Source organism: Ranitomeya imitator, chromosome 5 (assembly GCF_032444005.1).
Source record: "Ranitomeya imitator isolate aRanImi1 chromosome 5, aRanImi1.pri, whole genome shotgun sequence".
In the NCBI taxonomy this organism is placed as follows: domain Eukaryota; kingdom Metazoa; phylum Chordata; class Amphibia; order Anura; family Dendrobatidae; genus Ranitomeya; species Ranitomeya imitator.
This window is the reverse complement of record NC_091286.1, coordinates 244063404-244338689: the sequence shown is the minus strand read 5'-3', so window position 1 is coordinate 244338689 and position 275286 is coordinate 244063404. Positions and strand designations below refer to the sequence as shown.

Sequence of the window (275286 nt, the reverse complement as noted above, 5' to 3'; positions counted from 1 at the left end):
CTTTTCTGACAAAAATCTGTGGCGCTTAGCGCTGGCGGACACATAGGCCCCTGTGCAAGAACCATATATGGGCCCTCTGCAGCCCAAGGGCTCCCAAAAATGCAAAATTGTGCCTGCTTTGGAGGTAGAAATGGGCCCTCTTACCTCTTGGGCCCCTCCAGACCGATGATATGGCGCCCTTGGCCCTTAGTGAACTTTGACCCCTTTGCGTTTTCGTTTCGTCCGTCCGTCCAAGAACCGTATTTTATCAGTTATTCTACTTTCACGCTAGCGTCGTTTGGGATACGTCGCACTGCATCGTTTTGGGGAAAAACGCATCCTGCAAAGTTGTCTGCAGGATGCTTTTTTTTTCCCATAGACTAACATTTGCGGTGCATTTCCACACGTCGCAACCGTCGTCGTCGTGTTGTGGCGGACCGTCCGGACAAAAAAACGTTGCTTGCAACCTCCCCGCAACTCACAATGGGGCAGCGGATGCGCTGGAAAAATGCATCCGCTGCCCCCGTTGTGCGGCACTTCCACAGTATGCGTCGGCCCGACGCTAGTGTGAAAGTAGCCTTATCCATCCAGACGGGCGCATGAGAACGTGCGTTTCTGCGGGGCCAGCTGTAGTTTTTAGTGACCCGTTCATTTTACCATTCAGTGCCCTGGAAAATGGGGAAAAAACCTCCCAAGTGCAGGCCCATTGCGAAAAAAAACTGCAATTTCATAATTTTTTAAAGGTTTTATATTTATCACGTGGTAAAACATCACCTGGCGTTAAGACGCATCAGCAGCTGCTGTTAGACCAAGCTTGGGTCTTTTTTTTTTTCTATATTTTTTAGTGGTGAAAAAAATTATGAAACGTATTAAAAAATATTTATGCTGGCATTTTTTAAGACCAGTAACTTATATATCGGACATATTTTATATTTTTTCAACAACTTCAGTCCAATCTGGCCTTTTTTTTCTGTATTCGATATGTTATTACTAATTTGATATTTATAATTTTATATTTTGTTAGACTGGACTTGTATGGGCATGGCGACACCACTGGACTTGTTCGGGGATGAAATGATCAAAATGACAAATTGCCTAATAATTGTGCATATAGTGTAAGATCAAAGGGGTGAAGAAGAAAAAAAATTCTGGTGGACTTTACATTGTTTTGATTGCTCCAGTTTTTTTACTGTGAGGGCTCACTCACACGACTAGATTCTCTCTGCCGAGAGAATGGGGACGACTATGTACATGACGCTGATCTGAGTTTTCTTGAAGTGTCTGCATAGTGTGATCCGATTCTCTTGGATGAGAGAATCAAAGCTCACTGTGAGGAAAAGATTGAATTTTCTCTATCTTCAATCTGAGTCTGTGGAAATCGGACTGCACTCGGATGTCATCCGAATGCAGTCTGATGTTTTCCATGCACGCATAGACTTGAATGGTTCACTGGCATCCAATTTGCACTACTATGTGTTCCTGTTTCCATAATTGTTCTCTTGTGTCTACAAGACTGGGGAGTTCCACCACTCCTCTTGGGCTATCTGCACAAAAGCTGTTCTACCCTGTATGCACACATGGATTTTTCCTCTCTGAACCCTGTTCACACAGGTAATATACAGATGATCAGGTTTTTAAATACATCAGATAGGGATTGCATACATTAGTTAGGACTGCTCTGATAAGGGTATACCGTGAAGATTGGTAGAGCAGCTTAGTATACATTTTTTGCAAAAAACGTATCAACCAAATACCCTGTTTTTTACATCTTTTACTAGCACTTGCGGATTTCTGCAACATTTTTTCAAACTGAGTGTTTTTGGTTTTACTATTCTCTTTTGTGTCGTCAGGTTTTTTGGTGGTGTGTGAACATGATCATACAGACTTGTTCACTGTGCAAGTAGCCCATGTGTTCCTGTTTCCAATTTGCACTACATCAGCAATCAAGCACCAGCACTTCCCCATTGAATATTTGATAAAACATTGGCTATCACTCGTTCAATGTGTACTCTCGAGTGAGCAAACTCTCAGTGGGAAATCCATAGAAATCCCAGATACAGGAAACACCTCCCTGCCATGCCACATCTCTTTCAGAGCTGATCTGTGATGTTAATAAACAGTATCTGTTATCTCCCCAAGGTCTCCAACAATCAATAACCTAATTTGCTTCTGCTAAATTGCAGAAGCATTAAGGCCAAAGGACGTCAATGCGGTCTTAAAGGGAACCTCTAACCAGTTTTGTCCTGATCAGCTAATACTATGACTTTAATCAACACCTGTGCTACAGTCCATCAATGGTTAGCCCCTGACTCCTGTATACTCTTCAAAACACCTTTTGAAGTTCTCCAGCACTGTATGTTAACCCCTTAATGACAAAGCCAATTTTGTACTTAATGACTAAGCCAATTTTTACAATTCTGACCACTGTCACTTTATGAGGTAATAGCTCTGGAACGCTTCAATAGATCAAACTGATTCTGAGATTGATTTTTTTTCGTGATATATTGTACTTCATGTTAGTGGAAAAATGTCTTCGATATGACTTGCGTTTATTTATGAAAAAAATGGAAATTTGGCAAAAATTTTGAAAATGTTGCAATTTTCAATCTTTTTGTGTGCCCTTAACCCCTTAAGCCCCGAGGGTGGTTTGCACGTTAATGACCGGGCCAATTTTTACAATTCTGACCACTGTCCCTTTATGAGGTTATAACTCTGGAACGCTTCAACGGATCTTGGCGATTCTGACATTGTTTTCTCGTGACATATTGTACTTCATTTTAGTGGTAACATTTATTCGATATAACTTGCGTTTATTTGTGAAAAAAACGGAAATTTGGCGAAAATTTAGAAAATTTCGCAATTTTCCAACTTTAAATTTTTATGCCCTTAAATCACAGAGATATGTCACGCAAAATACTTAATAAGTAACATTTCCCACATGTCTACTTTACATCAGCACAATTTTGGAACCAAAATTTTTTTTTGTTAGGGAGTTATAAGGGTTAAAAGTTGACCAGCAATTTCTCATTTTTACAACACCATTTTTTTTTAGGGACCACATCTCATTTGATGTCATTTTGAGGGGTCTATATGATGGAAAATACCCAAGTGTGACACCATTCTAAAAACTGCACCCCTCAAGGTGCTCAAAACCACATTCAAGAAGTTTATTAACCCTTCAGGGGTTTCACAGGAATTTTTGGAATGTTTAAATAAAAATGAATATTTAACTTTTTTTCACACAAAATTTATTTCAGCTCCAATTTGTTTTATTTTACCAAGGGTAACAGGATAAAATGGATGGCAAACATTGTTGTACAATCTGTACTGAGTACGCTGATACCCCATATGTGGGGGTAAACCACTGTTTGGGCGCATGGCAGAGCTCGGAAGGAAAGGAGCGCCATTTGACTTTTCAATGCAAAATTGACAGGAATTGAGATGGGACGCCATGTTGCGTTTGGAGAGCCCCTCATGTGCCTAAACATTGAAACCCCCCACAAGTGACACCATTTTGGAAAGTAGACACCCTAAGGAACTTATCTAGATGTGTGGTGACCACTTTGACCCAACAAATTGCTTCACAGAAGTTTATAATGCAGAGCCGTAAAAATAAAAAATCATATTTTTTCACAAAAATGATCTTTTCGCCCCCAATTTTTTATTTTCCCAAGAGTAAGAGAAGAAATTGGACCTCAAAAATTGTTGGCCAATTTGTCCTGAGTACGCTGATACCCCATATATGGGTGTAAACCATTGTTTGGGCGTATGGCAGAGCTCGGAAGGGAAGGAGCGCCATTTTACTTTTCAATGCAAAATTGACTGGAATTGAGATGGGATGCCATGTTGCGTTTTGCGAGCCCCTGATGTGCCTAAACATTGAAATCCCCACCATTTTGGAAAGTAGACCCCTTAAGGAACTTATCTAGAGGTGTGGTGAGCACTTTGACCCAACAAGTGCTTCACAGAAGTTTATAATGCAGAGCCGTAAAAATAAAAAATCTTATTTTTTCACAAAAATGATCTTTTCGCCCCCAATTTTTTATTTTCCCAAGGGTAAGAGAAGAAATTAGACCACAAAAGTTGTTGTGCAATTTGTCCTGAGTGCGACGATACCCCATATGTGGGGGTAAACCACTTTTTGGGTGCATAGCAGAGCTCGGAAGGGAAGGAGCGCCATTTGACTTTTCAATGCAAAATTGACTGGAATTAAGATGGGACGCCATGTTGGTTTGGAGAGCCCCTGATGTGCCTAAACATTAAAACCCCCCAAAAGTGACACCATTTTGGAAACTAGACCCCCTAAGGAACTTATCTAGATGTGTTTTGAGAGCTTTGAACCCCCAAGTGTTTCACTACAGTTTATAACGCAGAGCCGTTAAAATATATTTTTTTTTTTCGCAAAAATGATTTTTTAGCCCCCAGCTTTGTATTTTTACAACGGTAACAGAATAAATTGGACCCCAAAAGTTGTTGTTCAATTTGTCCTGAGTACGCTGATACCCCATATGTGGGGGGGAACCACTGTTTGGGCGCATGGCAGAGCTCGGAAGGGAAGGAGCGCCATTTGGAATGCAGACTTAGATGGATTGGTCTGCAGGCGTCACGTTGCATTTGCAGAGCCCCTGATGTACCCAAACAGTAGAAACCACCCACAAGTGACCTCATATTGGAAACTAGACCTCCCACGGAACTTATCTAGATGTGTTGTGAAAACTTTGAACCCCCAAGTGTTTCACTACAGTTTACAACGCAGAGCCGTGAAAATAAAAAATCCTTTTTTTTCCCACAAAAATGATTTTTAGCCCCCCAAATTTTTATTTTCCCAAGGATAACAAGAGAACTTGGACCCAAAAAGTTGTTGTCCAATTTGTCTCGAGTACGATGATACCCCATATGTTGGGGTAAACCCCTGTTTGGGCGCACGGGAGAGCTCGGAAGTGAAGGAGCACTGTTTTACTTTTTCAATGCAGAATTGGCTGGAATTGAGATCGGACGCCATGTCGCGTTTGGAGAGCCCCTGATATGCCTAAACAGTGGAAACCCCCCAATTATAAATGAAACCCTAATCCAAACGCACCCCTAACCCTAATCCCAACTGTAACCCTAACCACACACCTAACCCTGACACACCCCTAATTCTAATCCCAACCCTAATCCCAACCGTAAATGTAATCCAAACCCTAACCCTAGCCCTAACCCTAATGGGAAAATGGAAATAAATACATTTTTTTTTATTTTATTATTTTTCCCTAAGGCTAGGTTCACATTGCGTTAGGGAAATCCGTTTAGCACTAGCGGATTGCGCTAACGCAATGTCTTTTTAGGTGTCGTGTTTAGTGGTCGCGTTAACGTCCCCGCTCTGGAAGATCGGGGATCGGACCTCGGGTGCGCCGCGGACGCTGCAAGCAGCGTCTGAGGCGCTCCACAAAAGAATGGCACCTTGCTAGCGCGAGCCGAAAATGGCACGCTCTAGCGATGCGCTACACCCGAAAATCACATTGCTGTCAATGGGTGTGCTAACGGACCCTTTGCACGGCGTTAATTGTGACATTTTCGCCGTTCAACGCTGTCCGTTACCGTTAACCCATTAACGCAATGTGAACCTAGCCTAGCTAAGGGGGTGATGAAGGGGGGTTTGATTTACTTTTATAGCGTTTTTTATATCGGATTTTTATGATTGGCAGCCGTCACACACTAAAAGACGCTTTTTATAGCAAAATAGTTTTTGCGTCTCCACATTTTGAGACCTATAATTTTTCCATATTTTGGTCCACAGAGTCATGTGAGGTCTTGTTTTTTGCGGGACGAGTTGACGTTTTTATCGGTTACATTTTCGGACACGTGACAGTTTTTGATCGCTTTTTATTCCGATTTTTTGTGAGGCAGAATGACCAAAAACCAGCTATTCATGAATTTCTTTTGGGGGAGGCGTTTATACCGTTCCGCGTTTGGTAAAATTGATGAAGCAGTTTTATTCTTCGGGTCAGTACGATTACAGCGATACCTCATTTATATCATTTTTTTTATGTTTTGGCGCTTTTATACGATAAAAGCTATTTTATAGAAAAAATAATTATTTTGGCATCGCTTTATTCTAAGGACTATAACTTTTTTTATTTTTTTGGTTATGATGCTATATGGCGGCTCGTTTTTTGCGGGACAAGATGACGTTTTCAGAGGTACCATGGTTATTTATATCCGTCTTTTTGATCGCGTGTTATTCCACTTTTTGTTCAGCGTTATGATAATAAAGCGTTGTTTTTTGGCTCTTTTTTTTTTTTTTCTTACGGTGTTCACTGAAGGGGTTAACTAGTGGGCCAGTTTTATAGGTCGGGTTGTTACGGACGCGGCGATACTAAATATGTGTACTTTTATTGTTGTTTTGTTTGGTTTTTAGGTAAAGAAATGTATTTATGGGAATAATATTTTTTTTCTGCTTTATTTAGGAATTTTTTTTTTTTTTACAAGTGTGGAAATTTTTTTTTTTACTTTTTCACTTTGTCCCAGGGGGGGACATCACAGATCACCGATCTGACAGTGTGCACAGCACTCTGTTAGATCGGTGATCTGACATACAGCCGGGCAGGATTAGAGCTGCAGCTGCAGCCTGATCCTGACCCGGAAGTGCTCCCTGCAGGACCCGGATGCAGCCCGGCGGCCATTTTGGATCCGGGGACTGCAGGGAGAAGACGCTCGGTACACGGTGAGTACATCACCGTGTACCGATCGTCTCAGGGAAGCCCGCAGGGAGCCCCCTCCCTGCGCGATGCTTCCCTGCACCGCTGGCACACCGCGATCATCTTTGATCGCGGTGTGCCGGGGGTTAATGTGCCGGGAGCTGTCCGTGACCGCTCCTGGCACATAGTGCCGAATGTCAGCTGCGATAGGCAGCTGACACCCGGCCGCGCTCCCCCCGTGAGCGCGGCCGGTCGCATATGACGTACTATCCCGTCACTGGGAATTAAGTCCCAGGTCACCTGGACGGGATAGTACGTCATATGGGATTAAGGTGTTAAATCAGAGAGTCATAGCGCACAAAATAGTTAATAAATAAATCCATACAATAGGAATAAAAAAATACACGTCCGCACCACCGTTATTAGTTAGACCCTTGTACCTCTGAATTCTGTTTTGCTGTAATGTTTTACCGTATGTTGCCTTTTTTACAAAAAGGGTCCCACCGGGGTGCTGCTTCTAAAACAGTTCATAAAGAATACTCACCGGTGATGAACCATCAAATTTATTTGGACATAACTTTTGTGCTGCAGGGAGGGTTGTGAACACACACGGACGATGGCCGTTTAGTGCTTAGAGCAAAGGATAAAGGGGGATATAATTAACTATTTTTTATTTTAATCACTGTGATAGGGTCTATCACAGTGATTAAAATAAAACAGTAGGAAAAATTTCCTATTGTTACCGGGAACCGGCCAGCAAATCTCGGCGGATGCATGCACATTTTCTTATCTTAAAAAGACGCCGGGGGACAGGAGCGGGAGATGCAGGAGGGTCCAGGGACACTGGAGGTACCAGGGGGGCTTGGGGACCCCATTTCTCTCTCCTCTGGTATACTAGATCATATCGGGGGAGAGAGAAATAAATGTGAAATCAGACTTTTTTGCATTTTCCGTTATTCGGTGAATAACAGCGATCGCAACACTGGGGACGGTAAAAAACGACCCCAGTAGCTGAGACACCGGACATTTTCCAACGCTGGGAAGCGCTATACCCTTATTTCTCAGCGCCATTAAAAAGCTGCACTGAGAAATAAGTACCTTTATCTGCTGCCGTTAAAAGGCATATTGGCGGTCGTTAAGGGGTTAATCCTGTTTGTTCAGTCCGATAGGCTTGGCTTCTGCTGTTTCCATCACTCTTTCCAGCCTCTCTATCCCTCCTCTGGGCTGCTGATAGCCGTTCTCCTGCTTCAATTGATGTGGATGACGCCTTCTGCATCATCCACGTAGCCAGGCGAAATCTCGCTCCTGCGCAGAGAAATCACTGGCTTGCATCTGCTCACTATGCTCTGCCCTGTTGTAAGCAGAGCCGAAAATATAAGTGCACATACATTATTACTCTCTGCTTCCCTGAGTGGGGGAAGGAGATAAGTATAGGGCTGATTCGGGAGTTCAGCAAGGTATATCACCACGTCGTCTTCACCATCAGAAGTAATCCGTGGAGCAGGGATCGCTTGGGCACCCGTAGCATTGGGGACAGGAAAAGAGCCCCTGGCCCTGGGTATTCTGAGAACAGAGTTGTGACATTAACACTGGCCTATACTATTTTTTTAATACTCTGGCTGGGTAAGTGCAGCAGCTCAGCCTGGAGGTGGCACTTTATCACTGTGTGATTACACAACACTCAAGCACAGCTGGTCTGGGTACCACTACTCCCAGGCAAACCCAGGTGGAGCCCAAGATCGCTTTGCCGGACAAGTTCTCTGTGGGGCGGGACAACTTTGTTGTGTTCAGGGAGACCTGTAAGCTATACCTTAAGTTATGTCCTGACTCCTCTGAAACTGAGGAGCAACTGGTGGGGATCGTAATTTCACTCCTTCAGGGTAACCCTCAAGTCTAGGCATTTTCTCTTCCCGACAACTCTAAGTCGCACCTGTCAGTTGAGGAATTTTTTCAGTCGCTGGGTCACATATATGATGACACTGACCGCGTCTCCCTGGCCGAGTCTACTCAACTTCAGCTTCAACAGGGAGATCAACCGGCAGAGGATTATTACTCTTGAATTTCAGAGGTGGTCCACCGATACCAAGAGAAATGACCTCGCACTCCGTAGTCAGTTCTATCAAGGGTTATCTATAAGGGTAAAGGATGCCTTTGCCCTACATGAGACTCTTGTCTCCCTTAAGGCGGCCATGTCTCTGTAGACTGCCGTCTTCATTGGAGTCGTAGGGAGACACTCCAATTTGTGGGAGGCCTAGAGTCAAGGGAACCTGGGTCTTAGTCAACCATGTAATTCATTCAACGGTAGTTCTGCGTAAAGGGGGGGATATCTTCTGTGGTTAAAAGAGTCATTTTGTAGTTGCTTGTCCTTCCATATCCCTCTGAAAACAGCCGCCAGAAAACTAAGGAGCCCAGGTTTCGGGGATGGTTGGCATCCCAGGTGTACTTATTTCCTTCGTTGGTAGATCTCAATTTTTCTACCAGCCAAGATCCATCTTGACAAATTAGAGGTGGTAATTTCATGCCTTTCTCGATATTGAGGAGGGGTTTAACTAGGTTTGTTCAGGGTCATGGTCTCAAACCACAAATATTGTCTAGATCAATACCCGTTATCGCTATTGACTGCACCCTTGAGCCAGGGTTGTTTTACTCAGGTTGTTTGTAGGTTGCATTTACAGGTAGGAGCCATGCACTCTGAATTTATAGACTGTTATGTGCCAGAAAGCTTACCCTCTCCTGTGGTTCTTGGACTATCTTGGTTTACACTGTACAATCCTAGACTGTCATAGAATGTCAGACTCGTGAGGTGGTGAAATGGAGCAAGTATTGCCAAGAACAATGCTTGGGCACCCGGCTAGCCAGGGTGGGTACCCACTCTCCGCCTGTATACCTGTCTGACTTCGGGGATGTGTTTTCGGAACAGGGGTGCCAAGAACATCCTCCATATCATCCTTATGATTGCGCTGTTCATCTGATTACTGGGACCAAACTGCCAAAGAGCAGGTTATACAATATCTCATGTCCAGAGAGGCAGACCATGAAGGACTAGAAGAAATATATCTCTATAAGTCTGGCAAAGGGACATATCAGACCTTCATCTCCCATTGCTGCAGGGTTTTTCTTTGCCAAGAAAAAAGATGGAAGGTTACATCCTTGCCTAGACTTTCACGAACTTAATCAGGTAACTGTCCAGAATCCATCCCCTCTCCCTTTTATCACAGACCTCTTTAAGCAGATTATGGGAGACAAAAGGTGTTTTAAAATGGATCTCAGAGGGGCTGATAATTTCATTCACATTAAGGAGGGGGATGAATGGAAGACAGTCTTCAACAAGCCTGAGAGACATTATGAAAACCTCATGATGCCATTTAAGTTGACTAATGCTCCTGCTGTCTTTCAACTTTTTGTTAATCACATTTTTAGTCAACTGGAAGGTAGGTTTGTTGTGATCTACATTGATGACATTTTGGTACATGTCAGGCAGGTCTTTCAGATACTCAGGGACAATAAATTATTTGTCAAACAAAAGAAATGCATGTTCTCGGTTTAGAAGATCCCTTTTCTGGGTTATTTTTTTATCATCCACCAGTTTTCGCATGGATCTGGTGAAAATCCAAGCTGTACTGGATTGGGATCATCCAGAGGACATAAAGACCTTACAAAGGTTTTTGGGTTTTGCCAACTGCTACTGAAAGTTTATCAAAAACTTTTTGGTTGTGGCCAAACCACTGACAGATATGACCAGGAAAGAGTTTTCCTAATGGTCCAGTCCGGCTCTGGAGGCTTTTAACACCTTGAAAAGATGTTTTGCTACTGCGCCAAACCTTATACAGCCTGATATCATTCAGCCATTTATAATAGAATTTGATGCATCTGAAGTGGGGGCTGTTTTATAGCTGGGTGCATTTCCTAGTAAATGGCTTCTGTGTGCATATTTTTATAAGAAACTATCGTCCACTGAAAAAAAAAATTACATTGGTAACAGGGAACTCTTGGTAATTAAGTGGACATTTGAAGAGTGGCTTCTTTTTCTGGAAGGGGCAGTTCATCTGGTCTTGGTAATCAGTAGTCATAAAAATGATTTATATTTAAAGGCGTCTGACACCCAGACAGGCAAGGTGGTCTTTATTCTTCACCAGAGTCAACTTTTCTGTGATGTATAAGCTGGGGAATAAGAATGTTAAAGGGAACCTGTCACCCCCCCTCCCCCAGGCGTTTTTAACTAAAAGAGTCACCTTGTGCAGCAGTAATGCTGCATTCTGACAAGGTGGCTCTTTTAGTTCTGGGTGCTGTAACTGCCGAAATAATCAGTTTTGTAATTTGTCCTAAATACCTTTTCTTCAGTCAAGGAGGCAGGCCTTTCCCCCCTGCTGCTGACGCCACACAGCCGTCACTCAAATCTTCTTGGCGCCGGGCGCCGCCTCCTCACCGCTCTTTTGCAATGAGCTGGCGCCTGCGCTCTTTTCTCCTGCCTTGGGCAGGCGCAGTGAGCACTGCCCGTCTGTCCTCATATGCAGTCCAGCTGACTGCGCCCGTGCGGACGCCCTGCCTGTGAATCCCAGCCCCGTAGTATGAATAAATAAGAAGACACTGCGGGTCTGGGATTCACAGGCAGGGCGCCCGCACAGGCGCAGTCAGCTGGACTGCATATGAGGACAGACAGGCAGCGCTCACTGCGCCTACCCAAGGCAGGAGAAAAGAGCGCAGGCGCCGGCTCATTTCAAAACAGCGGCGGCGCCCGGCGCCAAGAAGATTTGAGTGACGGCTGTGTGGCGTCTGCAGCAGGGGGGAAAGGCCTGCCTCCTTGACTGAAGAAAAGGTATTTAGGACAAATTACAAAACTGATTATTTCGGCAGTTACAGCACCCAGAACTAAAAGAGCCACCTTGTCAGAATGCAGCATTACTGCTGCACAAGGTGGCTCTTTTAGTTAGAAACACCTGGGGGGAGGAGGGGTGACAGGTTCTCTTTAAGTTTGATGCCTCATCCCACTGTTTTCCTGGGAGTGGAGATAATTGTGAACTGGTTCCTATACTACAGAAAGGGGTAGTTATTGTTGCTATAAGTTCTGACCTTGAGAAAGAGAAGGTAGAGGCTCAGGGAGATGCCCCTGCTGCATCTCCTTTAGATAAACTATTTTTACTTGTGAATGTTCATCCTAAAGCTATAAATGAACATCATGATTCAGTTTTTGCCGGACACCCTGATAGTAAAGCCACCACAGATCTCCTTATGCAGCGTTTTTGGTGGACTGCGTTGCATCAGTATGTTTGGGAGTATGTAGCTGCCTGTAGTGTGTGTGTGCATTCTTAGGGTACCGTCACACTATACGATTTACCTACGATCACGACCAGCGATATGACCTGGCCGTGATCGTAGGTAAATCGTAGTGTGGTTGCTGGGGAGCTGTCACACAGACAGCTCTCCAGCGACCAACGATGCCGAGGTCCCTGGGTAACCAGGGTAAACATCAGGTAACTAAGCGCAGGACCGCGCTTAGTTACCCGATGTTTACCCTGGTTACAAGCGTTAAACTAAAAAAAAACAAACAGCACATACTTACATTCTGGTGTCCGTCAGGTCCCTTGCAGTCTGCTTCCCGCACTCAGTGACTGCCGGCCGTAAAGTGAAAGTGAAAGCACAGCCGCTGTGCTCTGCTTTCACTTTACGGCCGGCAGTCACAGTGCGGGAAGCAGAGACTGCAAGGGACCTGACGGACACCAGAATGTAAGTATGTGCTGTTTGTTTTTTTTTAGTTTAACGCTTGTAACCAGGGTAAACATCGGGTAACTAAGCGCGGTCCTGCGCTTAGTTACCCGATGTTTACCCTGGTTACAAGCGAACGCATCGCTGGATCGCATCGCTAGATCGGTGTCACACACACCGATCTAGCGATGACAGCGGGAGATCCAGCGATGAAAGAAAGTTCCATACGATCTGCTACGACGTACGATTCTCAGCAGGATCCCTGATCGCTGCTGCGTGTCAGACACAGCGATATCGTAACGATATCGCTGGAACGTCACGAATCGTACCGTCGTAGCGATCGAAATGTTATAGTGTGACGGTACCCTAAGACCCCCACATACTCATTCGTCTGACTCTCTCCAACCATTGGTGATCCCTAGTAGACCTTGGACTCATTTATCAGTAGATTGTATTACTGATTGTTCTGCCTTCTTCCACATATGATGCCGTGTGGATTCCAGCATACAGATAAACCTTTCATCCACTTCTCAGTAAACAGACTGTATGGTTTCTTAAGTCTATATTTATTGAGATGATAATGTGATCGATAACGGATGATAATGGATGACAATCGTAGTGGATGGTATTGATAATGGTAAAAACTACAAAGAGAATAAACAGTGTATCAGTACTGGCAGATAACAGAGACAACAGCATGATACAGAGTGCAATTACATCAGTAACTCATTACAGAGGCTGCACAGTAACATTACAACAAAGGAATGCAGTTATAATATCTATCTAAAAGTACATGCTGCAACACTGTTCTGCTCAATACAGGAATGGATCTATCTGTATGCCGTGCAAAGAGCATTAACTAAACTAGAAGATACAGAGACTACACAGTGGCTGCACAGCTGATTCTAACACAAATGCATTAGCTATGTGCACATGTTGCAGATTTGACTGGAATTTTCTGTGCAGATTCTGCATTTCTTGGCATAAAACGCAGGTCAGAATCTGCGCCTTTTTTAGGTATGTGCACATATTGCAGATTTTTGTGCAGATTTCTTCCTTTTTTTACCCCTGCAGATTTCTATTATGGAATAGGTGCAGAAACACAGCAGATCTACAAAAAGAATTGACATGGTCCTTTTTTGAATCTGCTGCGTTTTCTGTGCAGATTTTTCCGCACCATCAGCACAGCATTTTTTTTGCCATTGATTTACATTGTACTGTAAATCACTTGCGGAACTGCAGCGTTTCTGCGTGGAAAAAAAATCTGCAGATCTGCAGGAAATCTGCAACGTGTGCACATAGCCTTAACTTGGAACCACAGGTAAGGGGGGTGATTGTAGTGAAGAGAGAGAGAGCCTGGACACACGTGTATCTCTTCAGAAAGCCCAGGAAAACATGTCTGCAAAACTCTCCTCGGAGAGCTGAGGGAGCGGTTCTAACCCAGAATACACTGCTTACTTAAAGGGAACCTGTCACCCCCAAAATCGATGGTGAGGTAAGCTCACCGTCATCAGGGGCTTATCTACAGCATTCTGTAATGCTGTAGATAAGCCCCCGATGTAACCTGAAAAAGGAGAAAAAGAGGTTAGATTATACTCACCAAGGGGCGGTCCCGCTGCGGTCTGGTCAAATGGGTGTCTCAGGTCCGCTCCGGCGCCTCCCATCTTCATTCCATGACGTCCTCTTCTGGTCTTCACGCCGCGGCTCCGGCGCAGGCGTACTTTGTCTGCCCTGTTGAGGGCAGAGCAAAGTACTGCAGTGCACAGGCGCCGGGCCTCTCTGATGTTTCCGGCGCCTGCCGGCCCCTGATGACGGTGAGCTTACCTCACCATCGATTTTGGGGGTGACAGGTTCCCTTTAACCCCTTTACCCCCAAGGGTGGTATGCACGTTATGGACCGGGCCAATTTTTACAATTCTGACCACTGTCCATTTATGAGGTTATAACTCTGGAACGCTTCAACGGATCCCGGTGATTCTGACAATGTTTTCTCGTGACATATTGCACTTTATGATAGTGGTAAAATTTCCTTGATATTACCTGCGTTTATTTGTGAAAAAAACGAAAATTTGGCAAAAATTTTGAAAATTTTGCAATTTTCCAACTTTGAATTTTTATGCAATTAAATCACAGAGATATGTCATATAAAATACTTAATAAGTAACATTTCCCACATGTCTACTTTACATCAGCACAATTTTGGAACCAAAATGTTTTTTTGCTAGGGAGTTATAAGGGTTAAAAGTTGACCAGCAATTTCTCATTTTCCCAACACCATTTTATTTTAGGGACCACATCTCATTTGAAGTCATTTTGAGGGGTCTATATGATAGAAAATACCCAAGTGTGACACCATTCTAAAAACTGCACCCCTCAAGGTGCTCAAAACCACATTCAAGAAGTTTATTAACCCTTCAGGTGTTTCACAGGAAGTTTTGGAATGTTTAAATAAAAATTAACATTTAACTTTTTTTCACAAAAAATGTATTCAGCTCCAATTTGTTTTATTTTACCAAGGGTAACTGGAGAAAATGGACCCCAAACCTTGTTGTACAATTTGTCCTGAGTACGCCGATACCCCATATGTGGAGGTAAACCACAGTTTGGGCGCATGACAGAGCTCGGAAGCGAAGGAGCGCCATTTGACTTTTCAATGCAAAATTGACTGGAATTGAGATGGGACGCCATGTTGCGTTTGGAGAGCCACTGATGTGCCTAAACATTGAAACCCCCCACAACTGACACGATTTTGGAAAGTAGACCCCCTAAGGAACTTATCTAGAGGTGTGGTGCGCACTTTGACCCACCAAGTGCTTCACAGAAGTTTATAATGCAGAACCGTAAGAATAAAAAATCATTTTTTTCACAAAAATTATATTTCGCCCCCAATTTTTTATTTTCCCAATGGTAAGAGAAGACATTGGACCACAAAAGTTGTTGTACAATTTGTCCTGAGTACGCTGATACCCCATATGTGGGGGTAAACCACTGTTTGGGCGCATGGGAGAGCTTGGAAGGGAAGGAGCGCCGTTTGACTTTTCAATGCAAAATTGACAGGAATTGAGATGGGACGCCATGTTGCGTTTGGAGAGCCACTGATGTGCCTAAACATTGAAACCCCCCACAAGTGACACCATTTTGGAAAGTAGACCCCCTAAGGAACTTGTCTAGATGTGTAGTGAGCACTTTGACCCACCAACGGCTTCACAGACGTTTATAATGCATAGCCGTAAAAATAAAGCAAACATTTTTTCCCTCAAAAATTATTTTTTAGCCCCCAGTTTTGTATTTTTCCGAGGGTAACAGGAGAAATTACACCACAAATGTTGTCCAATTTGTCCTGAGTGCGCTGATACCCCATATGTGGGGGGGGGCACCGTTTGGGCGCATGGGAGGGCTCAGAAGGGAAGGAGCGCCATTTGGAAAGCAGACTTAGATGGAATGGTCAGCAGGCGTCACATTGCGTTTGCAGAGCCCCTAATGTACCTAAACAGTAGAAACCCCCCACAAGTGACCCCATATTGGAAACTAGACCCCCCAAGCAACTTATCTAGATGTGTTGTGAGAAATTTGAGCCCCCAAGTGTTTCACTACAGCTTATAACGCAGAGCCGTGAAAATAAAATAAAAAATTTCACCAAAAAATTATTTTTTAGCCCCCAGTTTTGAATTTTCCCAAGGGTAACAGGAGAAATTGGACGCCAAAAGTTGTTGACCAATTTGTCCTGAGTGTGCTGATACCCAATATGTGGGGGTAAACTCCTGTTTGGGCAAACGGGAGAGCTCGGAAGGGAAGGAACACTGTTTTACTTTTTCAACACAGAATTGGCTGGAATTGAGATCGGACGCCATGTTGCGTTTGGAGAGCCCCTGATGTGCCGTAACAGTGGAAACCCCCCAATTATAACTGAAACCTGTTGTGAATTCTGTGGCAGAGCTCCCTCCTGCGGTCACAAGTGGTACTTCGGCTGATTCTCTCTATGAGCTTCCATTGGTGGAAGAGTGGTACTGCGACTTCTGAGTTTCATTTCTCAGGTGATGTGGTGAAGTCGTTAGGTGCTGCTCTATTTAACTCCACCTAGTGCTTTGATCCTGGCCTCCAGTCAATGTTCTAGTATTGGACTTGTTTCCTCCTGGATCGTTCCTGTGGCCTGCTGCTCTGCATAGCTAAGTTCCGCTTTTGTTATTTTGTTTGCTGTTATCTTCTGTCCAGCTTGCTTATTTGTTTTTTCTTGCTTGCTGGAAGCTCTGAGACGCAGAGGGTGTACCTCCGTGCCGTTAGTCGGTACAGAGGGTCTTTTTGCCCCCTTTGCGTGGTTGTTTGTAGGGTTTTGTGTTGACCGCAAAGTTACCTTTCCTATCCTCGCTCTGTTCAGAAAGTCGGGCCTCACTTTGCTAAATCTATTTCATCTCTACGTTTGTCTTTTCATCTTAACTCACAGTCATTACATGTAGGGGCTGCCTTTTCCTTTGGGGTATTTCTCTGAGGCAAGGTAGGCTTATTTTCTATCTTCAGGCTAGCTAGTTTCTCAGGCTGTGCCGAGTTGCATAGGGAGCGTTAGGCGCAATCCACGGCTGCCTCTAGTGTGGTTGGAGAGGATTAGGGATTGCGGTCAGCAGAGTTCCCACGTCTCAGAGCTCGTTCTATGTTTTTGGGTTATTGTCAGATCACTGTATGTGCTCTGACTCCTATGTCCATTGTGGTACTGAATTACCTAAATCATAACAGTACTGGAGGCCAAAAGTATTAATGATTCTCAATAGAGGGAAAAAAGAAGTTCTGAGACCATTTTTTTTTCTCTGCACTGTGTTTTGCCTCTTTTTTCCCCTAGACATTTGGGTGGTTCAGGACACAGGTGTAGCGATGGACATTAAAGGTCTGTCTTCATGTGTGGATCAGCTCACGGCAAGAGTGCAAAATATTCAAGACTTTGTGGTTCAGAATTCTATGTTAGAACCAAGAATTCCTATTCCTGATTTGTTTTTTGGAGCTAGAACTAAATTTCTGAGTTTCAAAAATAATTGTAAACTATTTCTGGCTTTGAAACCTCGCTCCTCTGGTGACCCAGTTCAACAAGTTAGGATCATTATTTCTTTTTTACGTGGCGACCCTCAGGACTGGGCATTTTCTCTTGCGCCAGGAGATCCTGCATTAAGTAATATCGATGCGTTTTTCCTGGCGCTCGGATTGCTGTACGATGAACCTAATTCAGTGGATCAGGCAGAGAAAAATTTGCTGGCTCTGTGTCAGGGTCAGGATGAGATAGAGGTATATTGTCAGAAATTTAGAAAGTGGTCCGTACTCACTCAGTGGAATGAAGGTGCGCTCGCAGCTATTTTCAGAAAGGGTCTCTCTGAAGCCCTTAAGGATGTCATGGTGGGATTTCCTATGCCTGCTGGTCTGAATGAGTCTATGTCTTTGGCCATTCAGATCGGTCGACGCGTGCGTGAGCGTAAATCTGTGCACCATTTGGCAGTATTATCTGAGCATAAACCTGAGCCTATGCAGTGCGATAGGACTTTGACCAGAGTTGAACGGCAAGAACACAGACGTCAGAATGGGCTGTGTTTCTACTGTGGTGATTCCACTCATGCTATCTCTGATTGTCCTAAGCGCACTAAGCGGTTCGCTAGGTCTGCCACCATTGGTACGGTACAGTCAAAATTTCTTTTGTCCGTTACCTTGATCTGCTCTTTGTCATCTTATTCTGTCATGGCATTTGTGGATTCAGGCGCTGCCCTGAATTTGATGGACTTGGAGTATGCTAGGCGTTGTGGGTTTTTCTTGGAGCCCTTGCAGTGTCCTATTCCATTGAGAGGAATTGATGCTACGCCTTTGGCCAAGAATAAGCCTCAGTACTGGACCCAGCTGACCATGTGCATGGCTCCTGCACATCAGTAGGTTATTCGCTTTCTGGTGTTGCATAATCTGCATGATGTGGTCGTGTTGGGGTTGCCATGGCTACAAGTCCATAATCCTGTATTAGATTGGAAATCCATGTCTGTGTCTAGCTGGGTTTGTCAGGGGGTACATGGTGATGTTCCATTTCTGTCTATTTCGTCATCCACCCCTTCTGAGGTTCCAGAGTTCTTGTCTTATTACCGGGATGTATTTGATGAGCCCAAGTCCGATACCCTACCTCTGCATAGGGATTGTGATTGTGCTATCGATTTGATTCCTGGTAGTAAATTCCCAAAAGGTCGACTGTTTAATTTATCTGTGCCTGAGCACGCCGCTATGCGGAGTTACGTGAAGGAGTCCTTGGAGAAGGGGCATATTCGCCCGTCATCGTCGCCATTAGGAGCAGGGTTCTTTTTCGTGGCCAAGAAGGATGGTTCGCTGAGACCTTGTATAGATTACCGCCTTCTAAATAAGATCACGGTTAAATTTCAGTACCCCTTGCCGTTGTTATCTGATTTGTTTGCTCGGATTAAGGGGGCTAGTTGGTTCACCAAGATAGATCTTCGTGGTGCATATAATCTTGTGCGTATTAAGCGATGCGATGAATGGAAAACTGCATTTAATACGCCCGAGGGCCATTTTGATTATCTAGTAATGCCATTCGGACTTGCCAATGCTCCATCAGTGTTTCAGTCCTTTATGCATGACATCTTCCGAGAGTACCTGGATAAATTCCTGATTGTATACTTGGATGATATTTTGATCTTCTCGGATGATTGGGAGTCTCATGTGAAGCAGGTCAGAACGGTGTTTCAGGTCCTGCGTGCTAATTCTTTGTTTGTGAAGGGATCAAAGTGTCTCTTTGGTGTTCAGAAGGTTTCATTTTTGGGGTTCATTTTTTCCCCTTCTACTATCGAGATGGAACCTGTTAAGGTCCAAGCTATCCATAATTAGACTCAGCCGACATCTCTGAAAAGTCTGCAAAAGTTCCTGGGCTTTGCTAATTTTTATCGTCGCTTCATCTGCAATTTTTCTAGTATTGCTAAACCATTGACCGATTTGACCAAGAAGGGTGCTGATGTGGTCAATTGGTCTTCTGCTGCTGTGGAAGCTTTTCAAGAGTTGAAGCGTCGTTTTTCTTCTGCCCCTGTGTTGTGTCAACCAGATGTTTCGCTTCCATTCCAGGTCGAGGTTGATGCTTCTGAGATTGGAGCAGGTGCTGTTTTGTCGCAGAGAAGTTCTGATTGCTCGGTGATGAAACCATGTGCCTTCTTTTCCAGGAAGTTTTTGCCTGCTGAGCGAAATTATGATGTTGGCAATCGAGAGTTGCTGGCCATGAAGTGGGCATTCGAGGAGTGGCGTCATTGGCTTGAAGGAGCTAAGCATCGCGTGTTGGTCTTGACTGATCATAAGAACTTGACTTATCTTGAGTCTGCCAAGCGGTTGAATCCTAGACAGGCTCGTTGGTCGCTGTTTTTTGCCCGTTTTGACTTTGTGGTTTCTGTTATGATTAGGTAATTCAGTACCACAATGGACATAGAAGTCAGAGCACATACAGTGACCTGACAATAACCCAAAAACATAGAACGAGCTCTGAGACGTGGGAACTCTGCTGACCGCAATCCCTAATCCTCTCCAACCGCACTAGAGGCAGCCGTGGATTGCGCCTAATGCTCCCTATGCAACTCGGCACCGCCTGAGAAACTAGCTAACCTGAAGATAGAAAATAAGCCTACCTTGCCTCAGAGAAATACCCCAAAGGAAAAGGCAGCCCCCCACATATAATGACTGTGAGTTAAGATGAAAAGACAAACGTAGAGATGAAATAGATTTAGCAAAGTGAGGCCCGACTTTCTAAACAGAGCGAGGATAGGAAAGGTAACTTTGCGGTCAACACAAAACCCTACAAACAACCACGCAAAGTGGGCAAAAAGACCCTCCGTACCGACTAACGGCACGGAGGTACACCCTCTGCGTCCCAGAGCTTCCAGCAAGCAAGAAAAACCAAATAAACAAGCTGGACAGAAAAAACAGCAAACAAAAATAACACAAGAGCAACTTAGTTATGCAGAGCAGCAGGCCATAGGAACGATCCAGGAGGAAGCAAGTCCAATACTAGAACATTGACTGGAAGCCAGGATCAAAGCACTAGGTGGAGTTAAATAGAGCAGCACCTAACGACTTCCCCACATTACCTGAGGAAGGAAACTCAGAAGCCGCAGTACCACTTTCCTCCACCAACGGAAGCTCATAGAGAGAATCAGCCGAAGTACCACTTGTGACCACAGGAGGGAGCTCTGCCACAGAATTCACAACAGTACCCCCCCTTGAGGAGGGGTCACCGAACCCTCACCAGAGCCCCCAGGACGACCAGGATGAGCCATATGAAAGGCACGAACAAGATCGGGAGCATGGACATCAGAGGCAAAGACCCAGGAATTATCTTCCTGAGCATAACCCTTCCACTTAACCAGATACTGGAGTTTCCGTCTTGAAACACGAGAATCCAAAATCTTCTCCACAATATACTCCAACTCCCCCTCCACCAAAACCGGGGCAGGAGGATCAACAGATGGAACCATAGGTGCCACGTATCTCCGCAACAATGACCTATGGAATACGTTATGGATGGAAAAAGAATCTGGAAGGGTCAAACGAAAAGACACAGGATTAAGAACCTCAGAAATCCTATACGGACCAATGAAACGAGGTTTAAACTTAGGAGAGGAAACCTTCATAGGAATATGACGAGATGACAACCAAACCAAATCCCCAACACGAAGTCGGGGACCCACACAGCGTCTGTGATTAGCAAAACGTTGAGCCTTCTCCTGGGACAAGGTCAAATTGTCCACTACATGAGTCCAAATCTGCTGCAACCTGTCCACCACAGTATCCACACCAGGACAGTCCGAAGACTCAACCTGCCCTGAAGAGAAACGAGGATGGAACCCAGAGTTGCAGAAAAACGGCGAAACCAAGGTAGCCGAGCTGGCCCGATTATTAAGGGCGAACTCAGCCAAAGGCAAAAAGGACACCCAGTCATCCTGATCAGCAGAAACAAAGCATCTCAGATATGTTTCCAAGGTCTGATTGGTTCGTTCGGTCTGGCCATTAGTCTGAGGATGGAAAACCGAGGAAAAAGACAAGTCAATGCCCATCCTTGCACAAAAGGCTCGCCAAAACCTCGAAACAAACTGGGAACCTCTGTCAGAAACGATATTCTCTGGAATGCCATGTAAACGAACCACATGCTGGAAGAACAATGGCACCAAATCAGAGGAGGAAGGTAATTTAGACAAAGATACCAAATGGACCATCTTAGAGAAGCGATCACAAACTACCCAAATGACCGACATTTTTTGAGAGACAGGAAGATCTGAAATAAAATCCATAGAGATATGTGTCCAAGGCCTCTTCGGGACCGGCAAGGGCAAAAGCAACCCACTGGCACGAGAACAGCAGGGCTTAGCCCGAGCACAAATCCCACAGGACTGCACAAAAGAGCGCACATCCCGCGACAGAGATGGCCACCAAAAGGATCTAGCTACTAACTCTCTGGTACCAAAGATTCCAGGATGACCAGCCAACACCGAACAATGAAACTCAGAGATAACTTTATGCGTCCACCTATCAGGGACAAACAGTTTCTCCGCTGGGCAACAATCAGGTTTATTAGCCTGAAATTTTTGCAGCACCCGCCGCAAATCAGGGGAGATGGCAGACACAATTACTCCCTCTTTGAGAATACCCGCCGGCTCAGACAAACCCGGAGAGTCGGGCACAAAACTCCTAGACAGGGCATCCGCCTTCACATTTTTAGAGCCCGGAAGGTACGAAATCACAAAGTCAAAACGGGCGAAAAACAGCGACCAACGAGCCTGTCTAGGATTCAACCGCTTGGCAGACTCGAGATAAGTCAAGTTCTTATGATCAGTCAAGACCACCACGCGATGCTTAGCTCCCTCAAGCCAATGACGCCACTCCTCGAATGCCCACTTCATGGCCAGCAACTCTCGATTACCAACATCATAATTTCGCTCAGCAGGCGAAAACTTCCTGGAAAAGAAGGCGCATGGTTTCATCACCGAGCAATTAGAACTTCTCTGCGACAAAACAGCCCCCGCTCCAATCTCAGAAGCATCAACCTCGACCTGGAACGGAAGCGAAACATCTGGCTGACACAACACAGGGGCAGAAGAAAAACGACGCTACAACTCTTGAAAAGCTTCCACAGCAGCAGAAGACCAATTGACCACATCAGCACCCTTCTTGGTCAAATCGTTCAATGGTTTAGCAATACTAGAAAAATTGCAGATGAAGCGACGATAAAAATTAGCAAAGCCCAGGAACTTTTGCAGACTTTTCAGAGATGTCGGCTGAGTCCAATCATGGATGGCCTGAACTTTAACAGGGTCCATCTCGATAGTAGAAGGGGAAAAAATGAACCCCAAAAATGAAACCTTCTGAACACCAAAGAGACACTTTGATCCCTTCACAAACAAAGAATTAGCACGCAGGACCTGAAACACCGTTCTGACCTGCTTCACATGAGACTCCCAATCATCCGAGAAGACCAAAATATCATCCAAGTATACAATCAGGAATTTATCCAGGTACTCTCGGAAGATGTCATGCATAAAGGACTGAAACACTGATGGAGCATTGGCAAGTCCGAATGGCATTACTAGGTACTCAAAATGGCCCTCGGGCGTATTAAATGCAGTTTTCCATTCATCGCCTCACTTAATACGCACAAGATTATATGCACCACGAAGATCTATCTTGGTGAACCAACTAGCCCCCTTAATCCGAGCAAACAAATCAGATAACAGCGGCAAGGGGTACTGAAATTTAACCGTGATCTTATTTAGAAGGCGGTAATCTATACAAGGTCTCAGCGAACCATCCTTCTTGGCCACAAAAAAGAACCCCGCTCCCAATAGCGACGATGACGGGCGAATATGCCCCTTCTCCAAGGACTCCTTCACGTAACTCCACATAGCGGCGTGCTCAGGCACAGATAAATTAAACAGTCGACCTTTTGGGAATTTACTACCAGGAATCAAATCGATAGCACAATCACAATCCCTATGCGGAGGTAGGGTATTGGACTTGGGCTCATCAAATACATCCCGGTAATCAGACAAGAATTCTGGGACCTCAGAAGGGGTGGATGACGAAATAGACAGAAATGGGACATCATCATGTACCCCCTGACAACCCCAGCTGGACACAGACATGGATTTCCAATCTAATACTGGATTATGGACTTGTAGCCATGGCAACCCCAACACGACCACATCATGCAGATTATGCAACACCAGAAAGCGAATAACCTCCTGATGTGCAGGAGCCATGCACATGGTCAGCTGGGTCCAATACTGAGGCTTATTCTTGGCCAAAGGCGTAGCATCAATTCCTCTCAATGGAATAGGACACTGCAAGGGCTCCAAGAAAAACCCACAACGCCTAGCATACTCCAAGTCCATCAAATTCAGGGCAGCGCCTGAATCCACAAATGCCATGACAGAATAAGATGACAAAGAGCAGATCAAGGTAACGGACAAAAGAAATTTTGACTGTACCGTACCAATGGTGGCAGACCTAGCGAACCGCTTAGTGCGCTTAGGACAATCAGAGATAGCATGAGTGGAATCACCATGGTAGAAACACAGCCCATTCTGACGTCTGTGTTCTTTCCGTTCAACTCTGGTCAAAGTCCTATCACACTGCATAGGCTCAGGTTTATGCTCAGATAATACTGCCAAATGGTGCACAGATTTACGCTCACGCAAGCGTCGACCGATCTGAATGGCCAAAGACATAGACTCATTCAGACCAGCAGGCATAGGAAATCCCACCATGACATCCTTAAGGGCTTCAGAGAGACCCTTTCTGAAAATAGCTGCGAGCGCACCTTCATTCCATTGAGTGAGCACGGACCACTTTCTAAATTTCTGAAAAATATACCTCTATCTCATCCTGACCCTGACACAGAGTCAGTAAATTTTTCTCTGCATGATCCACTGAATTAGGTTCATCGTACAGCAATCCGAGCGCCAGGAAAAACGCATCAATATTACATAATGCAGGATCTCCTGGCGCAAGAGAAAATGCCCAGTCCTGAGGGTCGCCACGTAAAAAAGAAATAATGATCCTGACTTGTTAAACTGGGTCACCAGAGGAGCGAGGTTTCAAAGCCAGAAATAGTTTACAATTATTTTTGAAACTCAGAAATTCTTGGTTCTAACATAGAATTCTGAACCACAAAGTCTTGAATATTTTGTACTCTTGCCGTGAGCTGATCCACACATGAAGACAGACCTTTAATGTCCATCGCTACACCTGTGTCCTGAACCACCCAAATGTCTAGGGGAAAAAAAAGGCAAAACACAGTGCAGAGAAAAAAAAATGGTCTCAGAACTTCTTTTTTCCCTCTATTGAGAATCATTAGTACTTTTGGCCTCCAGTACTGTTATGATTAGGTAATTCAGTACCACAATGGACATAGAAGTCAGAGCACATACAGTGACCTGACAATAACCCAAAAACATAGAACGAGCTCTGAGATGTGGGAACTCTGCTGACCGCAATCCCTAATCCTCTCCCACCACACTAGAGACAGCCGTGGATTGCGCCTAACGCTCCCTATGCAACTTGGCACAGCCTGAGAAACTAGCTAGCCTGAAGATAGAAAATAAGCCTACCTTGCCTCAGAGAAATACCCCAAAGGAAAAGGCAGCCCCCCACATATGACTGTGAGTTAAGATGAAAAGACAAACGTAGAGATGAAATAGATTTAGCAAAGTGAGGCCCGACTTTCTGAACAGAGCGAGGATAGGAAAGGTAACTTTGCGGTCAACACAAAACCCTACAAACAACCACGCAAAGGGGGCAAAAAGACCCTCTGTACCGACTAACGGCACGGAGGTACACCCTCTGCGTCCCAGAGCTTCCAGCAAGCAAGAAAAACCAAATAAACAAGCTGGACAGAAAAAACAGCAAACAAAAATAACACAAGAGCAACTTAGCTATGCAGAGCAGCAGGCCATAGGAACGATCCAGGAGGAAGCAAGTCCAATACTAGAACATTGACTGGAAGCCAGGATCAAAGCACTAGGTGGAGTTAAATAGAGCAGCACCTAACGACTTCACCACATCACCTGAGGAAGGAAACTCAGAAGCCGCAGTACCACTTTCCTCCACCAACGGAAGCTCATAGAGAGAATCAGCCGAAGTACCACTTGTGACCACAGGAGGGAGCTCTGCCACAGAATTCACAACAGGTTTCGTACCTTCCGGGCTCTAAAAATGTGAAGGCGGATGCCCTGTCTAGGAGTTTTGTGCCCGACTCTCCGGGTCTATCTGAGCCGGCGGGTATTCTCAAACAGGGAGTAATTGTGTCTGCCTTCTCCCCTGATTTGCGGCGGGTGCTGCAAAAATTTCAGGCTAATAAACCTGATCGTTGCCCAGCGGAGAAACTGTTTGTCCCTGATAGGTGGACGAATAAAGTTATCTCTGAGGTTCATTGTTCGGTGTTGGCTGGTCATCCTGGAATCTTTGGTACCAGAGAGTTAGTGGCTAGATCCTTTTGGTGGCCATCTCTGTCGCGGGATATGCGTTCTTTTGTGCAGTCCTGTGGGATTTGTGCTCGGGCTAAGCCCTGCTGTTCTCGTGCCAGTGGGTTGCTTTTGCCCTTGCCGGTCCCGAAGAGGCCTTGGACACATATCTCTATGGATTTTATTTCAGATCTTCCCGTCTCTCAAAAAATGTCAGTCATTTGGGTGGTTTGTGATCGCTTCTCTAAGATGGTCCATTTGGTACCCTTGTCTAAATTACCTTACTCCTCTGATTTGGTGCCATTGTTCTTCCAGCATGTGGTTCGTTTACATGGCATTCCAGAGAATATCATTTCTGACAGAGGTTCCCAGTTTGTTTCGAGGTTTTGGCGAGCCTTTTGTGCTAGGATGGGCATTGACTTGTCTTTTTCCTCGGCTTTCCATCCTCAGACTAATGGCCAGACCGATCGAACCAATCAGACCTTGGAAACATATCTGAGATGTTTTGTTTCTGCTGATCAGGATGACTGCGTGTCCTTTTTGCCTTTGGCTGAGTTCGCCCTTAATAATCGGGCCAGCTCGGCTACCTTGGTTTCGCCGTTTTTCTGCAACTCTGGGTTCCATCCTCGTTTTTCTTCAGGGCAGGTTGAGTCTTCGGACTGTCCTGGTGTGGATACTGTGGTGGACAGGTTGCAGCAGATTTGGACTCATGTAGTGGACAATTTGACCTTGTCCCAGGAGAAGGCTCAACGTTTCGCTAATCGCAGACGCTGTGTGGGTCCCCGACTTCGTGTTGGGGATTTGGTTTGGTTGTCTTCTCGTCATATTCCTATGAAGGTTTCCTCTCCTAAGTTTAAACCTCGTTTCATTGGTCCGTATAGGATTTCTGAGGTTCTTAATCCTGTATCTTTTCGTCTGACCCTTCCAGATTCTTTTTCCATTCATAACGTATTCCATAGGTCATTGTTGCGGAGATACGTGGCACCTATGGTTCCATCTGTTGATCCTCCTGCCCCGGTTTTGGTGGAGGGGGAGTTGGAGTATATTGTGGAGAAGATTTTGGATTCTCGTGTTTCAAGACGGAAACTCCAGTATCTGGTTAAGTGGAAGGGTTATGCTCAGGAAGATAATTCCTGGGTCTTTGCCTCTGATGTCCATGCTCCCGATCTTGTTCGTGCCTTTCATATGGCTCATCCTGGTCGTCCTGGGGGCTCTGGTGAGGGTTCGGTGACCCCTCCTCAAGGGGGGGGGTACTGTTGTGAAATCTGTGGCAGAGCTCCCTCCTGCGGTCACAAGTGGTACTTCGGCTGATTCTCTCTATGAGCTTCCGTTGGTGGAGGAGAGTGATACTGCGGCTTCTGAGTTTCCTTCCTCAGGTGATGTGGTGAAGTCGTTAGGTGCTGCTCTATTTAACTCCACCTAGTGCTTTGATCCTGGCCTCCAGTCAATGTTCTAGTATTGGACTTGTTTCCTCCTGGATCGTTCCTGTGGCCTGCTGCTCTGCATAGCTAAGTTCCGCTTTTGTTATTTTGTTTGCTGTTTTTTTCTGTCCAGCTTGCTTATTTGTTTTTTCTTGCTTGCTGGAAGCTCTGGGACGCAGAGGGTGTACCTCCGTGCCGTTAGTCGGTACGGAGGGTCTATTTGCCCCCTTTGCGTGGTTGTTTGTAGGGTTTTGTGTTGACCGCAAAGTTACCTTTCCTATCCTCGCTCTGTTCAGAAAGTCGGGCCTCACTTTGCTAAATCTATTTCATCTCTACGTTTGTCTTTTCATCTTAACTCACAGTCATTACATGTAGGGGCTGCCTTTTCCTTTGGGGTATTTCTCTGAGGCAAGGTAGGCTTATTTTCTATCTTCAGGCTAGCTAGTTTCTCAGGCTGTGCCGAGTTGCATAGGGAGCGTTAGGCGCAATCCACGGCTGCCTCTAGTGTGGTTGGAGAGGATTAGGGATTGCGGTCAGCATTGTTTCCACGTCTCAGAGCTCGTTCTATGTTTTTGGGTTTTTGTCAGATCACTGTATGTGCTCTGACTCCTATGTCCATTGTGGTACTGAATTACCTAAATCATAACAGAAACCCTAATCCAAACACACAACTAATCCTAATCCCAACGGTAACCCTAACCACTCCTCTAACCCAGACACACCCCTAACCCTAATCCCAACCCTGTTCCCAACCGTAAATGTAATCCAAACCCTAACTTTAGCCCCAACCCTAACTGTAGCCTTAACCCCAGCCCCAACCCTAGCCCTAACCCTAGCCCTAACTCGAACCCTAATGGGAAAATGGAAATAAATACATTTTTTTAATTTTTTTATTTTTCCCTATGTAAGGGGGTGATGAAGGGGGGTTTGATTTACTTTTATATTGGGGTTTTTAGCGGATTTTTATCATTGGCAGCCGTAACACACTGAAAGACGCTTTTTATTGCAAAAAATATTTTTTGTGTCACCACATTTTGAGAGCTATAATTTTTCCATATTTGAGTCCACATAGTCATGTGAGGTCTTGTTTTTTGTGGGACGAGTTGACGTTTTTATTGGTCACATTTTCGGGCATGTGGCATTTTTTGATCGCTTTTTATTCCAATTTTTGTGAGGCAGAATGACCAAAAACCAGCTATTCATGAATTTCTTTTGGGGGAGGCGTTTATACCGTTCCGCGTTTGGTAAAATGGATAAAGCAGTTTTAGTCTTCGGGTCAGTACGATTAAAGTGAAACCTCATTTATATCATTTTTTTATGTTTTGGCGCTTTTATGCGATAAAAACTATTTTATAGAAAAAATAATTATTTTGGCATTGCTTTATTCTGAGGACTATAACTTTTTTATTTTTTTGCTGATGATGCTGTATGGCGGCTCGTTTTTTGCCGGACAAAATGATGCTTTCAGCGGTACCATGGTTATTTATATCCATCTTTTTGATCGTGTGTTATTCCACTTTTTGTTCGGCGGTATGATAATAAAGCGTTGTTTTTTGCCTCGTTTTTTTTTTTTTTTCTTACGGTGTTTACTGAAGGGGTTAACTAGTGGGACAGTTTTATAGTTTGGGTCGTTACGGACACGGCGATACTAAATATGTGTACTTTTATTGTTTGTTTTTTTATTTAGATAAAGAAATGTATTTATGGGAATAATATTTTTTTTTCTTTATTTAGGAATTATTTTTTTATTTTTTTTTTTACACATGTGGGAATTTTTTTTTTTACTTTTTTACTTTGTCCCGGGGGGGACATCACAGATCGCTGATCTGACAGTTTGCACAGCACTCTGTCAGATCAGCGATCTGACTTACAGTGCTGCAGGCTTATCAAGCGCCTGCTCTGAGCAGGCACTTGGTAAGCCACCTCCCTCCCTAGTTCCAGCCTCCAGGGCCTGTGGACACCTCAGACAGCGCATTGCCCCACGTGGAGGCTTGCTTGGACCCGAGAATGAGGAGGGGACTATGTTTTCACCTGCGCTGGGGGCTGGGTTTATGGCTATATAAACCAGCCTGAAGACACCTCCAGGTAAGACTGATCCCTTCAGTATGGATGGTGCTTCCTGTCCTACATCTGTAGAGCCCAGCGCTGCCCCAGCTCCAGTAATTAGGTTGCGGGGTGGGTCCATGCCCAGGGTAATGGGGGCCTATTTTAATTCCCGACTCCACTCTCCCTTTATTTTAGGGAGACAAGTCTGCCCAGAAAAACCCGGCCAAGAAAACAGCAAAATGTGCGATCTGCAGCATAAAGCTTCCCTCCTTATGGGAGAAGAAACTATGTCAGGCCTGCACGGACAAAATCGTTAGAGCCGAGCAGCCTTCCCTGCTAGAAGAAATCCGTACCTTTGTCAGGAGTGAAGTACAATCCTCCTTAGCTGCCTTCAATCCTCCTATGCCTTCTATGCCTCCTCCTCCGCAAAATCCTTCTCCTTCCAAAAAAAGGAAGATTCAAACTGAGGATTCTGACTCTGATTCTAACCGTTCCTATTCTTCCTCCTCCAAAAAATGGGGTGAAACTTCTAGTTATAAAGTCTCCGAAGCAAGAAAGTATCTTTTCTCTTCGGATTACATAGATAAACTAGTGATGGCAGTGCGCAGCACTATGGGGCTACAGGAGGAACCTATATCTCAATCTATCCAAGATGAAATGTTTGGAGGATTGAAGTCAGAAAAGCAAAGGGGGTTCCCAGTACACCAAAGCATTATAGACATGATATCTCACGAGTGGGAATACCCCGAAAAGCGGCTAGTCACACCATCGGAAATGAGACAGGTTTCCCTTAGAAGCAGGTTCCCCCTCCTGGGATATACCAAGGGTGGACATACAGGTGGCAAGAGTGGCTAAAAAAACTTCACTCCCCTTTGAAGACTCCTCCCAGCTAAGGGATCCATTAGATAGAAAAATGGAGAGTCTATTAAAAAAATCCTGGGAAACGTCCGCCTCTGGGTTAAAATCTAACATTGCGGCTACCTGTGTCGCTAGAGCCCTTTCTCGCTGGATAAATGAACTTGAGAAGCATATTTCTCAGGGCACATCAAGGGAGAGCTTCTGGATTCTCTACCAATGCTTCAAAAGGCTTCGGCCTTTCTCTCAGACGCCTCCATGGAGTCTATTAGGATTGCGGCTAGGTCCCTAGTCCAGTCAAATTCTGCACGAAGAGCACTCTGGCTTAAGATGTGGAGTGGTGACGTAACCTCCAAAATTAAGTTATGCTCAATACCCTTTAAAGGTGACCACCTATTTGGCTCCTCTCTAGATGAAATTCTAGAAAAGGCCACAGATAGGAAAAAGGCCCTTCCAGAGCAAAAGCCTATCAGGAAGCGTTTTTTTTCGTGCCCCCCAGTCAAGTACCCCTCAAACAAGAGGTAAAGGTAAAACGGGGAGATGGAGCTATGCCAAAGGGAGAGGAAAAAATATCCTCATTCCCCAGCAACAGCAGCAGGACAAATGACTCCATCCCGGTAGGGGGGAGGCTCGCAAAATTCATCCATCAATGGCGGGCCATCTCCAAATCCCAGTGGGTCCTCAACATAATACAAGAGGGCCTTCTGATAGAATTCTTATCCCCCTTCCTCTTGGAGTCTGCGGATTACCTCCCCGTCGTCTCATTTTTCAATGATGATGATGATGATGAAAAAACAACAGGAGAACCAAGAGTCTTAATAAACCTGAAAGAGCTGAATCGGCATATTGTATACCACAGATTCAAGATGGAATCTGTGAAGTCTGCCGTTCCCCTAATAGGTCCAGGATTCTTTATGGTATCAATAGACCTAAAAGACGCTTACTTTCATGTGCCCATTCACTCCGTCACAGAAAATTTCTCAGGTTTGCGATTCAGTTCAATCAACGGGTGACTCACTTTCAGTTCAACGTGCTCCCTTTTGGAATCTCTTCAGCTCCAAGAGTTTTCTCAAGGATAATGGCAGAGACAGTGTCTCATATCCGCAGACAGGGAATTTATATCATCCCTTACCTGGACGATCTGCTTCTAATAGCCCCTTCAGCTCAGACTCTCACATGTCATGTTGCGAGAACCCTGGACATTCTCAAGACATTAGGGTGGCTCCCGAATTTAAAAAAATCTCAATTACAGCCTTCCAGAAAAAGAATGTTCCTGGGAGTTCTACTAGACTCAGTGAGACAGAAGTCTTTTCTCCCGGAAGACCATCTTCGGACCCTAACAAAAAAGGTGATAGACTTCAGAGAAAGCAGATATCCGACCATACGGGAAAGTATGTCGGTCCTAGCCTCCATGATGGCATGTATCCAGTCAGTGTCATGGGCTCAGGCCCATTCCAGAATCCTCCAGGCCCACATTCTCGCAAACTGGGATGGGAATCCAGGTTCCCTAAACAATAGAGTGTTTACCCCAGGTCAAGTGAAGGCATCACTTGCATGGTGGTTGAACCCCAGAAATATTCGCAGGGGGGTAAGCTGGTCAAAATCTCCTCTTGTGACAATCACAACAGACACCAGCAAGCGGGGTTGGGGAGCAGTAATCCTGCATACTCCGTTTCAGGACCTCTGGAGTCAGACAATAAGTACCAGATCCTCCAATTTCAGGGAACTGAAAGCAGTGGAGGAAACCCTCAAAGCAGCAAGCAGCTTAATTTCAGGAAAACATGTCCAGATTTACTCGGACAACACGACTACGGTCGCCCATCTCAAACATCAGGGGAGCTCAAAATTCAACAGCTTGGCGGGCATCTCAAGTCAAATTTTTTGCTGGGCAGAAAAAACCTCTCCCTCACAGCAGTCCATATGAAGGGGTCATCAAACCTCCAGGCGGATTTCCTGAGTCGTCAGGACATTCAATGTTGTGAATTCTGTGGCAGAGCTCCCTCCTGTGGTCACAAGTGGTACTTCGGCTGATTCTTTCTGGGAGCTTCCGTTTGTGGAGGAAAGTGGTACTGCGGCTTCTGAGTTTCCTCCCTCAGGTGATCTTGTGAGCTCGTTAGGTGCTTCTCTACTTAACTCCACCTAATGCTTTGATCCATGCTTCCTGTCAATGTTCCAGTGTTGGACTTGTTTTTCCCTGGATCATTCCTGTGGCCTGCTGCTCTGCATAGCTAAGTGCTTCTTTGCTATTTGTTTGCTATTTTTTCTGTCCAGCTTGTCTATTTGTTTTGCTGGAAGCTCTGGGATGCAAAGGGTGTACCTCCGTGCCGTTAGTTCGGTACGGAGGGTCTTTTTGCCCCCTTTGCGTGGTTTTCTTTAGGGTTTTGTGTAGACCGCAAAGTTATCTTTCCTATCCTCGCTCTGTTTAGAAAGTCGGGCCTCACTTTGCTGAATCTATTTCATCCCTACGTTTGTCTTTTCATCTTACTCACAGTCATTATATGTGGGTGCTGCCTTTTACTTTGGGGTATTTCTCTGAGGCAAGGTAGGCTTATTTTCTATCTTCAGGCTAGTTAGTTTCTCAGGCTGTGCCGAGTTGCATAGGCAGAGTTAGGCGCAATCCACGGCTGCCTCTAGTGTTGTTTGGAGAGGATTAGGGATTGCGGTCTGCAGAGTTCCCACGTCTCAGAGCTCGTTCTATGATTTTGGGTTATTGTCAGATCACTGTATGTGTTCTGACCGCCATGTCCATTGTGGTACTGAATTGCCTTTCATAACAGTACAGGAAGCCAAAAGTACTAATGATTCTCAATAGAGGGAAAAAAGAAGTTCTGAGACCATTTTTTTTCTTTGCACTGTGTTTTGCCTTTTTTTTCCCCTAGACATTTGGGTGGTTCAGGACACAGGTGTGGACATGGAGATTCAGGGTCTGTGCTCTTCAATGGATAATCTCGTTATAAATGTACAAAAGATTCAAGATTTGGTGGTTCAGAAGCCTATTTTTGAACCAAGAATTCCTATTCCTGATTTGTTTTATGGTGATAGAGTCAAGTTTGTGAATTTCAAAAATAATTGCAAACTGTTTTTGGCCTTGAAACCTCACTCCTCTGGTGACCCAGCGCAACAAGTGAGAATTATTATTTCTTTTTTGCGTGGCGACTCTCAAGACTGGGCATTTTCCCTTGCGCCAGGAGATCCTGCATTAAGTAATATTGATGCGTTTTTCCTGGCGCTCGGATTGCTGTACGATGAGCCTAAATCAGTGGATCAGGCAGAGAAAAATTTGCTGGCTTTGTGTCAGGGTCAGGATGAGATAGAGGTATATTGTCAGAAATTTAGAAAGTGGTCTGTACTCACTCAATGGAATGAAGCTGCGCTCGCAGCGATTTTCAGAAAGGGTCTCTCTGAAGCCCTTAAAGATGTCATGGTGGGATTTCCTATGCCTGATGGTCTGAATGAATCTATGTCTTTGGCCATTCAGATCGGTCAACGCTTGCGTGAGCGTAAATCTGTGCACCATTTGGCGGTATTACCTGAGATTAAACCTAAGCCTATGCAGTGCAATAGGACTTTGTCCAGAGTTGAACGGCATGAACACAGACGTCTGAATGGTCTGTGTTTCTACTGTGGTGATTCCACCATGCCATCTCTGATTGTCCTAAGCGCTCTAAGCGGTTCACTAGGTCTGCCACCATTGGTACGGTACAGTCAAAATTTCTTCTGTCCGTTACCTTGATCTGCTCTTTGTCATCGTATTCTGTCATGGCATTTGTGGATTCAGGCGCTGCCCTGAATTTGATGGACTTAGAGTATGCTAAGCGTTGTGGGTTTTTCTTGGAGCCCTTGCAGTGTCCTATTCCATTGAGAGGAATTGATGCTACACCTTTGGCCAAGAATAAGCCTCAGTACTGGACCCAGCTGACCATGTGCATGGCTCCTGCACATCAGGAGGATATTCGCTTTCTGGTGTTGCATAATCTGCATGATGTGGTCGTGTTGGGGTTGCCATGGCTACAAGTCCATAATCCAGTATTAGATTGGAAATCCATGTCGGTGTCCAGCTGGGGTTGTCAGGGGGTACATGGTGATGTTCCATTTCTGTCAATTTCGTCATCCACCCCTTCTGAGGTCCCAGAGTTCTTGTCTGATTACCGGGATGTATTTGATGAGCCCAAGTCCGATACCCTACCTCCGCATAGGGATTGTGATTGTGCTATCAATTTGATTCCTGGTAGTAAATTCCCAAAAGGTCGATTGTTTAATTTATCCGTACCTGAGCACACCCCTATGCGCAGTTATGTGAAGGAATCCCTGGAGAAGGGGCATATTCGCCCGTCATCGTCGCCATTAGGAGCAGGGTTCTTTTTTGTAGCCAAGAAGGATGGTTCGCTGAGACCTTGTATAGATTACCGCCTTCTTAATAAGATCACGGTTAAATTTCAGTACCCCTTGCCATTGTTATCTGATCTGTTTGCTCGGATTAAGGGGGCTAGTTGGTTCACAAAGATAGATCTTCGTGGTGCGTATAATCTGGTGCGAATTAAGCAGGGCGATGAATGGAAAACTGCATTTAATACGCCCGAGGGTCATTTTGAGTATCTTGTGATGCCGTTCGGACTTGCCAATGCTCCATCAGTGTTTCAGTCCTTTATGCATGACATCTTCCGAGAGTACCTGGATAAATTCCTGATTGTGTACTTGGATGACATTTTGATCTTCTCGGATGATTGGGAGTCTCATGTGAAGCAGGTCAGAACGGTTTTTCAGGTCCTGCGTGCTAATTCTTTGTTTGTGAAGGGATCAAAGTGTCTCTTTGGTGTGCAGAAGGTTTCATTTTTGGGGTTCATCTTTTCCCCTTCTACTATCGAGATGGATCCTGTTAAGGTCCAAGCCATCCATGATTGGACTCAGCCGACATCTCTGAAAAGTCTGCAAAAGTTCCTGGGCTTTGCTAATTTTTATCGTCGCTTCATCTGCAATTTTTCTAGTATTGCTAAACCATTGACCGATTTGACCAAGAAGGGTGCTGATGTGGTCAATTGGTCTTCTGCTGCTGTGGAAGCTTTTCAAGAGTTGAAGCGTTGTTTTTCTTCTGCCCCTGTGTTGTGTCAACCAGATGTTTCTCTTCCGTTCCAGGTCGAGGTTGATGCTTCTGAGATTGGAACAGGGGCTGTTTTGTCGCAGAGGGGTTCTGATTGCTCAGTGATGAAACCATGCGCTTTCTTTTCCAGGAAGTTTTCGCCTGCTGAGCGAAATTATGATGTGGGCAATCGAGAGTTGCTGGCCATGAAGTGGGCATTCGAGGAGTGGCGTCATTGGCTTGAAGGAGCTAAGCATCGCGTGGTGTTATTGACTGATCATAAGAACTTGACTTATCTCGAGTCTGCCAAGCGGTTGAATCCTAGACAGGCTCGTTGGTCGCTGTTTTTTGCCCGTTTTGACTTTGCGATTTCGTACCTTCCGGGCTCTAAAAATGTGAAGGCGGATGCTCTGTCTAGGAGTTTTGTGCCCGACTCTCCGGGTTTGTCTGAGCCGGCGGGTATCCTCAAGGAAGGAGTAATTGTGTCTGCCATCTCCCCTGATTTGCGGCGGGTGTTGCAAAAATTTCAGGCTAATAAACCTGATCGTTGTCCAGCGGAGAGACTGTTTGTCCCTGATAGGCGGACGAATAAAGTTATCTCTGAGGTTCATTGTTCGGTGTTGGCTGGTCATCCTGGAATCTTTGGTACCAGAGAGTTAGTGGCTAGATCCTTTTGGTGGCCATCTCTGTCGCGGGATGTGCGTACTTTTGTGCAGTCCTGTGGGATTTGTGCTCGGGCTAAGCCCTGCTGTTCTCGTGCCAGTGGGTTGCTTTTGCCCTTGCCGGTCCCGAAGAGGCCTTGGACACATATCTCTATGGATTTTATTTCAGATCTTCCCGTTTCTCAAAAGATGTCAGTCATTTGGGTGGTCTGTGATCACTTTTCTAAGATGGTCCATCTGGTACCCTTGTCTAAATTGCCTTCCTCCTCTGATTTGGTGCCATTGTTCTTCCAGCATGTGGTTCGTTTACATGGCATTCCAGAGAATATCGTTTCTGACAGAGGTTCCCAGTTTGTTTCGAGGTTTTGGCGAGCCTTTTGTGGTAGGATGGGCATTGACTTGTCTTTTTCCTCGGCTTTCCATCCTCAGACTAATGGCCAGACCGAACGAACCAATCAGACCTTGGAAACATATCTGAGATGTTTTGTTTCTGCTGATCAGGATGACTGGGTGTTCTTTTTGCCTTTGGCTGAGTTCGCCCTTAATAACCGGGCCAGCTCGGCTACCTTGGTTTCGCCATTTTTCTGCAACTCTGGGTTCCATCCTCGTTTCTCTTCAGGACAGGTTGAGTCTTCGGACTGTCCTGGTGTGGATACTGTGGTGGACAGGTTGCAGCAGATTTGGACTCATGTAGTGGACAATTTGACCTTGTCCCAGGAGAGGGCTCAACGTTTTGCTAATCGCAGACGCTGTGCGGGTCCCCGACTTCGTGTTGGGGATCTGGTTTGGTTATCTTCTCGTCATATTCCTATGAAGGTGTCCTCTCCTAAGTTTAAACCTCGTTTCATTGGTCCGTATAGGATTTCTGAGGTTCTTAATCCTGTGTCTTTTCGTCTGACCCTTCCAGATTCTTTTTCCATACATAACGTATTCCATAGGTCATTGTTGCGGAGATACGTGGCACCTATGGTTCCATCTGTTGACCCTCCTGCCCCGGTTTTGTTGGAGGGGGAGTTGGAGTATATTGTGGAGAAGATTTTGGATTCTCGTGTTTCAAGACGGAAACTCCAGTATCTGGTTAAATGGAAGGGTTATGCTCAGGAAGATAATTCCTGGGTTTTTGCCTCTGATGTCCATGCTCCCGATCTTGTTCGTGCCTTTCATGTGTCTCATCCTGGTCGGCCTGGGGGCTCTGGTGAGGGTTCGGTGACCCCTCCTCAAGGGGGGGGTACTGTTGTGAATTCTGTGGCAGAGCTCCCTCCTGTGGTCACAAGTGGTACTTCGGCTGATTCTCTCTGGGAGCTTCCGTTTGTGGAGGAAAGTGGTACTGCGGCTTCTGAGTTTCCTCCCTCAGGTGATCTTATGAGCTCGTTAGGTGCTTCTCTACTTAACTCCACCTAATGCTTTGATCCATGCTTCCTGTCAATGTTCCAGTGTTGGACTTGTTTTTCCCTGGATCATTCCTGTGGCCTGCTGCTCTGCATAGCTAAGTGCTTCTTTGCTATTTGTTTGCTATTTTTTCTGTCCAGCTTGTCTATTTGTTTTGCTGGAAGCTCTGGGACGCAAAGGGTGTACCTCCGTGCCGTTAGTTCGGTACGGAGGGTCTTTTTGCCCCCTTTGCGTGGTTTTCTTTAGGGTTTTGTGTAGACCGCAAAGTTATCTTTCCTATCCTCGCTCTGTTTAGAAAGTCGGGCCTCACTTTGCTGAATCTATTTCATCCCTACGTTTGTCTTTTCATCTTACTCACAGTCATTATATGTGGGGGGCTGCCTTTTCCTTTGGGGTATTTCTCTGAGGCAAGGTAGGCTTATTTTCTATCTTCAGGCTAGTTAGTTTCTCAGGCTGTGCCGAGTTGCATAGGCAGAGTTAGGCGCAATCCACGGCTGCCTCTAGTGTTGTTTGGAGAGGATTAGGGATTGCGGTCTGCAGAGTTCCCACGTCTCAGAGCTCGTTCTATGATTTTGGGTTATTGTCAGATCACTGTATGTGTTCTGACCGCTATGTCCATTGTGGTACTGAATTGCCTTTCATAACAATTCAACCTGGGGAGTGGAGCCTGAACAGAAGAACTTCCAGGATGCTGGTGGACAAATGGAGTCTTCCGGAGATAGATCTCTTTGCCTCAGGTCAGAATGCCCAAGCAAAGACCTTTTTTCCCCTAAATCCCAGGGACAATCCCAGAGGGGTAGATGCCATGGTTCAGACGTGGAACTTTCGACTGGCATATGCTTTCCCACCAATTCCTCTGTTGGCGAAAGTCCTGCGGAAGATACAAGAGGAACAGGTACCTACCATACTGGTAGCCCCAGCATGGCCGAAGAGGAGTTGGTTCAACCTCATTGTCGAACTGCATATAGACGGGCCAATTCTCTTACCAGTGGATGCCGATCTTCTTATTCAGGGGTCCTTTCAACATTGCAACCCCCGGAAATGGAACCTAGCAGTCCTGGCTGCTGAAACCCGGGTCCTAAAGGCGGGAGGACTATCGGATGCAGTCATTTCAACCTTACAAAAACCCAGGAAACCTGTCACAAATGCAATCTACAGTAAGGTGTGGAAGACCTTCTCCACCTTTTGTCTTCCTAGTACTCCTGATCCTCTCTGTCCCAATATATAAAAAATATTAGACTTTCTTCAGCGCGGTTTAGAGTTAGGGTTTAGACCTAGCACATTGAAGGTTCAAGTCTCTGCTCTCAGTGCTGTTTTCGATCAAGAGCTGGCCAACCATCGTTGGATCAAGAGATTTATGGTATCAGCTCTCAGATTGCAACCTGGGAAACAACCAGTTGTTCCCTCTTGGGATCTAAACCTGGTCCTCAAGGGTCTCACTCAAGCACCATTTGAGCACCTGTCTTCTTGCTCTCCTCAATTTGTATCATACAAAGCGGCCTTTCTAGTGGCAATAACCACTGCAAGAAGGGTGGGAGAGCTTCAATCCCTATCAGTAAGAGAACCCTACTTGGTGATAACAGACAACTCCATAAATCTCCGTCTGGATCCCTTTTTTCTACCTAAAGTGGTGTATGATTTTCACCGATCTCAAAACATCATCCTTCCCTCTTTCTGTCAGAATCCGACAAATTCTAGAGAGGAAGAATTCCATACTCTTGCCGTTAGACGTACCATGATACACTACCTTGAACAGACAAACTCTTTCAGGACTGACCAAAACCTGTTTGTCCATATGTCAGGTCAGAAAAAAGGGAAGAAGGTGGAAAAAAGCACCATCTCTAGCTGGATTAAAAGGGCTATTCAAGAAGCATATCTAGCCCAAAAGCTAACACCGCCAACTGGAGTCAGGGCTCACTCTACAAGATCTACATCAACTTCATGGGCTGAACGAGCGGGCGCTTCCATCAAGCAGATCTGCAGGGCCGCAACTTGGTCTTCACCACATACATTTACCAAACACTATAGATTGGACTTAGGCTATGTTCACACGTTCCTGATTTCCCTCCTTTTTTTTCAGGACTAAAAACCGCAGCTCTTTGCAGAAAACGCAGGTCCTTTTTTTGGTGCGTTTTTTAATGCGTTTTTTTATGCGTTTTTTTATGCAGTTTTCTATGCAGAGAGTCTGTGTGTTTTCTAGGAAGTTTTTTAGGTTATAATGGCTGAAAATACCCTACCCCTAACCCTACCCCTAACCCTACCCCTAACCCTACCCCTAACCCTAACCCTATTCTAACCTTAGTGAAAAAAAAAATTCTTAATTTTTTTATTGTCCCTACCTATGGGGGTGACAAAGGGGCGGGGGGTCATTTACTATTTTTTTTATTTTGATCACTGAGATAGGTTATATCTCAGTGATCAAAATGCACTTTGTAACGAATCTGCCGGCCGGCAGATTCGGCGGGCGCACTGCGCATGCGCCCGCCATTTTGCAAGATGGCGGCGCCCAGGGAGAAGACGGCCGGCCGGACACCGGGAGGCCGGGTAAGTATAAGGGGGGGAGATGAGGGCACGGGGGGGCGTTGGAGCATGGGGGGTGGCATCGGAGCATGGGGGGGTGGCATCGGAGCATTGGGGGGGTGGGATTGGGGCACGGGGGGCAGCCACACTGCAGCGGTTCTGCACCACAAACCGCAGAAAACCCGCAGATATTTTTTTCATCTGCGGGTTTTACTGCGGGTTTGACCTCACAATGGAGGTCTATGGGTGCAGAACCGCTGCAGTTCCGCAAAAAGAAGTGACATGGTACTTCTTTTTTACCGCGGCTATTCAGTGCGGCTTTTTTCGCGATTTTCCGCAATGTGGGCACAGCAGTTCCTGTTTTCCATAGGGTACATTGTAATGTACCCTGCATGGAAAACAGCTGCGGACCCGCAGCGGGAAAATCGCGGCGATTCCGCATGAAAAAAAGGATGGTGTGAACATGGCCTTGGGCCTTAGGCCATGTTCACACTATCCTTTTTTTCATGCGGAATCGCCGCGATTTTCCCGCTGCGGGTCCGCAGCTGTTTTAAAAATTAAGAATTTTTTTTTTTTCACTAAGGTTAGAATAGGGTTAGGGCTAGGGGTAGGGTTAGGGGTAGGGTTAGGGGTAGGGTTAGGGGTAGGGTTAGGGGTAGGGTTAGGGGTAGGGTTAGGGTATTTTCAGCCATTTTAACCTAAAAAACTTCCTAGAAAACACACAGACTCTCTGCATAGAAAACTGCATAAAAAAAGCATCAAAAAACGCATCAAAAAAAGCACCAAAAAAGCACCAAAAAAAGGACCTGCGTTTTCTGCAAAGAGCTGCGGTTTTTAGTCCTGAAAAAAAAGGAGGGAAATCAGGAACGTGTGAACATAGCCTTATTGTCCAACCGGGATCTAGTCTTTGGCCGGAAAGTTCTCCAGGCTATTGTCCCCCCCTAGTGCTGAATTGGTTGGTATTCCTCCTATGCTGTCGTGGAAGGTGACTAGAGAAAATAGAATTAGTTCTTACCGGTAATTCGGTTTCTAGGAACCTTCCACGACAGCACTAATTCCCTCCCTTCCTTTGGATTTATCCTGGGTTTATTAAGGTAGCTAGTGCTATGATATCCGTTGTAAGTCACTGGCGATCTGGAGGTAGGAGGGGCCTTTTAACCTCTTTGTGCTTCCTTCCCCCCATTAGGAAATGGAGACATCTTCCTATGCTGTCGTGGAAGGTTCCTAGAAACCGAATTACCGGTAAGAACTAATTCTAATTTTTCAGACAGGGGCGTTCCGTCATTTGCCTGAAAAAGTGCTAAGTAAACATTAAGTAAATGTAAAAAGAATATACATATGCACTGCCATGTAAAAAAAAACTTTCTGTGCACATGTTCAGTTTTTTCAACTTTTTTTAACAGTTTCAGGTCTACAAAGACAGGAAATGGTTATAAAAAAGTGACTTGCATTTTTTATGTACATTTTCTGCACCTATTAGGTAAATTTTTATTGTGTGTAAGAAAGAAGAGTTGGCATGAGATTTTTTAGAATTTCATGCACTTTGCTGGAACTTTAAGCTGCTGCGTTTTTTTTTGCACAGCAAAATTATGCAATTCAAAAAAAAAATCAAATACTTATCATGTGAACTCAACCTAAGGGGTTTTAATACGTTTAGAGAGGTTTCTTCACTTTTATGACATTCTTATAAAATGTTGAAGTTGCATCCATAAATGTCTCACAATCCTTTTTGACCTGTTATAATAGTGCATTCTATTAATTAATTAATTTTGCGCAAAAGCCCTAAATTGTCTTTTTTTTCCAACAGTTTTTGCGACCTATTAGTGCAAAAATATGAATGCTTGCAAAATGTCTAAAAAAAATGCAGCTTTTTAGCTGGCGTGCATAGAATCATTCCATGGAGGGACTGGAGCAGAGTTGAACCAAATTTATCGAGTTTTTGAAAAAGTCACATTTCATGAATCTGTATAAAATATCTGAAAAAAAACACATTGACGTAAGAATCAGAAAACCAACTAAACCGCAATATAAAACTTGAAAAAAGTTGCAAATCTTTTGAAGAATTTGACGCAAATCAATAAGTCACTAAAAAACCGGCAGAAATGATGAATGGGGCCCTATGCCTTTTCACAAACTGAGTGCAGATGGCTGTAAATTCTGGAACAAATGGTTTAAAAATGTATCATCGAGCACAACAGACACTATTTTGATGTAAAATGACCAATAAATGGGTGCAAACTTATTGATTGATATGGGACGCTGTATCATAATAAAGCACCCCAAGCCGGGGGGTGAAGGCTAGCTACCGGCAATGAGCGAACGTGCTTGGATAAGGCATCTGATCATGCTTGCGTGTTAACTGAGTGTCTTCGGCGTGCTCGTAAAATATATTCGAGTCCCCGCGGCTGCATGTCCCATGGCTGTTAGACAGCCGCAACACATCCAGGGATTGCCTAGCAAATAGGTAATTTAATCCCTGCATATATTGCGGTTGTCTTGCAGCCACGAAACATGCAGCCACAGGGACTTGAACATATTTTACGAGCACGTTGACACTCGATTAGCACACAAACATGATCGGATCACACTTTATCCAAGTACGTTCGCTCGGCACTACTTGCTACCTGAATGCTCATTAGACTCCATGAAAGCAATGTATTGGTAATTGTGTGGAATCGGGGTGAGATACTCAATTGCCTGCCATATCTGAAGGTCTTTGAACTGTATGATATGTGAAATATGACTATAGCTGTCAGACTGATAGCAACAATTCCTTTCAGGGCGTCACTCCATGGCTTTGATCATTGGCCTTTATACTTTTTCTGACGTTTTCTGTTAGACTGATGATTAATGGTCCATCAACCTGTATGATTATCATGAATGAGGGTTCCGAACGTCCCCGATAATCGCTCAGAGTAAACAGGCTTCACATGAGATGATCTTTTGGTTTACTTAACAGGTCATTACTTTTGAGAACACAACGTCCTGTATAACCAGGAGTTGCACTGCGTAAAACAATGGCAGTCTCTACACGCAAAATGATCCATTAAGGATCTTCCAGTGCACATCTGCCTGTGTAAACAGGTTATTAAACAACCACCAATCTGCAAATATACAGCTGATCGGCAGTCTTTTGCCTATAGTCAGGCAGTGTAAGCGCGGTCTAAGTGTTTACATGTAGCATAAATGTTGTGTTTTTGATGTGTATATGTTCTTTTTGTGTCTGGACCATAATATACAAGATCGATATTTACAATTCTTGCATTTTTGCAGCATTTTCACTTTCATTTGTTGCGCTTTCGGTATAGACTTGAAGCTAGGGATTTTTTTTTAGAACAGAAAAGCTTTCATTTAGCACTTTTTAGGCTACGTTTCCACGATGAGTACTGTATTTAATTTTTGATGTTGCTGATTCTCTACAGCATTTCTGTATCAATAAGTAACTTAGGTTACTTGCGTTTTTCTTATATATTTGAGTAAGTTTGTTTACATTCATTTTGATCACGTTTTGAATCAGCACTCAGCATTTTTGTTCCTTTTTTAATGTGTCATGCTTTAAAGAAAGCTGCTTTATTTTTTATACTTCCTGGTATTCGACTTTAACAAAATTGTATTGATACAGTCATGTGTGGATTGCATGCATTTTTGGTACGTTTCCACAGTTGAACTGCATTAAAAACACACATGCATTTTTTATTTGCGGATTTTTTGCATTTCATTCAATTTTATGGGAAAAATGTACACAAAAAAACTCAGCACACTCGCAAGAGAAATTGACATATTAACCCCTTTACCCCCAAGGGTGGTTTGCACGTTATGGACCGGGCCAATTTTTACAATTCTGACCACTGTCCCTTTATGAGGTTATAACTCTGGAAAGCTTCAACGGATCCCGGTGATTCTGATACTGTTTTCTCGTGACATATTGTACTTCATGGTAGTGGTAAAATTTCTTTGATATTACCTGCGTTTATTTGTGAAAAAAATGGAAATTTGGTGAAAATTTAGAAAATTTTGCAATTTTCCAACTTTGAATTTTTATGCAATTAAATCACAGAGATATGTCACACAAAATACTTAATAAGTAACATTTCCCACATGTCTACTTTACATCAGCACAATTTTGGAACCAAAATTTTTTTTTGTTAGGGAGTTATAAGGTTTAAAAGTTGACCAGCAATTTCTCATTTTTCCAACACCATTTTATTTTAGGGACCACATCTCATTTGAAGTCATTTTGAGGGGTCTTTAAGATAGAAAATACCCAAGTGTGACACCATTCTAAAAACTGCACCCCTCAAGATGCTCAAAACCACATTCAAGAAGTTTATTAACCCTTCAGGTGTTTCACAGGAATTTTTGGAATGTTTAAATAAAAATGAACATTTAACTTTTTTTTAAAAAAAATTTAATTCAGCTCCAATTTGTTTTATTTTACCAAGGGTAACAGGAGAAAATGGACCCCAAACGTAGTTGTACAATTTGTCCTGAGTACGCCGATACCCCATATGTGGAGGTAAACCACTGTTTAGGCGCATGACAGAGCTCGGAAGCGAAGGAGTGCCATTTGACTTTTCAATGCAAAATTGACTGGAATTGAGATGGGCCGCCATGTTGCGTTTGGAGAGCCCCTGATGTGCCTACACATTGAAACCCCCCACAAGTGACACCATTTTGGAAAGTAAACCCCCTAAGGAACTTATCTAGAGGTGTGGTGAGCACTTTGACCCACCAAAGTTTATAATGCAGAACCGTTAAAATTAAAAATCATTTTTTTCACAAAAATTATCTTTTCACCCCCAATTTTTTATTTTCCCAATGGTAAGAGAAGAAATTGGACCACAAAAGTTGTTGTACAATTTGTCCTGAGTACGCTGATACCCCATATATGGGGGTAAACCACTGTTTGGGCGCATAGGAGAGCTCGGAAGGGAAGGAGCGCCGTTTGACTTTTCAATGCAAAATTGACAGGAATTGAGATGGCACGCCATGTTGCGTTTGGAAAGCCACTGATGTGCCTAAACATTGAAACCCCCCACAAGTGACACCATTTTGGAAAGTAGACCCCCTATGGGGAGAGCTATAATTTTTCCATATTTTGGTCCACAGAGTAATGTGTGGTCTGTTTTTTGCGGGACAAGATGACGTTTTCAGCGGTACCATGGTTATTTATATCTGTCTTTTTGATCCACTTTTTGTTCGGCGGTATGATAATAAAGCGTTGTTTTTTGCCTCGTTTTTTTTTTTTCTTACGGTGTTTACTGAAGGGGTTAACTAGTGGGACAGTTTTATAGGTTGGGTCGTTACGGACGCGGCGATACTAAATATGTGTACTTTTATTGTTTTTTTTTTTTATCTAGATAAAGAAATGTATTTATGGGAATAATATTTTTTTTTTTCTTTATTTAGGATTTTTTTTTTTTTTTTACACATGTGAAAATTTTTTTTTTTACTTTTTTACTTTGTCCCAGGGGGGAACATCACAGATCGCTGATCTGACAGTTTGCACAGCACTCTGTCAGATCACCGATCTGTCTGAGAGCACTGCAGGCTTACCAAGCGCCTGCTCTGAGCAGGCACTTGGTAAGCCACCTCCCTCCCTGCAGGACCCGGATGTCGCGGCCATTTTGGATCCGGGGCTGCTGCAGAGAGGAAGGTAAGAGACCCTTGCAGCAACGTGATCACATTGCGTTGCTGCGGGGGTCTCAGGGAAGCCCGCAGGGAGCCCCCTCCCTGCGCGATGCTTCCCTATATCGCCGGCACACCGCGATCATGTTTGATCGCGGTGTGCAGGGGGTTAATGTGCCAAGGGCGGTCCGTGACCGCTCCTGGCACATAGCGCCGGATGTCAGCTGCGATAGGCAGCTGACACCCGGCCGCGATCGGCCGCGCTCCCCCCGTGAGCGCAGCCGATGGCCCTGGACGTACTATTCCGTCCGTGGGAATTTAGGTCCACCCCACATGGACGGAATAGTACGTCCGATGACAGAAAGGGGTTAAGGATTTGGAACACGCAAAGCAGGTCAGTTTACACTGCGTAAAAAAGAGGCACAATGCCCATGACATTTCTATAACTCCCATCAACTTTGCTGGAACAGTAAGACGTTGCGTTTTTGGCACAGTGAAAATACGTTCCTTCCTTAGATGCACCGTGGGCATGACTTTTCATGAAATTGCATACACGTTACATAGTTAAATGCAGCAGATTTTCAGTACAAAATGCAGTAGATGAATCATAGTATTTATTCTACATGGGAACATGGCTGCATTTACATTAGCTGATTATTGAGAACAAATGTTCCTAGGAATGTTCGTTACCTGAAAATTGGCTTGACCAAACAGTTGGCCAATCACCTGCCGAAAGGGCAAAACACACCCATGCCAGCTTATACTTTTGTCCTTAAAGCCAAGATCCTACAATGAACATTTCATGAATTTTTGACACTGTATTTTTGTGCCCAGAAAACACAGTAAATTACAGTCACATCAAAGTGAATGTGATTTATAGAATCTCATGCCCACTGTGCTTTAAAAAAAAATAGCAATTTTGCAATTGCAACATATCAATTTATTTGCTGAAGTGTCCTTAATGGCAATTTTGACACTATGTTTAAACTGCAGCAGGTGGCCTACCTGAATCTAACACATAAAGTATAGTGTGCCAAGCACTGCTCATTGTCTCATCAGAGAGTAAGAGGACTGGAACTCTAGTGTCACCTATTGAAAGTAGCAATCCTAAGTCAATATCGACCCTCTAATGAGCCTTGCCTCTTGCCTTAGGGTAAAAGCCAAAACCAAAATAAAAATTTGCATATTTCCCAGAGGAACATTGCAAGGCTTAAAAGTCTCCTCACCTTGGCATGTCAGGCTTTACATGTCACTCTTTGCAAGGAGAAATGTTACCTCTTGAAGCACTGCTCGTTCACCCATTCCACTAATGGCCAATCCAAGCCTTAGGCCGGTGTCACACTAGCGAGTTTTACGGACGTGTGAGCGCAGAAAATACGTCCAGAAAATACGCATTGCACACGGCCCAATGATTCTCTATGGGGCAGTTCCTATCTGCCGTATATTACGCATCCGTAATATATGGTATGTTATGGGCGTAGAAAATCGCAGCATGCTGGGTTTGTTAGCATATTGCGCAAAAAATACGCCAATGAAAGTCTATGGGGGTGAGAAAATGATGGATTACAACACGGACCATGCGTGTGACTTGCGAGAAATACGCACCGGTGTTCTATAGAAAAGCCGGTAATTCAGTGCGGCATATATATATATGTCAGTGAGACACATATATGAACTCGAGCCTGGGAACTTCTCAGAATATTTTCCCACGCTCGAGTTCATATGAGTTCATCCAGCAGAGGGCGCATCACCACGACTCGAGGTAACTACAGTACATTCCCCTGCATTCCATTTATTCACCAAGTTTTACAGTCTGGAGCACAGCTGCATTAGCAGAGCTCCTGGGTGTAAAATGATTTAACCCCTTCAGATGGATTTACAGTGTGCGACAAGACTGAACGACGGAAGGTATGAAATATTGTTGTTTGTTTTTTTAACTCTGTTTCAGGTGACAAGGGTCTTCAGGTGGATTAAGAGTATAATACAATATTAAAACACCATGTGTCTTTATTTCATTAAAATACTTTTTAATAATGTGTGTGTGTGTTTTATTAACCATTTCGTACTATTGGATTAATAATGGATAGGTGTCATAATTGACGCCTCTCCATTATTAACCTGGCTTAATGCCACCTTACAATAGCAAGGTGACATTAACCTTTCATTACCCCATATCCCACAGCTACAGGGGAGTGGGAAGAGAGAGGCTAAGTGCCAGAATAGGCACATCTTACAAATGTCCTTTTTTTCTGGGGTGGCTGGGGGCAGATGTTTTTAGCCAGGGAGGGCCAATAACTAGGGTCCCTCTCTAGGCTATTAATATCTGCCCTCAGTCACTGGCTTTCCCACTCTGGCGGAGAAAATTGCGGAGGAACCCACGCCAATTTTTTCCGGGATTTAACCCTTTAATTTAACAGCTAGAGACCCCAAATTTGACACAAAGTCACTTCTTACATTAGTAAAGAGTAATATGTAATAAAAGAAGGGATATGAAATGGTTTACTGTATGTAAACCATGTCTCATACTCTGTCGGGTTTGTGAAGGAGATAGGAAAAGCTGGCAATTGAATTAACGGCTTTTCTGCTATCTAACGCAGAATTAAATATAAATATATATATGTGTGTCTCACTGACACACACACATATATATATATATATATATATATATATAGACTGTATATATGTTTTTAAGAATATTTGAGCCGATGGATCCATGATATGTCCATTTTGCAAGCCTGCGACAAAAAAATCGCCGTACAGAAGCCATACGAATGACAGACAGATACATTTGTGCGTAAAAATCGCATCCTTGCATTGAATACGGAACAGTGTTTTGGGACAATTACTGCGTATTACGGCCGTCCCTAAATAGAACTGCAGGACAGTATTCGTACTGTACAGTACGTGTAGATTACTCTTGTCTAAACTGACGTGAAACCTGTAAGTTTATGCAGAACAAAGTGTTAGTAAAAAATACTTGGCAGACAGGTCCTAACTATTGTTATGTGAGTCGGCCTCCATAGTGGGTAAAGTGCATTATTTCACAACCTTCGTAATTTTAAACTGTGTATTGCAAATGCTTCTTATCGTAGCTGTCAGAAAGTAAAGCAAGGTGTTAAAGTAATGTTATGTTACTTCATTATCACAGATTGTACTTTACCTGAAGTCCATACGGTAATCTTTTCACTCTTATTACCCATTCACCTCAAGCAGATAAACCTGTTTGGTCTTTGACCCGTTATATGTCTCTTGTATCTTCCTGGTGTCACATTGTGCTGCTGTTCCTTCCACAGGCTAGGATTTTCTACTGTACAGGAAGAAACAAGAAGACACAAAAAATACTGCCATCGCCTTACCCTGCCAGCTGCCGTACAACAGCTTAGCTCCTCTTTAAGAAAATGGAATCAACTCAAAGGCTAAATATGGAAGAACCTGTAAAGAAAAAACGAGTGAACAAGTATAAGATAATTTCTGTGGTAAGTGCTAAGATGTTCTTTTATGACTACTAGTAGCTGCTGCATAACGTCTAGATTTCTCAGAAAAATACTGGAAAAAAATTACTGAATATTCATTCTTTTGACACAGGAATTAGGACACATGAGCCTTTCTGCGTGTATTAACTGTGGCCCCTTCTTCCTTATGGTGGGCAGGGTTCTGTGCGCATACCCCCATCATTTGAACACAACCTAAGAATATGCCATTGTTTTAGTCCCAGTACATGAGATTTATTTAAAGCATTATATAGTCCAGGGTCTCAAAAGGCTATGTAAAAGTGCAGCACATAAAAAAAACTTGAATTTGACGGACCACATTTTTTGTGGATCGAAATTATCTTTTCAGTGTTAGCAATTTTTTTTCTAGATGATGTTTTGATCACTTTTTTCTTCCATTTTGTATGTAACAAAAAAATAAAGAAAACCAAACATTATTTGGCATATTTTAATTAATTTTTGATAGTGTGTGTGATAACACAACATTTAAGCTTAATTATTCAGATGTCTATTTTCAGTAGTCTAGGAGAAATAGGCTATTTCTGAATGTTGACTATATGTGTTTTTCTTCAGTTGGTCAAGAAACAAAGACTGTTATCATGGGAATCATAGACTTCTGTTTGAATGCTAACTCTTGAGTTGTTGATTGCTGTAATTTATTGTCTGCTATCTTTGGGGGACAGGAGCAGAGGGTTATTGCACAATAGATGTTTGCTAATATGTTGATTATCCATTGTATGAGTCTAAGTAACTTGTGGACTTGCAAAACAGAGGAGGACAAACTATGCAGATTAATTAAATGCTCGAAAAATGAAAGGTAAACTCATCCCACCTCCCCCTGTCCTGTGGATGATGACTTAAACCATAGATATGTATATAAAAAGGGATTTTCTGTCCTTCTGCAGAAGGTAGACACTTTACAAAACCACAGCCAGGACATCATGGCTCCATCAGAAGAACTTTATAAAACCTTAACCAGGAACACTCTACAGGTCAACTGCCCGGCCAACATGGCTGTATCAGTAGGGACACAGATTTAACATTCTACAGGATGCCAGCTTAAGGACCATAGCACTAGCTGGAAAAATTGACCATCACGGAACCCATGGAGACATTCGGAGAAGCCAGGTTGTGTCCCTCACCTTGCACCATGGAGAAAACAGGTTGGAACCTTATGGTCACCTGGCACCATGGAGACATTTGGAGAAGCCAGGTTGGGACCATCTGTTTACTTGGCCACGTGCCTCAATGGACCATCAGCTTTCTAAGCTTGTTGTTACCTTATCTTTGTGGGGGCCCACCAAAAGTGGGGTGTCACTGGTGAGGGAAGTCGGCCCTAGAAGCCCCAGAGTCGCAGCTGCTGTAATCTTGATGAGTCAGCTAAAGGGTGTGACTCTAATTTTGTAATAGTGCACCATTGTGGGTATTTTGCTGGGACCGTTCTATATGTTATCTGTTTGGGGGTTCAATAAAGTATTGCCATGCATGCTGTTTTACCCTCACCTTGTGTTGTCTGAGTGCTATTATGCCCATGGGAAAAAGGAGAGCGAGAATTCAGTGTGATGAGCCCTGGTCCATGCGGTCTCATGCTAGCGGACGGGAGCACCCACTGAACCCATGTCTCCACATTTGGTAGCAGCTATGGGAAGCTACTCAGCCCAGAGGATTATAGGGAGCTGCAGGGGACTGGTGTTTGTAGAAACTGTCCAAGGGCTCCACAACCAGAGAGGCATATAGACAGGTTTCGGATGCAACTATGTCCAACCCCACCAGCTTGGTCTTTGAAGCAGATCAGACTGGATGTATAACCGCAACAAGAAACGGCAACTACAGGGGCTGTGCCAGCTTCAACGGATTGAATACCAGGCCACCAACACTTGATCGGATTTATTTCAGGAACCACAGGATGCGGAGGGCGCTATGTGTGTATGTAATGGATACAAGTCGGGTCTCATCAATTACATGAGTAGTTACCCAGATCAAGCCAGGGAACAGGAGAAGGATGATCAGAATCCCATCACGTCTGGCTAATTAAGATGGAGGAGCAATGTGACCACACAGCATTTAATCTTAATTATTTAGACCTTTGTGGAAAAAGTTCAGTTCTCCCATAGTGATACCGAACATGTATAGGTTTTTGTGTTTAAAAAGCTGTAACATTTTCAATATTCAGGTGATTGAGCTGTGTGAAGGCTCTGCTTTGAGTCCTGAGATGACGTTTTTATTGATACTATTTGAGGATAGTTACAATGTTTTGCCTGTTACTGCAGTATTTCCGCTGTTGTGGCATTTGAAAAACTGCAGTTTTAGTGTTTTGATCTTTTAACACCACTTATTGATCGGGATAGTTCATTTTATATTTTGATAGACTGAAGTTTTACATGTTCCTGGGCCTGCAGCAAAGTCAGAGAGATGGCTTGTGACTTACCAGTATGTCATATGTTGGTAAGGGCTTAATGTCCTCTGTCCTGACCTCCATCTTGTAATAATGTCCTCTGTCTTGACCCCTATACTGTAATAATGTCTCCCATCCTGGCCTCATTTGTAATTTTGTACATCGTCTTGTAACAATGTCCCTTATCCTGGCCCCCATTCTGTAATAATGTCCCCCATCTTTGCCCAGTAATGTCCCTCATACTGGCTCCCATCCTGTAATAATGTGTCCCATCCTGTAAGAATGTCCCCTATCATTCCCCCTCTCTTGTATTAAAGGGACACTGTCACCTGAATTTGGAGGGAACAATCTTTAGCCATGGAGGTGGGGTTTTTGGGTGTTTGATTCACCCTTTCCTTACCCGCTGGCTGCATGCTGGCTACAATATTGGATTGAAGTTCATTCTCTGTCCTCCGTAGTACACGCCTGCACAAGGCAATCTTGCCTTGTGCAGGCATGTACTATGGAGGACAGAGAATGAACTTCAATCCAATATTGCAGCCAGCGGGTAAGGAAAGGGTGAATCAAACACCCAAAAACCCCGCCTCCATGGCTGAAGATTGTTCCCTCCAAATTCAGGTGACCGTGTCCCTTTAATGTCCTCGGCTCTGACCACCATCTCATAATACTGTTCCCCGTCCTGTAATAAAGTCCCCCGTCCTGGCCCCATCTTGTAATAACATCCCCCATTCTGTAATGATGTCCCCCATCCTGGCCCTTATCCTATAATAATGTCTCCCAGCCTGACTCCCATCCTGTGATAATGACAATGTCCCCCATCCTTGCCCCTATTCTTTAATAATGTTCTCTGCCCTGACCACCATCTTGTAATAATGTCCTCTGTCTTTGTTGCTGTCCTGTAATAATGTCTCCCATTGTGCAATAAAAGCCCCTATCCTGTAATAATGATCCTCATTCTTTTCCTCATCCTGTAATAATGTCTCCCCTCCTGGCCCCCATCCTGCAATATCCTCATCTTGTAATAATGGCCACCATCTTCTAATAATGTCCATATTCTGTATTAATGTCCTTTGCCCTGGCTCCCATCCAGTAATAATGTCCTGTAATCAGGGTCCTGTCCTTTAATAATGTCCCCTTTCCTAGCCATCCTGTAATAATGCCCCCTCCTGTAATGTCTCCCATTTAACATTAATACCCATTCTTCTTGTATTAATGTTTCCCGTCTTGTAATAATGTCACCTATCCTGCAATAATTCCTCTATTCTGCAATAATATCCTTTCCCTTCCTGTAATAATGTTTCCATTCAGTAATAATGCTCTCCCAGCTACCCCCACTGCTCTTCACATATACATAAAAAAAGATAAAGAAAAGTAAATGATTCTTCTCACCTGTTCCTGGTGGAGTGGCATATTGGCGTGACGTCATGTGACAGGCCTGCTGATGTCAGCTGCCAGCCTCTTTGATAAGATTGCCGGTGGCTGTCTGCACCACAAAACATGTCAACTGAATTCAGCTGAAAAAGGCGCTGACATCGTTGTGCCCCCATTCTTCCAGGAATGTGTTTTGTAATAAACTACAATCTACACTACGCTACACTACACTACACTACTGCGGGGTTCAAGAGAGGCCTGGATGTCTTCCTGGAGCAGAACAATATTGTATCATACAATTATTAGGTTCTGTAGAAGGACGTAGATCTGGGTATTTATTATGATGGAATATAGGCTGAACTGGATGGACAAATGTCTTTTTTCGGCCTTACTAACTATGTTACTATGTTACTATGTTACTATGTTACACTGTGTTCCAAATTATTATGCAAATGACATTTTTCTCGGATTCTCCTAAATGGTCGGTGCAAATGACAGTCAGTCTAATAAAAGTCATCCCCCGTTAGAGTATACATCGAATTTTATTGAAGAAACTTCCCAATGATAACAGTATAATCTCCAAAAAAAATAAAAACTCTAAATGCACTGTTCCAAATTATTAGGCACAGTAGAATTTCTATACATTTGATATATTTTAAAGAAGTGAAAATGCTCATTTGTGGAATTTGCAGCATTAGGAGGTCACATTCACTGAACAAAAAAAGCTACCGTATATACTCGAGTATAAGCCGACCCGAGTATAAGCCGACCCCCCTAATTTTGCCACAAAAAACTGGGAAAACTTATTGACTCGAGTATAAGCCTAGGGTGGAAATGCAGCATTTACCGGTGAATTTCAAAAATAAAAATAGATCATTATTTCCCCATAGCTGTGCCATATAGTGCTCTGCACCGTTCATTATTTCCCCATAGCTGTGCCCCATATAGTGCTCTGCACCGTTCATACTGCCCCATAGCTGTGCCATATAGTGCTCTGCACCGTTCATTATTGCCCCATAGCTGTGCCATATAGTGCTCTGCACCGTTCATTATTTCCCCATAGCTGTGCCATATAGTGCTCTGCACCATTCATACTGCCCCATAGCTGTACCATATAGTGCTCTGCACCGTTCATACTGCCCCATAGCTGTGCCATATAGTTCTCTGCACCGTTCATTATTTCCCCATAGCTGTGCCATATAGTGCTCTGCACCGTTCATTATTTCCCCATAGCTGTGCCATATAGTTCTCTGCACCGTTCATTATTTCCCCATAGCTGTGCCATATAGTGCTCTGCACCGTTCATTATTTCCCCATAGCTGTGCCATATAGTGCTCTGCACCGTTCATTATTTCACCATAGCTGTGCCATATAGTGCTCTGCACCGTTCATACTGCCCCATAGCTGTGCCATATAGTGCTCTGCACCGTTCATACTGCCCCATAGCTGTGCCATATAGTGCTCTGCACCGTTCATTATTGCCCCATAGCTGTGCCATATAGTGCTCTGCACCATTCATACTGCCCCATAGCTGTGCCATATAGTGCTCTGCACCATTCATACTGCCCCATAGCTGTGCCATATATGCTCTGCACCGTTCATATTTCCCCATAGATGCTCCACATAAATCTGTGCGGCTGCTGCCGCTGCAATAAAAAAAAAATGCCATACTCACCTCTCTTGCTTGCAGCTCCCAGCGTCCGGTCCCGGCGTCTCTCCGCTCTGACTGATCAGGCAGAGAGCGCCGCGCACACTATATGCGTCATCGCGCCCTCTGACCTGAACAGTCAGAGCGGAGCGACGCCGGGAAGATGGAGCGGCGCCCGGCGGCTGGAACGCGGACAGGTGAATATTACATACTTACCTGGTCCCGGTGTCCGGCTCCTTCTCCCGCACAGCTGGTCTTCGGTGCCGCAGCCTCTTCCTCTATCAGCGGTCACCGACACCGCTGATTAGAGAAATGAATAGGCGGCTCCACCCCTATGGGAGGTGGAGCCGCCTATTCATTTCTCTAATGAGCGGTCCCACGTGACCGCTGAAGAGGGGAAGAGCTGCAGCACAGAAGACTGTGGGACAGGCGGGGAGCGCCAGGATCGCTGGAAGCAGGTAAGTATGCCTCAGCGCCCTCACCCCCTCACCCGCCGACCCTGCCGCCCACCTTGACTCGAGTATAAGCCGAGAGGGGCACTTTCAGCCCAAAAATTTGGGCTGAAAATCTCGGCTTATACTCGAGTATATACGGTATTTAACTCCAAAACATCCTAACAGGCCAAGTTACATGTTAACATAGGACCCTTTCTTTGATATCACCTTCACAATTCTTGCATCCATTGAACTTGTGAGTTTTTGGAGAGTTTCTGCTTGTATTTCTTTGCATGAAGTCAGAATAGCCTCCCAGAGCTGCTGTTTTGATGTGAACTGCCTCCCACCCTCATAGATCTTTTGCTTGATGATACTCCAAAGGTTCTCTATAGGGTTGAGGTCAGGTGAAGATGGTGGCCACACCATGAGTTTATCTCCTTTTATGCCCATAGCAGCCAATGACTCAGAGCTATTCTTTGCAGCATGAGATGGTGCATTGTCATGCATGAAGATGATTTTGCTCCTGAAGGCACGTCTCTGCTTTTTAGACCATGGAAGAAAGTTGTCAGTCAGAAACCCCAAATACTTTGCAGAGGTCATTTTCACACCTTCAGGAACCTTAAAGTGTCCTACCAGCTGTTTTCCCAGATTATGGCCCAAAATGTGACTCCTCCACCTTCTTGCTGACGTCGCAGCCTTGTTGGGACATGGTGGCAATCCACCAACAATCCACTGCTCCATCCATCTGGACCATCCAGGGTTGCTTGACACTCATCAGTAAACAAGACTATTTGGAAATTAGTGTTCATGTATGTCTGGGCCCACTTTAACCCCTTCCCGACCCATGACGCCACGTAGGCGTCATGAAAGTCGGTGCCAATCCGACCCATGACGCCTATGTGGCGTCATGGAAAGATCGCGTCCCTGCAGAGCGGGTGAAAGGGTTAACTCCCATTTCACCTGATCTGCAGGGACAGGGGCAGTGGTAGTTTAGCCCAGGGGGGGTGGCTTCACCCCCCCCCCCCCGTGGCTACGATCGCTCTGATTGGCTGTTGAAAGTGAAACTGCCAATCAGAGCGATTTGTAATATTTCACCTATTATAACGGGTGAAATATTACAATCCAGCCATGGCCGATGCTGCAATATCATCGGCCATGGCTGGAAACACTAATGTGCCCCCACCCCACCGATCACCCCCCCCAGCCCCCCGATCTGTCCGGTACACTGCTCCGGCTCCCCTCCGTCCTGTGCGCCGCTCCCCCCGTGCTATTGTCCGCTCCCCCCGTGCTCCAATCACCCTCCCCGTGCTCCAACCACCCCCCCTGCACTCCGATCCACCCCCCCTGCAGTCCGATCCACCGCCCCTGCAGTCCGATCCACCCCCCGATGCTCCAATGCACCCCCCGCGTGCTCCATTCCACCCCTCCCGCGCTCCGATCCACCCCCCATGCTCCGATCCCCCCCGTGCTCCCCCCCACCCCATCATACTTACCGATCCTGCCGGGGTCCGTCCGTCTTCTCCCTGGGCGCCGCCATCTTCCAAAATGGCGGGCGCATGCGCAGTGCGCCCGCCGAATCTGCCGGCCGGCAGATTCGTTCCAAAGTGCATTTTGATCACTGAGATAGATTATATCTCAGTGATCAAAATAAAAAAAATAATAAATGACCCCCCCCCCCCTTTGTCACCCCCATAGGTAGGGACAATAAAAAAATAAAGAATTTTTTTTTTCCACTAATGTTAGAATAGGGTTAGGGGTAGGGTTAGGGGTAGGGTTAGGGCTAGGGTTAGGGCTAGGGTTAGGGGCAGGGTTAGGGGTAGGGTTAGGGCTAGGGTTAGGGGTAGGGTTAGGGCTAGGGTTAGGGTTTTGGTATGTGCACACGTATTCTGGTCCTCTGCGGATTTTTCCGCTGCGGATTTGATAAATCCGCAGTGCTAAACCGCTGCGGATTATGGCGGATTTACCGCGTTTTTTCTGCGCATTTCACTGCGGTTTTACAACTGCGATTTTCTATTTGAGCAGTTGTAAAACCGCTGCGGAATCCGCAGAAAGAAGTGACATGCTGCGGAATGTAAACCGCTGCGTTTCCGTGCAGTTTTTCCGCAGCATGTGTACAGCGATTTTTGTTTCCCATAGGTTTACATTGAACTGTAAACTCATGGGAAACTGCTGCGGATCCGCCCCGTTTTCCGCAGCGTGTGCACATACCTTTAGAATTAGGCTATGTGCACACGGTGCGGATTTGGCTGCAGATCCGCAGCGGATTGGCCGCTGCGGATTCGCAGCAGTGTTCCATCAGGTTTACAGTACCATGGAAAACCAAATCCGCTGTGCCCATGGTGCGGAAAATACAGCGCGGAAACGCTGCGTTGTATTTTCCGCAGCATGTCAATTCTTTGTGCGGATTCCGCAGCGTTTTACACCTGTTCCTCAATAGGAATCCGCAGGTGAAATCCGCACAAAAAACACTGGAAATCCGCGGAAAATCCGCAGGTAAAACACAGTGCCTTTTACCCGCGGATTTTTCAAAAATGATGCTGAAAAATCTCACACGAATCCGCAACGTGGGCACATAGCCTTAGGGTTAGGGTTGGAATTAGGGTTGTGGTTAGGGTTGTGATTAGGGTTATGGCTACAGTTGGGATTAGGGTTAGGGGTGTGTTGGGGTTAGTGTTGGAGGTAGAATTGAGGGGTTACCACTGTTTAGGCACATCAAGGGTCTTCAAACGCAACATGGCGCCACCATTGATTCCAGCCAATCTCGTATTCAAAAAGTCAAATGGTGCTCCCTCAATTCCGAGCACCGACGTGTGCCCAAACAGTGGTTTACCCCCACATATGGGGTACCAGCATACTCAGGATAAACTGCGCAACAATTACTGGGGTCCAATTTCTCCTGTTACCCTTGTGAAAATAAAAAAATGCTTGCTAAAACATCATTTTTGAGGAAAGAAAAATGATTTTTTATTTTCACGGCTCTGCATTGTAAACGTCTGTGAAGCACTTGGGGGTTCAAAGTGCTCACCACATATCTAGATAAGTTCCTTGGGGGGTCTAGTTTCTAAAATGTGGTCACTTGTGGGGGGTTTCTACTGTTTAGGCACACCAGGGGCTCTGCAATCGCAACGTGACACCCGCAGACCATTTCATCAAAGTCTGCATTTCAAAAGTCACTACTTCCCTTCTGAGCCCCGACGTGTTCCCAAACAGTGGTTTACCTCCACACATGGGGTATCAGCGTACTCAGGAAAACTGGACAACAACTTTTGGGGTCCAATTTCTCCTGTAACCCTTGGGAAAATAAAAAATTCTGGGCTAAATAATTATTTTTGAGGAAAGAAAACGTATTTATTATTTTCACGGTTCTGCATTATAAACTTCTATGAAGCACTTGGGGGTTCAAAGTGCTCACCACACATCTAGATAAGTTCCTTTCGGGGTCTAGTTTCCAAAATGGGGTCACTTGTGGGGGGTTTCTACTGTTTAGCCACATCAGGGGCTCTGCAAACGCAACGTGACGCCCGCAGAGCATTCCATCAAAGTCTGCATTTCAAAACGTCACTACTTCAATTCCGAGCCCCGGCATGTGCCCAAACAGTGATTTACCCCCACATATGGGGTATCAGCGTACTCAGGAGAAACTGGACAACAAATTTTGGGGTCAAATTTCTCCTGTTACCCTTGGGAAAATAAAAAATTGCAGGCTAAAATATCATTTTTGAGAAAATAATTTTTTTTTTTATTTTCATGGCTCTGCGTTATAAACTTCTGTGAAGCACTTGGGGGTTCAAAGTCCTCACCACACATCTAGATTAGTTCCTTTGGGGGTCTAGTTTCCAAAATGGTGTAATTTCTGTAAAAAATTGAGGCTAAAAGATTTTTTTTGTGAAAAAAAAGTACTTTTTCATTTTTACGGATCAATTTGTGAAGCACATGGGTGTTCAAAGTGCTTACTATGCATCTAGATAAGTTCCTTGGGGCGTCTAGTTTCCAAAATGGGGTCACTTGTGGGGGAGCTCCAATTTTTAGGCACACGGGGGCTCTCCAAACGTGACATGGTGTCCGCTATTGAGTGGAGCCAATTTTTCATTCAAAAAGTCAAATGGCGCTCCTTCCCTTCCAAGCCCTGCCGTGCGCCCAAACAGTGGTTTACCCCCACATACGAGGTATCAGCGTACTCAGGGCAAATTGGACAACAACTTTCGTGGTTCAGTTTCTCCTTTTACCATTGGGAAAATAAAAAAATTGTTGCTAAAAGATAATTTTTGTGACTAAAAAGTTAAATGTTCATTTTTTCCTTCCATGTTGCTTCTGCTGCTGTGAAGCACCTGAAGGGTTAATACACTTCTTGAATGTGGTTTTGAGTACCTTGAGGGGTGCAGTTTTTAGAATGGTGTCACTTTTGGGTATTTTCAGCCATATAGACCCCTCAAACTGACTTCAAATGTGAGGTGGTCCCTAAAAAAATGGTTTTGTAAATTTCGTTGTAAAAATGAGAAATCGCTGGTCAAATTTTAACCCTTATAACTTCCTAGCAAAAAAAAATTTTGTTTCCAAAATTGTGCTGATGTAAAGTATACATGTGGGAAATGTTATTTATTAACTATTTTGTGTCACATAACTCTCTGGTTTAACAGAATAAAAATTCAAAATGTGAAAATTGCGAAATTTTCAAAATTTTCGCCAAATTTCCGTTTTTATCACAAATAAACGCAGAATTTATTGACCTAAATTTACCACTAACATGAAGCCCAATATGTCACGAAAAAACAATCTCAGAACCGCTAGGATCCGTTGAAGCGTTCCTGAGTTATTACCTCATAAAGGGACACTGGTCAGAATTGCAAAAAACGGCAAGGTCTTTAAGGTCAAAATAGGCTGGGTCATGAAGGGGTTAACCATTTCTGCTTGTGAACACTGTTTAAGGGTGGCTGAATATTAGGTTTATGCACCACAGCAAGCCTTTTAAGGATCTTACACCTTGAGGTTCGAGGGACTCCAGAGGCACCAGCAGCTTCAAATAACTGTTTGCTGCTTTGTCTGCTTTCCCATGAATTTGTCTGGCAGAAACCTTCCTCATTATGCCTTTATCAGCACAAACACGTCTGTGCTCAGATTCAGCCACAAATCTCTTAACAGTACAATGATAACGCTTAAGTTTTAGGGAAATATCTAATGTTTTCATCCCTTGACCAAGGCATTGCACTATTTGATGCTTTTAGGGAGCAGAGATCCTTTTTCTTTCCCATGTTACTTGAAAACTGTGGCCTGCTTAATAATGTGGAACATCATTTTTAAGTAGTTTTCCTTTATTTTGAATCACCAGGAAAACTAATTATCACATGTATTTAAGGTTGATTTCAGTGATCCATTCAGCCCTGAGACACAATACCATCCATAAAATAAAAAATAAAATAAATCTTTATTTTTATATAGCGCTAACATATTCCACAGCGCTTTACAGTTTGAACACATAATCATCGCTGTCCCCTATGGGGCTCACAATCTAAATTCCATATCAGTATGTCTTTGGAATGTGGGAGGAAACCGGAGAACCCGGAGGAAACCCACGCAAACACGGAGAGAACATACAAACTCTTTGCAGATGTTGTCCTGGGTGGGATTAGAACCCATGACTCCAGCGCTGCAAGGCTGCAGTGCTAACCACTGCGCCACCGTGCTACCCCATGAGTTTATTTGAAAAACAAAACAATTAAATCTTTATGACACTTAAATCCAATTTGCATAATAATTTGGAACACAGTGTATTCCTATTCTTCTGAATCCTGTGAATTCCTGACCAGCACACAGGCATTTCTTCCTTTACTACAGCATTTCAGAAATAGCATACCATAATTTGAAACTCCCAGGAATGTGTTTTGTAATAAACTACAATCTATTCCTATTCTTCTGAATCCTGTGAATTCCTGACCAGCAGCGCAGCACACAGGCATTTCTTCCTTTGGTACAGCATTTCAGAAATAACATACCATAATTTGAAAAGCGTCCGGGGACTACCGGGAGAGTCATGACTAGTACAGTGCGGCCTTCGGCTGGCGGCTCACCGCCCTCCTCCAGTTTATTGACAGGTTTCTCCCTACATACACAAGAAAGTCAAGTGTAGCGGGGCAGGGAGAAGCCGACCAGAGACTTCATTGGACTAGTCAGGTCTCTCCATATAGTCCCCAGCCAGCTTTTCAAATTCATGCTTTTATAGTTTGCAATGGATTCATTATCAATGCTGGACTTATCTATATTAGATTTTGTTTTTTTGCATATATATATAATCTGTGGACTATGTTCCACATACTGCCAAATCAGCTATAATAAAACAATCAGTCTGCTACTGTTTATAATTCCAATATTCTTCCTGCTACTGCCTGCTGACGCATACTGAAGTGATCTACAAGAGTTAGGGATCATCCCAATTGGGTAAACCTTGTCGTAGTGGAATTGTTTTTATGCTTTTTTGCTCAGAATTGTGTTAACTAAGTAACCTATCATGGTAGAGGAAAATTAACCCCTTTACGCCGCAGCCAATTTCCGTTTTTGCATTTCATTTTTTTTCCTCCTCTTCTTCCCAGAGCCTTACCTATATTATTTTTCTGTTTTCATAGACTTGTGAGGATTTGTTTTAGTGGGACGAGTTGTACTTTTCAATTACACCATTTATTTTACCACATAGTGTACACGAAAACATGAAAAAATTAAAAATGTGGTGAAATTGTAAAAAAAAACAACACAATTCTGACAGTTTTTTAGGAATTGTTTTTACAGTGTACATTTTGTGGTAAAAATCACCATGCAATATGATTCTCCTCATCAATACCAAATGTGCAGTTTTTTAATTATTTTAGTGGTGAAAAAAAAAATTGGCGTTGTGTCATCATTTTCCGAAAAATGTAACATTTTTATTTTTCTGCCGATGAAGCTTTGTGATAGCTTATTTTTTGTGGGGTAAGATGACATTTTTATTAGTACCATTTTGGGACAGATGTGACATTTTGATCTCTTGTTACAGCCTTTTTTAGGGAACTATGGCAACTAAAAAAAGTAACACAACCTTTGGTTCATTCAGTGTTGGATGTGTCTGGAAATGCAAGATCTAGAGCTTTGTTTTCATGATAAGGAAAGCTGAACTTTTGTTGTTTTGAGCGAGCGGAAGACTGCAGCCACATGGACTGTGGTATTCGTTATGTTTTTTGTTTTCCCGTTAGGCTAGAAAGGCTGTGTTTGTTTTGCTAACGCAGCACTGGTTTATGTAGTACCTTTAATAAACCAGTAGAAGATTTAAACGGACCGTGTTCCTGTATCTACCTCTATATGCAGCTATTTGTGATGATCTACCACAATATATATATATATAAAAAAAATTTATTTTTTTCCATGAGCTGAAATCAGAGGTGTATATACTATAAACTCACTGTGAGTCCCCCTATAACAGGCCTAGTAGTTGAAGCAGCGGCGGCCTCGTCCATCACTTGTCAGTCAATTGAGTATTTGTCTTTACAATTGGAGGCGGCGGAGTTTCCTATCCCCGACAAACTGGTGGCAGCAGTGAGATCTGTGTGATTCCCCTTGTTGCGTATCCTTGGCAACTGGTGGCAGCGATGGGATCTGATTGATCCCAGTGGTGTTTTTCTTAACAAACTGATAGCAGCAGTGGGATATCACAGAGCATTAGTAGTGTAGTTTGAGCAATCATTTTTGTCACTAAAAACTTGCACGGTCCCCGCGAGAATTCTGTGCAGAGTTTTGACGATCGGACTTATGTTTATTCATACTTGGGAGGATACTGTACATGTAGTAGTTACACCCCTCCCCTTCTCTTGTTTTTCTGTTCTATCTTTTGTTTGGCGAGTAACTGCTAAGATGGTAATTTATAAGAAGCACTAGAAAGCTGGGCTGAATGCTGATCAGTTTCTGTGAGGTGTGAGATCTTAACAAGACCAAAGAGATGTTAATATGTGCCTTAGTGGAGGTTGATGTCAGGCACCAACATAATGTGGCACCAAATACTGGCACCAGTGGAGGACTAGTATGCCCAGATGTGGATCTGGTTCCAGAACTATCCAACTGAGAGGGAGCCAGCAGCACCCATGGCTCCCATAGTGGAATGGACTCTTGCTTGCCACTTATTCTGCAGCAAATGGGAGGTTGTGACCCTCAAATGTGGATGCAACTTGTGCTACAAGAATGTAAGACGTGAGTTTTGAGAGCGGCGGGCCCAAGCTGAGCAAGAAATCGTGAATTGACAGGCTGAGAGACCCAAACGATAGGCCCAGGAGCAACAAGCCAAGTGAGAGGCTTCTGAGTTACTGGCTGAGAGAGACCACCAGCTGGATCAATCTACCCCATTGAACAGTGAGTCCAATAATGTTGATAGTCATGAACCCTGTCCCAAGCATTTTCCTGTCATGGACAAGGACACAGATCTGGACACATTTTTGAGGGGGTTTGAAAAAGCCTGCAGACAGTACTTGTTGCCTGATGACCAGTGGGCCTGATTTGTAACCCCAGAGCTACAAAGCAAAGCGTTTAAACATGCAGTGACAGTTTCAAGCCGACAGCTGTCAACGATATCCAAGTAGCGCTGGAATAGGTGTGGGGACGCATGCCGTCAGTCCCTGCACTCACGACACTGTGATTGGTCAGTCAATCAGACTGACAGATCACAGCATGATCGTTTAGGAGGTGCTGAAATATCAGCACTTCCTGCATGATCACAGCAGGAGCTTGGCTCACCTAACAGCCGAGTTCCTGATATAACATCCAAGGACAGTACCAGCACTGACCCTGGCTGTTTAACCCCCTAAATGCTGTAATCCACAGCGATCACAACATTAACTAGGCACACAGAGGGACAGGAGCTCCCTCTGCCTTTAGATAGGCCCGTCTATGACGTCAGCCATGGTGACCCAAGATTGTCATAATTACCCCCGGGTCACCAAGCTACGGAAAGCATTGCAATGCATTATACTTGAGATCAAAGTAAAAAAAATGAAAGTTCCATAGAGGGACAAAGTAAAATAGTTAAAAAAAAGAAAGGAAAAATATATTTTAGAAAAAAAAAGAAAGGAAAAATATATTTTAGAAAATTACAATATAATAATTCAAAAATAAACAAAAATATTACACTAATAAATCCACATTTTTATGTATTAAAATAACTACAAAAGTGCACATATTTGGTATTGCGGCATCCGGAACGACCCGATCTATAAAAGTGTCATACTAGTTAATCTCTTAAGTAAGCGCCGTAAAAAAAGACGTGCAAAATATGCTATTTCATCATATCGCTGGGAAAATGCAGAATAAAACACAATCAAAAAGACAAATGTACATAAAAATGGTATACCTAAAAGTGTCATTTTGTCCTGCAGAAAACAATCAGGCATAGAGCTCAATCAGCTGAAAAATAAAAAAAAAATAATTATTGCTATTGTGTAAAAGCGCTAAAACACAAAAAAATTATATAAATGTGGTATCGTTGTAATCATTCTGACCCGAAGAAAAAAAGTTGCCTTGTCACTTTTACCACACGTGGAGCGGAATAAAAAAAAAAACCAAAAAACAATTACTGAATTGCTGGTTTTTGTTCATTATGCCTCCCAAAAATCAGAATAGAAAGTGATTAAAAAATGTTAGGAGCCCCGAAAATGGTACCAATAAAAACGTCAACACATTCCACAAAAGCAACCCTCACGTTACTCTGTCTGCAGAAATATAGAAAAGTTATACCTTTCAAGCCATGGCGATGCAAGACAGGCTTTTGAAAAAAAAAGAAGCCGCTTTTAGTGCGTGGCAGCTGCCAAACCTAACAAAGCTATATACAGTAAGCTCGGCTCTCATTTATCCTGCACACTTCGCTGAGCGGTTACATCTGGGGTTCTGTGTATATCTCTGAAATACCTGATACAAACGGAACCTCCGGTGGAAGATTCCCTATAATGAGGCAGATGGACGCACTGTTGACACAATCTGGTCTTTCATCCTGTGGTGTCTGTCTTTTTTTTTAGGTGTACATGAAAGCTAGATTGACTACAGTTTTGTGCACTTCTGAAAAGAAGGACACCACTGAACAGAGACCAGACATAGTCTTGTTCAGGGGCGGGGAATCTTTTTTCTACCAAGGGCCATTTGGATATTTATACCATCCTTCGGGGGCCGTACAAACTCTGCCCACAAAGTACTTTTTGACTCTTCCACTGGTGTCAGGACGTAATCTTTCATTGCATGCCCTTCAGTGTTCAGTAGTGAACACTGTGTGTGTGTGTGTGTGTGTGCGTGTGCGTGTGTGTGTGTGTGCTAACAGAGCAAGAAAAAATTAATGATCTGGTAGCAATCAAAATACAGCTCCCTGCTCAAGAATGTGGTCCCTGAGAATCTGCCCAGGGGCCTGATAAAATGTGATTGAGAGCCGTAAATGGCCCGGGGGGCCTGAGGTTCCCCACCCCTGTTCTAGATTAACTCTGCTGTCTCATTACAGTGAATGGATCTCTTGGGGGTTTCATCTGAATCATGTCATTGGAAGATTTAGATGGAAACCCTGATGTAAGTGCTCAGCGTGGAGCACAGATTAAATGTGATCCAAAATGTTATGTAAAATGTTCCCAATAAAAGCTTCAACTCAATTAACATAAAAAGCGAGTCCTCACTCAGGTCCGTCATCTGTTAACGGAAATATAGGAGGCTTCAACGTTACTGGTAGTGCAAAGGCTCTGGAAAAGCGCTATGACCCCCACACCCACCAAAAGAAATCCAGCTAATTCTGCGCTCCCAAATCCAAATGACCCCTCCCTTCTGAATCCCACAGTGTTTCTAAACAACATTTATCATCCACATGCTTGGCAGGGGTATAATTACCAACATGGGGTCACTTGAGAGGGTATCCTACCATTGTAGCACTTAGGGACTTTGTATATGGAGTCCGCAAACTATTCTAGAAAAATCTGCGCTCCAGGAGGCAAACAGCTCTCTGTCCCTCCCGATTCTTGCCATGTGGCTAAGCAGTACTGGACAGCCACATATGGCGTATTGCCATGTTCAGTAGAAATTGTGTAACAAATAACGGTGCCATTTTTACCCATTTCCCCATGTAAAAATGTAAAATCTGGAGCTGTAAATATAACTATTTTTTCTTTACTGCACAATGATATGAAATTCTGCAATACACCTGTGGTGTCAATGTAATTACTACACCCCTAGATGAATTAATTCAGAGATGTAATTTGCAAAATGGGGTCACTTATGGGGGGTTCTGCTGCACTGGCTCTGAAAGTGGGTCATGGCACCCACAGATTATAAGGCTATGTGCTCACGTTGCGGATTCGTGTGCGGATTTTTCTGCACCGTTTTTGCAAAATCCGCTGGTAAAATGCACTGGGGATTACCTGCGGATTTACCACGGATTTCCTGCGGTTTTTGTGTGGATTCCATCTGCAGTTTTACACCTACAGATTCCTATTGAGGAGCAGGTGTAAAGCACTGCGGAATCCGCACAAAGAATTGACATGCTGCGGAAAATACAATGCAGCGTGGTATTTTCCGCAGCATGTACACGGATTTCGTTTTCCATAGGTTTACATGGTACTGTACAAGGCATGGAAAACTGCTGCGAATCTGCAGCGGCCAATCCGCTGCAGATCCGCAGCAAAATCCGCAACGTGTGCACATAGCCTAACAATAAAAATCTGCACTGTAATATATTGCTCACATTGCACCACAAACTGTGAGGTCAATTTTTTTCCATTTAGCCCTTATAAAAATAAAATTTGGGGGCTAAAACAACATTTTAGCAGCAAAAATGTAAATCTTCTTTCTTTACCACTCAATGTTATAAAAGTATGTGAGGTACATGTGGTGTCAACATGCTCACTGCACCCCTAGATGAATTCATTGAGAGGTGTAGTTTGTAAAATTATGTCACTTGTGGAGGGGATGTTCTGTCATATTTTATAAGGACCACACAGTGCTCAATACTGTATAATGGCCCCACATGATGCTCCATTCTGTATAAGGGCCACATAGTGCTCCATACTGTAAATGGCCCCACATGATGCTGCATACTGTATAATGGCCACACAGTGCTCCATACTGTATAATGGCCCCACATGATGCTCAATATTGTATAATGGCCACACAGTGCTCCATACTGTATAATGGCCCCACATGATGCTCCATACTGTATAATGGCCACACAATGCTACATACTGTGTAATGGCCCCACATGATGCTCAATACTGTATAATGGCCGCACAGTGCCCCATACTGTATAATCGCCCCACATGATGCTCCATACTCCATACTGTATAATGGCCACACAGTGCTCCATACTGTGTAATGGCCCCACATGATGCTCAATATTGTATAATGGCCACACAGTGCTCCATACTGTATAATGGCCCATTATGATGCTCCATACTGTATAATTAAGTAAATAAGGCAGCACACTGCAGCGCCAAAACATGCAAACTTGAAAACACGAAATTTGAACTGCATTACTGCACTAGAAATATGAAAAATGAGAGCTTTTAGCGCATAAAAATGGCCAATTTTATGTGTACCTGGTAGCCTTTTTACGGCATCTCTCTTATACCAGGTCCTACACTTGCCTTACCTCGCTGAGAATAAACGTCTCCATCTGAATGGGTACATGTGAAACCTCTTCTTAGACTAAAATTCTCTCTCTCTGTGGAGGGGTATTGGACCTGCTGTAATTAAAACACCTGAAGCTAGGAGGCGGAGTGCACGATCAGAAGGCTAGAGAATACATTTCAAAAACCTGACCTGCACATCCAAAAATAGACTCAGTGTGAACAGGTGCTGAACCTAGAGTCGCCAACTCGTATATAGTTAAGTAAATAAGGCAGCACACTGCAGCGCCAAAACATGCAAACTTGAAAACACAAAATTTGAACTGCATTACTGCACTAGAAATATGAAAAATGAGAGCTTTTAGCGCATAAAAATGGGCAATTTTATGTGTACCTGGTAGCCTCTTTATGGCATCTCTCTTATACCAGGTCCTACGCTTGCCTTACCTCGCTGAGAATAAACGTCTCCATCTGAATGGGTACATGTGAAACCTCTTCTTAGACTAAAATTCTCTCTCTCTGTGGAGGGGTATTGGACCTGCTGTAATTAAAACACCTGAAGCTAGGCGGCGGAGTGCACAATCAGAAGGCTAGAGAATACATTTCAAAAACCTGACCTGCACATCCAAAAATAGACTCAGTGTGAACAGGTGCTGAACTGTTGTGAATTCTGTGGTCAAGCTCCCTCCTGTGGTCATGAGTGGTACTTTGGCTGGTTTTGTCTATGAGCTTCCTCTGGTAGATGTGAGTGGGGCTGCGGCTTCTGAGTTTCCTTCCTCAGGTGACGAGGTTAAGTCGTTAGGTGCTGCTCTATTTAACTCCACCTAGTTCTTTGTTCCTGGCCTCCAGTCAATGTTCCAGTATTGGTCTTGCTTTCTCCTGGATCGTTCTTGTGGCCTGTCTGCCCTGCATAAGCTAAGTTTTGCTTGTGTTACTTTTGTTTGCTATATTTTCTGTCCAGCTTGCTATATTGGTTTTTCTTGCTTGCTGGAAGCTCTGAGACGCAGAGGGAGCACCTCCATACCGTTAGTCGGTGCGGAGGGTCTTTTTGCCCCTCTGCTTGGTTGTTTGTAGGTTTTTGTGCTGACCGCAAAGCTATCTTTACTATCCTCGGTCTATTCAGTAAGTCGGGCCTCACTTTGCTAAAATCTCTTTCATCTCTGTGTTTGTATTTTCATCTTTACTCACAGTCATTATATGTGGGGGGCTGCCTTTTCCTTTGGGGAATTTCTCTGAGGCAAGGTAGGCTTATTTTTCTATCTTCAGGGCTAGCTAGTTTCTCAGGCTGTGCCGAGTTGCATAGGGAGCGTTAGGCGCAATCCACGGCTACCTCTAGTGTGGTTTGATAGGATTAGGGATTGCGGTCAGCAGAGTTCCCACGTCTCAGAGCTCGTCCTATGTTAGTAACTATCAGGTCACTTTGTGTGCTCTTAACCACTAGGTCCATTGTGGTTCTGAATCACCTGTTCATAACAGTACTGGAGGCCCAAAGTACTAATGCTTCTCAATAGAGGGAAAAGAGAAGTTCTGAGACCATTTTTTTTTTCTCTGTACTGTGTTTTGTCTTTCTTTTCCCCTAGACATTTGGGTGGTTCAGGACACAGGTGTAGTGATGGACATTAAAGATCTGTCTTCTTGTGTGGATCATCTCACTGCAAGAGTACAAAATATTCAAGACTTTGTGGTTCAGAATTCTATGTTAGAGCCAAGAATTCCTATTCCTGATTTGTTTTCTGGAAATAGAGCTAAGTTTCTGAGTTTTAAGAATAATTGTAAACTGTTTCTGGCTTTGAAACCCCGCTCCTCTGGTGACCCAGTTCAACAAGTTAAGATCATTATTTCTTTATTATGTGGCGACCCTCAAGACTGGGCATTTTCCCTTGCGCCAGGAGATCCTGCATTATGTGATATTGATGCGTTTTTTCTGGCGCTCGGATTGCTGTATGACGAACCTAATTCAGTGGATCAGGCAGAGAAAAATTTGCTGGCTCTGTCTCAGGGTCAGGATGAGGTAGAGATATATTGTCAGAAGTTTAGGAAGTGGTCTGTGCTCACTCAATGGAATGAATGTGCGCTGGCAGCAATTTTCAGAAAAGGTCTCTCTGAAGCCCTTAAGGATGTCATGGTGGGATTTCCTATGCCTGCTGGTCTGAATGAGTCTATGTCTTTGGCCATTCAGATCGGTCGACGCTTGCGTGACCGTAAAGCTGTGCACCATTTGGCGGTATTATCTGAACATGGACCTGAGCCTATGCAGTGCGATAGGACTTTGACCAGAGCTGAACGGCAAGAACACAGACGTCAGAATGGGCTGTGTTTTTACTGTGGTGATTCCACTCATGCTATCTCCGATTGTCCTAAGCGCACTAAGCGGTTCGCTAGGTCTGCCACCATTGGTACGGTACAGTCGAAATTTCTTTTGTCCGTTACTTTGATCTGCTCTTTGTCATCCTATTCTGTCATGGCATTTGTGGATTCAGGCGCTGCCCTGAATTTGATGGACTTGGAGTATGCTAGGCGCTGTGGGTTTTTCTTGGAGCCCTTGCAGTATCCTATTTCATTGAGAGGAATTGATGCTATGCCTTTGGCCAAGAATAAGCCTCAGTACTGGACCCAGCTGACCATGTGCATGGCTCCTGCGCATCAGGAGGATATTCGCTTTTTGGTGTTGCATAATCTGCATGATGTGGTCGTTTTTGGAGTTGCCCTGGCTACAAGTCCATAACCCAGTATTGGATTGGAAATCAATGTCTGTGTCCAGCTGGGGTTGTCAGGGGGTACATAGTGATGTTCCTTTTCTGTCTATTTCATCATCCACCCCTTCTGAGGTCCCAGAGTTCTTGTCGGATTACCGGGATGTATTTGATGAGCCCAAGTCCAGTGCCCTACCTCCGCATAGGGATTGTGATTGTGCTATCGATTTGATTCCTGGTAATAAATTTCCTAAAGGTCGACTGTTTAATTTGTCTGTGCCTGAACACGCCGCTATGCGGAGTTACGTAAAGGAATCCTTGGAGAAGGGTCATATTCGTCCGTCGTCGTCGCCATTGGGAGCAGGGTTCTTGTTTGTGGCCAAGAAGGATGGTTCGCTGAGACCTTGTATTGATTACCGCCTTCTAAATAAAATCACGGTCAAATTTCAGTACCCCTTGCCGCTGCTGTCTGATTTGTTTGCTCGGATTAAGGGGGCTAGTTGGTTCACCAAGATAGATCTTCGTGGTGCGTATAATCTTGTGCGTATTAAACAGGGCGATGAATGGAAAACAGCATTTAATACGCCCGAGGGCCATTTTGAGTACCTGGTTATGCCATTCGGGCTTTCTAATGCTCCATCAGTGTTTCAGTCCTTTATGCATGACATCTTCCGAGAGTACCTGGATAAATTCCTGATTGTATACTTGGATGATATTTTGGTCTTCTCGGATGATTGGGAGTCTCACGTGAAGCAGGTTAGAATGGTGTTCCAGGTTCTGCGTGCGAATTCTTTGTTTGTGATGGGGTCAAAGTGTCTCTTTGGTGTTCAGGAGGTTTCATTTTTGGGGTTCATTTTTTCCCCTTCTACAATCAAGATGGACCCTGTTAAAGTTCAGGCCATTTATGATTGACTCAGCCGACATCTGTGAAGAGTCTGAAAAAGTTCCTGGGCTTTGCTAATTTTTATCGTCGCTTCATCAATAATTTTTCTAGTATTGCTAAACCGTTGACTGAGTTAACCAAGAAGGGTGCTGATGTGGTCAATTGGTCTTCTGCTGCTGTGGAAGCTTTTCAAGAGTTGAAGCGTCGTTTTTCTTCTGCCCCTGTGTTGTGCCAACCAGATGTTTCGCTCCCGTTCCAGGTCGAGGTTGATGCTTCTGAGATTGGAGCAGGGGCTGTTTTGTCGCAAAGAAGTTCTGATGGCTCGGTGATGAAGCCATGCGCCTTCTTTTCCAGGAAGTTTTCGCCTGCTGAGCGTAATTATGATGTTGGCAATCGAGAGTTGCTGGCCATGAAGTGGGCATTCGAGGAGTGGCGTCATTGGCTTGAAGGAGCTAAGCATCGCGTGGTGGTCTTGACTGATCACAAGAACTTGACTTATCTCGAGTCTGCCAAACAGTTGAATCCTAGACAGGCTCGTTGGTCGCTGTTTTTCTCCCGTTTTGACTTTGTGGTTTCGTACCTTCCGGGCTCTAAAAATGTGAAGGCAGATGCCATGTCTAGGTGTTTTGTGCCCGACTCTCCGGGTTTGTCTGAGCCGGCGGGTATTCTCAAAGAGGGGGTAATTTTGTCTGCCATCTCCCCTGATTTGCGGCGGGTGCTGCAAAAATTTCAGGCTAATAGACCTGACCGTTGCCCAGCGGAGAAACTGTTTGTCCCTGATAAATGGACGAGTAGAGTTATCTCTGAGGTTCATTGTTCGGTGTTGGCTGGTCATCCTGGAATCTTTGGTACCAGAGATTTGGTGGCTAGATCCTTTTGGTGGCCGTCTCTGTCGCGGGATGTGCGTTCGTTTGTGCAGTCCTGTGGGATTTGTGCTCGGGCTAAGCCCTGCTTTTCTCATGCCAGTGGGTTGCTTTTGCCCTTGCCAGTCCCGAAGAGGCCCTGGACACATATCTCTATGGATTTTATTTCAGATCTCCCCGTCTCTCAAAAAATGTCGGTCATTTGGGTTGTTTGTGATCGCTTCTCTAAGATGGTCCATTTGGTACCCTTGTCTAAATTGCCTTCCTCCTCTGATTTGGTGCCATTGTTCTTCCAGCATGTGGTCCATTTACATGGCAATCCAGAGAACATCGTTTCTGACAGAGGTTCCCAGTTTGTTTCGAGGTTTTGGCGAGCCTTTTGTGCTAGGATGGGCATTGATTTGTCTTTTTCCTCGGCTTTCCATCCTCAGACAAATGGCCAGACTGAACGAACCAATCAGACCTTGGAAACATATCTGAGATGTTTTGTTTCTGCCGATCAGGATGATTGGGTGTCCTTTTTGCCTTTGGCTGAGTTCGCCCTTAATAATCGGGCCAGCTCGGCTACTTTGGTTTCGCCATTTTTCTGCAATTCTGGTTTCCATCCTCGTTTCTCTTCAGGGCAGGTTGAGTCTTCTGACTGTCCTGGTGTGGATACTGTGGTGGATAGGTTTCAGCAGATTTGGACTCATGTGGTGGACAATTTGACATTGTCTCAGGTGAAGGCTCAACGTTTCGCTAAACGCAGGCGCTGTGTGGGTCCCCGACTTCGTGTTGGGGATTTGGTTTGGTTGTCATCTCGTTATATTCCTATGAAAGTTTCCTCTCCTAAGTTTAAGCCTCGTTTCATTGGTCCATATAGGATTTTTGAGGTTCTTAATCCTGTGTCTTTTCGTTTGACCCTTCCAGCTTCTTTTTCCATCCATAACATATTCCATAGGTCATTGTTGCGGAGATACGTGGTACCTGTGGTTCCATCCGTTGATCCTCCTGCCCCGGTTTTGGTTGAGGGGGAGTTGGAGTATATAGTGGAGAAGATTTTGGATTCTCGTATTTCGAGACGGAAACTCCAGTACCTGGTTAAGTGGAAGGGTTATGGTCAGGAAGATAATTCCTGGGTCTTTGCCTCTGATGTTCATGCTGCCGATCTGGTTCGTGCCTTTCATTTGGCTCATCCTGGTCAGCCTGGGGGCTCTGGTGAGGGTTCGGTGACCCCTCCTCAAGGGGGGGTACTGTTGTGAATTCTGTGGTCAAGCTCCCTCCTGTGGTCATGAGTGGTACTTCGGCTGGTTCTGTCTATGAGCTTCCTCTGGTAGATGTGAGTGGGGCTGCGGCTTCTGAGTTTCCTTCCTCAGGTGACGAGGTTAAGTCGTTAGGTGCTGCTCTATTTAACTCCACCTATTTCTTTGTTCCTGGCCTCCAGTCAATGTTCCAGTATTGGTCTTGCTTTCTCCTGGATCGTTCTTGTGGCCTGTCTGCCCTGCATAAGCTAAGTTTTGCTTGTGTTACTTTTGTTTGCTATATTTTCTGTCCAGCTTGCTATATTGGTTTTTCTTGCTTGCTGGAAGCTCTGAGACGCAGAGGGAGCACCTCAGTACCGTTAGTCGGTGCGGAGGGTCTTTTTGCCCCTCTGCGTGGTTGTTTGTAGGTTTTTGTGCTGACCGCAAAGCTATCTTTACTATCCTCGGTCTATTCAGTAAGTCGGGCCTCACTTTGCTAAAATCTCTTTCATCTCTGTGTTTGTATTTTCATCTTTACTCACAGTCATTATATGTGGGGGGCTGCCTTTTCCTTTGGGGAATTTCTCTGAGGCAAGGTAGGCTTTTTTTTCTATCTTCAGGGCTAGCTAGTTTCTCAGGCTGTGCCGAGTTGCATAGGGAGCGTTAGGCGCAATCCACGGCTACCTCTAGTGTGGTTTGATAGGATTAGGGATTGCGGTCAGCAGAGTTCCCACGTCTCAGAGCTCGTCCTATGTTAGTAACTATCAGGTCACTTTGTGTGCTCTTAACCACTAGGTCCATTGTGGTTCTGAATCACCTGTTCATAACACTGAACCTAGAGTCGCCAACTCGTATATAGTTAAGTAAATAAGGCAGCACACTGCAGCGCCAAAACATGCAAACTTGAAAACACGAAATTTGAACTGCATTACTGCACTAGAAATATGAAAAATGAGAGCTTTTAGCGCATAAAAATGGCCAATTTTATGTGTACCTGGTAGCCTCTTTACGGCATCTCTCTTATACCAGGTCCTACGCTTACCTTACCTCGCTGAGAATAAACGTCTCCATCTGAATGGGTACATGTGAAACCTCTTCTTAGACTAAAATTCTCTCTCTCTGTGGAGGGGTATTGGACCTGCTGTAATTAAAACACCTGAAGCTAGGAGGCGGAGTGCACGATCAGAAGGCTAGAGAATACATTTCAAAAACCTGACCTGCACATCCAAAAATAGACTCAGTGTGAACAGGTGCTGAACCTAGAGTCGCCAACTCGTATATAGTTAAGTAAATAAGGCAGCACACTGCAGCGCTAAAACATGCAAACTTGAAAACACGAAATTTGAACTGCATTACTGCACTAGAAATATGAAAAATGAGAGCTTTTAGCGCATAAAAATGGCCAATTTTATGTGTACCTGGTAGCCTCTTTAACGGCATCTCTCTTATACCAGGTCCTACGCTTGCCTTACCTCGCTGAGAATAAACGTCTCCTTCTGATCGTCCACTCCGCCTCCTAGCTTCAGGTGTTTTAATTACAGCAGGTCCAATACCCCTCCACAGAGAGAGAGAATTTTAGTCTAAGAAGAGGTTTCACATGTACCCATTCAGATGGAGACGTGTTGTGAATTCTGTGGCAGAGCTCCTTCCTGTGGTCACAAGTGGTACTTCGGCTGGTTCTCTCTGTGAGCTTCCGTTGGTGGAGGAAAGTGGTACTGCGGCTTCTGAGTTTCCTTCCTCAGGTGATGTGGTGAAGTCGTTAGGTGCTGCTCTATTTAACTCCACCTAGTGCTTTGATCCTGGCCTCCAGTCAATGTTCTAGTATTGGACCTGTTTCCTCCTGGATCGTTCCTGTGGCCTGCTGCTCTGCATAGCTAAGTTCCTCTTTGCTATTTGTTTGCTGTTTTTTTCTGTCCAGCTTGTCAATTTGTTTTTTTTCTGCTTGCTGGAAGCTCTGGGACGCAGAGGGTGTACCTCCGTGCCGTTAGTTCGGTACGGAGGGTCTTTTTGCCCCCTTTGCATGGTTTTTGTAGGGTTTTGTGTTGACCGCAAAGTTACCTTTCCTATCCTCGCTCTGTTCAGAAAGTTGGGCCTCACTTTGCTAAATCTATTTCATCTCTACGTTTGTCTTTTCATCTTAACTCACAGTCATTATATGTGGGGGCTGCCTTTTCCTTTGGGGTATTTCTCTGAGGCAAGGTAGGCTTATTTTCTATCTTCAGGCTAGCTAGTTTCTCAGGCCGTGCCGAGTTGCATAGGGAGCGTTAGGCGCAATCCACGGCTGCCTTTAGTGTTGTTGGAGAGGATTAGGGATTGCGGTCAACAGAGTTCCCATGTCTCAGAGCTCGTTCTTGTTTTTTGGGTTATTGCCAGGTGACTGTATGTGCGCTGACCTCTATGTCCATTGTGGTACTGAATTACCTTTCATAACAGTACTAGTGGTCCGTACTCACTCAGTGGAATGAAGGTGCGCTCGCAGCTATTTTCAGAAAAGGTCTCTCTGAAGCCCTTAAGGATGTCATGGTGGGATTTCCTATGCCTGCTGGTCTAAATGAGTCTATGTCTTTGGCCATTCAGATCGGTCGACGCTTGCGCGAGCGTAAATCTGTGCACCATTTGGCGGTATTACCTGAGCTTAAACCTGAGCCTATGCAGTGCGATAGGACTTTGACCAGAGTTGAACGGCAATAAAACAGATGTCTGAATGGGCTGTGTTTCTACTGTGGTGATTCCACTCATGCTATCTCTGATTGTCCTAAGCGCACTAAGCGGTTCGCTAGGTCTGCCACCATTGGTACGGTACAGTCAAAATTTCTTCTGTCTGTTACCTTGATCTGCTCTTTGTCATCATATTCTGTCATGGCATTTGTGGACTCAGGCGCTGCTCTGAATTTGATGGACTTGGAGTATGCTAGGCGTTGTGGGTTTTTCTTGGAGCCCTTGCAGTGTCCTATTCCATTGAGAGGAATTGATGCTACGCCTTTGGCCAAGAATAAGCCTCAGTACTGGACCCAGCTGACCATGTGCATGGCTCCTGCACATCAGGAGGTTATTCACTTTCTGGTGTTGCATAATCTGCATGATGTGGTCGTGTTGGGGTTGCCATGGCTACAAGTCCATAATCCAGTATTAGATTGGAAATCCATGTCTGTGTCCAGCTGGGGTTGTCAGGGGGTACATGGTGATGTCCCATTTCTGACTATTTCGTCATCCACCCCTTCTGAGGTTCCTGAGTTCTTGTCTGATTACCGGGATTTATTTGATGAGCCCAAGTCCGATACCCTACCTCCGCATAGGGATTGTGATTGTGCTATCGATTTGATTCCTGGTAGTAAATTCCCAAAAGGTTGACTGTTTAATTTATCTGTGCCTGAGCACGCTGCTATGCGGAGTTATGTGAAGGAGTCCTTGGAGAAGGGGCATATTCGCCCGTCATCGTCGCCATTAGGAGCAGGGTTCTTTTTTGTAGCCAAGAAGGATGGTTCACTGAGACCTTGTATAGATTACCGCCTTCTAAATAAGATCACGGTTAAATTTTAGTACCCCTTGCCATTGTTATCTGATTTGTTTGCTCGGATTAAGGGGGCTAGTTGGTTCACCAAGATAGATCTTCGTGGTGCGTATAATCTTGTGCGTATTAAGCGAGGCGATGAGTGGAAAACTGCATTTAATACGCCCGATGGCCATTTTGAGTATCTAGTAATGCCATTCGGACTTGCCAATGCTCCATCAGTGTTTCAGTCCTTTATGCATGACATCTTCCGAGAGTACCTGGATAAATTCCTGATTGTGTACTTAGTTGACATTTTGATCTTCTCGGATGATTGGGAGTCTCATGTGAAGCAGGTCAAAACGGTGTTTCAGGTCCTGCGTGCTAATTCTTTGTTTGTGAAGGGATCAAAGTGTCTCTTTGGTGTTCAGAAGGTTTCATTTTTGGGGTTCATCTTTTCCCCTACTACTATCGAGATGGACCCTGTTAAGGTCCAAGCCATCCATATATAATTGTAAACTGTTTCTGGCTTTGAAACCCCGCTCCTCTGGTGACCCAGTTCAACAAGTTAAGATCATTATTTCTTTATTATGTGGCGACCCTCAAGACTGGGCATTTTCCCTTGCGCCAGGAGATCCTGCATTATGTGATATTGATGCGTTTTTTCTGGCGCTCGGATTGCTGTATGACGAACCTAATTCAGTGGATCAGGCAGAGAAAAATTTGCTGGCTCTGTCTCAGGGTCAGGATGAGGTAGAGATATATTGTCAGAAGTTTAGGAAGTGGTCTGTGCTCACTCAATGGAATGAATGTGCGCTGGCAGCAATTTTCAGAAAAGGTCTCTCTGAAGCCCTTAAGGATGTCATGGTGGGATTTCCTATGCCTGCTGGTCTGAATGAGTCTATGTCTTTGGCCATTCAGATCGGTCGACGCTTGCGTGACTGTAAAGCTGTGCACCATTTGGCGGTATTATCTGAACATGGACCTGAGCCTATGCAGTGCGATAGGACTTTGACCAGAGCTGGACGGCAAGAACACAGACGTCAGAATGGGCTGTGTTTTTACTGTGGTGATTCCACTCATGCTATCTCCGATTGTCCTAAGCGCACTAAGCGGTTCGCTAGGTCTGCCACCATTGGTACGGTACAGTCGAAATTTCTTTTGTCCGTTACTTTGATCTGCTCTTTGTCATCCTATTCTGTCATGGCATTTGTGGATTCAGGCGCTGCCCTGAATTTGATGGACTTGGAGTATGCTAGGCGCTGTGGGTTTTTCTTGGAGCCCTTGCAGTGTCCTATTCCATTGAGAGGAATTGATGCTACGCCTTTGGCCAAGAATAAGCCTCAGTACTGGACCCAGCTGACCATGTGCATGGCTCCTGCGCATCAGGAGGATATTCGCTTTTTGGTGTTGCATAATCTGCATGATGTGGTCGTGTTGGAGTTGCCCTGGCTACAAGTCCATAACCCAGTATTGGATTGGAAATCAATGTCTGTGTCCAGCTGGGGTTGTCAGGGGGTACATAGTGATGTTCCTTTTCTGTCTATTTCATCATCCACCCCTTCTGAGGTCCCAGAGTTCTTGTCGGATTACCGGGATGTATTTGATGAGCCCAAGTCCAGTGCCCTACCTCCGCATAGGGATTGTGATTGTGCTATCGATTTGATTCCTGGTAGTAAATTTCCTAAAGGTCGACTGTTTAATTTGTCTGTTCCTGAACACGCCGCTATGCGGAGTTACGTAAAGGAATCCTTGGAGAAGGGTCATATTCGTCCGTCGTCGTCGCCATTGGGAGCAGGGTTCTTTTTTGTGGCCAAGAAGGATAGTTCGCTGAAACCTTGTATTGATTACCGCCTTCTAAATAAAATCACGGTCAAATTTCAGTACCCCTTGCCGCTGCTGTCTGATTTGTTTGCTCGGATAAAGGGGGCTAGTTGGTTCACCAAGATAGATCTTCGTGGTGCGTATAATCTTGTGCGTATTAAACAGGGCGATGAATGGAAAACAGCATTTAATACGCTCGAGGGCCATTTTGAGTACCTGGTTATGCCATTCGGGGTTTCTAATGCTCCATCAGTGTTTCAGTCTTTTATGCATGACATCTTCCGAGAGTACCTGGATAAATTCCTGATTGTATACTTGGATGATATTTTGGTCTTCTCGGATGATTGGGAGTCTCACGTGAAGCAGGTTAGAATGGTGTTCCAGGTTCTGCGTGCGAATTCTTTGTTTGTGATGGGGTCAAAGTGTCTCTTTGGTGTTCAGAAGGTTTCATTTTTGGGGTTCATTTTTTCCCCTTCTACTATCAAGATGGACCCTGTTAAAGTTCAGGCCATTTATGATTGACTCAGCCGACATCTGTGAAGAGTCTGAAAAAGTTCCTGGGCTTTGCTAATTTCTATCGTCGCTTCATCAATAATTTTTCTAGTATTGCTAAACCGTTGACTGAGTTAACCAAGAAGGGTGCTGATGTGGTCAATTGGTCTTCTGCTGCTGTGGAAGCTTTTCAAGAGTTGAAGCGTCGTTTTTCTTCTGCCCCTGTGTTGTGCCAACCAGATGTTTCGCTCCCGTTCCAGGTCGAGGTTGATGCTTCTGAGATTGGAGCAGGGGCTGTTTTGTCGCAAAGAAGTTCTGATGGCTCGGTGATGAAGCCATGCGCCTTCTTTTCCAGGAAGTTTTCGCCTGCTGAGCGTAATTATGATGTTGGCAATCGAGAGTTGCTGGCCATGAAGTGGGCATTCGAGGAGTGGCGTCATTGGCTTGAAGGAGCTAAGCATCGCGTGGTGGTCTTGACTGATCACAAGAACTTGACTTATCTCGAGTCTGCCAAACAGTTGAATCCTAGACAGGCTCGTTGGTCGCTGTTTTTCTCCCGTTTTGACTTTGTGGTTTCGTACCTTCCGGGCTCTAAAAGTGTGAAGGCAGATGCCATGTCTAGGAGTTTTGTGCCTGACTCTCCGGGTTTGTCTGAGCCGGCGGGTATTCTCAAAGAGGGGGTAATTTTGTCTGCCATCTCCCCTGATTTGCGGCGGGTGCTGCAAAAATTTCAGGCTAATAGACCTGACCGTTGCCCAGCGGAGAAACTGTTTGTCCCTGATAAATGGACGAGTAGAGTTATCTCTGAGGTTCATTGTTCGGTGTTGGCTGGTCATCCTGGAATCTTTGGTACCAGAGATTTGGTGGCTAGATCCTTTTGGTGGCCGTCTCTGTCGCGGGATGTGCGTTCGTTTGTGCAGTCCTGTGGGATTTGTGCTCGGGCTAAGCCCTGCTTTTCTCGTGCCAGTGGGTTGCTTTTGCCCTTGCCAGTCCCGAAGAGGCCCTGGACACATATCTCTATGGATTTTATTTCAGATCTCCCTGTCTCTCAAAAAATGTCGGTCATTTGGGTTGTTTGTGATCGCTTCTCTAAGATGGTCCATTTGGTACCCTTGTCTAAATTGCCTTCCTCCTCTGATTTGGTGCCATTGTTCTTCCAGCATGTGGTCCGTTTACATGGCATTCCAGAGAACATCGTTTCTGACAGAGGTTCCCAGTTTGTTTCGAGGTTTTGGCGAGCCTTTTGTGCTAGGATGGGCATTGATTTGTCTTTTTCCTCGGCTTTCCATCCTCAGACAAATGGCCAGACTGAACGAACCAATCAGACCTTGGAAACATATCTGAGATGTTTTGTTTCTGCCGATCAGGATGATTGGGTGTCCTTTTTGCCTTTGGCTGAGTTCGCCCTTAATAATCGGGCCAGCTCGGCTACTTTGATTTCACCATTTTTCTGCAATTCTGGTTTCCATCCTCGTTTCTCTTCAGGGCAGGTTGAGTCTTCAGACTGTCCTGGTGTGGATACTGTGGTGGATAGGTTTCAGCAGATTTGGACTCATGTGGTGGACAATTTGACATTGTCTCAGGTGAAGGCTCAACGTTTCGCTAACCGCAGGCGCTGTGTGGGTTCCCGACTTCGTGTTGGGGATTTGGTTTGGTTGTCATCTCGTTATATTCCTATGAAAGTTTCCTCTCCCAAGTTTAAGCCTCGTTTCATTGGTCCATATAGGATTTTTGAGGTTCTTAATCCTGTGGCTTTTCGTTTGACCCTTCCAGCTTCTTTTTCCATCCATAACATATTCCATAGGTCATTGTTGCGGAGATACGTGGTACCTGTGGTTCCATCCGTTGATCCTCCTGCCCCGGTTTTGGTTGAGGGGGAGTTGGAGTATATAGTGGAGAAGATTTTGGATTCTCGTATTTCGAGACGGAAACTCCAGTACCTGGTTAAGTGGAAGGGTTATGGTCAGGAAGATAATTCCTGGGTCTTTGCCTCTGATGTTCATGCTGCCGATCTGGTTCGTGCCTTTCATTTGGCTCATCCTGGTCGGCCTGGGGGCTCTGGTGAGGGTTCGGTGACCCCTCCTCAAGGGGGGGTACTGTTGTGAATTCTGTGGTCAAGCTCCCTCCTGTGGTCATGAGTGGTACTTCGGCTGGTTCTGTCTATGAGCTTCCTCTGGTAAATGTGAGTGGGGCTGCGGCTTCTGAGTTTCCTTCCTCAGGTGACGAGGTTAAGTCGTTAGGTGCTGCTCTATTTAACTCCACCTAGTTCTTTGTTCCTGGCCTCCAGTCAATGTTCCAGTATTGGTCTTGCTTTCTCCTGGATCGTTCTTGTGGCCTGTCTGCCCTGCATAAGCTAAGTTTTGCTTGTGTTACTTTTGTTTGCTATATTTTCTGTCCAGCTTGCTATATTGGTTTTTCTTGCTTGCTGGAAGCTCTGAGACGCAGAGGGAGCACCTCAGTACCGTTAGTCGGTGCGGAGGGTCTTTTTGCCCCTCTGCGTGGTTGTTTGTAGGTTTTTGTGCTGACCGCAAAGCTATCTTTACTATCCTCGGTCTATTCAGTAAGTCGGGCCTCACTTTGCTAAAATCTCTTTCATCTCTGTGTTTGTATTTTCATCTTTACTCAGTCATTATATGTGGGGGGCTGCCTTTTCCTTTGGGGAATTTCTCTGAGGCAAGGTAGGCTTATTTTTCTATCTTCAGGGCTAGCTAGTTTCTCAGGCTGTGCCGAGTTGCATAGGGAGCGTTAGGCGCAATCCACGGCTACCTCTAGTGTGGTTTGATAGGATTAGGGATTGCGGTCAGCAGAGTTCCCACGTCTCAGAGCTCGTCCTATGTTAGTAACTATCAGGTCACTTTGTGTGCTCTTAACCACTAGGTCCATTGTGGTTCTGAATCACCTGTTCATAACACTGAACCTAGAGTCGCCAACTCGTATATAGTTAAGTAAATAAGGCAGCACACTGCAGCGCCAAAACATGCAAACTTGAAAACATGAAATTTGAACTGCATTACTGCACTAGAAATATGAAAAATGAGAGCTTTTAGCGCATAAAAATGGCCAATTTTATGTGTACCTGGTAGCCTCTTTACGGCATCTCTCTTATACCAGGTCCTACGCTTGCCTTACCTCGCTGAGAATAAACGTCTCCTTCTGATCGTGCACTCCGCCTCCTAGCTTCAGGTATTTTAATTACAGCAGGTCCAATACCCCTCCACAGAGAGAGAGAATTTTAGTCTAAGAAGAGGTTTCACATGTACCCATTCAGATGGAGACGTGTTGTGAATTCTGTGGCAGAGCTCCCTCCTGTGGTCACAAGTGGTACTTCGGCTGGTTCTCTCTGTGAGCTTCCGTTGGTGGAGGAAAGTGGTACTGCGGCTTCTGAGTTTCCTTCCTCAGGTGATGTGGTGAAGTCGTTAGGTGCTGCTCTATTTAACTCCACCTAGTGCTTTGATCCTGGCCTCCAGCCAATGTTCTAGTATTGGACCTGTTTCCTCCTGGATCGTTCCTGTGGCCTGCTGCTCTGCATAGCTAAGTTCCTCTTTGCTATTTGTTTGCTGTTTTTTTCTGTCCAGCTTGTCAATTTGTTTTTTTCTGCTTGCTGGAAGCTCTGGGACGCAGAGGGTGTACCTCCGTGCCGTTAGTTCGGTACGGAGGGTCTTTTTGCCCCCTTTGCATGGTTTTTGTAGGGTTTTGTGTTGACCGCAAAGTTACCTTTCCTATCCTCGCTCTGTTCAGAAAGTTGGGCCTCACTTTGCTAAATCTATTTCATCTCTACGTTTGTCTTTTCATCTTAACTCACAGTCATTATATGTGGGGGCTGCCTTTTCCTTTGGGGTATTTCTCTGAGGCAAGGTAGGCTTATTTTCTATCTTCAGGCTAGCTAGTTTCTCAGGCCGTGCCGAGTTGCATAGGGAGCGTTAGGCGCAATCCACGGCTGCCTTTAGTGTTGTTGGAGAGGATTAGGGATTGCGGTCAACAGAGTTCCCATGTCTCAGAGCTCGTTCTTGTTTTTTGGGTTATTGCCAGGTGACTATATGTGCGCTGACCTCTATGTCCATTGTGGTACTGAATTACCTTTCATAACAGTACTAGTGGTCCGTACTCACTCAGTGGAATGAAGGTGCGCTCGCAGCTATTTTCAGAAAAGGTCTCTCTGAAGCCCTTAAGGATGTCATGGTGGGATTTCCTATGCCTGCTGGTCTAAATGAGTCTATGTCTTTGGCCATTCAGATCGGTCGACGCTTGCGCGAGCGTAAATCTGTGCACCATTTGGCGGTATTACCTGAGCTTAAACCTGAGCCTATGCAGTGCGATAGGACTTTGACCAGAGTTGAACGGCAAGAACACAGACGTCTGAATGGGCTGTTTCTACTGTGGTGATTCCACTCATGCTATCTCTGATTGTCCTAAGCGCACTAAGCGGTTCGCTAGGTCTGCCACCATTGGTACGGTACAGTCAAAATTTCTTCTGTCTGTTACCTTGATCTGCTCTTTGTCATCATATTCTGTCATGGCATTTGTGGACTCAGGCGCTGCTCTGAATTTGATGGACTTGGAGTATGCTAGGCGTTGTGGGTTTTTCTTGGAGCCCTTGCAGTGTCCTATTCCATTGAGAGGAATTGATGCTACGCCTTTGGCCAAGAATAAGCCTCAGTACTGGACCCAGCTGACCATGTGCATGGCTCCTGCACATCAGGAGGTTATTCACTTTCTGGTGTTGCATAATCTGCATGATGTGGTCGTGTTGGGGTTGCCATGGCTACAAGTCCATAATCCAGTATTAGATTGGAAATCCATGTCTGTGTCCAGCTGGGGTTGTCAGGGGGTACATGGTGATGTCCCATTTCTGACTATTTCGTCATCCACCCCTTCTGAGGTTCCTGAGTTCTTGTCTGATTACCGGGATTTATTTGATGAGCCCAAGTCCGATACCCTACCTCCGCATAGGGATTGTGATTGTGCTATCGATTTGATTCCTGGTAGTAAATTCCCAAAAGGTTGACTGTTTAATTTATCTGTGCCTGAGCACGCTGCTATGCGGAGTTATGTGAAGGAGTCCTTGGAGAAGGGGCATATTCGCCCGTCATCGTCGCCATTAGGAGCAGGGTTCTTTTTTGTAGCCAAGAAGGATGGTTCACTGAGACCTTGTATAGATTACCGCCTTCTAAATAAGATCACGGTTAAATTTTAGTACCCCTTGCCATTGTTATCTGATTTGTTTGCTCGGATTAAGGGGGCTAGTTGGTTCACCAAGATAGATCTTCGTGGTGCGTATAATCTTGTGCGTATTAAGCGAGGCGATGAGTGGAAAACTGCATTTAATACGCCCGAGGGCCATTTTGAGTATCTAGTAATGCCATTCGGACTTGCCAATGCTCCATCAGTGTTTCAGTCCTTTATGCATGACATCTTCCGAGAGTACCTGGATAAATTCCTGATTGTGTACTTAGTTGACATTTTGATCTTCTCGGATGATTGGGAGTCTCATGTGAAGCAGGTCAGAACGGTGTTTCAGGTCCTGCGTGCTAATTCTTTGTTTGTGAAGGGATCAAAGTGTCTCTTTGGTGTTCCTAAGGTTTCATTTTTGGGGTTCATCTTTTCCCCTTCTACTATCGAGATGGACCGTGTTAAGGTCCAAGCCATCCATATATAATTGTAAACTGTTTCTGGCTTTGAAACCCCGCTCCTCTGGTGACCCAGTTCAACAAGTTAAGATCATTATTTCTTTATTATGTGGCGACCCTCAAGACTGGGCATTTTCCCTTGCGCCAGGAGATCCTGCATTATGTGATATTGATGCGTTTTTTCTGGCGCTCGGATTGCTGTATGACGAACCTAATTCAGTGGATCAGGCAGAGAAAAATTTGCTGGCTCTGTCTCAGGGTCAGGATGAGGTAGAGATATATTGTCAGAAGTTTAGGAAGTGGTCTGTGCTCACTCAATGGAATGAATGTGCGCTGGCAGCAATTTTCAGAAAAGGTCTCTCTGAAGCCCTTAAGGATGTCATGGTGGGATTTCCTATGCCTGCTGGTCTGAATGAGTCTATGTCTTTGGCCATTCAGATCGGTCGACGCTTGCGTGACCGTAAAGCTGTGCACCATTTGGCGGTATTATCTGAACATGGACCTGAGCCTATGCAGTGCGATAGGACTTTGACCAGAGCTGGACGGCAAGAACACAGACGTCAGAATGGGCTGTGTTTTTACTGTGGTGATTCCACTCATGCTATCTCCGATTGTCCTAAGCGCACTAAGCGGTTCGCTAGGTCTGCCACCATTGGTACGGTACAGTCGAAATTTCTTTTGTCCGTTACTTTGATCTGCTCTTTGTCATCCTATTCTGTCATGGCATTTGTGGATTCAGGCGCTGCCCTGAATTTGATGGACTTGGAGTATGCTAGGCGCTGTGGGTTTTTCTTGGAGCCCTTGCAGTATCCTATTCCATTGAGAGGAATTGATGCTACGCCTTTGGCCAAGAATAAGCCTCAGTACTGGACCCAGCTGACCATGTGCATGGCTCCTGCGCATCAGGAGGATATTCGCTTTTTGGTGTTGCATAATCTGCATGATGTGGTCGTGTTGGAGTTGCCCTGGCTACAAGTCCATAACCCAGTATTGGATTGGAAATCAATGTCTGTGTCCAGCTGGGGTTGTCAGGGGGTACATAGTGATGTTCCTTTTCTGTCTATTTCATCATTCACCCCTTCTGAGGTCCCAGAGTTCTTGTCGGATTACCGGGATGTATTTGATGAGCCCAAGTCCAGTGCCCTACCTCCGCATAGGGATTGTGATTGTGCTATCGATTTGATTCCTGGTAGTAAATTTCCTAAAGGTCGACTGTTTAATTTGTCTGTGCCTGAACACGCCGCTATGTGGAGTTACGTAAAGGAATCCTTGGAGAAGGGTCATATTCGTCCGTCGTCGTCGCCATTGGGAGCAGGGTTCTTTTTTGTGGCCAAGAAGGATGGTTCGCTGAAACCTTGTATTGATTACCGCCTTCTAAATAAAATCACGGTCAAATTTCAGTACCCCTTGCCGCTGCTGTCTGATTTGTTTGCTCGTATTAAAGGGGCTAGTTGGTTCACCAAGATAGATCTTCGTGGTGCGTATAATCTTGTGCGTATTAAACAGGGCGATGAATGGAAAACAGCATTTAATACGCCCGAGGGCCATTTTGAGTATCTAGTAATGCCATTCGGACTTGCCAATGCTCCATCAGTGTTTCAGTCCTTTATGCATGACATCTTCCGAGAGTACCTGGATAAATTCCTGATTGTGTACTTAGTTGACATTTTGATCTTCTCGGATGATTGGGAGTCTCATGTGAAGCAGGTCAGAACGGTGTTTCAGGTCCTGCGTGCTAATTCTTTGTTTGTGAAGGGATCAAAGTGTCTCTTTGGTGTTCAGAAGGTTTCATTTTTTGGGTTCATCTTTTCCCCTTCTACTATCGAGATGGACCCTGTTAAGGTCCAAGCCATCCATAATTGGACTCAGCCGACATCTCTGAAAAGTCTGCAAAAGTTCCTGGGCTTTGCTAATTTTTATCGTCGCTTCATCTGCAATTTTTCTAGTATTGCTAAACCATTGACCGATTTGACCAAGAAAGGTGCTGATTTGGTCAATTGGTCTTCTGCTGCGGTGGAAGCTTTTCAAGAATTGAAGCGTCGTTTTTCTTCTGCCCATGTGTTGTGTCAACCAGATGTTTCACTTCCGTTCCAGGTCGAGGTTGATGCTTCTGAGATTGGAGCAGGGGCTGTTTTGTCGCAGAGAAGTTCTGATTGCTCGGTGATGAAACTATGCGCCTTCTTTTCCAGGAAGTTTTCGCCTGCTGAGCGAAATTATGATGTGGGCAATCGAGAGTTGCTGGCCATGAAGTGGGCATTCGAGGAGTGGCGTCATTGGCTTGAAGGAGCTAAGCATCGCGTGGTGGTCTTGACTGATCATAAGAACTTGACTTATCTCGAGTCCGCCAAGTGGTTGAATCCTAGACAAGCTCGTTGGTTGTTGTTTTTTGCCCGTTTTGACTTTGTGATTTCATACCTTCCGGGCTCTAAAAATGTGAAGGCGGATGCTCTGTCTAGGAGTTTTGTGGCCGACTCTCCAGGTGTATCTGAGCCGGCGGGTATCCTCAAAGAGGGAGTAATTGTGTCTGCCATCTCCCCTGATTTGCGGCGGGTGCTGCAAAAATTTCAGGCTAATAAACCTGATCGTTGCCCAGCGGAGAAACTGTTTGTCCCTGATAGGTGGACGAATAAAGTTATCTCTGAGGTTCATTGTTCGGTGTTGGCTGGTCATCCTGGAATCTTTGGTACCAGAGAGTTAGTGGCTAGATCCTTTTGGTGGCCATCTCTGTCGCGGGATGTGCGTACTTTTGTGCAGTCCTGTGGGATTTGGGCTCGGGCTAAGCCCTGCTGTTCTCGTGCCAGTGGGTTGCTTTTGCCCTTGCCGGTCCCGAAGAGGCCTTGGACACATATCTCTATGGATTTTATTTCAGATCTTCCCGTCTCTCAAAAAATGTCAGTCATTTGGGTGGTCTGTGATCGCTTCTCTAAGATGGTCCATTTGGTACCCTTGTCTAAATTGCCTTCCTCCTCTGATTTGGTGCCATTGTTTTTCCAGCATGTGGTTCGTTTACATGGCATTCCAGAGAATATCGTTTCTGACAGAGGTTCCCAGTTTGTTTCGAGGTTTTGGCGAGCCTTTTGTGGTAGGATGGGCATTGACTTGTCTTTTTCCTCGGCTTTCCATCCTCAGACTAATGGCCAGACCGAACGAACCAATCAGACCTTGGAAACATATCTGAGATGCTTTGTTTCTGCTGATCAGGATGACTGGGTGTCCTTTTTGCCTTTGGCTGAGTTCGCCCTTAATAATCGGGCCAGCTCGGCTACCTTGGTTTCACCGTTTTTCTGCAACTCTGGGTTCCATCCTCGTTTCTCTTCAGGGCAGGTTGAGTCTTCGGACTGTCCTGGTGTGGATACTGTGGTGGACAGGTTGCAGCAGATTTGGACTCATGTAGTGGACAATTTGACTTTGTCCCAGGAGAAGGCTCAACGTTTCGCTAATCGCAGACGCTGTGTGGGTCCCCGACTTCGGGTTGGGGACTTGGTTTGGTTATCTTCTCGTCATATTCCTATGAAGGTTTCCTCTCCTAAGTTTAAACCTCGTTTTATTGGTCCGTATAGGATTTCTGAGGTTCTTAATCCTGTGTCTTTTCGTCTGACCCTTCCAGATTCTTTTTCCATGCATAACGTATTCCATAGGTCATTGTTGCGGAGATACGTGGCACCTATGGTTCCATCTGTTGATCCTCCTGCCCCGGTTTTGGTGGAGGGGGAATTGGAGTATAATGTGGAGAAGATTTTGGATTCTCGTGTTTCAAGGCGGAAACTCCAGTATCTGGTTAAGTGGAAGGGTTATGCTCAGGAAGATAATTCCTGGGTCTTTGCCTCTGATGTCCATGCTCCCGATCTTGTTCGTGCCTTTCATATGGCTCATCCTGGTCATCCTGGGAGCTCTGGTGAGGGTTCGGTGACCCCTCCTCAAGAAGCGGGTACTGTTGTGAATTCTGTGGCAGAGTTCCCTCCTGTGGTCACAAGTGGTACTTCGGCTGGTTCTCTCTGTGAGCTTCCGTTGGTGGAGGAAAGTGGTACTGCGGCTTCTGAGTTTCCTTCCTCAGGTGATGTGGTGAAGTCGTTAGGTGCTGCTCTATTTAACTCCACCTAGTGCTTTGATCCTGGCCTCCAGTCAGTGTTCTAGTATTGGACCTGTTTCCTCCTGGATCGTTCCTGTGGCCTGCTGCTCTGCATAGCTAAGTTCCTCTTTGCTATTTGTTTGCTGTTTTTTTCTGTCCAGCTTGTCAATTTGTTTATTTTTCGCTTGCTGGAAGCTCTGGGACGCAGAGGGTGTACCTCCGTGCCGTTAGTTCGGTACGGAGGGTCTTTTTGCCCCCTTTGCGTGGTTTTTGTAGGGTTTTGTGTTGACCGCAAAGTTACCTTTCCTATCCTCGCTCTGTTCAGAAAGTTGGGCCTCACTTTGCTAAATCTATTTCATCTCTACGTTTGTCTTTTCATCTTAACTCACAGTCATTATATGTGGGGGCTGCCTTTTCCTTTGGGGTATTTCTCTGAGGCAAGGTAGGCTTATTTTCTATCTTCAGGCTAGCTAGTTTCTCAGGCCGTGCCGAGTTGCATAGGGAGCGTTAGGCGCAATCCATGGCTGCCTTTAGTGTTGTTGGAGAGGATTAGGGATTGCGGTCAACAGAGTTCCCACGTCTCAGAGCTCGTTCTTGTTTTTTGGGTTATTGCCAGGTGACTGTATGTGCGCTGACCTCTATGTCCATTGTGGTACTGAATTACCTTTCATAACAGAGACGTTTATTCTCAGCGAGGTACGGCAAGCGTAGGACCTGGTATAAGAGAGATGCCGTAAAGAGGCTACCAGGTACACATAAAATTGGCCATTTTTATGCGCTAAAAGCTCTCATTTTTCATATTTCTAGTGCAGTAATGCAGTTCAAATTTCGTGTTTTCAAGTTTGCATGTTTTGGCGCTGCAGTGTGCTGCCTTATTTACTTAACTATATACGAGTTGGCGACTCTAGGTTCAGCACCTGTTCACACTGAGTCTATTTTTGGATGTGCAGGTCAGGTTTTTGAAATGTATTCTCTAGCCTTCTGATCGTGCACTCCGCCTCCTAGCTTCAGGTGTTTTAATTACAGCAGGTCCAATACCCCTCCACAGAGAGAGAGAATTTTAGTCTAAGAAGAGGTTTCACATGTACCCATTCAGATGGAGACGTTTATTCTCAGCGAGGTAAGGCAAGCGTAGGACCTGGTATAAGAGAGATGCCGTAAAGAGGCTACCAGGTACACATAAAATTGGCCATTTTTATGCGCTAAAAGCTCTCATTTTTCATATTTCTAGTGCAGTAATGCAGTTCAAATTTCGTGTTTTCAAGTTTGCATGTTTTGGCGCTGCAGTGTGCTGCCTTATTTACTTAACTATATACGAGTTGGCGACTCTAGGTTCAGCACCTGTTCACACTGAGTCTATTTTTGGATGTGCAGGTCAGGTTTTTGAAATGTATTCTCTAGCCTTCTGATCGTGCACTCCGCCTCCTAGCTTCAGGTGTTTTAATTACAGCAGGTCCAATACCCCTCCACAGAGAGAGAGAATTTTAGTCTAAGAAGAGGTTTCACATGTACCCATTCAGATGGAGACGTTTATTCTCAGCGAGGTAAGGCAAGCGTAGGACCTGGTATAGGAGAGATGCCGTAACGGGGCTACCAGGTACACATAAAATTGGCCATTTTTATGCACTAAAAGCTCTCATTTTTCGTATTTCTAGTGCAGTAATGCAGTTCAAATTTCGTGTTTTCAAGTTTGCATGTTTTGGCGCTGCAGTGTGCTGCCTTATTTACTTAACTATATACGAGTTGGCGACTCTAGGTTCAGCACCTGTTCACACTGAGTCTAATTTTGGATGTGCAGGTCAGGTTTTTGAACTCCATACTGTATAATGACCCCACATGATGCTGCATACAGTATAATGGCCACACATGATGCTCCATACTGTATAATGGCCATACAGTGCTCCATACAGAATAATGGCCCCACATGATGCTCCATACTGTATAATGGCCACACATGATGCTCCATATGGTATAATGGCCACACATGATGCTTAATACTGTATAATGGCCGCACATGATGCTCCATACGGTATAATGGCCACACATGATGCTTAATACTGTATAATGGCAACACAGTGCTCCACATCGTATAATGGCCCCACATGATGCTCAATACTGTATAATGACCACACAGTTCTCTATACTGTATGATGGCCACACATGACGATGCCAGTGTGCAGTCGGGGCTATAGATGTGTTCCAGCAGCTCTGCTTACAATGCAGGCAAAGATTTCATCACCTGTCACTGTACGCACTGCTGACTCACAGATCCTGCACATTGCAATGTAGCCCAGCTCTGCAAACTCTGCATGCACTCCGACAACTATCTACTGGCTCCACTCCATAACTGCTGTAGTATAGAAAGGATACATACATATATACTGTGCCTATGACTTACAGGCTGCACTGGATTGCTGTAACTGCTGCCACTGCTTCTGGTTATAATGCCTTGAACTGTAAGCACAGCAGGGCTAGCTGCATGTATGTGTGCAACACACACGTACCACAGAATGTTCTCTCTCCCTCTCTGTACCACCGGAGAAGAAGATACAGAGGGGGGTGGCCTAATACAAAGGGGGCATGTCGTCTGCTTCTACTGCTGGCTGTGCGAGAGCAGCAGAGTCCCTTGCGGGACTGCGGGGCACAGCCTCAAAATCGGGACAGTCCCGCAGTATGACAGTCTGCTACAACTTTTACCCCCCTTCTGTTACCTCAACCTTTTTTAGGCACCATGTAATGTTATTTTATTCATTTGTGTGTGCCCTCTCTTCTTTTTGCCACCATGTAACCTATTGATATGAATCAAGGTATTTTTATAATCATACACTGTTGACCACTATTCATGTTTCTTCAATATTGGTTTTGCCTTCAATAGTGTGCCTCTTGCTTTCTGTTCTTCTATTATCTCATTCAGCTTTGTGCCAGCTATGGTCAGGGTAAAAGCTTTGTATAGGTATGTATACATACCACAAAATAAAAAACTGACTGAAAAAAATATTTCATTTGACCGTATTTTATGTACTTTTACAAAGCAGTTTTAGACCACTCCATTTTCATAGGTAAAACATGTTACATAAATATTTCACGTGTAAACACCATATGTGCACAAATCTGCATCAAAACTGCAACAATCTCTGGTAAAACCCCAAGTGGCTTAACTTTTTTTTTTTTTTGCAGTTTTGACCATGTAGTAAAAAAAAGTCTCATGTGAATACACTCTATACACTCTATATTGGCTTGATGTCATGATCTTTTCCATGGTTCGCATCATCCACCAACGTGATGTTGCACCACAGACTGTCCAGGAGTTGGCAGATGTTTTAGTCCAGGTCTGGGAGGAGATCCCTCAGGAGACCTTCTGCTGCCTCATCAGGAGCATGCCCAGGCATTGTAGGGAGGTCATACAGGCACATGGAGGCAACATACACACAACTAAACATCCTTTCCTTGTCTTGAGGCATTTCCACTGAAGTTGGATCAGCCTGTAATTTGATTTTCCACTTTGATTTTGAGCATCATTCCAACTCCCGACCTCCATGGGATATTAGTTGTGATTCACATTGATCATTTTTAGGTTTTATTGTTCTCAACACATTCCACTATATAATGAATAAAGATTTGCAACTGAAATATTTCATTCAGTGATATCTAGGATGTGGTATTTTAGTGTTCCCTTTAGTTTTTTGAGCAGTGTATATATATATGCTCCATACAGTCCCTGGGCATGGTCTTCCTGATGAGGCGGTGGATGTTCTGAGGGATCTCCTTCGAGACCTGGAATAAAGCATCAGTCAACTCCTGTACAGTCTGTGATGCCACGTGGTGTTGGTGGATGGAACGAGACATGATGTCCCAGATGTGCTTAATTGGATTCAGGTCTGGGGAACAGGCAGGCCAGTCCTTAGCATCAATGCCTTCATTATGCAGGAACTGCTGACACATTTCAGCCACAAAACCTAGCATTGTCATGCATCAGAAGGAACCTGAGACCCAGTGCACCTGCACATGTTCTCACAATGGGTCTGAGAATTTCATCCCAGTACCTAATGGCAGTCAGGGTAACTCAGGCTAGCACATGGAGGGCTGTGCGGACCTCCAAAGAAATGCCTCCCCACACCATTACTGACCTACTGCCAAACCAATCATGTTGGAGGATGTTGCAGGTAGCAGAACGTTCTTCATGGCTTCTCCAGACTCTGTCATGTCTGTCACATGTGCTCAGTGTGAACCTGCTCTCATCCAGGAAGCGCACAGAGCACCAATGTGAAATCTGCAAATCTTGGTGTTCTCTGGCAATGGCCAATCGCCCTGCACTGTGTTGGGCTATAAGCACAACACCCATTTGTGAACGTCGAGCCCTCATACCACCCTCATGGATTCTTTCTGACAGTTTGAGCAGACACATGGGTGTTAGTGGAGGTAATGTTGCAGGGCTCTGGCGCTGGTCCTCCTGTTCCTCCTTGCACAAAGGAGGAGATAGCTGCCCTCCTTCTTGGTTGTTGCCCTCCTACAAACTCTCCACATCTCTTGGTGTACTGGTCTGTCTCCTGGAATCTGCTCCATTCTCTGGACACTGTGGTGACAGACACAGCTACCCTTCTTCCTACAGCTCGCATTGATGTGCCACCTTGGATGAGCTGCACTACCTGAGCAATTTCTGTGGGTTGTAGACACCACTTCATGTTACTGTACAGGACCTCAAGGGGTGAGAGCAATGACAAAATGCAAAAGTGACCAAAATAGCCAAAAAAAATGAGAACAGAGAAATGGTCTGTGGTCACCCCCTGCAGAACCACTGCTTTATAGGTGTTGTCTTGCCTATCTTTTCTACCTGTTGTCTGTTCCATTTGCACACAGCAGGAGAAATTGATTCACAATCAGTGTTGCTTCTTAAGTTGACGGGTTGATTTCACAGCAATGTGACTGATTTGGAGTTACATTGTTTTGTTTAAGTGTTCCCTTTATTTTTTCGAGCAGTGTATATATATATATGTATATATATTGAAGGAAATAAGTATTTGATCCCTTGCTGATTTTGTAAGTTTGCCCACTGACAAAGACGTGAACAGTCTATAATTTTAAGGGTAGGTTAATGTTAACATTGAGAGATAGAATATCAAAAATACAATCCAAAAAATCACATTGTATAAATTATATAAATGTATTTGCATTTTGCAGTGAGAAATAAGTATTTGATCCCTTACCAACCATTAAGAGTTCTTGCTCCTACGGACCAGTTAAACGCTCCTAATCAACTCTTTACCTGCATTAAAGACAGCTGTCTTACATAGTCACCTTTATAAAATACTCCTGTTCACAGACTTAATTAATCAGTCAGACTCTAACCTTTACAACATGGGCAAGACCAAAGAGTGTTATAAGGATGTCAGGGACAAGATCATAGACCTGTAAAAAACTGGAATGGGCTACAAAGCTATAAGTAAGATACTGGGGACAAGGAGACAACTGTTGGTGCAATAGTAAGAAAATCGAAGAAATACAAAATTACTCTGAATCTACATCGATCTGGGTGTTAGCACCTCCCTGGATCCCTTCTCTGACAGGCAGGGTCTCCGGCATGTCTCTTCACTTATCCATGCTGCAGACAGTTCTTCCCTTCCCCATGCTCTGCATGCTTCCAGCCGGTCCTCTAGACGTGTCCTTAAGGCACGCGCGTGTGCGATCCCGCCCTCTTAAAGGGCCAGGGGGTGCCCTTGCTATTTCCTTCCCAGCCAATTTGGGACATTATGTACAGTGCTGTGCAAATTAATTGGGACAAAGTAAAAAAAATAAAATGTTATAAAGCACTGTTACATACTAATTCTGAAAATTACCTTTTTCCACTGGCTAGTTGGGCAATATTTATTTATTATATATTAAAACTGGTTTGAATCACTGACCGGAAACCAACTTAAGATTTTACTTAAAAAATGCTTTGTCCCAATTAATTTGCGCAGCACTGTATATATTGCTTCCTCCCCACTAGGGAGGTGCCTGAGCAACCTTCCTGGTTCGCAGTCTTAGGCTGCCGTCACACTAGCAGTGTTTGGTCAGTATTTTACATCAGTATTTGTAAGCCAAAACCAGGAGTGGAACAATTAGAGGAAAAGTATAATAGAAACATATGCCCCACTTCTGCATTTATCACCCACTCCTGGTTTTGGCTTGCAAATACTGATGTAAAATACTGACCAAATACTGCTAGTGTGACGACAGCCTTAAGTTGTATAATGTTGCATACCAGTCCCCGATGCACTCAACTGCAGACCCTGCTTTGTGCACTCTAATGCAGATCCTGCTTGCGGCACTCTACTGCAGATCCTGTCAGCTGCACTCTGATACACGCACTGCCTGCTGCACTCTGATATGAACTCTGCTGCACTCAGATGTGAACTGTCTGCTGCATTCTAATACAAACTCTGCCATCTGCTCCCTCCAGTCTGTCCTCTGGGTCCAGCTGTTGCGCGTCTGTTGGTCTGTCTTTCAGTGGCACCTGGCATTCATTGGGAGCTAAGTCTAACCTCACCATCAGAGGCTCTAGTGAACAGTTAGGTGTTCGCTTAGTCACACCCTACCAGGCTCTCCAGGGTCCTTGGCACAGTGGTTCCACAAACCACGTCCGTGACCCTGGGGCACCATAAAAAATCTCACCTTGTGGAGTATCCTTGATCATGAGGAAGGTGAGAGATCAGTCTAAAACTATACAGGGGGAACTTGTTAATGATCTCTAGGCAGTTGAGACCACATTCACCAAGAAAACCATTGCTAACACATTACACCTTAAAGGTTTAAAATCCTGCAGTGCCCACAAGGTCCCCTTGCTCAAGAAGGCACATGTGCAGGCCCGTATGAAGTTTGCCAATGAATACCTGGATGATTCTGTAAGTGATTGGGAGAAGGTGCTGTGGTCAGATGTGACATAAATTGAAGTCTTTGGCATTAACTCAACTCGTCATGTTTGGAGGGAGAGAAATGCTGCATATGACCCAAAAAACACCATCCCCACTGTCAAGCATGGAGGTGGAAACATTATATTTGGGGGTGTTTCTCTGCTAAGGGCACAAGACTACTTCACAGCATCTGGATACACATGATGAGAGCATTATACTGCCTCTGTACAAATCCCTAGTTAGACCGCACATGGAGTACTGTGTCCAGTTTTGGGTACCGGTGCTCATGAAGGATATAATGGAACTAGAGAGAGTACAAAGGAGGGCAACAAAATTAATAAAGGGGATGGGAGAACTACAATACCCAGATAGATTAGCGAAATTAGGATTATTTAGTCTAGAAAAAAGACGACTGAGGGGCGATCTAATAACCATGTATAAGTATATAAGGGGACAATACAAATATCTCGCTGAGGATCTGTTTATACCAAGGAAGGTGACGGGCACAAGGGGGCATTCTTTGCGTCTGGAGGAGAGAAGGTTTTCCCACCAACATAGAAGAGGATTCTTTACTGTTAGGGCAGTGAGAATCTGGAATTGCTTGCCTGAGGTGGTGGTGATGGCGAACTCAGTCGAGGGGTTCAAGAGAGGCCTGGATGTCTTCCTGGAGCAGAACAATATTGTATCATACAATTATTAGGTTCTGTAGAAGGACGTAGATCTGGGGATTTATTATGATGGAATATAGGCTGAACTGGATGGACAAATGTCTTTTTTCGGCCTTACTAACTATGTTACTATGTTAACTATGTAATGGGAGAATGGATGGAGCCATGTACCGTAAAATCCCATAGAAAACTTATGGGGGGAGTTGAAACTCCGAGTTGCCAAGCGACAGCCTCAAAATCTTAATGGCTATTAAAATTTGGGACCCCCCAAAAAATAAACCCCCCCAACTATCACCCCACTTTCCACAGCTACAGGGCTATTGGGAAGAGCAAGGCTAAGTGCTATAATTGGCGCATCTTATAGATGCGCTTTTTCTGCTGAGAGCTGATGTTTTTAGCCTGGGGGGTAGTATCCATGGCCCCTTCTTAGGCTATTAAGAACAGCCCGCAGCTGTCTGCATAGCCTTTGCTGGTTATTAATTATAATGGGTCCTACCTCAGTTTTTTGGGGGTACCCCAATTTAATAGCCAGTAAAGGCTAAGTATACAGTTGTGAGCTGATATTAATAGCCTGGGATTAATAGCCTGATATTAATCCCCTTCCCTTCAGAAAAATAATCTTTTATTAATTAAATACTTGTTCAGTAAGCTGCACACACACTGTACTAATTACATTTGTCACAGACATCTATATATCTACCTATTCTATATGTATTTACTGTATGTAATCCATCTCTTCTATCCTGTCAGCTCCTGCTGTGATATTACTCTACGCGGTTGCAGAATTTACTTTTCTTCTATCTATCTATTTATGTAATATATACATGCTAGATGGTGGCCCGATTCTAACGCATCGGGTATTCTAGAATATGCATGTCCACGTAGTATATAGCCCAGCGACGTAGTATATTGCCCAGCCACGTAGTATATTGCCCAGCCACGTAGTATATTGCCCAGCCACGTAGTATATTGCCCAGCCGCATAGTATATTGCCCAGTCATGTAGTATATTGCCCAGCCACGTAGTATATTGCCCAGCCACGTAGTATATTGCCTAGCCACGTAGTATATTGCCCAGCCATGTAGTATATTGCCCAGCCACGTAGTATATTGCCCAGTCACGTAGTATATTGCCCAGTGACGTAGTATATTGCCCAGTCACGTAGTATATTGCCCAACCATGTAGTATACAGCCCAGTGACGTAGTATATTGCCCAGCCACGTAGTATATTGCCCAGTCACGTAGTATATTGCCCAGCCACGTATTATATTGCCCAGTCACGTAGTATGTTGCCCAGTCACGTAGTATATTGCCCAGCCACGTAGTATATTGCCCAGTCATGTAGTATGTTGCCCAGTGACGTAGTATATTGCCCAGCCACATAGTATATAGCAGAGCCACGTAGTACGGTATATTGCCCAGTAACGTAGTATATTGCCCAGCCACATAGTATATTGCCCAGTCACGTAATATATTGCCCAGCGACGGAGTATATTGCCCAGCCACATAGTATATTGCCCAGTCACGTAGTATATTGCCCAGCCACGTAGTATATTGCCCAGCCACGTAGTATATTGCCCAGTCACGTAGTATGTTGCCCAGTCACGTAGTATATTGTCCAGCCACATAGTATATAGCAGAGCCACGTAGTATATTGCCCAGCCACGTAGTATATTGCCCAGCCACGTAGTATATTGCCCAGCACAGAGCCACGTAGTATAGAGACTTAAAAAAAAGCAAAACATATACTCACCTTCCGAAGGCCCGTTGAAGTCCTGCTATACTCACCATCCGCCGCCTTTCCCGCTACTCGGGACGCTCCCGGGACCGCTCCATTGCAAGCGGCAGCTTCCGGTCCCAGGGCTGGTGTGAGCAGGACCTATGATGATGTCGCAGTCACATGACCGTGACGTCACGGCAGGTCCTTGTCGCACACCAGCCCTGCGACCGGAAGCTGCCGCTTGCAATGGAGCGGTCCCGGGAGTGTCGCGAGGAGCGGAAAAGGAGGTGGATGGTGAGTATAGCAGGTTTTTGTTTGTTTTTTTAATTATTTTTAGCATGACGTATTTTTACTATTGATGCTGCATAGGCAGCATCAATAGTAAATAGTTGGGGACACACAGGGTTAATAGCAGCGGGCCGTTACCGCTGCCATTAACCCTGTGTGAGCGGTGAGTGGAGGGGATTATGGAGCGGGCGCCGGGCAGTGAGTGCAGGGGAGTAGGGGAGGGAGTAATTGGACTGTGCCCGTCGCTGATTGGTCGCGGCAGCCATGACAGGCAGCTGCCGAGACCAATCAGCGAATGAATAACCGTGACAGAAGGACAGACGGAAGTGACCCTTACACAATTATGTATATAGATATACATGTGTGTGTCACTGACATCTATGTATATGTATTCTATGTGTATATATCTATTCTATCTATTCTATTCTAACCTATCAGTGTGATTTTACTGTACTCAGTAGATGAATTGCCGGCTTTGCAAAGGACACCGATGCGTAAAAATCAGACAGCACTCGCATTGTCTGAGTGCTGTGCGATTTTTTTTTTTTTCTCGCACCCATAGGCTTGCATTGGCAGGTCTCAGCGACAATCACAGCATGCTGCGATTTTATACGCACGTCGAATACGCCTGAGAAAATACACGGTGATGTGATCTGTCCCATAGATTAACACTGAAGCCAAGTGCTATGCAATGTTTTCTCGCATAGCACTTGGCCATATTCTACGATAATGTGACTCCAGCCTAAGGGCTATTGCACATGACCGTATTTTCGGTCCGAGTGCGATCTGACAAATCATCAGATCATACTCAAACCAATGTTACTCTGTGGGGCCATATATATTTCTTTGCACCGACAAAGTCAAGGAAAATAAATTGCCATATTTGGATCACATTCGGCCTTGCAAGTCAATGAGTCCGTGGAAAGTCTCAGACTGCACTTAGATGACATCTGAGTGCAGACTGATTTCTGATAGAATGGTGAAGATGTAGAAATTATTTTTCCACATCAGAGTTTGACCAGATTGCTATTTGCATAATTGGCCCGATTCTGTCTGATGCTAAAATCTAAGCTTGTGTGACTCTGCCCTAAGTACAAGTGTTTAATTTGATCCTGCTTGCAGTTGACAACTCCCTGATTAAAAACAATTTACATGTTACTTAATCTCAGCTGACAATTTAATAAGACACACAGGAAGCATGATATAGAAGTCTGAATGCAGAGCAGACAATGGGTTATCATTACCAGCCTCCTGTAAGTTGACTTTACATTGTTTTATTGCATGCAACAACATAAGTAACAATAGGTTGGGTGATATAAATTGTGTAGTAATTGCAAGTAAAGCCATGAAATAGTTAAAACTGCATGTCTGCTAAATAAATATTAATTTGACTTTACAAGTAATTATTTGCATTGACCTGAATTTGTTAATATCGGTTAACTCATGTAGGTTCTGTGCTTTCTGTACATTAATCTCTCACATTTACCTGTATAATATGTTTATGCCAAATACTTGGGGGGCTACTGAGCTGGTGACATTGTACTGCTTGCCATTTACATGCACTAATCTGGTCGCTAAATCGGACCAGACAGCTGTGACACTGCGTTACGCATGGAAAATAGTCCAGAAGCAAAGTGCATAGGCTAGGGCCAAGTTCCCACGATGAGTATTTGGTCAGTTTTTGAATATGTGCGTTTTTGCTGTTCAAGAAAACGCATCATCTTACAGCTCCAGCAAAGTGGATGGGATTCATAGAAATCTCATGTCAACTGTGCTGTTTTTTGACACTGTGTAAACTGAACTGCAGCGTCAATTTTTGCAGTGAATATTAATTTTCTTTGTAGGTTTCCCCCCCCAGGCTTGATTGAGATGGGGGAAATCCACAGGCAAAAATTGAATATTACACATGTGATCCACACATGGCTTTATCAAAAAAGTTTTATCAAAGCTAAGTAACAGGAAGTGTCCAAAACAAAACAATTTATTTAAAACTTTACATAAAAAAGGAGATGAAGAACCAAAGAGCAAACACTTTAAGAATGCATGTATGAAAACGCACACAAAAACACAATGAAAAACTGCAAGTAACCTAATTTACCTAAATGGTGTAGAAATGCTGCAGAAAATCTCTAACATCAAAAATTCACCAAAGACTTGTCGGCACTTAGCCTATGTTCTGTGTGGTCTGTTGCACACAAGGACTACACATAGACCGAAGTAAGCTCTTGGAAACTTAGCCTCTTAGAATGTAAGCTTGTGAGCAGGGCCCTCACTCCTCTCGGTAACTGTTGAATTATGTGTTGCTCTGTAATGTCTTCATTGTCTGTATAACGTTGGGCAGGGTGATACTCGTGAGCGAGGCGCTCGTCTGTGGCACATCGATACATTACATGAAAGTGGAGGTCCTGGCTGGATGTGTGGACTGTGAGTGCATTACACCCGTGCAGGCAGCATGTAACTAATGATGCTGGTTTGCCAGGACCAGATGTTTCAGAGTTCATTGAGGAAGACCACCATTCAAAAATAAATGCTCTAACACAACAGTCGTGATGAACGAGTGTCATTTACGTGTTCTGTGGTTCCACGTCCTCTTTTCTCTTCAGCTTGTCAGTATGGCCAGTAAGGGCACAGACAGACTGCAATATTTCTTGTGCAAGGATCGCATCGCAGTGCACGGACTGACTCGACACCTCGCCTGGCCTCAGTGTGACAGCGTGATGTATTTCTATGTAGCTGTGACGCTCAGGTCAGGAGAGCCAACTGTCAATCTGAGGATTGCAATGATATCATCACATGAGAAATACGGCTGTCTGTCTGCCCCATAAAGCTGACGTTCTGGAACTCCCGCTAGGGGCACTCTACTCATCCCAAATAATTAGTCCTTCTTTAGTCCTGTTACCTCTAGAGTTATAAGCTCAGGGTCTCATGGCCAGTTTCCGGAAGGTCACTCTGTCTTTTAGTCACTTATGCTCCAGATCTTGGTATCCCCTTTCTTCTACTGTATCTTCTCTCACTTATGGTCAGGGTCGGACTGGGCCACTGGAGAACCAGAAGATTCTCTGGTGGGCCAAGGCATTGACACCTGCTGGCATACAGTGCTCCAGGGGCCCCCAGCCAGTGGTGTGTCGCTAATAGCGGCACACCACATAGCTGCTATGGGGGCCCCCAGTGCCAGCGGAGCTGCAGCGTGTGACAGGAAGTCGAAGCCTGAACCCGCTGCTAAAGTGAAATGAATATTCACGCTTCCCCACGCTCCATGGGCGTGGAGAGGAGCAACTTCATTTCACTCTAATAGCGTGCAGTGTTTTCCACATGCTGCAGCTAACATTGCCCGCTATCAGGGCCCCCGCTCCCTCAGGGGCCCCCAGCCCACACGGCCACTGTGGGGCCATAAGCCAGGGGGACTCAGCGTCTGCCCCCAGTGCGCATTAATGGAGGAGAGAGCGTCAGATGACGCTCCCTCTCCCATCATTTCCCTCGCCTCTGACACACAGACGTCACTTCATCACGTACCTGCTGTGTGCGAGTCTGACTGCAGCACAGCTCCTGACATCAGAGCGGAGCCGCCGGAATCACCGTGGGAGCGAGGAGGAGAGGTGACTATTGTGGGTATATACATGAATATCTATATATATCTATCTATATATATCTATCTATCTATATATATATATATACAGTGGGGCAAAAAAGTATTTAGTCAGTCAGCAATAGTGCAAGTTCCACCACTTAAAAAGATGAGAGGCGTCTGTAATTTACATCATAGGTAGACCTCAACTATGGGAGACAAACTGAGAAAAAAAAATCCAGAAAATCACATTGTCTGTTTTTTTAACATTTTATTTGCATATTATGGTGGAAAATAAGTATTTGGTCAGAAACAAACAATCAAGATTTCTGGCTCTCACAGACCTGTAACTTCTTCTTTAAGAGTCTCCTCTTTCCTCCACTCATTACCTGTAGTAATGGCACCTGTTTAAACTTGTTATCAGTATAAAAAGACACCTGTGCACACCCTCAAACAGTCTGACTCCAAACTCCACTATGGTGAAGACCAAAGAGCTGTCAAAGGACACCAGAAACAAAATTGTAGCCCTGCACCAGGCTGGGAAGACTGAATCTGCAATAGCCAACCAGCTTGGAGTGAAAAAATCTACAGTGGGAGCAATAATTAGAAAATGGAAGACATACAAGACCACTGATAATCTCCCTCGATCTGGGGCTCCACGCAAAATCCCACCCCGTGGGGTCAGAAGGATCACAAGAACGGTGAGCAAAAATCCCAGAACCACGCGGGGGGACCTAGTGAATGAACTGCAGAGAGCTGGGACCAATGTAACAAGGCCTACCATAAGTAACACACTACGCCACCATGGACTCAGATCCTGCAGTGCCAGACATGTCCCACTGCTTAAGCCAGTACATGTCCAGGCCCGTCTGAAGTTTGCTAGAGAGCATTTGGATGATCCAGAGGAGTTTTGGGAGAATGTCCTATGGTCTGATGAAACCAAACTGGAACTGTTTGGTAGAAACACAACTTGTCGTGTTTGGAGGAAAAAGAATACTGAGTAGCATCCATCAAACACCATACCTACTGTAAAGCATGGTGGTGGAAACATCATGCTTTGGGGCTGTTTCTCTGCAAAGGGGCCAGGACGACTGATCCGGGTACATGAAAGAATGAATGGGGCCATGTATCGTGAGATTTTGAGAGTGCAAACCTCCTTCCATCAGCAAGGGCATTGAAGATGAAACGTGGCTGGGTCTTTCAACATGACAATGATCCAAAGCACACCGCCAGGGCAACGAAGGAGTGGCTTCGTAAGAAGCATTTCAAGGTCCTGGAGTGGCCTAGCCAGTCTCCAGATCTCAACCCTATAGAAAACCTTTGGAGGGAGTTGAAAGTCCGTGTTGCCAAGCGAAAAGCCAAAAACATCACTGCTCTAGAGGAGATCTGCATGGAGGAATGGGCCAACATACCAACAACAGTGTGGCAACCTTGTGAAGACTTACAGAAAACGTTTGACCTCTGTCATTGCCAACAAAGGATATATTACAAAGTATAGAGATGAAATTATGTTTCTGACCAAATACTTATTTTCCACCATAATATGCAAATAAAATGTTAAAAAAACAGACAATGTGATTTTCTGGATTTTTTTTTTCTCAGTTTGTCTACCATAGCTGAGGTCTACCTATGATGTAAATTACAGACGCCTCTCATCTTTTTAAGTGGTGGAACTTGCACTATTGCTGACTGACTAAATACTTTTTTGCCCCACTATATATATATATATATATATATATATATATATATATATATATATATATATATATATATATATATATATATATATATATATATGGACACACCTTCTCATTTAAAGATTTTTCTGTATTTTCATGACTATGAAAATTGTAAATTCACACTGAAGGCATCAAAACTATGAATTAACAAATGTGGAATTATATATTTAACAAATAAGTGTGAAACAACTGAAAATATGTCTTATATTCTAGGTTCTTCAAAGTAGCCACCTTTTGCTTTGATGACTGCTTTGCACACTCTTGGCATTCTCAAGAGTTAGTCACTGGGAATGGTCTCCCAACATTCTTGACGTTCCCAGAGATGCTTAGCACTTGTTGGCCCTTTTGCCTTCACTCTGTGGTCCAGCTCAAACCACCTCGATTGGGTTCAGGACCCTATCACTCTCCTTCTTGGTCAAATAGCCCTTACACAGCCTGGAGGTGTGTTTGGGGTCATTGTCCTGTTGAAAAATAAATGATGGTCCAACTAAACGCAAACCGGATGGAATAGCATGCTGCTGCAAGAGGCTGTGTTAGCCATGCTGGTTCAGTATGCCTTCAATTTTGAATAAATCCCCAACAGTGTCACCAGCAAAGCACCCCCACACCATCACACCTCCTCCTAAATGCTTCACGGTGGGAACCAGGCATGTAGAGTCCATCCGTTCACCTTTTCTGCGTCGCACAAAGACATGGTGGTTGGAACCAAAGATCTCAAATTTGGACTCATCAGACTAAAAGCACAGATTTCCACTGGTCTAATGTCCATTCCTTGTGTTCTTTAGCTTAAACAAGTCTCTTCTACTTGTTGCCTGTCCTTAGCAGTGGTTTCCTAGCAGGCCTGCTGCGTAAAGTCTCCTCTTAACAGTTGTTGTAGAGATTTGTCTGCTGCTAGAACTCTATGTGGCATTGAACTGGTCTCTAATCTGATCTGCTGTTAACCTGCGATTTCTGAGGCTGGTGACTGGGATAAACTTATCCTAAGAAGCAGAGGTGACTCTTGGTCTTCCTTTCCTGGGGCGGTCATTATGTGAGCCAGTTTCTTTGTAGCGCTTGATAGTTTTTGCCATTGCGCTTGGAGACACTTTCAAAGTTTTCCCAATTTTTCTGACTGACTGACCTTCATTTCTTAAAGTAATGATGGCCACTAGTTTTTCTTTACTTAGCTGCTTTTTTCTTGCCATAATACAAATTCTAACAGTCTATTCAGTAGGACTATCAGCTGTGTATCCACCAGACTTCTGCTTAACACAACTGATGGTCCCAACCCCATTTATAAGGCAAGAAATCCCACTTATTAAACCTGACAGGGCACACCTTTGAAGTGAAAACCATTCCCGGTGACTACCTCTTGAAACTCATCAAGAGAATGCCAAGAGTGTGCGAAACAGTCATCAAAGCAAAAGGTGGCTACTTTGAAGAACCTAGAATATAAGACATATTTTCAGTTGTTGTTTCACACTTTTTTGTTAAGTATATAATTCCACATGTATTAATTCATAGTTTTGATGCCTTCAGTGTGAATGTACAATTTTCATACTTTGGTCTGTACATATATATATATATTACTTCTTGGGAAGCATTATTCCCTATGGAGGAGCTACATTATACCCTACGGAGGGCAGCAGTATTCCCTATGGGGGAGCTACATTATACCCTATGGGGACAGCGGTATTCCCTATTGGGGAGCCACATTATACCCCATGGGGGGGCAGCAGTATTCCCTATGGGGCGAGCTACATTATACCCTATGCCGGACCGCATTATTCCCTATGAGGGAGCTACATTATACCCTATGAGGGAGCTACATTATACCCTATGGGGGGAGCTGCATTGTACCCAATGAGGGGGGGAGCATTATTCCCTATGGGGGAGATACATTATACCCTATGGGGGCAGCAGTATTCCCTATGGAGGAGCTACATTATACCCTATGAGGGGGACAGCATTATACCCTTTGAGGCGGGGGCAGCATTATACCCTAAGAGGGGGCAGCATGAGGCCCTATGAAGGGGCTGCATTATACTCTGTGGGGGCTGCATTAAATTCTGTGGGGGGCTGCATTATATTCTGGGGAGCGGCTGTATTATACTATATGAAGGGGGCTGCATTATATTCTATGAAGGGCTGCATTATACCTTATGAGGGGGTTGCATTATACTCTATGAGGCTGGTTGCATTATATTCTATGGGGGGGCTACATTATATTCTATGGGGCTGCATTATATTCTATGAGGAGGCTGCATTATACTATATGAGGGTTGCATTATATTCTGTGAGGGGGCTGCATTATACTATATGAGGGGGCTACTTTATATACTATGAGGGGGCTGCATTGTGCCCTACAAGGGGGCTACTTTATATTTTATGAGTTGGCTACTTTATATTCTATGAGGGGGCTATTTTATATTCTATGAGGGGGGCTACCCCAACCCCTGCTACATAATTAAGATGTGTACTTGGCACGCCCGCCAGGGCCGTGGGGTACTCGGGCCGGGTCCAACGGTTCTTAGAGGGGATGTGTCACGGCAGCAGTGACCCGGTCCATAGCCCTGGGCGTCCAATAAAGGAGTCAATAAAATGAAAGGGGAATGGAATAAAGTTTATAGGGGATTTGGGGAATTGTTTGTGACGCCACTTGTGGCATTCGGCAAATAGGAGATGTTAGCCGACGCTGCTTGAAGAGACTGCTGGGGCTGGTGGTGATGCAGCAGTGTTGTTAAAGCTCTCTACAGGTAGAGCTACACCCAAGGGCAGTGATCGTGTTAAAGGGTGATGATGGCGGTTGTAGTGCAGGGCAGGTGACGCAGTAATAATTCAGAGGACATAGCAGGGTGCAGTTTTCACACGTTTACTCACAGTTCTTAGTTGTATCCCCAGCCGGGGTGTTGTGTCTTCCGGGTCTGTGGTCCAGCCAGCTCTCAAGTAAATTGGGTGCACTTTCCGGAACCCCCATTCTATGATCCTTTCCTGGCCGTCTCGCTGCGCTGGCTCTCACTCTTCTGCCCTGCACCTTCACACACATTGTCCCAATCCAGCAGTCTCAGATCTTGTTGGGCGACTCTCGCTGTTGGTCCCCTGGATCCTATGTGGCTGCCTTTTCAGCAAACATGTTGGATGTGGCTGCAGCACATGCAGATGCTGCAGCCTCCAGCTGGCTAGCTGAGTCCTGTAGTTCTCCACTAGTCTTGGGTGCCGGATCCCCACTGTAACCTGGTCCCTTCACCTGGCGATGGTCTGCGTGGATGTGGGCCCCATGGGTGGATTGCTCACTTCCTGTGCCTCTAGGACCCCTTCTTTCTCTTCTGAAGCTTCTTTCTCTCTACTGTTCTTTCTCTAGCTCCCTCTGACAGGGAGCTTCTTTCTGCACATCTTACTCCATTCAGCTCCTCTTACAATCTGACTAACTTTCCCTCCTAATTAGCTCCTCCCCTAATTACTGGCTCCACCCACACCCTCTACCTAGTCACCCTCTCCAGACTGGAAAGAGGCCTTCCTCCCTTAGGGTACGCCCATGTGCCCTGACTGGAGTGTTGTGGTGTTGGATGCAGGAGTGGAGTCCCAGTTAGTGCCCCCTCCTTACCTGAGAGCGGAGTCCCACACCTCTTGATGAGGTGCAGTACCTCTGTGGTGACCAGATCTCAGGGGCGCCACATACTACCTTATATTATACCCTGATATTAGCGTATTTTACCGCACAATTGGTGGTCTTGTATTTATTTCTATGTAGCTACATAGTGGGCGCCAAGAATGATTTTCTCTGGTGGGCCCAAGGTGCTCCAGTCCGACGCTGCTTATGGTCACCCGAAAATGCGGCACTGCTCACCTTGGACCCTATAGTCCAGTTCCTATCTGAGTCTCTGACAGGAAATTGACACTTTCCCTGTAAGGCTACTTTCACACTAGCGTTAACTGCAATCCGTCACAATGCGTCGTTTTGCAGAAAAAACGCATCCTGCAAAAGTGTTTGCAGGATGCGTTTTTTCTCCATTGACTAACATTACGCGACGCATTGCGACGGATTGCCACACGTCGCAACCGTCGCGCGACGGTTGCGCCGTTTTTCGGCCAACCGTCGGCCGCAAAAAACGTTCCATGTAACATTTTTTGCTGCCGACGGACCGTCTTTTCCGACCGCGCATGCGCGGCCGGAACTCCTCCCCCACCTCCCCGCACCTCACAATGGGGCAGCGGATGCGCTGAAAAGCAGCATCCGCTGCACCCGTTGTGCGGCGGAGGCAACGCTAGCGTCGGTAACCTCGGCCCGACGCACTGCGACGGGCCGGGCCCGACGCTAGTGTGAAAGAAGCCTAAATCAGCCCTTCACTCTGCTAGTCAAAAAAATTAACTCTATCTCTACAAACTACACACATTACTTATGTTAACACATAGTGCAATTTACATTATACATTACAGTTCACATTACATCACATAACACATTTGTACAAGTCCCGTCTGAAATGTAAATTGCTGTGGAATATGTTGGCGCTATAGAAATAAAAAATATTCTTATTATTATAAGCTCGTACTCACACATCCGCGTTTCACGTACTGAGTACGGGTCATGAGGCACACAACAGCCATAGGTGTCCTAAACTGAACTATGAGGCTTTCAAGTTTGGATCAGAAGAACACGGCCGGTCCTGGCATCATAGTATGTTCTTTAACCGCAAAACATGGATGTGTGAATCTGGCCATAATCATTTTAAACATTACTGAGCATCTGTGGAATCTGAGTGGTATCAAAAGTGGTTTCCTCAAGACAGAGGATTGTCTTTAGACTGTTTCCCATATCTGCTTGGGGTGAAAATTCTCAAAATTTCACCCAAATGTGGCAGAAAAGATCTGCACAAAATTCTTGTTGGTATTTTCGCTGAATTCACCCAATATTATGCTCTGTATCAGTTTTTTCATGTACAATTTCTGTCCATGATAGTCTACGGGCTGTTCACATATTCTCTTTTTTTGTGAGACTGAGTGATTCACCCAAAATCTCAAAGACTTGTCTAATATTGATCCTAGTGTCGGATTTTAGTGGGCAATGTAAGTCTATAGCTCCGTCAAAAATTAGAAAGATAGATAAGAAAAGGTGGAGAAAAACTGATGGAACTTGGACCAAACTCTGCTAAAATTTTGATGAAACTTGGATCAAAAACACTGATGAAACTTGGTCCATTTTTAACCCCTTTACCCCCAAAGGTGGTTTGCACGTTAATGACCGGGCCAATTTTTACAATTCTGACCACTGTCCCTTTATGAGGTTATAACTCTGGAATGCTTCAACGGATCCCGGTGATTCTGACAATGTTTTCTCGTGACATATTGTACTTCATGACAGTGGTAAAATTTCTTTGATATTACCTGCAAAGAAGATTGTTGTACAAACTAGAGAGCTGTTTGTAAAGGTGAGATATGATATCTATATTACATATTATTAAAGTACAAAGTAGCACATTCATACAATTAGTCATTATTATTACAGCTGGACGTTTTTCCTGATAAATATAACATTACAGGTTATGAGTACCATATTTTGTGATAGGGCGTTGATCCAGGGAATTAGTCTGATTACCGTATAACATTGTTGGCGCCTTTCCAAAATTGTACGTAAAAAACTTTGTTTAACCCCTTAACCCCCAAGGATGGTTTGACCGGGCCAATTTTTACAATTCTGACCACTGTCCCTTTATGAGGTTATAACTCTGGAACGCTTCAACGGATCCCTGTGATTCTGACATTCTTTTCTCGTGACATATTGTACTTCATGACAGTGGTAAAATTTCTTTGATATTACCTGCATTTATTTGTGAACAAAATGGAAATTTGGCGAAAATTTTGAAAATTTCGCAATTTTCCAACTTTGAATTTTTATGCAATTAAATCACAGAGATATGTCACACAAAATACTTAATAAGTAACATTTCCCACATGTCTACTTTACATCAGCACAATTTTGGAACCAAATTTTTTTTGGGTTAAAGAGTTATAAGGGTTAAAAGTTGACCAGCAATTTCTCATTTTTTCAACACCATTTTTTTTTTAGGGACCACATCTCATTTGAAGTCATTTTGAGGGGTCTATATGATAGAAAATAACCAAGTGTGACACCATTCTAAAAACTGCACCCCTCAAGGTGCTCAAAACCACATTTAAGAAGTTTATTAACCCTTCAGGTGTTTCACAGGAATTTTTGGAATGTTTAAATAAAAATGAACATTTAACTTTTTTTCACAAAAAAATTACTTCAGCTCCAATTTGTTTTATTTTACCAAGGGTAACAGGAAAAAATGGACCCCAAAAGTTGTTGAACAATTTGTCCTGAGTATGCCAATACCCCATATGTGGAGGTAAACCACTGTTTGTGCGCATGACAGAGCTCGGAAGCGAAGGAGCGCCATTTGACTTTTCAATGCAAAATTGACTGGAATTGAGATGGGCCGCCATGTTGCGTTTGGAGAGCCCCTGATGTGCCTAAACATTGAAACCCCCCACAAGTGACACCATTTTGGAAAGTAGACCCCCTAAGGAACTTATCTCGATGTGTGGTGAGCACTTTGACCCATTAAGTGATTCACAGAAGTTTATAATGCAGAGCCATAAAAATAAAAAATCACATTTTTTCACAAAAATGATATTTCGCCACCAATTTTTTATTTTCCCAAGGGTAAGAGAAGAAATTGGACCCCAAAAATTGTTGTACAATTTGTCATGAGTACGCTGTTACCCCATATGTGGGGGTAAACCACTCTTTGGGTGCATGGGAGAGCTCGGAAGGGAAGGAGCGCTGTTTGACTTTTAAATGCAAAATTGACAGGAATTGAGATGGGACGCCATGTTGCGTTTGGAGAGCCACTGATGTGCCTAAACATTGAAACCCCCCACAAGTGACACCATTTTGGAAAGTAGACCCCCAAAGGAACTTATCTAGATGTGTTGTGAGAGCTTTGAACCCCCAAGTGTTTCACTACAGTTTATAACGCAGAGCCGTGAAAGTAAAAATTATTTTTTTCCCACTAAAATTATTTTTTAGCCCCCAGTTTTGTATTTTCCCAAGGGTAACAGGAGAAATTGGACCCAAAAGTTGTTGTACAATTTGTCCTGAGTACGCTGATAACCCATATGTGAGGGGGAACCACCGTTTGGGCGCATGGGAGGGCTCAGAAGGGAAGGCGCGCCATTTGGAATGCAGACTTAGATGGAATGGTCTGCAGGCATCACATTGCGTTTGCAGAGCCCCTAATGTACTTAAACAGTAGAAACCCCCTACAAGTGACTCCATATTGGAAACTAGACCCCCAAGGAACTTATCTAGATGTGTTGTGAGAACTTTGAACCCCCAAGTGTTTCACTACAGTATATAACGCAGAGCCGTGAAAATCTTTTTTTCCCACAAAAATTATTTTTAGCCCCCAGTTTTATATTTTCTCAAGGCTAACAGGAGAAATTGGACCCCAAAAGTTTTTGTCCAATTTGTCCTGAGTACGCTAATACCCCATATGTTGGAGTAAACCCCTGTTTGGGCGCACGGGAAAGCTCGGAAGGGAAGGAGCACTGTTTTACTTTTTCAACACAGAATTGGCTGGAATTGAGATTGGACGCCATGTCGTGTTTGGAGAGCTCCTGATGTGCCTAAACAGTGGAAACTGTTATGGACCTGGTGGTTAGGAGCACCCGGCACGACCTGATAGTTAAACTGACACAGGACAAGCTCTCGGATGTGGGAGCTCTGCTGAACGCAACCCCTAATCCTATCACAACAACTAGAAATAGCCGTGGAGCGTTCCTGACACTCCCTAGACGCCTCTTCACAGCCTAAGAGCTAGCTAGCCCTAAAGAAAGAAAATAAAGCCTACCTTGCCTCAGAGAAATTCCCCAAAGGTAAAGGAAGCCCCCCACATATATTGACTGTGAGTTAAGATGAAGTCACAAACACAGAAATGAAACAGATTTTAGCAAAGGGAGGCCAGACTTACTAAACAGACAGAGGATAGGAAAGGTATCTTTGCGGTCAGCACAAAAACTACAAAAGACCACGCAGAGTGTGCAAAAAGACCTCCGCACCGACTAACGGTGCGGAGATGCCACTCTGCATCCCAGAGCTTCCAGCTAGCAAGGCAAAATCATGATATCCAGCTGGACAAGAAAACAATGAACAAATAATAACTATCAGGGACTTAGCTTCTGCTGGAGCAGACAGGTCACCAGAAAGATCCAAGAGCGAACTGAACCAATGCAGGAACATTGACAGCTGGCATGGAGTAACGATCTGAGTGGAGTTAAATAGAGCAGCCAACCAAAGGATAAACCACGTCACCTGTGTAAGGAACCTCAGAAGCAGCAGCTCCACTCACAGCCACCAGAGGGAGTCCATAGACAGAACTCGCCGATGTACCATTCACGACCACAGGAGGGAGTTCGACAACAGGATTCACAACAGTACCCCCCTTGAGGAGGGGTCACCGAACCCTCACCAGAGCCCCCAGGCCGATCAGGATGAGCCAAATGAAAAGCACGAACTAGATCGGCAGCATGAACATCAGAGGCAAAAACCCAGGAATTATCTTCCTGACCATAACCCTTCCACTTGACCAGGTACTGGAGTTTCCGTCTCGAAACACGAGAATCCAAAATCTTCTCCACCACATACTCCAACTCCCCTTCGACCAACACCGGGGAAGGAGGATCAACGGAGGGAACCATAGGCGCCACGTATCTCCGCAACAACGACCTATGGAACACATTATGGATGGCAAAAGAAGCTGGATGGTCCAAACGAAATGACACAGGATTAAGAACTTCAGAAATCTTATATGGCCCAATGAAACGAGGTTTAAACTTAGGAGAGGAAACCTTCATAGGAACATGACGAGATGACAACCAAACCAAATCCCCAACACGAAGTCGGGGACCAACACAGCGCCGGCGGTTAGCGAAACGTTGAGCCTTCTCCTGGGACAATGTCAAATTGTCCACCACATGAGTCCAAATCTGCTGCAACCTGTCCACCACAGTATCCACACCAGGACAGTCCGAAGGCTCAACCTGCCCTGAAGAGAAACAAGGATGAAAACCAGAATTACAGAAAAACGGTGAAACCAAAGTAGCCGAGCTGGCCCGATTATTAAGGGCGAACTCAGCCAAAGGCAAGAAGGACACCCAATCATCCTGATCAGCAGAAACAAAGCATCTCAGATATGTTTCCAAAGTCTGATTAGTTCGTTCGGTTTGGCCATTAGTCTGAGGATGGAAAGCCGAAGAAAAAGACAAATCAATGCCCATCTTGGCACAAAAGGACCGCCAAAACCTCGAAACAAACTGGGAACCTCTGTCCGAGACGATGTTCTCCGGAATGCCATGCAAACGAACCACATGCTGGAAAAACAATGGCACCAAATCAGAGGAGGAAGGCAATTTAGACAAGGGTACCAAATGGACCATCTTAGAGAAGCGATCACAAACCACCCAAATGACCGACATCCTTTGAGAAACAGGGAGATCAGAAATAAAATCCATGGAAATATGCAGGGCCTCTTCGGGACCGGCAAGGGCAAAAGCAACCCACTGGCACGAGAACAGCAGGGCTTAGCCCGAGCACAAGTCCCACAGGACTGCACAAACGAACGCACATCCCGTGACAAAGAAGGCCACCAAAAGGATCTAGCCACCAAATCTCTGGTACCAAAGATTCCAGGATGACCAGCCAACACCGAACAATGAACCTCAGAGATAACTCTTCTAGTCCATTTATCAGGGACAAACAGTTTCTCCGTTTGACAAAGGTCAGGTCTATCAGCCTGAAACTTCTGCAGCACGCGCCGCAAATCAGGGGAGATGGCAGACAAAATTACCCCCTCTTTAAGAATACCCGCCGGCTCCGGAACACCCGGAGAGTCAGGCACAAAACTCCTTGACAGGGCATCAGCCTTCACATTCTTAGATCCCGGAAGGTATGAAACCACAAAATCAAAACGGGAGAAAAAGAGCGACCATCGAGCCTGTCTGGGATTCAAGCGTTTGGCAGACTCGAGATAAGTCAAATTCTTGTGATCCGTCAAGACCACCACGCGATGTTTAGCTCCTTCAAGCCAATGTCGCCACTCCTCAAATGCCCACTTCATGGCCAACAGCTCTCGATTGCCAACATCATAATTGCGCTCAGCAGGCGAGAATTTTCTAGAAAAGAAGGCACATGGTTTCATCACCGAACCATCAGGACTTCTTTGCGACAAAACAGCCCCTGCTCCAACCTCAGAAGCATCAACCTCGACCTGAAACGGGAGCAAAACATCTGGCTGGCACAACACAGGGGCAGAAGAAAAACGACGCTTCAACTCCTGAAAAGCCTCTATAGCTGCAGAGGACAAATTGACCACATCAGCGCCTTTCTTGGTCAAATCAGTCAACGGTTTAGCAATACTAGAAAAATTAGCGATGAAGCGACGGTAAAAATTAGCAAAGCCCAGGAACTTCTGCAGGCTCTTCACAGATGTCGGCTGAGTCCAATCATAAATGGCCTGAACTTTAACAGGGTCCATCTCGATAGTAGAAGGGGAAAAAATTAAACCCAAAAATGAAACCTTCTGAACTCCAAAGAGACACTTTGACCCCTTCACAAACAAGGAATTCGCACGAAGGACCTGGAACACCATTCTGACCTGCTTCACATGAGACTCCCAATCATCCGAAAAGACCAAAATGTCATCCAAATATACAATAATGAATCTATCCAGGTACTCTCGGAAGATGTCATGCATAAAGGACTGAAACACAGATGGAGCATTAGAAAGCCCGAATGGCATAAGCAGGTACTCAAAATGGCCCTCGGGCGTATTAAATGCTGTTTTCCATTCATCACCCTGTTTAATTCGCACAAGATTATACGCCCCTCGAAGATCTATCTTGGTGAACCAACTAGCCCCCTTAATCCGAGCAAACAAATCAGACAGCAGCGGCAAAGGATACTGAAACTTGACTGTGATCTTATTAAGAAGGCGGTAATCAATACAAGGTCTCAAAGAGCCATCCTTCTTGGCCACAAAAAAGAACCCTGCTCCCAATGGTGACGACGACGGGCGAATATGACCCTTCTCCAAGGACTCCTTTATATAACTCCGCATAGCGGCGTGCTCTGGCACAGATAAATTAAACAGTCGGCCCTTAGGAAACTTACTACCAGGAATCAAATTAATAGCACAATCGCAATCCCTATGAGGAGGTAGGGCACCGGATTTGAGCTCTTCAAATACATCCCGGTAATCTGATAAAAACTCAGGGAATTCAGAAGGAGTGGAAGGTGAAATTGACAACAATGGAACATCACCATGTACCCCCTGACAACCCCAGCTGGACACAGACATAGAGTTCCAATCCAACACTGGATTATGGACCTGTAGCCATGGCAACCCCAAAATGACCACATCATGCAGATTATGCAACACCAAAAAGCGAATATCCTCCTGATGTGCAGGAGCCATGCACATGGTCAATTGAGTCCAGTACTGAGGCTTATTCTTGGCCAAAGGCGTAGCATCAATTCCTCTCAATGGAATAGGATACTGCAAGGGCTCCAAGAAAAAACCACAGCGCCTGGCAAACTCCAAGTCCATCAAATTCAGGGCAGCGCCTGAATCCACAAATGCCATAACAGAATAGGACGACAGAGAGCAAATCAGAGTAACGGACAAAAGAAATTTAGACTGTACCGTACCAATGGTGGCAGACCTAGCGAACCGCTTAGTGCGCTTAGGACAATTGGAGATAGCATGAGTGGATTCACCACAGTAAAAACACAGCCCATTCCGACGTCTGTGTTCTTGTCGTTCAGCTCTGGTCAAAGTCCTATCACACTGCATAGGCTCAGGCCTATGCTCAGAGAATACCGCCAAATGGTGCACAACTTTGCGCTCACGCAAGCGCCGATCGATCTGAATGGCCAAGGACATAGACTCATTCAGACCAGCAGGCGTGGGAAATCCCACCATGACATCTTTAAGGGCTTCAGAAAGACCCTTTCTGAAAATTGCCGCCAGGGCACATTCATTCCACTGAGTAAGCACAGACCACTTTCTAAACTTCTGACAGTAAACCTCCGCTTCATCCTGACCCTGACACAAAGCCAGCAAGATTTTCTCTGCCTGATCCACTGAATTTGGTTCATCATAAAGCAATCCAAGCGCCAGAAAAAACGCATCAACATCACGCAATGCAGGATCTCCTGGCGCAAGGGAAAATGCCCAGTCTTGAGGGTCACCACGCAACAAAGAAATAATGATTTTTACTTGTTGGACGGGTTCACCAGAGGAGCGGGGTTTCAAAGCTAGAAACAGTTTACAATTATTTTTGAAATTCAAGAACCTAGATCTATTCCCAGAAAACAAATCAGGAATAGGAATTCTAGGTTCTAACATCGGATTCTGAACCACAAAATCTTGAATGTTTTGTACCCTTGCAGTGAGATGATCCACACAAGAGGACAGACCTTGAATGTCCATATCTACACCTGTGTCCTGAACCACCCAAAGGTTTAGGGGAAAAGAAAGACAAAACACAGTGCAAAGAAAAAAAAATGGTCTCAGAACTTCTCTTATCCCTCTATTGAGATGCATTAATACTTTGGGCCAGCTGTACTGTTATGGACCTGGTGGTTAGGAGCACCCGGCACGACCTGATAGTTAAACTGACACAGGACAAGCTCTGGGATGTGGGAGCTCTGCTGACCGCAACCCCTAATCTTATCACAACAACTAGAAATAGCCGTGGAGCGTTCTTGACACTCCCTAGACGCCTCTTCACAGCCTAAGAGCTAGCTAGCCCTAGAGAAAGAAAATAAAGCCTACCTTGCCTCAGAGAAATTCCCCAAAGGTAAAGGAAGCCCCCCACATATATTGACTGTGAGTTAAGATGAAGTCACAAACACAGAAATGAAACAGATTTTAGCAAAGGGAGGCCAGACTTACTAAACAGACAGAGGATAGGAAAGGTATCTTTGCGGTCAGCACAAAAACTACAAAAGACCACGCAGAGTGTGCAAAAAGACCTCCGCACCGACTAACGGTGCGGAGATGCCACTCTGCATCCCAGAGCTTCCAGCTAGCAAGGCAAAATCATGATATCCAGCTGGACAAGAAAACAATGAACAAATAATAACTATCAGGGACTTAGCTTCTGCTGGAGCAGACAGGTCACCAGAAAGATCCAAGAGCGAACTGAACCAATGCAGGAACATTGACAGCTAGCATGGAGTAACGATCTGAGTGGAGTTAAATAGAGCAGCCAACCAAAGGATAAACCACGTCACCTGTGTAAGGAACCTCAGAAGCAGCAGCTCCACTCACAGCCACCAGAGGGAGTCCATAGACAGAACTCGCCGAAGTACCATTCATGACCATAGGAGGGAGTTCGACAACAGAATTCACAACAGGAAACCCCCAATTATAACTAAAACCCTAATCCAAACACACCCCTAACCCTAATCCCAACGGTAATCCTCACCACACCTCTAACACTGACACACCCCTAATCCTAATCCCAACCCTATTCACTACCGTAAATGTAATCCAAACCCTAACCCTAACTTTAGCCCTAACCCTAACCCTAATGGGAAAATGGAAATAAATACATTTTTTAAATTTTTTAATTTTTCCCTAACTTAGGGGGAGATGAAGGGGGGTTTGATTTACTTTTATAGCAGGTTCTTTAGTGGATTTTTATGATTGGCAGCCGTCACACACTGAAAGACGCTTTTTATTGCAAAAAATATTTTTTGCGTTACCACATTTTGAGAGCTATAATTTTTCCATATTTGGGTCCACAGAGTCATGTGAGGTCTTGTTTTTTGCAGGACGAGTTGGCGTTTTTATTGGTGACATGTTCGGGCACATGACATTTTTTGATTGCTTTTTATTCCGATTTTTGTGAGGCAGAATGACCAAAAACCAGCTACTCATGAATTTTTTTTTGGGGGAGGCGTTTATTCTGTTCCACGTTTAGTAAAATTGATAAAGCAGTTTTATTCTTCGGGTCCGTACGATTACAGCGATACCTCATTTATATCATTTTTTTATGTTTTGTCGCTTTTATATGATAAAAACTATTTTATAGAAAAAATAATTATTTTTGCATCGCTTTATTCTGAGGACTATAACTTTTTTATTTTTTCGCTGATGACGCTGTATGGCAGCTCGTTTTCTGCGGGACAAGATGACGTTTTCAGCGGTACCATGGTTATTTATATCAGTCTTTTTAATCGCGTGTTATTCCACTTTTTGTTTGGCGGTATGATAATAAAGCGTTGTTTTTTGCCTTTTTTTTTTACTGTGTTCACTGAAGGGGTTAACTAGTGATATAGTTTTATAGGTGGGGTCGTTACGGACGTGGCGATACTAAATATGTGTACTTTTATTGTTTTTTATTTAGATAAAGAAATGTATTTATAGGAACAATATTTTTTTTTTTTTTTTTTTTTTTAGGAATTTTTTTTATTTTTTTTAAACATGCGAATATTTTTTTTTACACTATAACATTGCCTCAGGGGGGGCACTGTGCACTGTGTCAGATCAGCGATCTGACGTGCACTCCTTCAGGCTTACCAGTGCTTGCTCTGAGCAGGTGCTGGTAAGCCACCTCCCTGCAGTACCCGGATGCAGCCCCGTGGCCATTTTGGATCCGGGTTTGCTGCAGGGAGGAGGAGGTAAGAGACCCTCACAGCAACGAGATCACATCGCGTTTCTCCGGGGGTCTCAGGGAAGCCCGCAGGGAGCCCCCTCCCTGCGCGATGCTTCCCTATACCGCTGGAACACTGCGATCATGTTTGATCGCACTGTGCTGGGGGTTAATGTGGCGGGGCGGTCCGTGACCACTCCTGGCACATAGTGCCGCATGTCAGCTGCGATAGTCAGCTGACACCCGGCTGCGATCGGCCGCACTCCCCCCGTGAGCGTGGCCGATCGCGTATGACGTACTATCCTGTCGGTGGTCATACAGGCCCAGCCCACCTTGACGGGATAGTACGTCCGATGTCAGAAAGGGGTTAATGATAAAATCAAAAATGTCTGAATGAAGCCTATTAGGTTACCTGTATTTTTTTTACTTTTTTTAGATTTTTTTTCTATTTTTGGGATGTCAAGTTTTGAATAAAGCTGCTTTGTTTTTGATACTTCCTAATATTTGGCTTTGACAAAGCTTTATTGAAACAGTCATGTATGGAACACATATGGATTTTTTACCTATGGATTTTTCACATCTAATACAAGTCTATGGGGAAAATCTGCACATAAACCTCAGCGTTCCCACAAGAAAAGTTTATATTTTGTGGATATCAAACACAGATCATAGGTCAGTTTACGCAGAGCAAAAAAAGCACATGAGTATGAGACTTCTATAAATTAGGTTAGGAACTTAACCTAATGTGGTAGATAAAATCTACTGCCAAATTTGCATGTAACGTTTTCTTGTTGCAGATGATCAGGGCTAATTTTCACTTACAAAAATTTCTACAAGAAATCTGCTACATATGAACATACACATACCCATTGTGCAGCATATCTGTCGATTATGAGTATATTCTAACTATCTTAACTATATACGAGCTTATAAACTGAAAAAAAGTGTTATATTAATTAATCATGCTGTATAAGATCATTTATACATTTCACATTCTCTTACAGGTGCTTCTTGTTGCGCTGGTTGTGATGTCACTTGGATTAGGTTTGGGCTTGGGACTAAAAACAAAAGAGAAACAACCGGAAAGGCCATTAGGTATCACCAATCTACATTTTTTTTGTCTTTAAGACTGGTGGATTATATATTTCTTCTATGAGTTTTCTTCTTTTAGGGCTCGCTCACACTAGTGTATAAATCGGACAAGTGCAAAGCCAGAAAAAAATCGGATTGCACTTGGACCAATGTTATGCAATGAGAAAGTGCAGATCTGCCTATTTTTTTCTCAGCTTTATTAGGCATGAGAACTAAATCACAGTGTGCTGCGATTTCACTCTGCAATCAGAAAAAAATCAGATGACATATGGACCATTAGAGTGACATCCGATTTTTACAGATACATTACAATTCTGTAGCATAGGAAACTGCAAATGGTCCTATAAATGTAAATGTAAATGCTGAGTGAAAAAAGGATTGAATACGGACAGCAAGTGAGTGAAAATCGTCTCACTTTCCTGGATGAGAATGGGACTGATTTTTTTTTTATATACTAGTGTGAGTGAACCCTAATAATGAAAAGTTCTGCAAGTTTGTATTATTTTTTGTGCTTCAATCCTTCATTGTTTTCGAGATTTCTGTTGTTGGTGAATGAAAAAGAATTAATGTTCCCATTCAGGGGCTAAAAGACTGTACACCATCTTGTCCTGTTTGCCGAAAAGTGGATGTAATTGTGACCAAACTAGAAAATACTATTTGCTAGGGAGGCTTGTCTCTAAGCTGGTACATATTATATATAGCAATACTGTGTTATGCCAGGGTCACACTTGCGAGTGCAATGCGAGAAACTCGCGCATCGATACCCGGCACTGCCGCCGACACTCAGGACCGGAGCGTTCAGCTGCATAGAAATACATGCAACTGCACATTACGGAGCTGAGTGCCGGCGGCAATGCCGGGTATTGATGCAAGAGACTCGCGCAAGTTTCTCGCATTGCACTCGCAAGTGTGACCCCGGCCTTAGGCAAAGTTCACACTGGACTTTTGCTGTGTTTTTTTGCTGCGCTTTTTTGTTGCTAATTTGCAGCTGCTTTTTACAGTACCAGCAAAGCCTATGAGATTTTAGAAATGTCATGTATGTACATTATTTTTGTCATCGGTATTTTGTGCTTTGCATGGTTTTTTTGGACATACAGTAGACCATGTCACTTCTTTCAGCATTTTTTCACCCATTTAACCATTACTTGTATAATGATGAATGCGTTATTGTATTCGTTTAATTACCCATTGTATATCTTGTACCAGGTCCAATTATATCATGGCTATAAAGAGTTAACATTAGCACTAACCTCTAAGCTCAAGAGAAGAGGTTTCCTAGAGGTATCCTGCACAGGGGGGATTTTTCCTCTCCTGAGCGCTGTAGGATGACTCTTTGTGAGGCCGGTATCACACGTCAGTGTCTCCGGTACGTGAGGTGACAGTTTCCTCACGCAGCGGAGCCACTGACACACGTAGACACATTCAAATCAATGCATCTGTGCAGATGTCATTGATTTTTTGCAGACCGTGTCTCCGTGTGCCAAACACGGAGACATGTCAGTGTTCGTGGGAGCGCACGGATTACACGGACCCATTAAAGTCAATGGGTCCGTGTAAAACATACCGCACACGGACGTTGTCCGTCTGCAGCCCGTGTGCCGTGCAGGAGACAGCGCTACAGTAAGTAAATCTTTATTTTAAACACGAGAAACAAAAAAAAAAAAAGGAATATTCATATCTTCTTTACAGCAAACGCTGCTGCAGAGAAGATATGAATGGCGGCTTCAGCACCAGATGCAGGGGACAGCACTGAACTTTAGCGCTGTCTCCTGCACGGTGCGAGTGGTACCCAGTGGGCACACGGGCGGTACCGGAATTATCTGGACGTGTGGGACTGCCCTGAGTCAGAGGTTTACCAAGTTTAGTCCCCTGATTGCTTTTGCAGGGGCACTTACTTTATAAGTTTACCCAAGTGAAATAAGTCATTCATTTATAAAGAAAATAAAATAAATATATAAAGTGTCATACATGGCTTGGAAGTTATAACTCGTTACAAGTTTGCGGTTTAGGAGTCAGGTGGAAGTTGAAGACAAGGTAAGGTGGCCTCATGTTAACTAATAGAAGATGTGAAACCTCATGGTGGTGAACAGGCTCGGCTTTGGTGGACAGCCTTAAAAATGTAGTAATTGTAACTTCAATCAGGGGTGGGCACAGTGGTTAAGAAAAGGATAATAGGGTCATTGGTGCCCTGAAAGTTTACTGGCCCCGCTTGAATGGCAAGCCAGTGCGTGCAGCTCCTTTATGGCTGTCTGTCCTGTTGCTGTATGTCAGACAGCTGGGGATATCACAGTACTTGAGAATCCCAATGTACTAGCACTTCATCTGACTCTTACTGTATTTGTTTTAATCCTGTGATTTAAATAAAGCTGTGTCCATTTTGACCACCAAAATAATGTATTTGTGTATTTATTCCAGAGTCTAGCTTTACTGTAGTTCTGGTTGTTTTAAGATGGAGTGGGGGGGTCTGTCTCGTATCCAAAAAGTTGTGTGTTAGCTCAACTAACATTAGCGAACTGTGTGGGAGTTCACTTATATGGGAGGATGTTTTAGGTTAAAAAGGTCCACTATAGCACTGATGACCTATCTTTAAGATAGGTCAACAATGTCTGATCGGTCGAGGTGTGAAACCCTTCATCCCCAACAATCAGCTATTCTCAGTGGTCGCTGGCCAGAAGTACTCACTTGTGGAATTGCTCCATCTTCTGACTGTGTCCGAGGCAGGGTACTGCACATCCACCTCCGTATTTTAGAAAACAGCCAGCTCCGCAAGTAAGTACTTCCGTCCATTGGCTGCCACGGATAACAGCTGATTGGCGTGGTGCCAAGTGCCAGACCCCAACTGATCAGACATTGATGACCTATCCTGAGGGTAGGTCATCAGTGCTAAAGTAGTGGACAACCTCTTTAAGTTTCCACTATTAGTTTTTTGTGAGTTTTTGATTTTGCTTAATTTTGCTATGAAAAAAACAGGTAAAACTTTATATATAGAAATCTTTGGCCCGCTGTGCTTTTTTGTTTTTGCTGTGTAAACTGACCTGCGGCACGTTTTTTGAAATCCACAACATTTCAGTTCCTCTTGCTGGTACTCTGAGTTTTATGTGCACGTTTTCACACTTAAGTCTACAGGCAAAAAAAGCATACCCTTTTCCATTGTGAAACACCCTAAAAATGCATGTAATCCGTACATGACTGTATCAATAGTCAATAAATGCCAGAAAGTATCAAAACCAAAGCTTTATCTCAAACGTGACATGTCAAGAAGAAACAAAAATCCAGCGTCAGGACCACTATAAAAAGCATGTTAAAACAGAGGGAAAAAACATGCTACCTAATTTAGAAAATCTGCAACATCAAAAATACACCAAATACTCATGATGGGAACTTAGCCTTATGGCTTGTTCACATATTGCATTTTGCATGCAAGAAAAACACAGAATTTACAGTATCAGCAAATTGAATGGAACTTCTGAAATCTCAAACACAGACTTGAAGCAGTTTAAACCTCCTAAGCCATCTACAGTTGTGCTCAAAAGTTTACATACCCCGGCAGAATTTTTGCTTCCTTGGCCTTTTTTTCAGAGAATATGATTGATAATATCAAATCTTTTTCTCCACTCGTGGTTAGTGGTTGGGTGAAGACATTTATTGTCAAACTACTGTGTTTTCTCTTTTTAAAATCATAATGAAAATATGAATGTTGTCATTCATATTGTCTGAAAAAAGGCCAAGAAAGCAAAAATTCTGTGGGGATATGTAAACTTTTGAGCACAACTGTATATGGGCACATAAGTCATAGGAAGCTGAATAAAGTGATACCTACATGCCCATGTAGACAGCTTAGGATGGTTGTTCCTACTGACAGATTCCTGTTAACGTTAAGATTTTCACAGACCCATAGCTTGAATGGATGATTTTCATCCATGAAACCGATGAAATATGGACATGTCTATATGATATTTTCATGGACATAGGGTCTACAGAAACAATGGAAATGAGAACAACCCCATAGACTATAATATAAACAGTATATATATATATATATATATATATATATATATATATATATGTTCTAGACGTGTGAATGAGAGTTCAGACATATTTTATAACTAATTTTTAAAAAGTCTAGAAACAGATTTTTGTCCAAGTGTACTCATTTGTTAAAGACATGGACATTTCCCCCCCTAAATTCCCCCTAAATATTGGTGTAAATGTGCACCTGTCGGGCAGTAGTGTAAGGATCAGTGTGTCACACATGCCTAATACAATCATGTTATATATCTATCATTAAGGAATATTAAGCCTGAGATTAATGGGTCATGTACTGCAAATACTCCTTGAGTGATTGCATAAATCATCATTGTTTTGTCACATATGTTTTACATACTGCCAAGCCATCCTGGGAAAGTCAACTTTTTGGCAAATGTTAAAACAAGAAATACCAGATTCGTGACTTTATGCCAGTCAGTTGCAACACATTCATAAATGTAAATTAGTTTCTTGCTCTACTTTGGCAGAAAAATGGGGAACACCCAGAACATTTTTTAGATAAAATGTCTGATACAATATTGTACATTTTTTGTCTAGATTTTGCTATTTTTCACCTGTTTTTAATTATGCCTTATTTTTCTTTTCCTGAAGGGGCATAACTGGGTGAGCACCTGACTCTTCACTTGAGCCCCTGATGGTGGGATTTGATTTAGCTCCCAATGAACACCTAGGTTCTACTCTAAAGGTACCTTCACACTGAACAACTTTCCAACGAGAACGACAACGATCCGTGACGTTGCAGCGTCCTGGATAGCGATCTCATTGTGTTTGACACGCAGCAGCGATCAGGATCCTGCTGTGACATCGCTGGTCGTCGCTGAAAGTCCAGAACTTTAGTTGGTCATTAGGTCGGCGTGATTCCTCCTGTTTGACAGCAAAAGCAACGATGCCTGCAATGTTTTTTCATGGAGCAACGACCAGCGAGAACGATAAGTACGTCACTGGATCGCTCCTGCATCGTTCAGCTGTTGCCGTGTTTGACATCTCCTAGCGACCTAAACAGCGACTCTGCAGCGATCTATATCGCAGTCTATATCGCTGCAGCATCACTAAATGTGACAGTACCTTAAGACAGACCTCGGATGCACGGCAGCTGACCCCCAAAGGACTGATAGCTAGAACGGCTCCGAAGGAGAGGGCAGCTGATACAAGCAGGCACTTTACTGGTGCTGCTGATATACAGGATGGCACTGGCAGGTGTTAAGGGTTCCTGCTGACATGCAGACTGGCATGGCAGGTATAGGTGGGCCCGGCTGTTATACAGACTGGCACGGCGGGTCCGGCTATTATACAGAATTGCACGCAGGTGCAGGCGGGTCTGGCTGTTATACAGACTGGCATGGCAGGTGCAGGCTGATCCGGCTGTAATACAGACTGAGAAAACAAACACTATCAAGGTGGTTAGGGATGGACAGACACTAGAGGGACCAGCATTGAAAGAGGACAGGGACTTCAGAACTAGCAAGCTTGTTTGGAAACAGACTAACAACATCGCACAGGCACCTCCATGCAGGTGAAGGTGCCTTAAATAATAAGTGTCTCCCAGCCATTGGCTGGGGATGCTTAATGACAATGCACGCGGCCCCTTTAAAGGAGGGAGCATGTGCGTGTAAGGGAAGAAACCAACTAGGTATATCTCCTCCATAATGGGTCCAGAACCGTCAGGGCTGTCACCTAAATTACAGGGGGAAAGCTTAAAGCACGGGACCGCTCCCTGTACTCGAGAGAAGGGGGCTTGGTCAAGCTGAGAGGATATTCGCGCACAAGGATTCAAACAGTTTGGGCAGGAACATCGAGTGCGCGAGATGTCTGGGAGGTAAAATCAGCTTTGAGGCGACTGGGCAGAGTAGAGCAGAGCCTGGGATGTCAAAGCGCTTTGACAGGAGACTACCGACTGGGTACCACTCAGACACCTCTGTCCCCGCTGATATCGCTGCGACCGCTGCTGCAGTCACCCCCGCTGACAGCACTGACCGTGAGAGACAAGGTCTGTGAACGAGACTTAGGTACACATCGATACGGCACAGCAAATCAGATTGTCCATTGTAAACTGTGTTTGGGCAGTGCTGCAGGTCTCCGTAGTGTTGGGATACTTACCGCTGAGGATAAGGACGTTTCCCTCTTCATCTCCTCATCTGCTGGACCCAAGAACCGCGTCAGGATCCCGAGGAGTTGTCACCATCGTAAGGACCACGAGAGGACACTGCCAACATCAGGAGATACTACCCCATCTTACTCAGGACTGCGACAGACTCCCACTGCGATGCCATCTAAGCGGCCCCAGTCACAGGCAGGAGTTTGACCACAACTGGCGTCTGAGCCATGTTATATTTAATTGAATTGTCTGCTTTACTTGTTCGTGTTTCTTAAGTTACCCCCATTAGCCATTTGCTGTTTTAGGGAATAATATCCCTCTGTTTTCTCCCTGCGTGGAGTTTCTGCTGTATAATAAACCCCTATCACCCTTGGTCTGTATACAGTCCATTACTGCATCCTACATGCTTGCGGTCTTCTCACACGCACACGTCCTAAACACAATACCTGAGGATCTGTGTGCCATGCATATACCACGTGCAGCAGCCTATGAGGTAGGTGTATGGAGTGCTGGACTGAAGCCAAAGCGGTGAGTGAATCTGCGTCCCGGCCAGGGAAGAGAGGCAGCATGCAGGGACACCCCCGCTACATAGAATGACTGAGAGTTAGAGGATGAGGGACCCAACCACAAGATATTGGATACGGAGGGAAAAAGAAAGGTAGAGTGGACATTCCAACTGCTGTAGATTTTTAAGAGACTTGTCACCATGGAAGTGTGTGGGAAGTTGTCCACAGTTCTTCAGCTTCTACTGGCTAGCTGGCCCAACAAAACATACTACATCTGGACCCACCCCTTATGACATAAGAGAGATCATCAATGGGTACATATCAAGTGCGTGAAGGTTACTAATTCATAAACCTATACTTCACCACAAAAAAAAGTGTAGAGTAACGGAGGCTCCTCAGAGACTTGAAGATGATAAATGAACTGTTTCTCTTATCAAAGTCAATACATTTATTGCAATGTTATATGTGTGGGGCGCATATAATGCAAAAGGTTTTTCTGTAAAAACCTTGTGGTCAAGTACTTGGGGTCCTCGCTTCTCTCAGGACATTATGCTGAGAAGTATGTTCGAAGAATTGATGCGATTTGTGCAATGTGACATAAAATCCACCAGATCTGATACACTGAAGAATGACAAGTTTGCTTTATTTTCTGAAGTGTGGAATCGCTTCATTGAAAATTGCATACTGTGTTACAAACATGGACAAAACCTGACAGGTGATGAACAGCTTTTTCCAACTGAATAAAGATGTCCGTTCACCTAATACTGTATATAGCCAATAAGCCGAACAAAATTGGAATAAAGTTCCGGCTAGTAGCTGCCATAGAATGCAAATCCTTCTGCAATGGGTTTCCATATTTGGGAAATGATGAATAACTGGCTGATCAGCCTCTTGCAAAACATGTTGTTCTCAAACTAATGTATCATTTTTTGAACAAGGAACAAAATGTTACTACAGATAACTTTTTCACCTAATTGAAACATGACAATACGCTGAGAAGCAAAGAGAACGAGAATTGTGGGAACGATGAATCATGCAAGGAAAGAGATTCCATCTTTGGCAAAAAAGCAACAAACATATACATACGAGACTACTCTGATGAAGAATGGTGACATCACTCTTACTTTACCAAGTTAAGGCACATAAGAATATCATTTTGCTCAGTAGCCTTTCACCCAGATGTAGAAGTTGGAAACGACAAGAGAAAAAAATAGAAACAATAACATTTCACCATAAATCAAATGTTGGAGTGGACACAGTAGACCAAATAACTTGAAAGTACACCACAAAATCTGAAAGCCGCCGATGGCCTTTTCAGGTGTTTTGTAATATACTTGATTTAGCAGCTATAAAAGCAAGAATACTCTATGGAACAGCAACTGGGAGTCAAATTGGCAGACGTGAGTTCATTCTTCAGCTTGCATTAGAGCTTTGCAAGAATCATTTGGAATCAAGACGTGGCACGTTATCTGTATTGTCTGGACAACAAACAAAAGGACAAGAAATCCGTAAGTGTCAAAAATGGGAAGATTGAAGATGCAATGAAAACAGAATGTTTGAAACTTGTGCAAGCTGTAACAAACCAGTCTGTCTAAAATGCACTGGGAAAGCGGAAAAAGTACTGTTTGTGTTAAATATTGGATAAGGAAAATGTGTTTAAACTGCTGTACTTGATCTCAACACTGTTTCTACTAAGTAAAAATAAATGTTCTTTAATTTTATTGTCAAAAAAAGTTATTTTTACTACCAGGACAGTACTTTTGAATGGGGGTCAAAATGACCCCAAGTGGTAGTTATAGGTATTATGAAACATGCAGTAATTCTAGTGTTATTGCAATAACACGTACATGTAAATAACAGGGGTGATTGTGTGTGAAGAAGGCTCTGATAGGGATTGTAGATTGTGAGCCCTAATGGGGACAGTGATGATAATGTATGTAAAGTGCTGCAGAATATGATGGCACCATGTAGGCAATGCATAATAATAAAAAATGAATACATTTTCTTATATAGTCACGTGTTTAAATAGCGTGTGTAACACCTGCATTGTGTAGAATAGCCCATTATAATCCTATTACATTTCTGTTGCCAATCAGTTTCTTCATGTCTGTAAAAGCTGGAGTGTCTATAACTGAAGTATTAGGGAAGACTTATAACTGATGATAGTGGAAAACGTGACGATATGTCAAAATGACCATGAAAATATTTACTGATGATTTCTTAAAATTATATGCTTACTATAATATTTATTGGTTACGTCCACATTTGCATGAATGATTGAAGCTGAATTAAAAAATGTCTACAGCTCCAATGCATCAGCATGATTACAAAGCACAAACAGATTATGTGCTGTCTGATTGTAAAATCAAACTCTTTTCTTGCCACCCTGATGAATGTATGATAACAAAACGTAGCAGACAGATGGAAGGCGGTGCGGCTGCAGGATCAGACTACATAGGATTTGTTTGTATCTTTGGTTGGCATCTGTTACCACAGAGACACAAGTCTGGCACTGTATACACACAAAACAGTAAGCAATTTTTTATTCAAAACTTAATAAAAGTTTTTTGAAAAAATATTTTAGCTATATTTAGGTAATAAAATTTGATTGTAGAGGTATTAATAGCTTTTAAAGAATTTAAAAACCATTGAAGGTATTGTTTTACTTAAATCATGCATTTTTTAAAATGGGTTTAATCAGAGGCATAGCTAGGGTTTTGGTTCGGGGGGGGGGGGGGGCGAAGCTTCTGAGTGGGTCCCTAACCAGGTAGCCTTGATTACAACTCAGTGACACACCCTAATAGTGGAGAAGAACCGCATCCCATACTCTCTCTGTTGGAGTCCCCCAAGGCTCTAAGGCTCTGTTCTAGGACCCCTACTCTTCTCAATCTATACACTTGGCCTGGGGCAACTCATAAAGTCCCATGGATTCCAGTACCACCTTTGGGCCGGAGTCACACTACAGCGAGATACGGCCGAGTCTCGCAGGTTAAAAACAAGCTCTGGCACCAGCACTCCGGAGCGGAGCGTGCAGCTCAATGTATTGCTGTGCGGCCGCACGCTCCGCTCTGGAGTGCCGGTGCCAGAGCTTGGTTTTAACCTGCGAGACTTGGCCGTATCTCGCTGTGTGTGATCCCGGCCTTATGCTGATGACACTCAGATCTACCTCACTGGCCCCGACGTCACCTCTGCTGTTCAGAATCCCAGAGTTTCTATCAGCCATATCCTCCTTCTTCTCCTCTTGCTTCCTCAAACTCAATGTGGACAAATCTGAACTCATCATCTTTCCTCCATCTCACAGATCTTCCTTACCTGAAATATCTATCACAATTAACAACATCACTCTTTCCCCTGTACTGAAAGTCCACTGCCTCGGAGTAACCCTTGACTCTGCCCTGCCTTTCAAACCGCACATCCAAGCTTTTTCCACCTCCTGTCGCCTACAGCTCAAAAATAGCTCCAGAATCCGTCCTTTCCTCAACCCTCAATCTACTAAAATGCTTGTGCATGCCTTCATCATCTCCCGCCTCTACTACTGCAACATCCTTTTCTGTGGCCTCCCTGCTAACACTCTTGCACCTCTCCAGTCCATCCTTAACTGTGCTGCCCGACTAATTCATCTCTCTCTTCGCTACTCTTCCGCTTCTCCCCTCTGTAAATTTCTTTACTGGCTCCCATTCCCTCAGCGTATCCAGTTCAAATTACTAATACTGACCTACAAAGCCATCCATAACCTATCTCCTCCATATGTCTCTGAACTAATCTCCCGATATCTTCCCTCACGTAATTTTTTGTCATCTCAAGACCTACTTCTCTCCTCCGCACTTATTCGCTCCTCACTCAATCGCCTCCAAGACATCTCCCGAATATCCCCCATGCTCTGGAATTCTTTGCCCCAACACGTCCGACTATCAACCATATTCGGATCCTTCAGACGGAACCTGAAAACCCACCTCTTCAGAAAGCTTACAGCATGCACTGACCCCCGCTGCCTCCTCACCACTACCAGAGCTACCGTCTCACCAACAACGGAGATGCTGCAACCCCCCAACCTACTGTCTCCTTCCCCACTATCCCATAGGATGTAAGCCCTCAAGGGCTGGGTTCTCTCCCCTCTGTATAAAGGTACCGTCACACTCAGCGACGCTGCAGCGATATAGACAACGAGGCGACCTAAACTAGATCGCTGCAGCGTCGCTGTTTAGGTCGCTGTAGAGACGTCAAACACAGCAACTCCAGAACGATGCAGGAGCGATCCAGTGATGTAACGGCGACTCACTTCTCGTTCTCGCTGGTTGTTAGCTCCATGTCAAACAGCTGGAGTGTACCGATCCGACACACATCTAGGGGCCCTATGCTTGTTGCTGGCGTCGTTGCTTTTGATGTCAAACATGACGATACATGCCGACCTGGCGACGAAATAAAGTTCTGGACTTCTAGCTCCAACCAGGGATGGCACAGCGGGATCCAGATCGCTGCTGCGTGTCAAACACAACGAGATCGCTATCCAGATCGCTGCAACGTCACGGATCGTTGTCGTTCTCTTTGCAAAGTTGCTGAGTGTGACGGTACCTTAAGTCTGTGATTGTTAGTTTGTTTACTGTAAGTGATATCTGTAATTTGTATGTAAGCCTTTCTCATGTACAGCTCCATGGAATAAATGGTGCTATATAAATAAATAATAATAATGGTCCCTTACATGATGACAATATAAAAAGCGAACTTTGATGCAGTCATAAGGGTTACAAATCCTGCTTTCTGCTCAAAAACCTCACTGTTGGTTTTGACTTAACAAACTCTGCAGTCTGCTATGTATAGTGATACAGAGGATGTAGGCTGAAGTTATAAACAGTTTTACATTTTTAAATAGTAATTAAACTTTTATTTCGTTTTTAATAATTTTGTCCAGCATGGAAAGATATTACATTTTGCAAACCACTTTATTACAATATTTATCGTTCTTCTAAATAATTTACAGGTAAGTGGCTTCAAATTCCCTGTTTTCTCCCAGCATGTTTGCTTACCTTTAGCTGCATTCATGTAATTAGAATGTATTGATTTGGAGTAGAGATAATGGCAGTGAAAGGGTCAGCTCAGCGCCTTACTTTCACTAACTTTATCGATCACCCTGCTGTAGTAGATTGTTCTGATAAGCAGAACACTCAGAGGAGTGAACAGTTACTTGGAGTACAGATGATGGCAGTGAAGGGTCACCTCAGCACCTTGCTTCCACTAACTCTGGAGATCACCCTGCTAGTTTATCATTCTGATAAGCAGAACACTAACACACTACCTTCACACATAACGATTTCGTTAACGATATCATTGCAACATCACGCTTTTTGTGACGTAGCAACGATATCGTTAACGAAATCATTATGCGTGACAGCGACCAACGATCAGGCCCCTGCTGGGAGATCGTTGGGCGCTGGGAATGATCAGGACCTTTTTTTGGTCGCTGATCACCCGCTGTCATCGCTGAATCGGCGTGTGTGACGCTGATCCAGCGATGTGTTCACTGGTAACCAGGGTAAATATCGGGTTACTAAGCGCAGGGCCGCGCTTAGTAACCCGGCCGGCCGGCCGTAAAGCAGAGCACATCGGTGACGCTCAGTAACCCGGCCGTCCGTCCGTAAAACAGAGCACATCGGTGACGTCACCGCTGTGCTCTGCTTTACGGCCGGCTGGCGCTGACACAGTCAGTGCGGGAAGCTGACGCCGGGGGACGTGACAGACATCGGAATGTGAGTATGTACTGTTTTTTTTTAACTTTTACAATGGTAACCAGGGTAAATATCGGGTTACTAAGCGCGGCCCTGAGCTTAGTAACCCGATGTTTACCCTAGTTACCCGGGGACTTCGGCATCGTTGAAGACAGTTTCAACGATGCCGAAGTCTTTCCCCTGATCGTTGGTCACTGGAGAGAGCTGTCTGTGTGACAGCTCCCCAGCGACCACACAACGACTTGCCAACGATCACGGCCAGGTCGTATCGCTGGTCGTGATCGTTGGTAAGTCGTTTAGTGTAACGGTACCTATAGAGGAGCAGACAGTTACTTGGAGTACAGATGTTGGTAGCACCTATGTTTGGTTATCAATACAGCTGCCGGCAGGCAAATACACGGGGAAAAAGCAGGGATTTGGAAGTCACTTACATTTTTTTTAACAAACTAAAACAAATCCCCTGATAAAGTGATTTGCAAAGTGTCCAAGTTAAACAGAAATCTTGCAAAAGCACATTTAATTTAATCAAACTCTATTGATAAAAGCGTGTATTTACAACCCCAACTCCAAAAATATTGAGATACTGTGTGAAATGTAAAGAAAACAAGGATGCAATAATTTGGAAATTACTTATAGCAATATTCTATTTACAACAGAGCCCAGAACACAGATCAGAAGTTGAAAATTAGATATTTTTCCATTCCATTTAAAAATTCATTGTATTCTGGTTTTCTTTACATTTCAGTGTTTCAACTTTTTTTGGGAATTGGGGCTGTAAGCAAAAAAAAGTGTCCCCTGTGGTGTCCGTATTTTTAATACCCTCTAAACAGTAAGTCCAGTTCTAATAAACTTTTTTCTTTTTGCTTTCCTAGTGTCATGTAGGAACAGATGCTTCGACACCGACAGTATTCGAGAAACTGATTGCAGCTGCAATACACATTGTGTTGATTCCGGAAAGTGTTGTTTTGATTTTCAAGATCTATGTGTAAAACCAAGTAAGTATGAAGTGCGATCTCTATTAGCAGCACTTGGGTTAGTCAGTTCAAGTGTTCTTTTATTTACAAAATCTGCAGGAAATCTTGCAATGACATTCCCTTCCTAATGTTTAGCATCCTGTCTTCATGTCATTCTTGTTTAAGTACATCGACGTAAATACTTTTCATGTATAATTAGTATGTCTTTCATCACCCTATTACATGCATTATCCAACACAAAACTACTATTACTATTAGCCATGTAGCTGTGCATGCCACTAGGTATTAAAGGGGTTTTCCACCCCCATGGAAAACTTTCGGTAAGTAGTGTAGCTTGCCGAATACTAAAAGTGTGTAATACACACACTGGTAGAAATAAGCTCTGCTAGACGGTTTGAGCAGTCTTCAGAAGAATGAAGATTGAAAGACGCAGATGAGGATCTAGTCGGCATGTGACCATGTGTACAAATTTCATGCTTGTGGTCACTTGATGACCATTCAAACTGGCCAGCAAAGGCAAATCCTAACACTGTTTATATTATACACTGTTAATAATCGTCAAGCGACATTGCTTGACAAAAGTTTATTCTTGGGTGGAAAGCACCTATTATCCCAGCTTGGCCTAAGTATGAGACAAAACCATACAGACATAGACAAAATTGTGTTAGTTATGACAGTGAAAAGGCTACCCTAATAAAGCAAACCCCTTTGGATCTGCTAAGCAGCGAGTCATGGGAGTCAGACCACCATGGATCAAACACTTCTAATATTTCTGATGAGGGAACCCTTAAATGTTATATCCCAGAAAACCATTTATATATCATAGTATGTAGGGATAACTCCTTATCTGAATAGTTATAGCGCTTACTGAATAGCTGTATTGGGAACCCAAACACCTGGAGCGCTCCCGATATTCATCTGTTCCGAGCCGCAGCTGCAGTGTGACAGTCACAACACACACATGGAGAGCCTGTTTGATGGGATCTCCATGCATGTTGTGACTGTCACACAGCCACGACACATGCGGCAGCGTTTCGGAACAGATGATTATCGAGAGCGCTCCAGGAAGCCGAATTCCCGATGCAGCTATTCGGATAAGGAGTTATCCAAAGCTATTCGATCATCCCTAATTGTATGCCATTATTGCAAAGTTGCAGTGTACTGTCATATTCATCTTTTTGTCAATTATGTTGTGTCACATGTTGGAATACAAATTTCCCTCTAATGCCATTTTCACATTTATTGGTTTGGATCAGATATTCATCATTATTTGGTCAGATTATAAGATTTTACCATCAGTGTTTTATCAGTTTTTTTATATGCCTAAAACAGCTGATGACAGTAGATGAAATGTTTCATATAGAAAAGTGTTACATGAACTTTATAAATTATTACACTACGTCATATTGATTACTTAACATTTTGAATCGCTGATAAGTAAATGATAACTGCACTGGTATTCAGCCAAACCTTTCTTCAATCATTTGCAAGAAATGTCTCAGGAACATATATGGAGTTCAATAGATAGTGCTATTCCTGTTTTTCTACCGTAGTCTGTTGCTTATCAGCTGTTTTAATGTATCGCAGAGGAAGACTGGAGCTGTAGCATGGTACGTTGCGGAGAGAAGCGGATTGCCGGCAGTTACTGCTCATGCTCAGATGACTGCGTGACAAAAGGAGATTGTTGTACAAACTACAGAGCTGTTTGTAAAGGTGAGATATGATATCTATATTACATATTATTAAAGTACAAAGTAGCACATTCATACAATTAGTCATTATTATTACAGCTGGATGCTTTTCCTGATAAATATAACATTACAGGTTATGAGTACTATATTTTGTGATAGGGCGTTGATCCAGGGAATTAGTCTGATTACCGTATAAAACTGTTGGCACCTTTCCAAAATTGTACGTAAAAAACTTTGTTTAACCCCTTAACCCCCAAGGGTGGTTTGCATGTTAATGACCGGGCCATTTTTTACAATTCTGACCACTGTCCCTTTACGAGGTTATACTCTGGAACGCTTCAACGGATCCCAGTGATTCTGACAGTGTTTTCTCATGACAGATACAGTTAGGGCCAGAAATATTTGGACAGTGACACAAGTTTTGTTATTTTAGCTGTTTACATAAACATGTTCAGAAATACAATTATATATATAATATGGGCTGAAAGTGCACACTCCCAGCTGCAATATGATAGTTTCCACATCCAAATCGGAGAAAGGGTTTAGGAATCATAGCTCTGTAATGCATAGCGTCCTCTTTTTCAAGGGACCAAAAGTAATTGGACAATGGACTCTAAGGGCTGCAATTAACTCTGAAGGCGTCTCCCTCGTTAACCTGTAATCAATGAAGTAGTTAAAAGGTCAGGGGTGGATTCCAGGTGTGTGGTTTTGCATTTGGAAGCTGTTGCTGTGAGCAGACAACATGCGGTCAAAGGAACTCTCAATTGAGGTGAAGCAGAACATCCTGAGGCTGAAAAAAAAGAAAAAATCCATCAGAGAGATAGCAGACATGCTTGGAGTAGCAAAATCAACAGTTGGGTACATTCTGAGAAAAAAGGAATTGACTGGTGAGCTTGGGAACTCAAAAAGGCCTGGCCGTCCACGGATGACAACAGTGGTGGATGATCGCGCATACTTAATTGGGGGAAGAAGAACCCGTTCACAACATCAACTGAAGTCCAGAACACTCTCAGTGAAGTAGGTGTATCTGTCTCTAAGTCAACAGTAAAGAGAAGACTCCATGACAGTAAATACAAAGGGTTCACATCTAGATGCAAACCATTCATCAATAACAAAAATAGACAGGCCAGAGTTAAATTTGCAGAAAAACACCTCAAGAAGCCAGCTCAGTTCTGGAAAAGTATTCTATGGACAGATGAGACAAAGATTAACCTGTACCAGAATGATGGGAAGAAAAAAGTTTGGAGAAGAAAGGGAACGGCACATGATTCAAGGCACACCACATCCTCTGTAAAACATGGTGGAGGCAACGTGATGGCATGGGCATGCATGGCTTTCAATGGCACTGGGTCACTTGTGTTTATTGATGACATAAGAGCAGACAAGAGTAGCCGGATGAATTCTGAAGTGTACCGGGATATACTTTCAGCCCAGATTCAGCCAAATGCTGCAAAGTTGATTGGACGGCGCTTCATAGTACAGATGGACAATGACCCCAAGCATACAGCCAAAGCTACCCAGGAGTTCATGAGTGCCAAAAAGTGGAACATTCTGCAATGGCCAAGTCAATCTCCAGATCTAAACCCAATTGAGCATGCATTTCACTTGCTCAAATCCAGACTTAAGACGGAAAGACCCACAAACAAGCAAGACCTGAAGGCTGCGGCTGTAAAGGCCTGGCAAAGCATTAAGAAGGAGGAAACCCAGCGTTTGGTGATGTCCATGGGTTCCAGACTTAAGGCAGTGATTGCCTCCAAAGTATTTGCAACAAAATATTGAAAATAAAAATATTTTGTTTGGGTTATGTTTATTTGTCCAATTACTTTTGACCTCCTAAAATGTGGAGTGTTTGTAAAGAAATGTGTACAATTCCTACATTTTCTATCAGATATTTTTGTTCAACCCTTCAAATTAAACGTTACAATCTGCACTTGAATTCTGTTGTAGAGGTTTAATTTCAAATCCAATGTGGTGGCATGCAGAGCCCAACTCGCAAAAATTGTGTCACTGTCCAAATATTTCTGGCCCTAACTGTAGTACTTCATGATAGTGGTAAAATTTCTTTGATATTACTTGAGTTTATTTGTGAAAAAAAGGAAATTTGGCAAAAATTTTGCAACTTTGAATTTTCATGCCCTTAAATCACAGAGATATGTCACACAAAATACTTAATAAGTAACATTTCCCACATGTCTACTTTACATCAGCACAATTTTGGAACCAAATTTTTTTTTGTTAGGGAGTTATAAGAGTTAAAATTTGACCAACGATTTCTCATTTTTACAACACCATTTTTTTTTAGGGACCACATCACATCACATTTAAAGTCACTTTGAGGGGTCTATATGATAGAAAATACCAAAAAGTGACACCATTCTAAAAAGTGCACCCCTCAAGGTGCTCAAAACCACATTCAAGAAGTTTATTAACCCTTCAGGTGCTTCACAGGAATTTTTGGAATGTTTAAAAAAAAATGAACATTTAACTTTTTTTTTCACAAAAAAAAAAAAAAAATTACTTCAGATCCAATTTTTTTTTATTTTACCAAGGGTAATAGGAGAAATTGGACCATAAAAGTTGTTGTACAATTTGTCCTGAGTACGCCGATATCCCATATGTGGGGGTAAACCACTGTTTGGGCGCATGGCAGATATCGGAAGGGAAGGAGCGCCATTTGACTTTTCAATGCAAATTTGGGTGGAAAGGAGATAGGACGCCATGTCGTGTTTGGAGAGCCCCTGATGTGCCTAAACAGTGGAAACCCCCACAAGTGACCCCATTTTAGAAACTAGACCACCTACGGAACTTATCTAGATGTGTGGTGAGCACCTTGAACCCCCAAGTGCTTCACAGAAGTTTATAAAATAGAGCCGTAAAAATACAAAATCATATTTTTTTCACAAAAATGATCTTTTCGCCCCCAATTTTTTATTTTCCCAAGAATTGCAAGGGAAATTGGACCCCAAAAGTTGTTGTGCAATTTGTCCTGAGGACGCTCATACCCCATATGTGGGGGAACCACTGTTTGGGCACATGGCAGAGCTCGGAAGGGAAGGAGCGCCATTTTGGAATGCAGACTTATATGGAAAGTCTGCGGGTGTCACGTTGCGTTTGTAGAGCCCCTAATGTACCTAAACAGTAGAAACCCCCCACAAGTGACCCCATACTGGAAACTAGACTACCTAAGGAACTTATCTAGATGTGTTGTGAGAACTTTGAACCCCCGAGTGTTTCACTAAGGTTTATAACGCAGAGCTGTGAAAATAAAAAATCATTTTTTTCCACAAAAATGATTTTTTAGCCCCCAGTTTTGTATTTTCCCAAGGGTAACAGGAGAAATTGGACCCCAAAATTTGTTGTCCAATTTGTCTTGAGTATGCTGATATCCCATATGTGGGAGAAAACTACTGTTTGGGCACAAGTCGGGGCTCAGAAGGGAAGAAGTGGCGTTTTGGAATGGTCTGCGGGGGTCACGTTGCATTTGCAGAGCCCCTGATATGCCTAAATAGTGGAACCCCCAATTCTAACTCCAGCCCTAACCCCAACACACCCCTAACCCTGCCGGATGTCAGCTGTGATAACCAGCTGACACCTGTCCGCAATCGGCCGCGCTCCCCCCGGGAGCGCGGCTGTTCGCCTAGGACGTACTATCCTGTCCATGGGAATTAAGTCTCAGGTCACATGAACGGGATAGTACGTCCAATGGCAGAAAGCAGTTAAAGCATGTGATGCACATTCAAACTCATCTGTGGCAAGTAACAGGTGTGTGCAATTTGAAAATCACACCTGAAACCAGATAAAATTTGACTCAATCTTTGCATTGTGTGTCAGACTGAGGAGGAAAAAACTTCTTGAGAACCAAAATTGTTGAATAATATCAACAATCTCAATATTACAAGTCCATCTCCAGAGATCTTGATGTTCCTTTTTCCATGATGCACAACATAAACAAGAAGTTTACAACCCATGGCTAATATTACAGAATGTGGACAGCAGAGAAAAATTGATGAGATGTTACAGCGCACATTAGGCTAGATGGTGGATAAGCAGCCCCAATCCAGACATGCAGGCTGAGGGTGCATCAGTGTCAGTGCGAACTATCCATCGACATTTGAATGAAATAAATCCTGTGGCCATGAGTAAGCCAAAATACTTCTGGGAATGCATCTAGTAGACAGAAGAAACCAAGATAGAGCTGTTTGTTTAACCACATCATTCTACTGTTTACTGAAAATGGAATGAGAAAAGAACAAAGAATGGTGGAGGTTCAAGGATGTTTTGCGGTTGTTCTGCTGTCTTTAGCACTGGGTGCCTTGATTGTATACAAGGCATCAAGAAATCTGAAGATTGCCAAAGAATTTTGGGTTACAATGTAGTGCTCAGTGTCAGAAAGCTGGGTTTGCGTCCTAGCTTATGGGTCTTCCAGCAGGGCAATGACCCCAAACGTACTTTAAGAAACAACCAGAAATGGAAAGAAACAAGGCACTGGAGAGTCTTAAGAGGCCAGCAATGGATCTGGATCGAAATCTCATTGATTACCTTTGGAGAGATCTTAAAATTGCTGTTGGGAGAAGGCACCCTTCAAATATGAGAGACCTGGAGCAATTTGCAAAAGAAAAGTGGTCCAAAATTCCATCTGAGAGGTGTTAGAAGCGTGTTAATTGTTATAGGAAGTGATTGATTGCAGTCATTTATTCCAAAGGGTGTGCAACCAAATATTAAGTTTTAGGTTCCCACAATTTTGTTTTGCCCATTTTTGGGGTTTTGTGTGAAATGATGTCCAATTTGCCTTTTTTCACAGTTTTTGTTTTGTATTGTTCCAATAGACACAAAGGAAATAAATATGTATAACAAAACACGTGTAATTGAAATAATATTCTGAAGGAAATACTTCAGTTTCTGTAACAATTTCGAGGGTGCTAACACTTTTGGCCATGACTGTATAGGTTGAACTCAATTGCCTTAATTCTACCTTCATCCTTAAAACTATACAGACATGATCACAATTGTTGGTACCCCTCGTTTAATGACAGAAAAATCCACAATGGTCACAGAAATAACTTGAATCTGACAACAGTAATAATAAATTAAAGATCTATGAAAATGAAAAAAATGAAAGTCAGACATTGCTTTTCAACTATGCTTCTACAGCATTTTAAAAAAAATAAAACTCATTAAATAGGCCTGGAAAGAAATGATGGTACCCATGAAAATAATGTGACAAAAGGGGCATGTTAACCCCTTAAGCCCCGAGGGTGGTTTGCACGTTAATGACCGGGCCAATTTTTACAATTCTGACCACTGTCCCTTTATGAGGTTATAACTCTGGAACGCTTCAACGGATCTTGGTGATTCTGACATTGTTTTCTCGTGACATATTGTACTTCATTTTAGTAGTAACATTTATTCGATATAACTTGCGTTTATTTGTGAAAAAAATGGAAATTTGGCGAAAATTTAGAAAATTTCGCAATTTTCCAACTTTAAATTTTTATGCCCTTAAATCACAGAGATATGTCACGCAAAATACTTAATAAGTAACATTTCCCACATGTCTACTTTACATCAGCACAATTTTGGAACCAAAATTTTTTTTTGTTAGGGAGTTATAAGGGTTAAAAGTTGACCAGCAATTTCTCATTTTTACAACACCATTTTTTTTTAGGGACCACATCTCATTTGATATCATTTTGAGGGGTCTATATGATAGAAAATACCCAGGTGTGACACCATTCTAAAAACTGCACCCCTCAAGGTGCTCAAAACCACATTCAAGAAGTTTATTAACCCTTCAGGGGTTTCACAGGAATTTTTGGAATGTTTAAATAAAAATGAATATTTAACTTTTTTTCACACAAAATTTATTTCAGCTCCAATTTGTTTTATTTTACCAAGGGTAACAGGATAAAATGGATGCCAAACATTGTTGTACAATCTGTACTGAGTACAGATTTGGGCGCATGGCAGAGCTCGGAAGGAAAGGAGCGCCATTTGACTTTTAAATGCAAAATTGACAGGAATTGAGATGGGACACCATGTTGCGTTTGGAGAGCCACTGATGTGCCTAAACATTGAAACCCCCCACAAGTGACACCATTTTGGAAAGTAGACACCCTAAGGAACTTATCTAGATGTGTGGTGACCACTTTGACCCACCAATTGCTTCACAGAAGTTTATAATGCAGAGCCGTAAAAATAAAAAATCATATTTTTTCACAAAAATGATCTTTTCGCCCCCAATTTTTTATTTTCCCAAGAGTAAGAGAAGAAATTGGACCTCAAAAATTGTTGGCCAATTTGTCCTGAGTACGCTGATACCCCGTATATGGGTGTAAACCATTGTTTGGGCGTATGGCAGAGCTCGGAAGGGAAGGAGCGCCATTTTACTTTTCAATGCAAAATTGACTGGAATTGAGATGGGATGCCATGTTGCGTTTGGAGAGCCTCTGATGTGCCTAAACATTGAAATCCCCACAAGTGACACCATTTTGGAAAGTAGACCCCTTAAGGAACTTATCTAGATGTGTGGTGAGCACTTTGACCCAACAAGTGCTTCACAGAAGTTTATAATGCAGAGCCGTAAAAATAAAAAATCTTATTTTTTCACAAAAATGATCTTTTCGCCCCCAATTTTTTATTTTCCCAAGGGTAAGAGAAGAAATTAGACCACAAAAGTTGTTGTGCAATTTGTCCTGAGTGCGACGATACCCCATATGTGGGGGTAAACCACTTTTTGGGTGCATAGCAGAGCTCGGAAGGGAAGGAGCGCCATTTGACTTTTCAATGCAAAATTGACTGGAATTAAGATGGGACGCCATGTTGGTTTGGAGAGCCCCTGATGTGCCTAAACATTAAAAACCCCCACAAGTGACACCATTTTGGAAACTAGACCCTCTAAGGAACTTATCTAGATGTGTTTTGAGAGCTTTGAACCCCCAAATGTTTCACTACAGTTTATAACGCAGAGCCATTAAAATAATTTTTTTTTTTCGCAAAAATTATTTTTTAGCCCCCAGTTTTGTATTTTCACAAGGGTAACATAATAAATTGGACCCCAAAAGTTGTTGTCCAATTTGTCCTGAGTACGCTGATACCCCATATGTGGGGGGGAACCACTGTTTGGGCGCATGGCAGAGCTCGGAAGGGAAGGAGCGCCATTTGGAATGCAGACTTAGATGGATTGGTCTGCAGGAGTCACGTTGCATTTGCAGAGCCCCTGATGTACCCAAACAGTACAAACCCCCCACAAGTGACCCCATATTAGAAACTAGACCTCCCAAGGAACTTATCTAGATGTGTTGTGAGAACTTTGAACCCCTAAGTGTTTCACTACAGTTTATAACGCAGAGCCGTGAAAATAAAAAATCTTTTTTTTTTTCACAAAAATGATTTTTTAGCCCCCAGCTTTGTATTTTTACAAGGGTAACAGAATAAATTGGACCCCAAAAGTTGTTGTTCAATTTGTCCTGAGTACGCTGATACCCCATATGTGGGGGGGAACCACTGTTTGGGCTCATGGCAGAGCTCGGAAGGGAAGGAGCGCCATTTGGAATGCAGACTTAGATGGATTGGTCTGCAGGCGTCACGTTGCATTTGCAGAGCCCCTGATGTACCCAAACAGTAGAAACTACCCACAAGTGACCCCATATTGGAAACTAGACCTCCCATGGAACTTATCTAGATGTGTTGTGAAAACTTTGAACCCCCAAGTGTTTCACTACAGTTTACAACGCAGAGCCGTGAAAATAAAAAATCCTTTTTTTTCCCACAAAAATGATTTTTAGTCCCCCAAATTTTTATTTTCCCAAGTATAACAAGAGAACTTGGACCCAAAACGTTGTTGTCCAATTTGTCTCGAGTACGATGATACCCCATATGTTGGGGTAAACCCCTGTTTGGGCGCACGGGAGAGCTCGGAAGTGAAGGAGCACTGTTTTACTTTTTCAATGCAGAATTGGCTGGAATTGAGATCGGACGCCATGTCGCGTTTGGAGAGCCCCTGATGTGTCTAAACAGTGGAAACCCCCCAATTATAAATGAAACCCTAATCCAAACGCACCCCTAACCCTAATCCCAACTGTAACCCTAACCACACACCTAACCCTGACACACCCCTAATTCTAATCCCAACCCTAATCCCAACCGTAAATGTAATCCAAACCCTAACCCTAGCCCTAACCCTAGCCCTAACCTTAGCCCTAACCCTAACCCTAATGGGAAAATGGAAATAAATACATTTTTTTTAATTTTATTATTTTTCCCTAAGGCTAGGTTCACATTGCGTTAGGGAAATCCGTTTAGCACTAGCGGATTGCGCTAACGCAATGTCTTTTCAGGTGTCGTGTTTAGTGGTCGCGTTAACGTCCCCGCTCTGGAAGATCGGGGATCGGACCTCGGGCGCGCCGCGGATGCTGCAAGCAGCGTCTGAGGCGCGCCACAAAAGAATGGCACCTTGCTAGCGCGAGCCGAAAATGGCACGCTCTAGCGATGCGCTACACCCGAAAATCACATTGCTGTCAATGGTTGTGCTAACGGACCCGTTGCACGGCGTTAATTGTGACATTTTCGCCGTGCAACGCTGTCCGTTAGCGTTAACCCATTAACGCAATGTGAACCTAGCCTAACTAAGGGGGTGATGAAGGGGGGTTTGATTTACTTTTATAGCGTTTTTTATATCGGATTTTTATGATTGGCAGCCGTCACACACTAAAAGACGCTTTTTATAGCAAAAAAGTTTTTGCGTCTCCACATTTTGAGACCCATAATTTTTCCATATTTTGGTCCACAGAGTCATGTGAGGTCTTGTTTTTTGCGGGACGAGTTGACGTTTTTATCGGTTACATTTTCGGACATGTGACAGTTTTTGATCGCTTTTTATTCCGATTTTTTGTGAGGCAGAATGACCAAAAACCAGCTATTCATGAATTTCTTTTGGGGGAGGCGTTTATACCGTTCCGCATTTGGTAAAATTGATGAAGCAGTTTTATTCTTCGGGTCAGTACGATTACAGCGATACCTCATTTATATCATTTTTTTTATGTTTTGGCGCTTTTATACGATAAAAGCTATTTTATAGAAAAAATAATTATTTTGGCATCGCTTTATTCTGAGGACTATAACTTTTTAATTTTTTTGGTTATGATGCTATATGGCGGCTCGTTTTTTGTGGGACAAGATGACGTTTTCAGCGGTACCATGGTTATTTATATCTGTCTTTTTGATCGCGTGTTATTCCTCTTTTTGTTCGGCGGTATGATAATAAAGCGTTGTTTTTTGGCTCGTTTTTTTTTTTTTTCTTACGGTGTTCACTGAAGGGGTTAACTAGTGGGCCAGTTTTATAGGTCGGGTCGTTACGGACGCGGCGATACTAAATATGTGTACTTTTATTGTTTTTTTGGTTTTTTTTATGTAAAGAAATGTATTTATGGGAATAATATTTTTTTTTTTCTGCTTTATTTAGGAATTTTTTTTTTTTTTTACAAGTGTGGAATTTTTTTTTTTTACTTTTTCACTTTGTCCCAGGGGGGGACATCACAGATCACCGATCTGACAGTGTGCACAGCACTCTGTTAGATCGGTGATCTGACATACAGCCGGGCAGGATTAGAGCTGCAGCTGCAGCCTGATCCTGACCCGGAAGTGCTCCCTGCAGGACCCGGATGCAGCCCGGCGGCCATTTTGGATCCGGGGACTGCAGGGAGAAGACGCTCGGTACACGGTGAGCACATCACCGTGTACCGATCGTCTCAGGGAAGCCCGCAGGGAGCCCCCTCCCTGCGCGATGCTTCCCTGCACCGCCGGCACACCGCGATCATCTTTGATCGCGGTGTGCCGGGGGTTAATGTGCCGGGAGCGGTCCGTGACCGCTCCTGGCACATAGTGCCGGATGTCAGCTGCGATAGGCAGCTGACACCCGGCCGCGATCGGCCGCGCTCCCCCCGTGAGCGCGGCCGATCGCATATGACGTACTATCCCGTCCTTGGGAATTAAGTCCCAGGTCACCTGGACGGGATAGTACGTCATATGGGATTAAGAGGTTAAATCCTGGTGTGTCCACTAACTAGCATCACAGGTGTCTACAATCTTGGAATCCGTGAGTGGGCCTGTATATAGGGCTACAAATACTCACTGTGCTGTTTGTTGACATGGTGTGTATCACACTCTACATGAACCAGAGAAAGCGAAGGAAAACGTTGTCTCAGGACATTAGAAAGAAAATTATAGATAAATATGTTAAAGGTAAAAGTTATAAGACCATCTCCAAGCAGCATAATGTTCCTGTGACTACAGTTGCACATATTATTCAGAAATTTAAGATCCATGGGACTGTAGCCAACCTCCCTGGACGTGGCCACAGGAGGAAAATTGATGACAGATCAAAGAGACGGATAATACGAATGGTAACAAAAGAGCCCAGAAAAACTTCTAAACAGATTAAAGGTGAACTTCAAGCTCAAGGAACATCAGTGTCAGATCGCACCATCTGTCGTTGTACGAGTCAAAGTGGACTTCATGGGAGATTACCAAGGAGGACACCATTGTTGAAAAAAAAAATCATAAAAAAGCCAAACTGGTATTTGCCAAATTACATGTTGACAAGCCACAAAGCTTCTGGGAGAATGTCCTATGGACAGATGAGACAAAAATGGAACTTTTTGACAAGGTACATCAGCTCTATGTTCACAGACGGAAAAATGAACCATATCAAGTAAAGAACACTGTCAATACTGTGAAACATGGAGGAGGCTCTGTTATGTTCTGGGGCTGTTTTGCTGCATCTGCCACAGGGTGTCTAGAATCTGTGCAGGGTACAATGAAATCTCAAGACTATAAAGGGATTCTAGAGAGAAATGTGCTGCCCAGTGTCAGAAAGCTTGGTCTCAGTCACAGGTCATGTGTCTTGCAACAGGATATCGAGCCAAAACACACAGCTAAAACCACCCAAGAATGGCTAAGAGGAAAACATTGGACTATTTTGAAGTGGCCTTCTATGAGCCCTGACCTAAATTGTATTGAGCATCTCTGGAAAGAGCTGAAACATGCCGTCTGGAAAAGACAACCTTCAAACATGAGACAACTCAGTTCGGCTCCACTGTTCACACATGTGACTGAAATTCTGACTCACTGGATTACAGAGGTGTTTATTTGTAAACTGGAAGTCTCTTTTCCAATGTAAGTCTATGAAGTCTTGGTCTGACACTTCTTTAGCTTACATTGTAAAAGCAACTTCTTGTTCACACATAAATCCCAGTGTAATCCAGAGAGTCAGAATTTCAGCTTCATGTGAACAGTGGAACTCAGCGGTGCTGGAAACGATAACACATTTTGCCAAATGATATTCAAGACTTGATGTAAGTTTTGGCAAAACGTAGATGGGCATGGATGATTTTCTTTGTAAGAAAAGGCCAGCCTACCCCACAGGCCAGACATACAGTGTGGAAAAAAGTATTTAGTCATTCACAATTGTGCAAGTTCTCCCACTTAAAAAGATGAGAGAGGCCTATAATTTACATCATAAACAGACCACAACTATGAGAGTCAAAATGAGAAAACAAATCCATAATATCACCTTGTCTGATTTGGCAAGATTTATTTTGCAAATTATTGTGGAAAATAAATATTTTGTCACCTAAAAACATGCAAGATTTCTGGCTCTCACAGACCTGTAACTTCTTCTTTAAGAGGCTCCTCTGTCCTCAACTCATTACCTGTAGTAATGGCACCTGTTTGAACTTGTTATCAGTATAAAAGACATCTGTCCACAACCTCAGTCACACTCCAAACTCCACTATGGTGAAGACCAAAGAGCTGTTGAAGGACACCAGAAAAAAATTGTAGCCTTGCACCAGGCTGCGAAGACTGAATCTGCAATAGGCAAGCAGCTTGGTGTGATGAAATCAACTGTGGGAGCAATAATAACAAAATGGAAGACATACAAGACCAATGATAATCTCCCTCAATCTTGGACTCCATGCAAGATCTCACTCCAGGGGGGTCAAAATGATCACAAGAACTGTGAGCAAAATCCCAGAACCACACAAGGGGATCTAGTGAATGACCTGCATAGAGCTGAGGCCACCGTAACAAAGGCTGCCATCAGTAACACACTACGCCGCCACGACTCAGATCCTACAGTGCCAGACATGTCCCTTGCTTAAGCCAGCACATGTCCGGGCCCGTCTGAAGTTTGCTAGAGAGCATTTGGATTATCCAGAAGAGTATAGGGATATTGCCATATGGTCTAATGAAACCAAAGTAGAACTGTTTGGTAGAAACAAAACTCGTCGTGTTTGGAGGAGACAGAATACTGAGTTGCATCCGAAGAACACCATACCTATTGTGAAGCATGGGGATGGCAACATCATGCTTTGGGGCTGTTTCTCTGCAAAGCGACCAGGACGACTGATCCGTGTACATGACAAAATGAATCATGTATCTTGATATTTTGAGTGCAAACCTCCTTCCATCAGCATGGGCATTGAAGATGAGACATGGATGGGTCTTTCAGCATGATAATGATCTCAAGCACACCGCCAGGGCAGTGAAGGGGTGGCATATGATGGTCCTGGAGTCGCCTAGCCAGTCTCCAGATCTCAGCCCCATAGAAAACCTTTGGAGGTAGTTGAAGGTCCATGTTGCCCAGCGACAGGCCCCAAACATCACTTCTCTAGAGGAGATCTGCATGGAGGAATGGGCCAACATATCACCAACAGTGTGTGTCAACTTTGTGAAGGCTTACAGAAAACGTTTGACCTCTGTCATTGCCAACAAAGGATATAACAAAATATTGAGATGAACTTTTGTTAGTAACCAAATACTTATTTTCCACCATAATTTGCAAAATAAATTTTGCCAAATCAGAAAAAGTGATTTTCTTGATTTGCTTTCTCATTTTGACTCTCATAGTTGTGGTCTACCTATGATGTCAATTACAGGCCTCTCTCATCTTTTTAAGTGGTAGAACTTGCACAATTGGTGGCTGACTAAATACTTTTTTTACCCACTGTATGCAGCAGAATATGTGCAATTGTACACGAGCAGTACTTGTCAGAATTCCCTGTAGCTTCTTCAATATGGCTACAGGCCTCTTGGCAGCCCCATGGACCTATTTTATTCTTGCCCTTTCATCGATTTTTGAGAGTCATCCAGTTTAAGGTAATGTCACTATTGTGCCAAATTCTAGCCACTTCTTGATGACCATCTTCACAGTGATTCATAATATACCAAATGCCTTGGAAATGTTTTGTACCCTTCTCCTTATTGATAACAAGAACAAGATCCCTTTGCTGTGTTGTAAGCTGTCTATGAGCTCATGGCTTTTAACTGTCAAATGAAACTTAGATAACGTCAGGAAAATCCTACTAGAACAGCTAAACTTTATTTGAGGTTAATCAGAATCACTTGAAATGTTGGCATCTGTGTACTGACTACTATGTAACATGAGTTTAAATGTGATTGGCTACTTCTGAACACAACCACATCCCCAATAACATCAGGATTTTTAGCCTATTTAATGTAAAGTGATGTTAATTAATGTAAAATACTGTTATAGTCAGAAATATTAGTCGCCAGCCACCTTTGTAACTACTTTACTCTACTAGAAAGGAATCACATGAGTTTTCATGCAGATTTCAATGCAGTTTTGAGCTAAGGACTTAATTGTAGACAAATGGAAGACGTATATTCATGTTTCTATTACACTTTATTGCTGTAGAAGTGAGGAGCGTCATGAGGTTTGGGGAGGGATCATAAACTTGAAAAAGGTAAATTCCTTTTTTCCCTCCTGATTGATTCAGTGATACTGCAATATATTGTACGCACTTGGAAATCACCAATGTTCTTGACTCATAGGAGACACTGCTTGGGCGGAAGACGATTGTGACAGCAATGCCGCTCCACAGTGTCCTGAAGGGTAAGTAATTGTTCAGATACATAAGGTTTGTGTAACATTTAAGGAAGTTAACACCCTTTTTCAGTATTCTTTTCTTTCAGTAAACTTATGGTTTGAGATGTTAGATCACATTCTCTGGTGACACAATTTCTGCAAGACGTCCATTGTTCTCAAACTTGAGAATCCCGTCATTATGATTATATAAACATTTCAACACTGTTTCATAAATAGATAATATTCAACCTTTAGAAATAATGAGAACCTTATGGTTTAATTTTCCAAACACAATAAGTTAGTTAATACAAACAAGCTTTTGCTACCTTTGCTTCCATTTTCTTCTTTTTTAAAGGTAATCTGTCATCACTCAAGTTGCATAGCTTAGCAGAACATTAATCTAGTAACAGTGGGCTTGATTACCGTGCAGACAAAACACTTGGTAACTGCTCAGTGCTGCACCTTGCCCAGAAAACACTGAGGATGTAACATTATTGTCTTCTTTCTACATTTAAGGCCCACATAGACATTAGGTAAAAGTCTTCCAAACCTGCCAGTTTCAATAGAATCGGCTGACAACCTGATATGTATGGGTCCTCCCGAATCCATCGGCGTAGATAAGGAAGGGGCAGATAACATGCCAGCAGATGATTTTCACACTGACTTACTCATCTTTCCATGGAGAGCACACCAACGCTTGGCTGAACCGAACATTCATATGTGTGAGGAAGTTGGGTGAACGTGTAATCCGTGTGTAGCAACAAAACATTTGTTACGTAAAGGGGTTATTCAGTCTTAAACTGTAAGTCTGCAGTCACTCTATGTGACTGCAGACTTGTGAATTCTCATAATATGTGCACTGCATGCTGTAAAGATTCTCCGGTTCCAGCGCCAGTGGTCATGTAACCACTAGTATGCTTACTCATGCCCACACACAGACTAGACTGTTTCCTGCCTCGTTCAATACATTTGCATTGAGGCAAACCACATCCTTCTAGTCGGAATGTGGCCAGGAGTATGCATATCAAATACTTGCGGTCACATGACCGCTGTCCCTGGCGCCAGCACTGGAAAAGCGCCTTGTGCCGGAGTGTGCGCGATGTGATGATTCACAAGTCTACAGTTACATAGAGTGCCTGTAGACTTGTACTTTAAGACTGGTTAACCTCTTTTATTTCAGTAAATAAAGCATAAAAAGCAAAATAGTACATTATTACCTTTTGTAGCTTGTCAACATTTCAAAATATAAAAAAAAAATCCTAAGAGAGGAATAATATCTAACCAATAAAGTGAACAAAATACCCCTTGGGAATGAAAGAGCATATTTTACTGATTTTTAAAAAATCTAAACTGGATACTTCCTGCAGTTGCCCTTTTTTCACTGATGCTGGGACAGGTTTTTGTTATTTTGTGCCCATCCGTTCCAAAGTCAAGGTCGAAATGCAATGAAAGATACGATGTCTGCCAGTTGAATAATCGCCTAAACCATTGTTGACCACGTCCATCTGATGTTTGTAGTAGGCTTTAGATTAGATATGTGGATCAGCGCTCTTCTTTTGCTCGCTGCCTAACATGTGGCAGTACACATTATACACTGTCATGGCTTGCACAGCAGTGGATCACAGCCTGCATTTACAGCTTCTTTATGACATGTCCAGGAACTTGGCGGGAGCTATGACTGTAATAAAGGAGCTGTGACATTAGAAGGTGTGGATCCCGAGTGAAGAGGTGAGTGGGGTGGGGGCAGACAGAGAACATATATAATGACTTTAGCTTGGCAGGGGCTGGCTATATCCCTTGATCTGGGATGGCATGGAAGGAGATGTTATCAGGGTGATGGCTGCAACTAGAATCCATGAGCAGACCTTTCCCCCTGATCTTGAACTGCGTGGATGGAGATGTTATCAGGTGGTGGGCCCAGGTGGCGGACATGCCTGCTGATCTGCAGCTGCATGGATGAAGATGTTATCAGGGGGCCGGCTGTTGCTAGAATCCAGGAGCAGGTGACCCCACCGGATCTATGACGCAATGTCCCAGAAGGGAGAGGGAGCACTGAGAAGAGGATCCACCTTCACAGTCAGTTGCAGGCACCGTCAAGATAACAAACACTATGTATGTTAACTTTATAGTTTAGGAAGGCATGAATACTTCTTTCATTAAAATACCTTTCTCTCCAGAATACTCTTTAAAAACTGAACAGGATAAACTAGATACACATAATACCCCAACTGTATAATGCTTGCTCAAAGGTTTACAGCTGCCTTATGATTGCGACTTTGCATTTTAACTGATGTTCACATTACAGCTTTATTTATACTGTTTTCTCAGGTTTGATCTCCCGCCTGTTATCCTTTTTTCTCTGGATGGATTTCGAGCCGAGTATTTACAGACATGGGCGGATCTAATGCCAACCATTAACAAATTGAGTGAGTTTTTGTTATGTTATTTTTTTCTTAAAAGTAAGAAAGCTATGCTTTAGTCAGTTGGCTAAGGAGTCAATTACCTGAATTTTTCATGTTTTAGGATTAATAAAGGAGAATTGAACAAAGAACAGAAAAAATATATATTTTTCTTATTCCAGTTTTTTTTACTTTGAAAATTCTTATTAGAATAAAGTTTTAAATTTTTTTTGTATATTATATAATATTTTTGGGTGATTGGGGCAGGCTATGAGCACTGGGTTGGGGGTTCTGTTTTTTCTGTAATTGTATTTTGTTATCTTTTTTTGCAACATAGCTTTCCATTGTAGCTAGGTCAATGACAGGAGCCAGGGAAAATAGCCTTCTACTGTGACATTAGTCACTGATGTGTCGAGATAGGACAGACAGCAGTTTTCCATGTTCAATGCACAGTGTTCAGGATGCCCATTTAACTATAGTTATTTGATAGGCACATGGTAGATCTTTGCTTTTATAGGGATGTGATAAATACAAGTATATGAAGATACTGCACAAAATGTTGATCAATTATGATCACTGCTTAACGTTAGGCTCCGGACTGAGTTTTTATGGATAGATAACATTATCTTCTTAATACTTCAGAGAAATGTGGAACACATTCAAAGTACATGAGAGCTGCATACCCAACAAAGACTTTTCCCAATCATTACACAATCGTCACAGTAAGTATAATGTTAAGTTGTTGCACAGAGAATGCATTGCTTTGTCTTTAAAGAGAACCTGTCACTTTATTCATGCTTCACAAACCACAGGCAACATAATTGAGGACCTGGCTGCATAATAGTATTCAAGGATGCTCCTGCAGTTCAGGGAAAACATAATTTGAAGAGCTAGGAGAGGACTATAGAAACTTTATTAGTCTGGCACTGCCCTGGCCGACTTCTCCCCACACCACTCTAGACAGGTCTTCCCCATGTGTTTAAATAGGTATACATCTGTCATTCAACTGGAGCATGGACAAGCCAGACCAGTCACATCTCTCTATAGCAGGGGTGGGCAATTAATTTTACCAAGGGGCCACTTGAGAGATTGTGATTGTTATGGAGGGACGAACCAATAGGCTGAAATTAATTCTACTCAATATGAATATTAACATATTAATTATAATTATTTTATATTAATTGTATCACTTAATATTGATCAGAATTAAGTATGCTGACATCCCCTATATACCATAGGAGCCCACACACTGCCCCTATATACAGTATGAGCCTACATGCAGCCCCCATATACAGTATGAGCCACCACATAACCTACTATATACAGTATGAACCCCACATGGCCTTCTATATACAATATGAGCCCGCATAGCCTCGCATATACAGTATGAGCCATACATTGCCTCCTATATACAGTATGAACCCCACATAGCCTCCTATATACAGTATGAGCCCTACATTGTCTTCTACATACAGTATGAGCCCCCACATAGTCTCCGATATACAGTATGAGCCCTACATTGTCTTCTACATACAGTATGAGCCCCCACATAGTCTCCGATATACAGTATGAGCCCTACATTGTCTTCTACATACAGTATGAGCCCCCACATAGCCTCCTATATACAGTATGAGCCCTACATTGTCTTCTACATACAGTATGAGCCCCCACATAGTCTCCGATATACAGTATGAGCCCTACATTGTCTTCTACATACAGTATGAGCCCCCACATAGCCTCCTATATACAGTATGAGCCCTACATTGTCTTCTACATACAGTATGAGCCCCCACATAGTCTCCGATATACAGTATGAGCCCTACATTGTCTTCTACATACAGTATGAGCCCCCACATAGCCTCCTATATACAGTATGAGCCCTACATTGTCTTCTACATACATTATGAGCCCCCACATAGTCTCCGATATACAGTATGAGCCATCATCGTGGTGTCTTCGTGTCATCTGCCTCACAAGCTGATTGGTGGAAGAAGGGGTCAGCTGCTCTTCCACCAATATATTCACCACTGTCTGCATTCCTGTACTAAATAGTCTAAGTTAGTGAAGTGAGAAAAATATAGGCATAATTTAAATTTATGGAATCAAAGAGCTAAAAATTGGCATGTGCATATGTAGTCATCCCTTTTCATATGAAGACCCTAAAAATGTAAGATGTAAGCAATTACCTTCATAAGTCACATGTTTAATTAAAGGATGTCTACCTGTGCGCAATCTAAGTGTCACATGGCTTGTCAGTATATATACAACTTTTCTGAAAGGTCACAGAGGCTGCAACATAATTAAGCAAGAGGCACCAATAAACAAACACCATAAGATGCAGGAGATCTCCAAACAAGTCAGGTACACACTTGTTGAGAAGTGCAAAATCCCCGAGAGCACCATCAAATCCATTATCATCAAATGTAAAGAACATGGTACCACAACAAACCTGCCATCAGAGGACCATCCACAAAAACTCCCAGCCCAGTCAAGGAGGTCATTAATCAGAGAAGCAGCAGACAAACCTAAGGTAACCTGAAGGAGCTGCAGAATTCTGAAACAGAGGCTGAAGTATCTGCCCATGTGATCACAATAAGATGTACACTCTATAGAGGTGGCCTTTATGGAAGAATGGACAGGATAAAAGCCTTTACTTACACACTAAAATTGTAAGGCTCGTTTTGAGTTTGCCAAAAGACATGTGGGAGACTCACCAAATGTATGAAGGAAGATGCTGTGGTCAGATGAGACCAAAATGTAACTTTTTGGCCACCAAGATAAACACTGTATCTGGCACCAGACCAACACAGCTCGTCATCACAAGAACACATGGCAGCATCATGCTGTGGGGATGTTTTTCGGCAGCAGGGACAGGGAAAGTGGTCGGAGTCGAGGTGAAGATGGATGGTGTGAAATATAGTGATATTCTTGAGCAAAGCCTGTCTGCAGTCCAAGCTGAGGGGTTTGTTGGGGGCATTGTATGCTTGTAGCTTCTAGTAGCAGCCCCCTGATAATGTTTGATTCACAGGACTACTAGCAGCAGCGAGCAGGCCATGCCCCTGCCACACCCCCTTATCTCAAACTGCAAATGAGGAGACATATTTCAGAGGGATGGTGTGATAGAAGCTGCTTTTCGCGGCACTGCTTACCCCTTCGTCTGGAACATTACAGCAGTGTGCAGCTACCTGCTGTTTTCAGCCAGTCTCCTGATAATAGCTGTTTTTCTGTAGAGAACAGGGGAGTGGCCATGACCCGCCCCCTCTTCTCAGGATGGCCGTTCCTTACAGGGAGAGTTGCACTTGGTTTATGGAGTAATGACCCAGCAGGAGCAGCTTCTGTCACACAGAATTACAAAGGTTATAAATATCATGTAACTGCACTAGGCATCTCATCTTTATAGTTGAACTAGATGAGGCCCGATGCTATCGCAGGGTGGGTGGTGACGTCCCGATGGGGGCAGGCTTTGCAGCACTGAGAATCTCTCGTTCCCAAGCGATGCTCCATACAAAATACGCCCCATATAATGCTCCATAAAGTTCATGATGGGCCCCATAAAATGCTTCATACAAAAATATGCCCCATATAATGCTGCACAAAGGTTAATTATGGCCCCATAAGATGCTCCATAGAAACATTTGCCCCATATAATGCTGCATAATGGTTAATTATGGCCCCTTAAGATGCGCCATAGAAACATTTGCCCCATATAATGCTGCACAAAGGTTGACTATGGCCCCATAAGATGCTCCATAGAAAATGTGCCCCATATAATGCTGCTTAATGGTTGATTATTATGACCCCATAAGATGCTCGATAGAAACAGTTGCCCCATATAGTGCTGCATATAATGCTGCATAAATGTTAATTATAGCCCCTTAAGATGCTCCATAGAAACATTTGCCTCATATAATGCTGCATAATGGTTGATTATGGCCCCATAAGATGTTCCATAGAAACATTCCCTAATGTTGAAATTGCACTCAGAATGTTCATGTGCATGATGGTGACCAACTGTACTGGAGAAAGTTCTTTTTCTAAACTAAAAAATCTGCTTCATAGCAGCATTGTTTCAACTGGCTTTCACTCATGTGCACGACATCCTGAAGACCAATAATAAAGCAATTCTCCATAAACAAATGCTGCATATACTTGTCGTAGAAGCTCCAGTACACTGGTTTGCCCAGGGACCCATAATACTGTTAAGACGGCCCTGTGTATTGGATGTTGAAATCATAAAATTTAATATCGACCCATTAATGAGCCTTGCCTCATGACTTAGGATAAAAACTCAGACCAAACACTCTAATTGCATACACCTGTTTCAGGGTGTTCGCCCCTCATCAGTGCAAAACAGAAGATCTGGTTTGGGTGGGTGAGAAGACTCTGAAAAGAGGTCTAAGGGTGAACATTTCTCCTTTAGGAGAGTACCAAGTCAGATAATTTATAGGCCATATAATTTATTAATGTTTCTCAATCTATTTTTGCCTAGGGGCTGTATCCAGAATCAAATGGCATTATTGATAATAATATGTATGACCGCTATATGAACAAGAATTTCTCTCTTTCTGGAAATGAAAAGTTTAATGAAACCTGGTGGCAAGGTCAGCCGGTATGTATATATATATATATACTAGCTATTGAACCCGTTCTACGCCCGGGTGGCGAGCATTTATATTGGTATATGGTCTCAATCCTGGTATGTGCTGCTCCATCCTGCGTCCCCATCCTGTCATGTGCTGCAGCCGTCCTGCGTCCCCATCCTGTCATGTGCTGCACCCATCCTGCATCCCCATCCTGTCACGTGCTGCTCCATCCTGCGTCCCCATCCTGTCATGTGCTGCACCCATCCTGCGTCCCCATCCTGTCATGTGCTGCACCCATCCTGCGCCCCCATCCTGTCATGTGCTGCACCCATCCTGCGTCCCCATCCTGGTATGTGCTGCACCCATCCTGCGTCCCCATCCTGTCATGTGCTGCACCCATCCTGCGTCCCCATCCTGTCATGTGCTGCACCCATCCTGCGTCCCCATCCTGTCATGTGCTGCACCCATCCTGCGTCCCCATCCTGTCATGTACTGCACCCATCCTGCGCCCCCATCCTGTCATGTGCTGCACCCATCCTGCGTCCCCATCCTGCGTCCCCATCCTGTCATGTGCTGCACCCATCCTGCGTCCCCATCCTGTCATGTGCTGAACCCATCCTGCGTCCCCATCCTGTCATGTGCTGCACCCATCCTGCGTCCCCATCCTGTCATGTGCTGCACCCATCCTGCGCCCCCATCCTGTCATGTGCTGCACCCATCCTGCGTCCCCATCCTGGTATGTGCTGCACCCATCCTGCGTCCCCATCCTGCGTCCCCATCCTGTCATGTGCTGCACCCATCCTGCGTCCCCATCCTGTTATGTGCTGCACCCATCCTGCGTCCCCATCCTGTCATGTGCTGCACCCATCCTGTGTCCCCATCCTGTCATGTGCTGCACCCATCCTGCGTCCCCATCCTGTCATGTGCTGCACCCATCCTGCGTCCCCATCCTGGTATGTGCTGCACCCATCCTGTGTCCCCATCCTGCGTTCCCATGCTGTCATGTGCTGCTCCCATCCTGCGTCCCCATCCTGGTATGTGCTGCACCCATCCTGTGTCCCCATCCTGCGTCCCCATCATGTCATGTGCTGCACCCATCCTGTGTCCCCATCCTGTCATGTGCTGCACCCATCCTGCGTCCCCATCCTGTCATGTGCTGCACCCATCCTGCGCCCCCATCCTGTCATGTGCTGCACCCATCCTGCGTCTCCATCCTGGTATGTGCTGCACCCATCCTGCGTCCCCATCCTGTCATGTGCTGCACCCATCCTGCGTCCCCATCCTGTCATGTGCTGCACCCATCCTGCATCCCCATCCTGTCATGTGCTGCACCCATCCTGCGTCCCCATCCTGTCATGTGCTGCACCCATCCTGCGTCCCCATCCTGTCATGTGCTGCACCCATCCTGCGTCCCCATCCTGTCATGTGCTGCACCCATCCTGTGCCCCCATCCTGGTATGTGCTGTCCCCATCCTGTCATGTGCTGCACCCATCCTGCGTCCCCATCCTGGTATGTGCTGCACCCATCCTGCGTCCCCATCCTGCGTCCCCATCCTGTCATGTGCTGCACCCATCCTGCGTCCCCATCCTGGTATGTGCTGCACCCATCCTGCTTCCCCATCTTGTCATGTGCTGCACCCATCCTGCGTCCCCATCCTGTCATGTGCTGCACCCATCCTGCGTCCCCATCCTGTCATGTGCTGCACTCATCCGGGGGCCTGAGCAGGCGGGGACACCGGCGCGCTGTGGGGATCAGGTGCCGGTATCGCCGCCAGCTCAGGCCCCCCAGCACTTACTATATTCACCTGTCCTCTGTTCCACCGCATTAAGCGCGTCATCGCGCCCTCTGAACTGAAGGTCACAGGCCGAAGACCGGGAAGATGGCGGCGCTCAGCGGTGGAATGAGACAGGTGAATATGGCCGATACTCACCCTCCTGGCGGTCCCTGCTTCTCTGTTGGAGATCGCGGTGTGCGTTCAGTGTGAACGCATACCGCGATCTCCCGGGAGCGTCACTCTGTGAGGCCCAGACTGTGGCGGCACTTGCGCCTGCGCAGTCTATAAAGGCTTCGGACAGAGTGACGCTCCCAGCGTTATATTATAGATATATATAAGATCGTAATCACCATTGCAATGAAAACACAGCAACTATTATTTTAGTAAAGACATCTTTCTAACTTGCTAATATAAATAATAATAACAATATCATGTCCCTCATGCATCATGCACTAGATTTATTAAGAGGGTACAGCTCCTGTTCATGAATCTTGAGTAGGTTAAAACTGCTAATTTGTAAGTACAGTGATCTCCTGCCATTCTTTGTGAAATTTCAAAAAGTTGTTGTCAAGAATTACCGTATTTTAAGTCACTTTCTCGGAGTATGCTTGTTTTCTATGTTAACAGATTTGGCACCAAATTTATCAAAAATATCACACATTGAATGCTGAATTATTTATGCCCCAAATTAAAGCAACACTAGAACTTGAAAAAAGAGTGGAAAAATAGCAGGCCTTCACAAAAAAAGATAAAACCGTACACGCCCTGATGTAAAAAACAATGTATAAATAAAAACCAGACTTGCCAAGTGTAGGTCATATCACCTTAAGAAAATGTTATATTATATACATATACATATAGATAGATAGATAGATAGATAGATAGATAGATAGATATTCACAGTGATTTTATTTTTATAGATATGTATACAGTACAGACCAAAAGTTTGGACACACTTTCTCATTTAAAGATTTTTCTGTATTTTCATGACTATGAAAATTGTACATTCACACTGAAGGCATCAAAACTATGAATTAAGACATGTGAAATTATATTATATACTTAGCAAAAAAGTGTGAAACAACTGAAATTATGTCTTATATTCTAGGTTTTTCAAAGTAGCCACCTTTTGCTTCGATGACTGCTTTGCACAATCTTGGCATTCTCTTGATGAGCTTCAAGAGGTAGTCACCGGGAATGGTCTTCCAACAATCTTGAAGGAGTTCCCAGAGATGCCTACCACTTGTTGGCACTTTTGCCTTCACTCTGCGGTCCAGCTCATCTGGCGTAGCACCCAGTCACTCTCCTTCTTCGTCAAATAGGCCTTACACAGCCTGGAGGTGTGTTTGGGGTCATTGTCCTGTTGAAAAATAAATGATGGTCCAACTAAACGCAAACCGGATGGAATAGCATGCCGCAGCAAGATGCTGTGGTAGCCATGCTGGTTCAGTATGCCTTAAATTTTGAATAAATCTCCAACAGTGTCACCAGAAAAGCACCCCCACACCATCACACCTCCTCCTTCCATGCTTCACGGTGGGAACCAGGCATGTAGAGTGTTATGTCTGCTAATAAAAGGTGTAATGAAGGCAATCCAGAGACACAGTGTGCCTAGCGATCCGAGCGCACACAGTGATCTGACAAATACCCAAAAACAAAAGAACGAGCTCTGAGACGTGGAAACTCTGTAGACTGCACACCTGATCCTATCCTAAACACAACTAACAGCGGCTGTGGATTGCGCCTAGCAACTACCTATGCAACTCGGCACAGCCTAAGAAACTAGCTAGCCTGAAGATAGAAAAATAGGCCTGACTTGCCCCCAGAGAAATACCCCAAAGGAAAAGGCAGCCCCCCACATATAATGACTGTGAGTAAGATGAAAAGACAAAACGTAGGGATGAAATAGATTCAGCAAAGTGGGGCCCGATAATCTTAGACAGAGCGAGGATAGTAAAGCGAACTTTGCAGTCTACAAAAAACCCTAAAGCAAAAACCACGCAAAGGGGGCAAAAAAGACCCACCGTGCCGAACTAACGGCACGGCGGTACACCCTTTGCGTCTCAGAGCTTCCAGCAAAACAAAAGACAAGCTGGACAGAAAAAAAGCAACAAAATAGCAAAAAAGCACTTAGCTATACAGAGCAGCAGGTCACAGGAACAATCAGGAGAAGCTCAGATCCAACACTGGAACATTGACAAGGAGCAGGGATAGCAGCATCAGGCGGAGTTAAGTAACGAAGCAGTTAACGAGCTCACCAGAACACCTGAGGAAGGAAGCTCAGAAGCTGCAGTACCACTTGTGACCACAGGAGTGAATTCAGCCACAGAATTCACAACAGTACCCCCCCCTTGAGGAGGGGTCACCGAACCCTCACCAGAGCCCCCAGGCCGACCAGGATGAGCCGCATGAAAGGCACGAACAAGATCGGGAGCATGAACATCAGAGGCAAAAACTCAGGAATTATCTTCCTGAGCATAACCCTTCCATTTAACCAGATACTGGAGTTTCCGTCTAGAAACACGAGAATCCAAAATCTTCTCCACAATATACTCCAATTCCCCCTCCACCAAAACCGGGGCAGGAGGCTCAACAGATGGAACCATAGGTGCCACGTATCTCCGCAACAACGACCTATGGAATACATTATGTATGGAAAAGGAGTCTGGGAGGGTCAAACGAAAAGACACAGGATTGAGAACCTCAGAAATCCTATACGGACCAATAAAACGAGGTTTAAATTTAGGAGAGGAAACCTTCATAGGAATATGACGAGAAGATAACCAAACCAGATCCCCAACACGAAGTCGGGGACCCACACGGCGTCTGCGATTAGCGAAAAGTTGAGCCTTTTCCTGGGACAAGGTCAAATTGGTCCACTACCTGAGTCCAGATCTGCTGCAACCTGTCCACCACAGAATCCACACCAGGACAGTCCGAAGACTCAACCTGTCCTGAAGAGAAACGAGGATGGAACCCAGAATTGCAAAAAAATGGAGAAACCAAGGTAGCCGAGCTGGCCCGATTATTAAGGGCGAACTCAGCCAACGGCAAAAAGGACACCCAATCATCCTGGTCAGCAGAAACAAAACATCTCAGATATGTTTCCAAGGTCTGATTGGTTCGTTCGGTCTGGCCATTAGTCTGAGGATGGAAAGCCGAGGAAAAGGATAGGTCAATGCCCATCCTACCACAAAAGGCTCGCCAAAACCTTGAAACAAACTGGGAACCTCTGTCAGAAACAATATTCTCAGGAATGCCATGCAACCGAACCACATGCTGAAAGAACAAAGGTACCAAATCAGAGGAGGAATGCAATTTAGCCAAGGGCACCAGATGGACCATTTTAGAAAAGCGATCACAGACCACCCAAATGACTGACATCTTTTGAGAAACGGGAAGGTCAGAAATGAAATCCATCGAAATATGTGTCCAAGGCCTCTTTGGGACCGGCAAGGGCAAAAGCAACCCACTGGCACGAGAACAGCAGGGCTTAGCCCTAGCACAAATCCCACAGGACTGCACAAAAGTACGTACATCCCGTGACAGAGATGGCCACCAGAAGGATCTAGCCACTAACTCTCTGGTACCAAAGATTCCAGGATGACCAGCCAACACCGAACAATGAAGTTCAGAGATAAGTTTATTAGTCCACCTATCAGGGACGAACAGTTTCTCCGCTGGACAACGATCAGGTTTATTCGCCTGAAATTTTTGCAGCACCCGCCGCAAATCAGGGGAGATGGCAGACACAATGACTCCTTCCTTGAGGATACCCGCTGGCTCAGATAAACCCGGAGAGTCGGGCACAAAACTCCTAGACAGAGCATCCGCCTTCACATTTTTAGAGCCCGGAAGGTACGAAATCACAAAGTCGAAGCGGGCAAAAAATAACGACCAACGGGCCTGTCTAGGATTCAAGCGCTTGGCAGACTCGAGATAAGTCAAGTTCTTATGATCAGTCAATACCACCACGCGATGCTTGGCTCCTTCAAGCCAATGGCGCCATTCTTCGAATGCCCACTTCATGGCCAGCAACTCTCGGTTGCCCACATCATAATTACGCTCAGCGGGCGAAAACTTCCTGGAAAAGAAAGCACATGGTTTCATCACTGAGCAATCAGAACCTCTCTGTGACAAAACTGCCCCTGCTCCAATCTCAGAAGCATCAACCTCGACCTGGAACGGAAGAGAAACATCTGGCTGACACAACACAGGGGCAGAACAAAAACGACGCTTCAACTCCTGAAAAGCTTCCACAGCAGCAGAAGACCAATTAACCAAATCAGCACCCTTCTTGGTCAAATCGGTCAATGGTTTGGCAATGCTAGAAAAATTACAGATGAAGCGACGATAAAAATTAGCAAAGCCCAGGAACTTTTGCAGACTTTTCAGAGATGTCGGCTGAATCCAATCCTGGATGGCTTGGACCTTAACTGGATCCATCTCGATAGTAGAAGGGGTAAAGATGAACCCCAAAAATGAAACTTTCTGCACACCGAAGAGACACTTTGATCCCTTCACAAACAAAGAATTAGCACGCAGGACCTGAAAAACCATTCTGACCTGCTTCACATGAGACTCCCAATCATCTGAGAAGATCAAAATGTCATCCAAGTAAACAATCAGGAATTTATCCAGATACTCACGAAAGATGTCATGCATAAAAGACTGAAACACAGATGGAGCATTGGCAAGTCCGAACGGCATCACTAGATACTCAAAATGACCCTCGGGCGTATTGAATGCAGTTTTCCATTCATCTCCTTGCCTGATTCTCACCAGATTATACGCACCACGAAGATCTATCTTAGTGAACCAACTAGCCCCCTTAATCCGAGCAAACAAGTCAGATAACAGTGGCAAGGGATACTGAAATTTAACAGTGATCTTATTAAGAAGGCGGTAATCAATGCACGGTCTCAGCGAACCATCCTTCTTGGCTACAAAGAAGAACCCTGCTCCCAGTGGTGATGATGATGGGCGAATATGTCCCTTCTCCAGGGATTTCTTCACATAACTGCGCATAGCGGCGTGTTCGGGCACGGATAAATTAAATAATCGACCTTTAGGGAATTTACTACCAGGAATCAAATTGATAGCACAATCACAATCCCTATGCGGAGGTAGGGCATCGGACTTGGGCTCTTCAAATACATCCTGATAATCAGACAAGAACTCTGGGACCTCAGAAGGGGTGGATGACGAAATCGACAAAAATGGAACATCACCATGTACCCCCTGACAACCCCAGCTGGATACCGACATGGAATTCCAATCCAATACTGGATTATGGGTTTGTAGCCATGGCAACCCCAACACGACCACATCATGCAGATTATGTAGCACCAGAAAGCGAATAACTTCCTGATGTGCAGGAGCCATGCACATGGTCAGCTGGGCCCAGTACTGAGGTTTATTCTTGGCCAAAGGTGTAGCATCAATTCCTCTCAATGGAATAGGACACCGCAAAGGCTCCAAGAAAAACCCACAACGTTTAGCATAATCCAAATCCATCAGATTCAGGGCAGCGCCTGAATCCACAAACGCCATGACAGAAAACGACGACAAAGAGCATATCAAGGTAATGGACAGAAGGAATTTGGACTGTACAGTACCAATGACGGCAGACCTAGCGGACCGCTTAGTGCGCTTAGGACAATCAGAAATAGCATGAGTGGAATCACCACAGTAGAAACACAGCCCATTCAGACGTCTGTATTCCTGCCGTTCAACTCTGGTCATAGTCCTATCGCACTGCATAGGCTCAGGTTTAACCTCAGGCAATACCGCCAAATGGTGCACAGATTTACGCTCGCGCAAGCGTCGACCGATTTGAATGGCCAAAGACAAAGACTCATTCAAACCAGCAGGCATAGGAAATCCCACCATGACATCCTTAAGAGCCTCAGAGAGACCCTTTCTGAACAAAGCTGCCAGCGCAGATTCATTCCACTGAGTGAGTACTGACCATTTCCTAAATTTCTGACAATATACTTCTATATCATCCTGACCCTGGCACAAAGCCAGCAAATTTTTCTCAGCCTGATCCACTGAATTAGGCTCATCGTACAGTAATCCGAGCGCCAGGAAAAACGCATCGACACTACTCAATACAGGGTCTCCTGGCGCAAGAGAAAATGCCCAGTCTTGAGGGTCGCCGCGCAAAAAAGAAATAATAATCAAAACCTGTTGAATAGGATTACCAGAAGAATGAGGTTTCAAGGCCAGAAATAGCTTACAATTATTTTTGAAACTTAGAAACTTAGTTCTATCTCCAAAAAACAAATCAGGAATAGGAATTCTTGGTTCTAACATAGATTTCCGATCAATAGTATCTTGAATCTTTTGTACATTTATAACGAGATTATCCATTGAAGAGCACAGACCCTGAATATCCATGTCCACACCTGTGTCCAGAATCACCCAAATGTCTAGGGGAAAAAAAAAAAAATGAACACAGAGCAGAAAAAAAAAAATGATGTCAGAACTTTTTCTTTCCCTCTATTGAGAATCATTAGTTAGGCTCCTTGTACTGTTATGTCTGCTAATGAAAGGTGTAATGAAGGCAATCCAGAGACACAGTGTGCCTAGCGATCCGAGCGCACACAGTGATCTGACAAATACCCAAAAACAAAAGAACGAGCTCTGAGACGTGGAAACTCTGTAGACTGCACACCTGATCCTATCCTAAACACAACTAAAAGCGGCTGTGGATTGCGCCTAGCAACTACCTATGCAACTCGGCACAGCCTAAGAAACTAGCTAGCCTGAAGATAGAAAAATAGGCCTGACTTGCCCCCAGAGAAATACCCCAAAGGAAAAGGCAGCCCCCCACATATAATGACTGTGAGTAAGATGAAAAGACAAAACGTAGGGATGAAATAGATTCAGCAAAGTGGGGCCCGATAATCTTAGACAGAGCGAGGATAGTAAAGCGAACTTTGCAGTCTACAAAAAACCCTAAAGCAAAAACCACGCAAAGGGGGCAAAAAAGACCCACCGTGCCGAACTAACGGCACGGCGGTACACCCTTTGCGTCTCAGAGCTTCCAGCAAAACAAAAGACAAGCTGGACAGAAAAAAAGCAACAAAATAGCAAAAAAGCACTTAGCTATACAGAGCAGCAGGTCACAGGAACAATCAGGAGAAGCTCAGATCCAACACTGGAACATTGACAAGGAGCAGGGATAGCAGCATCAGGCGGAGTTAAGTAACGAAGCAGTTAACGAGCTCACCAGAACACCTGAGGAAGGAAGCTCAGAAGCTGCAGTACCACTTGTGACCACAGGAGTGAATTCAGCCACAGAATTCACAACAGTAGAGTCCATCCGTTCACCTTTTCTGCGTCGCACAAAGACACGGTGGTTGGAACCAAAGATCTCAAATTTGGACTCATCAGACCAAAGCACAGATTTACACTGGCCTAATGTCTATTCCTTGTGTTCTTTAGCCCAAATAAGTCTCTTCTGCTTGTTGCCTGTCCTTAGCAGTGGTTTCCTAGCAGCTATTTTACCATGAAGGCCTGCTGCACAAAGTCTCCTCTTAACGGTTGTTGTAGAGATGTGTCTGCTGCTAAAACTCTGTGTGGCATTGACCTAGTCTCTAATCTGAGCTGCTGTTAACCTGCGATTTCTGAGGCTGATGACTCAGATAAACTTATCCTCAGAAGCAGAAGTGACTCTTGGTCTTCCTTTCCTGGGGCAGTCCTCATGTGAGCCAGTTTCTTTGTAGCGCTTGATGGTTTTTGCCACTGCACATGGGGACACTTTCAAAGTTTTCAGACTTTTTCAGACTGATTGACCTTCATTTCTTAAAGTAATGATGGTCACTCATTTTTCTTTACTTAGCTGTTTTTTTCTTGCCATAATACAAATTCTAACAGTCTATTTAGTAGGACTATCAGCTGTGTATCCACCAGACTTCTGCACAACACAACTGATGGTCCCAACCCCATTTATAAGGCAAGAAATCCCACTTATTAAACCTGACAGGGCACACCTGTGAAGTGAAAACCATTCCCGGTGACTACCTCTTGAAGCTCACCAAGGGAATGCCAAGAGTGTGCAAAGCAGTCATCAAAGCAAAAGGTGGCTACTTTGAAGAACCTAGAGTATAAGACATAATTTCAGTTTTAGTTTTCAGTTTTATAGTATATAATTCCACATGTGTTAATCCATAGTTTTGATGCCTTCAGTGTGAATATACAATTTTCATAGTCATGAAAATACAGAAAAATCTTTAAATGAGAAGGTGTGTCCAAACTTTTGGTCTGTACGGTATGTGTATATAAAAATAAAATCACTGTGAATTGAAGAAATATATATCTATACCGTATGTACTTGATTATAAGCCGACCCGAGTATAAGTCGATTTTTACCACAAAAAAACTGGGAAAACATATTGACTCGAGTATAAGCCTAGTGTGGGAAATGCAACAGCTACTGGTAAATGCTCCATAAATTTGATGATGGGCCCTATAAAATGCTCCATACAAAATACGCCCCATTTAATGCTGCATAACGTTCAAGATGGGCCCCATAAGAAGCTCCATGCAAAATACGCCCGATATAATGCCCTGCAAAGTTCACGATGGGCTCCATATAATGCTCTACAGTATATGCTGATCCCCATATAAAGTATATTGCTGCAAAAAAAAAAAAACCTCACCTCTCATCGCTGACCCCTGCTCCTCAGCGTTGCCGTCTCTCTCCACTAACTGTTCAGGCAGAGGGTACACACTAATCACGTCATCAGCACCCTCTCACCTGAACGTCACAGTCAGAGGACGCGGAAGACATCGCAGCGGTGGAATGGGGAAAGGTGAATATCGCAAGTACCAGGGGCCTGACCAAGCGTCACAGGTGCCTTGTCCCCATAGCGCGCTGGTGTCCCCGCCTGCTTACGACTCCGGCACTTGCCCCTGTGCTAACGCCGACTGTCGGCCCTGTCAGCAGTCACCGGAACACTCACAGAGGCACGCGCAGATGACCAGACGAGACCGGAGAACACCTGCACTGCAGCGGAGAACAAGTAAGTGGGACCGTGACTCGTGGATAGTCCGAGTGGGGTCTTTTTCAGCAAAAAAGTGCTGAAAAACTCGACTTATACACAAGTATATAAGGTGTATATATATATATATATATATATATATATATATATATATATACAGTGGGTTCCGAAAGTATTCATACCCCTTTACATTTTTCACTCTTTGTTTCATTGCAGCCATTTGGTAAATTCAAAAAAGTTCATTTTTTTCTTATTAATGTACATTCTGCACCCCATCTTGACAGAAAAAAACAGAAATGTAGTAATTTTTGCAAATTAATTTAATAAAAAGAAAAAGTGAAATAACACAGGGTCATAAGTATTCAGACCCTTTGCTTAGTAATGAGTACAAGCACACTTTTGAGCTAGTACAGCTACGCGTCTTCTTGGGAATGATGCAACAAGTCTTTTACACCTGGATTTGGGGATCCTCTGTCATTCTTTCTTGCAGATCCTCTTCAGTTCCATCAGGTTGGATGGTGAACGTTGGTGCTCTGGCTGGGCCAGTCAAGAACAGTCAGAGAGTTGTTCTGAAGCCACTACTTTGTTATTTTAGCTGTGTGCTTAGGGTCGTTGTCTTGTTGGAAGATGAACCTTCGGCCAAGTCTGAGGTCCAGAGCACTCTGGAAGAGGTTTTAATCCAGGATATCTCTGTACTTGGCCACATTCATGTTTCCTATAACTGCAGCTGAAAAACACCCCCATAGCATGATGCTGCTACTACCATGTTTCACTGTTGGAATGTATTGGGCAGATGATGAGCAGTGCCTGGTTTTCTTCACATACCACTTAGAATTATCGCCAAAAAGGCCTACTTTCCTCTCATCAGACCAGAGAATCTTATTTCTCATAGTCTGGGAGTCCTTCATGTGTTTTTTAGCAAACTCTATGTGGCGTTTCATATGTCTTGCACTGATGAGAGGCTTCCGTCAAGCCACTCTGCCATAAAGGCCCAACTGATGGAGGGCTGCAGTGATAGTTGACTTTGTGGAACCTTCTCCCATCTCCCTACTGCATCTCTGGAGCTCATCCACAGTGATCTTGGGGTTCTTCTTTACCTCTCTCACCAATGCTCTTCTCCCACGATTGCTCAGTTTGGCTGGACAGCCAGGTCTAGGAAGCCTTCTGATGGTCCCAGACTTCTTCCATTTAAGGATTATGGAGGCCACTGTGCTCTTAGGAACCTTGAGTACTGCAGAAATACTTTTGTGCCTTGCCACAATTCTGTCTCTGATCTCCTTGGCCAGTTCCTATGACCTCATGATTCTCATTTGGTCTGACATGAACTGTGAGCTGTGAGGTCTTATATAGACAGATGTGTGCCTTTCCAAATCAAGTCCTATCAGTTTAATAAAACACAGCTGTACTCTAATGAAGGAGTAGAACCATCTCAAGGCGGATCACAAGGAAATGGACAGTATGTGACTTAAATATGAGTGTCTGAGCAAAGGGTCTGAATACTTATGTGATGTGATGTTTCAGTTTTTCTTTTTTATTAAATTTGCAAACATTTCTACATTTCTGTTTTTTTCAGTCAAGATGGGGTGCAGAGTGTACATTAATGAGAAAAAAATGAACTTTTTTGAATTTACCAAATGACTGCAATGAAACAAAGAATGAAAAATATAAAGGGGTCTGAATACTCTCTCTCTCTCTCTCTCTCTCTCTCTCTATATATATAGAGAGAGAGAGGGAGAGTATTCAGAAAATAGTATTATAGAAAATACAGAGTGTGTCCAAACCTTTGGGCTGTACTATATATATATATATATATATATATATATATATATATATATATATATATATATATATACATATATATATATATGACACACTCTGTACTATGCACTACACTACGCTGACAGACACAGCAAACCTTCTTGCCACAGCTCGCATTGATGTGCCATCCTGATTGAGCTGCACGAACTGAGCCACTTGTGTGTGTTGTAGAGTCCGTCTCATGCTACCATGAGTGTGAAAGCACAACCAACATTCTAAAGTGACCAAAACATCAGCCAGAAAGCATTGGTGCTGAGATGTGGTCTGTGGTCCCCACCTGCAGAACCACAACTTTATTGAGGGTGTCTTGATAATTGCCAATAATTTCAATCTGTTGTCTATTCCATTTGCACAACAGCATTTGAAATTGATTGTCAATCTCTGTTGCTTCCTAAGAAGAAGTTTGATTTACTTGGAGTTATATTCTGTCGTTCAAGTGTTCCCTTTATTTTTTTTTGAGCAGTGCGTATATATATACAGTACAGACCAAAAGTTTGGACACACCTTCTCATTTAAAGATTTTTCTGTATTTTCATGACTTTGAAAATTGTACATTCACACTCAAGGCCTCAAAACTATGAATTAACACATCCTCTTGAAGCTCAGCAAGAGAATGCCAAGAGTGTACAAAGCAGTCATCAAAGCAAAAGGTGGCTACTTTGAATATATATATATATATAATTTCATTCACAGTATGGATTGAATTTAAAAAAATCTTGCTTAGAGACTCTATGATTGGTATTGAAACAAAGTTTGTAATCATATAAAAATTGAAACATGAGTCACCATGAGTCTCCTGTTTAAAAAGGGCCCAGATGCTGAATTGGTTTTAGGTCAGGTGAGGAAGGGACCAGATCATTATTCTTGCATTACCTAGTCATCTATGCCACCTGGCAGTGCCCTAAACCATCCATTAATGAAAAATCCATGCAAGCTTTCACCAACAGATACCTAAACTGGTGGTTTTGGTGCAAATTAAAAGAAAATTCCTGCAAAAGAGTTTTAAAATTTCCACATGCAAATACCCCCAAACAAATAAAATTGTACAAATGACTCCAAAAATAGTGGTGTGAAAGGAATAACTGGACAGTACACCCACATATACAGATATAAGTTGAATAAATATATTCTGAATAAATAAGGAGCAGATATTTTTAGCTGTGACACAAGATAAACATTTTTTCAATTTGTTTTTTATTATATAGGTATGGTTAACAGCCATGTACCAAGGATTAAAGGCTGGCACATTTTTTTGGCCTGGATCAGATGTTGCAATTAATGGTAGTTACCCTAACTACTATAAACTGTATGATGGGTGAGTATGCTACACATAAAATTTGGGGAACACCGACATTAGAATTAATTATTTCTAGAGGGGTTTTCCAATTTTAGGTTGCTTTGCAAAGTTATCTAGACAGAAGGTTACTTTGTGGGATTTTTGAATGCTATGATGCCCATCATTGTCATGTAAGAAGGGTAATCCCTTAGTCCCTTATCTAAGTCTTAGATACATGTACATTGCATAGTATATACATTTCTTTATAGTCATTTGTGTTTATCAGTGCAATATACCGACCAAATACAGGTCAAAATAAAACATTTTGGCATAAGTTTGGCCATTTTTTTTATAAGGCAAAATGCAGAAACAGCAGCAGACATGTAATCGCTTGAGATCCCCATCCCAGTATCCCAAACAGGAGAAAATACCAATGGAAGTCGCAGACGACGAAGCACTATTCTTGCTGCCGAAGTTTCGTAGTATGGAAGACATTCTGGTTCATAGAACTTGGTTTTGAGTGAGGGACACCTCTCTCTAAAGTCCATATTTCTTAATATGTAAAATGGACAGTGCTTGGCTTCATAAGAATTCCCCATTAAAGCTCATGGGCACATCTTTGTATACATCAGGAGATTTTCAGACCTGATGTGAACTGAGCCCTTACTTGATGTTTGAGCCAAACAAAAAGAGTATTTAGCAAATGCAAGTATCCTTAACAAGCACCCACACACCTAGAACCTTCTGACGTGTTGTGCAAATAGTGACATGGCCTTCATTTTGTCCCTTATTTCCAAGAGCAGTGCTAGATGATCCTCGTAGTTGACATGGTAATGTCAAGTGTAAACCACCTCTGTGCTGCTATTAATTAACGTTTTGGATCAAATTCTTTGGAGAAGCAGACAGCCTTCCTAAATATTCCTTGTGTAAGAATGTAAAGAATTGTAATGATAATTCTAAGCAAAAAAACATATAAGTAACATAAAAGTATCCAGAAAACGAAATGTTTCAGTGAATAATGTTTCCATTTTTCCTGTAAGGTCTGTAGCATATGAAGAAAGAATACAAACCATTCTGCAGTGGCTTGACCTTCCAAAAGATAAAAGGTATCTCTGTTTCTACTCTGCTAGTAATATCTAGTAATAGTAATAGTAATATTGCACATTATATTTTCAACTATGTAACACATTTTATATATGTATTATAGGCCAGATTTTTATACATTGTACATTGAGGAACCAGACTCTTCAGGACATTCGTTTGGTCCAGTAAGTGGTGGGGTAAGTCAATGTCCTAGTCTTTACCAAAACATAAATGTACAGATTAAATTCCTGTTATTTATACAACATTGGACATAGATTGTGATTGTTTGTACCCATCCTTTTTTTCTGATAGGATGTGCAATCTTAGTTCTCTATCAAAAATATGGTAGAAATGATTCTACAGGAAACAAATTAAGAGAGTTGTCAACCCTTTGCAGCTTGCCAAATCCTAACTCTGTGAAATATACACACCATTAAAATTTGTCTCTGCTTGCCAGTTCCAATGCTTTTCTCATGTCCCTCAAGAATACGATTTACATACTAGTAGCCAGCTGCCAACTAGAGTCTAAGCTGAGCCTTGCAATGTTCTATTGAGAGAAGTAGTGGAGACTCTAGTCTGCACATAACGTAAAGTCACTTTACCATTGGAACTGGCAAGTGGAGCCGAATCCTACAGGGGGGTCTATTATAAATAATTAGGAGTAATCAAGCTGCAATATTTGCTAGAGGTTTCACCAGAGATGGCCAACCAACCTCTTTAACCTATCATTTGTTTTGGAGTGTGGGAGGAATATCCTAGAATACGGTAATTGGTAATGCGAAAAAGGGTCTCAAAGTAATGGCTCTCTCATGAAAACCAATAATTAAAAATATTAACCTTTTATCAATAATTTGTAAATCGGGCTAACAACATAAAAGAAACACACTTGACAATGCTCAAATGCGAAGATGGTGTAGACAGTACTGGATTCACAATATTTTATACCCTTTCCTGAGCACCTGCCTTCGCAGAGGAGGCTGGCACCCTAATATTGCAAATATGGCACCCCTACTCCAAGGCGGCTTTCCCTTATCTCCCTAGTGTGCACTCAACAGTGCTATCTGGGATATCAATGTGTAGTATCCACAAAAACATAGCACCCTATAAATTGTAAACAGAGGTATGCACCACCAATTCTAAATCCACAAATAAACAAATGAGAGACAAAGGGAAATAACTAGAAAGGGGAAGGAGAATCAGTACATGTAGCTGACTCTGTAAAACAGAAAGAAGGTATAGCTGGAAAATACCAATTTACTCTCTTGCTGGCCTAATATATGGATCTCTGCCAATCAGCTGAGGTTGGCACCCTATATATGCAAGAATAGTGCCGCGGCAGCTGTCGCTAGGACACCCCACACTGCTCTGAATAGATATAAGTATATAGTGTATGCAGTATAGACACACAACAAAAAATGTCAGCAGACAGGGCATGTTATTAATTACAGATACATTCAAATACCAGTGTCATAATATAGCTACAGCTAATTTGGGTTAAAAGCTTGGTAATTATCCAGACACGTCTAGAGTCATCTGCCTTGATGTGTTTCACCTGCATGGCACATCAGGAGGACTGATAAATTGATACTAAGCCATGATATCCAGCTTACTGTGGAAGGAGTGCAAAATATTTTGAAAATCCTATGTAAACATATACAGAATGTCGTTAGGGCAGTGTCCGTGGTCACATGGCAGCAGAGAAATGGCTACCACTAACAGGCTTTGCGCTAAATAATCTGTTTTCCAAAATGATCTGGACTTACACCGGAGTCCTGTGGTTAGGACCATGGAGTCAGCTGCTGTTCAATGGTGCAAGATGGCAAGGAGGATAGTCAGTTAGGTCAAGGGATAAGTAAGGTGCAAAATAGTCAGGAAGGAGAAATAGACTAGATGAGGTTAAGGAACAGGATACATCAGGATAAAATAACAGATGCACAGAACACAGATAAAGCCTGATAGCACAACTATTGACTGGCAGTGGTAACTGATTGTTAGGGGTTTATATAGTGAGCAGCAATATGCAAATTGCCTCTTCAGAGAAAAAGAGGACTTAAGCTCTATATCGACACCTGTTGGAAGTAGCCATCCTACAAGTCACAATCAACCCTTTGACAAGTCGTGCAATATGACTTAGGATAAAAGCCAAATCAGTATTTGAATTCGCAGACACAGTGTTTCGGGCTGTTGGCCTGTTATGATCTGGTGACCTAGGAGCAGCATGAGACGGACTCTGGAGAAGGTGGTCCCTGTACTGACCGCAAACCCTGAACCTAGCAGCGCAACTAGAAGTAGCCGTGGGGGGGTACCTAACACTCCCTAGACCCCTCGACACAGCCTAAGATCTAACTACCCCTAAAGACAGAAACAGGAAACCTATCTTGCCTCAGAGAAAATCCCCAAAGGATAGATAGCCCCCCACAAATATTGACTGTGAGAGGAGAGGGAAATAACATACGCAGATATGAAATCAGATTTTAGCATAGGAGGCCATACTAGCTAAAAATAAAGAATAGAACAGAGTACTATGCGGTCAGTATAAAACACTAGAAAATATCCACCGCAGAAAATACGGATCACCACATCTGACTAAAGACATGGGGGGTATATCTGCATCTCCAGAGAAATAGCTAGGCTGCAAAAAATCCTTCACAGACTAAGCTGGACAAGACAAAAACATGAAAATGCACAGAACTATATAAGGTCCACAGCAGGTGGGCAGCAAAAACAAAGCCAGGACTTATCTTTGTAGAAAAACACAGCAAACTGGAGAGACCAGCAGGGAAGTGAATCCTTCAAGAACAATGGACAACTGGCACTGACGAAAGGATCCTGCAAAGCTATATACCCCAGTCAGCTTTGCAATTAGTAGATACACCTGTCCACTCCTGCAGTCCAGGCAAAACTGCATTACCCTCTACAACCACCGGAGGGAGCCAAAAAGCTGAATTCACAACATTGGCCCTCGTCAGTGCGAAGCATGAGAACTAATTTGGCTAGGTGAGAGGCTCTGGACTGGGGTCTAAAGGGTAACGTTTCTCCTTATGGAGAGTGACATACCAGTTCTTGAAAAAGGTCCACGGACCGAAACGTTGCAGATGGCAGAATAAACTTTGGAGCTGTCTTTTCACAATTGCTGCGGTGCTGTCCTTTTCTTCATGTGCTTCTGGATTTACCTACTGGGATGGATCCCCTGGTGAGGACGTGCACTCTGCTGTCCATAGAGACATTGCCATTATAGGGTGCGGCTTTACTATTTATATTTGATACCAGTTCTGGCATGTCAAGGTAAGGAGGCTTATTCACCATGCAATGCTCCTCTGGGAAATTTAATATGCAAATTGCCTCTTCAGAGAAAAAGAGGACTTAAACTCTATAGCGCCACATGTTGGAAGTAGTGATCCTACAAGTCAGAATCTACCCTGTAACGAGTCATGCAATATGACTTAGGATAAAAGCAGCCCAACCCAGTGCTAACAGCAGGAAGAAAACCAAACTAACAGTATGAATCCCATAGCTTCTGGACTGGCCAGAGCCACCCACATGTCCCAGGAAATAAGTTTGGATTGATTCTCTCAAAAATCACCCACAACAAAGGCACAGTGCCACCGAGTGACCAAAGCAGAGACCGGCACAGATATTACACAGAATATACAGTTTCTATACAAATGTTCCTCTTGTTAAGATTCTAATGAAAGACCCCTGTGCTTATAAATAAAATAGCCATAAAAGATGGGGTCATATAACAAAAAGAAGGTAGAGTTGTGCTCAAAAGTTTATATACCCCGGCAGAATTTTTGCTTTCTTGGGCTTTTTTCAGAGAGTATGAATAATAACACCAAAACTTTTTCTCCACTCATTGTTAGTGGTTGGGTGAAACCATTTATTGCTCCACCACCCCCGGTAAAGTATATTCAAATTATAAGATGCGCCCGCATCTTATAAGATGCGTCTTATAATCCGAAAAATATGGTACTTATATGCCATTGTCGGATAGGGGTTCTAGGCCATTGACTTATACGTCATGTTGATTGTGGACAGTACAGGAGCTGTGCTCTCGAGATCCCTGCTGGGTGCTTGGCTTACATGATAGCAGACTCCTGACTGTCACAGCCAAGAGGGGTGCCTGCACCACCCCTAGTTGTTTAACCCTTTAAATGCCATGATCGATATTGTTTACAACATTTATAAGGCTAGGGCAGGGAGGAGACTCCTTCTCCCATTTGATCGGCACCCCTATGATGTCATCGAGAGGGCCCAATCTCGTCAGGATATATGACAAGCCTGTTAGACCATGCTGAGAGCACACTTCAAAAGATGGACACTATTGGAAAAATAGGCCAGATGATGTCCACAGTACCTTCATCATCTTCATTATAGGAAATCTTCCAACACGGGTTCTGTTTGAATCATGTACTTCGAATGTTTATATGGAAACCACGGCATAGCATTCAGCGCAGAGCACAGGATAAATATGAGCCAAACCTTACTGCAATCTTTGAGAGGCAGAATGAACAAATCAGTAGCAGGTCAAAAATTGTTTTTATTTATTTTTTACGCCGTTCCTCATGTGGTATAAGTGATTACACGACTTTATTCTTTGGGTCGGTGCAATTACAGTGATACTAAATTTATATTGGTTTTTATGTTTTGCTGCTATCACTAAACAAACATTTTAGTGCCAATATGATATTCATTTTTTAGGTGATTAAAGCCTTGATACGTGCTGACAAGACTATGGAAATGCTAATGGATGGGCTGAAGCAAAGGAATCTTCACAACTGTGTGAACTTGATATTGGTCGCTGACCATGGTATTTATTCTTTATTTGAATTTATGATTCTTGCAATTTTAGCTTGATTAATACCACATTTGAGGCCAACATTAGACACATATCCTGGAAATTTTTCAACATATATGATTAACATGAGCATGGACTATCATTTAGTCTAGTGTATATCAAATGTTCTGGCAAATGTTTGCATGGTATAATTTTTAATTCCTTGTCTCAAGCACAAAATACATTAATATGCAAACAAATGTTATTTTCTTCAGAAGAATGAAATGGGCATCTGTATAAGCAAACAGTTGTATACATCCAGGGTATACATGCAGTGGGCCATTTCGAACAGTTATGCAGAATGTAATACAAAAAACATAATTGAAACCTTACATTATGCCAATCTGTAATTCTGTCAGTTATCAATTTTGATAGTGTACTGGTAAATATACAGTTTTCTGTATGTAAATCAACATTATTTCTTTATGTATTTATATATTTCAAATCTTAATTTTCTTTAAGGAATGGAGAAAACTTTTTGCGAACAGCTGGAGTTTATGACTGATTATTTTCCATCTATTGACTTTTTTTACCTGTACGATGGACCAGCAGCCCGTATTCGTGCCAGGAATATCCCTCAGGATTACTTTACCTGTAAGAACAATGCTTTGTTCAGAAAGTATTTATGATAAATGTGATGTTGCGATTATTTTGAAGAACTACAATTATGGTCAATGTTACCCTTAAAGGGGTTGTCCACTTCTCAGACAACTAAGTCTCAATCAGCATGTTTGCCCCTAAAAAATAACACTTATACTCACCTCCGATGCTGGCATTGTTCCAGTTCTTTTGGGGTTCGTGCCACATTGGCTTCAGGACTCGTGTAACATAGCAATCAGTGGCCACTTCAGTTTCCCCATGTGCAGATGAATCATACATCAAGAAAAATTGAGAGAGCAGCCAAAACCTTTAATTCATGTGGATATCTGATTCCTCTAAAGGCAGGGAGAGTGAAGCCAGCACTGATAGGCTGCAGCACTGGCGTGACATATCGAGAGCGAGTGCTGACACCATTATGAAGGCACCCGCGCCGTAGGTAAATATAAGTGATTTTATTTTACTCAGGGCAAACATGCTGATTGAGAAAGGATTGTCTGAGTAGTGGACTGTTGACTGTTTTATTTGTAATTTTGCTCTAAAATGTTCTGATAAATGTCTAATTTCATTGTTTCCACGAGTTCAATGCTTCCAGTCCCAGATAAAACAAAGCAGCCTAACATTTTAAACCCTTCACCATGTTTCTTTGTAGGTAGGTAGGGTGACGCCACTATGCCTTGCGCATGCGCCGGCCGTGACGGTACGGTATCCTGTATGTGTATTCCTCGTACACGACCTTTATTTGACGCTTGGTATCATGTTATATCGGGGGACCGCCCTGACCTAGTGCCACCTCAGGATTGGTGACTGCACTATGCTTTGCGCATGCGTGGACACGGTATTCTGGGTGATACGCACTCTGCGTTCCATTCACCTATATGGCAATTGTTGATGACGTCATCTCTGGGGACGGCTTTGTTGCCGGCGTGCTCCACGTGTCTCCGCACTATTATTTATAGAGAGACGCATGGTGAGTCCACAGCTCCTATTTTGTGCAGCCATTTATCAGTTCTGTATACCTTTGAAGAACCCCCACTGTATACTGATGGGGGAGAAACGCGTCGGGCATTGTTTTGGGGAGACATAGTAACATAGTAACATAGTTAGTAAGGCCGAAAAAAGACATTTGTCCATCCAGTTCAGCCTATATTCCATCATAATAAATACCCAGATCTACGTCCTTCTACAGAACCTAATAATTGTATGATACAATATTGTTCTGCTCCAGGAAGACATCCAGGCCTCTCTTGAACCCCTCGACTGAGTTTGCCATCACCACCTCCTCAGGCAAGCAATTCCAGATTCTCACTGCCCTAACAGTAAAGAATCCTCTTCTATGTTGGTGGAAAAACCTTCTCTCCTCCAGACACAAAGAATGCCCCCTTGTGCCCGTCACCTTCCTTGGTATAAACAGATCCTCAGCGAGATATTTGTATTGTCCCCTTATATACTTATACATGGTTATTAGATCGCCCCTCAGTCATCTTTTTTCTAGACTAAATAATCCTAATTTCGCTAATCTATCTGGATATTGTAGTTCTCCCATCCCCTTTATTAATTTTGTTGCCCTCCTTTGTACTCTCTCTAGTTCCATTATATCCTTCCTGAGCACCGGTGCCCAAAACTGGACACAGTACTCCATGTGCGGTCTAACTAGGGATTTGTACAGAGGCAGTATAATGCTCTCATCATGTGTATCCAGACCTCTTTTAATGCACCCCATGATCCTGTTTGCCTTGGCAGCTGCTGCCTGGCACTGGCTGCTCCAGGTAAGTTTATCATTAACTAGGATCCCCAAGTCCTTCTCCCTGTCAGATTTACCCAGTGGTTTCCCGTTCAGTGTGTAATGGTGATATTGATTCCCTCTTCCCATGTGTATAACCTTACATTTATCATTGTTAAACCTCATCTGCCACCTTTCAGCCCAAGTTTCCAACTTATCCAGATCCATCTGTAGCAGAATACTATCTTCTCTTGTATTAACTGCTTTACATAGTTTTGTATCATCTGCAAATATCGATATTTTACTGTGTAAACCTTCTACCAGATCATTAATGAATATGTTGAAGAGAACAGGTCCCAATACTGACCCCTGCGGTACCCCACTGGTCACAGCGACCCAGTTAGAGGCTATACCATTTATAACCACCCTCTGCTTTCTATCACTTAGCCAGTTACTAACCCATTTACACACATTTTCCCCCAGACCAAGCATTCTCATTTTGTGTACCAACCTCTTGTGCGGCACGGTATCAAACGCTTTGGAAAAATCGAGATATACCACGTCCAATGACTCACCGTGGTCCAGCCTATAGCTTACCTCTTCATAAAAACTGATTAGATTGGTTTGACAGGAGCGATTTCTCATAAACCCATGCTGATATGGAGTTAAACAGTTATTCTCATTGAGATAATCCAGAATAACATCCCTCAGAAACCCTTCAAATATTTTACCAACAATAGAGGTTAGACTTACTGGCCTATAATTTCCAGGTTCACTTTTAGAGCCCTTTTTGAATATTGGCACCACATTTGCTATGCGCCAGTCCTGCGGAACAGACCCTGTCGCTATAGAGTCACTAAAAATAAGAAATAATGGTTTATCTATTACATTACTTATTTCTCTTAGTACTCGTGGGTGTATGCCATCCGGACCCGGAGATTTATCTATTTTAATCTTATTTAGCCGGTTTCGCACCTCTTCTTGGGTTAGATTGGTGACCCTTAATATAGGGTTTTCATTGTTTCTTGGGATTTCACCTAGCATTTCATTTTCCACCGTGAATACCGTGGAGAAGAAGGTGTTTAATATGTTAGCTTTTTCCTCGTCATCTACAACCATAGAGACGGCTATCTAGCGCTTGATGCGATTGGTGTCTGAGCGGTGCTGAAGGTCTCCACAAGCCTGCAGATGAGTGTCGATGCTATGACATTTCTTTTTTAAGTATGGGGATGATTGTGTCCTTTCATACAAAAATACACAGCCTGATATATTACTGCAGCATGCACTTTAGATAATTTGATTATGAGACATTGTTCTATCTATAGGATAGGCTTAATGCATAGCACTGTGCACCTTAAACAGTTCAAGTATAACACATGGTGACATCCACATGCTTTGAAGTGTCACTTTATCTCCAGTCTTTTGCAAAATATGTCTATTCAATATAATACATTAGTCTATTGAGACGACTCAGTATTTATCTATGATTGCTATCTTTGGAGGTTCTTTTATAGTGCACACCATGATGCAGTAAAGAGCATGCTTTTCATCTGATATACATGCCCTGAGCACCGTTTTATCATATTACAGGAGCGCTTTTCTTTGTATTTTGATATGGACAATATTTAATGACATTGCTATATCTCATTCACCCATATTCAGATTATTGCATCTACACTTGTATATATTTTTGTGAGGGCATATTTATGCTTCACTATAGAGACGCCCTATATCTGACTATCTGGGTGTATCTTTTTTAGTGTCTCATTATTTTTGTATTTTTGAGATTTTTTTCTTTTGTGTTTTTCTTGATTTTTTGGGTTGTTTGGGAGTATTTTGGCACATTTCTTTATTTCTATCCTTATTTAGGGAATTTGTAGGGTTCCTAGGGTCAGTCAACGCGGAGTGGGGGCACCTACCGTTTCACATTAGGGTGCCTACCCCCACTGTCAGGCAGGATTCTTTCCCATAGGGATATTGTCAGATCTTTCTAGGGTTCCTTATTTAGGGAATTCTAGGGATTTGTGAGGGTCGAGTCGACGCGGAGTGGGGGCGCCTACCGCAGAAAATTAGGGTGCCAACCTCCACTGACAGGCAGGATCCAGCATAGAGACGCCCTAGGACCTAATAGGTACACAATTTGTCTATTTAATTTATTATTATTATTTGTGTCATGATTAGAGATTTTTAAACTATTGCTTAATAAAGGTTATTTTTTAGGTATCCTTGTTGCTTAGGTGTTTTGTAGGTAGGTAGGGTGCATTTTTATTTGTAGGATTCTTTTCATAGTCTATAATAAAGATAACAGCGTCATTAACAGCTATTATGTCAGCTGCCCATTGTATTCTTTAAAAAAAAAGCAGTCATTGACAAGTGATAAGTACTCTTTAAGCAATGGGGTTCTCTTTGGTTTTCAAAGTTCTTTGGGTTTTATAAGTTGGTTTTTTGCCACATTTTGATCCAACTTTTGTAGAGTTCACTCATCAATGAATTTCCTTCCCCACATTTTGAAAGATTCTTAACAATTCTATTAGTATCAAACGTCTTGAAGACATTTCAAAATAATGAAGTTATGATGTCAAGGTCTTTTGATATAGTTGTGTACCTTTAGAAAGTGCCATCTCAAACTTTTTACTTTGGGACTTCATACCACAGACCAAAATGATTCTTGGACCTCCCCATTTGTGGTCGAAGTCCATGAAAAAATTAAAAATATTGCTTAAATTACCTTTGCTTTGTCTGCTGAGCTCTGTAAAACAATACAATAAGTAGCAAATTAGTTAATAATGTTACTAAACCAGAGAATACTCATATTAAGCAAAGAATTGTCCAGTTTATTTCTTCTTTGGCAAATACTTCCTCTCCAGGTAAGCCCCACCAATAACTTTGTGTGACTTCCTGGGAAGACCAGCTTCACATTTTGAGAAGCCCTACTTTAGAGTGCTTGGTGATAGTAGCTTTTCAGCTCTGCACATACAACTCTCGTCTTTTCTATTGTGAACACGTAACAGGGAATAGATAGTGATGAACGAATATACTCGTTACTCGAGATTTCTCGAGCACGCTCGGGTGACCTCCGAGTATTTTTTAGTGCCTGGAGATTTAGTTTTTGTCACCACAGCTGAATGATTTACATCTGTTAGCCAGCATAAGTACATGTGGGGGTTGCCTGGTTGCTAGGGAATCCCCACATGTACTTATGCTGGCTGACAGATGAAAATCATTCAGCTGAGGTGAGGAAAACTAAATCTCCGAGCACTAAAAAATACTCGGAGGTCACCTGAGTGTGCTCGGAAAATCTCAAGTAACGAGTATATTCGCTCATCACTAAGAATGAACTGTTCTTTAAAAGAGGACCTTTGAGCAAATTTGTCATATTGAACTGGACACTGTTTAATAGTGTCGGTAGAGTGGAGTACAACTTTTTTTTTTTTAAATGTTGCCTCTCTGTTTCAGAGATATTAGCATTCAAAGTATTTGCCACTTAATTTGATAACCTTTTATGTCAAAGTGGGTATTATTAGATAGTTTTGACTGGGGACATGTACTACTTATCCCTGTATGATGCTTACCAATCAAAAGCAGGCAACAGCACAACAGAAAAAAAATAAGCCTCCACCTTATTTTGGAGCAAGTTTCTCAGCATTTGATATGTATAACAGACAGCCCGGATATCCTAGTGTAACATTCTGCATTATTAGAAAGCACAGGTGACTAATACCTTTCAGATAGTGTCCCTGTGGGGAAAATCGGAAGCACATCTGAGTTTAGATGTGTCACATTACAAACCATTCTATCAGCTTTCCTCTGTTCATATCATCGTAACCTTGGCTGTGATGCTTCACTCCAATGCTGCCTGTGCAAATATGTGTTATCAATCACACTAATGTGTGTAGTGCTCAACATGTATTTGATCTGAATCACAAGCGCACTGGTGTGAGCGTGGAACGATGCGCTTCCTACGGGAGAGTGTCAAATGCCGCTGTCAGAGATTGACAGTGGAATTTAACAAGTTATCAGCCATGGGACCACAGCTGTTAGAGGCACATTAAAATCAGGGAGCTGGCATATGATGTATGAGTACAACATGTGTTGGTAAGCACTTAAGGCTTGGGTTACACCTGTAGCATGACCAAAGTTCGCTAGGTGTTGCTGTTACAAGTGAATATGATAACATTGCAACCCTCAAACTACTGCAACTGCGACAAGCCTGTCAGAAAAAATCTGACATGATTGTACTTCTTTTTGCAACTTTCTTTTTGCTGTCCCAGTATTGTAGGGGTTGCAGTGCGACACCACTAACTTCTATTGCAGTGCAATGCAGCAGTGACACCTACTGAACCTAGTTTTAGTTGCGCAACAGGTGTTGTGGCCAAAGGCGCTTTTTAGCCCTAGCTTAAATGGATGAGCATTACTTTTCAGTCCTTTTAAATATCTGATGTTAGTGCAAAATGTACTGATTTCAGGAGAAACCTACAGCCCTTTGGTCATCTAAAATGCAATTTACAGGGAACCTGACACATGATACATATGATACATGCTGCCTAATCTGTGGGCAGCATGTATAAGGTACTGGCTGTATTTTCTCAGCCACACATGTTTGACTATGAAACCTTGTTGTGTTTCTGAGAAAAATATACTTTAATAGTTGCCGGGGACCAAGACTGCCCTACAGACTAGTCGGACAGGCGGGTCCCCAGTGGCTTATCCCTGCCCGCTGCCCTGTATTGACAGGTCTCTGTGTATACGTGCTCGCAGGCAGAGACCTGTCAATCCAGGGTACTGGGTGGGGTGAAGCTTCCATGACTTGCCTATCCAGCTAGTCTATAGAGCGGTTATAAAACTATGTTTCTTTTTTAAATGCTGCAGCATTTCAGAGTCAAACAAGTGCTGCCCACTGGTTAGGCACCATATATCAGGTGTCAGGTTTTCTTGAATCTTTAGGGTTAAAAAAACATGTAAGTTAAATGCAACTTGTTTTCCAAAACTGAGCATATGAATATTAGAGCGAACATTTTATGAGGAAGCTGCACATTTCACCCTTTGCATTGCAAAATTGCACGACACATCTGTACCATATATTCATATGCTATGGATCGCAAACTTGAAACTTAGACCTCAGTTCCTCAACTTGTAAGGCTTTTTCAGTCTCACCCTATAAAGCACAGGAAAGTAAACCAACAAAAAATGTGCATAGCCAAAAATGGAAAAATAAATATACAGTAAGTTTATTGAAAACAATTATTAGAAGGCATGTATTAAAATAAGGGAAATACTAGAGGGTGACAAACACAGCAGGAGGAGATTGTTATGACCTGGTGGTGAGGACAATAATGGACCTGGTGGTTAAGAGCACACGGAATGACCTGATAGATACTAATAATACAGGACAAGCTCTGAGACGTGGGAACTCTGCTGACCGCAATCCCTAATCCAATCACACACACTAGAAATAGCCGTGGATTGCTCCTAACGCTCCCTATGCAACTCGTCACAGCCTAAGGAACTAGCTAGCCTAAAGATAGAAAAATAAAGCCTACCTTGCCTCAGAGAAATTCCCCAAAGGAACAGGCAGCCCCCCACATATAATGACTGTGAGTTAAGATGAAAATTACAAACACAGAGATGAAATAGATTTAGCAAAGTGAGGCCCGACTTACTGAACAGACAGAGGATAGGAAAGGTAACTTTGCGGTCAGCACAAAAAAATACAAAAAGACCACGCAGAGGGCGCAAAAAGACCCTCCGCACCGACTCACGGTGCGGAGGCGCTCCCTCTTCGTCTCAGAGCTTCCAGCAAGCAAGACAAAAATCAAAATAGCAAGCTGGACAGAAAAAATAGCAAACAGAGAAAAACAAGCAGGAACTTAGCTTCTGCTGGGAAGACAGGTCACAAGAACGATCCAGGAGCGAACTAGACCAATACTGGAACATTGACAGGTGGCATGGAGCAATGATCTGGGTGGAGTTAAATAGAGCAGCCAGCTAACGAATTAACCTCGTCACCTGTGGAAGGAACCTCAGAAGCCGCAGCCTCACTCACAACCACCAGAGGAAGCCCATGGACAGAACCAGCCGAAATACCATTCATGACCACAGGAGGGAGCTTAACAACAGAATTCACAATAGTACCCCCCCCCCTTGAGGAGGGGTCACCGAACCCTCACCAGAGCCCCCAGGCCGACCAGGACGAGCCAAATGAAAGGCACGAACCTGATCGGTAGCATGAACATCAGAGGCAAAGACCCAGGAATTATCTTCCTGACCATAACCCTTCCACTTGACCAGGTACTGGAGTTTCCGTCTCGAAATACGAGAATCCAAAATCTTCTCCACCACATACTCCATATCCCCCTCAACCAACACCGGGGCAGGAGGATCAACGGATGGAACCACAGGCGCCACGTATCTCCGCAACAACGACCTATGGAATACATTATGGATGGCAAAAGAAGCTGGAAGGGTCAAATGAAATGACACAGGATTGAGAACCTCAGAAATCTTATACGGACCAATGAAACGGGGCTTAAACTTAGGAGAGGAAACCTTCATAGGAACATAACGAGACGACAACCAAACCAAATCCCCAACACGAAGTCGGGGACCCACACAGCGCCGGCGGTTAGCGAAACGTTGAGCCTTCTCCTGGGACAATGTCAAATTGTCCACCACATGAGTCCAAATCTGCTGCAACCTATCCACCACAGTATCTACACCAGGACAATCCGAAGACTCAACCTGCCCTGAAGAGAAACGAGGATGGAAACCAGAATTGCAGAAAAACGGTGAAACCAAAGTAGCCGAGCTGGCCCGATTATTAAGGGCGAACTCAGCCAAAGGCAAAAAGGACACCCAATCATCCTGATCAGCAGAAACAAAGCATCTCAGATATGTTTCCAAAGTCTGATTAGTACGTTCGGTTTGGCCATTTGTCTGAGGATGGAAAGCCGAGGAAAAAGACAAATCAATGCCCATCCTAGCATGAAAGGATCGCCAAAACCTCGAAACAAACTGGGAACCTCTGTCCGAAACGATGTTCTCCGGAATGCCATGTAAACGAACTACAGGCTGGAAAAACAACGGCACCAAATCAGAGGAGGAAGGCAATTTAGACAAGGGTACCAAATGGACCATCTTAGAGAAGCGATCACAAACCACCCAAATGACCGACATCTTTTGAGAGACAGGGAGATCCGAAATAAAATCCATAGAAATATGCGTCCAGGGCCTCTTCGGGACCGGCAAGGGCAAAAGCAACCCACTGGCACGAGAACAGCAGGGCTTAGCCCGAGCACAAGTCCCACAGGACTGCACAAAAGAACGCACATCCCGCGACAAAGACGGCCACCAAAAGGATCTAGCCACCAAATCTCTGGTACCAAAGATTCCAGGATGACCAGCCAACACCGAACAATGAACCTCAGAGATAACTCTACTAGTCCATTTATCAGGGACAAACAGTTTCTCCGCTGGGCAACGGTCAGGTCTATCAGCCTGAAATTTTTGCAGCACCCGCCGCAAATCAGGGGAGATAGCAGACAAAATTGCCCCCTCTTTAAGAATACCCGCCGGCTCAGGAACACCCGGAGAGTCGGGCACAAAACTCCTTGACAGGGCATCAGCCTTCACATTCTTAGAGCCCGGAAGGTACGAAACCACAAAATCAAAACGGGAGAAAAATAGCGACCAACGAGCCTGTCTAGGATTCAACCGTTTGGCAGACTCGAGATAAGTCAAATTCTTGTGATCCGTCAAGACCACCACGCGATGCTTGGCTCCTTCAAGCCAATGACGCCACTCCTCTAATGCCCACTTCATGGCCAACAACTCTCGATTGCCAACATCATAATTGCGCTCAGCAGGCGAAAACTTTCTAGAAAAGAAGGCACATGGTTTCATCACCGAGCCATCAGAACTTCTTTGCGACAAAACAGCTCCTGCTCCAATCTCAGAAGCATCAACCTCGACCTGGAACGGGAGCGAAACATCTGGCTGGCACAACACAGGGGCAGAAGAAAAACGACGCTTCAACTCGTGAAAAGCTTCCACAGCCGCAGAAGACCAATTGACCACATCAGCACCCTTCTTGGTCAAATCAGTCAACGGTTTAGCAACACTAGAAAAATTACTGATGAAGCGACGATAAAAATTAGCAAAGCTCAGGAACTTTTGCAGACTCCTCACAGATGTCGGCTGAGTCCAATCATAAATGGCCTGGACTTTAACAGGGTCCATCTCGATAGTAGAAGGGGAAAAAATGAAACCCAAAAATGAAACCTTCTGAACTCCAAAGAGACACTTAGACCCCTTCACAAACAAAGAATTAGCACGAAGGACCTGGAACACCATTCTGACCTGCTTCACATGAGACTCCCAATCATCCGAGAAGACCAAAATATCATCCAAATATACAATCAGGAATTTATCCAGGTACTCTCGGAAGATTAATGCATAAAGGACTGAAATACTGATGGAGCATTGGAAAGCCCGAATGGCATAACCAGGTACTCAAAATGGCCCTTGGGTGTATTAAATGCTGTTTTCCATTCATCGCCCTGTTTAATACGCACAAGATTATACGCACCACGAAGATCTATCTTGGTGAACCAACTAGCCCCCTTAATCCGAGCAAATAAATCAGACAGCAGCGGCAAAGGGTACTGAAATTTGACTGTGATCTTATTAAGAAGGCGGTAATCAATACAAGGTCTCAAAGAACCATCCTTCTTGGCCACAAAAAAGAACCCTGCTCCCAATGGTGATGACGACGGGCGAATATGACCCTTCTCCAAGGATTCCTTTATATAACTCCGCATAGCGGAGTGTTCTCGCACAGATAAATTGAACAGTCGGCCCTTAGGAAACTTAATACCAGGAATCAAATTGATAGCACAATCGCAATCCCTATGAGGAGGTAGGGCACTGAATTTGGGCTCATCAAATACATCCCGGTAATCCGACAAAAACTCCGGGACTTCAGAAGGGGTGGATGACGAAATAGACAAAAATGGAACATTACCATGTACCCCCTGACAACCCCAGCTGGACACAGACATAGATTTCCAATCCAATACTGGATTATGGACCTGTAGCCATGGCAACCCCAAAACGACCACATCATGCAGATTATGCAACACCAAAAAGCGAATATCCTCCTGATGTGCAGGAGCCATGCACATGGTCAATTGGGTCCAGTACTGGGGCTTATTCTTGGCCAAAGGTGTAGCATCAATTCCTCTCAATGGAATAGGATACTGCAAGGGCTCCAAGAAAAAACCACAGCGCCTAGCCAACTCCAAGTCCATCAAATTCAGGGCAGCGCCTGAATCCACAAATGCCATAATAGAATAGGATGACAAAGAGCAAATCAGAGTAACGGACAAAAGAAATTTCGACTGTGCCGTACCAACGGTGGCAGACCTAGCGAAACGCTTAGTGCGCTTAGGACAATCGGAGATAGCATGAGTGGAATCACCACAGTAAAAACACAGCCCATTCCGACGTCTGTGTTCTTGCCGTTCAGCTCTGGTCAAAGTCCTATCACATTGCATAGGCTCAGGTCTATGCTCAGATAATACCGCCAAATGGTGCACAACTTTACGCTCACGCAAGCGTCGATCGATCTGAATGGCCAAAGACATAGACTCATTCAGACGCAAGCGTCGATCGATCTGAATGGCCAAAGACATAGACTCATTCAGACCAGCAGGCATGGGAAATCCCACCATGACATCCTTAAGGGCTTCAGAGAGACCCTTTCTGAAAATTGCTGCCAGCACACATTCATTCCACTGAGTGAGTACAGACCACTTCCTAAACTTCTGACAATATATCTCTACCTCATCCTGACCCTGACACAGAACCAGCAAGATTTTCTCTGCCTGATCCACTGAATTTGGTTCATCATAAAGCAATCCAAGCGCCAGAAAAAACGCATCAACATCACGCAATGCCGGATCTCCTGGCGTAAGGGAAAATGCCCAGTCTTGAGGGTCGCCACGTAAAAAAGAAATAATGATTTTCACTTGTTGAACAGGGTCACCTGAGGAGCGAGGTTTCAAAGCAAGAAACAATTTACAATTATTTTTGAAATTCAGAAACTTAGATCTATCCCCAAAAAACAAATCAGGAATTGGAATCCTAGGCTCTAACATCGGATTCTGAACCACAAAATCTTGAATGTTTTGTACCCTTGCAGTGAGATTATCCATACAAGAGGACAGACCTTGAATGTCCATATCTACGCCTGTATCCTGAACCACCCAGAGGTAAAGGGGAAAAGAGAGACAAAACACACTGCAAAGAAAAAAAAATGGTCTCAGAACTTCTCTTATCCCTCTATTGAGATGCATTAATACTTTTGGCCACCTGTACTGTTATGACCTGGTGGTGAGGACAATAATGGACCTGGTGGTTAAGAGCACACGGAATGACCTGATAGATACTAATAATACAGGACAAGCTCTGAGACGTGGGAACTCTGCTGACCGCAATTCCTAATCCTATCACACACACTAGAAATAGCCGTGGATTGCTCCTAACGCTCCCTATGCAACTCGTCACAGCCTAAGGAACTAGCTAGCCTAAAGATAGAAAAATAAAGCCTACCTTGCCTCAGAGAAATTCCCCAAAGGAACAGGCAGCCCCCCCACATATAATGACTGTGAGTTAAGATGAAAATTACAAACACAGAGATGAAATAGATTTAGCAAAGTGAGGCCCGACTTACTGAACAGACAGAGGATAGGAAGGGTAACTTTGCGGTCAGCACAAAAAAATACAAAAAGACCACGCAGAGGGCGCAAAAAGACCCTCCGCACCGACTCACGGTGCGGAGGCGCTCCCTCTGCGTCTCAGAGCTTCCAGCAAGCAAGACAAAAATCAAAATAGCAAGCTGGACAGAAAAAATAGCAAACAGAGAAAAACAAGCAGGAACTTAGCTTCTGCTGGGAAGACAGGTCACAAGAACGATCCAGGAGCAAACTAGACCAATACTGGAACATTGACAGGTGGCATGGAGCAATGATCTGGGTGGAGTTAAATAGAGCAGTCAGCTAACGAATTAACCTTGTCACCTGTGGAAGGAACCTCAGAAGCCGCAGCCCAACTCACAACCACCAGAGGAAGCCCATGGACAGAACCAGCTGAAGTACCATTCATGACCACAGGAGGGAGCTTAACAACAGAATTCACAACAGGAGATACAAGTACCACATGCAATTCAATGTGTGTAAATGGGGATAAACAGTTTGAAAAAGTACATGGAATGTGGAAGAAATGGCATGTAATATGGTAAGTATATAACCAATTTTTTGTTAAAAAATGTCCAAGTAAAGGTATTTACATCAAACTTAAATAACGGTTGTTCATACAGTGGAGGAAATAATTAGGTATTTGATCTGGATCGTGGCTGGGTCTTCCAGCAAGACAATGACTCAAAACATATAGCCAAGGCAACAAAGGAGTGGCTCAAAAAGAAGCACATTAAGGTCATGTAATGGCCTAGCCAGTCTCCGGACCTTAATCCCATAGAAAACTTATGGAAGGAGTTGAAGCTCCAAGTTTACAAGTGACAGCCTTATAATCTTAATGATTTAGAGATGATCTGCAAAGAGGAGTGGACCAAAATTCCTCCTGACATGTGCGCAAACCTCATCATCAACTGCAAAAAATGTCTGACTGCTGTGCTTGCCAACAAGGGTTTTGCCACCAGGTATTAAGTTTGTTTGCCAGAGGGATCAAATACTTATTTCTCACTGCAAAATGCAAATACATTTATATATTTTTTATAATGTAATTTTCTGGATTTTATTTTTGATATTCTATCTCTCAATGTTAAAATTAACCTACCCTTAAAATTATAGGCTGTTCATGGCTTTGTCAGTGGGCAAACTTACAAAATCAGCAAGGGATCAAATAATTATTTCCTTCACTGTATAATAAGCTGCATACTCGGTAACAAAACAAATAGTGTTGACTCAAGAATCAGAGCCATCCTTACCCATGTACTCCTCCTGCTGGAATGGCACCAGCCCCAATGCGCGTTTTCATGCAAGCTTTTGTCAGGAGGTCAGTACAGGAAAGTATAAAAGTATAATTACATAGTAATAGTAAAGTGGGTGTATCCATAACTCCTTACAAATACTGGCATTCATAACACCCCTGACAAATAGCTGATTTTCAGAATAGATCGGGAATAGAACAGCATCCTATGAATCAGGTCTTCAAAAGACTAACCTCGTCAACCACAATATTTAACTTAAAGGAGTGGTTCCATGAACAAAAGTTCTGTTTTATCACCGAATAATGGAAAATTAAGCATTTTAACTTTTGATTGTGTTTAAAAGCAAATTGTTGCTGTGCAAAGATAAACTTTAATGGTGCCCTTCTCTAGTCTCTGCCTGAACATGTAGAGGTCATTGAACTGCTGTTTGTATTGATCCAATAGGAGTGAGGATAAAAAAAACTATTCATTACTGATGCCACTGTTAGCAGCTATGCCATGCTTATGATGTTACTCTTCCCTGCCTGTTCCCTAAGTAGGGATCAAACTTGCTACAGCAGATGACTTTTGAGCTCACCTCAATATATCACACCGGTGCTGTACAAGGTGCTCAGTGCCCAGACTTTACACTGTTTTTTTTCAGTGTTGTTTTTCTGTTGAGCTCATTGTATTTTATCTTTGTTCTTATCTTCCCTCCCTTCTTTTCTGGGATTAATACAAGCAGCATATTCTGACCAGACGCTAAAGTACCTCTACATGGTCAAGTACAGACAGTTACATAGGATACATCAGGGGCTCCATGATAAGTTTGTCTCTGCACTCCAACATATTTTTAACCACACTCAACTGTGAAAATGCTTTATTTTTACATTATACATCAATTTATTCTGCACTTTTTGTTGTGGGACAGCCTGTTAATAATTTAACCCCTTTCCGACATGTGGCGTAGTAGTACGCACATGTTGGACTCTCCCTGTTTGATGCAGGTTTTGGCGTTGAGTCTGCTCCTTTCCGGACATATGACAGCTAATCTATACAGCTAACATGTGGCTGCAACATCATGATCCACCCGCGGCTGTTAACTAGTTCAATCTCTGACAGCATAATTTAACTCGAGCTTACAGGAAGCGCCTCACTAATCCCGCCCACATAATCGCGGGTCAACAATGGGTCGGCATGACAACCAGATGTCTGCAGCAGACCTCTATGGTTGTTATTGCCAGATTGCTAGGAACGCCGCCCCATGGTCGGTGCTCATAGCAAGTGAGCATTTCTGCTACACACAGGCGGATCTGATCATCACCTGTGTGTAGCAGAGGTGATAAATGTACTGCAACTTCTAGTTTCCCATGGAGACTATTTAAGCATGCAAAAAAAAAAATGTTTTTAAAAATATTAAAAAAATAAAAGTTCAATCACCCTCCTTTCGCCTCATTGAAAATAAAGCAATAAAAAAAATCAAATATACACATATTTGGTATCGGTGTTCAGAATCACCCGATCTATCAATTTAAATCGCTAAACGGCGTAAAGAGAAAAAAATTAAAAATGCCAGAATTACGTTTTTTTGGTGGCCGCTACATTGCAATAAAATGCAACAATGGGCGATCAAATGATCATATCTACAGCAAACTGGTATTAATAAAAACGACAGATCAGTGCACAAAAAATAAGCCCCCATGGAGCCCCAGATCACAAAAAAATAGAGATGGTCTCAGAAAATATCTCCTTTTTTTTTTTGTTTAAACACATTTTTCACCACTTCAATAAAAAAGGACCTAGACATGTTTGGTGTCTGTGAACTCTTAATGACCTGGAGAATCATAATGGTAGGTCGGTTTTAGCATTTAGGAAAAATTCTTAAAAAAAACAAACAAAAAACAACTGTGGAATTGCACTTTTTTGCAATTTCACCGCACTTAGAATTAGGGAGGAAAGGGAGTAAAAAGCGAAATTCAAAAACTGAAATACCCCTGGTCGTTAAGGGGTTAAAGTTGCGGTGAACTAGTTAAGAGTAGCTGTAAACTTACTGAGGCTCATGTTTCCCTTCTCTCCTATATTTAAAGGGAAGAGAGTAGGGGGCAAACAAGCACTAGGCTGTTTGTAGTAAGGAAAAAGGAAAATATATGCGTCAACGTGTAATATGTGGAGAAACCGCTCAAATCCAAAACCACTTCACTTCATTCTGAAGAGACCGCTGACCATCGGTAATAGTAGTGCAAAAGAAGAAGGTCCGGATTGCAAAGGCGTGCATAAAATGATTTAAAAATGTATCGCATTTGATTAAAAAGGATTAAAATGATCCCTGAAATGAGGAGATAAAGTTACTCTGACACTTTTCGGGTGCTACTGCCCATAGTCATAAAGTATCATACTCTTTGACTCAGGGCAACAACGCCAGAAACGCGTCTGAGTAACTTTATCTCCTCTTATCATGAATCATTTTAATCCTTTTTAATCAAATGTAATAAAGCATTTCATATTTTTGTGCACACCTTTCTAATACTATCTTTTGTACTGGGCTCTTTACACTTTAGAAAGTAGCCTAATTTTTGATGTTTGATTCATTCTCTCTGTTCTGCGTGTGCCTTTTCTGATTATACTGTATTCTGTGTCAATGTTGAAAATGTTTCAAATATTTATTGTGTATTAATAGGATAGACAATAATGTATTCTGTTTTTCTAACCTTTTTGACAGTTGATTCTGAAGGAGTTGTGAAAAACCTTACCGTAAGTATGCTCACACTCAGTTTGGTTTTGTAGCAGTGTTACCAATCTGGTTAAATGTTTTCTGGTGAACATGAAAAAAATAAAAGTCCAACAATCAAAAAATAGTACCAGCATTCCAAATAATGACCAGGTTTCCAATACACTTCAATGGTGCTCCACAATTTATAAAGGCGATTTAGTGCATAGAAACTTTGTAAATAGACAGCAAATTGTGGTACTCACCGAAGCGTTAAAATATAGCAAGTATTATTCCAAGGGCATGAAAACAAAGCAGGGAGGAGAGGAGTTGTGGAATTCCATATGGACAACAGCCGTTTCGCACCGTGTGCGTGCTTCTTCCTGGTCCTGATGGAGCAGGACTCAGAACCAGAAAGGAGCATGTACTAGGAGCGAAACGACTGTTATCTGTATGAGATTTCACTACCCCTCGCCTCCATGCTTTGCTTTCATGCCTATGGAATTAAGGTGGTAATGTTTTAATGCTTTTACAAGTGCCACAAATTTCATTCTTCTATATACAAAGTAGACAAAAAAAATCACAGATGGCAAATAATTTTTCTGAACAAATTGGAATGCCATAATAAATTCTGAAAATTACAAGTGACACATGTATAAACACATGTATAAACCCTAGGAAAGCAAATATTAACTTAACATTCACTATGAACTGTAAAAATAATAAAACAAAACATGTATCTATCCATTTTCTTTTGATAACTGGAAAAAGTCCCTTATTTTTCCAGACTGTCTCATATTTTCGAACGGTTGGCAACTCTGCTTTGTAGATAGCTCCTGTTGTAGTAGCAGCAAATGCCACAAGATGTCACATTACTGTAAGCAGTGCTAAAAGTATATTGGATTCTGCAATAGAGAAATATTACACATACTGAACAATTTAGTAAAATGAGTCTGTTGCGTGTCAAATGTTTTGAACTCTGGAAAATGTTTGCAAGATTGTTTATAAGAAAGACCTGTGTAGTTTTTATGTATAGTTTTTGGATGTATATGAAAACTGTGATAAACCCTCATTACCACGCATTCAAAATGCAACATACAAACTGATGGTATGTGCATGAGTCTTTTTCAAAAGCACTAAAAAACAAACATCTGCACAATGTCAAAGCAACTTGCTGTGCAGGTTTCATCTTTGATCATGTCTATTAATCCCTTCACGACATGTGCCGTATATATACGGCGCTGCGGGAGCTGAGTTCCCAAAAAGCCCAGTATGATTATGGCGCTGAGATTTCCAGTCATCGCGCGGTGAACGACTTAAGATGGCTGCTGGCTCTGACAGCAGGTCAACCCTGCACGTTGCGCTGAGGGGCTGACCAGCCAATCACAGCGATGTCACAATAAAATTGAAAAAAAAAAAACCATATGAGAAGCCGTGATTGGTGCTGTATGAGACTGCAGTCACAATGGATGGGTTGATCGCAATATCACCTTTTCTGACTAACCGCTTTGACGTTGCTTGGCTGAACAATAGTTACTAACTAGTGATGAGTGAATATACTCGTTACTCGAGATTTTCCGGGGGTCCTCCGAGTATTTTTTAGTGCTCGGAGATTTAGTTTTCATCGCCTCAGCTGAATGATTTACAGCTTTTAGCCAAGCTGAGTACAAGTGGGGGTTGCCTGGTTGCTAGGGAATCCCCACATGTAATCAAGCTGGCTAGTACTGTAGCTGTAAATCATTCAGCTGAGGCGATGAAAACTAAATCTCTGAGTACTTACAAATACTCGGAGGACACCCGAGCGTGCTCAGGAAATCACGAGTAACGAATATATTCGCTCATCACTATTACTAACCAATCAGTACCAAAGGGTTAAACTAAAATAGCAATCACTGCTCTGAATGCCATCTTTACTTCAGAGTTGGTGTGCAGAGCAGTTGTGTACCCCTTCTGTGTATCTGAGTGAAAGAAATTCATTGGTGGCCAGTGCGATCGTCCTGCGATTTCCTGCCTCCTGTGTCTCCTCCTTCCTGTGGCTCCTGCAATCTCCTGTGCTGTGCTGTCTGTATGCTGTGTGCTGTCTGTGTGACCGATCTGTGAAACCACAGTGCCTTCCTTTATTCTTCTGCAAAAGAAAAAACGTTAACGCTGAGGAAAGTTATAGCTAGTGCATTAGGTTGCTTTCACACATCAGTTTTTTGCCGTCAGGCCCAATCTGGCAAATTTTGAAAAAAAACAGATCCAGCGGCATCATTGATGATGCCACCAGATCTGTTTTTTTTTCCCCATAGACTTGTATTAGCAACTGATTTTGCCGGATGGCTACATGTATCATCCGTCGTTCACCGAATCCGGCAAAAATTGTTGATCTTGCAGCGGTAAAAAACATACAAAGTTACGTTTTTTGTCTCCGGCGAAAAACCGGACAGTGGGGGATCCGGCGGCGTCCGGTGTTTGCTACAATGGAACCCTATGGCGTCAAATCTGTCAAATGACGGAATCCGGCGACGGATTCCGTTTTTTTAAACTGAGCATGCTCCAGTTTTTTGGGGATCCAATTAGCTGGATCAGCTAGTCAGATCCGTCGAAAAAACGGATCCATCGCATCAGTTTTTCATAATCTGCAACGGATCCATTTTTTTCAACATTCGATGGATTGTGCCTGACAGCAAAAAACTGATGTGTGAAAGGAGCCTTAGGGGAGTGTATGTCACTGTGTTAGTGACGTCTGTTTTTCTTTTGCAAAAAAAATAGCGCTGAGTAGAAACCGCTTTTCACCAAAGGAGGCATGCACTTTCCTTACCTCTGACACAAATTCGAGCAGTGAGGGAAATCCTCTCTACTTCTCTTCATCCTCCTCATCTAGTGAGGAGGAATACCCAGCAAGGCACCCTAGGACCCAGGCAACCACTTAAATAGATGACACATGGACTCCATCCCCCCAAAAATGATCAGCCTGTTATTCTGGATTACATTAGCAGATCAGGAATCCAATTTAATGTTACATGCCTCAGTGAAATTGACTAGAGATGGGCGGACACCTGGATGTTCGGGTTCGGCCCAACATATGCATGACAGCTTCTGATCGGCAGTGAAATCATCCTCACCAGTCAGAGAGCTGTGGTTCCCACGCTGTCAAAAGACAAGGTGAGCGCTCAGCTGTGATCGGAGGTATAAAGTTTACCTCTGGTCACTGGTGTCAGCTGATGGGAATACCGCTCCCATCAACTGACGCCTGCTGCCGCTAATAACAGTGACATCAGGAGCGGCTGATGGGTGTATTCATCAGCTGAATCCTGCGCTGTAAATAATTAAAAAAAACAGTGTGGGTTCCCCTGTATTTCTGATAACCATCCAGGCAAAACTCACAGCTGGGGGCTGCAACCCTCAGCTGTCAGCTTCAGCAAGGCTGGTTATCAAGAATAGAGGGGCCTGCACGCCATATTTTTAGTTATTTAAATAATTTAAAAAAATGGCATGTGGTTCACACCATTTTTGAAAACCAGCCTTGCTAAAGCAGAAAGCTGGGGGCTGGTATTCTCAGGCTGGTAAGGGGCCATTGATATTGGCCCCCCCCAACCTAAAAATAGCAGTCCACAGTCACTATTATTAGGGGCAGCAGGTGTCAGCTGATGGCAGTGGTAGTCCTATCAGCTGACACCAGCGACTGGAGGTGAACTTTATTCCTCTGATCACAGCTGCGGGCTCACGCTGCCTTTTGAGAGTGTGGGATCCATGGCTGTATGACCAGCAGGGATAATTTCACCGCCGATCAGAAGTGGTGTTTGTCGCTCTATCATGCACATGACAGTGCGACAGACACCTGGTATTCAGGCAGCCGAACCCAAACAGTAACATGGACTTCCTGGTGACGCCCATGTTTGGTGTCCGTGCCCGAACAGTAGGTGTTCGGTACGGACGGCAAACTTTACTGTTCGGGTTCGCCAATCTCTAAAATTAACCTTTTCAAATTCCTTTTCAGGAAGAAATAATAACTCTTATGTTGACCCAGACAAATTTGTATGTCCATCAATTGTTTACCCAAAATCCGATGTCATCATACCCCAGATGGACCCCTGCAAATGCAGCAGAAATTATGACATTTTGGGGCATTGTGCTGCATTTGGGTATAATCAGAAAATCAGAGCTTTGTCAATACTGGAGTACTGATATACTCTACAGCACATTGGTATTCCATATGGCCATGACAAGGACATGATTTGAAGCGATTCAAAAATATTTGCATTATAGTGATAATGCACAGTGCCCTCCCCGAGATGATCCTAACTTTGATCGTCTATATATAACATTGGGCCATTAGTTGAACACTTCAGCAGAAAATTTGCTGAGGTGTACAACTCCCAAAGGGACATCTCTATAGATGAATCTCTGGTTCATTTCAAAGAGAGGCTAAAGTTTCGAAAATACCTGCGCAGTAAGCGGGCCAGGTACAGAATTAAACTGTTCAAGCTCAGTACCTGTTGCTTGGTGTTTCAGCTGTGTGCAAATCCTCATCCTCTCCTATTTGGTTTACCTTCCTTTTCTCCCATGTGTTCCTCTCTGTTGTCTGTGTGTGCATATTTGTATGTTTGGTTTTTCCCTTTATCCCTGTTTGTCCTATCTTTTTTCTCTGGTTTGTGTATATACATGCACTATTACTCCCCGCTTCCCTGGGTGGGGGAAGGGGACAAATATAGGGCCGATTCAGGAGTTCAGCAAGGTACATGGCTCCGGCGTCTTCACCATCAGAAGTAATCCAGGGAGCAGGGATAGCCAGGGCACCTCTATCATAAGGGACAGGGAAGGAGCCCCTGGCCTCAGGTAATCCGACAACTGAGTTGTGACAGGGGCCTTGGAATGGAAAGGATGAATGTTAATAAACCATTTTGCCTTTTGATGCCATTCTACATGAATTACTGAAAAAATATTCATGTAGTTAAACAATAGAACAATTAGGCAGTACACCAGAGTCTGAGTGTCACAGAGCAAACAAAGACAAACTGGAAAAAAAGTGCAAATTAATTTTTACCGTGTAATACAGTTATAATACTTGTCATCACATTGAAACACAAAAGTACTTAGAGTTTTTTTACTTTAAGAAAACTGGATCCAAAATGCTTTTATACACATAACATGAGAAGCAAAGCAGGTACTCAACTTCACCGAGCTCAGCATCGGGGCTCTCCATCTCTATTTCAGTCTCAGTGTTTTCCCTGCAGTGGTGACATAATGTCGACAGCTCACATCACATCGTTACTGCAGCCAATCATTAAGCTCAGCACCAAGGCTAATGTAGATGGCGGGAGCAAGTTGGCTACAGTGGTAACGTCAGGTTGATAGCTCACATAACTTCTGCAGCCAATCAGTGAGCTCAGAAAACACAGCTGATGTAGACGGCGGGAGTCAGCAGCCTCAGTGATTGGCTGCAGTGGTGATGTGAGCTGTCAACGTGACGTTACCTCTGCAGCAAGACACTAAAACACTGGGATCAGATCAGCGGCAGAGAGCCAAAGCCGGACCCAGGGAGGGTAAGGAACTGTTATGGTGCACATGTAAAAGGGTTTGGGGTCCACTTTGGCATCACTTTTTTTTCTCTGGTTAACATGTTATTATTCTTACATTACTTTTGTATCACATTGTGTTTAGAAGTGCTAAGTAATATACTTTAGAATGATCATTAGCATTGCCTTGTTTTTCTCTAACAATGAATTTTACATAATACTTGCTTGCAGTGCCGGAGGACGGTACAGCATTTTAAACCTTACATGAAGTATGACCTACCTAAAAGATTCCATTACGCCAACCATATTCGAATTGATTACGTTCATCTCTACGTGGACAGACAGTGGCTTGTTGTAAGGTACAATATAAAGAGAAAAGAAAACCATAAGTGTGTTCTATCAGAAGCTAGTATTGATGGGGCTATGGCAGCTTGTACCCTCTTCATGGGCAAACCTTTTTTTTTATAGATGCTCAAGTGACCTTTTTTCTTGCATTTTCCAATACATTCCAGTACCCAAAGTTGTATATATATATGATCTCTCTAGGCCTCTGTAGCTGGGGAACTAAAAACCTTGGGGCAAATCAAAGCTTTTAAGTGACTTTCCGCCAAGTGCAAATTTTGTCTATTACCATTTTTGCCCCCTAATTTGTGACTTTTTTCCCCTCTTTCCACTTTTAAAAAGTAGAAAGAGGTGGAGTTTAGGGGAAAAAAACAACCTTTGACAAATTAACAATATAAAAGTAAACGGATTTGCATTTCATTACAGATTACTATGATTTATGCCACAAATTGGTGTAAATTAAAAACAACAAAAATCACTTCCACTTTCCCCTTCTCCACACCCCTTCTGGGCAATCACATAGAGGAGGGACATCTATGCTTTTGGGCGTGGCAACTATGACTCCTCAATTCTCGTATGTACCTGTAAAAAAATGAAAAATGATTTCACTATGTGTTTCCTGCAAGGTTCACATTGAAGCTCTGTTGCTCCAGTGGCCCCCAATATCAGCAAGCCAGACAGGCACGCTGATTGTAAATTTATTTCAATATCAAATAAAAATGATTTTCATGTGCTGAGCAGGGCCCCATAGGCCGATTCCTACTGTGCCTAATCGGTAATCTGGCCACTGCTCTGTGGGTATCACTGCGGGACCCCTTTTGCAGGTACATGAAAGTAAACAAGCTCTTATTAACATCTTATATTGTCAATTGACTCTCATTGTAAGCAATTTATCAGCTCATGTAAATGCACCCTTACTGATAATGATGACGAATAACTGATGCTGGAAACCATTATTCTTATCCATTGTGAAGGAAAAAAAATGACAGTTTTGGGATTGTATAGGGACACATTCCATATATAAGGGTAATGGTAACATCTAGTTGTCAATTTATACATTTCCAGTAAGTATAAATAGAGGAACGGCACAATGAGAAGTTTTAAAATAAGATACTACAGAACTATTATTTTGTGAATAATAAAAGGGTTCATACTAGCGCAGACTAAATCACAGAGAGACCTACAGGCCCTTCTTAACCCCTTCACGACATATGACGTACAGTTATGTCATATGTTGTGTCCCTGCCTTTGATGCTAGCTTGCACACCGAGCCCGCATCTTTCCCAGCATATGATGGCTGATTTACGGTAATCAGTCATCGCCTGCCTCTAAGAGCTGCGGATTGAGCCGAGCTCTGCCCGCAGCTGTTAAAATGTTAAATGCAGCTGTCAGTCTGACAGTGCCAATTAGCTTGCTTTGGCAGGGGGACATGTCATTCCATCCAACCATCGGCGCACCCATGACGTGATCACTTGCCATAAAAGTCACGGAGAAGACACCTGTGCCTGTCATTACAATACTCCTGTGGAAGCTGGCATTCATAAAAGATTCATAAGAGATGCACTCCTATGTATAGTGTAAGTGTTCAGACAATCACAGCTTCAAGACCCTAAGGAGACTAACAAACACTGAAAAAAGTGAAAAAAAATTTTTTTGCAATTACCTGCCTGTTAGTGTGTAAGGTAACTTTTTTGTTTTTTTATAAACTCCCAGATATACCCTTTAACAATCAAATCTAAAGTGTCTTGTAATCAAAACATTACTAACTGCAGTAACCATACGTCACTGATGTAGAGTTTGTATGTTCTTCCTGTGGGTTTCCTCCGGTTACGCAGGTTTCCTCCCACACCCCAAAGACATACGGTACCTATAGGGAATTTAGATTGTGAGTCCTGTTGTGGACAGTGGTGATGATCTGTAAAATATGATGACGCTATATAAGCAAGTAGAAATAACATTTTACATAAATTATCTTTCGACAGGAACGATAAATATACCTTTTGTGGAGGTGGCAATCATGGTTACGATAACGAGTTCAAAAGCATGGAGGTACTTTACAATACTTCTATTATTGATCAATGATGATATCTAATATATAAAGCTGAATGTGTGTGTGTGTATGTGTGTATGTCCGGGATTGGCATCTGAACCGTCGCAGCTACAGCCACAAAATTTTGCACAGTCACACGTCTGAACCCCGAGAGCGTCATAGCTACGTTGTGAGGCGAAATTTTAACCCCGCGCGTTCCAATTCACCAAACAATTTTGCCCCTATCTACATAATGGGGAAAAAAGTGAAAGGAAAAGTGTTGGAAGCGTCGCAGCTACAGCCACAAAATTTTGCACAGTCACACGTCTGGACCCTGAGAGCGTCATAGGCTATGTTGTGAGGTGAAATTTTAACTCCGCACTTTCCAATTCACCAAACTATTTTTCCCCTATCTACATAATGGGGAAAATTGAAAGGAAAAGTGTTGGAGGCAAATTGACAGCTGCCAGATGTGAACAAGGGGGATTTAAAGAATGAGAGCGATGGCCCAAAAGAGTATATACCGTACAGTTGCTAAGGTGGGGCCCCGACATGAGATACTCACCACACATGGGGATATGAACACACACACAAAATGCGCCACACACTACCACGTGCTTGAACACATATACCACCCTCAGCACACATTTCACCACACATACACCAACCTCGCCACATAAAAGTCGAAACACAAAAGTCGCCGCTCAAAACTCACCACGCGCAAAACTCGCCACATGCAAAAACTAGGCTCACGCAAAACTCGCCACAAGTGCAAAACTCACCTCATGGAAAATTCGCCACACGCAAAACTTGCACATGCGGAAAAATTGCCACATGCATAAAAGTTGCAACACATGCAAAAGTTGCCTCACACAAAACTTTCACATACTCAAAAGGCACCACACAAAACTTGCCACGCGCAAAACTCGCCATGCGCAAAACTTGCTGCACACAACTTGCTACACTAACCTGTCACATGCAACTCGACACACAAAAAGTTGCTACACGCATGTTGCCACACAAAACTCATCTCACAAAAGTCGCTACATGCATGTCGCCACACGCAACTCAACACACACAACTTGACAAACGAAACTCGCCCTAAAACACACACAAGTCTGGTATTATCCTTCAAAAATAAAAATCTGATTAATAAGCAGACAAACTACAACAAATGTACCATATAGGAAATACGGCAGCTGTCAGTCACATGACCTGTCTATTATGTGTATGTGTGAGCTAATATATACTGCCAGGGGGAGGGCTTCCTGTTGGCTGGGGATTTATCAGGCTGCCAATTTAGCTTACAAATACTGAGGTAAAAATACTGAACAAATAACGTGTGAATGAGGTCTAATACAGGAGGAGATGACACACAGGTATATACTATATACAGGGGAGATGACACACAGATATATACTATATACAGGAGAGATGACACACAGGTATATACTATATAGAGGAGGAGATGACATACAGGTACATATATATACAGGAGGAGATGACATACAGGTACATATATATACAGGAGGAGATAACATGCAGGTATATATTATATACAGGAGGAGATGACACACAGGTATATACTATATACAGGAGCAGATGACACACAGATATATACTATATACAGGGGAGATGACACACAGGTATATACTATATACAGGAGGAGATGATATACAGGTATATACTATATATAGAAGGAGATGACATTCAGGTATATACTATATATAGGGGAGATGACACACAGCAGGTATATACTATATACAGGGGAGATGACATACAGGTATATACTATATACAGGAGATGACATACAGATGTATACTATATATAAGGGAGATGACAAACATGTATATACTGAGGTGATGAGGTGAAAATGAGAGGTGTGAGGTGAAAATGAAAAGGTGTGAGTGCAAAATGAGAGGAGTGAGGAAAAATAGTGGCGTGATCAGAAAATGACAGATGTGAGGTTGAAATGACAAGTGTTAGGGGGAATGAGAGGAGTGAGGGAGAAAATGAGAGGTGTGAGGGGGAAAATGAAAGATGTGATTGGGAAAATGAGAGGTGTGATGGGAAAATAAGACAAGTGAGGTGCTATAACTAACCACAGATATTTACTATGCCCAGGCAACGCCGGGCTCTTCAGCTAGTTTTAAATATATGACATTCAGGTTTTTTAACTATTTTTAAACCACTGTATAAATTAAACTTTTTACAAATCTCTAATACACTTTTGGGTGGAATCATGAAGGCTTGTGCATTAGGTTAATGGCATAAAAAAGTTGCAAATTTAGTCACACATCAAATTTTTCCTAATCTTTCCAATTTTATGCCACTCTTGTCAATTTTGATATGTGTATGTGAAAGTGGGCTTGGTTAGCAAGGCTAATAGGTATAAGCCAGATTTGTAAATTACGTCACAATTCTCACTCCATGAAAAACTGAAGAAACGTCTATAGACAGAAGTGTATTTTATGATCAGTATATGGACCAGAATGCCCGAACTGACTGCAGGTTGTCTGAACAATGCCCGAACCAACAGACCCGTTTACATACAGTATATGAAGCTGTGAGTTTGGATTGGTCGGTCCAGTCATTGCAGTCCATATACGAACTGTAAAGTACCCTTGTGCGTACTCCGCCTAATGCTGAAACAAGCATTTTCTTGTGATTATATTCATGGATTTTCGGTGAGGATCCCACGCAGAAGACTAATCCACAAATGTTCATATGGCCAAAAACAGCTCCTTTGAAATAAGGATGGAATAATAATGCCACGCTGATGGCATACAGATGATGCATCCGTGATATGACAAACCTGCGAAGACTTCAGTGGGTGGTTTACTTCACACTAAATGTATTCAAGTTGACTTACATTTATCAAGCAACGTTTGTCAGTTTTTACTGCAAACTGATCCTCAAAGTCGCAAAATGTCCAAAGTTGTCACTTTTTATACCATGCTATAAGAATGTGTTTTATCACGAGGGTGTGACTAACAAAATTTTGAGAGATTTAAGAAGTTTTACAGAAAATGTTGCAAATTTTAGCACAGATCTGCACCGTCTAATAGGAGGTGTAGATTTCATTTTCTGATATTGGACAGTCTGAAAAGATGCCACGTTATTTAAAGGAAAGCTTTCATAAGAAACGTTTTGCTTAAATCAGTGTTTTGAGTTAAATAAATATATTTTTTGGCAAAGTTTATTTTTTTCTTATCACAATTTGTATTAAAATGAAAAAGAATATAAATCTTGCAATTTTCACAGTGGCCCTCTAGGATTTTTTTAGGCTCATATTTCCTACTGTTTCAGAAAACAACACATGTAGAAGCCAACTTCATATTTTGTATTGAAGTGTCTAAGAAGCATGTGCAAAAGTGATTAAGATTGGGAGGGGAAGCACAGTCATCCATAATATCGCCTATTGTGATAGTGGATCTTTTATGATCAGCTGTGTATAGAAGTGTTACCTGACAGCATAATGCTTCCTCTACTAATATGAAAAAACTCCTGTAAACAGTTCCTGAAAGTGTTATGCATCTGCCTCAGCTCAGCAGGGCTTTATCATCTTCCTCTATGGCTGATGGTCTCTGCTGTGCTCTATGCGAGGTTTTACAAGTGGCCCCCCATGTGATTATTTGCCTAGACCTCATGGTTGTGTTTGTTTAACCATTCACCACTACCTGCTACGTACTAGATTTCCCGTGTCCTGTCTGCCTGCCACTAGGGTTGAGCGAAACGGGTCGAACATTTTCAAAAGTCGCCGACTTTTGGCTAAGTCGGGGTTTCATGAAACCCGATCCGACCCCTGTGCGGGGTCGGCCATGCGGTACGCGACTTTCGCGCCAAAGTCGCGTTTCAATGACGCGAAAAGCGCCATTTCTCAGCCAATGAAGGTAAACGCAGAGTGTGGGCAGCGTGATGACATAGGTCCTGGTCCCCACCATCTTAGAGAAGGGCATTGCAGTGATTGGCTTGCTGTCTGCGACGTCACAGGGGCTATAAAGAGGCGTTCCCGCCGACCGCCATCTTACTGCTGCTGATCTGAGCTTAGGGAGAGGTTGCTGCCGCTTTGTCAGAAGCAGGGATAGCGTTAGGCAGGGTCCATTAACCACAAAACCGCTTGTGCTGCAGCGATTTGCACTGTCCAACACCACCCTCGGTGTGCAGGGACAGTGGAAGTTTTTTTTTTTTTTTTTTTCCCCTCAGCGCTGTAGCTCATTGGGCTGCCCTAGAAGGCTCCCTGATAGCTGCATTGCTGTGTGTACGCCGCTGTGCAAACCAACTGCTTTTTTCAAAGCACAAATCCTCTTGTTCCTTCCTTTCTGCACAGCTATCTTTTTTGTTTGTCCACACTTTTTATTTCATTTGTGCATCAGTCCACTCCTTATTGCTGCCTGCCATACCTGGCTGAGATTACTGCAGGCAGGGAGATAGTAGCTGCCTGCCATACCTGGCTGAGATTACTGCAGGCAGGGAGATAGTAATTGTAGGACATTCCCTGTTTTTTTTTTTTTGGTGGGAGATTAAGATTGGCAATTTGGCATTTCTGCTAGAGTGCCATCCCTGTGTGTGCCATCTCTCTCACATAGTGGGCCATAGAAAGCCTTTTCATTTTTCTGTATTTTTTTTTGTGGGGTGTATAAATTCTCCCTGATAAAAATACAGTGGGAGATTAATATTGGCCTTTGGGCTTGTGTGCCAGTCCTGAGTGTGCCATCTCTCTCACAAATAGTGGGCCATAGAAAGCCTATTTTATTTTTTTTTGGGTTTTATAAATTCTCCCTGAAAAAAAGGGAGATTAATATTGGCCTCTGGGCTTGTGTGCCAGTCCTGAGCGTGCCATCTGTGCCAGCCCTGAGCGTGCCATCTCTCTCACAAATAGTGGGCCATAGAAAGCCTATTTAATTTTTTTTTTGGTTTTATAAATTCTCCCTGAAAAAAAGGGAGATTAATATTGGCCTCTGGGCTTGTGTGCCAGTTGTGAGCGTGCCATCTGTGCCAGTCCTGAGCGTGCCATCTCTCTCACAAATAGTGGGCCATAGAAAGCCTATTTAATTTTTTTTTTGTTTTATAAATTTTCCCTGAAAAAAGGGAGATTAATATTGGCCTCTGGGCTTGTGTGCCAGTTGTGAGCGTGCCATCTGTGCCAGTCCTGAGCGTGCCATCTCTCTCACAAATAGTGGGCCATAGAAAGCCTATTTAGTTTTTTTTTTGGTTTTATAAATTTTCCCTGAAAAAAGGGAGATTAATATTGGCCTCTGGGCTTGTGTGCCAGTTGTGAGCGTGCCATCTGTGCCAGTCCTGAGCGTGCCATCTCTCTCACAAATAGTGGGCCATAGAAAGCCTATTTAAATATTTTTTTGGTTTTATAAATTCTCCCAGAAAAAAAGGGAGATTAATATTGGCCTCTGGGCTTCTGTGCCAGTCCTGAGCGTGCCATCTGTGCCAGTCCTGAGCGTCCCATCTCTCTCACAAATAGTGGGCCATAGAAAGCCTATTTTTTTTTTTTTTTGGGTTTTAGAAATTCTCCCTGGAAAAAAAAAGGGAGATTAATATTGCCCTTTGGGCTTGTGTGCCAGTACTAAGCGTTCCATCTCTCTCTCTCTCTCAGTCAGTGGGCCATAGAACGCCTATTTTTGGTTTTATTTGTTTTCTAAATTCTCCCTGAAAAAATCATTTTATTTTATTTGGTTTCTAAATTCTTCCTGATAAAATCATATTTTTTTTATTATTTTTTTTTCTAAAGTCTCCCTGAAAAAAAAAAAAAAAAAAAAAAACAGTGGGAGATTAATATTGGCCTTTCTGCTTGTGTGCCAGTCTTGACTCCTGGGTGCGTCATCTCTCAGTCAGTGGGCCATAGAACGCCTATTTTTGGTTTTATTTGTTTTATAAATTCTCCCTGAAAAAATCATTTTATTTTATTTGGTTTCTAAATTCTTCCTGATAAAATCATATTTTTTTTATTATTTTTTTTTCTAAAGTCTCCCTGAAAAAAAAAAAAAAAAACAACCAAAAAAAACAGTGGGAGATTAATATTGGCCTTTCTGCTTGTGTGCCAGTCTTGACTCCTGGGTGTGCCATCTCTCTCTCTCTCTCTCTCTCTCTCTCTCTCTCTCCAATTGTGGTCCATAGAAAGCCTATATTTTTTTTCCTTGATTTGGGTTCCAAAATCTACCAGAGAAAATAACTATATCAATCATTGGTAGAAAAATATTGGCCTCTGGGCTTGTGTGCCACTCCTGACTCCTGTGTGCGTCATCTCTCAGTCAGTGGGCCATAGAACGCCTATTTTTGTTTTTATTTGTTTTATAAATTCTCCCTGAAAAAATCATTTTAATTTATTTGGTTTCTAAATTCTTCCTGATAAAATCATATTTTTTTTATTATTTTTTTTTCTAAAGTCTCCCTGAAAAAAAAAAAAAAAAAACAAACAAAAAAAACAGTGGGAGATTAATATTGGCCTTTCTGCTTGTGTGCCAGTCTTGACTCCTGGGTGCGTCATCTCTCAGTCAGTGGGCCATAGAACGCCTATTTTTGGTTTTATTTGTTTTATAAATTCTCCCTGAAAAAATCATTTTATTTTATTTGGTTTCTAAATTCTTCCTGATAAAATCATATTTTTTTTATTATTTTTTTTTCTAAAGTCTCCCTGGAAAAAAAAAAAAAAAAAAAAAAAAACAGTGGGAGATTAATATTGGCCTTTCTGCTTGTATGCCAGTCTTGACTCCTGGGTGCGTCATCTCTCAGTCAGTGGGCCATAGAACGCCTATTTTTGGTTTTATTTGTTTTATAAATTCTCCCTGAAAAAATCATTTTATTTTATTTGGTTTCTAAATTCTTCCTGGTAAAATCATATTTTTTTTATTATTTTTTTTTCTAAAGTCTCCCTGAAAAAAAAAAAAAAAAAAAAAAAACAGTGGGAGATTAATATTGGCCTTTCTGCTTGTGTGCCAGTCTTGACTCCTGGGTGCGTCATCTCTCAGTCAGTGGGCCATAGAACGCCTATTTTTGGTTTTATTTGTTTTATAAATTCTCCCTGAAAAAATCATTTTATTTTATTTGGTTTCTAAATTCTTCCTGATAAAATCATATTTTTTTTATTATTTTTTTTTCTAAAGTCTCCCTGAAAAAAAAAAAAAAAACAACCAAAAAAAACAGTGGGAGATTAATATTGGCCTTTCTGCTTGTGTGCCAGTCTTGACTCCTGGGTGTGCCATCTCTCTCTCTCTCTCTCTCTCCAATTGTGGTCCATAGAAAGCCTATATTTTTTTTCCTTGATTTGGGTTCCAAAATCTACCAGAGAAAATAACTACATCAATCATTGGTAGAAAAATATTGGCCTCTGGGCTTGTGTGCCACTCCTGACTCCTGTGTGCGTCATCTCTCAGTCAGTGGGCCATAGAACGCCTATTTTTGTTTTTATTTGTTTTATAAATTCTCCCTGAAAAAATCATTTTATTTTATTTGGTTTCTAAATTCTTCCTGATAAAATCATATTTTTTTTATTATTTTTTTTTCTAAAGTCTCCCTGAAAAAAAAAAAAAAAAAACAAACAAAAAAAACAGTGGGAGATTAATATTGGCCTTTCTGCTTGTGTGCCAGTCTTGACTCCTGGGTGCGTCATCTCTCAGTCAGTGGGCCATAGAACGCCTATTTTTGGTTTTATTTGTTTTATAAATTCTCCCTGAAAAAATCATTTTATTTTATTTGGTTTCTAAATTCTTCCTGATAAAATCATATTTTTTTTATTATTTTTTTTTCTAAAGTCTCCCTGAAAAAAAAAAAAAAAACAACCAAAAAAAACAGTGGGAGATTAATATTGGCCTTTCTGCTTGTGTGCCAGTCTTGACTCCTGGGTGTGCCATCTCTCTCTCTCTCTCTCTCTCTCTCTCTCTCCAATTGTGGTCCATAGAAAGCCTATATTTTTTTTCCTTGATTTGGGTTCCAAAATCTACCAGAGAAAATAACTACATCAATCATTGGTAGAAAAATATTGGCCTCTGGGCTTGTGTGCCACTCCTGACTCCTGTGTGCGTCATCTCTCAGTCAGTGGGCCATAGAAAGCCTATTTTTGTTTTTATTTGTTTTATAAATTCTCCCTGAAAAAATCATTTTATTTTATTTGGTTTCTAAATTCTTCCTGATAAAATCATATTTTTTTTATTATTTTTTTTTCTAAAGTCTCCCTGAAAAAAAAAAAAAAAAAACAAACAAAAAAAACAGTGGGAGATTAATATTGGCCTTTCTGCTTGTGTGCCAGTCTTGACTCCTGGGTGTGCCATCTCTCTCTCTCTCTCTCTCTCCAATTGTGGTCCATAGAAAGCCTATATTTTTTTTCCTTGATTTGGGTTCCAAAATCTACCAGAGAAAATAACTACATCAATCATTGGTAGAAAAATATTGGCCTCTGGGCTTGTGTGCCACTCCTGACTCCTGTGTGCGTCATCTCTCAGTCAGTGGGCCATAGAACGCCTATTTTTGTTTTTATTTTTTTTATAAATTCTCCCTGAAAAAATCATTTTATTTTATTTGGTTTCTAAATTCTTCCTGATAAAATCATATTTTTTTTATTATTTTTTTTTCTAAAGTCTCCCTGAAAAAAAAAAAAAAAAAACAAACAAAAAAAACAGTGGGAGATTAATATTGGCCTTTCTGCTTGTGTGCCAGTCTTGACTCCTGGGTGTGCCATCTCTCTCTCTCTCTCTCTCTCCAATTGTGGTCCATAGAAAGCCTATATTTTTTTTCCTTGATTTGGGTTCCAAAATCTACCAGAGAAAATAACTCCATCAATCATTGGTAGAAAAATATTGGCCTCTGGGCTTGTGTGCCACTCCTGATTCCTGTGTGCGTCATCTCTCACTCAGTGGCCCATAGAAAGCATATAGTTTGTTACATTTGTTTTCTAAATTCTCCCTGCAAAAATCTATTTTTTTTTTTTGGGGGGTTTCTAAAGTGTTCCTGAAAAAAATAAAAATAAAAAAAAAATAATAGTGTGACATTAATATTAACATTTGTGCTTCAGTGACAGTCCTGCGTGTGGGGCATCTCTCTAATTTGCAGCCACCAAAAAAAGAGTGTGTAACATTGGGCCTGATTTTCGCTGTGGTCTCACCAACCTGTAAAGGGGTAGCTAAATCATACTGAAGTTATAGCTCACCGTGTAAGTTGTGTGACTGCAACAAATAACGTTAGTTTGGTTACGTTTTTAAAACAATGAGGAAGTCTAGTGGAAGAGGTCGTGGCCGGGGGCGTTCATTGTCAGCTGGTAATGAGGGTAGTGGTAGTGGTGGAGCATCAGGTGGTCGTGGGGAAAAAAATATTGCACCTAAGTCTGGAGCTGTGGAGCCAGGTTCGTCGTCCGGCTACACAAGGCCTCGAACGCTCCCTTTTCTGGGATTAGGAAAACCGCTTTTAAAGCCGGAGCAGCAAGAGCAAGTTTTGGCTTATCTTGCTGACTCAGCCTCTAGCTCTTTTGCCTCCTCTCGTGAAACTGGTAAAAGTAAAAGCAGCGCGTCGTTAGTGGATGTTCACGGTCAGGGACAAGTCACTTCCTTGTCCTCTTCAGCAAAAACAACAACAGAGAAGAATGCAGCAGGCGACACAACGGGTTACTCCATGGAGCTCTTTACACATACCGTCCCTGGCTTAGAAAGTGAAGCAGTTAACAGTCCATGCCCATTACAAATTGAATCTGACATGGAGTGCACTGACGCACAGCCACAGCCAGACTACTATGCTGGTCCTTTGACTCAGACCACAACATTGCCCTCGCAGGGTGCTGATCAAGAATCAGACCCTGATGAGACTATGTTGCCCCATCACGAACGCTATACCACCGAACGACACGGTGACACAGACGAAGTTGCGCAGGAGGTACAAGAAGAGTTATTAGATGACCCAGTTCTTGACCCCGATTGGCAGCCATTGGGGGAACAGGGTGCAGGCGGCAGCAGTTCTGAAGCAGAGGAGGAGGAGGGGCCGCAGCAGGCATCAACATCGCCACAGGTTCCATCTGCCGGGCCCGTATCTTGCCCAAAACGCGTGGCAAAGCCAAAACCTGGTGGAGGACAGCGTGGCCATCCGGTTAAAGCTCAGTCTGCAATGCCTGAAAAGGTATCCGATGCTAGAAAGAGTGCAGTCTGGCATTTTTTTAAACAACATCCAATTGATCAGCGCAAAGTCATCTGTCAAAAATGTTCTACTTCCTTAAGCAGAGGTCAGAATCTGAAAAGTCTCAATACTAGTTGCATGCATAGACATTTAACCACCATGCATTTGAAAGCTTGGACTAACTACCAAACGTCCCTTAAGGTTGTTGCACCCTCGGCCAATGAAGCTAGTCATCAACGCAACATCCCTTCCGGCAGTGTAGGACCACCATTTAGCGCACCACCTGCTGTATCTGTGCAGGTATCTTTGCCAGGCCAAAGCAGTCAGGGTCAGGGAATCACCAGTTTCGTAGTAGGAAACACTGCATCTAGGGCACCGGCGGCAACAATACCATCTCCCACCGTCTCTCAGTCTGCCATGTCCACCGGCACCCCCGCTAGTTCCACGATCTCCAGCTCTCCAGTCCAGCTCACCCTACATGAGACTATGGTTAGAAAAAGGAAATACTTAGCCTCGCATCCGCGTACACAGGGTTTGAACGCCCACATAGCTAGACTAATCTCGTTAGAGATGATGCCCTACCGGTTAGTTGAAAGCGAAGCTTTCAAAGACCTGATGGACTACGCTGTACCACGCCACGAGCTACCCAGTCGACACTTTTTTTCCAGAAAAGCCATCCCAGCCCTCCACCAGCATGTTAAAGAGCGCATCGTCCATGCACTCAGGCAATCTGTGAGCACAAAGGTGCACCTGACAACAGATGCATGGACCAGTAGGCATGGCCAGGGACGTTACGTGTCCATCACGGCACACTGGGTAAATGTGGTGGATTCAGGGTCCACAGGGGACAGCAAGTTTGGGACAGTTCTGCCTAGCCCACGGTCTAGTAAACAGTTGTCTGTAGCCGTTCGCACCCCCTCCTCCTCCTCCTCCTCCTCGTCCTCCTGCAGAAGCAAGAGCTCGTCCACAGACCGCAGTCGCACAAACACTCCATCCGCACCTGCCACTGTTGCACACCAGGTCTCCCATTATGGGGCAGCTACTGGCATACGTCAGCAGGCTGTATTGGCTATGAAGTGTTTGGGCGACAATAGACACACCGCGGAAGTTCTGTCCGAGTTCTTGCAGCAAGAAACGCAGTCGTGGCTGGGCACTGTAGATCTTGAGGCAGGCAAGGTAGTGAGTGATAACGGAAGGAATTTCATGGCTGCCATCTCCCTTTCCCAACTGAAACACATTCCTTGCCTGGCTCACACCTTAAACCTGGTGGTGCAGTGCTTCCTGAAAAGTTATCCGGGGTTATCCGACCTGCTCCTCAAAGTGCGTGGACTTTGCGCACATATCCGCCGTTCGCCTGTACACTCCAGCCGTATGCAGACCTATCAGCGTTCTTTGAACCTTCCCCAGCATCGCCTAATCATAGACGTTGCAACAAGGTGGAACTCAACACTGCACATGCTTCAGAGACTGTGCGAACAGAGGCGGGCTGTTATGTTTTTGTGGGAGGATACACATACACGGGCAGGCAGTAGGATGGCAGACATGGAGTTGTCAGGTGTGCAGTGGTCGAAGATTCAAGACATGTGTCAAGTCCTTCAGTGTTTTGAGGAATGCACACGGCTGGTTAGTGCAGACAACGCCATAATAAGCATGAGCATCCCCCTAATGCGTCTGCTGATGCAAAGTTTGACGCACATAAAGGATCAGGCGTCTGCACCAGAGGAAGAGGAAAGCCTTGATGACAGTCAGCGATTGTCTGGTCAGGGCAGTGTACATGACGAGGTACCGGGCGAAGAGGAGGTGGAGGATGAGGAGGATGATGGGGATGAGTATATTTTTAATGAGGAAGCTTTCCCGGGGGCACGGGAAATTGGTGGCGTGGCAAGGCCGGGTTCTGGTTTTTTGAGGGACACAAGTGACGTAGATTTGCCTGCAACTGCCCCTCAACCAAGCACAACCGCAGATTTGACAACGGGAACTTTGGCCCACATGGCGGATTATGCCTTGCGTATCCTCAAAAGGGACACACGCATTACAAAAATGATGAACGATGACGATTACTGGTTGGCCTGCCTCCTTGATCCTCGCTATAAAGGCAAATTGCAAAATATTATGCCACATGAGAACTTGGAACTAATATTAGCAACAAAACAATCAACTCTTGTTGACCGTTTGCTTCTGGCATTCCCTGCACACAGCGCCCGTGATCGTTCTCACACGAGCTCCAGGGGCCAGCAGACCAGAGGTGTTAGAGGGGCAGAAATCAGAAGTGGCGTTGGCCAGAGGGGTTTTCTGACCAGGTTGTGGAGTGATTTTTCTATGACCGCAGACAGGACAGGTACTGCAGCATCAATTCAAAGTGACAGGAGACAACATTTGTCCAGTATGGTTACAAACTATTTTTCATCCCTTATCGACGTTCTCCCTCAACCGTCATTCCCATTTGATTACTGGGCATCCAAATTAGACACCTGGCCAGAATTGGCAGAATATGCATTGCAGGAGCTTGCTTGCCCGGCAGCTAGTGTCCTATCAGAAAGAGTATTCAGTGCTGCAGGTTCAATACTAACAGAAAAAAGGACTCGTCTGGCTACCCAAAATGTAGATGATCTAACCTTCATTAAAATGAACCACAACTGGATTTCAAAATCTTTTGCCCCACCCTGCCCGGCTGACACCTAGCTTTCCTATGAAAAGGTCTTGCCTGTGGACTATTCTGAATGACTTTTCCAATCTCGTAATTTTCTTCACCTGATTGTCCAGCATACGACATGTTTCCACCTCACGAAATGGTCAAACTCCCCACACGGGGCCGTGCTATCGCCACTTTGCGCTTGGACCCTTGAGAGTGCTGTTTGTCTGAAGAGGTGGGTGTGGCCGCTTTTGGTCGACGGCACTGCCACTGGGTCCCTCATAGTACAATAAAGTGTCTCTGGCGGTGGTGGTGCGCACCCAACGTCAGACACACCGTTGTAATATGAGGGGCCCTGTGCCTGTACCGCCGGCCACAAGACAGTTCCCCCCCCCAGCTCAAACAGTGCTCTACCACTAGCAAAATTATCTCTCACAGCTTCACCAATGTGTAGTCTAGGCGCTGACATCCTTCAATGCCTGGCACTGACAATACCATTGTTTTGACATTTTTGTTATGTTAGGCCTTCGAAGCCTGTCTGCGGTCCCTTCTTTCTACAACTACTACACTGACCAGGCCACTGCTGGCCGTGTTACCCTGGAACCAATTTAAAAGTGCCTACAGTCAGCCCAATTTTGTTATGTTAGGCCTTCGAAGACTGTCTGCCGTCACTCCTTCCACTAGACTTCCACTGACCATACACTGCTGCCCATGTACCCCTGGAACCAATTTAAAGTGCCTACAGCCAGCCCAATTTTGTTATGTTAGGCCTTCGAAGCCTGTCTGCGGTCACTCCTTCCACTAGACTTCCACAGACCAGACCACTGCTGCCCGTGTACCCCTGGAACCAATTTAAAAGTGCCTACAGCCAGCCCAAGTTTGTTATGTTAGGCCTTGGAAGCCTGTCTGCGGTCACTCCTTCCACTAGACTTCCACTGACCAGACCACTGCTGCCCGTGTACCCCTGGAACCAATTTAAAAGTGCCTACAGCCAGCCCAAGTTTGTTATGTTAGGCCTTCGAAGCCTGTCTGCGGTCACTCTTTCCACTAGACTTCCACAGACCAGACCACTGCTGCCCGTGTACCCCTGGAACCAATTTAAAAGTGCCTACAGCCAGCCCAAGTTTGTTATGTTAGGCCTTGGAAGCCTGTCTGCGGTCACTCCTTCCACTAGACTTCCACTGACCAGACCACTGCTGCCCGTGTACCCCTGGAACCAATTTAAAAGTGCCTACAGCCAGCCCAAGTTTGTTATGTTAGGCCTTCGAAGCCTGTCTGCGGTCACTCCTTCCACTAGACTTCCACAGACCAGACCACTGCTGCCCGTGTACCCCTGGAACCAATTTAAAAGTGCCTACAGCCAGCCCAAGTTTGTTATGTTAGGCCTTGAAGCCTGTCTGCGGTCACTCCTTCCACTAGACTTCCACTGACCACACACTGCTGCCCATGTACCCCTGGAACAAATTTAAAAGTGCCTACAGCCAGCCCAAGTTTGTTATGTTAGGCCTTCGAAGCCTGTCTGCGTCCCGTTCTTTCAACTACAACTACACTGACCAGGCCACTGATGGCCGTGTTCCCTTGGAACCAATTTTAACTTGCCTACAGCCAGCCCTATGTTATTATGTTAGGCCTTCGAAGCCTGTCTGCGTCCCGTTCTTTCAACTACAACTACACTGACCAGGCCACTGATGGCCGTGTTCCCCTGGAACCAATTTTAACTTGCCTACAGCCAGCCCAATGTTAGGCCTTTGATGCCTGTCTGCCGTCACTCCTTCCACTAGGCCTCCACTGACCTGTCTATTGCTGCCCGTGTACCCCTTGAACCAACATCATTAAATATAAAAAAAATTAATTTGATTATAAAAAATAAGATCGTGTTGAGATCTCAAATGCAGACATTTTAACAATCAAAACAAACACACAACAAATATCTGGAACTGTACTACAAAGGTCCAACAGCTACAATTTCTTTCTCCTGCAAGAAGTTAACTGAAAGTTTTTTGGAGTTGTTAACACAGATATGGCATCCACCGAGTGTTGTCCTGTCGCGTCTCCTTTAAATTATTTCCAATAAGATGTTAAACTATTAATTTAATAAAATCAATAATTAAAAAAATAATTGAGTAAGTCAAAAGCACATTGCAAATAAACATTAATTACAAATCAAGAAGCATGGCGCGTCCGAGGGTGAGTAGATACCGAATAAGAATATAATCACCCTCGGACGCGCAATGCTTATTTACAACAGCCTTCCTTCCTAAGAATCAGCCCTTCCGTGGTGTAGAGAGAGGTTGTGTTACACTCCAAGGTGTTCCCCAGGTTGCCTTTCCTGAGCTTCGATCTTCCGGCTCTCGTTTAGTAGCTGTTGGAAACTACGCTGCATTAGGCCTACTAATTGTGTATGGGTGAAACAGTGGCGCATCTGCGGTCCCTCCTTCCACTAGGCCTCCACTGACCTGTCTACTGCGGCCCGTGTACCCCTTGAACCAACCTAATAAAATATTTAAAAAATTAATTTGATTATAAAAAATAAGATCGTGTTGAGATCTCAAATGCAGACATTTTAACAATCAAAACAAACACACAACAAATATCTGGAACTGTACTACAAAGGTCCAACAGCTACAATTTCTTTCTCCTGCAAGAAGTTAACTGAAAGTTTTTTGGAGTTGTTAACACAGATATGGCATCCACCGAGTGTTGTCCTGTCGCGTCTCCTTTAAATTATTTCCAATAAGATGTTAAACTATTAATTTAATAAAATCAATAATTAAAAAAATAATTGAGTAAGTCAAAAGCACATTGCAAATAAACATTAATTACAAATCAAGAAGCATGGCGCGTCCGAGGGTGAGTAGATACCGAATAAGAATATAATCACCCTCGGACGCGCAATGCTTATTTACAACAGCCTTCCTTCCTAAGAATCAGCCCTTTCGTGGTGTAGAGAGAGGTTGTGTTACACTCCAAGGTGTTCCCCGGGTTGCCTTTCATGAGCTTCGATCTTCCGGCTCTCGTTTAGTAGTTGGTGGAAACTACGCTGCATTAGGCCTACAAATTTGGTATGGGGTGTAGAGACAGGTTGTGTTACACTCCAAGGTTTTCACCAGGTTGCCTTTCCTGAGCTTCGATCTTCATGCTCTCGTTTAGTAGGTGTCGGAAAGTAGGCTGCATTAGGCCTACAAATTGGGTATGGGGTGGAGAGAGATGGTGTGTTACACTCCAAGGTGTTCCCCAGGTTTCCTTGCCATTGCTTCGGTCTTCCGACTCTCGTTTAGTAGTTGTAGAAAAGTACACAGCATTAGGCCTACAAAATGGGTATGGGGTGGAGAGAGATGGTGTGTTACACTCCAAGGTGTTCCCCAGGTTGCCTTTCCTGAGCTTCGATCTTCATGCTCTCGTTTAGTAGGTGTCGGAAAGTAGGCTGCATTAGGCCTACAAATTGGGTATGGGGTGGAGAGAGATGGTGTGTTACACTCCAAGGTGTTCCCCAGGTTTCCTTGCCATTGCTTCGGTCTTCCGACTCTCGTTTAGTAGTTGTAGAAAAGTACACAGCATTAGGCCTACAAAATGGGTATGGGGTGGAGAGAGATGGTGTGTTACACTCCAAGGTGTTCCCCAGGTTGCCTTTCCTGAGCTTCGATCTTCATGCTCTCGTTTAGTAGGTGTCGGAAAGTAGGCTGCATTAGGCCTAAAAAATGGGGAATGGGGTGGAGAGAGATGGTGTGTTACACTCCAAGGTGTTCCCCAGGTTTCCTTGCCATTGCTTCGGTCTTCCGACTCTCGTTTAGTAGTTGTAGAAAAGTACACTGCATTAGGCCTACAAAATGGGTATGGGGTGGAGAGAGATGGTGTGTTACACTCCAAGGTGTTCCCCAGGTTGCCTTTCCTGAGCTTCGATCTTCATGCTCTCGTTTAGTAGGTGTCGGAAAGTAGGCTGCATTAGGCCTACAAATTGGGTATGGGGTGGAGAGAGATGGTGTGTTACACTCCAAGGTGTTCCCCAGGTTTCCTTGCCATTGCTTCGGTCTTCCGACTCTCGTTTAGTAGTTGTAGAAAAGTACACAGCATTAGGCCTACAAAATGGGTATGGGGTGGAGAGAGATGGTGTGTTACACTCCAAGGTGTTCCCCAGGTTGCCTTTCCTGAGCTTCTATCTTCAGGCTCTCATTAAATTGTGGTTAAATGGAACAACTGCATTTGGCGTACTAGTTGGTTTGGGGCCTACTATCGGTGTCTGCCACTCCTTGCTGTTCTCCTGGTTTCCTGTCCTGAAATACCATTTTCAGCCTCTCATTAAGTAGTTGTTAATGTTAGACTGCATTTGGCCTACTAGTTGGGTTGGGGCCTACTATCGGTGTCTGCCACTCCTTGCTGTTCTCCTCCACTGAACAAAGCTGTGCCGCCTGTTTACTACGGTTGCCAATTTTGAACTGCATTTCGACTACTTACTGATTTGGCCCTACTCTCTGTGTCAGCCTCTCATTCCAGTTGTCCTCCACTGCAATGCCCCCTGGTTATTCCTGTGTTACCAATTTTGAACTGCATTTAGCCCACTTTCTTCTTTGGGCCTATATCTGTGTTTCCACTTCATCGTGCCCATTGCCCAGCCAGTGATAGATGAGTCTGCTGGTACATTGACCCATAACGCAACATTCCCCGTGCACGCTACACAACAACATTGTGACCCTGCTGAAAGTCAGGTTGCTCTTCCCGCATACCATACCACCTTACACGGGGACAAAGAGGAAGGTGCAGATGAAAGTGCAGGTTCCTTCATCAGGTGGGGGGAGGAATACTAGTTGGCGACGTCACTGGCACAGGGCCTCTCATAGTACGCAAAAGTGTTGCTGCCGGTGGGAGGCGCCCCCGCCGTGCAAACACACCGCTGTACTTTGAGGGGCCCTGTGCCAGTGCCAATGCCAACGAGTGGGCCCCCCCTGCTTGCTCAGGTTCACAGCACTTGCAAAGTTGAAATACTTACCTCTCCCTGCTCCACTGCCGTGACGTGGTCCAGATTTCCTGGGCCCACTAATTACTTGAACCAGCCCTACCCCCCACAACTTTAGCCAAATGACCCCCAATTTCAAATGCCTTCCAATTATTATAAGGTAAATTACGCTTGACAAGCTTCATTAAGAAGAATGGATGGTTTTGACATTAAAATGGGCACTCTAGGTGTTTTCCTGGCCCCCACTCACTGCCGACTATGCTGCCCCATTGACTTGCATTGGGTTTCGTGTTTCGGTCGATCCCGACTTTACGTCATAATCGGCCGATTTCACTCGACCCGACTTTGGACATAGTCGGGTTTCGCAAAACCCGGCTCGACTCTAAAAAGGTCAAGGTCGCTCAACTCTACCTGCCACCATTTCAGTCACGATTTTATAAACACTTATCTGACATCGTCGCCTGCTTGTCAGTTGCGATCGCATCATTCATCCTGTAAATGATTATCTTTTCATGTAAATGGACCCTCATTCGATATTGTTTCAGGCTATCTTTATAGGGCATGGCCCGGGATTTAAAGAGCAAGAAGAAGTGGATTCCTTTGATAATATAGAGCTGTACAACCTAATGTGTGGTGAGTTATAATTTTCCCTGTTACCAGCTTTCCTTTACATTTTCAAATCAATATTTCTTTTATATCTAAAAAATGGCTATATCTGTAAATTTATATTTACATATCAATTACATATTGTAATGTAGTTTGCATTATATGTAACAGAAATGATCACAGCATCTCTGGGTGTCTTGTGTCGCTCTAAAATCACCTTCCTTACTTCCTCTCTGTGTTTATACCATGTAAGTGCCGTGATTAGAGGGTTACATTGAATGTCAAGTAAGAGTTGCATCTATTAATGATCTTGATGGAGCTACTGTCTGCAGGATCACCATAATATCACTGTACAGAACAGGTTTTCCATTACTTTTTACATTGATGACCTATCAATAGGATAGATCATCAATGTCTGATCGGCCGGTGTCCGACACCAGACACCCCCACCGATCAGCTGTGGATATGTCATCAATGTAAAAGTATTGGACATCCTCTAAAGCTTTTTCCAGCCATATTCTGCAGCCATCCCTTAAAGGGAATCTGTCAGTAGGAACAACCTTACTAAACCATCTATATGGGCATGTAGGTCATAGGAAGCTAAATAAAATGTTGCCTTGATATTTGTGATCTGATGTCTTATTTCAGAGAAATCCACATTTTTCTTATAAATAAATAAGCAGTTAAGGACTGCATGAGAATCTGCCTCCAGAGATTATTTTACATGAACGGGAGTTGCCAGTGTGTTATGTAATGGTTGCTCCCTGATCTCACTGCAGAGCTGTGTGTGACTATAACTGACACATCTGCAAGTTCCTCTGTTTCAGCTTCCATCTCACAGGAAGAGTTGCAAAACTATTGCAACAGAGCAGATCTCATAGAGCTGCAAAAATGCATTTTCAAGAAACAAAAGTTCTATTCTACAGTCCTGTGTTAGTTTCATATCGCACTAGTAACACCTCTTTTTTATAATAATCTCTGGAGACAGATTCTCATGCAGATCAGTGTCTGACCTATAGTCCTGAACAGCTCATTTAAATATAATAAAAATGTGGATTTTCTCTAAAATAAAACATCAGATCACAGATATCATTTTCTTCAGCTTCCTATGACCTACATTCCCATATAGACAGCATAGGATGGTTGATCCTCCTGACAGATGCCTTTTATATGTATCCCTCCCTTATCAAATACTCTTCTCAAAACACACTCACTTAGAAAGGTTCAGAGAGAGTCTAGAAAGTCAAATAACCAGCTTTTGTTTTCTTACAGATTTGTTAAAAATTCACCCAGCTCCTAATAATGGAACACATGGCAGTCTGAACCATTTACTGAAAGAACCATTTTTTACTCCAACCATTAATCAAGAAAAATCAGATCCATTAACATGCGCATTTACACAGCCATCTTCCACTTTGGGCTGCAGCTGCCCAAATGTGGTAAGTGAACCCAGACAGAGGTGACAAATGTTTGTTATATAATCTAACAGTTATCTATCTATATAATCATCTAAGGGGTACTTCCGTCTGTTTGTCTGTCTGTAACGGAAATCCCCTGTCGCTGATTGGTCAGGGCCAGGCTTAGTCCGGCCGCAAATTGGCCCCGCCCTACTCTCCTCAAGTCAGTGTTCCCTCCCTACTCCTCTCCAGTCAGTGCCAGTGTGTCGCCCCATCCCGAACCAACTTTTTACTATTGATGCTGCCTATGCAGCATCAATAGTAAAAATATATAATGTTAAAAATAATTTAAAAAAATAAAAAATTGTGCTATTCTCACCTTCCGCCATCCACGGATGTGCGCGATGCTGCCACCAGCTTCCATTCCCAGTGATGCATTGCGAAATTACCCAGATGACTTAGCGGTCTCGTGAGACAGGGTAATTTCGCAATGCATCACTGGGAACGGAAGCTGGCGGCAGCATCACGCGCATCGGGACAGCTTCGTTGGACGCCGGAGGGTGAGTATATAACTTTTTTTTTAATTTTTTTTTTTTAACAGGGATATGGTGCCCACACTGCTATATACTACATGGGCTGTGTTATATACTGCGTGGGCTGTGTTATATACTATGTGGGCTATGTTATATACTACGTGGGCTGTGCTATATATTATGTGGGCTGTGTTATATACTGCCTGGCTGCTATATACTATGTGGGCAGTGTTATATACTGCCTGGCTGCTATATACTATGTGTGCCGTGTTATATACTGCCTGGCTGATATACACTGCGTGGGCTGTGTTATATACTACGTGTCCTGTGTTATATACTGCGTGGGCTGTGCTATATATTACGTGGGCTGTGCTATATATTATGTGGGCTGTGTTATATACTACGTGGCTGTCTGTGTTACCTGGACTGTGCTATATACTATGTGGCTGCTATATACTATGTGGCTGCTATATACTACGTGGCTGTGCTATATACTACGTGGCTGTCTGTGTTATATACTACGTGGCTGTGTTATATACTACGTGGCTGTGCTAAGCGCGACGTACATGAATACATACATATTCTAGAATACGATGCGTTAGAATTGGGCTACCATCTAGTACAGGTATAATTTCCTAAAAATTCATAATTGTAGTATCGAATCTAGTGATTTAGTTGCTGTAAAAAAGTATTTATTTTGTATGCAATTGAGGGGGCTTTGGTGCACCCTTGAGATGTCCAAGGGCTCAGTGCACCGTTGCGTAACCTCAATTTGACCTTTGTCATATGTTGATTGACAGAGCTTAAGGGTACCGTCACACTATACGATTTACCTACGATCACGACCAGCGATATGACCTGGCCGTGATCGTAGGTAAATCGTAGTGTAGTCGCTGGGGAGCTGTCACACAGACAGCTCTCCAGCGACCAACTATGCCGAGGTCCCTGGGTAACCAGGGTAAACATCGGGTAACTAAGCGCAGGACCGCGCTTAGTTACCCGATGTTTACCCTGGTTACAAGCGTTAAACTAAAAAAAAAAAAACAGCACATACTTACATCTGGTGTCCGTCAGGTCCCTTGCAGTCTGCTTCCCGCACTCAGTGACTGCCGGCCGTAAAGTGAAAGTGAAAGCACAGCCGCTGTGCTTTCACTTTCACTTTACGGCCGGCAGTCACAGTGCGGGAAGCAGAGACGGCAAGGGACCTGACGGACACCAGAATGTAAGTATGTGCTGTTTTTTTTTTTTTAGTTTAACGCTTGTAACCAGGGTAAACATCGGGTAACTAAGCGCGGTCCTGCGCTTAGTTACCCGATGTTTACCCTGGTTACAAGCGAACGCATCGCTGGATCGCATCGCTAGATCGCTAGATCGGTGTCACACACACCGATCTAGCGATGACAGCGGGAGATCCAGCGATGAAAGAAAGTTCCATACGATCTGCTACGACGTACGATTCTCAGCAGGATCCCTGATCGCTGCTGCGTGTCAGACACAGTGATATCGTAACGATATCGCTGGAACGTCACGAATCGTACCGTCGTAGCGATCAAAATGTTATAGTGTGACGGTACCCTAAGCAAGCGAGGACTGCCTGAACTCAATCTCCACAATGACGCTGCAGCATCCCAGTCATGCTCAGTGTCAGTGTGCAATCCCATCACTAGCTACTGTCTACAGTATACTACCAAGCGGCAGCCACAGACATGAGAGCGGACACTGACACTCAGCATGACTGGCCTCCTACAGTGGAAGTGCAGAGCTGCTCAATGAGTTTAGGCAGTGCTCACTTGTGAAGCAGAAAATGATAAAGTGCTCAGTATGCAAATTGATGGGACGTAACGGTGTACTGAGCCCTTTTGACAACGTCAAAGTTTCACCGAAGCAATCTCATTTGCTGCTAAGTCCTCTACTTTCTAAGTAGTTTAATTGTCATTTTTTGGAGAAAGACTCCCTTTAAAAGGATATGTTTAGGCTCAGTAATAACAGGAATAGGGAATAACTTACCGATCCTACCCCTCCCCGACCCTACCCCTCCCCGACCCAGCGATCCCTCCTGTGACTCCCAGAATATGGCTCTGAAACCTGGAACCAGGCTGTTAACAGACCAATCTTGAATGGAGTGGTACTATTCATGGTTGACCTACAATCATTGTCTGTGGGACTGATGGAAATGTCTGACTGGTTATCAGGGTTGTGTCACGCAGGGTCTGACACACATGACTGTTTATTGCATTTACATTGCTGTACATTTTTCTAGTGACTGCATAATACATTCATTGTATCTTGTATAAAGCTGAGAACCTTTGAGATCTCATGACTATGCAGACTTGTGTGCACTAGAAGTAAACCAATTTCTTGAAATTCATGAATAGTTAATATATAAAATACATTGTAATTTTCTAAAGCTGTTGATTATGCAATAGATAAGCTTTAAATAGAAATAGAAATTTGACATTGACCAACTACATTACTACTGTATTTTATAGGATTAATAACAAAGGAATATAAAAAGGAAGAGCGCTAAAGGATTTTGCCCATCTTCTTTAGCAGGTTTCGACTTGCTGAGGGGCGATTACTCCTGCTTAATTGATTGTTCAGACCAGCAGTAGTGTACAATTCGGGCTAGCAGTGCTACAATATCAGTGCTTCTGTTCGAGGTGGACTTGCTTCTGTAGAATCAAAAACACTCTGGGACTGAATCTGGTGGGGATTTTTGGCTAACAACATGCTCCAGCGATCCCAGCTGGCCTACGTGTAATGTTTATGAGTATAGTAAGACATTGAAGAAACATACTCCGTGTCATGCAAAGACAGGCAAAGTGAGGTTAGTGAATGACTTGACCACAGAGGACGCTGTGGAAGTTGAGCCCTAGGAACCACTCGGACAAGGACGTCAGATGAATTACAAGGTTTTATTTAGACTCTTAGACAGGAGAGCCTACAAGGGAGAACCCTATGGACCGAAACATTGAATTCCTCCGAGGGAGCTCCAGCGAATGAACCTCTATAACAGGGATTGACCCGGAACAACCAGGGAGTCTCAAGTGCAACAGCTCCAAGACTAGAGGATCAGATCCTAGAGGAACAGTAGAACTTAGAGGAGGAGAGTGAGAGATCCCAGGCAGAACCCAGGCACTAGAGGAAAACACTGGATATTAGTATAAAGCAAGACAAGGCTGAACAAGCAGGAGCTGGTCTGGGACCTGAGAACAGCAACATAGAACAAAGCAAAAAATTGCCCAGGCACCTCCCAAAGGAAGTGAGGATCTTAAGTATAGATAGGCCTCTCAGTGATTGGCTGAGAGATGATTACAGAAAAAGGAAGCACAGGTCCTATAAATCATCTCACAGCCGTGGATGCGCGCATCCTATGCTCGTTCCCCCGCCACCCTTAAGTGAGGAGGTGGAGGAGACACGTCGAGAAGATGCCGCAGCCCAAGGGAACATCACAGGAGCGCGGACAGAGTAAGATTGCGGGAAACAGAGGAATGCCTGCAGTCAGACGGAGCCTGATCTCCCAATATCTGGGAGACGGATCCTGCCAACCGGGTTGTTACACTCGGATTGGGTCAAAGTTAACAATGGGGGGTTCCACAGGGGTCAGTATTGTCCCCTCTTCTTTTTAATATATTTGTAAATAATCTTGTAGAGGGCATGCAGAGTTGAATTTCAATATTTACAGATAATAATAAACTCTGCAAGCTAATCAACACAGAGGATGATAATTTAATATTACAGAGGGATTAATGTATGCTGGAGGATGAGGAATGGTAATTGAAGTTTAATGTAGATAAATGTAAGGACATGCACTTGGACAGAGGAAATTACATTTATAATTACATACAAAATAATGAAAAAAAGGGAAAAAGGGTGGAGTGCAAACTAAACTTTCGTGATAAGTGACAGGCAGCTGCTGATAAACAAAATAAAATAATGGGATGCAATAACCCCTTGCCAACATGGCTTTCACTTGGCCCCTTGATATGCACCAGCTTATTAGTCTTGTTCTATAAGCACCTCTATCATGGACCTTAGTAGTGGTATTGTTACTGCAGGTTTGCGGGTAAGTTATTGCTAACCCTGCTTGCCTTGGTCCATTAAACCCTACATCTTAATTTTTTTCATCTATGTGGTTTATGGCTATTAGAATATACTAGGCTTCCTCTCCTCACAGATACACATGCGCCTTTGCCTATTATTATTTAGTGCCCACTCATGTGGTCATTTGCCATATACTTCCATCTTGCTGATTTCATGATTGTCGCCCTCGCATTTTCATCATTTTGGTTGTGTCACATGTGGATGGTCAGGGTTGAAGGCACTGTAGTAGGTGGGTTTTAGCCAGTGATATTTTGATTTAAGTTATTGCAGTACCGAGGGCTTACAAGGTTGGAGACTGGGTCAATACATCTATTCAGATTCTTAAAGACCTTTATTTACGGTATATATATTGTTTTACTCTAAGCATTATTTTTATGTGAGTGATATTTTCTGCACTTGCAGCTCTGTGTGCAATATTGTCATTGGGGCCAATATTTGTCCACTGGTGAATTTTTCTAGTCTGTTTTTAATTGGTTTTATGCTTTGGTGTTTTTAAATATCTGTAACTTTGCACGGTGGTCCCTGCTCATTGGCATGTTTCTTTTTCTTCTTTCTTGTAGCATTTTTTGACATGCCTTAGGTAGACCCCGCTGTATCCAATAATTTATTTTTGGATGGTGCCCTCCTTAGTTTGCTTTTACCCTTCCCAACATGCGCCTTACAAGTTATTTTAATGTATTTTTGATCCTTTTATTATTCTTTCCGTGTTTGGGTTTCTTCCTTTGGTTTTATTATTTCCGAATGGTCTGCCATTCTCTCTCACACAGCAGATGTTTCTTATTTATTTTACGCTAATTTGTCACATATTCTATTGCTATTAGTGACTGACATCCATTGATGTGTTTAGTATGTGTTTTAAGGCCTCATTATAGTGAATGGATCCCTCGGGTGATTTAGATGGAAACCCCAAAGTAATTGCGCAGCATAGAGCGCCAGATGAATGTGATTCCAAATGTTATGTAAAATGTTCCCAATTAAACCTTCAACTAAATCTACAAAAAAAGATCTGTCTTCTGTTAACGGAAATATAGGGGGCTACCATGTTACTGGTAGCACAAAGGCTCTGGAAAAGCTAAATGGCTCCTCGCTCCCCAAACGAAATTCATCAAATTCTCCGCTCCCAAATCCAAATGCCCCTCTCCCTTCTAAGCGCCAGTGTGCCTAAACCACATTTAGTGCCCACATGTTTGGCATTTCTATAGGGATGAGCCCCCCTAATTTACAGATGCGTGTCTCCAGAAGCATGAAGTGTTCATAATGTACTGGTCACTAAAACATACTGGTCACTACAACGGCAGTTTATAATTTTCACTCAGCACTTATGGAGTCAAAATCATCACTACATCTGTACTGTACATAAATTGCCAAAGGCTTATAATTTCCAAAATGTGGTCACTTGAGGGGGGATTCTGCTTAACTATCACTTAGGGGATCTTTATATGGAATCGGCAAACTAGTCTAGGAAAATCTGCGCTCCAGGTAGCAAATATCGCTCCACCCCTCCCAAGTCACTCCGTATGGCAAAGTAGTACTGTATAGCTACATATTGGGTATTTCTATATTCAGCAGAAATTGTGGGACAAATTCTGGTCCCATTTTTAACCATTTCCCAGTGTGAAAATGTAAAACCTGGAGCTAACACACAATCTTGGTGGTAAAACTGTAACTTATTTTATCTTCACTGCCCAATGGTAAAAACGTCTGTGACTCACCTTTGGTGTCAATATAATCACTGCACCCCTAGATAAATTCATTGAGAGGTTTAATGGGTAAAATGGGGTCACTTATGGGGGTTCTGCTGTGTTGGCACTTCAGGGGCTTTGTCAATGTAACATGGCACCCTCAAAGAAGTGCAGCAAAATCTGCACTGTAATATGCCGCACAACAAATTTTGGGGTCCATTTTCTCCTTTTGCCCTTGTGAAAATACAAAATTTGTAGCTAAAATGATTTTTGTGGGAAATTTTTTTTATTTTCATGGCCTAACGTTATAAACTTCTGTGGAGCACCTGGGGGGTTCAAGGTGCTCAATACACATCTAAATAAGGTCCCAAAGGGGTCTAGTTTCCAAAATGGTGTCACTTGTGGGGGGGTTTCCACTGGTTCGGCACATCAGGGGCTCTCTAAATGCAACATGGTGTCCACTAATTCCAGCATATTTTACATTCAAAGGGTAAGTTCACACAGGGCGTTTTTGCTGCGTTTTTATGCTAAATTTTCAGCTGCTTTTTACAATACCAGCAAAACCTATGAGATTTCAGAAATTTCATGCACACACATTGTTTTTTGTGGGATCAGTATTTTGTGCTTTGCTGCGTTTTTTGGACATAGGGCATGTCACTTTCAGCGTTTTTGCTGCGTTTTTTCAGCGTTTTTCACCCATTGACTTGAATAGGGTGTGGAAAAAACGCAGCAAAAACGCAGGTATCATTATTTGCTGCGTTTTTACTGCTGAAAATTCAAGGACATTAGCATGGACAGATAGAGAAAAAAAAACGCAGCAAAAAACTGCACGAAATACGCAACAAAAACGCACCTAATCCTGTGTTTTTGACGCAGCTTCTTTCCTGCCAAGAAGATCAGGTTTTGCTGTAGAAAAAAAAGCAGCAAAAACGCCCTATGTGAACTTACCCAAAAAGTAAAAAGGCGCTCCTTTCTTCCAAGCACTGCCAGGCACCCAAACAGTTGTCTTCCTCCATATAGTGTGTATCTGCGCACTCAGGAGAAATTGCACAACAAATTGTATGGTGCAATTTCTCTTGTTACCCCTATGAAAATGAAAATTTGGAGCTAAAAAAAAACTTACAGACGGTATCTGGGAAAAACGTTTTTTTTTTTTTTATTTACACGGCCTAACGTTATAAACTTTTGTACTTTTGAACTGGGGGTTCAGGGTGCTCAATACACATCTAGATAAGATCCCAAAGGAGTCTAATTTCTAAAATGGGGTCACTAGTTGGGGGTTTCCACTGTTCAGGCACATCAGAGGCTCTTCAAACATGACATGATGTCCGCCAATTATGCCAGCAAATTTTACATTCAAAAAGTAAAATGGCGCTACTTCCCTTTCGAGCCCTGCCATGCGCCCACACAGTAGATTCCCCCCACATATGGGGTATTTTCATGCTCAGGAGAAATTGCACAACAAAATGTATGGTCCATTTTCTCCTGTTATCCGTGCGAAAGTAAAAAAAAATAGGTCTAGAGAAAAATTGTTGTGATAGAAAAGTAAATGTTTATTTTTTTTTCTTCCACATTCCAAAAAATCCTGTGACTATTGTAAAAGAATGGGGAGACAAAGAGCGCAATAGGGTCTTATCCACGTTACACAGAGGAGAATATATACCAAAATATGCTCACCTGGTTAGGATGAGATTAGAGCATATAGATAGCGGTTGCTGCAGATCCACAGGTCTTCACCGACCAGAGAAAATAATGTCTTCAAAAGGAGATTTGTAGTTAAAATTCTGCGCTGCCGCTAAGATTAATTTTTAGCGGCAGCGCAGAATTTTAACTACAAATCTCCTTTTGAAGACAAAAATTCCTGTGAAGCACCTGAAGGGTTAATAAACTTCTTGAATGTGGTTTTGAGTACCTTGGGTATTTTCTGTCATATGGGCCCCTCAAAGTCACTTCAAATGTGAAGTGGTCCCTAAAAAATGATTTTGCTAATTTTGTTGTAAAAATGAGAAATCGCTGGTCAACTTTTAACCCTTGTAACTTCCTAACAAAAAAGATGATGTTTCCAAAAGTGTTCTGATGTAAAGTAGTCATGTGGGAAATTTGAAACTTGCGAAATTTTCTATATTTTCACCAAATTTCCATTTTTTCACAAATAAACGCAAATCATATCAAATAAATTTTACTACTATCATAAAGTACAATGTAACACGAGAAAACATTCTCAGAATCACCAGGATCCGTTGAAACGTTCCAGAGTTATGACCTCATAAATTGACAGTGGTCAGAATTGTAAATATTGTCCTGGTCAGGAAGGTAAAAACAGACTTTGGGGTGAAGCGGTTAAAAGAGGCATTGTTGCTCATTACAAGAGCATTGTTTTGCCTCTATACAAGTCACCAGTGTGGCCACACTTAGAATACTGTGTACAATTTTGGGCTCTTTGTATAAGAAGGACGTAGCAGAACTAGAACCGGTGAATAGAAGAGCGACCAAGGTTACTAAAAGAACAGGTGAACTGCAATATTAAGATATATTATTACTTTGAGTTATTGAAAAAATGAAGGCTTAAAAAGAACCTGTTAGCAGAATTTAACCCTATAAAGTAAAGGCATGGCCATAATGGTGCCGCTATGCTGGTTAAATTGATAACTGCCAGTCAGTGGTTGTTGTTTAATTAGCCTCAAAAGTTTTTTCTAATGATGTCTTCTGTGCATAAAGGTGGGCCTTGTTGTAGGGTCTTTTTTTGCCTCCTGTGATTCTTCTACATGTCACTAATTACACACTTTTAGTATTAAATTAATGCACAGGCTCACAAATACGCTATGTGGCTAATATACAAACATTTACATACATGATGCACCAGCACACTGTGACTAATGAATGCATTAATTCCAATATTGCTGCAAACATTAAAAATGTAAAGGTACTTAGTTATAGTTCTTTGATTAAAGAGCGCAAAATCCATCCAACCACGTCAAGGTGACCTTTTAATATGGAGGGTCACTATCACTAAATGTCTTACCTCTCTATGTGCCAAAACAGCCACATGTGAATGGGGAAAGAAAAGGAAATGGCATCTTCATTAAGCTAGGATCTCCATCTGAGCATGCACCGCTTCCAGGGCAATTTTACTGGAGCACTGAAGACTGTCTGTGGAATTACTGTGTGCACGCACCCACCACCCCAATGATGGCGGAGGCGCGGAATTTAAAAAAAGAGACAGGTAACTGAATGATCAGTGACCTGTAAAAGAATTACAGAAGACTGCAGGACAGGCGGAGGAGAAGAAAATACCTTAACCTCCATGCCTGCCACCAATGCACAGATATATCATTAGAAGAAAACTTTACAGGCTAATTAAACAACAATCAATGATTGGATTCCTACATGTATCAATTTAATCAGCATAGCTGTGCCATTGTGGCCATGCCTGTACTTGATAGTGTTAAGTCCTGAAGACCAATCTTATCACAGTATACAGATATATGAAGGGGGCAGTACAGATATCTTTATAATGATCTTTTACACCTAGGCCAACAATTATGACAAGGGAGCATCCTCAACATTTAGAGCAAAGAAGGTTTAATCATAATCGCAAAAGGCAATTCTTTACTGTATGAGCAGTGAGACTATGGAACTCTGACAAAAATAAAGTTGTAATAATCATGGGATGGGGTATTTTTATTAAAGGGAAGTCAGGACATTGCTTGTTTTTACAAGCACTATCCAATTAGATCTATCTAGGAGGAAGGGAATAACCCTTTTATCTGTCTCTTTGGTCTAAACCAGTGTTTCCCAAACTCCAGTCCTCACGGACTCCACGGGTCATGTTTTCAGGATTTCCTTAGAATTTCCTTAGCAAGTAGAGGAAGCATCATCAAGGCATCAGGAATTGTATCACCTGTGCAACACTATGTAAATCCGTGAGGACTGGAGTTTGGGAAATACTGGTCTAAACCATCTAGGTATTGTGTCCCTGTATCCTTCCCTATCAGACAAATATAGAACTTAAGCCCACCAAACACATTAAACTGATCTGGAACGAAACCACTGAAAACAACAAGTTCGGCCGACAGTCTAATGTACATGGGGTCCTCAGACAGATGGCTTGTGGGGAAGTTAAGGATCTGGCATGTCTAATTTTAAACTGTCGATCTCTTTGTTCTCCCAATGATAAGCCACCGGGTAACATCTCTCTCATAGAGAACTCAGCATTGAATGCTCCTGTGTATGGGAGAGTCGTCATGATAGCTGAATGCCGAACTATCAGCCTAAACCATCCTTTGGTCATCCGATATCTAAGATGTATGGCACGCTTTAGACACTTTCACATTTGCATTCCATCTGAGTTTTAATTTAGAATGCAAATCACAGTGCACAGATGGATCCCTCTGATCACAGATACCACCACCACTCAATGGACCACATTGATATAATTTATAATGATGCCCATCAGGCATCAATTTGTTTTTTTACTGCTGAGATAGCTTACAAGGTAGTATCTAATGACAGTGTTAATGTAGCCTTAGTCTGATTTCATGCCATAATAACAACAGATAAATGACAGTATTTCATTTTTATCACTTCAGACTGATGAAGCCATGCTCAATGGGAGATTAACCCTTGCTCAAGAAAGCAGTGAGTAACATAAGAATTGTTTTACCTTTTAGATTGTAAGCTTTTTCTCTGTACTGACTGTAATTACATTTCTACTTTGCTCTACAGTAAGTCAGTCGGAGGCAAAGAATTTGCCATATGGAAGGCCCATTAACGTAATTGTTAATAGCACGTATTGCCTACTTCACCATGAAGGCTATGTGAGTGGTTATAGCCAAAATTTATTCATGCCTCTCTGGAGTGCCTATACTGTGGAGACGCAGGTGAGTGCTACACAAAGCATATAGAGAAGAGTGTATTACAAATATGTGTATTTGACCATCTGACTGGGGAATTAGTTATTTAGATTAGTTAATTACTGCATCAGTTAAATAATTAATGACTTTTCTGGGGACCACAGTAATTGATGTCTTAGTACATATTAGACACATACGTTGATGCCCACTGACAATGCACTCTATCTTCCTTTACACAAAACACCTTTTGTTGAAGAACAGGTTTTACGCTGTGTGCACAATTGTTAATCAATTTGCATTGTTGATGATTAATTTTATTATTGAACAATTACAGTGCTTTGGTCAATCCAATCCTGAACATTTAAGAAAGTAAAAGTGAAGTTTTGTCTTTCTTAAGAGAGTATCTTCTGTGTGCGTCATTATTAGGCAACTGTTAGTGTGCAGAATTATTATGCAACTAAATGAAAAACGTAAATTTTCCCATCTCATTTTTTTATTTTCATCTGTTAAAGCAAGAATAATAACCAAATAACTACATCCTGAGTTGTCTCAGCTGTTCTTTGTTGGCCACTCCCCTCTGGTATATATGCTCACTGCTGACACTTGGGAGTTGCCAGTGATAGTTCACACTTCCTGGTTTGGTATTGAAAGAGAAGTTCAGTGTTTTTAGAAGGAGGTTGGACAGTTGTTCAGGATATCTCTGCGTGGTGTTGGTTTGCAAGTTTATCCTCATCTTCTCTCATTTGGTTTCTCCTTCCTATTTCTCCCGTTTCCCACTCTGTTGTTTTGTGAGTGTATTTGTATGATTGTAGTTTTCTTTTATCTGTCTGTCTACCCCTGTGAGACTGCTGAGTATAATCCTATACACATCAGCCTCACACCTCCTTGGCTGGGGGAGAGAACAGATAAGGATTAAGATGGGAGCATAGCAAGGTACATTACCCCTGCATCTCCTCCTTTGCATCCCTGCTGATTGTCTGTAACAAAACTTTTGATGGTTCTGTTATCACACTCCAATATCTTAGCAAGAATGCTGCATGCCTCTGTAAGATTTGTAACAATTATTCACTTTTTAGAGTCAGATATATCTCTTTTTGGCCCATTTTGCCTAAGCTGTCTAATAATTCTTAAATTCTGCAGCCCCTCATGTAAAATAGAAAAACATTATTTTCACCTCATGCACCAGCAGCAAAATTGGCACCAGGTCTCCCGACACGCTGGTGACATTGTTTCATACAAGTATCCCAGCATCCGAGTTTTTTTCTGGGGAAACTGTGAGTCCTAAATGACATAACTATGTCAGATGAGCGTCAAGAGAACCAGACATTGCTGGAATGTTGCCGGTGTGGGAACTGAGTATACAGTTTTTTTTTTAATTTTGCATTGAGGACTACAACACCTAAGATGGGGTTATCAACCCATTTCAGAAAGTGTTTGGAGTGGAAAAAATAAAAGTTAGATTAAAAAAGAATTTGATTCTTTAAAATCGGCAACATACAACTTTTTTGAGCTATATTTGCAAAAATAGATAGTAAGACATAAAAGTATATATATACATACAGTGGCGTGAAAGTGTTTGCCCCTTCCTGATTTCCCATTCTTTTGCATATCTGTCACATTTAAATATTTCAGATCACAAAACAAATGTAAATATTAGACAAAGATAAAACAGGTAAACACAAAATGCGTTTTTTAGGCTAAGTGCACACGTTGCGGAATTTCCACAGAAATTTCTGCAGCAATTCCACAACTCCTGCCGCAGGTATGTCGCATGCGGAATTGGCATGCATATTTCTGCTAAACACTAGCGTTTTACAAGCGTAATTAGCTTGCAGAATGCTAGCGTTTTCCAAGCGATCTGTAGCATCGCTTGGAAAACTGATTGACAGGTTGGTCACACTTGTCAAACATAGTGCGTGACAAGTGTGACCAACTTTTTACTATTGGTGCTGCCTATGCAGCATCAATAGTAAAAAGTTCTAATGTTAAAAATAATTAAAAAAATAAAAAAATGGTTATTTTCACTTTCCGACATCACCCGATCTCCTCAGTGGTGCACGCGGCGGCTGGGATGCTGTGTGCGAAGGACCTCGGCTGATGTCACGGTCACGTGACTGCGTGCACCGCTGAGAGGCGGGAGGACTCTACGGGCCATCAGAAGGTGAGTATATCACTATTTTTTATTTTAATTATATGGTGCCCAGTCCGTAGAGGAGAGTCTCCTCTCCTCCACCCTGGTTAACAACCGCACATGATCCGCTTACTTCCCGCATGGTGGGCATAGCCCCATGCGGGAAGTAAGCGGATCAATGCATTCCTATGTATGCGGAATCCCCGTGATTCTGCAAATTAATGAACATGCTACGTTTTTTTCCAGAATGCGTTTCCGCTCAGGAAAAAACGCAGCATGTGCATGCAAAATGCGGATTGCATTCTTTTTATAGGATGCTTAATGTGAGCATTTTTTTTGCAGTTTAATTGCTTTATTATAGCGGGAAAAAAAGCGAAAAATCCGGAACGTGTGCACACAGCCTTAAATGAAGGTCTTTATTATTAAGGGAAAAATAAATCCAAACCTACAGGGCCCTGTGTGAAAAATTGATTGCCCCCTACACCTAATAACTGGTTGGGTCACCCTTAGCAGCAACAACTGCAATCAAGCCTTTGCGATAACCGTCAATGATTTTTTTTTCGACGATCTGGGTTAAATTTGGTCACTCATCTTTGTAGAATGGTTGTAATTTAGCCACATTTCAATAAAGAAGCAATGTTTTAATTACGGTAAATCAATGGATTATGCAAGTACTAAAAATAAATAAATAAAAAACATTGTTTGGTCCTTGGCGAAGCCATCTCATGAATACTTTCTAATAAATCCGTGTATATGTGCATGTTGTGTAGTGTGTGGTAATATACTTACCTACCGCTGCCTTCTCCGAGATCCAACGCTGCTTCCCTCCTCTTCTGAGTGCCGTCTCTTCAGACTCTCTGGGTCTCTTTGCTCTGTGTGATATATAGTGGTTTTTACAATGTAGGTCTATGGTATTTCTGAATGAGGCACCAGAGCCTTACACTGTAAGTGAGACTTCCAGCTAAAGTTTTGGATCCAAATAGTCTGAAGTGTGGTGACATCGCTGAGAACAGGAACGTAACGGTGTATATTAATACACACACTATACTGCATGCACATATATACAGATTTATTAAAAAATCTTCACGGAAGTGCTTCTTTAAGGCTCAAACAGGCTGGCTTGCTAAGGGGTTAAATCCGTACTGTGTCTAATGGTTGATGTGATCTGCTCAATTACTAAACGTTTGTCACAAACATGTTTAAAACTGTACAAACCTTGAGATTGCGCCCTACCTAGTTACATCATACTGCAGCTTGAGAGTTGCAATTGTCTGCCCAGTGTATGACGTTCGCTTGCAGGACTGAGTGACTAAGCTCATAATACAGAACACTCTTTCATTGACTTTCCACTGATTTCATTACTTTTAGTAAGAAACAAAGTTTGATTCTAGGCTGTCATCATTACTAAGAATGGAAAAATTCAGAAATATGACAAGGTGACCATGATTACTTGATGAATTAGGTATATGGATTAAATGACACTAGGTTTTATGATTGTCCTCCACCAGGGAGAAGGCTCTTCCCTTCCTCCTACGGTATCAGACTGTCTGCGGCCTGACGGTAGAGTCCCAGAGGCAAAGAGCCAAAATTGCTCAGAATACTTGCCAGATATGAGCATAACCCACAGCTTCCTCCATCCTCCCAGTAAGTACATTTCTTTAAATAGGGATTTGCAAAAGCTTTAATCATCTGGATGTGGCTGAGCGTAAGTCTAAACCTATTACAAAACAAAAGTGTTGCCAGTTGTGGGCGCCGATGTGGACTGGCAAGGGAAGCACTCTGTATGGTTCTTGTTAAAAAGACACAAACTTCCTATTTTGAATGCAGTATCAACATCGCAGTTGGCTCCACTTGAAGGGGCATGAACAAATTTCATCGATTTATTATCATGCTTGGCTTTGTAGGTACTTTCCATTTTTGAAGTTTTCCAATACAGAAATCCCTTTTAACTTTCCTGTTATGCAACAGTTTTAATATCTTAGCAAAATGTAATGTGTTGTGACTCCAGATCAAAGTATATAATAAAAGAATAATTCTTAAGAAAAGGAAAGATCCTGGAAAAGATGACAGCAGAATAGAGATGACCATCCTCTTTTGATTATAAAAGTCTTTCTGTAATTGTTCTAGAGTTAGTTTAAGTATTACTAAATGGTATTTATCTGTATTATGATATGAGCTTACATTTTTGCAGACTTTCTAATGGCTGTTAATTTTTGCACCGACCGGGTCTTTGATGACCATCCAATATGGGTACTTTGGTAATCCATATTGTCACATTATAACGTGGGAGGTAAAATATGTCCATGTTATGGCCATGTGACAACGAGCTGTTCTCATTACCAAAGTCTGTACTGGTCTAGTGTTGTGGCCATAAGAATGCTAAAATTAGGGACCTTATTTGAACCTTATTAGAGTAAAAAGTCGCACAATAATTAAAAATATCGCACTTTAGTCTGTGCAAAAGTAAAATTATAAAGATTTACTGCACCAGTGGAGGAGTACAGTTCTGCCCCCAAAAATTGTGACATTTCAAAAAGTGACTAATGATGAATTGGTCTAAAACATTTGGATCACCAAAACCATTGTCATAACTCCGAAAAATAAAAAAGCAGACAAAGTAAAGTAATGTTAACCTGAAAAGGGCGTAAATTTCATAATGAATAAGGCACAAAAAGGTCACTTTCAGAACCTTTATTACTCCAGAAAAAAAAAAGATTAAAAGCAATTATGAATCAAGGACTATTCATCAAGACGACTGGCATTGCTCACACTGGTCTTGATGAAGAGGCGTGCCAGAGTCAGACGCTCCTGATTCATTAAGAGGTGCGTGATTCTTAATGTATCAGGAGCATCTGAAAAGTAGTGTTCCCCTCTGTGCATGCCCCGCCACAAATCTTACTTGGGTCAAAGACTGGAGTAAGATATGTGGGGTAAAGAACACCACTGCACGTCATGAATTTGATGAGCAGGGGTTACCACACATCTGTCCCACTCCAGCTCTGCGTACTTTGTCGACACTGGATAAAAAAGATGTGAAAATGCTTTAAGTTGCAAAAATTTAGCACAGCAACACATTATGACAACATTTTGTGACTTTTCACAACTTTTTACCCTAAAATTCTGGCACAAAAACTTTGATGGATCGCGGCCATAATGTATTGCCGGGCATATTAATCAACCTAAATTTGTCAGAATTCAGACATAATTTGCATAAAAAAACTGTCATTCGTGATTTGCACCATATTTAGTATGTGATGTAGACACCTGAGTAGTTTCTGTGGAAATTTTAAATTTGGTACCTATTCAGGAATGTTTAATGGATTCACGACTTTTGGTGAAAGTTGCAAAAAAAAAAAGCAAAAAATGTTTAAAGACAAAAATAAAGAGAATTGTTTTATTTAGTGCCAAATTCATAAACTGTATTTTGAAGAATTTAGCACCTAATAGGACAGTGAATACAAAATAAAAAAGAAAAGTGACTTCAATTGATTGCAAATCCTGAATCGGGCCATTAGACCAGACATGAACCATTTTCATAATCTGATGCATTTTAAGTTTATTTTGTCTACCTTGGCTAAGGATGAGTATGCCCCATTGTGTAGACAGTGTAGAGAGGTCATATATATATATTCCAGATATATACACAATGATTCTTTTTCTTTGAACTAAAACATTTAAAGACTTTAACTTTTTGGTTGACATGTTTGTTAATTTTTAGCGATTGATGTCCTAATTTTATTTTTTTTCACACCAGTATTGTGCTTTCTTTAGACTGTTACTGATAGGTTTATTATACTGCTAAAATAGATTACTGTAATTGTGAAATTCCACATTCTTTCAGATTCAAGCTGTCATTGTCATTCACAAAATTAATTTTTATTTTCTTACAGACTTTAATAGCAGCTCTGTGGAACAGTATGATTCTCTAATTACAAGTAATCTCGTGCCGATGTACAAGGAGTTCTTAAGTGAGTGTAATGCTTACATTGCATATTGGGGTGAATTAACAATATATGTGCACTCTATGGAATCTGAGGAATATTAAACACATCTTTAGCACCAGTCTCTTTTACAAGGACAATTCTTCTTTCTTTAGATTTTCATTATAATACTCATTAGTTGTCAGCAGGGCATGTTATCAGCCTAATGTGTGTGGGTGCATTCTAATTAAAAAGATTGTTTTGGGAAATCTATGTAAATAAAAATTAGTTAAAGGGAACCTTTACAAGGGGGCAATGAAGTTATATTCTCGCTGCAGCCACTTGCTTTTAGTCATTGGGGCAGCGCAGGGTGTGGTTCCAGTCACTGCTTCCTGCTGTGATCAGCAGAGTGTTTGTGTGCCAAGCAGGCTGTCAGTCAATGTGCCAGGGAATGATTACAGCACACTTATTTATAGAGATAAGTGACTGTCTGCTTTCTGCACCGCCCTGATGACTGGAAGTGAGTGGCTGCAGGGAGAATACTTAATATTCGCCCTGTTGCTGCTGCTCCAGCAAGCTTGCTAAACAGGATTTAAATGCTATTTACCTGCAGCTTAACTCTATATCTGCACATAAATAGCGTTTTTGGAGGCAACATGTTCTCTTTAAGTGTAGACAGTTACTTGATATGCGACATCGACACTTTTCAGGTGACTACGCACCCTTAATCAAGGGTGATTAAGGGTGTGTTGTCACCTTATATGCATCGATGTGGCATATCATGTAACTGTCTACGCTGATGTTGTTTTACCCTGTGCTGAGCACTTTTGGTGAATAAAGCAAGAAGTTTGTTCACAAGTTCGCTGAGCTGGATTTTCTTCTGTTTTGAAGCCCTTCCTATGCTCCGCCTACTTCTCCATGCGTCCTGTGTTGCCCTGCGTTCCTCATCTTTAACATTGGACGTCAAATTGCCGCATGCGGACGCATCCGCATACAACGCACGTCCCTGCATACCCAATGTTAAAGATAGGTACGCAGGGCAATGCAGGATGCATGGAGATGTAGGTGGAGCGCAGGCGGGGCTTAAGGGAGGAAGTATGCTGCCATCCGCAGCCCTCCCAACCGCAAATGTGAAACTAGCCTAAATAAGCCTGATGCATTTTGGAAGCAAGTCCTGTGGACCAATGAGTTTAAAATAGAACTATTTGGCCACAATGATCAAAGGTATGTGTGGAGAAAAAAGTTCACAGCTTTTCAGGAAAAGAACATCTCACCAACCATTAAGCATGGGTGTGGATCAATCATGCTGGTTGTGTTGCAGCCAATGGCACAGGAAACTTTTCACAGGTAGAGGAAAGAATGAGTTCAATGAAATTTCAACAAACTCTTGATACAAACACAACACCATCTGTAAAAAAAAAGCTGAAGTTGAAGAGAGGATAGCTTCTACAAATGGATAATGATACTAAACACACGTCAAAATCCACAATAGACTACCTTAGAAGGCACAAGCTGAAGGTTTTACAATGGCCCTCACAGTCCCCTGAACATTATTGAAAATGTTTGGCTAGACCTCAACATAGCTGTTCATGGAAGACGACTCAGGAATCTCACAGAACCGTAAGAATTTTTCCAGGAAGAATGGATGAAAATCCCTCAAACAAAAATTGAAAAACTCTTGGCATGACTGCAAAACGCGTTATCAAGCTGTGATGTTTTCAAAAGGGGAAGCTACTAGGTAATAACCATGCAGGGTGCCAAACTTTGGCATGTGACTATTTCACTTTTTCTAATTCCTAAAATGTAAAAGATGAAAAAACACTTTGGAGAGAATTTCATCTTCACCTTGCTCAACTGTTCATAATAACAGTAATTTTCACCAGGTGTGTCCAAACTTTTACATGCCACTGTATGGTAGCGTAATACAAAATAAAATAAAACTGAACACTTTTGACCTGGTGACTGTCATGATCCAGGTCGGCGTTTGCTTTTGGCTTTCTGACCTGGGGGTTAATGTTCTCTGCTTGACTTCTAACGTGCACCTCCGTTTTCCGTTCCTGTTTTGGATTGATCTGTCTGGCACTGACCTTTGGTGTGTTTCTAGCTGTGCTTCCATCTTATCCTCTTGTTACCATGCTCCCGACCGGCTTTTTGACCTCTGACTTGCTTCAGACCTCATACCTGCATGCCCCTCTGACACCGCTTTCCTGGCTGTTGCTGACTTGGCTTGTACGACCTCTCTCTACTGCCCCCTAGCAGTGTTTTCTCAGGTCTACGGATATTCGCTTGAGGTGAGCTCCTGTTACTTCCCTCCTTCGCCCTCTGGTGATTGTCCCTGTACTGCACGACATTGAGTCCATATGTAGAAGAAAAAATACCGCACACTCGAAACTGGTATGATGCAAAAGGTATATGCCAGATTTATTCAAGAAAACAAGTCAACAATTGCCACTGTGATAATTCGTAGAGAGAAACCCGACGTTTCGACCCTCCCGGGTCTTATTCATGGGGTTACTTAGCTCTTTTGATACACAGACATAGGAGTGGCAGTGATAGAAGGCAAGACAATGGTCCTTTTAAGGCATAACCTTATAGTAGGTCCAGTAATTGCTCCTGTGGTATAGGTAGAGGGGTCCTGTTTAGGGTGAGCCGCAGCATGTAAAGAAGTCCTTATAATGGGTCCAGTGAATGCTCCTGTGGCATAAATAGAGGGATCCTGCTTAGGGTGGGCCGCAGCATGTGGAGCTGTCCTGCTCTGTCCTGTGTCCGGGGGTCAGCAGCGCATCCCGCGCCCAGCTGTGTTGTCCTGGATTGGAGGTCCTGGACCCATTATAAGGACTTCTTTATATGCTGCGGCTCACCCTAAACAGGACCCCTCTACCTATACCACAGGAGCAATTACTGGACCTACTATAAGGTTATGCCTTAAAAGGACCATTGTCTTGCCTTCTATCACTGCCACTCCTATGTCTGTGTATCAAAAGAGCTAAGTAACCCCATGAATAAGACCCGGGAGGGTCAAAACTTCGGGTTTCTCTCTACGAATTATCACAGTGGCAATTGTTGACTTGTTTTCGTGAATAAATCTGGCATATACCTTTTGCATCATACCAGTTTCGAGTGTGCGGTATTTTTTCTTCTACTATTGACTTGACCACACGGTCTGTTTTACCAGCACCTCCCTGTCTTTGACCTGAGTGCACACCATTATCCTTGTTCAATTGAGTCCATATGTCACACAGCAGGTACAACACTCTTTTGATATTAATACATCAAAAAAGACACAGATACATGCATACACATGGTACATAGGGGACAGAATATAAGTACAGATAAAGCGTGAGCTGGTGAAACTCAAGTCCACCACCTTGGAGATCCCATTGTGAGTTGTTTGTGAGATTGTTTATCATGTAAGTGCCGCCATATTCCCTCTACATGTTCAAGATTTGAAGCTATGGTAACCGGAGATAAGGTGGACTGGAAAAGAACACACTTGGAGCTTTGTGAGCTGTGCTTGGTGTCACGGGTTTACCGAGACAGAGAGGATCCAGAAGACCACAGTGTCTGATTTCTCCTACTCCTGCACTGATTAGAAGCACTTCACCTTCGTATTAAACAGCGTACATTTCTTTGGGCAGTGCAGGGATTACTCTACTCTGGTTAGAGCTCCTGGAGCTAAGGCTCTCAGCTGTGCACTGTTAGCCATGCCCATCTCCTATATAAACTGGCTCCTGGCTAGCACTCATTATCAGAGCTAGCTTTTGCTGCATGGCTAGAGGTTGTTGTTGGTTAATATTGAAGAAGGTTTTGGTGGATTTATCTGTGACTGTTGCTAGGTTTTGAGTGTGTGATTATTCCCTTTCTCCTCCTACTTTGGTTTTACCCCATCCTCCACTCCCTAGTGCATACCTCTGTTACATGTGTGTGGTATTTTTGTATGTTTGGTATTTTTTTTTCGTTACTTCTGTTCGTATTACCTTGTTAGTCTGGTTGGTGTATTACGGTACGCTACTATTCCTCTTCCCTGGGTGGAGAAAGGGCACAGACTGAGGGTGGATTCAGGAGCTAAGGCAAGGTACGTTGCCCCAGCATCTTCAACATTAGAAGTAACCCGGGAACAGGTCGAGCGTGGGCACCCCTAGTGTTAGAGACCGGGAAGGAGCCCCTGGTCCCGGGACACGACAACAGAGTCGCAACACTTTGTCCCTTTCTTTGAGAGATCCCTGTCAGTCCTGTTAGACTGTCATAGACAGCAACGCTTTCAGAACTGGGTGTCAACTGTTTTTCTAGATTTCTGATGATTTGAGGGACATCCATTGTCTCTAGCATTGGGACAATTTGCAAGTGTGGTAGAATAACATATTCATATTAGTAATGATGCTAGTAAGGTAATAAATGTTGAACCTGTGATACAGTTTGCTGCAGTATCACTCTGATAATTGTATTAATTAATTGCTGAATGTCTTATAATTTGTATTCTGCCTAGAAATCTGGAATTATTTAAACAATATACTCCTTTTAAAGTACGCTTCAGAAAGAAATGGAGTTAATGTGGTCACCGGACCAGTCTTTGACTACAATTTTGATGGACAAGTTGATTCACCAGCTGAAAACAAGAGGTACATTAGATTAATAGTACAGTATATATACACGATACATAATATGGCAGCTTGAGGGCAAATTAAGTCATGGCATCACCATCTTCTTGGTTAAGTGGGCTAGAATCAAAACCATTTGCAACCGACTTTATAATGTTAGTACAGGAGAAAATCAAGTACATTGCAGTAGAAAAAGAAAATTGTTTTCACTGTGCCACTAATTAAATACACTATGGCAACCTATCTGTTCGGATTTTGAGCAAAAACAATAGTTCACACTGTTCTTTATGGTGTTTGAAGATGATGAATCTCACGAAAGCTGGCAGTGCCTGCTCTTCAGGCTTGGAGCTGTTTTATGAGCAACGAACACCCTTTAGGAACCCCTGTCTCCAGTTTTTGCTGCTTCATCTGACAGCAACATAATATAGGGGCTGAGACCGTGATTCCAATGATTTTTCACTTACTGGGCTGATTGCTATATTTTGATAAAAGTGTTTTATCAGCAGGATATTATGTACAGTATATTACTAATAAATATGCTGCCATGTAGATTCCATATCCATATTCCATATCAGTGATGTTGGCGGCATTATACAGAGCTCAGCATCCAGAGTAGTAATTTGATCTGCAGCAGATAATACAGTGATTTTATAAAGATTGCAGTAAAAATCCCAGCAAGTGACACATCACTTGAATCCAGTTATCTGTCCCATATTATGCTTCTGCTCTCGGATAAGGCAACAAATCCTGGAGTCAGATTTCCTTTAATTGGGTTCCCATCTCAGGTTCCTTCTAATTAGGCCAATTATGCAACTCCAATCCTTAAAGAGTACCTATCAACAGTGGCTGTCCTTTTTATTAAAAAAAAAATAATGGGCAGACAGAGATTGTCAATTTTAGTAATTAGCACGTATTAAATAATTGTTGGAAAGTGTGCCTAAATGCCCACTACAGGATGGAATATCCTAGCAAAAGTCAGGTTTCAACTTCCAGATTGTCATGGCTCACCTGGTAAGGAAAATTCACTAACCACAGTTCTGCATGAACACAAGGACTGATGGTGATGACACAGTGGGCTGGATTTGCCAGATTGCACATGGAACAGTGAAGATGTCGACAATGGCTGTGCTGGGTGGCAAGAAAACGAGCAGAGCAGATCACACCATAATCCTCACAGTGTCAGGAGTGTAGACAAGCACAGAAGAGCAGATGAAGTGTAGGTCTGAACTAGGTTATAGATACAGGTTGTAGAAATTACATGAGTTTGCAGAGATGATTGTAGCATAATGTGAACAGTCTCTAAATAATACTCCATAATGCCTACAGCAGCCGATGGGTTGACAGCAGGGCTGAGGAGCAATAGATGCAGATTGCAGAAAGCACAGGAGTTTGCAAAGATGAGTTCAGAATAAAGGTACCGTCACACTCAGCGACGCTGCAGCGATATAGCCAACGAGCCGACCTAAACTAGATCGCTGGAGCGTCGCTGTTTAGGTCGCTGTAGAGACGTCAAGCACAGCAACTCCAGAACGATGCAGGAGCGATCCAGTGATGTAACGGCGACTCACTTCTCGTTCTCGCTGGTTGTTAGCTCCATGTCAAACAGCCGGAGTGTACCGATCCGACACACATCTAGGGGCCTTATGCTCGTTGCTGGCGTCGTTGCTTTTGATGTCAAACATGACGATACACGCCGACCTGGCGACGAAATAAAGTTCTGGACTTCTGGCTCCGACCAGCGATGGCACAGCGGGATCCAGATCGCTGCTGCGTGTCAAACACAACGAGATCGCTATCCAGGACGCTGCAACGTCACAGATTGTTGTCGTTCTCTTTGCAAAGTTGCTGAGTGTGACGGTACCTTTACAGTGTTTAGATAACAGCTCGTAATGCTTACAGCAGATGTAGAGTAATCAACAGGTCTGAGGCGCAGTAGATACAGAACGTAGAAACACAGGAGTTTGCAGGGATGATTACAGCTGAATAGAAATCAAACAGCAACTGAACACAACACTGATACCTTTCTTTTGAGGTTGGCCTTAAAGGCAATTGGATGATGATATCACTAAGGAATAATGGGCCACTTGTGACAGGGAGCACAGCAAATGGTGGTAGCCATAGGGGAAGGGAGTAGAACCCAGTTTAGGTATTGCAACAAGAATGTTACACAGGTTGTGGGATCCTAGTACATAGAGCTGGATTGTACACATTCTGTGTGGCCCTCCTCACAGTGAAATTGTGAAATCTTACATGATACCTTGAGATTTCGCACTTTAAATAAACTCTGCTACATCCTTAACTAAGCTAATGATGTTACCTTTCAGTAACTGCTCATTGGAGGATGTAGCAGACCTTGTTAATTACAAAAATTCATCAAAGTACGGTTGGCCATTATTTTCTAAAATAGAAAGGGAGTCACAGATTGGTGACAGGTACTCTTTAAGGCTGGAGCTGCAAGGCGACATTGGCCACATCACAGGTCATTTGGCCAAAGATCACGGTTTTCAGCTGCTACATAAAAATATAATACAAGTGAATGAAATCACATTGCACAAAGGACTTCGACAAGTTCCCAAAAAAAAATGAACTGGTTTTGAACTTTTTGCAACTTGTCTATCACCATTGCAGTACCTGACAGGTCACAATGCGACTTTGTTCCGTTATGTTGCGATGTAGCAGTAGCATACATTGATCTTTGACTACGTGCCCTTACTGTGCTAATGTCGCTGTGTTTCCCCAGCCTATCTGTAATGAATGGAATATTTTGCTCTAATTTCTCTGCCTAAATTTATGTTTTTACTTTCTTTAACATATAAGTAACATTACTAAGGTTGTCATAATATTTAGTCAATGCTGTTTCTCTTTTTACACTTGCAATTTCCTTGCCCACAGTTATGTTGATGGCTCAAAGATTCCTATTCCAACACACTACTTTATGGTGCTGACCAGCTGTAACGATACCATTGAGACACCAGTTACTTGCTCTGGTAATCTTGATGTCTTATCTTTCATCATTCCTCACAGACCAGATAACACGGAAAGCTGTGCAGTAAGTATTTTGTTACATTATAGATAGATATGCAAAAAAGTATTTCCATTATGGTGAATTAATAGCAACTGTTAGAAGCAGATGATGGCTGAATATCGCAGCCAGCATCTACCAGCAAATAAGTGATCTCAGTTCCTGAGTCTGTATCAAAGTCAAGGAGCCAGCATATGAGGTAGCAAGACATGACATAGTAACATAGTAACATAGTTAGTAAGGCCGAAAAAAGACATTTGTCCATCCAGTTCAGCCTATATTCCATCATAATAAATCCCCAGATCTACGTCCTTCTACAGAACCTAATTGTATGATACAATATTGTTCTGCTCCAGGAAGACATCCAGGCCTCTCTTGAACCCCTCGACTGAGTTCGCCATCACCACCTCCTCAGGCAAGCAATTCCAGATTCTCACTGCCCTAACAGTAAAGAATCCTCTTCTATGTTGGTGGAAAAACCTTCTCTCCTCCAGACGCAAAGAATGCCCCCTTGTGCCCGTCACCTTCCTTGGTATAAACAGATCCTCAGCGAGATATTTGTATTGTCCCCTTATATACTTATACATGGTTATTAGATCGCCCCTCAGTCGTCTTTTTTCTAGACTAAATAATCCTAATTTCGCTAATCTATCTGGGTATTGTAGTTCTCCCATCCCCTTTATTAATTTTGTTGCCCTCCTTTGTACTCTCTCTAGTTCCATTATATCCTTCCTGAGCACCGGTGCCCAAAACTGGACACAGTACTCCATGTGCGGTCTAACTAGGGATTTGTACAGAGGCAGTATAATGCTCTCATCATGTGTATCCAGACCTCTTTTAATGCACCCCATGATCCTGTTTGCCTTGGCAGCTGCTGCCTGGCACTGGCTGCTCCAGGTAAGTTTATCATTAACTAGGATCCCCAAGTCCTTCTCCCTGTCAGATTTACACAGTGGTTTCCCATTCAGTGTGTAATGGTGATATTGATTCCTTCTTCCCATGTGTATAACCTTACATTTATCATTGTTAAACCTCATCTGCCACCTTTCAGCCCAAGTTTCCAACTTATCCAGATCCATCTGTAGCAGAATACTATCTTCTCTTGTATTAACTGCTTTACATAGTTTTGTATCATCTGCAAATATCGATATTTTACTGTGTAAACCTTCTACCAGATCATTAATGAATATGTTGAATAGAACATGTCCCAGTACTGACCCCTGCGGTACCCCACTGGTCACAGCGACCCAGTTAGAGACTATACCATTTATAACCACCCTCTGCTTTCTATCACTAAGCCAGTTACTAACCCATTTACACACATTTTCCCCCAGACCAAGCATTCTCATTTTGTGTACCAACCTCTTGTGCAGCACGGTATCAAACGCTTTGGAAAAATCGAGATATACCACGTCCAATTACTCACCGTGGTCCAGCCTATAGCTTACCTCTTCATAAAAACTGATTAGATTGGTTTGACAGGAGCGATTTTTCATAAACCCATGCTGATATGGAGTTAAACAGTTATTCTCATTGAGATAATCCAGAATAACATCCCTCAGAAACCCTTCAAATATTTTACCAACAATAGAGGTTAGACTTACTGGCCTATAATTTCCAGGTTCACTTTTAGAGCCCTTTTTGAATATTGGCACCACATTTGCTATGCGCCAATCCTGCGGAACAGACCCTGTCGCTATAGAGTCCCTAAAAATAAGAAATAATGGTTTATCTATTACATTACTTAGTTGTCTTAGTACTCGTGGGTGTATGCCATCCGGACCCGGAGATTTATCTATTCTGGGACAATATCCTCAGAAATAAGAATACAGATAATAAATGGGAAATGTTTAAGAACATCCTAAATAGGCACTGTAAGCGGTTTATACCTTGTGGGAATAAAAGGACTAGAAATAGGAAAAACCCAATGTGGCTAAACAAAGACGTAAGACAGGCAATTAACAGTAAAAAGAAAGCATTTGCACTACTAAAGCAGGATGGCACCATTGAAGCTCTAAAAAACTATAGGGAGAAAAATACTTTATCTAAAAAACTAATTAAAGCTGCCAAAAAGGAAACAGAGAAGCACATTGCTAAGGAGAGTAAAACTAATCCCAAACTGTTCTTCAACTATATCAATAGTAAAAGAATAAAAACTGAAAATGTAGGCCCCTTAAAAAATAGTGAGGAAAGAATGGTTGTAGATGACGAGGAAAAAGCTAACATATTAAACACCTTCTTCTCCACGGTATTCACGGTGGAAAATGAAATGCTAGGTGAAATCCCAAGAAACAATGAAAACCCTATATTAAGGGTCACCAATCTAACCCAAGAAGAGGTGCGAAACCGGCTAAATAAGATTAAAATAGATAAATCTCCGGGTCCGGATGGCATACACCCACGAGTACTAAGAGAACTAAGTAATGTAATAGATAAACCATTATTTCTTATTTTTAGGGACTCTATAGAGACAGGGTCTGTTCCGCAGGATTGGCGCATAGCAAATGTGGTGCCAATATTCAAAAAGGGCTCTAAAAGTGAACCTGGAAATTATAGGCCAGTAAGTCTAACCTCTATTGTTGGTAAAATATTTGAAGGGTTTCTGAGGGATGTTATTCTGGATTATCTCAATGAGAATAACTGTTTAACTCCATATCAGCATGGGTTTATGAGAAATCGCTCCTGTCAAACCAATCTAATCAGTTTTTATGAAGAGGTAAGCTATAGGCTGGACCACGGTGAGTCATTGGACGTGGTATATCTCGATTTTTCCAAAGCGTTTGATACCGTGCCGCACAAGAGGTTGGTACACAAAATGAGAATGCTTGGTCTGGGGGAAATTGTGTGTAAATGGGTTAGTAACTGGCTTAGTGATAGAAAGCAGAGGGTGGTTATAAATGGTATAGTCTCTAACTGGGTCGCTGTGACCAGTGGGGTACCGCAGGGGTCAGTATTGGGACCTGTTCTCTTCAACATATTCATTAATGATCTGGTAGAAGGTTTACACAGTAAAATATCGATATTTGCAGATGATACAAAACTATGTAAAGCAGTTAATACAAGAGAAGATAGTATTCTGCTACAGATGGATCTGGATAAGTTGGAAACTTGGGCTGAAAGGTGGCAGATGAGGTTTAACAATGATAAATGTAAGGTTATACACATGGGAAGAAGGAATCAATGTCACCATTACACACTGAATGGGAAACCACTGGGTAAATCTGACAGGGAGAAGGACTTGGGGATCCTAGTTAATGATAAACTTACCTGGAGCAGCCAGTGCCAGGCAGCAGCTGCCAAGGCAAACAGGATCATGGGGTGCATTAAAAGAGGTCTGGATACACATGATGAGAGCATTATACTGCCTCTGTACAAATCCCTAGTTAGACCGCACATGGAGTACTGTGTCCAGTTTTGGGCACCGGTGCTCAGGAAGGATATAATGGAACTAGAGAGAGTACAAAGGAGGGCAACAAAATTAATAAAGGGGATGGGAGAACTACAATACCCAGATAGATTAGCGAAATTAGGATTATTTAGTCTAGAAAAAAGACGACTGAGGGGCGATCTAATAACCATGTATAAGTATATAAGGGGACAATACAAATATCTCGCTGAGGATCTGTTTATACCAAGGAAGGTGACGGGCACAAGGGGGCATTCTTTGCGTCTGGAGGAGAGAAGGTTTTTCCACCAACATAGAAGAGGATTCTTTACTGTTAGGGCAGTGAGAATCAGGAATTGCTTGCCTGAGGAGGTGGTGATGGCGAACTCAGTCGAGGGGTTCAAGAGAGGCCTGGATGTCTTCCTGGAGCAGAACAATATTGTATCATACAATTAGGTTCTGTAGAAGGACGTAGATCTGGGGATTTATTATGATGGAATATAGGCTGAACTGGATGGACAAATGTCTTTTTTCGGCCTTACTAACTATGTTACTATGTTACTATTTTAATCTTATTTAGCCGGTTTCGCATGTTGGTGAAGGGGTAAATAGTTTGGCAAGTGCCAATTTGTGATGGCTGTTCGATTGGCTCATAGTGTCTGCAAACTAACAGGTCTTGTGGGTGTTCCCAGTAAGCAGTGGCTACTGCCTACAAAAAGTAGTCCAAAGAAGGTCAGACAGAAAAGGGGGTGTAGAAAAGCGGCACTGTTGCGTTGTGGAGCGTGGACAGCAGCAGGTGGAACCCTATATCACTATTAGGGAATGGAGGACTACAAAAACAAAAGATATATGCACCCGCGCTATGTTCTATTTTACATTGAATAACCACTACTAATATAAATTACCTGTTTGTTAGGTAAGGTGCCCAAGTTGTTTTGTATTGAAGTAAGTCAGATCAAGGATAATGTAGGAGCAAATTCTATGAAAAAGAGAGAGGCATATTTATTATATCTGTGTTCAAATGTTGTACTTAAATATGTATATACACATGTATGACAGCACTTCACAGTAGGGAAAAGGAATCTGATTCGTGTGTCTAAAAGTGTCTCATACGTGAGGGAGGAATGCGCTCTAATGTGAACCTGAAACAAGGACCTTTATCTCTCAGTAAATACGTGGATGAATATGCCAAAATGGTGGCAGAATAACAATAGTGGCAGAGCAATAAGAGTGCTTTGTAATTGCGATATAAGACTATATTAGTCAAACAAAGTCCGTGGATCCTAAGCGGTGATCACAAAGCAGTAGTTTATGAAACAAGGCTACTTATCTGTTGCTCTTTTATTCATTTGTCGGTAGCTGTAGATCTTCTGTGCACACCGTCCCGGCCGGTGACGGGCGTTCGCGTGGTCAAGGATCCTTGCAGACTGTTCAGAAGGACCTTCGTGTTATTCGGGTGACATGATCAGCGGTCACGTGGTGCCCCTGCTCAGAGGTACGGATTGTAGTGGGAGCCAATAACCTACGTGTTTCGGAATTACTTCGGATTCCTTCATCAGGGTTTTCCCTACTGTGAAGTGCTGTCATACATGTGTATATACATATTTAAGTACAACATTTGAACACATATAATAAATATGCCTCTCTCTTTTTGATAGAATTTGCTCCTACATTATCCTTGATCCGAGTTACTTCAATAAAAAACAACTTGGGCACCTTACCTAACAAACAGGTAATTTATATTCGTAGTGGTTATTCAATGTAAAATAGGACATAGCGCAGGTGCATATATCTTTTGTTTTTAAAGAAGGTCAGATATTGAATTAGCGACAGTCATGTGTGCCCAAGGCTCACTAATGAGGGGTGATCAAAGACTAGCCATTGTAAACTAATCCCAGAAAAGAGCTACAGTAGCATAGAACTAATTAAAAACTTAATGCTGACTATGTTATAAAAGCATCAGAACACAGTGCCTTTCAGATTGCCAAGTATGGGTCTAACTGGTAATCCAGTCATAGTTTCTTTCCTGACCTTGTCCACTGCTTAAGGAACCTGCAATAGGCACATGAATATCAAAACGTAACCTCTAACTAATTGAAGAAGCTAGCCTAGTCCAATGAGTAACATTTCTTTCTTACATTATATGGAGGATAAGGTGTATGGGTGTGTTACCTGTAGAAAAGATGGCACAAAGGGAAGCAAGCAAACTTAAGTAGCCATGCTATGGGCAATGTTCTTCTGGGATACCATAAATTCGTCCATCATTGTCCAGCAATGATTTGAGAAACTATATCAATGGAAGCCCTGCATAGAAACTCATAGGACTTTCAGGATCTGATGTTAAGAAAATATAGTACACCCTCATAGGTTTTGTGATGTCCATACCTTTATGGGTCAGAGCTGTCTTGAGGGCACAAGAGGTACCTCTGGGCTGCCTATACTGGCATTTTTTTTGCCCCCTTGAGACTCCGCCCAAGCTCCACACCAGCTCCACTTCCACACCTTCCTCAGTCCAACCTCCCACTCTTGGAAAACCTCCACTTCTGCACCAAATCCTCACCAATCACACATACATATAGCCAGCAGCCTTTTTTGGCCAAAATATTTTTAAGCCACCAACACGACAAGGTACGCTCTTTTAGCAGGGCTCTTCTCTAAGGCAACCTATTAAAAACTTCTTAAAGTATCCAATACTCTTTTTAAGTGTATTTTTTTTTTTTTTTTAAGGGAATGTGTCACATACATTTTTTTAAAATGAGCAATAGTACCACATACAAGGGAGAAATATCGCAACACCATGACAAGATCACATATTACACCACATAGTGACTGAATAATACCACATACAGAGGATGAATACATCGCACCATGGCCGGGCCACATATTACCACAAGATATTGACTGAATATTACAATACTGATCATGAAAAAAAAATTGAAGTGCCATTATACACAGGAGCTCTGTATATAATGTCATTGTACAGGTAATGCAGGGATTACCAGTTACATTGTACAGAGGAGCTCTGTATATAGTGAACATTTAATACAGTGATCACCAGTGACATTATATACAAGAGCTCTGTATATAGTGTCCGTCTACAGGTAATACAGTGATCACCGGTGACATTATACACAGGAGCTCTGTATATAGTGTCACTGTACAGGTAATACAGTGAGTACCAGTGAGATTATACACAGGAGCTCTGTATATAGTGTCAGTGTACAGGTAATATAGTGATCACCAGTGACATTATCTACAGGAGCTTTGTGTATGGTATACAGTGTATAGTGTCAGTGTACAGGTAATGCACTGACTCACCAGTGACATCTCCAGTTGAAGTCCTTCATCTTTTTCTAGTGTACGGGGGTGTCAAAACAGATAGTTTTCCTTTGTCTAGATGCCTTATGCAGCAAGAGACACTGATATCCATGTTCCTTATTCATTAGTAGGGTCGATGCTTGTGTACTAATCATGCTCCATCGCCCCCCCCCCCCCCCCATTGAGGTGATGGTTGCTCTGTCTCACCCCTTACTTCATCATTTGCAGTCCACCCTTTCCCTCTCAGCTCAGCATTTGCAGTCCCCCTTCCCCCTCACTTCATCATTTGCAGTCCCCCCTCACGCCATCATTTGCATTCCCCGCCTCCCCTTTACTTTATCATTTCAGCCCCCCTCCCCCACTTCATCATTTACAGCCCCTCTCCCCCCTCATCACCCATTTAATTCATTTTGTAAAGAAAGAAAAAGTTTTTCATACTTCTCTGACTATCCCATGCAGGCTACTCTGCTTCTGTTGTCCTGACAATGGCCAGTGGCGCATGTACATGCCGGCATGTGAAAAGGTGGAGGAAGCTGGAGCTGTGCAGCTGTTCAAGTTTGACGGCCGTGGAGCTTTGGGAAATCTCCCAGCGCCAAGGTGTGCGCTGCGGCACATAGCATTTTAGTATATCGGGGTGCCCGGTAAGTAGGCGTACAAGAGGAAGACCCGGACTGAGTCCGGGCCCCCATCTGTACTTCTGCTAACAAGGCCCCATGCAGCAGTAAGAGCATTAATGCCCTGATGGTGGCCCTGGGGGACCTACCCAATTTTAGACAGGTGGTTTTAATAGTATAGCTGATCAGTGTGTATTTCAATAGATTCAATTTGTTTTGTAAAACTAATGTACACTTCCTGATCATTCTATGCTAATGAATGCCAGGTACAATTAGTTGTGATCAAAAGTCAATCACTAGGTGATGAATGTGGCTTTGTGACCATCATTAACAGACTGTTTTGAATAAATGAGTCAATGTTGTAGTCGTAGCATAGAGCCTAGCACTACATTTTTAGCATTTCCATATGGAATTTTATTTTTCTGGCAACAATCAAAGTCTGCTTAGTAATACTCTCTGATTCAAAATTATTATGTCACCTGAACTTCTCAAAACAGCTTCCTGAATGGAACATCTGAAATGAGTAAAAACAAGTAGTTTTGAATACCTTTTTACAAATAAGAGGAACACAGAATTTTAAGAAGCAAAGCAACTTTGGTAAAAAAAAAATGTCATACAAGGGGGATATGCAAAAGTAGGAACTAGAGATGATCGAATCAATCTGTAGAGAATCGACTGAGTAGAATTTTGTTAAATTTTCCACGCTGCAAGCGATGATGTCAGTAAGGTTACCGCAGTACGTCAGCTATGAACTGCTATAACCTTAGTGATGTAACCACTCATCACTGCAGATGCGTTCTCGCGCTATTGTCAGAGTGTTCTGACTGGCGTGCTGAGTGGTCACATTACATGTCACCGCTCAATACACCACCCGGATGTAGCAGAGTTTGGGATCGACGTGGGACGTGGGTTGGATTTGTGGCGGACCCGTTTGGTATATTTGATTTTTTAAAGGTAATAAATGGGTAAAAGAGGTTCGAGGAGTGCTTTGTATAAATAAAAGACTTTTCTCTGTGTGTTTTTTGCTTTACACTTATGGGATTAGTAATGTGGGTACTTATAAGAGAATTGGTTAATATAGTGCTAAGGCTTCTTTCCCATGGAGCTTTACCTGGCCTATTAGCTTATTTATGCAAATTGCCAGTCTCCATAAAGACACACAGTATCCTCTAGACCTAGGAGACAATACACAGATTTTACCACTTGGCAGATTAGAAGTGCAACATAACATTGTGTTAAACAGTATTTTAAAACAAACCGAAGTTTGCCTCTTCTAGTGGTCATGGTATATACCGGTAGTGCAGGATATTTATCAGTAGTATCCTGTTAAATTACACCGGAGCCAAATAGGAAACAGAAGTTTGGCCAATGTTTCAGCAACCTTCTTACTAAGAGTTTACTATGAACAGTAGTAAATAATTCCAAGCCTATGTTTTTTACAATTTCAGAACTTTGGGACATGATGTGCACTGTTGATTATAGAGGAAAACCCACTAAACAAAATCCCCATCCAGCTTAACAATTTCACAATCTCGGGGGTATACTCTAAAATAGCTAGAAGTTAAGATTTGACGGGAAATACAGAGTTTCATATTGTATTCTCAATGAACACAGATTATCAAGGAAACATGAGCTTTATGAGTTCCCTAGATTTAAATGATTATTTTCAGTGGCATAGCATGGGTTTCCAGCTCCTGGGTCCAAGTCAAGTATTTTGAGACCTTTAGCCTGTGAACAGTTAGTGCTCTGAGTTCCTTCTACCAGTTCAATATTCGACCCCTTAATCCGCAAGTACATGTATTGTAATTTGAGCAAAATAATGGTGAAAATATTTTGTTTGAGCTTTTACTTAGTTTCTTCTGCTATTTCATGAAATCAGGCATCAAGTTTTTTATAATAAAAAGTTATATTGTTTTTTATGTAAAATTTTAGAACGCTAACCCTATGACTAAAGGTACCTTCACACATAACGATATTGTTAACGATATCGTTGCTATTTGTGACGTAGCAACGATATCGTTAATGAAATCGTTATGTGTGACAGCGACCAACGATCAGACCCCTGCTGGGAGATCGTTGGTCGCTGAATAAAGTCCAGACCTTTCTTTCGTCGCTGGACTCCTGCTGACATCGCTGGATCGGCGTGTGTGACACCGATCCAGCGATGTCTTCACTGGTAACCAGGGTAAACATCGGGTAACTAAGCGCAGGGCCACGCTTAGTAACCCGATGTTTACCCTGGATACCATGCTAAAAGTAAAAAAAAAAAAACACTAGATACTTACCTACAGCCGTCTGTCCTCCAGCGCTGTGCTCTGCTCTCCTCCTGTACTGTCTGTGAGCCGGAAAGCAGAGCGGTGACGTCACCGCTCTGCTTTCCGGCTCACAGACAGTACAAGAGGAGAGCAGAGAAGCAGAGCGCAGCGCTGGAGGACAGACGGCTGTAGGTAAGTATCTAGTGTTTTTTTTTTTTTACTTTTAGCATGGTAACCAGGGTAAACATCGGGTTACTAAGCGCGGCCCTGCGCTTAGTTACCCGATGTTTACCCTGGTTACCGGCATCGTTGGTCGCTGGAGAGCGGTCTGTGTGACAGCTCTCCAGCGACCAAACAGCGACGCTGCAGCGATCCGGATCGTTGTCGGTATCGCTGCAGCGTCGCTTAATGTGAAGGTACCTTAACCTTAATCCTAACACTACGCTTAGCCCAATTCCTACCCCTATCCATAAACATATCTCAAAGCATAGCAATAACTTTAATCTAATTCTTAAGCACACTGTAGCTCTAAACCTGACTCCATCATCTTCTGTGTATTGTTGCATTGTGTGTTTATATAAATATGTAGTGTTATATGCCCTTTATAATAGTGCAGTAAAACTTTTATTATATAAAATATGTATAAATTCAGTCTATATGTGGTCTAAATTTCACAATTGCCTCCATAACAGCTTAGGGCTTGGGGCAGATCACTAAATTAGTATACATATAGGTCAACAACATGGACTGGAGATGTGGCATCTACCCTTAGGCTTGAGGTGCTGTGATTGACAGAAGTACTCAAAATTAATCTCCTCCCAATCCCTAGCACTTACGCTAATTAAGGTTACGATCGTCATTGATTAGAGCTGTTTTTTTCCATTTTTACACTTTTTCTAACCTTAACTAGGCATAAGGTTAGGGTTATGGACTGGTTTAGAGTTAGGCTTAAGGTACAGTCACACTCAGCAACTTTGCAACGAGAACGACAACGATCCGTGAAGTTGCAGCGTCCTGGATAGCGATCTCGTTGTGTTTGACACGCAGCAGCGATCTGGATCCCGCTGTGCCATCGCTGGTCGGAGCTAGAAGTCTAGAACTTTATTTCGTCATCAAGTCGGCGTGTATCGTCATGATTGACATCAAAAGCAACGATGCTAGCAACGTTTTACATGGAGCTATCAAGCAGTTACAACGATAAGTGAGTCGCCGTTACGTCACTGGATCGCTCCTGCATCATTCTGGAGTTGCTGTGTTTGACGTCTCTACAGCGACCTAAACAGTGACACTTCAGTGATCGGCTCGTTGTCTATATTGCTGCAGCGTCGCTGAGTGTGACGGTACCTTTAGGGCTAGATTTGGGCTTAAGGGTGAATCATGCATGAATCATTCATTCGTTAGCTGATAATCTTTGGTCATCTCAGTCACAGGTTATACAAGTTGTCCAGACCTAGACTTAGAAGACAAAGCTCATTTCATTAATGTGAGCTTCATTAAGCAGATCTTTGATCTGCGGTGAACTCACTAAACTGAACTGCAGTGAACGGGGTGACTTTCTCACAGTGCTGAGGACATTGCAGTACAGCCCAACTGGGAGCGCAGCCTCAGTGACCTGCAGTAACCTCGATCAGGTCATTGCTGCTCACTGATGCAGCGCTCACAGCATCTCATTCATCAATGGTATGGAAGGTCGCATCTTGGCATCCTCCAGGTTAAAAATTATTTATCCCATGTATAACGGCGTGGGACAGAACGACAGACAGGTGAGGAATATTGTTGTTTTTTTTATTTTTGTTTTATTACAGTAGATGGTGGCTTCAATAGAATTGGCATTAGATGAGCATAACTGTGTTTGTTATTGTTAAATAAAAATGGAAAAGTGTGTTTTGTTTTATTTCAAATAAAAGACGTTATTCCTGCTGTCTGTTTAATTACCATACAACAATAGGATTAGTAATGAATAGGTGTCTTATAGACAATACAAAGGTGACATCGATTCCACAAATATAAACCCCACTTGTCACCTCTACAGGGCAAGTGTGAAGAGATGTCCCAAGTATTACACACACGGACACATATCTCTGGTACTGTTTTTTACAGTACCGGAAATATCAGGATGTGTGAAACTGGCCTTACATAGTATGAAAGGTTCTCCTCCTGCTCTTGTTAGTGCATTTTTCCTCAGACTGCACAGCTCTCCTGATCTCAAAATGGCTGCTAATGGTGGCAAATGTGACCAAACCTCAGTGTCTAATGAGCATAGTGGACAATCCCTTTAAAAGTAATAATGGCCCAGTGTTGGGAAGCCACAGGCGCAGTTGCCCAACCCTTTTATGTTGCACTATTACTACAATCAAAATCTGAATTCTGTTGCCATGAGGTGAAAATGTTAATATTAAATTTGAACAATGAAATATTCTAATTCTAATATATTTTAAAGTAGCCTAATGTATATATATATTTTTAAGCCCAATGTCCAATGTTTTACAAGAAAATAAAAAAGGATATTCAAGTTTCATCAAATACAGTTGTGGCCAAAAGTATTGACACCCCTGCAATTCTGTCAGATAATATTCAGTTTCTTCCTGAAAATGATTGCAAACACAAATTCTTTGTTATTATTATCATCATTTAATTTGTCTTAAATGAAAAAACACAAAAAGAATTGTCCTAAAGCCAAATTGGATATAATTCCACACCAAACATAAAAAAGGGGGTGGACAAAAGTATTGGCACTGTTCAAAAAATCATGTGATGCTTCTCTAATTTGTGTAATTAACAGCACCTGTAACTTACCTGTGGCACCTAACAGGTGTTGGCAATAACTAAATCACACTTGCAGCCAGTTGACATGGATTAAAGTTGACTCAACCTCTGTCCTGTGTCCTTGTGTGTACCACATTGAGCATGGAGAAAAGAAAGAAGGCCAAAGAACTATCTGAGGACTTGAGAAACCAAATTGTGAGGAAGCGTGAGCAATCTCAAGGCTACAAGTCCATCTCCAAAGACCTGAATGTTCCTGTGTCTACCGTGTGCAGTGTCATCAAGAAGTTTAAAGCCATGGCACTGTGGTTAACCTCCCTAGATGTAGACGGAAAAGAAAAATTGACAAGAGATTTCAACGCAAGATTGTGTGGCTGTTGTATAAAGAAACTCGACTAACATCCAAACAAGTTCAAACTACATTGCAGTCCGAGGGTACAACAGTGTCAACCCGTACTATCCGTCGGCGTCTGAATGAAAAGGGACTGTATGGTAGGAGACCCAGGAAGACCCCACTTCTTACCCCGAGACATAAAAAAGCCAGGCTGGAGTTGCCAAAACTTACATGAAAAAGTCTAAAACGTTTTGGAAGAATGTTCTCTGGTCAGATGAGACAAAAGTAGAGCTTTTTGGGCAAAGGCATCAACATAGAGTTTACAGGAGAAAAAATGAGGCATTCAAAGAAAAGAACATGGTCCCTACAGTCAAACATGGCGGAGGTTCCCTGATGTTTTGGGGTTGCTTTGCTGCCTCTGGCACTGGACTGCTTGACCGTATGCATGGCATTATGAATTCTGAAGACTACCAACAAATTTTGCAGCATAATGTAGGGCCCAGTGATGAGAAAGCTGGGTCTCCCTCAGAGGTCTTGGGTCTTCCAGTAGGACAATGACCCAAAACACACTTCAAAAAGCATTAGAAAATGGTTTGAGAGAAAGCACTGGAGACTTCTAAGCTGGCAGGCAATGAGTCCAGACCTGAATCCCATAGAACACCTGTGGAGAGATCTAAAAATGGCAGTTTGGAGAAGGCACCCTTCAAATATCAGGGACCTGGAGCAGTTTGTCAAAGAAGAATGGTCTAAAATTCCAGCAGAGCATTGTAAGAAACTCACTGATGGTGACCGGAAGCGGTTGGTCACAATTATTTTGGCTAAAGGTTGTGCAACCAAGTATTAGGCTGAGGGTGCCAATACTTTTGTCTGGCCCATTTTGGAAGTTTTGCGTGAAATGATCAATGTTTTGCTTTTTGCTTCATTCTCTTTTGTATTTTTTCATTTAAGACAAATTAAATGAAGATAATAGTACCAAAGAATTTGTGATTGCAATCAATTTCAGGAAGAAACTGAGTATTATCTGACAGAATTGCAGGGGTGTCAATACTTACATACTACATAGCTACATGTAGCTGCCCTAAAGATTAGGGGAAAACTAAGAGGGAGTTTAGGAGACGTGTAGGGGAACACATAGGTGACATTAAGCACAAACGTGATACCTTGGTCGCTAGACATATGAATCAACATCATGGGGGCAATGTTCATGAAATATTTTTCAGCATCATCACCGAATCCGAGGGGTGGCAATTTTGATCAATTATTATTACAGAAGGAATGTGCCTGGATCTATCGGGTTGACTGCATCGCCCCACGAGGCCTCAATGAAAATGTCTCTTATGCATGCTTCTATGATTAATGCATCAATATTTTCTTCTCATCTACCTCCTCAGTGGTTAGTGGTTGGTGTCTTCTGCATTAGGCTTAGACTGTTATGTGAGAACCGTTACTGATAATCCATGGCTAATTATGCCACCATTATATTCTCTGTGCTTCACAGGGATTTACAGCATTGACTGTGGCTATATAAGATATCAATCCCCATTTGTATGTGGGTATTTTATAAGGTTGCTTTGTCTATTTAATTCCATAATACACTATATACATGGCCATTATTAATAGGACGCAATATTCTTATCAGCGTCCCTTGGGCAGGCGCAATATCATACTGTCTAGCTGATAATACATTTGTAGCGGCAGGGTGCATAATTATAAGTTTGACATGCGCTATCTTCGCATGTAGTTATCTATAAATGTTTGGGTATAAAGGGTTGGTTTCTGTCTCCCTTTGTATAGTCTCAGTAATCTTGGCTGCAGAGCAGTTATAAGCTTCACCATCTTTATGCGCAGCACTCTGACTAGCGATGTGCGTTCGCGCATGCGCAGTGTTATGCAGTCCAGCTGATACGCATACCAGCATCATATATCAGTGCAGCTGGGCGCATTTTGATGAGCGGTGCCTTTTCGCGCATGAGCGTTTACTATGCGGTCAAGCTGACACGCACACGAGTGTCATATGTCAGTGCAGCTGGGCGCATTTTGATGAGCGGTGCCTTCTTGCGCATGGGTGTCATTATGCGGTCCAGCTGACACGCATACCAGCGTCATCTTCCAGCGTAACTGGGCGCACCATCTAATTTGGACATGCGCAGTTTGGTGTGTCTCTCATGGAACGCACGCCGAAAACTCCCTTCAGAGCAGCGGTACATTATGAGGTAGGGAGTTAACTACTCTGTAAATCGCATTAGTAAGCATGTCTACAACTGTGGGCAGCCGCCATAAGCCGGTCTATAGGCTCTAGGTATCTCTGATATTATATGTGGGCTACTTTGGTATGGCGACCCTGTCCCTGGCTCTTGTGTTTTGAATCAACATACCGCCCAAACGCTCATTGATTCATGTATATAAGTGGACTAAATGTGATTCCATGCAGCATCTACACATCAAGGCCTCCTGATGATCCGTTGGGTGAAACGCGTAGAGGCGTATGAAATATCATCCTTGATAAGTATCGGTCCCACCCTCTGGTTATCATGTTTGTTATTTATCTATATGCTATCTTCGGATGAAGATTTGAACTTTAATGCTGTAGTATCTTGTGCCTTGCCTGTTTTTATATATATATATAGCTGTGGCTATCATCCGTTTGAGATTTAATATCAGTATATCATTAGGGTGTCCCAGGGTCAGCCTTCATTGAGTGGGGGCGCCATTTCCGCTGACAAGTAGGGTGCCAACCCCCACAGCTAGGTAGGGCGCATACCAGCAGGTAAAGAGGTGGTGAGGTCCTATTTTAAGCACGAGCACTTTTTTGTTTTGCACATTTTGTCTTTTGTCCATGTATCTCACCCTGCCACAAACAAAGCTTGTATATATAGATATACAAATATATACATACCAAGTGATTTTCAAACCTGATTATTTTTTCTGGTCTAGTATCAATGCCGGCATAAATGTGACACTTATGTCAGGGTTTGTGCTAGGAGACATAGGGACAGCCGACGGTGAGTGGGGGCGCCATTCTCGTATATATGTTTAGGGTGTCAACCTCCGCTGATAGGTAGGAAGTACATATAGGCTCTGTTTGGCAGGGCTATCTAGAGTGCACGGTTGTGTGTTCTATGTGGTTATCTGGTTGTAGTTGTCTCATGGTTTTTTAATTGGATTTAAATAAATTGTGGTATTTTATCTATGTTATCATAAGGATATAAGGGTAAATTGTGTTTTAATTTGTCAATACTTTTGGCCACAACTGTACATGTTATTCTTTGCATACTGAAAATGTATTACATTTTCCAATATACTTTATGCATCAACGATATTTTTCAAAATCTCTTCTTGTTGTCATTCAATAGAAATCTTGATTTATTCCCAATGGATACAAATTAGTCGGAGTTATGTGACAGGCATGTCGGTTGTCAGCTAGACACGTCGGTGGTCAGCTCATCAGAAAACACATTTGTGCTGCACATATTGCTATGAGCCATGCAATACTCTATATGATCATCGCGACCATGAACAGATTTTTATCCTCCAGGGGAAAACAGTTAGAGTCACTGAGTGCAGTTTTTTTTTAAGATGAACTCACTTTGATTTAGATCCTGAAACCACAAGGAATTGACACAGAAAGTTGAATAACTTTTCATCATACAAAAAATCCTTATTCTTTCACATTGAAATTATAGCAGATAACATTGGCAAAACCAAAGACTAAATGAACTCTGTCTACTTTCACAATAATTTAGGAGAAAAGACCCACAATTCTTCAATGGTTAAACCACCTCTTAAAGCTGACAAATGGGTTAATGCAGAACAGAGTAAGACCTTGGTCAGACTTTCGGGTTTCGTGTACATGTTCTATCAGTATTTTTGATAGTTAGAACACGTACCTATTATAATCTATATCCGCCACTTAGTCCTCCGCTGCTGGGAGGAAATCAACTTTATTCCTCTCAGTAATATTCTGTTTTTCAGTCGTGGGGCAGTGCCGTCAGGGGCCCAGTCACTGCTCAATGTATAGAGAATGGCTGCTGTAACCACATCTCGAAATAACAAAAAACTGACTGGCACATCCAAGATAGTGTGAATAAGTGCATACCAGGAGCAGCTACCTCCATATACAAAAAAAGGTTGCACTCTATCATGCTAAAGCATGTCAATGCGAAATACATGAAATATGAATAGCAATACACCTTCTGAATATTAGGAAAAAATTAGACGCTTTGCACATAATTTGGCCAAATTATATCCGCCCATCAACCAACGTCAAGGTGGTCTCAAAAAATAGATGGGTCCCTACGTGTATGAATACCTCTCTTAGGCTGATGTCTGAATTCCTGGGTGAATGTGGACACCTCTCTCAGTAAAGCTTGCATTTATGGGTAGGTAGGAACCTGCTGTAATTAAAATCACCACATGGTGAAGGGAGGAGTGCTCAGTCAGTATGCTAACATTACAAAAGACAAAAAACTGACTGGCACATCCAAGATAGTGTGAATAGGTGCATACCTGGAGCAGCTACCTCCATAAACAATATGCAAAAAAAGGTTTCCCTTTATCATGCTAAAGCATGTCAATATTAAATATGAATAGCAATACGGCTTCTGAATATTAGGAAAAAATGAGACGCTTTGCACATTGTATATTGTATATGGAGGTAGCTGCAACATGTGGTGATTTTAATTACAGCAGGTTCCTACCTACCCATAAATGCAAGCTTTACTGAGAGAGGTGTCCACATTCACCCAGGAATTCAGACATCAGCCTAAGAGAGGTATTCATACACGTATGGACCCATTTGTTTTTTTAGTCCACCTTGACGTTGGTTGATGGTCAGGCATGATTTGGCCAAATTATGTGCAAAGCGTCTCATTTTTTCCTAATATTCAGACGCAGTATTGCTATTCATATTTCATGTATTTCACATTGACATGCTTTGGCACCATAGAGTGCAACTTTTTTTGAATATTGTAACCGAACCCCTGTCACTAACTGACAGAAGCTCAGCATTCGGGACGGCTGTCAGTCAGTGTGGGGGGCTTGGTTACAGCTCTCTATATAAACAGACTCCGCTGCTCTGTTGACTGAAACCCAAAAGTTACCAGAAAGTTCTGAGGATATAAGTCCTGGCTCCAGGCAGGTGTTGAACGCAATTAAGTTGCAGATTAATCCTATATCTGTAGGTTTAATAGCATGTTTTCACGTGACCGGTTCCCTTTATCTTGCTAATCATTTCTATTCTATCATTCCCATCATTTTTCCAGTGAATCTTTTAGGAACGCATATTATTTTTTTTTTATTTCAATTGAAGGTAACATGCATATCAGAAAGAACAAAATAAGGCCTCAAAGTAGCATTTATTTCACTTGTCTTGTTTTGACTTTTCAGGATAATAAACCAGAGGAAGAATGGGTTGAAGAGAGGCTTAAGGCTCATGCCGCTCGTGTCAGAGATGTGGAATTGCTCACAGGTCTGGATTTTTACAGGAAAAGACAGGAGACGAACATTACCGAAGTTTTACAACTGAAGACATTCCTGCCAACATTTGAGACTATCGTAAACTGAATTATGTATTTTCCGTGAAATTACAAGCTTTCCAGTATTGAGATTCAAACTAATTTATTTGCTGCACAACAAGTCTTTGGAGAGAATTTGTCAAAGTCCGTGAATTTGAATTTCAAAAGATCTCTACCAAATACAATTACCCTACAGAAAAGGTGTCAGCAGATTCTGTCATTGTAAAAGAAAACAAATGTCTAAGCATTTATGTATCCATATAGAACATTTTGCCTGTGCTGTAACCAGTGATTGACTATCTTGATTCATATTGCAGCAATGGATTTATTAAAAAAAAATGGCTGTAAAATCTAATGCTTTCTACTTCTTTCTTTCATTGACGGTTTTGCATTATACTTTATATACTGATCTGGTGTTGCAGTAAATTAGCAACTATAGGAGCCAGAGCTAATACTTAGATGAGGGTAAAGATTGAAACATGTTTGAGTGTGAACAACTGCAAACTAATGATATATATTATAATAATAAAACAAGTATCACACATATAATGAGTTAGAGGAGGGTTAGAGCTGTTCACGCTGGTAGCATAGACATATTCGTTGCTGTGATTAGAAATCAGTGGGTGCCGTACCTGCTGGTGATTGCAGCTGACAAAGAAAAAACGAGGGTAGTTTTCGGCACAACCAACTGGACAAAAAAATGTAAGTTTATTGAATCAAGTTAAAAGTTAATTCAAAGTTAATAACCTGAACAGCTATAAAAAATTGTCTTGTTTCTCCATTTTCTGAGAACCCTAAATTTTTTATATTACCATCAGGGGAGCATTTTTGCATAGTCAGCTGTTTTCATTTATACAATTTTAGGGTATATACTTTGCTTTCATTGCAATTTTTTTCTGTTACTGAGTCGATCAAAAAAACATGTGATGTTTCGATTTTTTTTTTAAACGGCATTTACTGATCAGCTTACTTACCGTAAGTTTATATATCAGGGCAGAGCGAAGGTCACCTGAGCAGGAACGAGACTGGGGGCTCCGTGTGAAGGACAGGTCACCCAGATGAAGTATGCAGGATAGTGGGGATAGTGGAGGTGTCAAGCAAGACCAGCGACACCCATCGGACTGGATGGCACCATATAGGGGGATTCTAAAAAAGTATTTTTGGATATGTAGAGATGATTGGGGACTTATTTACAGCCTAGACTGCTGTAAAAGAGGCATTACAGGTAGTGGTTTTAGTTTATATTGGGAAAACCTGGTGAGATGTTGCCTTCAAGGATCTTAAATCAAGGTAAATTCTTCAAAAACTGTTTTATACATAAAAGAGGCTGCTTTTAATGAGTGGTCAAAACAAGTTCATAGCCTGGTAGCAGTCACAGCTGCATGAACCAGAAAGTTCCAAGTGCGAGAACAAGCAGGAACCTTGCATTAGTAACGACAGTATTAAGTCATCTCACAGTCCATTCCTAACGAGTGGCTGACGTGAATAAGTCAACAGTATTGTATCATACTTATCTTTTAATAATCTTTGCTGGAGAACAGCATCTGTGTCTAATCCTAATAAAACATAAGGAGGATTTCAGCAGGCCATCAAGAGGCCATTAAGGAATGGACAGATGTTTACAACAGGCTTTATAAAAACTCTAATTTTTGCAGTTAAGACTTTTGTTGTAACTTTTCGGCGTTTAGCTGCGCACACATTTTTCTTGAGCAGCTGTTTATCTGGTGTAAATATTTTCCTTCGATTTGGAATTTCTTGCTGCACAGAACATTGGGAGAGGTAGTGCATTTTCCTTGTACAAGTATGCAGAATATTTTATATTAAGACTTAAAAAACCTACAAAAAATGTTATTTCACTTTCATCATTTTTTCACTACTTCTCAACTGTTTAGAAAGTATTCAAACAATTATCAAGGGAATTGGCAGAAATGTTCTTTTAAGAAAACATCTATAGAGTAAGTCGCTTTAACCACTTTGTGATAAGTTGTCTCCTAAAAGAGATTGACCCACCACAAATATTTATCACATTATCATGGGTTGCCTTATTCTCCTGTTCAATGGAGTAGTGGTAATAATAATAATTTTAATTATATAGCGCCAACATATTCCGCAGCACTTTACAAGTAAGTGAGGACATGTACAGACAATAAAAACATTACAGTGTAACACATAATTCACTAGTTACAGGAGGAATGAAGGCCCTGATCTCAGGTTTACAATTTATAAGCAAATAGATGGACACAATTGGGACAAAATTACGGTCTAGTCATCATTATAATAATAATTGGGTTATATAAAGCTGCATGATCCAGTCATCATCTAGTATCTAAGTGCAGTTACTAAGTGCTATTGGATGCATGGAGAATATAGAAACCGTCAGATGAGATCAGATTCTGAGGAATATTTAGAAAAAGGGAACAGGAGAGAATTAGTGTAGTGCAGTGAGGTGATAGACCTGTCTAAAAACATTTTTAACAGTTTTTAGTTTCAAAAAGTTTTTTATTGAAATTTCAACTTCATCAATTACAAAACGAAATTTAAATCTGGATGTGCTCCCTCGCAGGGGAGTCTATAACTGAGAAATAGAAGAACACATACTTATTATGGACGCAAGGGGGGACAATATACAGACAACATAAAGGAGAAACATGAAGGGAAAGGGGAACTGTATTTACATTTTAATTTGTATCAATCATTGTACCCACAGGTTCGGACCACTATGGGGACAGACGTAGAGTCTGGCTCAGGAGTAAATTAGGCTGCAGGTCCATCCATGGGCTCCACATCTTAAAGAACTGATCCCACATATCATTTCTGGTAGCCTCAATGCGTTCATAAAGCATGATATTATTCATCCTTTCCTTAACCAATCGTAGCGACAACGTGGGGGACCTCCATTTCGAAGCAATATGTATTTTAGTAGCCATAAAAAGAAAAAAGTAACCAACTTAAATAGACTTTTAGGAAGAGTCGGGTGCCTCGCCCCAAGGAGAAAAACAGAGGTGTCCAAACTGGCTTTTCTCCCAGCCAATTGGTCTACTAGAAGACTTATCTTTTGCCATAAATTGGACACCACTGGGCATGTCCACCATATATGTTTCATATCCCCGGGTAAGTTACATCCCCGAAAGCATAAGTTTGAGACATTCGGGAATATGCTATGGAGTTTAGTTGGCACCAGATAGGTTCTGTGAAGGACTTTGACCGAGGTCTCTACTAATGATGATTGGTGACTGCCCTTGAATAGCATGTCGCAGCACCTCCTCCAAGCCTCCACCTGCAGCTCGACACCCAACTCCTCCTCCCACCGTCTCATGAATCCCAATTTCTCCTGATCATGGGGTCGGTTTATAATTGAATAAAGCAGAGATATCGTCCCTCTTCCCATTGGATCGGAAAGGCACTTTTGTTCATAGCTGGAGACAGGAACGGGACGTCTACCTTGGGTTAGACTCCCTGCAAAGTGTAAAACCTGACTGATGTGCATTGTTTCTCTAATCGGGGGTTCAAACTTCCTTATGAATTCTGCTCTATTCATCAGGACATTGAAAGGATTACATAGGTGTTTTATTGTGGTAATCCCCCTTAATATCCACCACGCGAACAAATGTGAATTGAGACCAGGAGTGAACATCGGGTTACCTAATATAGAGGTCAAAGGTGAGGGATCAGATTGCAATGAGTGTTTGTATCTAACTCTTCTCCATAAATTGAAAGAGTGAGCTGTCTAAGGTGCTGTTATAAAGAGTTCTTTGGGGATTTTTCCTGTAGACCACATTAGGCCTGGTTGTGAAAGCGGCTTAATAAGATGTGACTCTAAAGGTACCGTCACACTAAGCGATGCTGCAGCGATACCGACAACGATCCGGATCGCTGCAGCGTCGCTGTTTGGTCGCTGGAGAGCTGTCACACAGACAGCTCTCCAGCGACCAACGATCCCGTGGTCCCCGGTAACCAGGGTAAACATCGGGTTACTAAGCGTAGGGCCGCGCTTAGTAACCCGATGTTTACCCTGGTTACCAGCGTTAAAGTAAAAAAAACAACCGCTACATACCTACCGCTGTCTGTCCTCGGCGCTCTGCTTCTCTGGTCTGGCTGTGAGCGTCGGTCAGCCAGAAAGCAGAGCGGTGACGTCACCGCTCTGCTTTCCGGCCGCTGTGCTCACAGCCAGACCAGAGAAGCAGAGCGCCGAGGATAGACTGCGGTAGGTAAGTATGTAGCAGTTGTTTTTTTTACTTTAACGATGGTAACCAGGGTAAACATCGGGTTACTAAGCGCGGCCCTGCGCTTAGTAACCCGATGTTTACCCTGGTTACCAGCGAAGACATCGCTGAATCGGTGTCACACACGCCGATTCAGCGATGTCTGCGGGGAGTCCAGCGACGAAACAAAGTTCTGGACTTTCTTCCCCGACCAGCGACAGCACAGCAGGGGCCTGATCGCTGCTGCATGTCACACTGGACGATATCGCTAGCGAGGACGCTGCAACGTCACGGATCGCTAGCGATATCGTCTAGTGTGACGGTACCTTAAATGGACCCACCTTGGTTTGTTATTTTGGGCGCAAATATTTGTTAGTTGTGCTATTTGTGCAGCTTTGTAGTATAGAGATAGATTTGGGAGCGAAACTCCACCATGTCTTCTGTGGAAGAACATTAACTTTTGGGGGATCCTGGCCCTTTTGTTCTGCCATACGTATTTAGAGATCGTAGCGTGAAGGCTTGAAAATGTTTTAGCTGAAATCGGTATTGGGAGAGATCTAAAAAGGTATAGAAACGGTGGAAGAGTCACCATTTTTATTGTATGAATCCTACCTAGCCAAGATAGGTTCAGTGATGTCCATCTAGATAAGTCAGTGTGGAGGTTCTGGATAAGTAGTGTGTAGTTCCACTTGTAAAGGGTCACCCTATTTGTTGTAATATTTATTCCCAAGTAGGTTAAATAATTGTCCCTCTTTGCGAATTTAAATTGGGAAGTGATAGTATCTTGTACAGCTTTACTAGTATTAATAAAGAGTGCTTCCGATTTATCTATATTAATTTTAAGTCCTGAGATGTCTTCAAATACGATATGATACGATACACTTTATTGATCCCGTGGGAAATTATGGTATCACAGCAGCACAACTTACATCATAAAAATTATAAAATGAATTACTTAATTGGCATGACAGTTTGTTGACAGAAGAACATTATACATTAGAATAGGACATATACAGCGGGTGAACTGAAAAGTAGAAGAAATAAAGTAGACAATCACCTTTATGATTTAACCCTAATGTTATTGTTGTACATCCCCATAGCAGTTGGCACAAACGATTTCCTTAATTTTTCCTTCTTACACCTCAGAAGTATTAGCTGGTTACTGAAGGTGCTCTTCTGTCTCATGAATAGCTCATATAGTGGATGTGCATTACTGTTCATAATTGTCATACACTTTCTCAGAGTTCTTTTCTCCACTACCTCCTCAAGAGAGTCCAGATTGCAGCCGACAGCAGAGCTTGCCTTTTTGATAAGCTTATTCAGCTTATTAGCATCAGAGGCCCGCACACTATTACCCCAGCATATGATTGCAAAAAAGATGGCACTTGCCACCACAGACTGGTAGAACATTTCTAACATTTTGCTGCACACATTAAAAGACCTCAGTTTCCTTAGGAAATACAATCTGCTCATCCCCTTCTTGTAGACAGTCTCTGAGTGGCATCTCCAGTCCAGTTTGCTATCCAAATGGACCCCCAAATCGTAACTCTCCACCTGCTCTACCTCCTGACCAGCAATAGTGATCGGTAATCATTCCAACTTAATCCTGCTATAGTTGGCCACCAACTCCTTGGTTTTCTTAACATTTAGTTGTAGATAGTTACCATTGCACCAATCCACGAAATTCGACACCACCCCTCTATATTCCTCATCCCCCCGATCTCCCCTAATACAACCCACAACCACGGAGTCATCCGAAAATTTTTGAAGGTGGCAAAGATCAGATTTATACTGAAAGTCTGATGTATACAGTGTGAATAGAAAGGGTGCAAGCACCGTTCCCTGGGGGGCACCAACACTGCTCAGTAATCTGCTTGACACCACTGCTCCCATCTGTACAAACTGTGGCCGATCTGATAGGTAGTCAGTTATCCAATTTCTCATCCCCACCTCCACCTTCATATCAGTCATCTTTTTGTGTAGTAAAGGTGGCTGCAGGGAATTAAATGCACTCGAGAAATCAAAGAGCAGTGAAAGGAGATTGGGAATCGTTGTATGAGGGTTGGTAATAGCCAAAAGGAGGTCGTCCGCGAACAAGCTTACCTTGTATTGTTCGCCTAGGTTGGATAATCCAGTAATGTTCTGGTTTGTTCTAATGGCTTCTGCCAAAGGCTCCATGGCTAGAGCGAATAACGCCGGGGAGAGAGGGCATCCCTGTCTGGTACGACGTTGGATAGATATGGGTGAAGGGTTCAATGTTGGGAGTTTTAAATATGCTGTGGGGTCGTCATAAAGTAATTTAATACACTCTACAAACTCCTGAGTGAAACCAAATTTAGATAGGACATGGAAGGGGTAATTCCAGGAGAGCGAGTCGAATGCCTTCTCAATGTCCAAGACTAATATTAAAAGTTGTTTCTTGCGGGAATTTGCAGTGTGGATAAGGTTAATATTGCGTCTAATATTGTCCGGGGCCTGCCTAGACGGTATGAACCCCACCTGATCCCTGTGGATAAGAGAGGGCAGTATGCGATTTATTCTACTTGTAATAATTGCAGTGAATATTTTTAAATCCACGTTTAGTAAGGAAATAGGCCTAAAGTTCTTGGTCAGTAAATGGTCTTTTTTCAGCTTGGGTAGAACTGTAACATGGGAAACCAGGAACTCTGGGGGCATTTTTGAGCCGTGAAGAAGGGCATCTCCAAATTTTTTGATATGGGGTGAGAGAATTTTAGCAAATTTTTGGTAATAAATGGCCGTAAGTCCATCAGGTCCAGGGGCCTTCCCCTTTTTCAGCGTTTTAATAACTGATTGAATCTCCTCTATGAATATTTCGGAATGGAGTTGTTTAGCTAATGTGTCTGTGATTTTAGGCAGGTGAAGGTTTTGTAAAAATTGTTGTATCGGGTGAGGCGATAGGGGCTTGGGCTGGGCGTATAAATTTTGGTAGTATTCATGGAATGTCCTATATATATTGTCTGGATGTGATGATATCCTTCCCGAGCTATCTTTTATCGAGAAAATCGTGTTGATCATTTCCCTAGAACGTAACTTTCGGGCTAGCAGTGTACTCGGCTTATTAGCGAATTTGTAAAACGTGGCTTGTGTCCAAGTCAATGCCTTCTCGGTCCTAGTGGTGAGGACAGCGTCTAATTGAATTTTAGTTTCCTGGATTTGTTTGGAGAGGTAGAGGAAGGTGGACATCTGGTTAGCCTGCTCTAATTTTGCTAATTTGTTTTCTAATCTAGTCTGAAGTTCGGTTCTTGCTTTTTTCTTTTGGGCTGCCAGCTTAATTAGTGAGCCCGTTATGTATTTCTTGTGTACCATCCAGGCAATTCCGGGGAATACGTCTCCTGAACTGTCAAATTTAAAATATTCGATTAATTCATCCTTAATTGTATTTTTGATCACAGGGTCAGTAAGTAGTGATTCATTAAGTCTCCATCTGTATAAGCTAGAGGTGGACACATTGAATTTGAATACCGAGAGTACAGCGTCTTGGTCAGACCATGCAGAATGTACGTGGCGTGAGTATAGGACTGTGGGAAGTGAGGTGGTTTTTGTCAGCTGAAGATCTATCCTAGAGTATGTTTTGTGTGTGGGGGAGTAGTACGTATAACCTCTATTATTGCCATTCATCTCTCTCCACATGTCTGCTAGGTGATGGCCCTTCAGTAATCGGAGAACTTTTTTCCTCTCATTTTTAGTAATGTCAGTGCGTCTTATGGCGTTGCTGTCTAATGTTGGATTTATCGTGAAATTAAAATCCCCGCACCAAATCAGGTGCTGGAATGAGTAGGTATCTAGCTTGTTTAAGATAGATTTAAAAACCAGAACCTGAGAAGAGGCCGGAAAATAGCTATTTACTATACAGAGTTTTTGCCCTTGTAATGTGCCTAGTAGAATTAAGAACCTACCCTCATCATCTGATAGAGAATAGAATCTGTATTGGAAAATTGTTTTTGAGGAGTATTGCTACTCCTTTTGTCTTGTTTGGGCCTGATGATGTAAATACACGGGAATAGTTCGGTCGAAATACCTTGGACATAATGAGGTGGAGAAGTGTGTTTCCTGAAGACAAAGAATATCAGGATTTTGTTTTTTTTTTTGTCCAGGAAGGCTTTTTTAAGCTTGATGGGGGAATTAAGCCCCCTCACATTGTGGGATAAGACCCTACACATAAAGGGATTTGGTTAGTATTGCATATAGAAGCTTACCCCTAAGTTTTCCCCCGACCCTACACATCTCCCGACACCGATCCATGTGGAGTCCATGTAATGAGATAAAGCATCTGGAGCAGACATCTACCATCCTGCATAGAGTAAATACAAGAGAAGGGGAAGGAAAGAAGATGAAACAGGACAACACAAAACATACATTTATATTCAAATGGGCTAGAAGCCCAAACAACTTAGCGAACTGGTGACCCATATTATGTGGGAAAAACCAGACTTCACCAAAATTGGGCAACATGTAAAAACCCCCAACAACCCCAACCCCTTGAAATTGCTATAGGTCACGAGTACCCATATTAAGGCATCAATATAACTTTAAAAAATTATTGGGCCTCGTGAAAAGATTTATGCCGACTTCCCATAGTAGATTGTATTGTGAGCAGGTGTGAATAAAAAATAAATATAAAAAATAAAAATAAATAAATAAATATAAGTATAAAATAATAATAAAAAAAAGGGGAAGGGGAGAGGGGAGAGCGGGGAGGGGGGGAGGGGAGGGGGGGTAGAGGACGTGAATGAACTCCTTGGGAGGTAGTGCAATCCTCAAACTCCATCCGGACAACGTGGACCACCCTTTCATGGGTGATATTCCACTCTCACAGGTATTAAGCGCAGAGAGAAACAGAGATAAATAAAGTTAAATAAGTCCGCCGCACTGTTAGTGATCTTTCAAGTGATGTTCGCACGCTGGCTTCTTGTCACTCTTGGGACCTCTTTCCACTCCCTAGTTGGTCTTGGTTTCCTCTGAGGCAGTGGTTGTGGATCATCTGGTATCTTGATGCCCATCTGTTCGATCATGCGTCTTCCGTCCTCAAATGACCGACATGTGAAGTGCTTGTTGTCATGGGAGAAAGACAGAGCGAATGGGAAGCCCCATCTATACCTTATTTTGGCAGCTTGCAATGCTGCAGAAAGTGGTCTTAACTCCCTGCGCCTGTTAAGGGTGGCGGGAGCAATGTCAGCATATAGGTGGACTGAGTTTGGAACACCTGGTAGATTTGGGGAGTGCCGTGCTGCCGTTAAAATGAGGTCTCTGGTCTCTTCGTAGTGTAACTGCAGGATTACATCCCTTGGGACATTATCAGACCTTGGTTTGCCCAGCGCTCTGTGTATCCTAGTGATGTGTAGCGTGGCCGGGTCTGCCTGTGGAAGAAGGGCAGTGAATAGGGCAGATGCAGTCTTTTTCAGTGTCACTATTGATTCAGGGAGACCCCTTATGCGGAGATTGCTTCTCCGTGATCGATTTTCATAGTCTTCACATTTCATTTCCAGCTCATGTATGCGCTCCATTTGCTGTCTTATTTGTTCCTGATCCTCCTCAAGCACGTCTGCCACCGTGTCCATTTTATTCTCTAATGAGGAAGTGCGCTGCAGTATCTCCTGCATTTGTGCTGTGACTGTTTTCATGGCTAAGGCTTGTTCCTGCTTAAATGTCTCCTGGAGGGTTTTAATGAGTGCTGCTGTGAGCACTACAGCGTTCTCCTGCGCCAGCCTCTCCTCGCTGTCCCCCGCAGCGTCCTGCTGCATAGTGAGGGGGTTGGAGACATCCGAAGCCGGAGCCGCGGTGGCCATTTTGGAGCTGCTGGGGTCGGTCAGCAGATCCGCTATCGAGCGGCTTACTGGCTGAGTGGGGCCTCCCTTCTTCGGCATGGTGGTGCGCCGGTGTCCAGGACAGGTAAGAGGATCCTCGGTGTCCTTTTTATATCGGTCGGCGTGCTGATAGGGTTGGTTATGGGCTCAACGGGGAGCGGAGCTCAGTGCCGCCAAACCGCCGACATCAAGCCTCGCGCATGCGCCCTTTTAACAGTTTTTAAAGCATGTTTAAAAGTGTTGGGGCTTGGTATTAATGGGATCGTCCAGGGTAATACAATCCAGAAAACTGGTGCAGAATGAGAGAAGTCTTGGAGACAGAGGTGCGAGGTTTGGATTATAGAGATTGTAAGTCTTAGAACAGTTGCAGAATGGAGAGCACTGGTAAGGTGATAATGATAAAGTGGTCATACATGAGCACTACTGCTTTATTCATTGTCTACCGGATTGATAGAGGTAGCCAAGAACAATACTCTTATATCTCTAGCTGTTGGACATGCTGTATTACTGATGTCATGGCTGACTGCTAATGCCAATAGTACAGCATGTGGCCACTGCTGGCTCCATGTAAACAAAGCTGGGAGAATTGCTGAAAGGTGTCATGATCCAGGTCAGTGTTTTCTTCTTGCTTCTCTCTCCCCGGCCTGGTCATGGAGGGCTTAACTTTCCTTCCTCTCTTTGGTTCTTTGGTGGCTAGTTATTGGTGCTATTTTAGGTAGCCTTTGCCAGTGATAATTCATGCTTCCAGGCTAGAGCAGCTGACCCGCATACCCTAGTGATCCTTCTGCCTCTGACTTCCTTTGTGTGTGTCTGACCTGTTCCCTATCCCTGACTCAGTGTACGTTTGGTGATTTCCCTACAGTGTATGGCTTGAACTCTGAACTCCGCGTCTGGTTTTTCTGTCTCTGGTACTATGTTCCCCGACTGGCTTTTGACCCTCTGGCTAGTACCTTGACTCCTCTTTCTGTCTCACGTTTTGGATACTGCGCTCCCGTCTGGCTCTGACTTTTTGGCTCGTCTCTGACCTCGTGCTTTGCTGTGTGACCTCTGGTACTTCATCTCCCTGGTTGTTGCTAACTTTGGCCTGTCTGACTACTCTGCTGCCTCCTGGTGGCGATCTGCCTTTCTGCACCAAAGTGTTACACAGTAAGTGCAACACTTTTTTCCCATAACATCACCCCCTGCTGGTGGCTGAGCATTGCAAAAGGTCAGTAGTCGATCATCGAGGGAAATGTGTACAAGTTTCAATCATGTGATCACCATTTTGGCCAATTATGGCAGTTAAAACAAAAGATTGTTGTGGCAACTAATTTTTTCATGGTCTGTGCTTTATAAAAGCTTTTCTCTTATTTTATATACTGATAACACTCTTATATGCACTAGCCTAATGTAAGGAGGTGGGTGGGACCCTCATGTACCTTCTCTCTCCATAACACTGTTCACCTGTGTCACATGCGTCACCCTTATGTTTTATTAATGTTTTACTATTGTGTGCACTGTAATGTCCTGTGTCGCGCATAGGCTTAGGGATAGATTAGGAAGTAGTGCAGGACTATAGGGGATTGGAATAGAGGGGGCACATTAGATATAGAGATAGAGAATAGGATAGATAGGAGTGTTAGGTTAAGCACAGGCATCAAGGGGTTATTCAATGGGGAGGAGTTAGAACAGAGCAGCACCGAGCAAGTGAGGTATAGGCCAGATAGTTCCTGGTTCTGTCATATGCCTGGGCACCTTGCCCAAGGGCAGGACGTGTGAGTAGAGAGAAGAAAGGACTAAAGCTGTGTGGATAAGTCTGCAGATTGCAGAAAGGGGCCCCAAGCTGGAGAACAATGTAAATGAGCACCATTTGAACAGGATCATCCCCAGGAAGGATTTGGGGTCTAAGACCAGGGCGGGGAACAGCTGAGATGGCGTTCCCAGAACCTTTCCCTAATGGAGCCGGACGAAGGGCTGACAGGAAGCTGGTGACATGGAAAGTACAGATGGAACATGGATTGTCCAAAGAGGCTGCCCAGATGGCAGATAAAATGGAGGTACAGTTGGGACACGGATTGTCCAATGATACGGCCGGGATTACTGGGCAGTGGGAGCTGCTGGAAGGAACAGGATCTGTTCTGGATGACAGGGAAAGCGCAGGATGTGAGACTCTGTGAGAATTGTGCTGCCAAAGTGCCATGTGCTCATGTTATCAGTAAAGTTGAACTGTTGGAAAAGAACCGTGACTCTGTTATTTCGTGGGACCTGGAAGTCAGAAGCTGGAGTGACGGAGATAACCAACGGTGTAACAGTACTAGGACTTTATCTTTTCATGTACAAGGTGCTGGGGTGCTCACTGACTGTTGCTTAGTGCACTCGCCCACGACTACCACCCCTGGCCGCCTTGTTACACTAACACCAACCAATATCGTAGAGATAATCTGTGTAATGTGTATGGGGGCCTTCCAACTCTCCCTCAACATTTGATGTCAGGGGAGGTAAGGATTCAGGAAGTCTGATTTTGGACTGCTAATTTTTTTGTTCTTGGTTAGATAACCCACTGCCAACAGAGTCTGGAGAAGGAGCATCTATCTATCTAATAGCTCTGCTCTTGTGTACAGTGCCATCAACTAGATTAGGCTAACATTCTTACAACTCAGCCTTGAACTGTGACAGTAAAATGAAGTATTTCCTTGTCTCTAAAACCATGGACTCTCACTGCCACGGTCAGCTGTGTGTGATCCTGGCAGTTCAACTCTTTACATGCCATGGTAAATAGTGCCTGCGGCATGTTAGAAGCTTGACAATGGAAGAATGTACCCTCTGTCACGT

The 275286-nt window shown here is 43.1% G+C and overlaps 1 protein-coding gene across 2 annotated transcripts; it reads left to right on the top strand.

Annotated features, from left to right (window-relative positions):
* Positions 1-48687: 48687 nt before the first annotated feature.
* Positions 48688-262803, top strand: ENPP3 (ectonucleotide pyrophosphatase/phosphodiesterase 3). 2 transcript variants are annotated; one of them, XM_069726011.1, is made up of 25 exons: positions 48688-48899; positions 119055-119145; positions 132386-132508; positions 134075-134200; positions 148030-148090; positions 150392-150489; positions 151105-151184; positions 154952-155071; positions 168855-168964; positions 169966-170031; positions 170133-170205; positions 174710-174818; positions 175308-175439; positions 191868-191899; positions 197588-197715; positions 199681-199747; positions 217966-218053; positions 219299-219465; positions 230332-230380; positions 230468-230622; positions 234235-234370; positions 236617-236694; positions 241133-241265; positions 244137-244293; positions 262321-262803. In XM_069726011.1, the coding sequence occupies exons 1-25, from the start codon at positions 48822-48824 to the stop codon at positions 262495-262497; spliced, it is 2634 nt and encodes an 877-aa protein (XP_069582112.1). In that variant the 5' UTR covers positions 48688-48821; the 3' UTR covers positions 262498-262803. The 2 variants fall into 2 exon arrangements, with proteins under 2 accessions (XP_069582112.1, XP_069582113.1); XM_069726012.1 differs by lacking the exon at positions 48688-48899 and adding an exon at positions 99273-99338.
* The last annotated feature ends 12483 nt before the right edge of the window (positions 262804-275286 follow it).

Bases quoted from the DNA above. Each gene is read 5' to 3' on its own strand.
- ENPP3 (XM_069726011.1), top strand. From the start codon at position 48,822: ATGGAATCAACTCAAAGGCTAAATATGGAAGAACCTGTAAAGAAAAAA. The intron at 132,509-134,074 runs GTAAGTATGAAG...AATGTATCGCAG, and splicing joins AGATCTATGTGTAAAACCAA to AGGAAGACTGGAGCTGTAGC. The intron at 155,072-168,854 runs GTATGTATATAT...TTTATTATATAG, and splicing joins CCTGGTGGCAAGGTCAGCCG to GTATGGTTAACAGCCATGTA.